The 288,358-nt window shown below is 42.1% G+C and overlaps 2 protein-coding genes across 4 annotated transcripts in view; one reads left to right on the forward strand and one right to left on the reverse strand.

The window, feature by feature from the left end:
• The first annotated feature begins 20,203 nt into the window (after nt 1-20,203).
• Nucleotides 20,204-212,483, forward strand: arhgap12b (Rho GTPase activating protein 12b). 3 transcript variants are annotated; one of them, XM_034172335.1, is made up of 19 exons: nt 20,204-20,361; nt 38,404-39,169; nt 149,702-149,974; nt 157,194-157,334; nt 157,421-157,501; nt 161,419-161,541; nt 163,476-163,550; nt 163,840-163,901; nt 168,425-168,506; nt 168,703-168,825; nt 176,341-176,445; nt 182,388-182,486; nt 184,649-184,751; nt 187,443-187,562; nt 197,795-197,893; nt 198,758-198,835; nt 209,749-209,883; nt 210,067-210,172; nt 211,028-211,202. In XM_034172335.1, the coding sequence occupies exons 2-19, from the start codon at nt 38,495-38,497 to the stop codon at nt 211,200-211,202; spliced, it is 2,655 nt and encodes an 884-aa protein (XP_034028226.1). In that variant the 5' UTR covers nt 20,204-20,361; nt 38,404-38,494. The 3 variants fall into 3 exon arrangements, with proteins under 3 accessions (XP_034028226.1, XP_034028242.1, XP_034028234.1); XM_034172351.1 differs by lacking the exon at nt 168,703-168,825; XM_034172343.1 differs by lacking the exon at nt 20,204-20,361 and having other exon boundaries at nt 38,495-39,169; nt 211,028-212,483.
• A 51,930-nt stretch (nt 212,484-264,413) lies between these two features.
• zeb1b (zinc finger E-box binding homeobox 1b) overlaps nt 264,414-288,358 on the reverse strand; it is a 217,183-nt gene continuing 193,238 nt past the window's right edge. Inside the window, 6 exon segments of the mRNA XM_034172362.1 lie at nt 264,414-266,951; nt 270,589-270,769; nt 280,087-281,718; nt 281,720-281,838; nt 282,259-282,364; nt 283,427-283,629. Of these exon segments, the coding sequence (XP_034028253.1) occupies nt 266,230-266,951; nt 270,589-270,769; nt 280,087-281,718; nt 281,720-281,838; nt 282,259-282,364; nt 283,427-283,629 (2,963 nt within the window). The 3' untranslated portion in view covers nt 264,414-266,229.

The raw sequence follows: 288,358 nt of genomic DNA on the forward strand, positions 1-288,358 counted from the left end.
CTAACATGAACCACAATACCAACATTTAAAGCTACAAACCCCAAACTCCCATGCTGCATTGCAGCATACTGTCCATTGTTCACGGTTGTTTGCTAACATCCCTGATTTCTCCAAAAATATTATTTCTATCCTCTTTCCATTTTCGGAGCATTCATCCTTGACCCAAAACACATAAGCATACCAAATGGAAAATGTCAGCTCTTCTCAGTTTCTCCATGATCAAAGCCATACACACATATTCATACATGCACACAGAAGCCACTTAGCTAATAACATATATATGTATATTATACAGGCATGTGACACTGTGCGTATTTGCGTATTTATGCATTTTTAAATTTCTGCCAAAATATTTTGTGTGAGATATCAAATCAAATCAAATCAATTTCATTTATATAGCGCCAAATCACAACAAACAGTTGCCCCAAGGCGCTATTGCAAGGCAAAGCCATACAATAATTACAGAAGATATAAATCAGTCTGTTTTGAAAGTGCACGTTAGATGTCATAAAAAACAATTTACGACATTCATATGCTCATACAGTGCTACCACAAATGGGTGCAGATTGCTGTAAAGCAGTCAAACTAAAAAAAAAAATGCTTTGTAATCCAGCCAAGACCAACAAACTGAGTCAAAATCTGTGGAAAGACAATAGAAAGTGACAAAACTGGTGATCTGAGTGTCAGGAACATTGACAGAAAAGCAGGCATCAGGTAGTCGTGGGACTGGATTAGGCATGTGAATCTCATCACTGACAACAATTCGATACGCATCTCGATACACTACCAGCGATACCATATATATAGCGATATATGATGATACAATGCCATACGATTCACCCCTGTTCACGATTTGATGCGATTTCATATGATGATATTTTTTCATATGACGATTTCATGATGTTAATAAATGCACAGTCACTCAGAAATAAAGTGGACGAGTTGCAAGCACGTCAGATTTCAACATGAATACAGAGATGCATGCCTTCTGGCTGTTACGGAGTCCTGGCTTACAGATCGTAATGTGGATGCGGATCTGGATATAGACGGTTTTGGAGTGCCTTTCCGCCTCGACCGGGATGCTGGGGTTACTGGCAAATTACTGGGAGGGGGTGTGTGCCTCTACGTGAATGAGCGCTGGTGCAAAAATGTTCTTGTCAGAGACAGTTGCTGTACAAAGGACGTTGAGCTGCTGGCTGTCTCCCTTAGCCCCCATTACCTGCCCCGGGAATTCCCACAAATATTTGTCATGGTGGTATATGTCCACCCCAGAGCAAATGTGGACAAAGCATCCGAGGCTATATTGAATGGGACTCAGAAGTTGCAGTCTAAATGTCCTGATGCGCCCATTTTTGTCCTTGGTGATTTTAATAAATGTTCTCTTAAACAAGTGCTGAGGAATTTTTACCAGTATGTGACATGTTCAACCAGACATAACAAAATTGTTGTGTGGGCCGCCAGAAGAGGAGGTACTGCTGGCCCACCACCAGAGGGCGCCCTGCCTGAAGTGCGGGCTTCAGGCACGAGAGGGCGCTGCCGCCTCAGGAACAAGCCGTGGTGACAGCTGTCACTGATCATCTCATCCACATCTGGAATAAAAGCAGGAAGACACCTCCACCACATTGCCGAGATATCATCTTCTACAAGAGGTAATATCCTCAGCCGTTCTGTAATTGCAATATTTGTATATTGTGAGTGTTTGCAGGAGTACCAGTTCCTCTGTTGGTGAAAGCTGTGAGAGTGCTGAAGGCACTCTTTTCCCCTGAGGAATCTACAGTACTCAGCAGTGTTTGAGTGAGAGGTGGAGGTGGAATTCCCACCAGGATTGTTACTGGGTGTTCACACACCCACCCTTGACTGTCTTTGCTTTCTGCCAGCAGTACCAGATCCGACACGCCGTGACAGTGGCCACCTGGGGACTTCGGGACTTGGCGGCTCCAGTATTCCTCGGTTTCGGTGGCAGTGGAAATCGTGTGGTTCTGGTTCGTTTACAGACGGGAGTCCCCTATCGTCGAGCCTGCCCACACGACACCTTTATTGATTGACTTGTGCACATTCTGAATCTGCTGTGTTTGGTTGTGTCATTCACAACAGTAAAGTGTTATAATTTGACTCCTTCCATTGTCCGTTCATTTACGCCCCCTGTTGTGGGTCCGTGTCACTACACTTTCCCAACAGGATATCTCGGCCACCGTGACGGACTCCGAGGGGCGTCACCAGGCTGTTGAATGACCAATGGGAGAGCAGGGAGCGCAGGCGTCTGCAGGAGGCGTGATTGGTGAGCTACAGCATATTCTCACCACCTTTACGGCTCGGATGGATCAAATAGCCGAGCAAAACATCCTCCTGAACCGCAGGGTGGAGGCTCTCTCCGCGCAAGTGGCGGCGAGCGCTCAGGGCGCTGCTGCAGCTCCTCCTCCTGCCGACCCTGTGCAGGATATAAATGTTCCAGTGGTGGTTCAACAACCCCTCCCACCATCCCCTGAAGCATACATAAGCCCTCCTGAGCCGTACGGAAGTTGTGTGGAGATGTGCGCGGACTTTCTCATGCAGTGTTCGCTCGTCTTCGCACAACGTCCCGTCATGTACGCGTCAGACGCAAGCAAAATAGCTTATGTGATCACTCTGCTTCGGGGAGAGGCACGCGCTTGGGCTACGGCGCTTTGGGAGCAAAATTCACGGCTCCTTCACACGTACACTGGGTTTGTGAGGGAGTTCAGAACTGTGTTTGATCACCCTAACAGGGGAGAGACTGCTTCTACTGTGCTGCTGTCAATGAGACAGGGACGCCGAAGCGCAGCCGCTTATGCAGTCGACTTCCGCATCGCGGCTGCGAGGTCCGGCTGGAATAACACTGCGCTCCGCGCCGCCTTCGTAAACGGACTGTCGTCAGTCCTGAAGGAGCACCTGGTGGCCAAGGATGAACCGTGGGAATTAGATGGGCTTATTGATCTCATTATACGGTTAGACAATCGGTTGGAGGAACGCCGTCGGGAACGAGACGAAGGGCGTGGCCGGGCGCGCGCCGTCCCTCTTCCTTCCGGGTCCGAGAAAGGTCCGCCCTTCCCACACTCCCTGGCCTCTACGTCCCGTGGGGCGACAGCTCCCCCTGCTGACGAAGCTATGGACACGAGCAGGGCCACATTTAGACCACCTAATAGACAGAGGAGGCTTCCCCGCGGGGCGTGTTTTGTTTGTGGCTCAACGGAGCATCAATTGAGCAACTGCCCCGAACGGTTAAACACCAACGCCCGCCCCTAGAAACTGGGCTTAGGGTGGGCCAAGAAATTCACGTGGGACACACACATATTGCCACACGGCTCCCAGTTACAATCCTTAGTGGGGATTTAACCCTTCAGGCCCCAGCACTGGTAGACACAGGGTCAGAAGGGAATCTGCTAGACAGCAGATGGGCCAGGGAGGTAGGGCTCCCTCTGGTGGCGCTACCTACACCATTGCAGGTGCGAGCACTAGATGGCACCCTACTCCCTTTAATCACACACAGGACACCACCAGTAACTCTGGTAGTGTCAGGGAATCATAGGGAGGAGATTGAGTTTTTTGTGACTCCTTCTACCTCCCGTGTGATTCTGGGGTTCCCCTGGATGTTGAAACACAATCCCTGGATTGATTGGTCGTCCGGGGTGGTGGTACAGTGGAGCGAGACCTGCCATCGGGTGTGTTTGGGATCCTCTGTTCCTCCCGGTTCCCAGGCTAAGGAGCAGGTCAAAATTCCCCCCAATCCGTCGGCGGTGCCGGTTGAGTACGGTTGAGTACCATGATCTTGCTGACGTTTTTAGCAAGGATCGGGCACTCACTCTTCCCCCGCACCGTCCGTACGATTGTGCCATCAATTTGTTGCCAGGCTTGGAGTTCCCATCCAGCAGGCTGTACAACCTCTCCCGTCCTGAGCGCGAATCAATGGAGACCTACATCCAGGACTCCTTAGCTGCCGGGCTGATCCGTAACTCCACCTCTCCGATGGGAGCAGGTTTCTTTTTTGTGGGCAAAAAAGATGGCGGTCTTCGTCCGTGCATTGATTACCGGGGGCTGAACGAGATCACGGTTCGCAACCGATACCCGTTGCCTTTGTTGGATTTGGTGTTCACCCCCCTGCATGGAGCCAAAATCTTCACAAAGTTGGATCTTAGGAACGCATACCACCTAGTTCGGATCCGGAAGGGAGACGAATGGAAGACGGCATTCAACACCCCGTTAGGTCATTTTGAGTACCTGGTCATGCCGTTCGGCCTCACTAACGCCCCTGCGACGTTCCAAGCTTTGGTTAATGACGTCTTGCGGGACTTCCTGCACCGATTCGTCTTCGTATACCTGGATGATATACTCATCTTTTCTCCGGACCCTGAGACCCATGTACGGCATGTACGTCAGGTCCTGCAGCGGTTGTTGGAGAACCGGCTGTTTGTGAAGGGCGAGAAGTGTGAGTTTCACCGCACTTCTTTGTCCTTCCGGGGGTTTATCATCTCCTCCAACTCCGTCGCCCCGGATCCGGCCAAGGTCGCAGCGGTGAGAGACTGGCCCCAACCTACTAGCCATAGGAAGCTGCAACAGTTCCTCGGCTTTGCAAATTTTTACAGGAGGTTCATTAAGGGGTATAGTCAGGTAGTTAGCCCCCTGACAGCCCTGACCTCACCAAAAGTTCCCTTCACCTGGTCGGATCGGTGCGATGCCGCGTTCAGGGAGTTGAAACAGCGCTTCTTGACTGCACCTGTCTTGGTGCAGCCCGATCCTAGTCGCCAGTTTGTGGTTGAAGTGAACGCCTCTGACTCAGGGATAGGAGCCGTGCTACGTGCTATCCCAGAGCGGAGAAACCGATAAGGTTCTTCACCCGTGTGCCTATTTTTCCCGCAGGTTGACCCCAGCAGAGCGGAACTATGACGTGGGCAATCGAGAGCTCCTTGCGGTGAAAGAGGCTCTTGAGGAGTGGAGACACCTGCTGGAGGGAGTGTCAGTGCCTTTCACGGTTTTTACTGACCACCGGAACCTGGAGTATATCTGGACCACCAAGCGACTGAACCCCAGGCAAGCCCGCTGGTCACTGTTTTTCGGCCATTTTGACTTCCGGATTACCTACCGCCCCAGGACCAAGAACCAAAGATCGGATGCCCTGTCCCGGGTGCACGAATGGGAAGTCAAGACCGAGCTGTCGGATCCACCGGAACCCATCCTACCGGAGTCCACTATCGTGGCTACCCTAACCTGGGATGTGGAGAAGACCGTCCAGGAGGCCCTGGCACGGAGCCCGGATCCCGGAACAGGACCGAAAAACAGATTGTACGTCCCACCAGAGGCCAGAGCTGCCGTTCTGGACTTCTGTCACGGGTCCAAGCTCTCCTGCCACCCAGGGGTGCGTAGGACCGTGGCAGTGGTCCGGCAACGCTTCTGGTGGGCGTCCCTGGGGACTGATGTCCGGGCTTACATCCAGGCCTGCACCACCTGCGCCAGGGGCAAGGCGGACCACCAGAAGGCACAGGGACTCCTACAGCCACTTCCTGTGCCTCACCGCCCCTGGTCCCACATCGGTCTGGATTTTGTCACGGGCCTCCCGCCGTCCTGGGGACACACCACCATTCTCACGATAGTGGACCAATTCTCCAAGGCGGCCCACTTCGTGGCCCTCCCGAAGCTCCCGTCGGCCCAGGAGACGGCGGATCTCCTGGTCCACCATGTCGTCCGGCTGCATGGGATACCTACAGACATCGTTTCGGATCGTGGTCCCCAGTTCTCCTCGCAGGTGTGGAGAAGCTTCTGCCGAGAACTGGGGGCCACCGTAAGCCTCTCGTCTGGGTATCACCCACAGACTAACGGACAGGCCGAACGGGCCAACCAAGAGTTGGAGCAGACCCTTAGGTGCATGACCTCCGCACACCCGACGGCTTGAAGTGAACATCTGGCCTGGATCGAGTATGCTCACAACAGCCAAGTGTCATCTGCCACCGGCCTCTCCCCGTTCGAGGTGTGTCTGGGGTACCAACCCCCTTTGTTTCCTTTGGTGGAGGGAGAGGTCGGTGTGCCCTCGGTCCAGGCCCACCTGCGGAGATGCCGTCGGGTGTGGCGCACCGCCCGTTCGGCCTTGTTGAGGGCCCGGACGAGGGCTAAAGCCCATGCAGACCGTCGACGGTCCCCGGCCCCCGCATACCAGCCCGGGCAGGAGGTATGGCTTTCCGCCAAGGACATTGCACTACAGGTCGAGTCTCCCAAACTGAAAGACCGCTTCATTGGACCCTTCCCCATCCTCAAGGTCCTCAGTCCTACCGCAGTGAGGCTCCAACTTCCGGCCTCACTGCGGATCCATCCGGTCTTCCATGTCTCCAGAATCAAACCGCATCACACCTCACCCCTCTGTGCACCCGGTCCGGCGCCACCTCCTGCCCATATTATCGACGGGGAGCCGGCTTGGACAGTACGCCGGCTCTTGGACGTCCGTCGAATGGGCCGGGGCTTTCAGTATTTGGTGGACTGGGAGGGGTATGGACCCGAAGAACGCTCCTGGGTGAAGAGGAGCTTCATCCTGGACCCAGCCCTCCTGGCCGATTTCTATCGTCGCCACCCGAACAAGCCTGGTACTGCTGGCCCACCACCAGAGGGCGCCCTGCCTGAAGTGCGGGCTTCAGGCACGAGAGGGCACTGCCGCCTCAGGAACAAGCCGTGGTGACAGCTGTCACCCATCATCCATGACAGCTGTCACTGATCATCTCATCCACATCTGGAATAAAAGCAGGAAGACACCTCCACCACATTGCCGAGATATCATCTTCTACAAGAGGTAATATCCTCAGCCGTTCTGTAATTGCAATATTTGTATATTGTGAGTGTTTGCAGGAGTACCAGTTCCTCCGTTGGTGAAAGCTGTGAGAGCGCTGAAGGCACTCTTTTCCCCTGAGGAATCTACAGTACTCAGCAGTGTTTGAGTGAGAGGTGGAGGTGGAATTCCCACCAGGATTGTTACTGGGTGTTCACACACCCACCCTTGACTGTCTTTGCTTTCTGCCAGCAGTACCAGATCCGACACGCCGTGACGGTGGGCACCTGGGGACTTCGGGACTTGGCGGCTCCAGTATTCCTCGGGTTCGGTGGCAGTGGAAAGCGTGTGGTTCCGGTTCGTTTCCAGACGGGCGTCTCCTATCGTCGAGCCTGCCCACACGACACCTTTATTGATTGACTTGTGCACATTCTGAATCTGCTGTGTTTGGTTGTGTCATTCACAACAGTAAAGTGTTATAATTTGACTCCTTCCATTGTCCGTTCATTTACGCCCCCTGTTGTGGGTCCGTGTCACTACACTTTCCCAACAAAAATACTGAACATGTGCTATGGCTCAGTGAAAGGAGCATATAGATTTCTCTCTCTTCCCCCGTTGGGCGGGGCTGATCATAACTGCGTGCAGCTCATCCCGTTGTATTGCACCATGTTGAGGAGAGGCAGTGTCCTGACCAGGCAGACAAAGCAATGGACAGAGGACTCTGTTGTGCGTCTGCAAGGCTGCTATGACTGCACGGACTGGGAAATATTCAAGGAGTTGTCTGCTGATATTGATGAACTGACTGATGATGTCAGCAGTTATATTACTTTTTGTGATTTTGTGACCCCCAAAAAGACAGTTAAAATCTACCCAAATGCTAAACCTTGGGTCTCAAGAACACTGAAAGTTCTATTCAACAAAAGAAAAAGGCATTCCATGAGGGAGATTTCCCAGAGCTAAACAGATTAAAAAGGGAGATCAAATGTGAAATTAGGAGAGCAAAATACAACTACACAGCCAGGATCGAGAAACAATTTAGCCAAAATAAGTTAGGCTCTGCTTGGGATGGCCTAAAAACCATTCTAGGGAAAAATAGCAAAAAATCTAAAGTTGATGATTTGCGCTGTCCTGGTTCTCCACCTTTTGATGAACGTTCCATGATCAGTTTCTTTAAACGCACTAAAGTTAAAAAAAGTCCAGGACCTGACAATATTTGTGGTCGTTTCTGTTTTCTTGTGCGGAGCAACTAGGCCCTATTTTCTTTTATATTTTTAAACTGTCGCTTGCTCAACAAAAGGTTCCAAAGAACTGGAAACAGAGCATAGTAATACCAGTGGCTAAAAACAAGCATCCCAAAATTTTAAATGACTTTAGACCGGTAGCCCTAACATCTCTTGTTATGAAGGCATTTGAAAGACTTATGAAACATGAATTGCTTTCACACGTAGAGTCATTACTAGATCCCTTCCAGTTTACCTATAGGGCTGGCTGTGGAGTGGAGGATGCTACTGCCACACTTTTAAATCTTGTTTTTAAACATCTTGAGGGCAACAAAGCACATGCCAAACTTTTATTTCTTGACTTTTCATCTGCTTTTAATACTATCCAACCTCACATCTTAATCGACAAACTTGTGAATAATTTTTCTATAGATTTTAATATTGTTGGTTGGATTTTAGATTTTTTAACAGACCGATCACAGAGAGTCAGATGGGTGCATGTCAGACACCCTTTTGTCCTCAACAGGATCTCCTCAGGGCTGTGTCCTTTCACCACTTTTGTACATATTGTACACTAATGATTGTCAAAGCCATCACGAAAATCATTTTATTTTGAAATTTGCAGACGATACTGTCATTGTTAGTCTCTTACAAAATCACGAGAATAACCATGGCCCGGTTGTGGAAGATTTTGTAAGGTGGTGTGATATGTCATATTTACAACTAAACGTGGCTAAAACAAAAGATATGTCTGTGGACTTCCGACGACAGCTCACACCAGCTCAGGCTACCTTCATTAAGGGCCAGCAGGTGGAGTCTGTGGAAACTTATAAGTATCTGGGGACTATAATTGACCACAAGCTAAATTTTAATGTTAATACTGACATGTTGTGTAAAAGGGTCAACAATATCTGTTCTGTCTTCGTAAATTGTCTTATTTTCAAGTGGACAAGACTATTATGATTCTTTTTTACAAATCTTGTATCGAGTCTGTTTTAATCTTTTCTATGTTGTGCTGGTATGGGAATCTCAGTCTTAAGGCTAAAAATTCACTGGTTAAATAGTGAAGGCCTGTGGAAAGGTACTGGGAGTACCACAGAGTATGTTGTCTGACCTATACTACAGACAAGTAAAGAGGAAAGCATTGAGTATACTGTCGAACTCTGCTCATCCTCTTTTTAGTGACTTTCAATATTTACCTTCTGGCTCACGGCTCAGGTTTCCCTCTGTGAAGGGTAACAGATTTAAGTTCTCTTTTGTTCCTACAGCCATTACTGTTCTGAACACAGACCAAGGAAGGAGTTAAAACTGTGGAAGCATTTTAATGGACTGTATTTTTTAATGTTTGGACTGTGTAATTGTTTGTGATGCTGCACCATGGTACTGATATGTGTTCTGTGTGTCATGTGTTTTTATTGTATTCTCAAGCTGCAAAACTAATTGGGGGGCACAAATAAAGTGAAGTGAAAGTGATTCAATTCCTCACAGTGCAATACAATGTGATTTGGTGCGATATGATTAATGATGGGTATTGATAAGATTTTATCAATATCAATGCCATTATCGATTCCGCTGATTGAGCCAATTCTTTATGGATTCCCTTATGGATGGATGGATGAGATTTATTGTCATTGTCATTACACGAGTGCAACAACAACGAGATTACATCCACACTCAAATTACCACAGACAAGATACAGCAATTAATCCACAATTATTACTTGTTTACCGTAGTAATGGCACACTTCAGAATTAAGACAACACATATAAATTTGACATTATTATGTGCACTAAACTTGAAACAGTCCGCTTTCCGAATTGAGGCGATGTGAGTGTGGGGGAGCCACAGCAACATGTAGTTGCGCCGCCGCCAGCTTGAGGGGGAACGGGGACCTACAGCACCTAAAACTGCGCAGCACCCCGGAGCAGGAAGGGAGTGGCGTTAGTGGGAGCCAGGATGGGGTGTGGGATGAGGACAGGAGGGGGTAGGGGGGAGGTGGGAGCATGCTTTCAGTCTCTGTCCATGTGTGAGTCAAATGTGTTAGTTTCTGTCTGTGTGTGCTGAAGTTGGAGAAGATAAGAAGAAGGCAGCTGAATGTTCACCAGGGCCGTAGAAATTCGTCTGGAGGAAAACAATGGGGCATTTTGTCCTTCAGAGGCTGATAAGCCTGCCATATTTATGGTTGAGCAGTGAAAAACACCTTTACAGCTCACATGAACAACATGCTCTTGGTTGTCCATTCGGCTGCTCCCGTTTTGTATTTGGGGTCGCCACAGCGGATACAACCAGATCCGCATTGATATTTCGCACAGGTTTTATACCAGATGCCCTTCCTGACGCAACGCCAGTGTTACCTGGAGAAACACACACAGCCACCGGTGTTCCAAAAAGGTCTCCCATCCAAGTACTAACCAGGTCCCGTACTGATTAGCTTCTGAGATCTGACGGGATCAGGCTTACACAGAGCAGATCGGCTGCATGAACATCTAATTATGAATATTCCCTGGTCTCCGACATCTTCCTTTGCAGGGTGTGCATTTGCTCTGAGTTGTTATCCAATTTGCGTCTAAGTTTAAGGGTTAACACAGTCTGAGAATGTATCGCCTTGCCCAACTCACTAATCATGATGGACAAGTGAGGGGTCATGGTTCTGGTGACAGTCGTCTTGCCAATTTTCCGGTAGATCAGGGCAGCACATAAACCAATAACTACCAGCCCTCCTACAATGAAACCAAATATAAATAAATCCTTGACGTCCTCCACAGAGAATGGTGCAAAGCATGTGACACACCATGTCTCCCAGGAGTCAAGAACATAGCCCACAGGGTAGGTTCCATCTGGGCACGCAGGGTCCCCAGCCCTAATTTCCTTGTTTAAAAAAATGGTGTCAATAGCATTCAGAGACCAGCATAAATAGAAATAAACAAAATCTGTAGTTTTTGTCAAAAGTATTTCCTTTCAGATATTATTTACACAAATGGAACCCCATAGACTCTGAGCTGAGCTCTTCAGCCGGCTGCGCTGCACGTCAAGATCAATGTTTCATAAAGAACGGAGGGGAAAAATGGGTTTGGTCGGTTGTAGTTTGTATTATAATGTTTGGAAAGAGGTGTCATTTGATTTAAAATGGCGATTCGCTCTGTAGTTATTAATTCCGACTGAAATCTGTGTGGCTCTTTGGAGCTGTGCACTTAATCCCACAAAACAGACGTTATTATAATTATCATTATTAGGATTTACTTTACCTGATGGACAACTTCGGGCTGAGCTCCTCGCACCGGCTTGTGCTCATGCCAGTGAACCATCGCGTCAAACTCCAGTGTGGAATGTTGGACGTTTCTTGCCCGCAACCGGACAGGAGTCCCAGTTCCTGACTTTAATCCACACAAAGCTGACCCACGACTGACATCTTTAAATGGTTTTGAGAGGGGATAATGAAGACATTGTCGACCTGCCACTTCTGAAAACCAGCGAAAAAGAGAACCAGCGAACAGCGGGTCGAAGTGCTGCTTCGTTGCTTCAAGCTTCAAACAGACCCACCGCAGTCTGAAATCAATGTAGAAAAATGATCATTTCCAGATAAAGACACTCAAAAACAACAGCTGATCCGGTGTCCCGAACTGAAGGACTGATAAGGAATTCGTTAAGCTTTCTGGCTTCTGTCCGCGGTGCATTCAATGTGCATCGTAAAAAAATTGATGCAAGCATGCAGGGAGCGATGCAACACAAGTCACCCTGTCAAATGAATCAAAGTACACTGAATGAATTGATGCACTGCATCATGCACATTTGTATCAAGATACCGATTTGTATTGATTAATCTCCACATGCCTAGACTGGACATTGTATGAGGCTCATGTGAGTTGCTGTGCAGTAATAATTACTGGTCGCTGATCCATTTTATTGCTAATTATTAGTGATGGAGAAACCGAAGTGTTTTGAATCAGTGAATCAATATGAAGCAATTGTGATGAAATGGTTCAGTTTTTTAAGCATTTCATGCAATTAAATGTGGCGGCATCTGCTGGCCAGTCTTTAACATAGCATTTGCATGGAACAATGAAACAGTTGGGAACTGTTCTGTATGTTAAATGTAGGGATAAAACGATTAATCGAGTAATTCGATTACAAAAATTGTTTGAGGCAAATTCTTTGCTTCAAAGCTTCCTTTAAAGCTGTAGTACATATGCCAGGCCTGTAGGTGGTGCTGTAATGCTCCCACAAAAAACTGGGAAGGAGACTGAAAAACATGCCCATAACTAATGTAAGCATTAATTAATGTAGCAGGCGATGCTAAAAACAAAGCCACACGCTGAGTAAAATAAAGCCTTTTAAGAGAAAGGGTCTGCGCTGATCGTCTGAAAGAAATTTTATTGTCATATGCACAGAAGAACATGTTCCCTGCACAATGAAATGTGTCTACTGCATTTAACCCATCCTAATTGCCAGAAGGAGCAGAAGTCGCCATTAGGCGCCCGGGGATGCCTTATTATGCATTTAAAGTGAAACAGTGTGTTTATATATTTTTTAACAGCATGGTTTGCTATACTGGCTGCTCTCAACCTCTGCAGATGAAGGGAAAGGACGCGCAGTTAAAATGAATCATGTTTAACTATTACCAAAAAAACAAACAAAATGCCTATATTCAAATTTGATAAGAGGCTGTAGAGTTAATGTATCAGTGCAGCTGTTGTGGAAACACTGCACTCCACAGCCATTTTTTCAAAGGCTTTGTTATTGGCCAAGTATCCACGGAAAACACAAATTTGACTTTGATTTGTACGGCATGTACAAATATACACTAAACACTGAATAAATCACAGTAATAAAAAGTGCAAATGAAATGTGCAAAAAGAGGGGAAAAAAGAATGTCCTGTCTGCAGACTGAAGATTTCAGACCACCTGGGCTTACGGTTTGGCAAAGCTCCAAAACTCTTAATAATGTGAAAAAATAAATAATTACCAGGGAAAACAGAGACAGAGGGAACATTCTAAACTTAAAAATTTGCATGATGGCACAGCGACATTGTGCCATTGCTTAGGGAGAGCCCTGCCACTACTGATATTGTTTAAAAACACAAAAGTACTTTTATATAAATTATTTTTATTAATGGTAGCCTTAGCTTTACCTAGCACTCAGTGCTTTTTTTAGTTCTTGTTTTTAAGAGATGCTTGTTTGTTTTATTGCATGCCCTTCTGTCTACTCCTACTGTTCTATGCTGCGATGTGACACTGAAATTTCCCCATTGAGGGATGAATAAAGGCTTTCTTATCTTATTTGATTACTCACTTAATCGATAAAATAATCAATATAATACTTAATTCCAAAAATATCCAATAGCTGCAGCCCTAGTTAAATAATAAAGGTTCTATGTGCATCTTGAAAGTTTTGACTAAATTTTCATTTAAAGACATTAATAATGTACTTATGTAATAATGTCATTGTGCCATTATAAAATACTGTATGTAACAGATATAAATTGAGAAATGCTTGTGCAACTAGGGACTGTTATGAACATAGTTTTACAAAATGAAGGGGATTTGGTTTAAAGGTTTTTATTTACAACCCCAATTCCAATGAAGTTGGGATGTTGTGTGAAATGTAAATAAAAACAGAATACAATGATTTGCAAATCCTCTTCAACCTATATTAAATTGAATACTGTCACGGTTTGAGTTTTGCTTGGTGTTCTGGGTTGTTTGTTCTCTTGTGCTGTTAGTTATTCTTTGTGTTTCATTGGGTATGGTTGGCTTCTTCTCTTGCTGGGTGTTTCTGTCTCTTTCTCTGGCCACGCCCTGTTCTGGTGCTTTCCAGGCACACCTGTCCCTGATTTGCTGATTACCACCTGCAGTTATTTTAGCTCACTGGGTGTATTTGTCTCTCGCCAGTTTGTCGTGCCTTGTGCCTTCAATCCAGCTCTGTTCTTGCATTCCATAGTTCTGCCTGCCTCTTTGTGTGTGCCTGACCTCCTGCCTGTTGTTTTGACCACGCCTGATTGCCTGATGTTTCTTGTACTGCTGCTTTTCCTGGACTGCCTTCTCGTGTACCGACCTCCGCTGTCTTCTACAGTAAAACCATCTAAAAACCAGAGCTGTTTGCTTGAGTTGTGCATTTGTGTCCTGCACAAACACATCCTTTGGAAAACAGAATATTTCACCATCAACATATTGATAATGCAGAAAGATCACACTTAAACACACATCAGTTGCAATGGACACATGTCAATAAAATGGAATGATTATATGCAAAGCATTTAATTTGATTAATCAATACAAGCAACATTAGAAGTTTTTACATATGAATAAAATAATACTGACCTAATTCTTTTTATTTTAAACAAAAGGTCTTTTCCTTTGCTTAGTCCTACAGATAAAAGCTGATTGTCAAGACAAAGTTTTATGGCCATGTGTTATGGAAGGGATATCATCTTGCAGTCTTGAGAGGGTCTGGCCTTGGCATGAGGTCATAAAATTTGGGTTCTCCTGGCCTGGAGAAGCTCATATTCTGACGTGAAGCCATTATAATGTCATGTAATTCATAATGACTGGAATTTAACCAATAAACCAGGCAAGGGCTCCTTTTGAGAACTTCGATTTACCATTCTGTTTCTGCTGTGAAGCCCAGTGTTGGCCCATGGGGGGATGTCTCCAAGCTCATCTTAAGATCACCAGATGACTTAAGAATTTCTCAACTGGGAGTGAAGACACCGTCTCTGTCTGTAGTTCAAAACTCAGGTTTTTGTTGAGACAGCATTAATGTAATTAGGGCGAATCAAGGCCATGCGCTACACTGCAGTCTGGGATCAAAGTTGACTGGGATGGTTGAGTGAGACATGTTTCAGTATCCAAAGGACTCAGTTTCCCTATCCTTTCAAAGACATCATTTGTCGTACATGTCTCTGAAGTTTTTTGAAATGACACATTTGTCAGATTGAAACTGCTTTTATGCCGTTTTATTCCCTGCTGTGGGGCTTTGATAGATGTGCTGTTGGTGGGGTCTTTTATATAGCCCTCAACCAGGTCTTTGACACTGTCAAAGTTTATTTTTTGACAGCTGTCATGCGTCAGAGTGATCCCCTTCACATGCATTACGGTTTTATAGATGTAACTTTTGGTTCCCGCCACAGCGAATTCAATGATGTTGTCACCATCTAACTCGTAGGTGAGCTGACCCAAATAATTAGGCAGCGGGGTTTTGCCTTCCCTAAAAACGTACGTCCGGCTGTTCATGCCATGATACAGAATCCTGTCTGGATTCTGGTGGGCGTATGAATTTGTAAAGACCGCGATAAAAATATTGTCAGCTTTACCCAGCCAGGCGACATACTGAGCTGAACAGTTCATCTGCATTTCTGATCAGTTTGGTCTGCATCAGATTGGTCCCCCGGGGGAATTTTACCCCAGAAGGAGTCTCATCTCCCACAGTTGACGGGTAGTTCTGACCAGTCGTTCTGTTCTGCGCACCATTCTGAGTTCACTACAATGAAAAAACAGCATTACATTATTTTTACCCCTGTCTATGAAAAAAAGATTTTTTTCTGTCTATGGAAAAGAAAAAAGATTTTACTCACAGCGCTGATCACACGCTGTTTGTGTTCAGTGGCCCTGCGCCATTCTGAGCCGAGGACCTCGGCTCTCATAGCTCTCTGAAAACCAGCTATAACAAATCAACATTGCGTTATTAACGTATATTTGTTTGTACATGTATACGAAATTTTTGGTGGTTTACTCACGTTGGCACGGTGCAGCTGATTCAACGTGATGCCTGACTTCATCTGCATCTGAAACACACGATTTAAGTTACAACTTGATGCATTTTCTGAAATGGGAGGACATTAAGATTTTTATAATAAAACCTGTTATGTTGTGGTTGGGGGGGGGGGGGGGGGGGGAATGATTCATGTGACAGAAAGTGTCAGTTAACTCTCTCTCTTGGAGGTGGCTGCTTTTAGGACTATGGCCAGTGCTTACCATCACCAAACATTGCACTCAGTCACATCGTTATTTCATGCCTCCCTGAGAGCAGTTTGACTCATCATAACTTTTCCTCAAATACACAGGCCTCATATAGTACTTTTCTCCCAGGGAATAAATGTTGTGTCTTGGTGCTATGAAGCACTTTGTCCTTGGATTTTCATTTAAAAAAAAACATTGTATGGGGGTGTTACATCTATGACAATAAACAGCTACCAACAAGGTGACAATGCATATGAGGCTTAAAAAAGCCCAACAAAAACCCTGCAGCACTCAGCAGTAACATTTAGATTCCATACAATAGGGACATGCCACTTCCGTGGAGTACATTTAATTCACGTGTTTGGAGCTACCGACTGCACTGACATGCAAATAGTTTATACCCTGAATACTTCAGATGTATTTCCAAGGTGAGAAAAACAAAACACTGTCCTACAACTCCAATTCCAATGAAGTTGGGACGTTGTGTGAAATGTAAATAAAAACAGAATACAATGATTTGCAAATCCTTTTCAACCTGTATTCAACTGAATACACCACAAAGACAAGATATTTAATGTTCAAACTGATAGACTATTTTGTTTTTGTGCAAATATTTGCTCATTTTGAAATGGATGCCTGCAACACGTTTCAAAAAAGCTGGGACAGTGGCAACAAAATACTGGGAAAGTTGATGAATGCTCAAAGAACACTTGTTTGGAACACTCCACAGGTGAACAGATTGATTGTAAACAGGTGTCATGATTGGGTATAAAAGGAGCATCCCCAAAAGGCTCAGCCATTCACAAGCAAAGATGGGGCGAGGATCACCACTTTGTGAACAACTGCATGAAAAATTAGTCCAACAGTTTAAGAACAATGATTCTCAATGTTCAATTGCAAGGAATTTAGGGATTCCACCATCTACAGTCCATAATATAATCAGAAGATTCAGAGAATCTGGAGAACTTTCTACACGTAAGCGGCAAGGCCGAAAACCAACATTGAATGCCCGTGATCTTCGATCCCTCAGGCGGCACTGCATTAAAAACCGACATCATTGTGTAAATGATCTTACCCCTTACCAAAAAGTAGTACATGCAAGTATGTTTCAAGTATACTTCCAGTTTACTTTTTATATACTTATCAGTACTATTTTTTGGTAAGGGACCGCATGGGCTCAGGAACACTTCAGAAAACCATTGTCAGTTAGCACAGTTCATCACTACACCTACAAGTGCAAGTTAAAACTCTACCATGCAAAGGGAAAGCCATACATCAATAACATCCAGAAATGCCACCACCTTCTCTGGGCCTGAGCTCATTTGAAATGTACAACGTGAAAAATTGAGCTGTGGTCTGATGAGTCCACATTTCAAATTTTTGTTTGAAATCATGGATGCCGTGTCCTCCGGACAAAAGAGGAAAAAGACCATCCAGATTGTTACCAGCGCAAAGTTCTTAAGCCAGCATCTGTGATGGTATGGGGGTGTGTTATTGCCCATGGCATGGGAAACATACACATCTGTGATGGCACCATCAATGCTGAAAGGTACACCCAGGTTTTGGAGCAACACATGCTGCCATCCAAGCAACTTCTTTTTCAGGGACGTCCCTGCTTATTTCAACAAGACAATGCCAAGTCACATTCTGCACGTGTTACAACAGCGTGGCTTCATAGTAAAAGAGTGCAGGTACTAGACTGGTCTGCCTGCAGTCCAGATCTGTCACCCATTAAAAATGTGTGGCGCATTATGAAGCACAAAATATGACAACGGAGACCCCAAACTGTTGAACAACTGAAGTCATACATCAAGCAAGAATGGGAAAGAATTCCACCTACAAAGCTTCAACAATTAATGTCCTCAGTTCCCAAATGCTTATTGAGTGTTGTTAGAAGGAAAGGTGATGTAACACAGTCATAAACATACCACTGTCCCAGCTTTTTTGAAACGTGTTGCAGGCATCCATTTCAAAATAACCAGATATTTGCACAAAAACAATACAATTGATCAGTTTGAACATTAAATATCTTGTCTTTGTGGTGTATTCAATTGAATATAGGTTGAAGAAGATTTGCAAATCATTGAATTCTGTTTTTATTTACATTTTACATAACGTCCCAACTTCACTGGAATTGGGGTTGTATATAGGGGTAGAAGCTGAGCTTATATTTGGGGGGGTAATCTGTCCCTGAATCATTATTTTGAACAAAACTTCTGATGCAAGTGAAGTAGTCATTCCATTCTAAGTGACCTAATATATATGAATTGTTCATTAACATGAAATTTTTGGAGTTGTGAAAAAAATAAACAAGACTGAATTTTCAGTCATTTTGTTTTTGGAGTTAAGCACCTCTGCTTTGCTGCTAATGTTATTCATGAGATAGTGACCTCCAATGTGCACTGGGCAGGTCTGTAGTTGAGTGTGAAGCAACTGAAATGAGGACCAGTACTTCCACATCTGAGGCATGGTCCTCTGTTGGAAAAGGGTGGATTGTTCTCTCTGGGTCAGTGATTATTCAGAGTGGCATTCAGTTAGCTCGGAGTCTTGATCGCGAGTGGAATGGAGCTTGAGATTTACAGCCTGACAGGGAGCTGCATCTCTTGTCATGCGGACTCTGTACTGAACCTTCATGGTGAAGACACAGCTAAGCCAGCAGGTGAGACTCCTTATCCTCACCTATGATCATGAAGTTTGTAAGTAAGTAAGTAAGTAAGTAAATTTTATTTATATAGCACCTTTCACAGACAAGAGCCACAAGGTGCTTCACAACATAAAAGCAGAGTACACCACACAAAACATCAGACAATGGCCGAGACATAAAAACATAAAACATAACATAGGATCACAGAGCAGCCTAAAAGCTAAGCAAATGCTTGAGTAAAAAAGAAAGTCTTAAGTTGGCTTTTAAAAGTATCGACAGAGTCCAGTGAGCGCAGAGAGAGCGGGAGACCATTCCAAAGCCTGGGAGCAACAGCCTGGAAGGATCGCTCTCCTCTGGTTGCAAAATGGGTGCGAGGAACCATCAACAGATTTTGGTCCACAGACCTCAAAGCCCTGGCAGGGGCATAAGGCTGGATGAGGTCACAGATATAGGGAGGCGCCTGGCCATGTAGAACTCTAAAAGTTAAAACCAAAATTTTAAAATTGATCCTGAAGGACACTGGTAGCCAATGAAGCGCCTTTAAAATTGGGGAAATATGAGTCCTTCTGTTAGCTTGTGTCAGAATTCTTGCTGCAGAGTTCTGTACCAACTGCAGTCGATGCAACTCCTTCTTGTTTAGACATGAAAACAAACTGTTACAATAGTCTAAACGTGTTGACACAAAAGCATGAATAATAAGCTCTAAATCATTTCGAGACACCATTTTCCTGAGCTTAGAGATATTTCTTATTTGAAAGAAGCAATTCCTCGTCAGCTGTTTACAATGCTGTACCAACGACATCTTTGTCAAAAATGACACCCAGGTTGTGCAATGATCAAAAGAATAAAGTTGCAGATACAAGTGGCAGAATGAGGTTCCTCCATCAGGTATCTGAGCTTACACTCAGGGACAGTGTGAGAATCTTGAATATCCAGGAGGGCTGCTTCTTCACATCAGAATGAGCTAGATGAGGTGGTTCAGACACTTTGTGAGGATGCCCCGAGTCCTGTCTCTCGGGAGGTATTCCAGGGTTGAAGACCCCGGAGAAGACCCAGCACATGCTAGAACAATTATATTTCCCATCTGGCTTGTCAACATCTCAAGATCCACCAATAAGAGTCAGAGGACTTGGCCAAGGATAGGGAGGAGTGGCATAAGCTGCAATCTGGACCCAGACAAGTGGCAGAAAAGGAATGAATGAATAAATGAATGCCCCATCAAGTGGATACCTTACACATCATAAACTAATTCTTCAACTTTATAGATGTCTGGGTTGCTTTTGACCAGTGGTGACCAAATTTTTTCCTTTGAGGGGCCATAAATTAATATGTTAAAATAAAAGTTAGTGTTCTGCACATGTATTTAATTCTATGCAATTACATTACAAGTAATTGATATATTGTGCAGAAAATTAACATTCTATCTGAAATAAAATTTCAAAATGATACATCTCTTTATTCTGCATAACAGTAATATAGCAACTGAATTACTTTGCTGAGAGTTTGGAATTCTGGCACGCGGGCCACACTGGAGAGCTTTGGTTTCTCGACCGAATTTTTCCTACCTTTATTTTGAAAGTTGTTCTCGGATACAGTTCCTGTCGTCACACGGAGCTTGACAGCGTGCAGAGAGGCGGGGGTTGCGAACAGACCGAGCGGAGGTCTGCGGGAGCGGACCGGACTGGTGCGGCAGACGCCGAATACAGGTGGAGGAAGTTCCTCTTCGGGACCTGTCAGTTCCACGCAGACCACGGAGGACACGGCTGCGGGTTTTAATGGTTAGTGCGTTTGGTTGTTTGTGTTGAGCTGTGAGCCTGACGGTGTCATTTCGGGCTGCTTCGTTCCTGCGGTGAACCTGCTGTGCTTGTTGTCCGAGCGACCGGAATCCGGTGGAAAATGTCACCAAATGTCTGCAGAGGGCAAAGTAACACGAGAGTTTCTGGTGGTGTGAGCATGTGTGACGGCTGGTTGATTGAACGTTTCCCTTCACCTGTCTCTGCAGCAGAGGCACCTCCACCTTATTTTCTGCCGGCTCCCGTTCAGGGGCTCATTCCAGAGGGAGCTCCCAGTCTGCAGCACATCCTGGGAATCCTCGCTCACTTCCATTCAAAACCCTTTGTCACGGCTGGATTAAGATCCTTTGTGTTGTTTCTGCAGTGTGTGGGGCTGTAGGGGGCCCTGCCCCCACCTCTGGCCCTTTTCAGGGCACCCCCCGGCCCTCAGTCCACGCGCAGTGCGCCGAGCCGGGCTGTGGCTCCATGCACGGCTCCATGCACGGCTCCATGCACGGCTCCATTCGTGCAGCAGGTTGAAATGCGGCAGCAGCAGATGTTTGTGTGCACGCTGCTCGGTCACATCTGCTCTGAATGAAGCGCAGGCACAGAGGCTGTGCTGCTGGTCCACAGAGGGAACCAGGTCCTGATCTGTCTAATGTTAACTGAGCTCAGTGGTCCACACTGACAGTTTGAAATCAATGTCTGCAGTGAGAAGTCAGCATGGAATTCAAACCGTTTCAGAATTCAACCAGTGATTTCTGATACTGCATCAATCAAGAAGGTAATGTTTCATGCTTTGGTTTGTTTATATGTTAGCTTGTTAGTGGGACTACTCAAAAACCTGTTTTCCGTGAGACAGTTTTTGTGGTAGAGGTAAGCAGACCTTTGGCATTCCAGCTTTTATTCCAACACCTCTGGTCCGGGATGCTCAGTGGGTCAAACACATACCCTATTTTGAGACCCAAACCCGATCCCTAACTCTTACCAATAAATAGGTTTGTACATTAGATTTTTTTTTAAAGGCAGGGGTGATGGCCAAGTGGTTAGTGCACTTGGTTTCAGTGCATGTGCATAAATTTGTGAATATGCAAAAAAAAAAAGTCACATTGTCATTATGGGGTATTGTGTGTTGAATTTTGGAATAAGGCTGCAACATTACATATAATGTGTAAAAAGTGAGGCTCTGTGAATACTTTCCAGTTACGCTGTATGTATTTGATCCTCTCACAGCAGGTAATGTCAGGGTTAGGACAACGATTACGGTACACTGATTGGAAATGAAAAGGGATGAAGCACCGTTTGGCTAACTGAATACTGCCTCTCATTTTCTGGTACAATGCGCATTGTGCACAGTGGCACCGCAGTGGGGCCATTGCGGCACATGGCGCCCCACAGCTGTCTCATTTATTGTATTCACATTAGTGTTAGTAAGGAGGATACAGAAGAGTCATAAGGTTGGCAATATTTAAAAGTAATCAGAGATAACAGAAATAAAGAATACTGCAGTTTTTTCCTCTACAGTGTTGTTCAAAGGAACATGACAGATGGCACAACTAATGCTAGCTGTCTGAACAAAGGTATACAACTTAATGAAAAAAAATGATTGATGCTGTGGCTTGTTTGAGGAGTTAACCTGAAAAGTGTGATTTCTGGAAGTACAATAAATTAGAGTTTTACATCTACAATCAAACAGCAGCAACTAGGACTCGCACTCCTGATACTTTGGTAGATAGTCAATTACTTGATCCATTCATGTCATGCAGCTAAGTAGATTTTAACCTGTATCATTAAACACTGCAGATATAAATGGAAAACGCTTGATACTGTTGCTGGATGGGATTCAACCCAGTCAGAATCTGAAGGCAAATGGTAAATTTGCTCATATAAAAGTTGGTGGCTGTTGTGTGGGTGGTTTTGAATATTAGTGGTGGACTGATGTGGCTTTTTCAATGACAGTGATTTTTTTTTTTTTTTTTTTTTTTTTGGAGCACAGGGTGGTCACTGGCCAGTGTGAGAGCATGTGATACAATAATAAGAAATTAATTATTATGCCCACCAAGGACATAATAAAATCATCAGCATTTATTTATTTGTCTGTCTGTCTGTCTGTTAGCAGGATTACTTCAAAACTACTTCATGGATTCCAAATTTGCACCACAGATAGATATTAGGAAATGGAAGAACCCATTGAATTTTGAAGGTGATCCGGATTCTGGATCAAGTTTCACTTTGTTTAGGCTTTGAAGGATTACTTTTAACAGGGTTTCGTCAAAACTACTGCACAGATTTTGATGAAACACCGATACATATTAAGCCATGGAAGAATCTGTTCAATTTTTTAATGTGATCTGAATCCGGATTCTGGATCAAGATTCCCTTTGTTTAGGCTTTGAAGGATTACTTTTAACAGGGTTTCGTCAAAACTACTGCACAGATTTTGATGAAACACCGATACATATTAAGCCATGGAAGAATCTGTTCAATTTTGGATGTGATCTGAATCCAGATTCTGGATCAAGATTCCCTTTTATATTGGCTTTGAAGGATTACGTCAAAACTACTTCACGGATTCTCACCAGATTTGCACCACAGATAGATATTAGGGCATGGAAGAAAATTAAATTTTGGAGGTGATCTGGATCCAGATTCTGGATCAAGATTTCTCTTTATACAGGCTTTGAAGGATTACTTCAAAGCTACTTCATGGATTCTCACCAAATTTGCACCACAGATGGATCCATCAATCAATTCAGTTAAATCCATTAAATCCACGCATTTTGGGATCGTCGTCGCTGCACTCGTTTCTGTTGGTCTCAGGTGACAGCATCATTGTCACCTGCACAGCAGCATGATTAGGGGGTGGAGTAACACATCAAATGTGAAGCGGTTTTAATATTTTGCCACCATCCACGCGATATTTTATGGTCTGAAATCTCACACGATTAACCAATCAGATTCGCGGAAAAAATGTAATTGGATTAGAATGAATGTTTTAAGTGTGACCTGACTCTGTTTTAAATGCATGCTGAGACTAACTGAGCCCCATTACAAATTCTTTATTTAAAACATAAAAGTAGGGATGAAACAGTTAGTCGAGTAACTCAAAATAAGTTGATTACAAAAAATGTTCGAGGCAAATTCTGTGCTCGAAGCTCTGTTTAACATTGCAGTACATATTCCAGGCCCGTGTGTGGCGCCGTAATGTCTCCAGAAAAAAACAGAAGAAGACTAGAGCAGGGGTGGCCAAGTTCGGTCCTCGAGAGCCACCTTCCTGACACTCTTGTCTCCCTGCTCCAACACACCTGAATCCAATGAAAGACTTGTTAGCAGACTTTTAATGAGCCTTTCATTGAATTCAGGTGTGTTGGAGCAGGGAGACAACTAAGAGTGTCAGGAAGGTGCCTCTCGAGGACCGAACTTGGCCACCCCTGGACAAGCGCATGCGCACAAGCTGTGTAACAGCTAATCAATTTAGCACCAAAAGATACATCTTTCAGAAAGCGACACACAGAGTAAAATCAAGCCTTTTAACAGAAAGATGGACCACGCTGATTATCTGAAATACAACCCCTGGTAAAAATTATGGAATCACGGGCCTCGGAGGATGTTCATTCAGTTGTTTAATTTTGTAGAAAAAAAGCAGATCACAGACATGACACAAAACTAAAGTCATTTCAAATGGCAACTTTCTGGCTTTAAGAAACACTATAAGAAATCAGGAAAAAAATTGTGGCAGTCAGTAACGGTTACTTTTTTAGACCAAGCAGAGGGAAAAAAATATGGAATCACTCAGTTCTGAGGAAAAAATTATGGAATCATGAAAAACAAAAGAACGCTCCAACACATCACTAGTATTTTGTTGCACCACCTCTGGCTTTTATAACAGCTTGCAGTCTCTGAGGCATGGACTTAATGAGTGACAAACAGTACTCTTCATCAATCTGGCTCCAACTTTCTCTGATTGCTGTTGCCAGATCAGCTTTGCAGGTTGGAGCCTTGTCATGGACCATTTTCTTCAACTTCCACCAAAGATTTTCAATTGGATTAAGATCTGGACTATTTGCAGGCCATGACATTGACCCTGAATGTTTTCACAGTTTTTGCTCTATGGCAAGATGCATTATCATCTTGAAAAATGATTTCATCATCCCCAAACATCCTTTCAATTGATGGGATAAGAAAAGTGTCCAAAATATCAACGTAAACTTGTGCATTTATTGATGATGTAATGACAGCCATCTCCCCAGTGCCTTTACCTGACATGCAGCCTCATATCATCAATGACTGTGGAAATTTACATGTTCTCTTCAGGCAGTCAGCTTTATAAATCTCATTGGAACGGCACCAAACAAAAGTTCCAGCATCATCACCTTGCCCAGTGCAGATTCGAGATTCATCACTGAATATGACTTTCATCCAGTCATCCACAGTCCACGATTGCTTTTCCTTAGCCCATTGTAACCTTGTTTTTTTCTGTTTAGGTGTTAATGATGGCTTTCGTTTATCTTTTCTGTATGTAAATCCCATTTCCTTTAGGCGGTTTCTTACAGTTCGGTCACATACGTTGACTCCAGTTTCCTCCCATTCGTTCCTCATTTGTTTTGTTGTGCATTTTCGATTTTTGAGACATATTGCTTTAAGTTTTCTGTCTTGACGCTTTGATGTCTTCCTTGGTCTACCAGTATGTTTGCCTTTAACAACCTTTCCATGTTGTTTGTATTTGGTCCAGAGTTTAGACACAGCTGACTGTGAACAACCAACATCTTTTGCAACATTGCGTGATGATTTACCCTCTTTTAAGAGTTTGATAATCCTCTCTTTTGTTTCAATTGACATCTCTCGTGTTGGAGCCATGATTCATGTCAGTCCACTTGGTGCAACAGCTCTCCAAGGTGTGATCACTCCTTTTTAGATGCAGACTAACGAGCAGATCTGATTTGATGCAGGTGTTCGTTTTGGGGATGAAAATTTACAGGGTGATTCCCTAATTTATTCCTCAGAATTGAGTGATTCCATATTTTTTTCCCTCTGATTGGTCTAAAAAAGTAACCGTTACTGACTGCCACAATTTTTTTCCTGATTTCATATAGTGTTTCTTAAAGTCAGAAAGTTGCCTTTTGAAATGACTTTAGTTTTGTGTCATGTCTGTGATCTGCTTTTTTTCTACAAAATTAAACAACTGAATGAACATCCTCCGAGGCCGGTGATTCCATAATTTTTGCCAGGGGTTGTAGACTGACTGCACATTTAAAGCGAAGCAGTGTGTTTGTGTATTTTTAAAAAAACACAGTTTGGTCTCCTGTAGGGCTGAAACAATTAGTTGAGTTGCTCGAATAATTCAATTACAAAAAATGTTCGAGGCAAATTCTGTTCCTCGAAGCTTCGTTTAACATTATAGTATATGTGCCAGGCCTATGTGTGGCGCTGTAACGTCCCCAGAAAAAAACAGAAGAATACTAGAGCATAACAGCTGATCAAATTAGCAATGATAGCTACAGCTGGCCAACGCGACAGAGTAAAATAAAGCCTTTTAAGAGAAAGAGGGTCCACGCTGGTCATCTGAAATAGACTGACTGCACATTTAAAGCGAAGCAGTGTGTTTGTCTATTTTTAAAGAACACACGGTCCGCTCGACGTGGGGAGGGAATATTGACCTGGCGGCCGGCTGCTGTCTCTCTCTGCTCGGTGCGAGTCACAACTCCGTGCCTGGCTACACTGACAAACGTCAGAAGTCCAGTCTTTCTTCTGTGTTTTGTTCAGACTCGCACTGAGTGTCTTGGGCAACACACAATGCTTCACAGACACAGTAATTTAAACAAACAAAACCCCCCCTCCACAAGAAAGAGTGACTGCAAGGCCTGCATTTTCAACCTTCAGCTGAAATGCATCTGCTGAATTGCAGAGAAAGAGGGATAAAAAAAAAAATAATTCATGCAGGGATCCAGGCCACCAACCTTTAAAAAAAAACCCCAAAACCTTAAAATGGTAAAATTTTACAAGTTGGGGGGAAAAAAAACAAAACAGAAATGCACATCCCATCACAAATGTCAAGACTTTGGCCCGACCATGGTCGGTTCAATAGACTGTTTGTCTGTTTGCCAGAGTATTTGTCAGCCTGACTGAGGATTACACCGACTGCCTGCGCTTACGGTCCGGTGTCAGGGGAGTGCTGAGCTCCTGACACTGGGAAAGATCCAGAACTTGTAAAGATGTCAAAAAATAAATAATTACCCAGGAAAACAGAAAGGGATACACTAAATTTGACAATCTGCGTGATGGCACAGCGACATTGTGCCATTGTTTAGGGAGAGCCCTGGACTGTTGATGTTGTTTAAAAACATAAAAGTAATTTTTATCCGATTACTTGATTAATCACCAGAATAATCAATAGAATACTCACTCATCTTCAACCGCTTATCCAAGATCGGGTCACAGGGATCAATAGAATACTCGATTACTAAAATAATCGATAGCTGCAGTCCTACATAAAAGGCAGTTTAATTGCATGGGGTGTAATCTGGTCTATATAGGACCGAAGTAGGAGCCATGTCCGCATTCTCTGCATTACATCAGTTCAGTGGGTGTTGGAATCCGCCAGCGCTGCCCGTTGTTGTCAATCTTGTTTGTGCTATTCATGTACATTATTTCAAGGGACTGGAGGGTATCCAGCTTGATGACCTCAGAGTTGCATCTCTCTTTTTTGCAGATGACATAGTTGTTGACTTCATCAGACGGTGACCTCTGATGTGCACTGAGCTGTTTTGAGGCAGAGTGTGAAGTGACTGGAATGAGAATCAGCACCTCCAAATCTGAGACCAGGATCCTTTGTCGGAAAATGGTGGATTGTCCCCTTTGTGTCAGCCAAGAGTTACTGCCGCAAGTGGAGGAGTTCAAGTATCTCGGGGTTCACAAGTTCACAAGTGGGGGCAAATTGGAGTGTGAGATCGATAGATGCATTGGGGTGGTGTCTGAAATCTTACGGATGCTGTAGTGGATCGACGTGGTAAAGAAGGACCTGAACAAGAAGGTGAGGCTCTCAATTTATGATTTATGCTTCTATCCTCACCTATGGTCATGAACTTTGGGTAATGACTGAAAGAATAAGATCGCAGATACAAGCAGCAGAAATGAGATGCCTCCATTGGGCATCTGGGCTCCTGGACAGAGTGAGAAGTTTGACTATCCGGGAGTGACTGAGTAGAGCCACTACTTCTTTGCATTGAAAGGAGCCATTTGAGGTGGTTTGGGCGCCTGGTGAGGATGCTCCCTGGTCATCTCCCTAAGGAGGTCTTCCAGGCACGTCCAGCCAGGAGGAGGCCCCGGGGAAGATCATATTTCCCAGCTGGCTTGGGAACACCTTGGGATCCCCGGGAAGAGTTACAAGACTTGGCCAGTGATAGGGAAGTGTGGGATGAGCTGCTTGCTTTGCTGCTTGCTTTGCTGCCACTGTGACCTGGACCCAGATAAACAGTTGAAAATGAATGAATGAAAGGCAGTTTAATGCTGTGTTTCTCATTTCCGTTGTATTGAATATGTATGGAGTCGTGATTTTTTTTTTTGATATACAAGTCACACCAGACCATAAAGCCTTGGTCCCGCCGACTAATGAATGATGAATAATGAGCTACGTAGCATGTTTTTTTTGGGGTATGAGTCGAGTTATTCAACAAACGTGGGAGAATAGTGGCTCTTAGAGGCAGAATATTCGGCTAACAAGACTCATCTCTAAGTGTGGCACTAATTTCGAGAAGTTCAAAATTTACCAAAAACAGCATGGGGCAGTTTGTGTACGGGGTACTACCAGGACAAACGAGGATGTTAGAGGCATGGTAGTGGTGAGGACGAGGCTCTTAGAAGAACATTATCTGAGTACCTGGCAGCTACGAGGACAGGACAGGATGTTTTGGCTCCGCCCTCTCAAGGAACTTGATTGTCATGCCAACTCACATTTCCATGTTAGTGGTACGAAATTTGTACTCAGGTCCCGGTTATTAAAAAAAAAAGCGTCTGACAGTGCCACCCGCTTTGTGCGCTGGACACTATGTATATGAAATAATTCTTTGGTAGTGGAGTAATCATTTTCACTCAGAGTTTGGCTGTTGAAAACACCTCTAATTGCTTCCAGAATCACTTAGGACAGTTTCAACTGGAGCTTTTTTCCCTCTCTCTTTCCTGGTCTTCATGAGGTGGAGAACATATTTGGAACAGTCTAAAAGGTAATTATTTGTAATGCTTATATTGTAATAACTTGGCAAAACAGTTGCATGTTCATTCCTTCTTATGAGCAGCTGCAAAAGTATGTTTATGACAGATTTAACATCTCATTATGATCGATCAGATGAGCTGTGCTGTGATGCGGTGCGTTGACGCAGTGACTCACGCAGTGTTTTTTAATTGTTTGCGCAGTCTGTAGTTACTGAACAGAAAAATATTGCAGTTACGCTGTCATGTTCGTTTTCCCCGGAGGCTGAGGCTGGGCGAATTTAGCACTTCTGTTTAGGAACAGTAGACTCAGATTTATATAAAGTAGAAAAGGAGCACTGGCACTTTTGTCTGTTCAAGTCCGGCTGGATACACAGATGGTAGTTGCTGAGTTGTCAACCTGTGTCACTCCCCTAACACTTCACTGACTCCGACACCATGCAGTGGCAGGGAAGTTGTAATGGCTGGTTTCTGTGGGCTGCTGTCTGCACCTTATTGGAATGAGAGACACTGGATTTATTCAGTGTTTGTGCATGTAAAAATTGTGTGCAAATACCATTGCACTTGCAGATACACTTACATGCTGAATCACTAACAGTGTGCACTGAGGATTGCTTCTTTCAAATGTGCAAAATAGCATGTATTGTCCATTTGTTATTACCTATTATAAATATGCAGTTTTGAATTTGTCCACGAGTGTGTAAAATTCTGGGTGGGAACATGCAAATAGGCGAGGTTTGCACACGCAACATAGGAAGGAGCTCTCTAAGTCAGCTAACTAAACCCGATAATACAAATAATGGAGTCATAAATGTATACAACCCCTCTGGATTTTTATTTTTAATTTAGTTGAAGCAGAATTTCTCTCTCTCTCTCTCTCTCTCTCTCTCTCTCTCTCTCTCTCTCTCTCTCTCTCTCTCTCTCTCTCTCTCTCTCTCTCTCTCTCTCTCTCTCTCTCTCTCTCTCTCAAACAGAGCTGCTCAATGTGGGGCCCACACAGGTTGCATTTGGTCTACTTCCTTTGTTTTGGCCCTCCATGGAAGTTGATAACTCACTGCAAATGAATAAATTAATGTTCAGCACATTAAACAGTAGTGCAGGGGTGGCCAAGTTTGGTCCTCGAGAGCCACATTCCTGACACTCTTAGTTGTCTCCCTGCTCCAACACACCTGAATCCAATGAAAGGCTCGTGTCAGGAATGTGGCTCTTGAGGACGGAACTTGGCCACCCCTGCAGTAGTGCATCAGAGATTCCTATGATGCCATCAACATCATCAAAATACTCATCGTTTTGCAAAATGACTTAATTTTTCATGTGACACTGTCATGTTGATGCAAAATCACATTAACTACCCAAATCTCATTAACTACCACCACCACCTGCCACTGGGTTCTGGATTTCCTTACAGGCGAACCACAGGTTGTACAGATGGGAGGAATGGTTTCTACTGAGCTCACAATAAGCACCGGAGCACCTTAGGGCTGCTGCCTGAACCCCAAACTCTTCACCTTAAACACCTGCGACTGTGTAGCCAACATGAACAACGCAGTCATCATCAAATACACTGATGACACGACCATCCTGGGCCTCATCAAGGCTGGGGACGAGACTGGGTACAGGGCGGTGGCTGACAGCACACTTGCTTATACAACCCCTGGCAAAAATTATGGAATCACCGGCCTCGGATGATGTTCATTCAGTTGTTTAATTTTGTAGAAAAAAAGCAGATCACAGACATGACACAAAACTAAAGTCATTTCAAATGGCAACTTTCTGGCTTTAAGAAACACTATAAGAAATCAAGAAAAAAAGATTGTGACAGTCAGTAATGGTTACTTTTTTAGACCAAGCAGAGGAAAAAAATATGGAATCACTCAATTCTGAGGAATAAATTATGGAATCACCCTGTAAATTTTCATCCCCCAAACTAACACCTGCATCAAATCAGATCTGCTCATTGACATTGACCCTATGCCATGACATTGACCCTATGTGTCTTTTTGCAAGGAATGTTTTCACAGTTTTTGCTCTATGGCAAGATGCATTATCATCTTGAAAAATGATTTAATCATCCCCAAACATCCTTTCAATTGTCCAAAATATCAACGTAAACTTGTGCATTTATTGATGATGTAATGACAGCCATCTCCCCAGTGCCTTTACCTGACATGCAGCCCCATATCATCAATGACTGTGGAAATTTACATGTTCTCTTCAGGCAGTCATCTTTATAAATCTCATTGGAACGGCACCAAACAAAAGTTCCAGCATCATCACCTTGCCCAATGCAGATTCGAGATTCATCACTGAATATGATTTTCATCCAGTCATCCACAGTCCACGATTGCTTTTCCTTAGCCCATTGTAACCTTGTTTTTTTTCTGTTTAGATGTTAATGATAGCTTTTGTTTAGCTTTTCTGTATGTAAATCCCATTTCCTTTAGGCGGTTTCTTACAGTTCGGTCACAGACGTTGACTCCAGTTTCCTCCCATTCGTTCCTCATTTGTTTTGTTGTGCATTTTTCGATTTTTGAGACATATTGCTTTAAGTTTTCTGTCTTGACACTTTGATGTCTTCCTTGGTCTACCAGTATGTTTGCCTTTAACAACCTTCCCATGTTGTTTGTATTTGGTCCAGAGTTTAGACACAGCTGACTGTGAACAACCAACATCTTTTGCAACATTGCATGATGATTTACCCTCTTTTAAGAGTTTGATAATCCTCTCCTTTGTTTCAATTGACATCTTTCATGTTGGAGCCATGATTCATGTCAGTCCACTTGGTGCAACAGCTCTCCAAGGTGTGTTCACTCCTTTTTAGATGCAGACTAACGAGCAGATCTGATATGATGCAGGTGTTAGTTTTGGGGATGAAAATTTACAGGGTGATTCCATAATTTTTTCCTCAGAATTGAGTGATTCCATATTTTTTTCCTCTGCTTGGTCTAAAAAAGTAACCGTTACTGACTGCCACAATCTTTTTTTCTTGATTTCTTATAGTGTTTCTTAAAGCCAGAAAGTTGCCATTTGAAAAGACTTTAGTTTTGTGTCATGTCTGTGATCTGCTTTTTTTTCTACAAAATTAAACAACTGAATGAACATCTTCCGAGGCCGGTGATTCCATAATTTTTGCCAGGGGTTGTAGAGAGGAAAACGATCTCATCCTCATTATAGGAAAGACAGCAGAAATTATCATTGAATTCAGGAGGAAAGCCCCTCAACTGCACCCCTCGCCATCAAGGGCACTAAAGTATTGAGAGTGGACAGCCACAAGTTCCTCTGCCTTCATGTGTCATCTTATCTGAGCTGGTCAGCAAACACTGCAACCACTGTGAAAAAAGCTTAGAAGCATCTGTGCGTCGTCAGACTGCTCAGGAAGGCTGGGCTAAGCTGCCACCCCATCACACAAGCCTACACAGGCCTGGTGGAGAGTATGCTCAGTGTGGTACAGCAACACCACTCAGGCAGAGGAAGGCTCTCCAGAGAGTCGTAAAAACAGCTGGAAAAATCTATCGGGACTCAATTTACAGTCAACGATGTAAAACAGGGCACAGCGCATTATCAGTGACCCACACCACCTTGCCCATGCAATATGATTCCACAGTTGTATATAATCCTCGTTTTACATTTTACCTGGTCCACATTTTATCTTATTTTATTTTATTTTACCTTATGTTTATATTAGTTGTACATATACTCTGAACAATTTACCGTTAAATTTCACTATCTTTTATTTGGCTAAAAATTACTCGCAGCACGGAAAGCACCTTTTTGGAGTTGCACTCAAATCTCACTGTAATACAAATTACAATGACAATAAAGGCAATTCTGATTCTAACAGTCATTGGTGCAATATCTGTTTGATCCACATGTGCAACTTACACTTTATTATCGGTGCACCATCTGCTATGTGGAATGCAAGTGTGCAATAACTGCTGTTCACTATCACCATGAACCTGACACTTTTTAAAATATGTTTTTTTTTATTTTTTTATATATATATAGGTACACTGGGTATCCTTGTTATATTTTAGACTTTTATCTACTCAAGCGCTCTGCACAAGAATTCCAATGTACCCAAGCCTTGCATGCGAGTACAAATGTCAATTAAAGTGTCTATGTATGTCTAACCGCCTAAAGTGTGGAGGGGCTTGATAGTTCTATAACAAGCAGAAAAGGTTTATAGACCTCTCGTAATGATATAAAAGTGTCTCTCCCTTTGTAGCTCCCAGTTCCCCTCCTCCTTCCTGATGTAGGAGTGCCTGCTGAGAAATACGCACACACACACACCCCTTCAGGCTGAAACTGGCAGTTTCTGAACACATTGTTAAAGTTTATGGATGGCAATAATTGAATTTTATTTTCAATGATGTTTTGGCATTCCACAGATAGATAACTCATGTAAAATTCTTATTCAGTTTTGTGATGATGCTCTTGTTTTGTTGTGTAATGGCTTTTATCCATTTCCTTTTGCCTCTCACTCTCAGCCAGTATGTGGCATGTGTTGTTCTTCACGTGCCAACATGACAGAACGGTCAAACTAATTAAGCTTAAAGCTGTACGGCCTTTGGGTTTTCTAAGATTTAAGTCAGAAAAAGAGTTTTCTTTGGCACCACTGTAATTTTATTCCTTAGCATTTAAATAAGGGATTCACATATAGCCAATATGATCAAAATTTGCACTGTCTGGAAACCATTTACAATTTCAACGCCTGATGGGCAGACCTTCAAGCAATCAGACGCCAACCATGTCCTACATTTGGGAGCAACATCATAGGTCAAGAGGGAGCTTCCCTCGATATGTGCGAGTGTGCTTGGAAGGACATGGTGACTGCCAGTTGGAGTAAAGAAAGGCAGCGCTTGAACAAAATAAACCAAGATGGCGGAAAATGTTCTGAAACAGCTCGTTTCTGTATAAATCTAATATGTTTCTCATATACGAGGTCTGTGAGAAAAGTAAAGGACCTTTTTATTTTTTTCAAAAACTATATGGATTTGATTCATATGTTTTTACGTCAGCCAAGCTTGAACCTTCGTGCGCATGCGTGAGTTTTTCCACGCCTGTCGGTTGCTTCATTCGCCTGTGAGCACGCCTTGTGGGAGGAGTGGTCCAGCCCCCTCATCGGATTTTCATTGTCAGGAAATGGCGGAATGATTTGGGCTTTTTTTTCCATCAGAATTTTTTCAGAAACTGTTACAGACAGGCAGCTGGAAACCATTCGAAAAATTTATCTGGCTTTCAGTGAAAATTTTACGGGCTTCACAGAGAATAAGGACTGTTACTACAGCTTTAAGGACGCCCCACAATGGCGCATGGCGCGCCGCGCTCCGAGCCGCCATCGAGAGGCAGAAAACACCACATAATTTCTGAACAGATGGCTGTGTGGAGCCGGGACCGTCATGAGCAATTTCTCTGGTTATCACAAGAGCTGGACATCAGCCGTTGTCCGGCAGATTTCACTTTTAACAAGAGATTTTGTCATGGAAAGCCGCGTGGGGGCTTCGCGCGTCAGGACCGATTCGCTGATCGAGTGAGACAAAGGAACACCTCCGTTTTGGAATGCCAGAGGACAAGTTGGCACATGCCCAGCTCTCCACAATTTCTCTTTTACTCACTGGGCTGGTAAGCACTGAAAGCCGAGATAGGCATGTCCCAACTTGTCCCCTTGGGCCCGCCACAGGAAAAACGCCTCCGTTGGAAGCCTTAAGGACAAGTTGGAACATGCCCTGCTGTTAAACAATTTCTCAGATACTCACTCAACCTAAAGCCACCAAAAGCCGCCTGGATTTTACAAATGGTTATCAACACGGAGGTGTTTTTCCTGTGACGGGCGTGCCGCGCCGGCTGCGAGCCAACGCGCCAATCCGTCCGCACGTCTTTCATTAAAAAAATCTCCTTTAACAGTGGAATGTCCGGATAAACTGCTGATTCCGACCTCTTCTGAAAGTTCTCTGTTCTCTCATGATGTCCTGGGTCAACAGAGGCTTAAATTTGGAGGTTTTCAGCTTGAAACAGGAATTTGATGCTTCATACAAAAGCCAACTTCAAGACTCCTCCTGTATGGAGAAATTAGTCTCATGCATTGCTCATGCATGATTTTGGCCCATTATTCCACCCAACAGTTTTCAAATCTTGAATGTTCTGTGGACCTTTTTTTATGAACTCTGATCTTTTGTTCTTTCTATAGCTTTTCTATTAGATGCAAGTCCGGTGATTGGCGGGACTGTTCTAGCAGCTTTATTTTCATTCTCTGAAACCAGTTGAGACTTTTCTTGGTTGTGTGTTTTGGATCATTGTTTTGCTGTAATGTCCACTCTTGTTTCATCTTCATCATCATGGTAGATGACAACAGATTTTTATCAAGAATATATCTGTATATTTTTCCATTCATCCTTCCTTCATTGATATGACACGGTGTATATTCTGACATCTAAAGAGTTCAATATTGGTCTCAGCTAACCAGACTATATTCTTCCAGTATTTCATAGGCTTGTCTAAATGTTGCGCAGCAAACTTTAAATCCCTTAAGCCCTAGAGCCTATTTCACCAAAATCACATACCCATACATTATGATTTGTTTCTCAGCATGTACAAGGTCAAAAATGCAAAAGTTTGGATCAGCTAAAAGACAGGTCCTAGGGGATGTTGTGGATGCAAAAAAAATTGAAAGTAAATAATACTTAGTAGGAGTAAATGAGTTTTTTTTTTTTCCTAAAAAAAAAAAAAGAATTTCGATTTATGTCTTTATTTGCTTGGCGTTTCAGCTGTGGTTAGTTGATATGTGATTGAGTGGATACTTTTGTAGAGGAAACTTCGCTTGACATTTTGATGTATAATAAGTGTATGTTGGTGTCAACATTGGTTAGTCATGAGTGTTCAAATGTTCCAAAACAGGTCAACTCCCCAAATTTGGGGACTCCAGGGGTTTAAGAGGTTAAATGAGCTTCAACATGCTTATTCTTCAGCAATGGAGTCTTGCTTGGAATCTTGTGAGGAACACCTGGTCATGGCCGGTTTATGATGAAATGATGTCCTTTCCACTTTTGGATTATGGCCCCAACAGTACTCACTGGAACATTCAGAAGTTTAGAAACCCTTCTATAACCAATGCCATTAGTATATTTTGTAACAATAAAGTTGCAAAGATTTTGAGAGAGCTCTTTGCTTTTACCCATCATGAGATGTTGCTTGTGTCACACCTTGGTAATGAGACACCTTTTTATACTTGCTAATATTAATTTGCACTGACAAGGTGCAGGATTGCTTTCTAAATTCTGATAGATTTCACCTGGTGTCTTGGCTTTCCATGCTTTTTGCACCTCCCTTTCTTCAGATGTTCAATACGTTTCCCTGTGCTATTTCACATTATTACACATAAGTTAATTTATGGACATCTATAGTTTGATTTCTTTGTACGTGTGGATTACTTGGGTTGTTGTCGACATCGGGAGAACATTTCATATCCATAGCAGTTTTGTAAAAATATTTACTGAGAAAAATGATGACGTGTTCAATACTTATTTCTCTCTCTCTCTCTCATATATATATATATATATATATATATATATATATATATATATATATATATATATATATATATATATATATATATATAAATAATAAAATTTTCCCAAATACACTGATTGAAGCACAATACGTAGCAATCATTTTGCCTTTTTTGGGGAGCTGAGGGGTGCAATTAGAAGAAACTCTTTTCAAAACATTTTCTTATTTCCATTGACCGACTGACCCTATTTAACTTGATTGTCCCCAGCTATTTTGCCACCAAAGGGGGAAATAAAAGAAAGCCGTTCTGGTAATGCAACGGACCCTTTCCTGTTTTCACACATCACATTAAAGAGTAAAGCTTTATTTCAGTTTGTGTGAAATTTTTTGCAGCCTCCACATTAAAGTGACTTTCAAGTCCATCAGTAAGAGCTAGAATGTACTTTCTGCTCAGTTCAGAAATGTACAAAGGCCCTTTCCATCTGGAGGCCAGTGAAGGACAGATACATCTTTGCCAAAAATACAAATAAAAAAAATAAAGGAACTGAAGTAATCTTACCATTTTCTTGTTGATCTGAACCATTTTTCACGGCTCTCCTTAAGCAGTGGAAATGTGGCACAGCACCAGGTTGTTTCATTCTCAGCTCTATAATGCCAATTTTCAAGTTTAAGTTTTTATAGACTTTTATAGACTTATTTTTATGCACTTAAAAAGAAAAGACAGTGCTCGCTCCCTCTCCATCCCACTCTCTCTGTCTCTCCTCAATTTTCAATTTCAGTGGAGCTTTATTGACATGGGAAACATCTTTACATTGTCAAAGCCAGTGTTGGAGTTAAAAAAACTAAAAATTAAGTCCTTTCCCTCTCTTGTATCTCTGTCTCTCTCACGATGCTGCTCTCACCCACCACAGTCAAGAAGGAGGATGCCGAGAAAGACAAAAGCTCACCGTGAATAAAGACATTTTCATCGAGAAAACACCTCAATTAATTTTAGTGTATAAAGCATCACACAAATGCAAATCATACAAATGCAAATCATACAAATGCAAATCATACAATCATACAAATGCAACAATAAAAAGCATGATCAATATTTGCATGGAAGTTTAAGTTATTATTTTAATTTTTTTTTCCAATTAGTGGCCAACCAATAAGAATCTCTTTTTTTCAGATGATGTTTTCCTAGTCTCTTCTGCCTATTAAGTTGTAGGAAATGGCTTCCATTGGTATTTAAAAAAAAGACAAATAAAAATAAAAATCCTCTGGTGACCCCCCCACACACACACCCAAATGCCATTATGCTCTAAATTTCTAGGGGGAGCCCTGTGTTTTAAAATCAATCTTATTCACACATTTGTTTATGAGATTTTTTTTTCCAAATTCTTTTGCGCTACGGAGGACTTTCCCATTTTCCACCCTATGCAGAACTGTGAAAACATAAAAGTGCCTGTCACCTAGTGACTGATGGGATAGGCTCCAGTGGTCACTAGGCGAGTAATTGGAATTAACTGATATAAATCATGAATAAATGCTCAGAATATGTGGAAAAAATATAGTTGCAGGTTTGTTCCCATATTTCTTACTGTACACTCACTCGATATAAAACTTAAACTTAAGGCTGCCCCTACTTTTTTCAGTCGCTATAAACAGATCCAGTACAGACCTGCATTGGTATCTGGCACATTTTATGATGGATGCCCTTCCTAATGCAACTCCAGTTTTACCTGGAGAAACAGGCACAGCCTCTGTTCTTCCAACGTGGTCTAACCAGGACCCACTTTGTTTGGCTTCTGAGATCTGACAGGATCAGTGTCACACAGAGCAGACTGGCTGCTGCCCTGTGTTGCAGTATCAAAAAAAAAAAGTTTTTCTTCCCCCTCAAATTCCACAATTTTTTCTTTATGGAACCTGTGGTTAAAATATGTAGTGAATTCTTGGCAGAGGTATGTGCTCTCAGAGCATTTCTGGTATTTGATCATAGCTTCTTGGGGAAATGAAGTCCAGCAGACACAGAGTGTGCTGCCTTTGTTGCAGGCATTAAATGGCCTGCAGAGTCAGCGTCTGAGGTCAACGTTTTTGGCTCGGCATGGGGTGGATCGGGTTATGCTCAGTGGTTGTATTGGTTACTAGGGCACTCTGTGTTGATCTGCAGTGTAGTTTACATGATCAGACAGAAGATATCTGTTGCTGTGTTCTTTCATCTCACCTGTATGTTTCTGTGGTTGTATGTGTGTGGTGACTTGTCTGTGTTTGCTAAAGGTCTTCTGCCTTCAAGAATATAACTTGTGACATTTTTATTTATTTATTTTAAATGTCCTGTTTTCTCATTTCCTGCAGAATACCCATTTCTTGTTCAGAAATGAGGATTTCCCCAGGCTTGGGTTGCTGAGCAGAAGACATCAGAGATCAAAAACTTGTTCCAGAAGTTATGGCTGACAGAGACAGGGTTCCCATCATCCCCGGCCAGGTCTACATTGAGGTGGAGTATGACTACGAGTACAAGGCCAAAGACAAGATGGTGACCATAAGGCAAGGAGAGTACTACATGCTAGTGAAGAAGACCAATGAGGACTGGTGGCAGGTGAGGAAGGAGGAAGGCACAAAGGCTTTTTATGTGCCGGCCCAGTATGTTAGGGAGGTGCGCCGGGCACTCTTGCCCTCCCAGAAACCTGCCCTGAGGGCTAAACCCACTGTTCTGGATATCTGCCGTGCTTCAAATGAGAACCTCAACAGGCCCCAGCAGGAAATGTCCAGCTTTGCTCGCCCATCACCCTCCTCCACCCCATCACCTTCATCTGACCGTGTTACACCACCAGGCCTGTGCAAAGATGCTAACCAGAACATGAGCCCCCATCATTCCAAGGTGGTAGCTGAACTGGTTCTTCTTCATAACAATAACAACCATCACCACACACACAATTCCTCACTGGCACAGACACAGATGGATTTGTCTCCACCTAAAATGGGGTGCAACCATGACAAAAGTCGTGTCGATAATGATACCCCACCACCAAGTGAGCTTCCAGGAGATGGACTGAAGAAGCTCCACAATGACTCTGAGTCAGGGGACGAGCTTAGCAGCAGCTCAACGGAGCACGTGCAGGTTTGGTTTGTTTTTATTTGCATCTTAAGGAACTTGTGTTACTTCATTGTTCTGTGTTAATTTAGCAGTAACTCAGCTTTAAAGCAGCTGTGAACACATCATCACATTCCTTGTTCAAGAATATTTTATTTCTGTGTTTTATGTGTGTGTTTATATATATATATATATATATATATATATATAATATAAGCATTGTTGTTATTCTGGTATTTTATTTTTGTTACTTCCACCAGTGAGGAAATGCTTACCTGTTACACATTAACTAGGTAGGCAAAAATATGCCCATTGATGGTGAACAGGGTTGCCAGCTCACAGGTCAGTGGGAGATGATGCAGGCATTTCAGAATGAAAGAGAAAACTGCAGAAACTTAATCTTTGGTAATGATATTTTGAGCAGCCTAGCAAGATCTGTCTTATTATAGTATCTAAGAACAACAGTTATATATGTTCCTTTATACATCAATCAGAGATGTGAGAGTCAGCAAAGTACAAATGCTATGTGGTTGTAAATTGCTATGCCTGAGAACCAATAGAAAACAGTTAGCAGCTTCCAACACTGTATTAGAATGTATGGGGAAAGTGATTTAAGGCCTAGTTCAGAAATAATGAAGCCAAAGTGTGACATAACCATCAAAATTTAAAAGTGGTCTTTTTTGTGAAATGTGATCATTTTAGGTATGGTTATATATATCAGAGATTCCATATTTCTATTGGTCTCGGTTCAGTTATTGCTAGAAATTATCAGTGCATATATATACTATAATGTGCTACAGTGTAACGCTTGCGACAAAAGCTGGAGGTACCTTCTTTAGTCTGCAGAAGCCTGAAACCAAGAAATTCTGTCCATTAGTTCCTGGTATTATTGAACAAGTAATATAATTATTCTACTGAAGCAGAGTAGGAGATATAGCTAAGGTTATGACACAAATAAATCAAGGACATATTCTCAGCGTTACGCTTGCGACGGTTTTACCTTGCTTTAGAAACATGATTTTTTTGTAGGAAATGACATTTCTACCTTTACAGAAATGTATTACTGTGTGTTAGTATGAAGCAAAAACAAACAAACTGACAAAATACAAGGTTATTTCTTTAACATTCAACTTTAAATGATAATAATACAATAACATGCTGTTGTCGTGCGGTATGAATTTTCAGAGGCCCGATGTTCATGCCCTGTTGCCTAAAATGACAGATATTCGCTCTCGTTGGGCGAATATCTGTCATTTTAGGCGACAGGGCATGAACATCGGGCCTCTGAAAATACATACCGCACGACAACAGCATGTTATTGTATTATTATCATTTATTGAGATACACAACTCGTGGAATCGTATTAACAATATTTAATGTCATGTCAAAACGCACGACAGCCAGCAAATGCGTACATAAAAAGTTGGCTCACTTTAACTTTTGTCGTGTTGGCTGGCACGCGCTGCTCTCCAAATTCGCCAGTGTGTCCTTTATCAAGCTGGCTGCTTTGGATCCTGTTCATTGTCAGACTATCCATGATAAAATCATCCAGAATATCCATATTGGGACCAACACACACTTCTCGCCTTTTCATCTTTTCCTCTGCGGACAGTTCTTGGGCTGCGCATGCGCTATGACATCATTTGTTTGCGCACAGCAGGTGGGTATGCTGATACTTGTTCGCTACTGCGGGCGGGTATAGCCAGGTAGCGTCGATGTAAATCTACGCTACCGGCCTAGCAACGCCTCAGTAAAGTGATAATAATGCTAAATATCAATGTCACACAAAATTTATGAAAAAAAGTGCTATTTTTAGGTTAAAGTTCACGCATATCTCTGGAACTGTGCAGAATAGAAAACTATAGGCAACTCACAGATAAATCTGGATAGTGCTAAATAAAATAATGGCTTGTTCATGACAAATGCAATGCAAATCAGCAGTTAGACTTCATTATTTTTGAACTAGGCCTTAAGTGAAATGAGGATCAGCAATTGTCTATTGTCCAGTGTTGGCATGATGTGGAACTGCATCCCTATAAGCTTGGCTTGAGACTTGCACATGAATATTACAGAATACCAATGATCGAGTTGATAATTGATGGCCATGGGCCCTGTCGGTAGATACTAAACTGAATGTCACTGATCAGGACTGGTGGCAAAAAAAAATAAATAAAATAAATAAATAAATAAATAAATACCATAATGTGCTGAGTGTTGAGCATTTAAGCCATACAGTAGAATTAATTTAATTTCCATTTATTGTCATTCACACGTTAAAAACAGGAGGGAACAAAATTCGTGACCAGGTCCAGCAGTGTACAAAATTAATAATCCTTAAAAAATAGACCCTTTAATAAATACAGTGCATCTGGAAAGTATTTACAGCACTTCACTTTTTCCACATTTTGTTGAGTTAGGGCTCTGTCACACCTTGATGATTTAGTCCGCGTATGCTGACAGTCCCGTTTCCACCGAGTGGTTCGGGTCGGTACTGCACAGTGTAGTGCAGGTCAGAACAGTTAAGTCTGGCTTGGTTTGCATTTCTACTGCTGGCAGAACCCTTTTGTTTGGCAGGTGGAACACTTAAATATTGATGAGCACATCATCGAGCGTGCACGCTGTCGCGCGGTGTCTCCGCTCCACACAGAGGCAAAACAGAGTACCTTAACATTATTTTATTTTATTTTTATCTTGGTGGATCATGAAATTTATTTTCATCACTTGCAGAATGCTGATGAGTCAGCTGATGGCTGTGGTAAACGCTGACATGAATGAATGAATCGCTGTGACTCTGTCGGTTTGGTTCGCTGCACCCAGGGATATGTGTGAAACTTAACACCATATTACAGTGCAGGCAGCAAGCAGCATTTTGTTAGTAATCACCAGCCTTCAATAAAGGCCTGCCTCGTTTAGGTGCCAGGTCTGAGCACGGTTTGAAAAAAAAAACAATGCCCGGACTTTTAATCAAGGAAGTACGGTACCCACTTTCCTTGAATCGGTGAGTGTCAGTGCTGAACTTCATTTAATAGCTGTGTTGTGACTGAGCACGTCCAGACTGCTTTGTCCGGTACATGCGAGGAGGTTTTTAATGGAAATGTATTGCGATTGGACAGGACGTTTTGAACATCATTCCTTTGTACAAAATCTGGCATATATGGTGTTTATTACAAGGAAAACCATACAGCAGCATTGGAAGTGTTGCTCTTGTCCGGTGAGGGTGTGTATCCTGTTTATGCAATGTCTGTTTAGGCATGTTTTACTTAGACTTAGTCTCATTGTTATTGTCATTTAGTAAAAACCATCACAGATACTGTCACAGAATGAAATATTGATGCACTGTCCCTTATTCCCAACTTTTCCAAGCGTCTGCTCTGCAGCTCCACTGATCTGAGTGAATGCTGAGCCATCACTTTTGACTGAATGGTCGGTAGTTTCTTGATCTGATGTTGGCAATATTTGTCTCACTCTGTTGGCTTGTTGTTGTGCTGCTTTTGTCTTTGCTCAGACTGACGTCTATGGAGCTAAATCAAGGCCAAAAGTTTTGTAATCTGAAAATAAAAAAAGATTGAAAAAATACATTTTGAAACTGAAAATTAAAGTTTTGTAATCTGAAAATAAAAAAAGATTGAAAAAATACATTTTGAAACTGAAAATTAAAGTTTTGTAATCTGAAAATAAAAAAAGATTGAAAAAATACATTTTGAAACTGAAAATTCAATGTTTGTTCTTGAATTTTAGAATCATTTAAAAAGTATTATCAAAATAAAAATAAGTGTAAGATATATATTTTTTAGTTTAAATAAATTTTTGATTCAGCTCTGTAATTTTTTTGATCAAATAATTTATTTTCATTCAAATTTCTTTTTTTCACCTTCAGATCTTTTTTTCCACTTTCAGATCTTATTTTTCAGTTTCAAACTTTGGTCCCGTTCTGGTGTGGGAGGGCATGGCTTCGATTGAGAGGGGCGTGGAATTGTGAGTGACAGGAGAGCAAACAGTCCTCACATGATGTTGCTTTCAGGAAACGTGGGTACTTTGATAGATAATAACTCTGCTCCTGTCTCCATCGTTTATTTACTACGCGGCTGGCGCGTGGAAGAAAATAGACAGAATGAAAGCTTATTACGAGGCTTTAAACCCTCGAGATAAAGCTGTTTATTGTGATCGATGTGTAACAGTTGGTTCAGTGGATCCGTATGTTGTACCGGATAGTGAATTTAATGACGATGTAACAAAGCTGACCGCCCGTAAATCCAAAGCCACCAGGAAGAGCGCTCCGGCTACCGGCGGTGTGAAGAAGCCCTACCGTTACAGGCCCGGCACTGAGGCGCTGAGAGAGATCCGCTGCTACCAGAAATCCACCGAGCTGCTGATCCTCAAGCTGCCAACCAGGTCAGCCTCGCTAGCCTCCTGCAGAGCATCACAGCGGAGCTCTGAAAGCGGAGGTCGGTCTTGAAGTCCTGTGGATCAGCAGCTCGGTGGATTTCTGGTAACGGCGAGGCTACTTCACACCCCCGGTAGCCGGAGCGCTCTTCCGGGCAGCTTTGGATTTGGATTTCCAGGCTGGCTGTTTGGTTGTGGCCATATTAAAGCTTTCTTCAGACCTGCCGAGCCAGGTCTCTCTGTGTGTCACTTAAAAAGCTCGTAACACTCCACTGCTTGATGCACAATAACTGCTGGCAGCCTCATTTTCATGTGGTGATGCCACGCTGCGTTCATGGTCTTGTGTGGATTTGGGACACATCGGGTTTTTTAGGTATAGGCGTTAAAATTTACAGTCTTGCATATTTTCCAGTTTTTAAACATCAAAAATGACCAAGAGTGGTCTAGAATTACTTGTAATAGACAGCTTTAGCATCACTTTATTTACAGGTATCAAGACAATACAGTGGAGAGAAAATGTTAAGTCATTATCTATCAAAGTACCCACGTTTCCTGAAAGCAACATCATGTGAGGACTGATTGCTCTCCTGTCACTCACAATTCCACGCCCCTCTCAATTGAAGCCACGCCCTCCCATGCCAGAACGGGGCCAAAAGTATGAAACTGAAAAAATAAGATCTGAAAGTGGAAAAAAAAGATCTGAAGGTGAAAAAAAGAAATATGAATGAAAATAAATTATTTGATCAAAATAATTAGAGCTGAATCAAAAAATTTTTTAAACTGAAAAATATATATCTTACACTTTTATTTTGATAATACTTTTTAAATGATTATAAAATTCAAGAACAAACATTGAATTTTCAGTTTCAAAATTTATTTTTTCAATCTTTTTTTTATTTTCAGATTACAAAACTTTAATTTTCAGTTTCAAAATGTATTTTTTCAATTTTTTTTTTATTTTCAGATTACAAAACTTTTGGCCTTGCTTTAGCTCCATAGACATCACTCACCGATAAATGCTGAATTTGATGTTTTCCAGAAATGCACCCAAGCGAGAAGTAGCTGAAGTAGCTGCAAAGTCCTTCAGCGACCATTGATTTTGACCGCGTGTGCGTGTATAGTCTTACAATCACAAATACTTTGATGATGAGTTGTTGTAAGACACGCTAAACAACATGAGATACAGTATGTCCTTTAAAACGTTCGTGATTGCATCACTACTTTGAGCTTTTTCTCATGTCTTTGATGATCGTTGGGCTCCAGAGATACAGTAAAATACAATTTGCAGTCATGTTCATTTCAAGCAAATATGAATAAAAGTCTTTACCAAGCAGTGAGACGTCATGCCAAATGACAACAACAGCTGACAAAATGGATGTCTGCTCTTGTGCGCTGTTGTCAGAGATGTTTTTCTGCAGTGCACAGCAGAAAATCAGAAGGTAAACAATAACAGATAAATGCCACGGTGAGCTGGCTTTGCACTGGACTCACCTTTTTGTTGTACCACTGTCATTCACTTCAGAAGATGTTCCACATGCAAAAAAAAAATCTTCACTCGAACTGGAGTTTCCCCAACAGCAGATTCTACACTTTATTCATGGGTTCAAATCGTCAGATCCAAGTAGGGCTGGGCGATATGACCTAAAATTCATATCGCGGTATAAATTGAATCCCGTCACAGTAACAGTATATATCACAATATAAACTTAAGTGTAAAAGCTATAATGGAAGTGTTACTGAATGGGTTATATAGTCCCTTAGCAAAGCTAAATTGATTAAAAAAAAGATATATAATGTAATTTTGACAGCATTTATTATGAAGATCTCAAAACTACTGGTACAATTTGCCAGAAGGTACATCTAAGATGTAAGGCTAGATTTGATGTTTTGGTGAAAGAATTAAATACATTTATTTATTTTTGGGTCAGTGGCTGAAGTTTCATCTCTTGAACACTAGATGGCACACCCGCTCTGAATACATGAAGCATTTTCGGGAGAGAGGCTTTTCCTCATTTCCAAAACGCAACAAGACCCCCCCCCCCCCCCCCCCCCCCCCGAAAATAAATGTGCTTAATTTACTCATATTTAAAGTCAGTCTGGGTAAATCATCATTCCCTATCTGATTTTGTCTTTCTGCACCCGGTTAAAAAAATCCTTGCATTATTTAATGTGGCGCTTTCACAAATGTTTGATTCAGGTCGCGCCGGAGCGTCGCCTCCTTCTGCCAAAATAAATAAACAACGGCTTTGTGGTGTTCGGCGGACATATCCTCAACAGGACTCGATGCTTGCCTGATTAGCAGGCTGCTAAGTGCGGAAGACACTGCTCGAAACACTCCTCATCTCAGTGAGAGACACGCACACCTCTGCTCAGAACCACCCATACTCTGTCTGCAGCAAAGGAGAACACACATTTCACAGAAAACTCACGCTATTGCGATTGGTCAGTGGAGTCCAAATTTCTACTGCAGGCCAAATTTATATCATTTACATTGTGTACCGCTTATCCTGCACAGTATAAGCGGTACACAATCAGGAACTGGAATGTTTTGAAACAGCCGACTCCACGCTGTATACAGAGACAAACAAAATCCTCTTGTTCTACCAATCACAAAACGGAGTTGTCCCAAATCAAGAGTCGTGATTGCACAGTGAAAACGTAGTGTTATACCATACAACGAAAATCCTATTTTGCTGGTCCTCCATGACACACTGCTATTCGTTGTTGCCTTTCAGCTGCGCCTGTATTTTTTCAGGGTTGCCTCAGCAAATCGAGCACAGATCCGCATTGGAATTTGGCACACATTTTACACCAGATGTCCTTCCTGACATAACTCCAGTTTTACCCGGAGAAACACACACAGTCTCTGGGCTTCCGAAGAGGTCTCCCATACACGTGCTGACCAGGACTCACTCTGCTTAGCTTCTGGGATCCGACAGGTTCAGACTCACATAGAGCAGACTGGCTGCCATGACGCACTACTGTTAAAAATCTGAAAAAAATATAAGCAAAAACTTAATGTAAAATTGTACACACTTATGTCAAGTCGAGTGTTGGAGCCTGCGCTGGTGCTGTGCTGTATCACATCCTTGACACCAGAGGGTTTGGGTCCTGGATGGCAGCCAGCATCTCAGAAATAAACATCTATCTGCCGCAACCATGTGAAACGTGGGCGTTTCCTTGACCTTCTCCAGGTACTGGGGTCCTCAACACTCAGGCACCTGCTTGCTGGATCATGCACAGAGAAACAGTCAACATGGCCACTCAGCAGCACATACATATATCAAATCAAATCAAATCAATTTTATTTATATAGCGCCAAATCACAACAAACAGTTGCCCCAAGGCAAATATATGAAGACCTGAATGAGGGCTGTATCTGTTGTGTAGTGTCATAAAGCGCACTGTGCATATGCACCTTAGACTGTTAAAAGAAATGTTGCAGTTCAGAATGTATGGGTATGAGTTAACAGTGTTCAGCAGTTTAAACATGAAAGTGCAGTGTGCAGTCAGAAGCCTGATGTTCTGTGGAAAGAAGCCGTTTCTCAGTCTCATTGTCTTTGAACTTTTACTTTTGTATTATCTGCCTGATGGTAAGAGTGTAAAGAGACTGTGTTGGGGGTTTGTGCTGTGCCTTATGATGCTGCATGCCCTCAGAATGACCCTGGTCTAATAAATGTCCTGGAGTGAGGGGAAGCGCACTCCTGAGATGCATTGTGCTGTTTTTATCACACCATGCAGGGCCATCCTTTCTTGAACAGAACAGCTGCTGCACCACGCTGTGATGGAACTACTGAAGACACTTTCTGTTCTAGAAGTTGTTGTGGATTGTTGACCACATACCAGAGGTCTTTAGCCTTCTTAGGAGATCGCTGTTCGGGACTCCTTGATAATTTGGTGTGTGTGTTGAGACCAGGTGAAATCCTCACTGATATCAAATCAATTTTATTTATATAGCGCCAAATCACAACAAACAGTTGCCCCAAGGCGCTTCATATTGTCAGTGAGCAAGCACTTGGCGACAGTAGGAAGGAAAAACTCCCTTTTAACAGGAAGAAACCTCCAGCAGAACCAGGCTCAGGGAGGGGCAGTCTTCTGCTGGGACTGGTTGGGGCTGAGGGAGAGAACCAGGAGAAAGACATGCTGTGGAGAGGAGCAGAGATCAATCACTAATGATTAAATGCAGAGTGGTGCATACAGAGCAAAAAGAGAAGGAAACACTCAGTGCATCATGGGAACCCCCCAGCAGTCTAAGTCTATAGCAGCATAACTAAGGGATGGTTCAGGGTCACCTGATCCATCCCTAACTATAAGCTTTAGCAAAAAGGAAAGTTTTAAGCCTAATCTTAAAAGTAGAGAGGGTGTCTGTCTCCCTGATCCGAATTGGGAGCTGGTTCCACAGGAGAGGAGCCTGAAAGCTGAAGGCTCTGCCTCCCATTCTACTCTTACAAACCCTAGGAACTACAAGTAAGCCTGCAGTCTGAGAGCGAAGCGCTCTATTGGGGTGATATGGTACTATGAGGTCCCTAAGATAAGATGGGACCTGATTATTCAAAACCTTATAAGTAAGAAGAAGAATTTTAAATTCTATTCTAGAATTAACAGGAAGCCAATGAAGAGAGGCCAATATGGGTGAGATATGCTCTCTCCTTCTAGTCCCTGTCAGTACTCTAGCTGCAGCATTTTGAATTAACTGAAGGCTTTTCAGGGAACTTTTAGGACAACCTGATAATAATGAATTACAATAGTCCAGCCTAGAGGAAATAAATGCATGAATTAGTTTTTCAGCATCACTCTGAGACAAGACCTTTCTAATTTTAGTGATATTGCGCAAATGCAAAAAAGCAGTCCTACATATTTGTTTAATATGCGCATTGAATGACATATCCTGATCAAAAATGACTCCAAGATTTCTCACAGTATTATTAGAGGTCAGGGTAATGCCATCCAGAGTAAGGATCTGGTTAGACACCATGTTTCTAAGATTTGTGGGGCCAAGTACAATAACTTCAGTTTTATCTGAGTTTAAAAGCAGGAAATTAGAGGTCATCCATGTCTTTATGTCTGTAAGACAATCCTGCAGTTTAGCTGATTGGTCTGTGTCCTCTGGCTTCATGGATAGATAAAGCTGGGTATCATCTGCGTAACAATGAAAATTTAAGCAATGCCATCTAATAATACTGCCTAAGGGAAACATGTATAAAGTGAATAAAATTGGTCCCAGCACAGAACCTTGTGGAACTCCATAATTAACCTTAGTCTGTGAAGAAGATTCCCCATTTACATGAACAAATTGTAATCTATTAGATAAATATGATTCAAACCACCGCAGCGCAGTGCCTTTAATACCTATGGCATAAGCTAATCTATGTAATAAAATTTTATGGTCAGCAGTATCAAAAGCAGCACTGAGGTCTAACAGAACAAGCACAGAAATGAGTCCACTGTCTGAGGCCATTAGAAGATCATTTGTAACCTTCAATAATGCTGTTTCTGTACTATGATGAATTCTAAAACCTGACTGAAACTCTTCAAATAGACCATTCCTCTGCAGATGATCAGTTAGCTGTTTTACAACTACCCTTTCAAGACTTTTTGAGAGAAAAGGAAGGTTGGAGATTGGCCTATAATTAGCTAAGATAGCTGGGTCAAGTGATGGCTTTTTAAGTAATGGTTTAATTACTGCCACCTTAAAAGCTTGTGGTACATAGCCAACTAATAAAGATAGATTGATCATATTTAAGATCGAAGCATTAATTAATGGTAGGGCTTCCTTGAGCAGCCTGGTAGGAATGGGGTCTAATAGACATGTTGATGGTTTGGAGGAAGTAACTAATGAAAATAACTCAGACAGAACAATCGGAGAGAAAGAGTCTAGCCAAATACCGGCATCACTGAAAGCAGCCAAAGATAACGATACGTCTTTGGGATGGTTATGAGTAATTTTTTCTCTAATAGTTAAAATTTTATTAGCAAAGAAAGTCATGAAGTCATTACTAGTTAAAGTTAAAGGAATACTCGGCTCAATAGAGCTCTGACTCTGTCAGCCTGGCTACAGTGCTGAAAAGAAACCTGGGGTTGTTCTTATTTTCTTCAATTAGTGATGAGTAGTAAGATGTCCTAGCTTTACGGAGGGCATTTTTATAGAGCAACAGACTCTTTTTCCAGGCTAAGTGAAGATCTTCTAAATTAGTGAGACGCCATTTCCTCTCCAACTTACGGGTTATCTGCTTTAAGCTGCGAGTTTGTGAGTTATAGCACAGAGTCAGGCACTTCTGATTTAAGGCTCTCTTTTTCAGAGGAGCTACAGCATCCAAAGTTGTCTTCAATGAGGATGTAAAACTATTGACGAGATACTCTATCTCACTTACAGAGTGTAGGTAGCTACTCTGCCCTGTGTTGGTATATGGCATTAGAGAACCTTAAACCTAGTTACAGCGCTTTCTGAAAGACTTCTAGTGTAATGAAACTTATTCCCCACTGCTGGGTAGTCCATCAGAGTAAATGTAAATGTTATTAAGAAATGATCAGACAGAAGGGAGTTTTCAGGGAATACTGTTAAGTCTTCAATTTCCATACCATAAGTCAGAACAAGATCTAAGATATGATTAAAGTGGTGGGTGGACTCATTTACATTTTGAGCAAAGCCAATTGAGTCTAATAATAGATTAAATGCAGTGTTGAGGCTGTCATTCTCAGCATCTGTGTGGATGTTAAAATCGCCCACTATAATTATCTTATCTGAGCCAAGCACTAAGTCAGACAAAAAGTCTGAAAATTCACAGAGAAACTCACAGTAACGACCAGGTGGACGATAGATAATAACAAATAAAACTGGGTTTTGGGACTTCCAATTTGGTTGGACAAGACTAAGAGTCAAGCTTTCAAATGAATTAAAGCTCTGTCTGGGTTTTTGATTAATTAATAAGCTGGAATGGAAGATTGCTGCTAATCCTCCGCCTCGGCCCGTGCGATGAGCGTTCTGGCAGTTAGTATGAGTCGGGGGTGTTGACTCATTTAAACTAACATATTCATCCTGCTGTAACCAGGTTTCTGTAAGGCAGAATAAATCAATATGTTGATCAATTATTATATCATTTACTAACAGGGACTTAGAAGAGAGAGATCTAATGTTTAATAGACCACATTTAACTGTTTTAGTCTGTGGTGCAGTTGAAGGTACTATATTATTTTTTCTTTTTGAATTTTTATGCTTAAATAGATTTTTACTGGTTATTGGTGGTCTGGGAGCAGGCACCGTCTCTACGGGGATGGGGTAATGAGGGGATGGCAGGGGGAGAGAAGCTGCAGAGAGGTGTGTAAGGCTACAACTCTGCTTCCTGGTCCCAACCCTGGATAGTCACGGTTTGGAGGATTTAAGAAAATTGGCCAGATTTCTAGAAATGAGAGCTGCTCCATCCAAAGTGGGATGGATGCCGTCTCTCCTAACAAGACCAGGTTTTTCCCAGAAGCTTTGCCAATTATCCATGAAGCCCACCTCATTTTTTGGACACCACTCAGCCAGCAATTCAAGGAGAACATGCGGCTAAACATGTCACTCGCGGTCCGATTGGGGAGGGGCCCAGAGAAAACTACAGAGTCCGACATTGTTTTTGCAAAGTTACACACCGATTCAATGTTAATTTTACTGACCTCCGATTGGCGTAACCGGGTGTCATTACTGCCGACGTGAATTACAATCTTACCAAATTTACGCTTAGCCTTAGCCAGCAGTTTCAAATTTCCTTCAGTGTCGCCTGCTCTGGCCCCCGGAAGACAATTGACTATGGTTGCTGGTGTCGCTAACTTCACATTTCTCAAAACAGATTCGCCAATAACCAGAGTTTGATCCTCGGTGGGTGTGTCACCGAGTAGGGAAAAACGGTTAGAAATGTGAACGGGTTGGCGGTGTACACGGGGCTTCTGTTTAGGGCTACGCTTCCTCCTCACAGTCACCCAGTTGGCCTGCTTTCCCGGCTGCTCGGGATCTGCCGGAGGGGAACTAACGGCGGCTAAGCTACCTTGGTCCGCACAGACTACAGGGGCCTGGCTAGCTGTAGGATTTTCCAAGGTGCGGAGCTGAGTCTCCAATTCACCCAGCCTGGCCTCCAAAACTACGAATAAGCTACACTTATTACAAGTACCATTACTGCTAAAGGAGGCCGAGGAATAACTAAACATTTCACACCCAGAGCAGAAAAGTGCGGGAGAGACAGGAGAAGCTGCCATGCTAAACCGGCTAAGAGCTAGTAGCTGCGCTAAGCTAGCGGATTCCTAAAAACACACGAAGTGAATAATGTGTAAATAATTTAGAGGTGATTCAGCAGAGGGAGTGCTTTAGTTAAGGCATGTGAAGATTACACTGTGAAACAAATCTTCATCTAGTTATCTAGATCAATCTAACTGTGCAGATTAAACAGCTAACAGATACAGCAAAACACCGCTGTGCTCCGGAACAGGAAGTGATACAATACCGCAGTGAGAGCCAACCACCAGTATAGGCAAGCCACTACTCGTGGTGGAGCCTGATATAAGAATAAATAGAAGAAAAACAGTATTATTTTTTGTTCACAATTAATGTTTTTTATGATTATTTCATTATTTTAACTAGAAGACTACACTCTTGAACAAAAAAAGGGAATATGCAATCAGTCATATTCTATACCAGCTTACTCCAGTCAAGGGTCACAGGGGCTGCAGCCTATCCCAGTGGACAGTGGGCAAGAGGCGGGGTGCACCCTGGACAGGACGCCAGTCTGTCACAGAGCCGTGTTTGCATAGATACATGAATAATGCACATTTCAAATGTTTAATTGCATTGCACATTCACCTCACATATGTTCAGTAACTTAAAGAAGCAGTTTATCCACGTTTAGTGTCTGGTATAGTAACATTAATTAGCTTGTTAGCTGTGGTCCTTAACACCATGTGTACCTAATAAAAAGTTAAATTAATTTGGCTTTTTATTGCATGAAGTGGTAGTAGTGCAGCAAATAACTGAAACTATCTTACAAATTGTCATACAGGCAATAAAATTCTACACAAATAAGGGCCTGTTACATTCAGCGCACAAATGCCGCGAGCATCGCTGTAAAACCCATTACTTTCAATGAGAAGCATCATGTAAACGCTGCATCATGACGCCCAAAAAACGATCTTGGGTAGTGCTCCACTGTGAGTGTGTAACGGCACTTGACGTCAAACTCTCTGCGGTCAAAGTTCAACTCAGTGCAACTTTCACCGCTGTGCGCTGTGACATAGCTTCGCACGTCCAATAGAAATGAGGCATCCAGGCCAAAACACAGAAGACAACAAACAGACTGCAGAAGTGTGTGTCAGAGGAATATCAGAACTGCTAATTTATACACAGCAGTTTTCTAAAGAAAATTCTTACAAATGTTTTATTTTAATCTCAAGATTAAAACATTTCTTACATTAGAAAACTTGTAATTAATATAGTTTGAAGTAAAAATCAGAAGAAGCAGGTCAATGTTCCCACTAAACACCCTTGAAAACAATGCACCGGCCCAATTGCTGTGTAATTGTTTTCAGGCAGCAGCGTAATGAGCCATCGCTCTAACACCAGCGAGCGCTATGGAGATGGTGATGTTCTTTTCCAGCTGGACTAGGCACCTGCCCACAGTGCTAAAGCTACTAGTAAATGGTTTGCTGGCCATGGTCTTACTGTACTGGATTGTCCCCTTAAACAATCCAGTACAGACAGAGACAGTTACACTTTGGTGTCTTGTGAGGAAGAAGATCAGAGGCACCAGATCAAATAATTCAGACAACCTGAAGGCTGCTATCAAAGCAACCTGGACTTCCAGAACACCTCAGCAGTGCCACAGGCTGTTCGCCTTCACTCCACACCACACTGATGCAGGAATTCATCCAAAAGGACCGCAACCAAGTCCTGAGTGAATAAATGAACATAGTTTTCAAAACTTAAACATTCCTGTATTATAAATCTCAATTATTTTTTTCTGTATTATAAATCTTGATTTTTTTTTTTTTTTACTGATCCACTGAAATATTCTAGATATTTTGAGTAGAGCTGCTACAAATGAATATTTTGATGGTCAACTAGTCAACGATTATTTTTGTGATCAGTTGACTAGTCAGATCATATGTAATGCTTATTAATCCGATTCCTTATCGATACCTCCTGTGAATTTTCTGTGTACTAAAAGTAGGCTTTACAGGTTTTCTGTGTCAACATTTTATTGGGTCTTAAAGTAAATAAATATGAAATTGGTCACTGGATCTGTGGACATAAATAAACTCTACATGATCTCTGGACATAGATTAAAAAAAAAAATTGTAGTTTTTGTCAAAAGCATTTCCTTTCAGACATTAGCAACATGGATGTCTCTCCATACATCTGAGCTGAGCTCAGTTGGCATACAGTCTTGGGCTGCTGCACGTCAGCCAGGATGTCTCATTTTGGGAGGAAAAGAAAAAAGGCAGAGGCTATACGCCCAACCGTTGGGCAGATAAATCTGATGTCTTATCTTATTCGCCCAACCATGATCGTATATTTGACACGTTTTGTGCATCTAAACTGTGTTTTTTTACACCACTTTTTAAGGCTCTATTGCGGCATATGTTTGACACATTTAATGTTGCCATCTTTAATTGCTGCGAAAACACCGTAATGGATGAAAACAGACAAACTTCATAAGCATTTTGAACGGAAGCCTGTTAACGACGAAACAGTGTTTGAACAAAATGCTGCTTATTGGCTGTAAGATGGTGTTAGTTTGACACTGTTCCCTGGGTGTGATGAGCCAAACACAACCACTTTAGATCACAGCTCCTCCGCAGGCTGCGAACCATCACGTAGCCAGCGAGAAAATATCCGCCTTTTTTCCCTCCTGTGTTGAAACTGGAAGTGAGCTTACAAGTGCGCTCATTGGTCAGTTGTGGTTGGGCGTATATGCTCGCGAATTTACTTTATTGACCCAACGGTTGGGCGTATAGCCACTCTGAAGAAAAACATTTTGATCAATTGCAGTTTATTGTTTGTATTACAACGTTTGAAAAGAGGCGTCATTTGATTTAAACGGTGATCCGCTTTGAAGTTATAAATTCCGAGCCTGGCTGTTCTCGCTTTGAGGCTTTGGCTTTGGGGTGGGGGTGGGTGGGGGGGTGAACAGTTCCTGTGTTGGGATGTCTTAACTTTTCAGACGGCACTGCTCTGGAATCACACTCCAACTTCCTGATGCATCTCTTCAAGTTAATGCCGTCTCCCCCTGTCCACACAATCTGAACCGTTTTCTGCTTCCATGATTTCTGTCTTATCATCTTGGAAAAAACAGGAGATGCGTAAAAGTCTGCAAGAAGTGGAGCTTATCCTCCCTCATCTGCAGGGGAAGAAAATTAAAGTAGAAAAGGAGTCTTGGCTCAGACTGCAGGAGTCCAAGGCGTGCTCTCTCTTGAACTGTTTTTGGGGTGTTTGTGTCCAGACGGGGTCAACACATTGGGAAACTCCAAATGTTGCTTGTGCCTTTTGTTCTACAGAGAGCGACACTCTTCTCCAACATGGCGTGAACAAAGAGACGGGGCTGGATAGAAAATAGGTCATCCGCTGAGGATCAGTCTGTAGCCCCCAGTAATAGGAAGCACTCTGTGTGTGTGTGTGTGTGTGTGTGTGTGTGTGTGTGTGTGTGTGTGTGTGTGTGTGTGTGTGTGTGTGTGTGTGTGTGTGTGTGTGTGTGTGCACATTCAAACAACTCAGTTCTTTTTGGATTGGAACCAGTATATCTCAAAAGTGCTTATCATGGAAAGGAAAAGGATATTTTTTGAGTTTTTGTCTGCTGTCTCCCACCTTCTTGAAGGATTTCTCCATTTGTCAAAGCACACAGGCCAAAACTCTTAAGATTTTGACATTTGCATGGACAACTTTATGGAGGCTTTTTGCAGATTAGTGAAGCTGCTGTGTGGAGGAAAAGAAACAGACAGCAGACAGGATTCAGTCAAACTCCCCATGAACGTCCACGCTGTCTGCCGTGGCAGAGACCACACCTCCATCTGTCTCTCTGTGAAGTTGTGTGAGTGCATCCTGCTGCCAGACAAGTGAAGGACCCGTCAAAGAACTGGACTTTCAGTACTTCCTGTCACTAACCAGGTGCAGCCAAATTGATAGAGATAAAGCACATGAGACTTTTATTAAAGTAATATGTTTTGTGTAAAATGGTTTACAGAATTATTAGCGGTTTGCATTCTCCATTTTATTCAACTACACAAAACAGTGTATTAAAGGTCTAATTTAATGCCTCAGCCACTTTAACAGATGATTTTAGCACTCTGGTCGACTTCACGAAATCAGCAGCTATTAGGATATAAACAATTTTTAGTTATTTATTTGCGTTCATCACAACATAGGGCCGAAACTGCTTGCCTGTGTGGATGATGTGATGTCAGTCATTTTTGGCTCCTGTCATTGGTCAACGCAGCTCCAGTTTAAAAAATAAATAAACATACATGTCAACCCCTGTGAGGGTCCACCTGTATAACCAAATGAGAAAGTCCATAAAATCAGCACAAAATCCTTCTAACCTCCAAATCGCACCAAAATCAGTTTTATTACAGCACACACAACCGCATAGCGGTATCATGTAACTGGGTTTTTGTCCACATATTATGAGTTGCCACAATGACATTAAAGTCAGGATCATTAGTATTTCCTCCACAGTTGAATTTCAAACAATAGAGATCTAGTATTCATGCGTCAAGCTGAATTTTATAGAACTTAATGTGTCCAATTTAGTTATTTTTTACAGAAACAAGAACTGTGTGTCACTAATGGAAATACATTAATAAAATCATGAAAAATAAATCGAATATAATGAACAAAATAAAACATACCTCAGAACTTCATCAAGTGTATCGAAAATCGCTTCGCCAGTGCCGATGTTGCAGACTGGCATGTCGATAATCCTCGACTTCGCCCCATGTGTTTATTAGGGATGGGTATCGATAAGAGTTTTATCGATACCCATCCCATTGCTTCAATGGCTCACGCATCAAAGTGGAGTCGCGCTGCAGAAACGGTTGATTACAGACCCGCTGCAGACCAAACCCTGAATATCCGTAAGACTTTTATTTGTACGTCCGTATGACTCTGAAACTCGGAAAAATCCGTATAATTTAGGGACAATCCATATAGGTTGACATGTATGAATAAATAAATCATTGCGGTAGCAGCAGAGTTGGATGTTAAGGGCCCCTTCACACATAGTGCGAATTTGGTCAGTTTGTGCATAAAGTGCACATGAAGCAGGAATCGTGTGCAAAACGTGTAATTTCGTAGCTGCGTCCAACACCTCGCACACTTGTTGCTACAACTGTTTGCGCACACCAGCGGCTGAAAGACAGAGTGTGAGCTGTGCGAGCCCATCGAACCGTGGCAGTTGTCGGCCAAATTCCAGCTGACGTGAACAAACATCTAACACTGCTCGCATGGCACTTAGTGTGAATGGTCACACATTTTGTTTTAACACAGCAACAGTCTGCAGACGATCACTGTCGAGGTGGATGTGAAATTCGTTTAAGTGCCCCATGACTGTGAAGTTGCCGAGTGCACATGTGGCGTGCCAGAGTGTCGACTCCCCCACAACACGTGTGCGTGTGTTTCACGTGCTTTCCCCACCGCAGGCGAGGCATCTCTGATCACAGAGTGACATCTTAGTCTGTGTGCTGACAGGTCAGGGGGCGTGGCTGGCTGCACAAAGCTGTTGGGACATCTGCAGTTCTGGAAATCACAGCTGCAGCACACATCCCGTATTTTGATGGACGATCAGAATGTCACGCCTGACAAGACACGCGTGTCGGGCTGTGGGGGCTGTGAGTGGCGCACCGAACGACCAGGACAGGCTGTATGACAGGACGTGCGTATGACAAATACACCACTTTGTCACGTATCAGCAGAAATATGGCGTACCAAACAATATTTGGTCAGTTATCACATCGTGTGTTTTTAGAAAATACCTTAATCTGCTTGTTGATTTTAGCCATTTCACACTCCTGTTACAAGCTAGTGATTGTAGCACAGTGGTGAGGTTTCTGACTGGCAATCAGAGCTTTTGGAAGGCACGGGTTCGAGTCCTGTGGGTGGCATGTGGCATTTTTTTATTTCAATAGCTGCGTGATGTGGTTACATATTGCGTAGTTGCTGTGAAAAGCTGCTGTGTTCCCGTGTGCACAAAACCATTGCAGCATATATTTATTTATTTATTTTTTCTTCACAGTAGCTGCACAATGTGTAACCTCATTGTGCAGCTGCTGGCAGTGTGTTCCTGTGTGCACGAACTGTTGCACCGGCATTGTGCATGCCTGCCCGTCGGTACGATGTTTCGTGGTTCAATCATTTGAGCTGAGAGTCGCCCTGAGTTGTACTTTATTTGCACTATGTGTGAAGGGGCCCTTAACAAGGTTTGGAAAAGTTCCCAAAGACTAAAGGCATGAAAAGTATGGAATTAAAAGTAGTCACACCCACGGAGGGAACATGCAGGTGCAATTTTGGAAGACAGGCTGCCAGAAAAAAGCAAAACCACTGTAAATACCATATTCACGCTTCATATCCAGCATTAGACACCTGGCGGCCTGCCAGACCAGAAATGTTTTTTTTTAAATAATTCCAATGAAATAATGAAAAATAATGCTGAATATTAATTAATAAATAGTCACTTTGTCTTATCCGCAGCACTTTGAGGCTGTTCACACAAAGCTCTTTTTTTTCCTCCCCTATGGCGCACCACACGTGAGCCAAAACACCTTTCACAATACTAACTAATCACATTAAGTATTTTTCTGATGAAGACATAACAGAAATATGGTTACATAGAAATATTGTTAAACTAGTTTTCTCTTCTGAACCAGCAACTTCTGCGCTCCGCAATAGTTTGGCTTAATAATTGTAAAACAATAATTTAAACAGTCGCGTGCGTAAGTTTTGAAACGCAAAGTTTTTCATTCAGTTTTTAACTTTCAAAAATGAAAATAGTTTTGCTTGCAATGAGATAATTATTAAAGGGGTCATGTAGTGCAAAGCAAGTTTTTATGTAAGTGTTTGAGGTTCAGTTTTAAATATCTGAGTGTTTTCACAGACATTTCTCCTATTGAAAAAAATAATAATTTACAGCTGACGCAATTTGTTTGAGACCTTTGTGACATATGTAACAGAAATACCTCAAAATTCTCTAATTATACCTGAGATTATGAAGAGGGACTCTCCTCAGTTCTGATCAGCGTGTTTTTAAGCTTCTCAAACAAGTTCTCAACCATTTTTCTGTCGTTTTCAAATACAAACCACTGAATGGGTTTCAGATTCACTTGGTCAGTACTGATAAAATGAACATGTTAATTTTATGAGCTGGATGATGTCTATTATCAGCAAGAATGTGATATTTTTTAATATCATTTAGATTAATAAAGAACTGGAAAGTCACTAGTCCAAATTTTGACTAACAAAAGTCCACAGTGAATGTATATCATCATCATCATTTGAAAACTTTTTCTATGTCATTAAACTTGTTTTATTTGTTGATATTGTCATGATATTTGATATGATAATAAGGAATCTAATTTTTTAAAAAGTTAAACTTTGTTACTGAGCCCCTTTCACACCGGGCCTGTGTAGAGTTGCTTTGTGCTGTGTATCTATTGCACCGGAATGGCTGCATATGTTGTGCACACGGGGAAGCCTTGGCCTGCCTCTTCTTCTTCTGTGGTTTTGGCCCACCTCTTCTTCTTCTTTGGTTTTGAAGCTTCAATGTCAGAAATGTTAGCAGAGTCCAGTGGGATGAATAAAATCGAGCAATGCAGGTATGTTCGCCGGACTGGTAGAGGGTAGTGTACAATTGTGGCAGTTTGGTGTACAGTAGTGCAATACGTAGACTTGCATACAGTCACGTCGTGTTGCGTAGAGCACTGGATACATTGCTTTACGCTGAATGTCCACAAAAAAATTAAACATGTTTTATTTTTTGCCTCCATTTTGTGTCCCTCAGCGTATTGCCACGTAGGGCTGCATAAGCTCGGCATAGTCGGTACGCTGCATGAGGCAACTCTATGCTGGGCCGGTGTGAAAGGGACTGAAAGCTATATAATCACAAATTATTCTCGAAAATGGTTAGCGCCTGTCTGCGCTCCATCATTAAGATATAGCATCACTGACGGTTGGCAGTTATTAAGATATTACTTGGAGTTATTAAGATAATATCAGCATGGAGGATTTTTGGTTTGGCAGAGCGAGGCACACTAATCTTTTTTTTTTTTCAAAAGAATCATTTTATTTATATTATTACAAGTGGAGACATTGGAGACTTGTATTTGCCCCACAAGTGTTTTAATAGTTTAAAGCTTCTCTTCTTTGTAAAGCACAGTGACTTCATGTGTTTCTGAAGGCTGCTCTGTGCGACGCTGTGAGAGGCCAGATTGTTGTTGTGTCTCTTGGTCATGTGTCACAGAGAAAATGTGGCCCTGGATGTGTGTGTCTGTGTACCATGGAGCCAGTGAGCTGCTCCACACTCACATACTGTCTGATTAAAACAAAGTCTGACCTTGTGACATGCCGCACCGTGCTTTGAACAGCACAAATTACGGCTGCAATGCCTGACTATTTTTTTTAATGAGAAGTACAGTAAAACTAGCATATATTGGATTCAGGTGGACCAGTGTATTTGTCCATTGTAATAAAAACCCTTTACATGTATAAAACCTGAAAAAAATCCATCATATGTATAAAACAGACAAAATCCGTTATATGTATAAAACATAAAAAAAATCCATCATATGTATAAAACAGACAAAATCCATCATATGTATAAAACAGACAAAATCCATTATATGTATAAAACATAAAAAAAATCCATCATATGTATAAAACGGACAAAATCCGTCATATGTATAAAACAGACAAAATCCGTCATATGTATAAAACATAAAAAAAATCCATCATATGTATAAAACAGACAAAATCCGTCATATGTATAAAACGGACAAAATCCGTCATATGTATAAAACATAAAAAAAAATCCATATGTATAAAACAGACAAAATCCGTCATATGTATAAAACATAAAAAAAATCCATCATATGTATAAAACAGACAAAATCCGTCATATGTATAAAACATTAAAAAAAATCCGTCATATGTATAAAACAGACAAAATCCGTCATATGTATAAAACATAAAAAAAAATCCGTCATATGTATAAAACATAAAAAAAAATCCGTCATATGTATAAAACATAAAAAAAAATCCGTCATATGTATAAAACAGACAAAATCCGTCATATGTATAAAACATAAAAAGAAATCCGTCATATGTATAAAACATAAAAAGAAATCCGTCATATGTATAAAACATAAAAAGAAATCCGTCATATGTATAAAACATAAAACAAAAAATCCGTCATATGTATAAAACAGACAAAATCCGTCATATGTATAAAACAGACAAAATCCGTCATATGTATAAAACATAAAAAAAAAATACGTCATATGTATAAAACATAAAAAAAAATACGTCATATGTATAAAACATAAAAAAAAAAATCCGTCATATGTATAAAACATAAAAAAAAATCCGTCATATGTATAAAACATAAAAAAAGAAATCCCTCATATGTATAAAACATAAAAAAAGAAATCCGTCATATGTATAAAACATAAAAAAAAAAATCCGCCATATGTCTAAAACATAAAAAAAAAAATCCGCCATATGTCTAAAACAGACAAAATCCGTCATATGTATATGTATTGAGTGAGATGTGGTCCCGCCCTCTCGGCTGAATTCCTTTGTTTCACACGCTGCTCGAGACAGCGCGCGTTGCTTTATCAAAAATTTTTCTGGACCTGTGAGGAATATCCGAGTGGACACTATTCGAGAAATTAAGATGGTTTTCTGTGAAAAGTTTAACGGCTGATGAGAGATTATGGGATGTTTCTGTCGGTGTAAGGACTTCCCACGGAGCGGGACGTCCTGCAGCGCTTCCAGGCGCTGTCGTCGGCCTGTTTCGAGCTTAAAACATCCTAATTTAAGGCTTAATTCACCCAGGACATCGTGAGAGAACAGAGAAGATTCAGAAGAGGCCGGCATGAGGAATTTATGCGGACATTCCACTGTTTAAGGACATTTTTTTAATGAAAGACGTACGCGCAAATTCGCCGAGTCGTTTCCGTGACGACTCGGCAAATCTGTGTGCGCCGCGACAGGAAAAACACCTCCGTGTTGAAAACCATTTGTAGAATTCAGGTGGCTTTTAATGGCTTTCAACAAGTGAGTAACTGAGAAATTGTTTAACAGCTTGGGCATGTTCCAACTTGCCCGTTAAGATTTCCAACGGAGGTGTTTTTCCTGCCGCGACCCCCTGCGGTCGGGTCCAGCCCGACATGCGACTCTGCCCGCACGTTCTTTCATTACAAAATGACCGTTAACAATGGAATGTCCGAATAAACTCCTCATGCCGACTTCTTCTGAAAGTTCTCTGTTCTCTGACGACTTACTGCGTCAACAGAGCCTGAAATGTGGAAGTTTTCAACTTGAAACGGCGAGACGCTGCCGCCTCGAAGCGCAGATCGCCGTCAGGCGCCGTGGACCGTCAAAGCGACACTACCAGACCAAAATCTCTCATCAGCCGTTAAAATTTTTACCGAAAACCAGCTGAATTTATTGAATGGTGTCCACTCAGTTGTGCCTTACAGTTTTGAAAAAATTTTTATCAAACAAAGCAACAGTCTCTGAGCCATTCCTAAACAATGAAAAAAATCGACGATCGGGTGGACGTCTCCTCACTCAAAGACTGCCCACAGGCGAATGACGTAACCGACAGGCGTGAAAAAACTCTCGCATGCCCACGAGGGTTCAAGCATGTCTGATGTAATCACACGTGATTCAAATCCATATGGTTTTTGAAAAAATAATAAGGTCGGATACTTTTCTAATAGACCTCGTATGTATAAAACAGACAAAATCCGTTATATGTATAAAACATTAAAAAAAAATCCGTCATATGTATAAAACAGACAAAATCCGTCATATGTATAAAACATAAAAAAAAAAATCCGTCATATGTATAAAACAGACAAAATCCGTCATATGTATAAAACATAAAAAAAAAAATCCGTCATATGTATAAAACAGACAAAATCCGTCATATGTATAAAACATAAAAAAAAAAATCCGTCATATGTATAAAACAGACAAAATCCGTCATATGTATAAAACATAAAAAAAAAAATCCGTCATATGTATAAAACAGACAAAATCCGTCATATGTATAAAACATAAAAAAAAAATCCGTCATATGTATAAAACAGACAAAATCCGTCATATGTATAAAACATAAAAAAAAAAATCTGTCATATGTATAAAACGTATTAGTTGCCGTCAGGAGGCGCCAAACGATCCCAAACACCGATTACGTGTTTCCTTGATTAATTGTCTGACTTTGAATCAGAGCCTGCCTCATTTAATGGCCGGGTCAAAACTTCGTCTGAAAAATAAACGCCTGCCTTAAATAAGTGTCGGGCATTATGTGCATTAAAAAAGATTAAGTAAGCTGCATGGTGGTACCTTAAAAGTTCATCTGACAACTAAAACATTCTAAAACATTCTAGACTCACACGCCATTTCAACTCATTATAGAAACTTTGCAGAATTTATTACCACCCGTGAAAAATGTCAGCTACCTATTTTATAAACACTACCCAATCTGGAGCCCGCGGATCCCCACAGGCAACATGCTCGTAATAACAGTAATAATGGTCAGTCAATATTAGTCAGTGTGTAGGATTGTCGCATTAAAACTAGGACAAAGTGGAACTAACAAGACACATCTGTTAATTTTTAAAAAAAGAATTAAATAAAACATCCAGGGGTAATGCATGGCGGAGCTGTTAAATTGTCAAGCATGAACTGGATTGTGCTTATATTGTGCTCTGCACAAGTGAAGTCTGTGAAAATACCCGTATCAGATCTGGACTCTGTATCGACGGCTTCTCAGTGATGAATGACTAGGTTTTTTTTTTGGGGGGGGGGGGGGGGGGGGGGTGATGCCAGTGAAAAAAAGCACGTGATGCTAGGATTGTGATTAGTTTTTCTTTTTAAGTAAATCTTTATTCTTAACAATAATATGTGGATTAATGAAAGCAAATTTAAGCACCAGTGTGGTCCTGAGCAGGGCTGAAAGAAATATACGCCGAAGAAATATACAGCCCTCTACACCTCGGAAAGAGCATCTATCACCCCTGCACACAACGCAAGCCCTTTCAATTTTCAAGTGAATTTCTCCAAAATAAATGTAAATTTTATGTATACATGGTAATTGTTAGCAGAAGTTGCCGCCCGTGACGTGTTGAAGAAGTAGATTTCAGTGCACTGGACATATATTATCGCTTGTGTTTTCAGATAAAAAGCATCAGCAGGACCCTAGAAGCAACCAGAAAGCTTGAACTTACTCTGTGCCACCAGCAGGTGGCAGTGCATTTTCCCTTTCTCTGTTATTTTTAGATAAAAAAGAACAGATTGTTGCATTGTTTAATGATGTTGAAGTTGTTCTGTTGTTGTTGTTCTGTCATTTCCCAAAAATGTTTGCACTTTACCTGAAAATAAATGCTTTGCCATAAATTCCATCATGCACTCAAGCACAGAATTGAAGAATCACAAAATCAGAAAAGAGCAGTCTTTAAGATCAAAGTAATTTAATATCAAAGTCATCAAAGTCAAAATTTTGAGTAGCACAGTTCCTGCAAGAATCTAATCTTAATCTTACTTTCACCCCCGTGAAAGTAAAAAGTTTGCATGCACAGAGTATAGTAGTGCACTCACAGTGGAGTCGGTGGTGATTTCTTTTTATCGTACCCTTTGACGATTAAATCATGTAGCCGGGTGCATTTAATAAATACAATCACAACGTTACTTCTGGTTACAGCCATAATTATTGAACTGCTGATAATGCTGCTTGATAATAACTGCTGATAATGCTGCTACCCTCAGAAATCACCAGGAACACAGTCATTTTATTTCTGTTAAAGTATTTATTTTGAGGGGGTGCCATTGCAAAGACTTTGCTGTGTAAAATTTTGCAGATGTCATAAAATTGCATGTTCAAAGTTCATGTTGCGTAAATCAGCAAATTGTAAATCAGTCCTTAATTCTTTGCATACTAAACAGCTGTTGGTTGCTATATTGTGTAAAAACTGAGGTAGAGCACCTCCAGAAGTAATCCTTCAGGTACTGATTTCAGTTTTTATTCATGTCACAATTCCAGTGGGTCAGAAATTTACATACCATGGGTTCCCTTTCCACTGTATAGACCTAGAAGCCACCATGTGTGAAGTACACTAGAAATGATGAAAATTAAGTGTATGTTGTCTGTCTCCTTAACAGTGCATGTGTCAGTATGGACTTTTCCATGCTTTATTCTCAGTGGGACAAAACGGGCTTAATTGTAGCTTTTGGCTGCAGTGACACACCACAGTGTGGTGCAGTCGTGTTGTAAAGCTGAACTAGATCGTAAAATTGTTTCAACTGTACGCTGTGATCTTAAAATGTCCAGAAAAGCTTTTGACATCTCTTGCAAGAACACATTTCCTGATGATAATGTGTGTGTATACTATTTCTGTGGCTAAAGGACAGTTTAAAAAAAAAAGCATTTTTTTAAATTGCTTAAATTTCTTGATGCCTTGTTTCATACCTAATGGGAACGAATGCCTGGTGTTTCCTAACATTTCCTGTTTCATTCACATTTTACTGTTTTGTGTATCATTTGCTGATTTGCTGTCACTAAAAATAGGAGTGTGTTCTTTGAGGTATAAAGTGAATCACCCTCTTCCCTGCGTGTTGTGTTTAGCAGTAATCTGTTGGGGAAAGTGTAGTGACACGGACCCACAACAGGGGGTGCAAATGAACGGTTAATAGATGAGCCAAAAGGTAACAATTTAATGTTGTGAATGTGCACAACGATTATACAGACAATCACAGAATCTGATAGCAGTCAATACACAAAGGTGACGTGTGGGCAGGCTCGAGGATAGAAGATGTCTGTCCTGAGAAGAGCCGGAACCACACGATTTCCGCCGCCACCGAACCTGGTGAATACTGGAGCCGCCAAGTCCCGAATTCCCAAGTGATCACCTTCCCCGACTGTCGGATCTGGTACTGCTGGTGAGGAGCACAAACAGTGACATGTGGGTGTGTGTACACCCAGTAACAAAAACAGTCAGAAGGTGGAAAGTCACCTCCATCTCTAATCACACACTCGTGCAGCTCCTGTTAACCACTTATGTGGTTGGAGTGTGAAGCGAAGCCGTCGCTGATCACACCAAACGCCAATCCCACAGATAAGGAAACACTTACAGGAACACAGCTGCAAAGAAGTTCAGATTATTAGTCAGTGTTTTCAGTTTAGCAGAGAATTGCCTTCACAGGTAGATGATATCTCGGCAATGAGGTGGAGATGACGTCTGGGTTTTATGGAGTAGTGTGATGAAGTGTAGATGGGTGACAGCTGTCATGAGATAATGAGTGACAGCTGTCACCCCCGGCTGTGTCCGTGGTGGCAGCGCCCTCTCGTGCCTGAAGCCCGCACTTCAGGCAGGACGCCCTCTGGTGGTGGGCCAGCAGTACCTCCTCTTCTGGCGGCCCACACAACAGGACCCCCCCCTCAACGGGCGCCTCCTGGCGCCCGACCATGTTTGTCCGGGTGTCGGCGGTAGAAATCGGCCAGGAGGGCCGGGTCCAGGATGAAGCTCCTCTTCACCCAGGAGCGTTCTTCGGGTCCATACCCCTCCCAGTCCACCAAATACTGGAACCCCCGGCCCATTCGACGGACGTCCAGGAGCCGGCGCACTGTCCAAGCCGGCTCCCCGTCAATGATCCGGGCAGGAGGCGGCGCCGGACTGGGAGCACAGAGGGGTGAGGTGGGGTGTGGTTTAATCCGGGAGACATGAAAAACAGGGTGGATCCGCAGTGAAGCCGGGAGCTGGAGCTTCACCGCAGCAGGACTGAGGATTTTGACGATCTTGAATGGTCCAATGAACCTGTCCATCAGTTTGGGGGAGTCCACCTGCAGGGGAATGTCCTTGGTTGATAACCACACCTCCTGCCCGGGCTGGTATGCAGGGGCCGCGGACCGCCAGCGGTCTGCATGGGCCTTAGCCCTCGTCCGGGTCTTTAACAAGGCAGAACGGGCGGTGCGCCACACCCGACGGCACCTCCGCAGGTGGGCCTGGACCGAGGGCACACCGACCTCCCCCTCCACCACGGGAAACAATGGGGGCTGGTACCCCAGACACACCTCAAATGGGGAGAGGCCGGTGGCAGAAGACACCTGGCTGTTATGTGCATACTCGATCCAGGCCAGATGGTTACTCCAGGCCGTCAGGTGCGCGGATGTCACACAGCGGAGGGTCTGTTCCAACTCTTGGTTGGCCCGTTCTGCCTGTCCGTTCATCTGTGGGTGGTACCCGGACGAGAGGCTCACGGTGGCCCCCAGTTCTCTGCAGAAACTCCTCCAGACTTGAGAGGAAAACTGGGGACCACGATCCGAGACTATGTCAGTTGGTATCCCATGCAGACGGACGACGTGGTGGACCAGGAGGTCTGCTGTCTCCTGGGCCGTTGGGAGCTTCGGGAGGGCCACGAAGTGGGCCGCCTTGGAGAATCGGCCCACTATCGTGAGGATGGTGGTGTTGCCCTGGGACGGCGGGAGGCCCGTGACGAAATCCAGGCCGATATGGGACCAGGGGCGATGAGGCACAGGAAGCGGCTGGAGAAGTCCTTGGGACCTTTTGTGGTCTGCCTTGCCCCTGGCACAGGTGGTGCAGGCCTGGATATACTCCCGGACGTCGGCCTCCATGGACGCCCACCAGAAGCGCTGCCGGACAACTGCCACGGTCCTTCGCACCCCTGGATGACAGGAGAGCTTGGAACCGTGACAGAAATCCAAGACTGCAGCTCTGGCTTCTGGTGGGACGTACATACGATTCTTCGGACCAGTTCCGGGGTTTGGGCTCCGTGCCAGGGCCTCCCGGACGGTCTTCTCCACGTCCCAGGTGAGGATGGCCACGATAGTGGACTCTGGAATGATGGGCTCCGGTGGATCCGACAGCACAGTTTTGACTTCGTCTTTGTGTACCCGGGACAAGGCATCCGATCTCTGGTTCTTGGTCCCGGGGCGATAGGTGATCCGGAAGTCAAAACATCCGAAGAACAGTGACCAACGGGCTTGCCTGGGGTTCAGCCGCTTGGCGGTCCTGATGTACTCCAGGTTCCGATGGTCAGTGAAAACCGTGAACGGCACAGACGCTCCCTCCAACAGGTGTCTCCACTCCTCAAGAGCCTCTTTCACCACAAGGAGTTCTCGATTGCCGACGTCATAGTTCCGTTCAGCGGGGGTCAACCTGCGAGAAAAGTAGGCACACGGGTGAAGAACCTTATCGGTCTCCCCGCTCTGGGATAGCATGGCTCCTATCCCTGAGTCAGAGGCGTCCACTTCAACCACAAACTGGCGGCTAGGGTCGGGCTGCACCAGAACTGGTGCAGACGAGAACCAGCGTTTCAACTCCTTGAACGCGGCTTTGCACCGATCCGACCAGGTGAAGGGGACTTTTGGAGAGGTCAGGGCTGTCAGGGGGCTAACTACCTGACTGTAGCCCTTAATGAACCTCCTGTAGAAATTTGCAAAGCCGAGGAACTGTTGCAGCTTCCTACGGCTTGTTGGTTGGGGCCAATCTCTCACCGCCGCAACCTTGGCCGGATCAGGGGCGACGGAGTTGGAGTAGATGATGAACCCCAGGAAGGACAAAGAGGTGCGGTGAAACTCACACTTCTCGCCCTTCACAAACAGCCGGTTCTCCAACAACCGCTGCAGGACCTGACGTACATGCTGGACATGAGTCTCAGGGTCCGGGGAAAAGATGAGTATGTCATCCAGATATACGAAGACGAATCGGTGCAGGAAGTCCCGCAAGACGTCATTTACCAAAGCTTGGAACGTCGCGGGGGCGTTGGTGAGGCCGAACGGCATGACCAGGTACTCAAAATGACCTAATGGGGTGTTAAATGCCGTCTTCCATTCGTCTCCCTTCCGAATCCGAACCAGGTGATACGCATTCCTAAGGTCCAGTTTGGTGAATATTTGGGCTCCATGCAGGGGCGTGAACACTGAATCCAACAGGGGTAAAGGGTATCGATTGCGAACCGTTATGTCGTTCAGCCCCCTGTAATCAATGCATGGACGGAGTCCACCATCTTTCTTGCCCACAAAAAGAAACCTGCACCCATCGGGGAGGTGGAATTCCGGATCAGCCTGGCAGCTAATGAGTCCCGGATGTAGGTCTCCATTGATTCGCGCTCAGGACGTGAGAGGTTGTACAGCCTGCTGGACGGGTACTCAGCGCCCGGGACCAAATCAATGGCACAATCGTACGGACGGTGCGGGGGAAGGGTGAGTGCCAGATCCTTGCTGAAGACGTCAGCAAGGTCGTGGTACTCAACCTGCACCGCCGTCATATTGGGAGGGACTTTAACCTCCTCATTAGCATTTACACCGGGAGGAACCGAGGATCCTGAACAATTCTGGTGGCAGGTTTCACTCCACTGAGTCACAACCCCAGACGGCCAATCAATCCGGGGATTGTGTTTAATCATCCATGGGAAGCCCAAAATCACGCGGGAGGTAGGAGTTACAAAAAACTCAATCTCCTCCTGGTGATTCCCAGACACTACCAGGGTTACAGGTAGTGTCTTGTGTGTGATAAAAGGGAGAAGAGTGCCATCTAGTTCTCGCACCTTCACTGGCGAAGAAAGCGCCACCAGAGGGAGACCTACCTCCCTTGCCCATCTGCTATCCAGCAGATTCCCTTCTGACCCCGTGTCCACCAGTGCTGGGGCTTGAAGGGTTAAATCGCCGCTCAGGATTTTAACTGGGAGTCGTGTGGACAGATGTGTATGACCCACGTGAATGTTTTGACCCCCCCTCAGCCCAGTCTCTAAGGGCCTGCGTTTGTGTTTTGACCGTTTGAGGCAGTCTCTCTGCTGATGCTCACTCGAGCCGCAGACAAAACACTCCCCACGGACCAGCCTCCTCTGTCTGAATGTGGCCCTCCTCGTGTCCCTAGCACCGTCAGCAGGGCGAGCTGTAGCCACACGGAGCGCTGTGGCTGTGGAGCGTGGGGAAGATGGCTCCCTTTCGGACCCGGGAGGAAGAGGGACGGCTTGTGCCTGACCACGCCCTTCGCCTCGCTCCCGTCAGCGTTCTTCTAACCGATTGTCCAACCGTATAACCAAATCGATAAGCTCAGCCAAATCCCGCGGTTCCTCCTTAGCCACCAGGTGCTCCTTCAGGACCGACGACAGTCCGTTTATGAAGGCGGCGCGGAGCGCAGTCATATTCCAGCCAGACCTCGCAGCCGTGATGCAGAAGTCGACTGCATATTCGGCTGCGCTCTGACGCCCCTGTCTCATTGACAGCAGCACGGTAGACGCAGTTTCGCCTCTGTTAGGGTGATCAAAAATGGTCCTGAGCTCCCTCACAAACCCAGTATAAGTGGTAAGGAGCCGTGAACCTTGCTCCCAAAGCGCTGTAGCCCAAGCGCGTGCCTCACCCCGAAGCAAATTAATCACGTAAGCCACCTTGCTGGAGTCAGATGCGTACATCACGGGACGTTGTGCAAAGACGAGCGAACACTGCATAAGAAAGTCCGCGCACGTCTCCACACAACCTCTGTACGGCTCTGGGGGGCTTATGTATGCTTCAGGGGATGGTGGGGGGGTCGTTGAATGACCAGTGGAACGTCTGTATTCGGCACCAGGTCGGCAGGAGGAGGAGCTGCAGCAGCGCCCTGAGCGCGCGCTTCCACCTGCGCGGTGAGAGCCTCCATCCTGCGATTAAGGATGACGTTTTGCTCGGTCATCAGGTCCATCCGAGCGGTAAAGGCGGTGAAGATATGCTGCAACTCACCAATCACACCTCCAGCCGACGCCTGTGCACCCTGCTCTTCCATTGGCTGTCCAACAGATGGTTGACGCCCCTCGGGATCCATGACATTGGCCGAGATATCCTGTTGGGGAAAGTGTAGTGACACGGACCCACAACAGGGGGCGCAAATGAACGGTCAATAGATGAGCCAAAAGGTAACAATTTAATGTTGTGAATGTGCACAACGATTATACAGACAATCACAGAATCTGACAGCAGTCAATACACAAAGGTGACGTGTGGGCAGGCTCGAGGATAGAAGACGTCTGTCCTGAGAAGAGCCGGAACTACACGATTTCCGCCGCCACCGAACCTGGTGAATACTGGAGGCGCCAAGTCCCGAATTCCCAGGTGATCACCGTCCCCGACTGTCGGATAAGGTACTGCTGGTGAGGAGCACAAACAGTGAGATGTGGGTGTGTGTACACCCAGTAACAAAAACAGTCAGAAGGTGGAAAGTCACCTCCACCTCTAATCACACACTCGTGCAGCTCCTGTTAACCACTTATCTGGTTGGAGTGTGAAGCGAAGCCGTCGCTGATCACACCAAATGCCAATCCCACAGATAAGGAAACACTTACAGGAACACAGCTGCAAAGAAGTTCAGACTATTAGTCAGTGTTTTCAGTTTAGCAGAGAATTACCTTCACAGGTAGATGATATCTCGGCAATGAGGTGGAGATGACGTCCGGGTTTTATGGAGTAGTGTGATGAAGTGTAGATGGGTGACAGCTGTCATGAGATAAGTGACAGCTGTCACCCCCGGCTGTGTCCGTGGCGGCAGCGCCCTCTCGTGCCTGAAGCCCGCACTTCAGCAGGGCGCCCTCTGGTGGTGGGCCAGCAGTACCTCCTCTTCTGGCGGCCCACACAACATAATCCCCTGGAAGGCATGATTTAAACATTGAAGCCATAGTGACAAAACAGACTTCAAGCGTATTGGACTGATTCTGCAGGAATTTCAAAACAAAAGACTGAATCAAGACCAAACTGTCCTTGGCATATGTTGGGATTTTTCTTAGTATGTAGAGGAGCAGAATGGGTTGGTGTTAAAAGATAGGAACAAAGTATGGGAAAAGGGTTTTGATCAAGCCAGTAGAGCTCTGCGAGGTAATGGAGTCCTGGGGACTAGAGGCCACTGATACGTTTTGATGATTGACTGAATGGGAAGATTTCGTTGTAGCTAGGCATGGGCCAGTATGACATTTTGCCGGTGTGATAGCCTATTGCAGAAATACTGCAGCAGTGTTATAAGGTATTGTACATGTCTATATTGATGCACACATTCTCTCTTCCTGTTGTCCCTTCCTGAAGTATATCCACAGTTTGTGATATTCATAAAAGCCACTGTTTTTATTAAATTTTTTGCATTGCTGACATCACAGACTAGTGGAGGTGATGGTCTTTTGGTTATGTGTTGGTCTTGAGACCAGAGGATCCTTGGTTCAAATCCCAGCCTGACCGGAAAATCACTACGGGCCCTTGGGCAAGGTCCTTAATCCCGTAGTTGCTCCCATTGTATAGTGGGCACCTTGCATGGCAGCAGCCTGACATCATGGTGAATGTGAGGCATTACTGTTGTAAAGCGCTTTGAGTGTCTGATGCAGATGGAAAGCGCTGTATAAATGCAGTCCTCACTTGACCAGACTAGTGGTGGTAACCACTGAAGTTTGTTGGAATTAATTAAAAGCAAAACACCTTCTAAAAAACACTGTACATTGCATTGGACTCTTTGTATGCTTGGGTAGTTTGCATCTAGGACCTAAGGCGGTTCGATGGTGTCGTGGATACAGTAACCCGTGCTACCAGTGTATGCTTCCTGACTTGACTTGCACATTGTGTGAAAATAATAAGCTGCAAACCCGTTACAGGAGAGCTTCAGAATTCAGGGCATAATACATTTTGATAAACAGCTTGCTGACTCTTTTGTTTTGCTTTGAATTCAGGCCACAGCGAGTGAATGAGAAAAACCCCACTGATGTTAGCCTTCTAAGTAGTTGTGATATTTGCCTTGTTAGGTCCACTCTGGAAGCATGCAGTGGTTCCTGTTGCCACGTGCACTGCACCACAGAACTGCCTTGGGTCCTGGATGACAGCATACCAAGCTTGACAACCAGTCTTTCTCCAGCTTACTGAAATTAGCCATCTATCTTCTACAATCATATGAAGTTTGGGTGTTCCATTGAACATCTCCATCTGCTTGGGAGACTCTGATAAGGACTATTTGAATTGAGAGGGTACTACGAGGTCTGTCCAAAAAGTATCAGACCTTTTTATTTTTTTCAAAAACCTTATGGATTTGAATCACGTGTGCTTGCATGACCCAACCTTGAACCTTCGTGTGCATGCGTGAGTTTTTTCACACCTGTCGGTTGCGTCATTCGCCTGTGAGTAGGCTTTGAGTGAGGGGGTGGTCTGATTAGACGTGTGTCTCTCACTGAGACGAAGAATGAGTGCTGTATGTGACACATCTCCATTCGGGAAGTCCTTTCCACGGTTAGCAGCCAGTTAACAGGCAAGCACTGAGAAGGTCTGTCGCTGACATGTCCCCTAAGCACCGCAAACCCAAGTGAGCAGCATGAAATATTTGCAAAATCGTTGAGCCGAGACGTGGCTGGTCCATCACGACCCAAATCAAACATTTTAGAAAGTTCCACATTATATAATGCAAGGATTTTTTTAACTGAAGCAGAACGACCAAATCAGCCAGGATGAGATGATTTACCCAGACAGACTTCAAATATCAGTAAATACGTATGAGTATGTTTATTAATTTTTTTGGTGGTTTCGTGTTGAGTTTTGTACAACCCCAATACCAGTGAAGTTGGGATGTTGTGTGAAATGTAAATAAAAACAGAATACTATGATTTGCAAATCCTCTTCAACCTGTATTCAATTGAATACACCACAAAGACAGGATTAATGTTGAAACTGATGGACTTTTTTGTTTTTGTGCAAATATTTGCTCATTTTGAAATGGATGCCTGCAGATCAGATCTAGGCTTGCATCTCAGATGTACCTTTTTGCAAATTGTAGCTGAACTTTCAGGTCTTCTTTTTAAGAAAATCCTTTTCTATGCCACTTAATCATGAAGTTGTATAACTGGGGATACAAAATATCCTCATATAAAATCAACAATAATGATAATACAACCCCTGGCAAAAATTATGGAATAACCGGCCTCAGAGGATGTTCATTCAGTTGTTTAATTTTGTAGAAAAAAAGCAGATCACAGACATGACACAAAACTAAAGTCATTTCAAATGGCAACTTTCTGGCTTTAAGAAACACTATAAGAAATCAACAAAAAAGATTGTGGCAGTCAGTAACTGTTACTTTTTTAGACCAAGCAGAGGAAAAAAATATGGAATCACTCAATTCTGAGGAAAAAATTATGGAATCACCCTGTAAATTTTCATCCCCCAAACTAACACCTGCATCAAATCACATCTGCTCGTTGATATTGACCCTATGCCATGACATTGACCCTATGTGTCTTTTTGCAAGGAATGTTTTCACAGTTTTTGCTCTATGGCAAGATGCATTATCATCTTGAAAAATGATTTCATCATCCCCAATCATCCTTTCAATTGTCCAAAATATCAACGTAAACTTGTGCATTTATTGATGATGTAATGACAGCCATCTCCCCAGTGCCTTTACCTGACATGCAGCCCCATATTATCAATGACTGTGGAAATTTACATGTTCTCTTCAGGCAGTCATCTTTATAAATCTCATTGGAACGGCACCAAACAAAAGTTCCAGCATCATCACCTTGCCCAATGCAGATTCGAGATTCATCACTGAATATGACTTTCATCCAGTCATCCACAGTCCACGATTGTTTTTCCTTAGCCCATTGTAACCTTGTTTTTTTCTGTTTAGATGTTAATGATGGCTTTTGCTTAGCTTTTCTGTATGTAAATCCCATTTCCTTTAGGCGGTTTCTTACAGTTCGGTGACAGACGTTGACTCCAGTTTCCTCCCATTCGTTCCTCATTTGTTTTGTTGTGCATTTTTCAATTTTTGAGAATATTGCTTTAAGTTTTCTGTCTTGACGCTTTGATGTCTTCCTTGGTCTACCAGTATGTTTGCCTTTAACAACCTTCCCATGTTGTTTGTTTTTGGTCCAGAGTTTAGACACAGCTGACTGAACAACCAACATCTTTTGCAACATTGCGTGATGATTTACCCTCTTTTAAGAGTTTGATAATCCTCTCCTTTGTTTCAATTGACATCTCTCATGTTGGAGCCATGATTCATGTCAGTCCACTTGGTGCAACAGCTCTCCAAGGTGTGATCACTCCTTTTCAGATGCAGACTAACGAGCAGATCTGATTTGATGCAGGTGTTAGTTTTGGGGATGAAAATTTACAGGGTGATTCCATAATTTATTCCTCAGAATTGAGTGATTCCATATTTTTTTCCTCTGGTAGGTCTAAAAAAGTAACCGTTACTGACTGACGCAATCTTTTTTCTTGATTTCTTATAGTGTTTCTTAAAGCCAGAAAGTTGCTATTTGAAATGACTTTAGTTTTGTGTCATGTCTGTGGTCTGCTTTTTTTTCTACAAAATTAAACAACTGAATGAACATCCTCTGAGGCCGGTGATTCCATAATTTTTGCCAGGGGTTGTAATAATATTAAAGCAAACACAGCTCTGTTATTGGAATAGTCTCCGTGCGTACATCTAAAACTGTACTCCCTATATAACTTTTCATATATTTGAGATAACCTAACCAAATTTGCAGCAGGGATGCATCCCTTGAAGGTCTTTGTCAAGTATGATGATGAGTGACCTTGACCAAACACTGAAGGTCACAGAGCCAAAAGTAGTGTCTGTGTGTGATGAAGACTGCTCTCAATAACTTTCAAGGATCTCATTTTCAGCAAGAATGCATCCCTTGAAAATCTATATCAAGTTCCTACTCCAGCACTGTAGCCTTCATGCCTTTTTCACACAAACTTCTAAATCTTCCTACACCTTTTCCAAACCAATAAAATCATGACTTGCACACAAATTGTTCCAGGTTACCTTTTTTTTCTGAATGTAGTCGCCCCAATAAAAACTTTGAAATCAGTCTCCACAGTGATCATTACAATGCAGTTTGAAGTTGCCTTATTATTATGCCGTGGTTGCATGAAAATAATTACTCAGTCACAAATAGGTATGAGACTACACACATTTTTGCAATGGGAAATACAAGGCCTTCAGGCCAATATTGCATTTTATATACACTTCTATGATCAGGGTTCAGATTCACAAGCTCAATTTAGAGTCTTGTGACTGGATCCAGCACCTTACACACAATGTTAAGTAGTTGCATCACAGTTTTATCTGCCTTCACTAGAAATGTGGCTACTTTTGTGCAGATTTGAGCCATGAAGGAACTTTGACAGAAATGTTACATGTCCTGTGTAGAAAAACAGCCAGCGCAACTTTGTAAAAGTTAAGTGAAAGTTATTATTTTTTAAAACAACCCCTTGTCTGGATAACACACAGAAAAGACAGGAGTTGCATCAGTGCTGCCCGTCCCCAATCCTCAGGCACAACTCCATTCACAGAGGGGGCCCAAAGCCACCGTAAGCACCACATGGCACAGAGCACCCTGCCCCTGTGGGAGAGGACATAAACAAAGGCTCGGGCAGAGATGACCTCCACCTGGTCCCGTTGTGGGTTGAGGATGCATCCAACCAGACCACAAGCAGGAGTAAAGCTGCACCACACTAATGAGATATAGGGCACAGGTCTGTCAGGCTGAACACCAGACAGGATCCAAACCCTACAAAGACTACTTCAAGGAAGACCAGCCCGTTAACACCCACCAGCCAACCATCCCCTAAGCCCTTCATGAATAATTCTGATAAGGATATGTGGAGATGGTAAAGACAGGTAATGGGGGAGGCCCACCCAGGAGTGCAAGTTCAGCCCCGTGTCTCACTAATGGAAACCCCAGCGCTTTATAAGCCAGTAGAGCAGTCATCATTCGTGACTGCTTGAGTTGCTTGGGTTCAATTCAGTCAGTGAATAAAGTACGCAGTTTTTAAGCAAGTCTACACAACACTCCGCTACTGTATGGAAATCTACACAATAGGGCTGAAATGATTACTCGAGTAATTTAATTACAAAAAAATATTTGAGGCAAATTCTTTGCCTTGAGGCTTTGTTTAAAGCTGTAGTACATACGTCAGAAAACAGAGAAGACGACTGAAAAACATGCCCATAACTAATGTAAGGGCTAATCAATCTAGCAGGCAATGCTGCAAGTTTACAAAGCCACATGATGAGTAAAATAAAGCCTTTTAAGAGAAAGGGTCTGCGCTGATCATCTGAAATGGACTTATTATGCATTTAAAGTGAAGCAGTGTGTTTTTTTTATTTTTTAAGAAAAACACGGTTTGCTCCACTGGCTGCTCTCCACCTCCACAGATGAAGCGAATGGACGCGTGCTTTAAATGAATTGTGGGCTCATGATCAGAGGATCCTATTCCAAAAAAAAAAAAAAAAAAAATTTAATTGCCTATATTCAGATTTGATGAGAGTTTTCATCAACAGGCTGTAGAGTTAATTTATCAGTGCAGCTGTTGTGGAAACGCTGAACTCCACAGCTGTATAAATCATAGTAATAAAAAGTGCAAATGAAATGTGCAATAAGAGGGGAAAAAAGAATGTCCTGTCCGCTGACTGAAGATTTCACAGAGCGCCTGGGCTTATGGTTTGGCAAAGCTCCAGAACTCTTAATAATGTGAAAAAATAAATAATTACCTGGGAAAACAGAGAGAGAGGGAACATCCTAAACTTAAAAATCTACATGATGGCACAGCGACATTGTTTTATTGCTTAGGGAGAGCGCTGCCACTATGGATATTGTTTAAAAATACAAAAGTACTTCTTATCTGATTACTCAATTAATCGATAGAATGCTCTATTCCAGAAATATTCGATAGCTGCAGCCCTACTACATAACACTGCACGACTGTACACCAAGCCTTTGCAATTCTACACAACCCTACGCCAGGGTGAAAAATCCTTTTATCAGTACATACCTGGATTGATAGATTTTATTCATCCTGGCAGTGAAGCTTCAAAAACCACGGAAGAAGAGACGAGCCAAGCAATAATGATAATTGCACATTCAGAGGACATGTCCACATCCACACCTCATGGACAGATCACCAGCAAGAGGATAAGTCCACGTCCACTGTTCACTTCTCACAGATGGATCGAGCGTGCGACCACTAGATGCAGCTCTGCTTTGCTTTCACCTCCTTCACTTTTCTCAAGATTGTGACAGTCTCTTAAGATTGTGGCAAGTTAAATAAAGTCCATTAACTCCTGCTCACGGACAGATCGCCAGCGAGAGGACATGTCCATGTCCAGATTAACTCCTCACGCATGGATGACCAGCAAGAGGACACGTCCATTGTCCACTCCTCATGCACGGAAAGCGCACACGATTGCCGGCTGAAGATCCTCGGCACTTTCACCTTTTTTAGTTCTCTCATGATTGTGGCACGTTAATAAAGTCCATTAAGTCCTGCAAATAATGTCTTCTGACTTTTTCCAGCGTATCAAATCCATCTGCGTGTCAAGGCAGTCTGTAGCACCATGGAGCCAAACTTCTCCCCTCTAATCCAGCAGTTAAGGGATAGAATCGTGCACTTTTTTACGAAAGCGCCAAACTTTGTCCAGGGACTCTTTAGGTTATATTAAGTCATGTCAAAGCAGGAGACATTTGATTTTAGCCCTGTATCCTGCTTTTTTAAAAGGGTGTTTGCATGGTTATAATACAGTGTATATTTTGCTATTTATATGCCAATATGATCATGTGGTTATTTATGTAGGGGGCCAGTGATCAAGATTGGACATTGTTAAGCTGTAGAGAATGGCTACTGCAACTAGTGCAAAGCTATACTGAGCTTATGTGATCATGTATCGTCCATCGTGCGGCGTCATACGTTGTCCTTATACATTAGCAGTGTGGTATGTTTCAAAATGGAAAGAGGTACAGGACTCATTTCAGGCCTGTAGGGATCTTTAACAGGCCTCTACCTCTGAGACATAAAATTAGGTCACTGTGATCTTCCTAGCATGAAAGCTGTAGAGAGTAGTTCATTAAAAATATTCATGAAACATTTGTGCATATCTAGGAAGTTTGCCAACCAGGTATTTACAATGTTTTCAGTTAAAAAAAATATGGTGATAATCGTCTTAATATCAATAACATAAAATAATAATAATAATAACAACAACAATAACAACAACAACAACAATAATAATAATGGTTATGGCCATAAAAACAAAATGGATTTCTTGTAATTAATAAAAAAAGCATTTCTTTCCTTTGCCCTATGCTCACAAACAGCTATATTGCATAGGTATATTGATATTCACAGTGAGTTAGACAATATTTAGTCACTTTCCCTAGATTAATGCTTTTTCTAAGAGTGTAAGCACACTGAAGTACATTCGAAGCATCCCTACTTAGCCTTAATACATTTTTCATAACCTTCAAGTTTATATTTTGAACTTAAAAAGACATTTGGATAAGAGTTTGTCATGAATTATATGCTGTAGAAGGCTGAAAATGGTTATTCTCTTAAACCCAAGTTTTTAGAGTGTAGACGTTTATGGATTCAATGTCTCCTGATCTTATATACTTCAGGACACTATAAAGTACCTCTGATAAAGTTTTGGCGCTTTTGTATAAAAGTGCATGATTCCCCTAAAATTTGTCCCTTAGCCGCCAGACTACTCTGCGCGCAAGGTGTCTCCCCCCCCCGCAACAACGCAGCCGTGAAGAGGTAGCAGCTTGTAAGCTACTGTACGTCTGAAAATGTGATTGCCGTTCATGTACCGTTTTGAGACTGGAGCGCATTTACACAATGCCAAAAAAAAAAAAAAAAGTAGGCAGGAGTGGACTGTGAGAGGCAGAAAAATAATGGCGAGGTCTACATATATGGCACTAACGAAAAGAAAATCCACTGATAATTTACTATTACGATTTACGACAGAGAGAGTGCGAGAGGGAGTAAGAGAGAGTGAGAGAGGGGAGAGAGGACTTTTACATCAGTGCCTGTTCACCACCTGTGGCATTCTGTGCTCACACTACATCACAGCAGTGCCGCAAGCGATCCAGGTTTTTTTTTCTGATTGGTTAAAATTGTGTCAATGGCGGCATTTATGAAATCATTGAATTCTGCATAAATGCAGGCTTTTGAGGCGGATATTTCAATTGGAAGAGCCCCTTATTTTCATTGATAACACATCAATTGTTAGTTTATAGCACAGTCTGTTTTCCCAGCTGATTTTCTCAGTGGGTTTTCTTTTCCTTTAAGTAACTGCAAGCAAGGCTAGGAACACAACCACATGCAATCAAACAACAGCCTACACAGGGACTATGCCAAAGCTGTGCAGTTTTCAAGCATACTCCATATGCATCACAACGCAACTGTATGCAAGCCTGGTTTGAAAGGGGCTTAAGTAATAAATAATGCAATAAGCAAGTGGTTAAACACACATGTTCTTTATGTGGCTGATATATTTTATGCAGATGCTATGATGATGACGATCATTTGTTGTTGTTATGATGATTATTAGTAGTCGTATTGCTCGACATTTAACATATTTTTATTTTGTTTAACTTATAATTGATTTGCACATTTTACATTTTTGTTCCATTTATTATTTGTGTTTAAGTTGTGTGGCCTTGGTTTTGGTGTGTGGAATTTTAAAAGAAACATCTGTAACCTAACAATGCGTACAGTGGGGAAAATACGTATTTGACCCACTGTCAGTTTTGCAGGTTTTCCCACCTACAAAGAATGAAGAGGTCTGTAATTTTTATCGTAGGTACACTTCAACTGTGAGAGACGGAATCTAAAAAAAAAATCCAGTAAATCACATTGTATGATTAATTTGCATTTTATTGCATAGAAAAACAGAGCTTAACAATTGGTACAGAAACATTTGTCTGCCATTACAGAGGTCAGATGTTTCCTGTAGTTCTTGACCAAGTTTTCACACACTGCAACAGGGATTTTGGTCCACTCCTCCATACAGATCTTGTTTGGAGATCAGTTTGGAGTTTCAGCTCCCTCCAAAGATTTTCTATTGAGTTCAGGTCTGGAGACTGGCCAGGCCACTCCAGGACCTTGAAATGCTCCTGACAGAGCCCTTCCTTAGTTGCCCTGGCTGTGTGTTTGGGGTCATTGTCATGCTGGAAGACCCAGCCATGACCCATCTTCAATGCTCTTACTGAGGGAAGGAGGAGGTTTGCCAAAATTTCGCAATACATGACCCCATCCATCCTCCCTTCAATACGGTGCAGTCGTCCTGTCCCCTTTGCAGAAGAGCACCCCCAGAGTATGATGTTTCCACCCCATGCTTCACGGTTGGGATGGTTTTCTTGGGGTTGTTCTCATCCTCTAAACATGGTAAGTGGAGTTGATTCCAAAAAGCTCTATTCTGGTCTCATCTGACCACATGACCTTCTCCCATGCTTCCTCTGGATCATCCAGATGGTCACTGGTGAACTTCAAACAGGCCTGGACATGTGCTGGTTTGAGCAGGGGGACCTTGCTGCCCTGCAGGATTTTAAACCATGACAGCATCATGTGTTACTAATGTAATCTTTGTGACTGTGGTCCCAGCTCTCTTCAGGTCATTGACTAGGTCATCCTGTGTAGTTCTGACCTTTCTCAGAGTCATCCTTACCCCACAAAGTGAGATCTTGCATGGAATCCCAGACTGAGGGAGATTGACAGTCATCTTGTGTTTCTTCCACTTTCTAATAAATAATCATAATAGTTGTTGTCTTCTACCAAGCTGCTTGCCTGTTGTCCTATAGTCCACCCCAGCCTTGTGCAGGTCTACAGTTTTGTCCCTGGTGTCCTTAGACAGCTCTTTGGTCTTGGCTATGGTGGAGAGACTGGAGTGTGATTGATTGAGTGTGTGAACAGTTGTCTTTTATACAGGTAACAAGTTCAAACAGGTACAATTAATACAGGTAAAGAGTGCAGAATAAGAGGGCTTCTTAAAGAAAAATTAACAGGTCTGTGTGAGCCAGAATTCTTGCTGGTTGGTAGGGGGTCAAATACTTAATTTATGCAATAAAATGCAAATTAATTATTTAAAATCATACAATGTGATTTTCTGAATGTTTTTTTTTTTTTTTTTAGATTCTGTCTCTCACAGTTGAAGTGTACCTACAATAAAAATTACAGACCTCTCCACTCTTTGTAGGTGGGAAAACCTGCAAAACTAACCGGGGGTCAAATACTTATTTTTTCCACTGTATGTAGATCCTTACCACGGCTGAATCCAGAGCCATGGTTTAGTTTTTTTTTTTTTTGGTGGTGGTGGGGAGTGGAGGAGGCCAACAACACTGACTCAAGTGAACCGGATGACTTTAGTGAGTGATTCAGAGCAGAGGTGGGACAAAGTCACTGTCAAGTCATTCTCAAGTCATGAATCAGCAAGTCCCAAGTCAAGTCTCAAGTCAGCTTGCAAACACTTGGTGGCCATTATGACTTGAGACTTGACTTGGGACTTGCTGATTCATGACTTGAGAGTGACTTGACGGTGACTTCCTCCTACCTCTGTTTCAGAGTAACTCGAGACCATACAATGAGCAGAATGTACCACCACTAACTCAAACTCTTGGATGCCTTGGATTTCTTTTTGCTCTCTCTGCAGTTGATTAGCTGCCTTGGGTGTCTTCATGTATGAGTACAGCAGGGACAAATGGAACCATTCACAGCTGTGTTTGATAAAACCTGGTTCATAATCCACCGTTTAACTCTAATCATGTAAACAAACCTGACAGTAAATTACACCTTATAGTATAACATATCTGAATGGGGCTTTACACAGTTTGCTGCTTCATTAAAGTGCTGTTGTGGTTTCATGAATTAGCTTATTATCCGCTGACATGCACGTCTCTCCCACGTGCAGCAGAATGTCTGTATTGTCCATGGAGAGGACAGTGAGAGCTGGTGGTCGGTGAGAAAGTTTTCTCTCACTATTGTGTGTCCTGGGATCTCCTCAGTGTACTGTATAAAAACAACATGACACCGATCACTTGCTAAATGTATGAATGTATTTATTGTTTTTATAGAGTTTAAACTTTGAACAAGCAGCAGTGATGTTAAGAGCCAGTTTTCAAATACACAAAGGCAAAATCTGGATGGCAAGCCCAACAAAAGGCTCAGGCTCTTCTACAGTGATGCTGAGGTGTCAAATGCAAGTGCAAGCAAACATCTTCTGACTGTTGGACCTCATAATTTGGAGCTGTGTTGAGTCTGTGTCCGGACCAACTGCAAAGGAGGCCCCGGCTTGTTTTCTAGTGCATATTTGACATTCTTGCGCGCACACACACACACACACACACACACACACACACACACACACACACACACACACACACACACACACACACACACACACACACACACACACACACACACACACACACAGTGCGAGGCAACCAACAGTGCATCCGGGAAAAATTCACAGCGTTTCACTTTTTCTACATTTTGTTATGTTACAGCATTTTCCGTAATGGATGAAATTAAATTTTTTTTTCACTCAAAATTATACACACAATACCTCATAATGACAATGTGAAAAAAAGTTTTTTGAGATTCTTGCAAATTTATAAAAACAAACAAAAAAACAAAGTAAGAAATCACATGTACATAAGTATTCTTAGCCTTTGCCATCAAGCTCAAAATTAAGCTCAGTTACATCCTGTTTCCACTGACAATCCTTGAGATGTTTCTACAGCTTAATTGGAGTCCACCTGGGGTAAAGTAATTTGATTTTACATGAAATGGAAAGGCACACACCTGTCTACATATAAAGTCCCACAGTTGACAGTGCATGTCAGAGCACAAGCCAAGCGTGAAGTCAAAGGAATTGTCTGTAGACCTTTGAGACAGGATTGTCTGGAGGCTCAAATCTGGGGAAGAGCACAGAAACATTTCTGCTGCTATGAAGGTCCCATTGAGCACAGTGGCCTCCATCATCTGTCTTTTCAGTCTTCATGAATTTCATGTCATTTAATTGTTTTGAGTTAATGCATAATTTGTTTTACAATTAAAAGAAATCATTCCAGGTCCTACTTCCATGTCATATTCTATTATTTCAACATTATCATTGACAGTTCAAATGAAAGGTTGAATCTAGGATCATTTAAATATGCACTTCTTTTGAGATTTTGTTTTTTTTTCTTCCAGGAGATGTTGAAAATGTATCATTAGATACAAAATGAATTTGGTTTCTGGGGCCCCATAGGGCCTAGAGCCCGGCTCCGGGTGAGCTGCGCCCCCCAGACCCCCTACAGATTTTCCGCAGATTTTACAATTTTCATTTCACAGCCCCGCTACAGTGAAGTATGGTGGTGGCAGCATCATGCTGTGGGAATGTTTTTCAGCAGCAGGAACTGGGGGACTAGTCAGGATTGAGGGAAAGATGAATGTACTGTAGTAATGTACAGAGACATCCTGGATGAAAACCTGCTCCAGAGCACTCTTGACCTCAGTCTGGGCAACCGTTCATCTTTCAGCAGGACAATGACCCCAAGCACACAGCCAAGACATCAAGAAGTGGCTTCAGGACAACTCTGTAAATGTCCTTGAGTGGCCCAGCTAGAGCCCAGACCTGAATCCCATTAAACATCTTTGGAGAGATCTGAAAATGGTTGTGCACGGACGCTCCCCATCCAACCTGATGGCGCTTGAGAGGTGCTGCAAAGAGGAACAGGCAAAACTGCCCAAAGACAGGTGCACCAAGCTTGTGGCATCATATTCAAGAAGACCCATAGGCTGTAATTGCTGCCAAAGGTGCATCAACAAAGTATTGACAAAAGGCTTGAATACAATTTCTTAGTTTTATGTTTTTAATAAATTTGCAAAAACATAAAAAGAAAAAAGTTTTTATGCTGTCATTATGGGGTGTTGCGGGTAGAATTTTGAGGTAAACATGAATTTACTTCATTTTGGAATAAGGCTGTCACATAACAAAATGTGGAAAAAGTGAAGCGCTGTGAATATTTTCTAGATGAACAAAAACACATTCAGTCTCTGTTAAAGCATTGCATTGATGTGAGACTTCTGTGTATTAATCTGTTGCCTATGTTCTTTTGACTTGGTCTGTTTTCCCTCTCTGACCTTCAGATGAACAACTTTCTTTCTCACTGTTGGTTCTTCTTATTTTGTGTCTGCCCACTCATCCCTCTCTTTAACCATTCTGCTCAATCAGCCATTCTCAGACTTATGAATGCTGGGGTCCACTTTGAATCTGAAAGTCTTCTGGGGCCAACCCATATAAATGTATATAACAGTGGTGGACACAGTTCTGCTAATCCGCTAATTATTGAAACTGTTTTCATTATCGGATTAGTTTTTCAGATACATTTGAAAACCTTCAGCGGACTAATTATCTGCCGATAAATTTTTAGACCACTAACCTATTTTTGCAGGCGTGGTGAACAAAGCTTAACAGTTAGAAACATTTATGAAGTCAGAAATCAAAGATTTGTGTACCAACCTGTTCGATATTTTGTAGTAGCTGTACAGCTCTATCTTCTGCAAACAGAGGAGAGCTAGTTCCAGGAGAAACTGCTCTATCCTCTGCAATCAATGGAGAAGTGGTCACATAAAAGAAAAGATCATTTCTTTTGACCCCATACTGATGTGTTGGCAATATCACTAAGGATATCCCGATCAGGTTTTATTGGCCCGATCCGATTCCGAGTCATCTGATTTTGAGTATCTGCCGATACCGAGTCCCGAGCCGATACTTTAAAAAACTGAATGAACAATGAACAAATGCTAAATATATAATCATTTCATTTTAATCACCTTATTTTATTATTTATCACTTAAAAAGTGCACTTCTCCTTGAGGTAGCTTGAACAATCAAGTAATAATCTACCAGACTTAAAAAAATGTACAAATTTCCATGTTATTTTATTTGTCTAAAAATAAATGTCAGAGGTTCCGTATGTTAAACAAGAAATTATCTAATCTGAAATAACAGGTGGTTTTAATTTATAGATGAAAGGTTTCTAAAGAACCATTTATTGATTTAACCATTTTAATTATGTGTTCTAAACTTTTTTAAACAGTAATCAGAAATTTTGAGGTAACAAACAACAACAAAAAACATTTCCAAGGATTTTTCTTCAGACACGTGGTTCAAATCCCCACCTGACTGGAAAATCACTAAGGGCTCTTGGGCAAGGTCTTTAATCCCCTATTGCTCCCGGTGTGTAGTGAGCGCCTTGTATGGCAGCACCCTGACATCGGGGTGAATGTGAGGCATAATTGTAAAGTGCTTTGAGCATCTGATGCAGATGGAAAAGTGCTTTATAAATGCAGTCCATTTACCATTTGTACAGATCAGTGGTTTCTGCCACTAGTCTTCCGTGTTTTGGCCCGACGCATCATTCCTATTGGACAGCGCAAAGCTATGTCACAGCTCAGAGCTTTGAAAGTTCAAAAGTCAACTTGAAAAGTAAAAGGGGAAAAAAAAAACCAACAACTTACATTTGCGTCCTGACAGTCCTCAGTGTCCCTCTGATGCTTTATCAGTGTTCAACAAGTTCAGAGCAGCACAGTGAACGTGAATGAAGACGGAAGCTCTTTAAGATGCGCTCCTAAATATGATGAGTGCGCACGTCGCTCATGCGCACACCATCTCTCGCTCCGTTTTGCAGACAAACGATCACAGGACAATTAGTTTTTTTTTCTTTTTGTTAATCAGATGACAGATCGTTGTCCCGAGGACTTGGTCAGCACCGGGTCCTGCTGCGCACGGAGGGATGACTGAGCAAGAGTTTCGGTGGGAAAGTGTCCATCATCCTCTTGTCATTCCATCGAGGCGTCAGGCTGAGCGCGTAAACACACAAACAGCAGTTCTGCGAAAGAAACTTTGCGTGCGTAACTCCCCACACCTCTGTCCAGTTGAACTTATGTTTTTTCTTTTGTTCAGTTAAAAAAAAAAAGATTGGGTTGAACTTTGACCGCGTCAGCCTGCTGACAAGCGGCAATGCGCGCTCCCGTCAGCAGTTCTGCGAAATAAACTTTGCGTGCGTAACTCCCCCCACCTCTGTCTGGTTGAACTTATGTTTTTTTCTTTTGTTCAGTTAAAAAAAAAAAAAGATTGGGTTGAACTTTGACCGCGTCAGCCTGCTGACAAGCGGCAATGCGCGCTCCCGTCAGAAGCGTCACGTCAAAAGCTGAGCTAAAGCGATGCTTCTGATGCCTCTAAAAATCAACGCGTCTCACGCCTCTGAAGTTTCCGACGCGTGAAAGGCCCATTAATCTGCAATAATGAGCCTGAAATAGCGCTGATCAAAATAATGAGGATAAAATCTATATCGGATTCCTGATCGAGATGCAACGTCCGATTTCGATCAAGTCTGAAACCACGTGATCGGGCCCGATTTCCAATCATGTGATCGGATCGGAACATCCCTAAATATCAAGTCATCCAGAGGCATACAGTTTTAACTTATGGTTAAAATTTTAATAAACTAATTTCGGACAAGTTATGTCATTTAACTTCACGTCTGAACTTTTATAAAGTGAAAATATCATATATATGTTTTATTTTTAAAGTAATGCACTAATTCTGAAGGTTTTAGTGTGAACATGTTGTCCAGGTGCATTATGGGTAATCTCAGTACATTCACGACAGAAGAAATGCATTTGAGACGCTTTGATCAAGCTCCACACGGACAACAGCATTAAACCCTTTGTATATTGTGCCTAAAACTCTCGTGAATATATTCTCTGGGTTTATAGATGTTGTTATTGTGTTTGTTTTATGTAAAAATGCCAGAAGAAGCCCAGGTTGCTTCTCCATTATTTTCAATTGGAATCATTGTGAGCTGTCATGCTTATGTCAAACACTGTCTGTCGTTTGTTCCAGAGTAATATATATAAGATCTCTGAAATTCAGTTCGCATTTATTAAATCCCACGCAGCTTAAATGTATCAGACACGGATTATCTGGAAATTTGTTTTGGCAAGTTTTCACGGCCTCTACTGCCATCTACTGGCTATTAGTGTTCATGGCTGTATGAGCACCTGGACGCCAGTAGATGGCAGTGTTCTATTTATTTTGACCCCGGTTATATCACACAGTTGTCTATTCACAACTTGGCTTTTGCAAATGGCTTTTTTTACCAATAAAAAAGGCATATTTTACAAAAACGTATTTATATCTAAACGCCAACACACACACACCTCACATTAACATGTTGGGTTTTTTTTTTAACATAGAATGAATGAGTCAACCAGTCAGTGTTAGCAGAGGCTCATTTACCCATAATCCCTTTGGCATCTGTGTTTGTTACAAAACTTCCGAATTAGTGTATTATTTAAAATTAAAAGATGTGTTATATTTTAACTTTGTACAAATGATAGAATTGACATTAATGGAGGTATTCTATCCGGATTAATTTGATGATTTTAAATCAAAACCATAAGTCCAAACTGCTTTATTTTCCAAGACCTCTGCCTCACGGTGGTACTGCTGTATTCGGTTAAGGAATAATGGCTTGTTTTGTGTGTGTACCGTTGAGCTTAGCTTCTCTCAAGTGCTTCACTGCTGCAAAACATGTAGTAAACAAGAGCTTCCAGCAGTGGGCAGGGCGCACAAAGACAGAAGTGCTGCCTCATTGTTTGGGTCTGTGGTCACCTTTGATGCTACCAGAAGTGATTGTGGTGTTAAAACTCAAAATCAGCTTGTTGCAAGGGTAGCGGAAGAAATACTGAAAGTTATCGGTGAGCTGTAGCTTCCGATAAATTTTTGGGTGGTTTATCGGTTTAGCTTTATAAAAGATAACTTTTCAGTCAGCTGATTAGCTGTTATCAAAACTAACTTTTTGGTTAGCTGTGTCCACCACTGGTATATACTACTTTATGAACTCACGTAGCAGCGTGTGGATAGCAAATAGAAACAAAATTCCTTCAGCAGAAATGGCTGATCAAGGCATTTTTTTTATTGATATTTATCAGATTAATTAAACCTGAGTCACAAAATAAGTGCACACACATTAGAGGTGGGTGGGGAATTGATTTTTATGTTGCAATGCAGACAATTCTGAACTCATTCACAAATGTAAAGAACCCATTTTATAAGTGTTAATTGTATGGGGTAAGAATGTGGCTGCTGCATTTTCATGTTCCTTATGTATACCTGTAATTCTGCTTTTACTTGACATTTTTTTGAGCCAGTACTGTGCTTTTTTAGGACATTTGGCAGACAGTTTCTGTGGCTCCCTCTCAAGCACAATCACACAGAAGTGGTTTTCTTTCCTGGTTTTAGTGCAGTCTTCTCTCCCTCCAAATCGAACCATGAAAACTAATAATACTAGTATAGTAATAGTATTAAACACATACCATGTTAGCAAACACAGCAGTAAAATAATAAAAATTAAAATAAAGTACAAACAAAGGCCTCATTGTTTGCATGCTATGAAAGGAAATCATCTTGGAGTCTCCTTATCTTCATTTACACCAGTACACAATTCTCTTCTTTATTTTTAAAGTGTTTATAACTTTTTAGTTTGTTTGACCGTCACATGCGTATTACCAAGCTTTCTGCTTCTTCGTCACATTCTGAAGGCAGCTCAGTGGAGGCTTCAAACTAAACATTCTTTCCAGTTTACCAAAATTCAAAATACGAGTATTATGAAATGATCTATTATTCTCCAATAAAAAACTTAGTGAAAATATGTAACCAATATAGGAGTTAGGGTGAGGGTTACAGTTACAGCTTCTTTACAACTATTCTGCTCCAAAATCTGGAGAAGATAGAGCGCACTGGCGCAGCTGCTGGAAGCTGCACTGTGAGATGAAATGGCAAAATACCTGTTTTTGGACCATGATAAATCTAAAACAGGAAGCACCTATTGACAAGTTATGGCTGTATCTCAACAGTTCTAACTTCAGAAACTAAAAAATAAAATGTCATTAATGAAAATTCACTCTCTGAAAGAGCTTTATGACTGTCTCAAAAACAGCTAAGAAAGAATCCAAATAGATTATTTGGTGAATGTCATGGTTGATCACCTATCATCATTTCCACCACTATTTTCATTTGAATATGTTTTGTCATGCACTGTGTTGGAGCGCATTGTGGGCACAATTCATCACTCTGGTCACAAAGTACAATGAAAAGGAAAATATGCATGTGCAAGTTGAGAACACATGCCATTTGAATGCCAAATGAATGGGAAGGTGTGCCCAAACTGTTCTTAAATACCTTGAATAATATCTCTATTACAACCACAATCTTGATTGCATATCTCAGTTGTGATATATATACCATATACCATATATACACCATGTAATTGTTCAAATATTTCTGTGTTTATTTACAAAGGGAGGGTTCACTCACAATTGTAAATTGCAGTCACAATATTTTTACAATAATTATAACATGAATCTTGAGGTGCATTGTGCAAAAAAGAAAAAAAGAAAAAAGTGAGGCACTCAAAAGCACACAGGTGAAAGCTGTGATGTGCTCATTATTTGGGAAGTGCTATGATTATTGATTTAAAAAAATTGCTTGTACTTTTCTGTGAAATGATCAGTTTTACCAATGAGTGGGTACATGCATATTAAAAAAATACACAAAGTTTAGGATTCCTCAGTTTCAGCATCACTAACTTCTCGCTACCAAACTATATAAGTGCTAACTATATTTGGGTGTAAGCAAAATTTAATGTGCACATTTATTGTCAGAATCTCCTGAGCCCTCACTGGTAGATATCAGGGTGCATGTGCACCCACTGTTTTTGTGACAGATTGATTTCAGGCCACCCTGTGAGGCATTTCAAAACAAATAGAGGCTTGCAGTCAAAGCTTGCAAGCCACAAATTAGCAGCCCTGAGTCAGGTGCTGTACAGCAGTCAAATAAACAAGCAGCTGTGTGGCAAATCATCACACTAATCATCAAAGTTTATACATGATATTTAAACGACACTTTACAATCAACAACGCATGTGTCTAGTGTGAAGAGTTTTAATGGCATCAACACATCACGTAAGTTGTGAGAGCATTTCATTAAAAATGAATAACACAAATATATTCCAGGTGGTGGAGGGTGAAATTGGACTTTTGTCTTGTCAATAGGAGTCAAAATCTTTCAAAGGCAGGAAACAGATAATTTGTCACATGCAGCTCCCCCTGGAGAGCACACCTCTGCACAGAGCGCAGACTGCCAAAAACCAAAATGTGAAGCTGACAGAAAGTAACTTTGGATGATAATGACTGCACTGAATGGAGAACATAGAATTGCATAAATGGAAAAAGAATAAAGCACAGAAGCCTGGTAATTCTCTTTCCTTTCTTTTTACCTCTGCCAACAAAGTTTGAGGAGGTTATGTTATCACCCCTGATTGTTTTGTCTGTCTCTTTGTGAGCAGCCTGAAGCCCACAATTTTTCATATATTGTTATGATTTTTTTTTTAACTGAAGATTCATATCTTAATAGGCAAGAAGTGATTCAGTTTTCAAGGTCATAGATCAAAGGGCAAAAATCTGGAAAAATCTTTAAAAAATTTTTTTCATGTAGATGTAAATTAATATTCAAAGTTTTCTGCTAGCTGGCAGTAGGGCTGCACAAGATGGCCAAATTATCGTATCTCAATATTGTCATATAAATTGTCATGTAAATGTCACTTATATACATGTTGTCCATATTCTTGAGCTGCTTAGGTGAGTAGGGAGAGTTCCCATGGGATAAAAAAAAAAATTTCAAACTACCATCCCTGGTTCTCAAGACCAGGCACCTAAGTAGCTCTACTCTCTCTCTCTCTTTTTTTTTTTTTAAGATATTTAGGTGTACCTTAGAAAACACTAGTAGAGTTCCACCTTAGATTTGGAATGTATAATAGAAGATATACCTTACTGAATTTTCATATCAGTATGATGTACGATATGACTATGATTTGACACAAAGTGCAGCAACAGTGAAAATTAAACATCCATCCATCCATCCATTTTCTTCCACTTTATCCGGAGTCGGGTCACGGGGGCAGCAGCTCAAGCAAAGGCGCCCAGACCTCCCGATCCACACACACCTCCCCCAGCTCCTCCAGGGGAACCCCAAGGCGTCCCAAGCCAGCCGAGAGATGTAATCCTTCCAGCATGTCCTGGGTCTTCCCCGGGGCCTCCTCCCAATGGGACGTGCCCGGAACACCTCTCCAGCGAGGCGTCCAGGGGGCATCCGGAAAAGATGCCCGAGCCACCTCAACTGACTCCTTTCGACGTGGAGGAGCAGCGGCTACGGGAGCGCCCAGCCACCCTGCGGAGGAAACTCATCTCGGCCGCTTGTACCCGCGATCTCGTTCTTTCGGTCATGAGCCAAATCTCATGACCATAGGTGAGGATCGGAACGTAGATCGATCGGTAAATCGAGAGCTTTGCCCCCCTACTCAGCTCTCTCTTCACCATGACGGTCCGATACAGCGACCGCATCACTGCAGACGCTGCACCGATCCGTCTATCGATCTCACGCTCCATCCATCCCTCACTCGTGAACAAGACCCCGAGATACTTAAACTCCTCCACTTGAGGCAAGGACACTCCACCAACCTGAAGAGGGCAAAGCACCTTTTTCCGGTCGAGAACCATGACCTCTGATTTGGAGGTGCTGATTTTCATCCCGGACGCCTCACACTCGGCTGCAAATCGCCCCAGTGCACGCTGAAGGTCCTGATTTGACAAAGCCAACAGAACCACATCGTCCGCAAACAGCAGAGACGAGATTCTGTGGTTCCCAAACCAGACCCCCTCTACACCCTGGCTGCGCCTAGAAATTCTGTCCATAAAAATAATGAACAGAACCGATGACAAAGGGCAGCCCTGGCGGAGGCCAACATGCACTGGAAATAGGTTTGACTTACTACCAGCAATGCGAACCAAGCTCCTGCTGCGGTCGTACAGGGACCGGATAGCCCTTAGCAAAGGACCCCGGACCCCGTACTCCCGGAGCACTCCCCACAGGGTGCCCCGAGGGACACGGTCGAACACCTTCTCCAGATCCACAAAACACATGTGGACTGGTTGGGCAAACTCCCATGAACCCTCGAGCACCCGATGGAGCGTGTAGAGCTGGTCCAGTGTGCCGCGACCAGGACGAAAACCACACTGCTCCTCCTGAATCCAAGGTTCGACCATCGGTCGAATTCTCCTCTCCAGTACTCTGGAATAGACCTTACCGGGGAGGCTGAGGAGTGTGATCCCCCTATAGTTGGAACACACCCTCCGGTCCCCCTTCTTAAACAGAGGGACCACCACCCCGGCCTGCCAATCCAGAGGCACTGTCCCTGATCGCCACGCGATGTTGCAGAGGCGTGTCAGCCAAGACAGTCCCACGACATCCAGAGACTTAAGGTACTCAGGACGGATTTCATCCACCCCAGGAGCCTTGCCACCGAGGAGCTTTCTAACCACCTCTGTGACTTCTGCCTGGGTAATGGATGAGTCCGCCTCTGGGTCCCCCGTCTCTGCTTCCTCTTCGGAAGACGTGACGATGGGATTGAGGAGATCCCCGAAGTACTCCTTCCACCGCCCAACAACATCCCCAGTCAGGGTCAACAGCCCCCAACCCGCACCGTAAACAGTGCCGGTGGAGAGCTGCTTCCGCCTCCTGAGGCGTCGGACGGTTTGCCAGAATCTCTTCGAGGCCGACCAATAGTCCTCCCCCATAGCCTCCCCAAACTCCTCCCAAACCCGAGTTTTTGCCTCTGCGACCGCATGGGCTGCGGCACGCTTGGCCTGCCGGTACCTGTCAGCTGCCTCTGGGGTCCCACCTACCAACACAGATAAGTAGGACTCCTTCTTCAGCTTGATGGCATCCCTTACTTCTGGTGTCCACCACCGGGTTCGGGGATTGCCGCCGCGACAGGTACCAGAGACCTTGCGACCACAGCTACGAGCAGCCGCATCAACAATGGAGGTGGTGAACATGGTCCACTCGGACTCCATGTCTCCAACCTCCCCTGGGATCTGGGAGAAGCTCTCCTGGAAGTGGGAGTTGAAGACCTCCCTGACAGAGGGTTCCGCCAGTCGTTCCCAGCAGACCCTCACGATACGTTTGGGCCTGCCAGGTCTGACCGGCATCCTCCCTCCCAGCGAATCCAACTCACCACGAGGTGGTGATCGGTCAACAGCTCTGCCCCTCTCTTTACTCTAGTGTCCGAGACACGTGGCCGAAGGTCAGATGATATGACTACAAAGTCGATCATCGACCTCCGGCTCAGGGTGTCCTGGTGCCACGTGCACTTATGGACACCCTTGTGCTCGAACATGGTGTTCATGATGGACAAACTGTGACTAGCACAGAAGTCCAACAACTGAACACCACTCGGGTTCAGATCGGGGAGGCCGTGCTTCCCAATCACCCCCCCTCCAGGTCTCACTGTCGCCGCCCACGTGGGCGTTGAAATCCCCCAGGAGAACAATGGAGTCCCCAGTTGGAGTGCTATCTAGTACCCCTCCCAGGGACTCCAGGAAGGTCGGGTACTCTGCACTGCTGCTCGGCCCGTAGGCCGAGACAACGGTGAGAGACCTGTCCCCGACCCGAAGGCGTAGGGACGCGACCCTCTCGTTCACCGGAGTGAACTCCAACACATGGCGACTGAGCTGGGGAGCAATAAGCAATGCAACCCCAGCTCTCCGCCTCTCCCCGTGGGCAATGCCAGAAAAATGAAGCATCCAGCCCCTCTCCAGGAGTTGGGTACCAGAGCCTATGCTGTGCGTGGAGGTGAGCCCGACTATATCTAGTCGGTATCTCTCAACCTCCCGCACAAGCTCAGGCTCCTTGCCCCCCAGCGAGGTGACATTCCACGTGCCAACAGCCGGGGGCTGTGAGCATGGACCGGGCCGCCGGGCCACCCGCCCTCGACCGCCACCCAATCCTCTCTGCACCCGACCCCCATGGCCCCCTCTGCAGGTGGTGAACACACAGGAGTGCAGGCCCACATTGCTCCTTCGGGCTGAGCCCGGCCGGGCCCCATGGGCTAAGGCCCGTCTACCAGGCGCTCGCCCCGGCTCCGCCATACCGGGCGACATCTCGGTCCTTGATCTTTCACTGGTCATGGAGGTTCTGATTAAACATTCTTAAACAAAAAAGTAATAATACACACTCATTTTGCACTCATAAGATTAGGATACTGTGCCCACCAAAATTATTGGAACACTTGGAATTTCACACATTTTAATTTGTTTATGCCATTTTAAATATAAGAAATACAAAAAATAATAAAAATTTCTAAAATTATCGGACTCAAACTGAAAGCAAATCTCTAAAACTTGTAAATAATAATCAGTTTTTTTGCCAGTTTTCTTTAGACAAGTCATGGGATGGAAACATGAACATTTCCAAGTCACTGAATATGTCTTGGACTTTACATCAGTTATGAAGAAATACAAAAGTTTCTTTCACCAAAGCATCAAATCTAGGCTTTCATCTCAAATGTACTTTCTGTCAAATTGTAGCTGAACTTTCAGGTCTTCTTTTTAAGAAAATCCTCCTCTACTCCACTTCATCAGGAAGCTGGATTTTATATTTTTAATTAATTTATATCAAATTGTAGAGATTTGCTTTTAGTTTGAGTTAAGGAAAATAATTTTAGAAAAGAAAAATGTATTTGAAATGGAATAAACAAAATGTGTGAAATACCAAGTGTTCCAATAATTTTGAGGGCAATTGAGAAATACTGAGGAGCAACATCTTATATCTTATATACAGTGAGGAAAATAAGTATTTGAACACCCTGTGGTTTTGCAAGTTCTCCCACTTAGAAATCATGGAGGGTTCTGAAGTTTTCATCTTAGGTGCATGTCCACTGTGAGAGACATAATCTAAAAAAGAAAAAAAAAATCCGGAAATCACAATGTATGATTTTTAATAATTAATTTGCATTTTATTGCATAAAATAAGTATTTGACCCCCTACCAACCAGCAAGAATTCTGGCTCTCACAGACCTGTTAATTTTTCTTTAAGAAGCCCTCTTATTCTGCACTCTTTACCTGTATTAATTGCACCTGTTTGAACTTGTTACCTGTATAAAAGACACCTGTTCACACACTCAATTAATCACACTCCAACCTGTCCACCATAGCCAAGACCAAAGCGCTGTCTAAGGACACCAGGGGCAAAACTGTAGACCTGCACAAGGCTGGGATGGACTACAGGACAACAGGCAAGCAGCTTGGTAGAAGACAACAACTGTTATGATTATTTATTAGAAAGTGGAAGAAACACAAGATGACTGTCAATCTCCCTCGGTCTGGGATTCCATGCAAGATCTCACTTTGTGGGGTAAGGATGATTCTGAGAAAGCTCAGAACTAAACAGGAGGACCTGGTCAATGACCTGAAGAGAGCTGGGACCACAGTCACAAAGATTACATTAGTAACACATGATGCTGTCATGGCTTAAAATCCTGCAGGGCAGCAAGGTCCCCCTGCTCAAGCCAGCACATGTCCAGGCCCGTTTGAAGTTCACCAGTGACCATCTGAATGATCCAGAGGAGGTATGGGAGAAGGTCATGTGGTCAGATGAGACCAGAATAGAGCTTTTTGGAATCAACTCCACTTACCATGTTTAGAGGATGAGAACAACCCCAAGAAAACCATCCCATCCGTGAAGCATGGGGGTGGAAACATCATACTCTGCGGGTGCTCTTCTGCGAAGTGGAAAGGACGACTGCACCGTAGTGAAGGGAGGATGGATGGGGTCATGTATTGCGAGATTTTGGCAAATAACCTCCTTTCCTCTGTAAGAGCATTGAAGATGGGTCATGGCTGGGTCTTCCAGTATGACAGTGACCCAAAACACACAGCCAGGGCAACTAAAGAGGGGCTCCGTAAGAAGCATTTCAAGGTCCTGGAGTGGCCTGGCCAGTCTCCAGACCTGAACTCAATAGAAAATGTTTGGAGGGAGCTGAAACTCCAAACCTGACAGATCTAGAGAAGATCTGTATGGAGGAGTGGACCAAAATCCCTGCTGCAGTGTGTGCAAACCTGATGAAAAACTACAGCAAACGTTTGCATTCTGTAATTGCAAACAAAGGCTACTGTACCAAATATTAATATTGATTTTCACAGGTGTTCAAATACTTATTTGCAGCAGTAACATACAAATAAATTATTAAAAAAAATCATACATTGTGATTTCCAGATTTTTTTTTTTTAGATTATGTCTCTCACGGTGGACATGCACCTAAGATGAAAATTTCAGACCCCTGCATGATTTCTAAGTGGGAGAACTTGTAAAATCGCAGGGTGTTCAAATACTTATTTTCCTCACTGTATAGTGCTGCAGATAAGAGAATACTTAGAGTGGAATCCTGCAAATGGTGATACAAGCATCAGATTTGGCACAAGTAATCCATAGACATGAACTCTTTAAAAAAAAAAAACTGATTGGCCACTTGAATTTTCAATAGGCAGCCAGGTAGGGATCAGTTGAAGAATTACACAGGGGTCAAAATTTAAAGATGCTCCAATCATATAGAAAACTACACCACATTATTTGCCTGGTCATAAAGATTCCAAAAAAGGTATAGTTTGGACAATCTGTGACTGAATGTTATGGAGTTATGAGGTAAAACCAGCAAGAATGGTGACAAACGTCAGTTTCAGTTTGTACAGGGGTCAAGAGTTAAAGTTGCTCCATTCATTTTGCTCCAGCTGTATTTGTGCACAGCCGCCAGTCAGACTTTTCAGTTCACACACAGATGGGTCCAGGATTGGAATACTTTCCAGGTCGTTGGCATCGGAAGCCAACCCCGATATTGGATCAGTCCCATCACTAATTGAAAACCCATTTTATGTATAGTTCACATCATATCTTAATCAAACATGCCCCAATCACTCTCATATTTGAAAGTGGGGTGCAGACTGGTACTCACTATCACCTGACAAAGTTTGATCCAGATCTGATCCAGATTGTGGATTTTGTGGACATTTGAATTTAACATTGAAAAGCCCATTTGATGTACATTTTGAATTATATCTCAATCAAAAGTGCCTCAATTACTCTCATTTGTGACAATGAGGTCCAAACTGGCACCCTAATGAATAGACTAAAGGTACCTTGACACTTGTGCAAATGCATCCCGCTTTGTCTCGCTGGACGCCATGCTATATAAAATAATAATTTTGTCGCCAATGACACATTTGGTCTCAGAACTTGGCTGATGAAACCATCTCTCAACGCTCCCAGAATCACAGAGAAATGATCTGCAGCTGCAGCTTGTCTCGTGCATGTCATGCAGTGGAGAACATATTTGGAATCTTCTCAAAGATAATTATTTATAATATTTATATTGTAGTGGATTGGTTAAACAGCAGCATTTTCATTCCTTCTTATGAGTTAAATAATGTATCTGTAAAATTATGTTTATTATAGTTGTAATATCTCGTAGCAGGGGTGGTGGCCAAGTGGTTAAAGTGCTTGGTTTCATTGCAGAAGGTTCTGGGTTCAGATCCCACCCCTGCCACATTTTCTCCATGTAATGTGGAGTTGCGTCAGGAAGGGCATCTGGTGTAAAACCTGTGCCAGTTCAACATGCAGATCCACCTTGGATTTGCTGTGGCGACCCCGAGTGCAAACAAAGGAGCAGCTGAAGAGACTTACTATAGATGTAATATCTCTTCAAAATCATTCAGATGTGCTGCAGCAATGAGACACAGTGACACACAGTGTTTTTGAATAGGTTATGCAATGTTCATGACTAGATCACAAAATTAATGCGTGCCAGAAGTTCTAAAATTTTCTTTGTGCACTGGCATGCAGCCATGCATAGTTTACAAAAAGTTCACTCACTGGCACGCCAGATTGAGTGCCAGTGCAGGGATGAAATTCGTGCAAGTACCAAGGCATCATAAGTTTGATCCGCATCTGACCCGTATTGTGGATTTAGCGGATATTTGATTCTTTTTAGCATTTGAAAAGCCCTTTTGATCTATGTTTTGTATGAAAAGCCACTTCTAACAGGACTTTGACCTTGAAAATTTTTTCCAAGGTAAAAATTTGTGAAATTGGAAACTAGTGTTGGCGGAGCTTTGTGCTGTACGAGCGTGGTGCTCTAGTTTTTCTTTTTTTTTCCTATGGGAGATGGTGGTGTGTCAGGTCTATTTATTGATTAGACACTCCCCTCGCTGTCATTTATACTGAGCATTTTATCCAGTGTGAATTCCAGAATCATTAGATGTTTTATGGTAGAATTATATTGCCCTGGCTGGCTGCAGCCCAGTGGTGTAACACTGTGGACTCGGACAGCATGTACCCAGAGAAGGTAAGGCTGGACTCTTTGTGTTTCAACAGTTTGTCTTCCTTCAATTTTCATTCTACTTTCTGCATCATCTCTTGTCAATCAAGTATAGATATATATTTTATATCCTTGTTAGACAACTGTCAGTAATGTTTTTGCATGGTGTGTAGATTGGCAGTGGCATGGTAAACGGTGCACAACAGTCTGGGATTTCTTTTTTTTTTTTTTTCTTTTCATTGTGGATTATCTCAGGCTGACTGTTGTGTGATGTCGTGTTGAGTCCATGACAGATTTCTACAGTGAGTTAAAATGAACCAGTCCCACTGTGTTAATCACAGAGGTGTGTTTGCACACACGTACGGATGGTTAGAACACCAGCCTGTCAGTACCTCTTTACCAAACTGATCCTGGCTGTTCACAACCTGTTAAACAGCTGGCATTCATTTTCCATAAGTGGCCATCTGCCCTTCTGCTTTGGATTAACTGAGGAGCAAAGTGAGCAGAATTTGAGAAATATTCCTTTTCTTGGCTCCTGCACACTGTGTGTGTGTGTGTGTGTGTGTGTGTGTGTGTGTGTGTGTGTGTGTGTGTGTGTGTGTGTGTGTGTGTGTGTGTGTGTGTGTGTGTGTGTGTGTGTGTGTGTGTGTGTGTGTGTGTGTGTGTGTGTGTGTGTGTGTGTGAGTGAGTGAGCAACTGTTGGTTTGAGGATGGTGCAGTGACTGAGATGTTGCATTCTGGCTCTGGGAGTGTTTTTCCTCTCACTATGTTTCTGATTCCACCAGGAGTCAGCGTGAACAGTCCGAGGGGCTGCGCGCCACAGTGCTTAGCTTTTTTTTTTCTATGTTTTTTTATTCAGCTGATTGCCAGGTCCATAAACTTTTGGACAGAGACGGTTTTTGTAATGTTGCCTCTGTGTACCACCACACTGGATTTGAAATGAAACAGTGAGTTTGTGATTGTAGGGCTGGCTTTTAGCTTGAATTCAAGTGCTTTAACAAAAATATCACAATAACCATTTAGGATTTAAGGCCATTTTTAATAAAACCCTTCTATTTTTAGAGGCTATGCATAATTGGACAAAATAAGAGATGAGGATTATTCTGAATACTAATCATCACTTTTCCAGCCAGTTCTCTTTTTAACTGACCAAATACCTATTGAAAAATGATGCTTTAACAACAGTCCTCATATTTAGTTTATCCAATTATTTAGAACTTCCAAAATAGCGTATGCGTAAAATGGCTGTAATTTCTAAATGGTTAATGCAATTTTTTGTTGAACCCTTTGAATTAAAGCTGAAAGTCTGTACTTCATTTCAATCGCATGTTGCTTACTGAGACTATTGTTGCTTATGTAAAAGTGCAATCATTTATATTTTCATTGAGGTTAATTTATTACTAAAAGATAATCAACTATGAAAATTGCAGTTTGTTGCAAGTCACTGATTATCAACACTGGAAGCAGGCTAAGGTAAGCTGCTGCCTGTATAATAGGTCATTTTAAAATGTTTCTTTACATTTAGTGAGGTGCACATGCACACATGTACCTCTGTGAAGAGTCTACATGCTTCTAGACACTTCTGAAATTTTCACTTCTTCAGTGGAAACCAGTAGCAGATTACTGTGAGAATTTTACCTTTCCACATAGACTTAAAGAGGTTTTGCCCATGATGGTTGTAGCATCATGGACAATGAGACCAGCTATCTGTACGAGACCAGTTATCTGCATTTTTTGTCTCGGGTGAAGTGTTGAACCCACAAACATAAAAACAGAGTCCAAGTTGAAAAATCCCAGAGTTCCTCATTAGAGTGATATAATATAGCTGGTGTCATGTGGTGCAGTGATAGAAATGTGTGTCAGGGTCAGTTTATTTATTCCTTCTTATTTATTGATTTTTGTTGGTATTTTGCCATTGATAATAATGCCAGAGGCAATATTTGTGTTTTACTAGATGGTAAAACTCAGTCATAATCAGGTCAGCATCCAGTTGTATCTGAGGATTTGCTGTCCTGCAACAGCCACATGAGTTTTACTGCTGACTGGTCTTTCCAGACATGGTGTTTTTGCTTGTCCTCAGAAATTTCCACAGTTGCTGTCACATAGAGAGCTGCATGTGTCAAACACAAAGGCCACACACAGAGACTACACACTGCACCACTGTGGACCAGTCCAGATCCTTCTACATCTGTACGGTTCTGTTCCCAAACAGCAAAACACAGCACTCCAATTTTAACATGTGACTGCTGATTGGGTGGGGGCTACCAACAAAGTGCTATAGTACAAACATAGCAGACCAGAAGTAGCTTGCTGGTAAAACAGCCAGGAAAAGATATTCAAGGCCAGGAGTCTTTCAGTGTCTGTGTTTGATTGGCGGAGCTGTACTTCCTGTGTCCATTAATGAAATTGATATGTCAGTGGTAACGGATGTCTGTGTTCCTGTCATGCTCCGGTGGCTCTGCAACTTCATTGACTGGTTTGATCACCTCCTCGTCTGGCTGATTATTCTGTCGTCAGAGGATTACAGTTTCACTCATAATGTCTCTGGTGTACAGGCTAAAGGAGGCAGTATGAAGAATTGTGTCCACATTTGATGCTGTTCAGGGAATTATTTTAGCCTGGGAAGACTTGCAGTATTTTGACATGTTTTTAGTGTGTGTGTACTGTATTTTCTTATTACCTTTCATGTTTTGGTGGGTGTGAATCTTTAAATGGCAGTCACTCCTTCAGGATCCTGCTTTGTATTTCCACACTGCTTTGCTTATCATCTTCTGGAGTTTCTCATCATTCTTGATGAATTTGTTTTCATGGAGCAGATAATTGGATAATTGGAGCAGATAATTCGAGGAAATCTTTTAAATGGTGGTACAATAAGCAAATTTTCCAAAAGTACATTACTCCGCTCAAATTTTTACAATGGTTGCCATCATCAATTCATACATTTTTAACTATGTAGAACCAAAATGTGTAACTCCACAAACTATTCTTCAACTCCAGCAGCATTACTACTTCTTATTAAACATGCTGTGTACTGATATGTAGAGCTTGATTTGTTTCCTGGTCAGATTAGAGATTAGATTAGATAGAACTTTATTGATCCCTTGGGAAGACTCCCTCAGGGAAATTGAGGTTCCAGCAGCAGTTTATAGCAGTACACAGGGTAAGAAGCACACAGTGTATTAAAAGTGAAAGTAAAAAAGAAAAAGTTTGCAAGTATACGAGTAAATATAGGCTACCTGTCTGCATCATCATCATCATCATAGTCTACCCAGCTGCAAATGAGTACCAGCCTTAGCTGGGGAAGTAACTAACCTCTGATAGACTGACATCCCATACAAAGAGAGTTGTTAATGCCCTTCTGCTTCGTGTCATGATATACGGAGATAAACACCGGCCTGATAGTCAAAATCCTGCAGTTCGATATGTAAGAATAGTTTCTTTCTTTCTTTCATATGATTTAAAATATTTCTGTTATCTGCTGTGTTATTAGGCCACCTTTCTTTTCAGAGGAGTAGGTCTAATTCAAAACATGAATTCCATCTTTTTGGATCTTGTTGATTTCAGAATAACTAATATTCCAGTTTAAGAGTTTGATGAAATTGTTAACAAAAAAAAAAGGAGGTGAATGTTGTTTCAATTAATTAGTACTGTGACGAAAATTTAATCGAGTTAGCCTGCGTCTCTGTTCATGCAGGGTTTTGTCCCCCTTTTTTCCCCTTTCCATCTGTCGGTGGGGCAGACATCTTTATCACCTGTAGACCTTTTATTGACAAAACCCATTAATGTATCCACAGTGACGAGTTAATAGTAAACTGTGCTGGTTTGACTACTTTCTTGCTAACAGTCACACACCACAGTGATCTTTGTTTTGGTGTTCAGCTTTTAATGTCATTGCTCTTACAATACTGTAGATGCTGAGACATCAAACTGTCCTCACAGAAGGCGCTGGTCTGCAGTTAGAATTTATCAGAAGCTTTGTGCAGTTTTGTGCACCTATTGGAATTGATTAGTGATTGTTGTACTGTACATGCTGCCTCTCAACTCATTTTTTATTTCAGCTGGTATCTGTAAGGTTCTGCTTTGGTCACTCTATAAAGAAAGTCCATCCATGTTCTGTACCCGCGTATTCCAGTTAAGGGTTGCGGGGGGGCCTGGAGCCTATCCCAGCAGTCATGGGGCATGAGGTGGGGTACACCCTGAACAGGACGCTAGTCTATTGCAGGTCTATAGGGAAAATCTTTTGACAAAAATAAAAAGTACTAGTCTTCATCTATCATTTTATTCTGTGACAGAAGGATGGCTGTGTTCTGGAAGCAGGGGCGGACTGGGTGTGTCTCTGTGGGCATCCATGCCAAAAGGAGTTTTATAGTGTGACTGATGTGCAGGCATCTTGACAGGGTTGTGTCATTTTGCCTCTGTGTCACTTCTACATACATCTGTCTACTGATTTGTCAGTATATATAAATTTCAGTTTGTAGATGTATATAAACATAAAAGGACTTTAAACTACAGTTTAAAGTCCAGGATCCAGACTGTGTTCACTGTTCACCAAAATGTTATGAAGAATTGTTCTTTGTAACATATTGTAAGCTCCCAGATTTAGCCTTCAGTTATAATAATATGGCACTATTTGTAACAATGGTCAGGTATATGACATTCACTATCATAGAACAAACACTGTGGTTGGTTCTTCTGTTTTTTGAGTTGTTTTGGTGCATAAGTGAATAATCCTGTGCATTTTATGTATTCTAGACTTGCTTGTCAATGTGATTCCTGGTGAAGGGACGCTAATCCAACACTGTTTTCTGTGGATTTAACGTCTGAGATGGTCCAGGCTGGAGTGCTATAATCTGCCAGAATGTGTAACAAGATTGAGTGGGTAAGATCAGTGCACAATCAGCTACAGGGAAGTGGGGCTTACTGGTCAAACCAAGCATTGACACAATACTTGTCTCTCTGAAAACACACACAGAAGAATGCAATCTTCTTACATATCTGGATTAAACAGTTGTGTGCCATAGATTTTTGGTTCAGATGCAGCTCAGTTTAAATCCAGTCAAACTCACGTTTGTCCTTTAACATTTCTCTTCTCGTGTTGATGTACTCAGTTTTGTTTGCATTAATTTTGATGATGGTTATGGAAATACAAAGCCAGTTGTTGTCAGCTCAGAGTGTGACGTTGTTTGCTCTGAGATTTGCTTTGTTCTTAATTCACTAATTCCGTACTGTGTTGCGGCCCCTGGTATTAATTGAAAGGTGTGTTTTTCTTCAGCTTGTGGGAATATGGCTGTCGTTTTGCCTGGGCCAGGACCTCTGCTGGGTGGCCAATTGAGAGGCTTGTTGTTGATCTGCGAGCCAATCCTGAGCTCCTTGAGTACCTATTGAGCTGAAATGAGTGGGTGTTTGTAACCATGGTGACATATTTAGATCAGTCACTAGCCATTTAACTGTTTAAAGGACATATCTCACTTTAACAGCTGAGTGGATTCTTGTCATTTGATTGGTGCTTTGTATGTCACGTGACATGGATTATTTGCCCCATTTGTGTTAAATTACATTTAGAGTGCAGTTTGGTTCCATTTAGCATGCAAATTTGGTTCCATACATTTGACACTGCACGCACGCTTAACAAGCGGGACAGCGCTTAGCTTTACAACAAGCATGGTGGAGTTTGTGTTCCTAATGGATGACGATTTCTTCTAACACAGACACACACAAAAATCCACTCCGCCTCTTGTGTAAACGTTGCTTTGTCTCAGTGCAGAAAAGGTGTACTTTCAGTGGGAGTAGTTTTAAAGATACACCCAGATAAATTAGTGACAACAGGGAAAATTGGGTAAAGAATCTGTCCGACAGGGTTCTTACACAGACAGAAAAGGATGTGCTCACCAAAGGACTAAATTTCTCAGTGACCCCTAAACATATACCGACAGTAGATTACATCACTGCAGTAGAGTCAGCCATTAAACACAACAGTTTGTCAGAGTCAGACGCTGGGGTCCTCCAACTAAGAGTCACAACACAAGAGGCTATACCAGCACCGCAGAGAGGTCGCCAGTGGACCTCAGTTGGCAGTTCATCTCCACCTGAAAGACACTAACCACACGTTTGAGGACAAGGAAGTTAAAATCTTAGCCAGAGAGAAGAAATGGTTTGAGAGAGGTGTCAAGGAAGTATTCTTTGTAAAACAGTTGAAACCCAGCCTTAACCGCGGAGCGGGTCTCAGACACGCTTTGTCCCCTCTTTACAATGTGTGTACTCAGGTCAAAGCAGTTTCAGTCTTTTGTTCATGGTAATGAGTCATTCACGTCATCAGGAGAGAGTCGTCAAGGGAGCCATCAGGAGAGGCTTCCGTCCTGTCATTAGGAGGGTGCTAACTAGAGCACAATAGGTGCTAACTAGAGCTATTGTTTAGTCACTAGCCTATAGCAGTCAGCCTCTCGGTAGGAGGGGTCTGGTTAGGTTAAAAAACTCCAGCTTTTGTTGGCTTCTGGTTTATTCTTCTCTACAAGAGTCAAGACAGAAGTCAGACTACCAGAGCAAGAATTTTAGCTGAGGAAGCTTCTGTGATTTGAAGCGAAACATCCTCACATCAAGCAACCCAGTCCAGTCGAAGATTCAAGCTTCTCTACTATGGAAACCACCTGGACAACTGAGAGCCTACACAGAAACCATTGGTTTGTGGCTTTTTACAGCAATGTTGTCCGGTTTGTTGCTTTTCCCCACTGGGCAGATTTTTTTTGTGCCATTTCTTGATTGTTTTGTGCCATTTCCAGTTTGTGTCTTTGGCACCAAGCTCGCTCTTATGGTAGACACCTGACTTTAACTGTTGTGTTACCAGTTATACAGCTTCATGGTGGACTGGCAAAAGAAGGGTTTTCTTAAAAATAAGATGTGAAATTTCAGCTACAATTTGCCAGAAGGCAGATGGGAAACATATGACTAGATTTGATCTTTTTTGTTGCATGACAATTTTTCTGCTCCACTTCACCATAACACTAAATAACTGGCATTGCAACAAACAAAACTTAGAATATGCACAATTTCTTCAGTGACTCTGACAGAAGCCTGTAACTCCTACCGATCATTTATAGATCAGAAAAAAGACAAATACTACTTTGCTTTCCATTAGGAGTTGACCGATTATGTTTGCGATTATGATTTGTGTTTGCTCGAAGGAGAAGAAAACAGCAAAGATGGTGTTTGAAGCTGAGCAAGGAGAGGGGTCCAGGAGAGGAGGATGGGTAGTTCACTCATTTTCACATGAAAACAAAAATTAATAGTTTTCATGAAACTGTTTTCAAATGGAACTAGCTCTTTACTGTTTATACATCATCATGTGATCATTTGTAAACAGCAGACTTTAACACTAAATGCTTGTTAAAGCAGTGGAGCAACTTAACACCCCTGTCACACCTTGACGATTTAGACAGCGTATGCCGACTGCATTAAAAACACTGGCATACGCAAGCATACATCCAATAACTTACAGTTGCACTCTTAAGTGTACATACCCTGGCAGAATTTTAGATTTTTTTTGGCAATTTCTCAGAGAATATGAACGATGATACAAAAACTGTTTTTTTTTCTTCACTGATGGTTAGTGGTTGTGTGAAGCCATTTATTGTCAAGCAACTGTGTTTACTCTTTTTAAATCATATTTACAACAGAAACTAACCAAATGATCCTGATCAAAAGTTTACATACCCTGGTGATTTTGGCCTGATAACATGCACATAAGTTGACACAAATGGGTTTGAATGGCTACTAAAGGTAACCATCCTCACCTGTGATCTGTTTTCTTGTAATCAGTGTGTGTGTATAAAAGGTCAGTGAGTTTCTGGGCTCCTGATAGACCCTTGCATCTTTCATCCAGTGCTACGCTGATGTTTCTGAGTCATAGGAAAAGCAATAGAATTAAGCTGAAATACAGGACTCTGGATAAAAAGATTTGGGTGGCTGGTTCAAGATACACAATAAGGAGTCATTTGAAGAAAACTGGGCTGCATGGTTGAGTCACCAGAAGAAAGCCATTACTACGCAAATGCCATAAAGTATCCCGCTTATAATACACCAAACAGCACAAACAACAAAGTCATTTGGAGTGATGAGCCCAAAATGTAACTTTTTGGCCACAACCATAAACATTACATAAGGAGAGGAGGCAACAAGGCTTATGATGAAAGGTACACCATGTCTACTGTGAAAAACGGAGGTGGATTGCTAAATGCAGCATGTTATAAAAAATACTGGAGGAAAAGTTGCGCTCATCAGCCCGGAAGCTGTGCATGGGACATGCTTGAACATTCCAACATGGCAACGATTCAAAACACAAGGCCAAGTTGACCTGTCATTGGCTATAGCAGAATAAAATGAAGGTTCTGGAGTGGCCATCTCAGTCTCCTGACCTCAATATCATTGAACCACTCTGGGCAGATCTCAAACATTCAGTTCATGCAAGACAGCACAGGAATTTACAGGAACTGGAGGCTTTTTACCAAGAATAATTGGCAGCTTTAACATGAGAAAAAATAGCCTCGTCCACAACTACCACAAAAGACTTCAAGCTGTCATTGATGTTAAAGGTGCAATACAAATATTAAGAACTGGGGTATGTAAACTTTTGATCAGGGACATTTTGGTAGTTTCTGTTGTCATTATGATTTCAAAAGAGTAAATACAGTTATGTGATAATAAATGGCTTCACCCAACCACTAACCATGAGTGAAAAAAGTTTTGTGTTATCATTCATATTCTCTGAAAAATGGCCAAATAAATAAATAAATAAATAATTTCACCAGGGTAAACTTATGAGCACAACTGTATGGGTAAGTCTTGTATAAGTTAAGAGCACATTGATGCACGCTGATATAAGTCGTAGTATGGCTAGTACGTCAGAAAATTTGGTGATGGTCTAGTGGTTAAGGCGTTCAGCTTGAGACCAGAAGGTCCGCAGTTCGAATCCCAGCCTGACCGGAAAATCACTAAGAGCCCTTGGGCAAGGTCTTTAATCTCCTTTTGCTCCCTGTGTGTAGTGAGCACCTTGTATGGCAGCACCCTCACATTGAGGCATTATGAGGTATTATTTGTAAAGCCCTTTGAGTGTCTGATGCAGATTATAAAGCGCTATATAAATGCAGTCCTGTTCCGAGCGGCACCATCCTGACCCAGACTGCTCGGTGGAAGAGGGGCTGTCAGTATACACTGGCCAAATCATCTTGGTGTGACAGCTGCATAACCTATTTGATGTATCCAACGTATTAGCTGTACTTTTCATATGCGTTCTCAGGGGGCAGGACTATTTTGTGTCCCTAGGGTGAATAAAAAGTCTGTGGTCACAGAGCTTTCTCTTATCGTGCCCCTGTTCTATGGAATGATCTCCCTTCGTCAATAAAACAGTCACATTCTGTAGAGACTTTGAAGTCTAGACTTAAGACGCACTTATTTTCCCTTTCATATGGCTAACATACTGGCATAGTATTCTATTATGTTTTTTTACTCTGTTAATTCATTTTATTAGGAATTGTTTTTGTATATTGTGCCGGTAGCATGGCCCAGGCAGAGGGTCACCCCTTTGGGCCTGGTCTGCTTGAGGTTGGGGGTTGGTGGGGTTGGACGTTGCTTGTGTGAGGCACCTTGAGGCAACTTTGTTGTGATTTGGTGCTATATAAAATGAAATAAATTGAAAAAATGTCGGCATACGCTGGCTAAATTGTCAAGATGTGAGAGGGCACTAAAATCTTAAACGATCATCTTCAGCACACTGCCTCACTTTGTCAGACAAGAAAGGGGAGGTGATGGTCAAGTGGTTAAGCGCTGGGCTTCAGACTAGAGGATTCTCGGTTCAAACCCCAGCCTGACCGGAAAATCACTAAGGGCCCTTGGACAAGGTCGAGTTTCTCCCGGTGTGTAGTGAGAACCTTGAATGGCAGCACCCTAACATTGGCGTGTGGGTGTGTCTGTGTGAATGGGTGAATGTGAGGCATAACTGTAAAGCACTTTGAGTGTCTGATTCCGATGGAAAATCGCTATATAAATACGGTCCATTTAAGAAAGTGTGAAAATTATGAAATTTTTCACCCAGGTTTTATCCTTTAAAGAACAGGTTTATAATGAAATTACAGAAGTCCACATTCAGACATTTATTAAAGAGGTTACAGTATATCGTTCAATAAATAAATAAATAAATTAGGTAACGCAAAGAAAAAACTGTCAGGATGACAGAAAAACTGCCTGACACAATTCTGACACAACTGCCTCACTGGATTAATATTGTGTGTAATTTTACATTTGCACTGTGTCACAGTGTTAAATTGTCTGACACATCTCTTTGCTTCTATCAAATATTAATGTTTTTAATCTTTTAAATGTTATTTATGACCTATGCATGACATAAAATTACTTGAAATATAACAGAAATATGCATCATATTTAAGTTAAATTGCCTGAAGTTGTGGCTCTTACAGTAGATTACAAAACATCACAAATCTTGAATTACTTCAATTTTTTCTGCTTCACATAGGACCATTGATGTGTGAGAAGGGCCATCATATGGAGCTAATAGCCCCTTACTTCAAGCACTGACTGGCCATTAGACCATACCACGTTTAAAATATGAATCACTGCTTCCTGGTTTGGAGCAAAGTCCCGCCCACAAGACGACTTGATTAATTGGATGTCACAAGTTCAGCCTGTTAGTGCTGAAGACTGCTGTCTCACAGACTGCCATAGAAGAAGAGAGCAGTGTGCAGTCTCGAGCTGTGTCGGCTGTATTTATTTATTTGTTCAACTTCATAATAATGTTATGTATAGCTCCTTGCACTTTTTGTGTGAAGGTAATGTTGAAATGTTCTATAAATTAAACACAAGCTTCAAAAAATTTTCAAGAAAGTTTTGTGTTAAGAGTGTGTTATAGTACAACCCCTGGCAAAAATTATGGAATCACCGGCCTCAGAGGATGTTCATTCAGTTGTTTAATTTTGTAGAAAAAAGCAGATCACAGACATGACACAAAACTAAAGTCATTTCAAATGGCAACTTTCTGGCTTTAAGAAACACTATAAGAAATCAAGAAAAAAAGATTGTGGCAGTCAGTAACGGTTACTTTTTAGACCAAGCAGAGGAAAAAAATATGGAATCACTCAATTCTGAGGAATAAATTATGGAATCACCCTGTAAATTTTCATCCCCCAAATTAACACCTGCATCAAATCAGATCTGCTCATTGACATTGACCCTATGTGTCTTTTTGCAAGGAATGTTTTTGCAGTTTTTGCTCTATGGCAAGATGCATTATCATCTTGAAAAATGATTTCATCATCCCCAAACATCCTTTCAATTGTCCAAAATATCAACATAAACTTGTGCATTTATTGATGATGTAATGACAGCCATCTCCCCAGTGCCTTTACCTGACATGCAGCCCCATATCATCAATGACTGTGGAAATTTACATGTTCTCTTCAGGCAGTCATCTTTATAAATCTCATTGGAAAGGCACCAAACAAAAGTTCCAGCATCATCACCTTGCCCAATGCAGATTCAAGATTCATCACTGAATATGACTTTCATCCAGTCATCCACAGTCCACAATTGCTTTTCCTTAGCCCATTGTAACCTTGTTTTTTCTGTTTAGGTGATAATGATGCCTTTCGTTTAGCTTTTCTGTATGTAAATCCCATTTCCTTTAGGCGGTTTCTTACGGTTCAGTCACAGACGTTGACTCCAGTTTCCTCCCATTCGTTCCTCATTTGTTTTGTTGTACATTTTTCAATTTTTGAGACATATTGCTTTATGTTTTCTGTCTTGACGCTTTGATGTCTTCCTTGGTCTACCAGTATGTTTGCCTTTAACAACCTTCCCATGTTGTTTGTATTTGGTCCAGAGTTTAGACACAGCTGACTGTGAACAACCAACATCTTTTGCAAAATTGCGTGATGATTTACTCTCTAAGAGTTTGATAATCCTCTCCTTTGTTTCAATTGACATCTCTCGTGTTGGAGCCATGATTCATGTCAGTCCACTTGGTGCAACAGCTCTCCAAGGTGTGTTCACTCCTTTTTAGATGCAGACTAACGAGCAGATCTGATATGATACAGGTGTTAGTTTTGGGGATGAAAATTTACCTGGGTGATTCCATAATTTTTTCCTCAGAATTGAGTGATTCCATATTTTTTTCCTCTGCTTGGTCTAAAAAAGTAACCGTTACTGACTGCCACAATCTTTTTTCTTGATTTCTTATAGTGTTTCTTAAAGCCAGAAAGTTGCCATTTGAAATGACTTTAGTTTTGTGTCATGTCTGTGATCTGCTTTTTTTCTACAAAATTAAACAACTGAATGAACATCCTCCGAGGCCGGTGATTCCATAATTTTTGCCAGGGGTTGTAAATGTTGACACCTTTTTGACACTTTTAACTCCAGGCAAAGTATCGGGCCTTAAAAATCCAGATCAGTGATTTCCATTTTTAAAAAGAACGATTAAAACAAGGAACTTTTGCTTGTGGTCCTGAATGAAAAATGACAACAAGGTGTCCAATGTTTAATATAATAATTTTAAATAAAATACTTAATTGCTGTATTAAATTATGAACTGTATCAGTGAATAAAAAATAGCCTTTGTCAAAATCATGAACAGTTAAAAAAGAAGAAGAAAGAAATGAAGGAAAGCCAGTCTAAGTTTATTACTTCAGTTTTTCCCCCTCAAGTGATAAGGATGTCTACAATGTCTGGTGAGAGGTGAGCAACAATAATTTTATTTATAACCTTTTCAGGATAACTTTATTAATCTCACCCTCTGATCAGAATGAATTCAGGTTAGTGGTCCAGAAGAGCAGACACTTATTTGGAAAAAGTTGAGAATACTGGTTGGTTTCTGGAGCTGTGGACTAGTTTGGCTGTGCACGTGCTTCAGGTATATCTCTCGCTCCTTGCGCAGGCATTCAGTGTAACATGCCAAACACTCTCTACAGAAAAAAAACAGCAATTTTAAACTATGGTAAACATTTATTGACATTTTATTTATTGTTAAGAAATTATTTAAAAAGAATAAAAGAGAATGTATTAAATTAGAGAAATAAACCGTTATTTTCTGTTATCTGTAAATAGCATGACAGACATTGGCATAATAGTCAGTCAGTGAGTCATTGAGTGCTTCCACAACATTTACATCACTCACTAAAAATCTAAAAATCTGTAGACATGAGTTTAAATAGGAGTTTTGATACAGGGGGACATGTTTGGGTGTTCAGACAGGAACATGTACTGTGCATCCAGAAAGTACTCACAGCAGTTATGTTACAGCCTTAGCCCAGAGTGGAGTATACTATTTTTTTTTCTCAACATTCTACTCACAATACCCCATAATGACAACATTTAAAAAGTTTTGTAATTTTTTCAAAATTGTGAAAAAAAAAAAAAAAAACTAAGAAATCACATGTAGGCTATATAAGTATTCACCCCCTTTGCTCTATACTTTGATGCACCTTTGGCAGCAATTACAGCCTCAGGTCTTCTTGAATATGATGTCACAAGCTTGGTACACCTATATTTGGCCAGCTTTGCCCATTCCGCTTTGCAGCACCTGTTAAGCTCCATCAGGTTGGATGGGGAGCGTCTGTGCACTGTCATTTTCAGATCTCTCCAGAGATGTTCAATCAGATTCAGGTCTGGGCTCTGGCTGGGCCACTCAAGGACATTCACAGAGTTGTCCTGAAATGACTCCTTTGATATCTTGGCTGTGTGCTTAGGGTCATTGTCCTGCTGAAAGATGAACTGTTGCTTCAGTCTGAGGTCAAGAGCGCTCTGGAGCAGGTTTTCATCCAAGATATCTCTGTACATTGATGCATTCATCTTTTACATCTTTTCCACATGTGTGTGCTTTTGAAGTTACATGTAGCTTGAAATGATCTTGTCACTTTTTTTCATTTTAAGGCCACCACTGCTTGTTTTGTTGTGCTCGTCATGATGTTATTTGTTAGGTTTATATTGTCCACTTTTCCAGATCTTGACCTTAAAACATGGCGACTTCTCGTTCTGTCTGCACTGATTCGTCACTGTGCTGATTTGAGCCTCTGTGTACTTGTTACTCAAAAGAACCCAATCACCCTGTTTGCTCCTCCCACCCTCCCACGATATCTCCATCATCATTGCTCAGCCGGAGAGGATGAAAGCTGCACAGTGCCCCATTCACTGAGTGCAGCCTCTGTCGCACAACTTCTCAAAAGACGTGGGTATGTGTGCCCACACTTTGGCAGGCCCAGTTTTCAGAACAATAGCTATGTCCTTGGTGATATGACATGCACAGCGGAAATGGAGAAGCCTTTTTGAGTCTCGTTTAAGCAGCCTTGACTCCTTATGGGTATTTGGAGGAGGATAATAACTGAGCTGGTTCCTGAAACTATAATGAAGGCTTTTTCACCTGGACTTTGAGTGTGTTGAGATTTTAAAGGATCCAGTGTTTTGCAGTATATTTTTCTCATGCTACTTGGTCTTATTTGTTTCTACACTCAGATCAAAGCTGTGGGACTGCAAGTAGTAGGTTTCAGATTCTTTGGATCCTGCTGAAGTGTAAGTCAGTCAGTGACAGAGGTCAGCATGTGGTCATGGTTTGTTTATGAAATGCATTGGCCAACAGATGATGCAGGCCACAGATGTGACTGGGCAGTACAGACGACAAGGCAGCCTTCTTTCTGGATAAGGCTCTTCACAATAATCTTGTCGGGCAGAAAGACAGTTGAATAACTTTGTCTAGGTGGTGGACTCACTGGGCTGATCCAAAATACACATGAATATGACCCTTATTTTCTGTTATTTATTTATGTATTGACTGAACGTGTATATTTCCTCCTGTGTAATGCCAAGATTGGTAATTTTGCACAACTTTCACATATACATATTACCATATCAGGACTTGCTGTTACAGGGATGTTCTCTTCATGCTATATGTAAACATGGTCTAAAACTGTGGTTGTCAAGCTGTTCTTTAAGACCACCTAACTTACACATTTTCCTGGTATCTGTTAGTAGTTGATTATTTGCACACCTAAAAGAACTTATCAGTTTGTGACAGCACAGGGAGAGATGGAAAATGTGTAGGTAAGATGGCCCTTGAGGACCAGGTTGAGTACTACTGCTCTCAAATGTACGATGATGGCCATGAAAACGTCATACGACACTCTCATATTATTGCTTTTCACTCTGTCACTCACTGGAGGACTTTTCTGTCATGAAGAGTGTTGCCACAGTAACTTTGAAAAGTTACTTTATACAGTTACATTTTGCAGTTACTTCATTAGCAGCTATGGACAACTAGTTGGCAGCTGTTGAGTGTAACTAATAAAGCAGCTAGTAATCTAACTTGGTTATTTTTAAGCTTGAGTAGTCAGCAAAGTAACTTAGTTACTTTGCTGATTACTCAATCTTCAGAGGAACCAAGTGAGATTACTAGTTACCTTATTAGTTACATTACTTATTAGTCACATGTTGCCGGCAGCTCCTAATAAAGTAACTGCATAAAGTAACTAATAAAGTAACTTTTCAAAGTAACTGTGGCAACACTGGTCATGGCTCAACAGTAAGGTTTGGCAGCTCAACACTGGTGAGTGAATGGTACTATCAGACAAGTGCCCATGTCTTCTACTGGCTTGATGTGGCAAGTTAATTTTCAGGACCATTTAGAACGAAATCTGGTCAAAAATCAACATATTTCAGTGATGATGATCTTGGTGCTGTAGAGGCATTGATTTATCTATTTAGGCTAATGAAACCCAATTCACCAAATCTGTGTGTGTTTCCTCTGGCTTTCGTGTCATTAGAGTGAACAGGCATGCAGTGCTGTGTTCATTAACGAGCAGAGTGCATGTTTAAAAAGTGCTTTAAAACACTGCTTTGCATTAAATATGTAACAAGTCCATTAAATTCACAGAGAAAATCAAAGGTACATGTCAGTATCACTGTTTCATAGTGTGGTGATGCTGCAGCATTAGTAACAGGTAGGTGAACTCTTTGAAAAATATATTTCAATCTATTTTCCTTCAAATATGCAACAGGTGTGTTCCTGACATATAGCATATGTGATGTAAGCTTCTTACTAGGGCTTGACCAATCGGTCCGGTTGACTGTGCCAATATTCAGCATCTTTGCTGATATCGGTATCAGTCATTTATAGCAGTCAATATGCCGATATGACAGTATATTACCGTTTTGAAAAAACAGACTAGCCACTTAAATTTTCAATAGGTGGCCAGGTAGGGGTCAATTGAAGAATTACACAGGGGTCAAAATTTAAAAATGTTCCAGTTGTGTTGAAAATTACAGTGCACAAGGTCAGCAGTTGAGGCTGTATTTGGTGCAAGCAAAGGGTGTGAATTCTTACATACATGTGATTTCTTTTTCTTTTTTTTTTAATAAATAATTAATGACACCCCCCCAGCTTTTTCATGTTGTCATTATGGTGTGTTGTTAGTAGAATTTTGAGGAGAAAAATTAATTTACTCCATTTTGGAATAAGTCTGTAACCTAAAATGTGCAAAAATGAAGCCCTGTGAATACTTTCCGGATGCATTGTATGTGGCTCTGTGATAGACTGATGTCCTGTCCAGGGTGTACCCCACCTCATGTCCTATGACTACTTGGATAGGCTCCCGTGACCCTTGATTGGAGTAAGTGGGTGTAGCAAATGAATGAATGTGTAATAGTTTTAACACTGCAACTACAACTTTTTCGAACAATAATACTGATCATGTGAATGAATATATTTTTAAAGCGTTGAGTCAATATTATTCTGTGTCCTAGTTTTACTCCTACAGTTCGGCACTGAGTGAAATTGAGAAGTCTTATACAAAAAAATCTGTTTACTTAACTTCAAAATATAAATAAATAAATAAACAAACATAAAGGAGTGGCTTATTGGATTGAAGAGGTTTGTTCAATATACCTGGTAAATTGTCAAGCATGCACAATGGATTGATTTTAATGTGCTTGCAGTGTGCTCTGCACAAATTCAATATGTAGGAAAATACAAATATCAGTCAAGTCTGTATCAGCAGATTTTATGTATATACTTTAAATATTTGGTTAAATTACTTTACTTGCCATGCGGTAAGTAGATTTAACCCACAACTTTACTGGCATGGCAGGGTACGTCTTGGGGCCAAGTGTAGAGCTGTGTCACCACCAGTTTTGTAAAGGAAACATTGTGGCGGACATTAGGCAAAAACGGGCATACCATATGCTATTGAAAAGAGCACAGTCCACCAATGGTAACAGTATAAAGTTTTCCTATGTGTGGGTCATGTATCAAAAGTTAGTAGGTGCTCCCCCACCCCCCAAAAATGTTTTTATTATTTATAGTGCCACCTAGCATTTTTCACTGGCTTTGTTTTGTACAAGTAGTTTGTACTGTGCTCTGCCCACCATAAACAGTATCATGGCTGAAGCTGGCAAATTTGACAGTATTTTGTGCATCCAATAATGGGAGAATTTTTAGTTGTTTTAGCTTTTCAAAAATGAATTAAAAATATGAAATGATTTTTTTTAAGGTAATTTACCACCATCTTTTGTCTAAGAGTAAAACAGTGCCTCATCAGACCCTCATGCAAAATCAACATGAAATCTCGAGCATTTTAGAGCTTTGAAATTCAATGAAAATATGCTTTACAGCGTCATCTAGTGGCACAGTCACACCAAATTTGATACTTTTAATGGAACAGCGGGCATTCATATACCTACCAAATTTCTTGCCGTGTGGTGATACGTTTGGCGAGAAGATCTATTATAGATTATATAGTATCACACATGGTCAAACGCAAAGCCAAAGTAAAACATTGCAAGGTTTCTGGTCCAAATATTTAGAGTCATGAAGCAGAGAATGTTTTCACACCAATCTGGTGTAACGAATTTAAATATTATTCCACTTACTAGTATTAATATCGAATGGCCTCACTATGGGGCAATAAAATTATGTAAAAAATGTAAATGTGATCAATATTAATTAGCATTAACCATTAATATGCCTTGCATGGAAGCACCAGAATAATGTAATGAATAGTTAATATTATTAATACTGAAAGCACCTCACTAGGGAGCAGCCATACATTATGTAAGAAATTGGAATGTAACAATTGCGTTGCCCTCGACAGATGCACAATAAAAATATATAATAAAGTATGAGTTAAGACAATGTTTACTTAAATATGAAATTTAATTAAACCTCAAAAAAGGACACCACTTGCTTTAGACACTGTTTGCAACTGGTTTGAGGGACTCCTGTTGCTTGGAAAGGAAGATTTCCCTTTTGTTCCTTTTTCTCAGCAATCTGATACAACACAAATTCAGTCACCATCCTGGAGAATGTGATACCATCCAATAGTCTTAATAATTTAACATGTGGTCACATGTTGCATGCGCGCACACACACAAACACATGCGCGTTTGTAAATGTGTCTTGTGTTGTGCTGTGAAAAAAAGAACTAAAGGTTTTGGTTGAAGTGTGTAGGTATGCAAATAATGAATGTTTGTTAGTTCAGTGGTAAGAATATTTCATTCCGTGAAAGTTGAAATGTTCCATTCAAGGTGCCGAAACACTCCTGCATGAATTACAAATAGAAGTCCAATCGATCCAAAATTGTTCTCGGTCAACTTGCAAAAACAGTGAGATAGTTCAAAAACAATGCTGACCTAACAGTGTGCAATGGTAGAGATCATATGGAACCAAATTTACACGCTAAATGGAACCAAAACTTGCACGCTATGGAGCACAATGGCAAATGGGACGAATGATCAATATCATGTGACATACAAACAACCAATCAAATGACAAGGATTGTTTCAGTTGTTATATAATAGATAATGGAGGTAGAATGTGTCAAATTTTGCATTTGACCTTCAACAGCTTATGGTGACTTTTATTTGTTAACTGAGTTACTTTTAGGAGGTTACGTCAGCTCGGAAAGGATTTGCATCAGCTAAGCCACCATGCTATGGACCCGCACAGACTACAAGTCCACCCCATCTCCTGAAATTAACCATCTATCTGCCATAGCCAAGTGAAATGCTGGCATCCCTTTGGATGTCTGCAGCCACTGGAATCCTCAACACTGAGGCACCTACATTCTGGATCAAGAACCTACTGTACATTCTGGATCATGCACAGAGAAACTGACCACATAGGTAAAATGTCATAGCTGAGTTCCCTCTCAATTCAGGTGATTCTCATCTTTTTAGTCTCCCTAAGTACCCATTCATTTGACACAAAGTCATTATGCAGGACTCAAGCATCCTACGAAGAGAAAGTTTACCAAAGATACAGTTGTATGAAAATTCAGTAAGGTATATCTTCTATTATACATTCCAAATCTAAGGTGGAACTCTACTAGTGTATACTAAGATACTACTAAATATTACAAAGAAAAAAAGAGAAAAAAGGGGAAGAAAGAAGAATATGTATGTAAAAGTTTGGGCACCCGTGATGATTTCCATTATTTTCCTTTATAAATCATTGGTTGTTTGGATCAGCAATTTCGTAAGGATTAAACAATGAGAAGCCGTGCATTATACGGTTTGAATGCAGGACGCAGAGTCTGAAACACACACAGAAGTGCATTCAAACCATATAATGCACGGCTTTGAGTTGTTTAATCCGCTTATACCATGGTCCCACACAGTGAGCTAACACACAAATATTTATTTAAGTTAACAGAATTTGATAAAAATGTGTGAGTATTTGGGACTATTTTATGTTTTGTCTCTGGGCTCGTGCCGCAGCGGGCCGCTCACCCCCCCCGCTGTGTGGAGTTGTGACAAACTCTGGCAAACAGGTCCAGAAACTACGCTCGCTGTTTTGATGCGGAGCGCTCGGCCGCCTGCAAGGATAGAGCCGTTCTCTTCTTCTTTCCCGTCTTCAGTCTTATCCAGTTCGTCCGATGTTAAATCTTTACGCCGTTGCTTTTGCTGTTCTTCTCGTCTGCTGTCCTCCTCTTTCCATTCCTCAAACGTTTTATTTTGGCCAAAAATATTAAAATTCACTTGGAAATCCATGTTTTATCGCGTTTCTGTCATTCACTTGTCAAAACACAGCAGATCTGTGCCAACTGATTTATGCATTGCTATGGTGACGACCAGAGTGGAGTGATTATAACAGTGACTTAACTCACCGAACTACGTGTGCGTATACATAAAAATAATGCATGCCAGTTAGACATGGAATTCTCAGTGACCGTGGTATAAAGTTAAATATGTCATATAGCAGACAAACAGTGAGATTTGAGAAGTGAAATTAAGTATAAAGGATTTACAGAAAGTGTGCAATAATTCTTTAAACAAAATTGGGCAGGTGCATAAATTTGGGCACCTCAACAGAAAAAAATACAATATTTAGTAGATTCTCCTTTTGCAGAAATAACAGCCTCTAAACGTTTCCTATAGCATCCAATGAGAGTCTGGATTCTGGTTGAAGGTATTTTGGACCATTCTTCTTTACAAAACATCTCAGGTTTGTTCACACCACAGTTTTTCACTAATATTCAGGTCTGGGGACTGACGTGACCATTCAGAACGTTTGTACTTGTTCCTCTGCATGAATGCCTTAGTAGATTGTGAGCAGTGTTTAGGGTCGTTGTCTTGTTGAAAGATCCAGCCCCGGCGCAACTTCAACTTTGTCAGTGATTCATGAACATTGTTCTCAAGAATCTGCCGATATTGACTGGAATCCATGTGGCCCTCAAGATTCCCAGTACCTGCACTGGCCACACAGCCACACAGAATGATGGAACCACCTCCAAATTTTACTGTAGGTATAACTCAATTTTAGTTTCATCAGTCCACAGCACCTTATTCCAAAATGAAGCTGGCTTGTCCAAATGTGCTTTAGCATACCTCAAGTGATTCTGTTTGTGGCATGTACACAGAAAAGGCTTCCTTTGCATTGCAACATCATACAGCATCTCTCTATGCATAGAGCGCTGTATAGTTGAACAATGCACAGACACACTATCTGCAGCAAGGTCAGGTGTAGGTCCTTGAAGCAGGTTCGTGGGTTGACTATGACTGTTCTCACCATCCTTCGCTTCAGCTTATCAGATTTTTCTTGGCCTGCCACTTTGGGCCTTAACTAGTACTGTGCCTGTGGTCTTCCATTTCCTCACTATGTTCCTCACAGTGGAAACTGACAGCTGAACTCTCTGAGATAGCTTTTTGTATCCTTCCCCTAAACCATGATGTTGAACAATCTTTGTTTTCAGGTCATTTGAGAGTTGATTAGAGGCTCCATTTTGCCACTCATTAGAAAAGATGCAAAGATGGGAAACATTTCCAAATGGCCACCTTAAATACCCTTTCTCATGATTGGATTCACCTGTGTAAGGAGGTCAAGGGTCAATGAGCTTACCAAACCAATTTTGTGTTTCAGTAATTAGTAGGGATGAGATTTTTCCGCAGATTTGACAGTCCCGGGGGTCAATTTTGTGAAACGTCCAAATCCGTTGAGAAAATTTTAGGGAGGGGGTAAGAATGCAAAAAAAATTTAAGTACCTTTGTTTAATAAAATTGTCCTCTATTCAGAACACTGAGTGGTCTTTGTTTGTTATCGCAGACGCAGCAAGTTCGATCAGTCCGTCAGTCAGCTGAACGCGGAAGTAACGCTGTGCTGATCAGTGACCAGTATGAAGTAGGTGCACAATGAGCATGTAGTGTAAGGGAGGTAACTGTGTAGTCTTTCAGCTTCCAATATTGGGTAGTTTTCCATCCAACAAATCATAAAAACCGAGATGGTATCGAAGCGCAGTCGAAGCTATTACTTACGCACATTTTCATTGGTTATTACAAAGCTTATGACCAATCACCGCAAAGATTATATATGCGTTTCTCCCGCCCTTTCCTTTCTCCCGCCCTTACATGTATGTTTGTTGACAAGTGTGCCATGCTGAAAGTGGAGAATGCTGAAAATCAAGTAAGTCTAGTTATGAAAAAATATTTTGGTCACAAAAATACACATGTACAGTAGATGGTCTTAGTAAGGGTTTACAGTTTGAATTATAGATAAGAACACCTGGCATTTATAGTAGTTTTTAATATCATTTTAGTGCAATTTACATGTTTTAAAACAGCAAAAATGCTTTGGCTTCAGGGGGACTTTGTCCCCCAACCCCCTGGCCAGGGCTCTGCCCTGGGCCCGCCAGGGCCTGCGGCCCCTGGACCCTGGCTTATTTTCCTCTGAAAATCAAATTTGCCAATATCATCCCTGAATTAGTGGTAAATGTATTCAAATCAATAAAATGACAAGGGTGCCCAAATGTATGCACCTGCCTAATTTTGTTGAAATAATTATCATTGTTGTGTTCAGTCGGCTGTATGACTTCAGACGTGTCGGAGTGGTCCACGTCATATGGTGAGGTTCTGTACTTTTGTCTTGGCCCAACACATCAGCCACAGTAGTGATCGGATATTTAGCTGTAATCTGGGTCTCTGTGCGTGAATGGTTGTGTGTTTATGGCCGTCACCACAATTCAGTTTTGGGTGCTCTCAAGGGGATTAAGACTCTGGTGTCCTAGATTAGGGTATGGATGCTCACTAATTAGACAACAGACTTGCTGTCACTACTTGCTTATGTGTGAATGTCTTGGTAAGTTGTATGGTATTGTATCACTTCTCAGTTATTGCCTTCACTACTTGTCTTTCATTCTTTTCTGTCTTTCTGTTGTTTTGGTGGTCAGCTCTTCCTGATGGAAGTTGTCGCTTGGCTTTGTGTAGATGGTGTAGGCTGATTGGGAAGGGCGGATGGGGGTCACACGGGGCACACCACGTTCACTCACACACTACGTACCTTCTGTCTTGCAAGAATAAATTACATATATGTGTATTAATGTACATAAATGGTTCTGCCACTGTGGCACTTACCATTACTATATATGCAGACAGGGGGAAGAAAAGAAAAAAATTATTATTGCAGACTTTCTGTAAATACTAGAAATTTCATTTCACTTCTTAAATATCAGTGTGTTTGTCTGCTATATGATATCTTTAACTGAAATTTCTGATCCAGACAACCAGTGATTTATAAAGGAAAATCATGAAAATTATCAGGGGTGCCCAAACCTTTGCATACAACTGTATATAGTCATCACATTATTTCACTAGTAAGCACTCAAGTTTCACAACCATACAGTAAGACTGGAAGCACCAGAACACTAAAGACTTGGACTTTCATTCTCCTGCAAAGATAACAGCATCACCAAACACCTCTGTCCATCGACCTCATAAGTCCATAAGCTTTTTCCATACATCTCTGTCTTGAAGGCAGAGTACCCAGAGATATGAATTTCACTGCCAAGATAAGTGAATGTCTCTACAAGTTCAACGCTTTCACCATATGTACTGATGGCTGAGTCCAGGAAGTTATTAAAAGTATGGATCTTAATCTTGATCTGGGGCAATCTCAGACATAGACACTTCAAATGTTTACTCAGCTTGTCAAGTGCTGTAATCAGGATAACCAGTGATTCTGCAAAGATCACAACATCATTCATGTAGTTGGTCAACCTTTCATCTCTGAGAAAGGCACACAAACATCTGGTTTCCACAGCTTTACCAAACACCCAGTCCATGTAAGCACTAAACAGTGGAGGGGCCAGAAGACATCCCTGATGAGTGTTCGCTCTCCTCCTCTGAGCACACACAGATCCTATTTGCTAGCTGGATTTTGAAATGAATTCACAGAATGTCCCCAGGGAGCACCCGGTCTACTTAATCAAACGCTTTACGGTAAACAACATAGGGTGCGAAGAAGCACTTTTGTGGTCAACAAATACTTGTCGAGTTCAGGTCCCATTCAGCCTGGATTTTGCAATCCAGCTCAAGCCAGATTCAGTCCGGATTGCTTTCTAGCCGGATATCATTCAGACCTGTCTTTCAAATGTGGCTTGTCCTGCACATGTATCCAAACTCATTCCGTGCATATTCAAGCCATGCATGCGCTCGTGTGTGTATGGGGTGTTGCTGTTTACTGTAGTGGCAAGGACAACCTGGTTTTGTTTATCTTTAAGGAGGAATAATGGACAGTTTGATATGTTATTTAGTGCAGAGTCTTCTGGATTAGTGGTTAGCACTGTTGCCTCACAGCAGAAGGTCATGGGGATCGATGTCCACCTGTGGCCTTTCTGAGTGGAGTTTGCATGTGTTTCCCCGTGTTTGTGCGGGTTCTCTCCAGGAGCTCCAGCTTCCTCCCACATTCAAAGACATGCAGATGAGGTGAGTTGGAAACTTTAAATTGTCTGCCGGTGTTCGTGCGGGTGTGATTGTGTTTGTTTGTCTATATGTGGCCTTGCGACAGACTGGCGTCCTGTCCAGGGTGTACCCCACCTCATGCCCTATGATGATGAATAGGCTCCAGTTTCTCCACGACCCTCAATTGGAGTAAGCGGTGAAGATGAGTGAGTGAGTGAGTCTTTTGACTTGAAACAGGTAAACATGAATTTGTGTGATATTTCAGAAAGGAACTAACTTATAACTTCACAAAAAGTTAACTTTTTAAGCTCACGTCATCAACCTGCAGTCTGCAGATGGTATAAATTCTGATGTCATGACTGCTGTAATGGTTCTCTGATGCTAACATTTGAAAGAGCATTGGTCTGTGTGTGTGTGTGTGTGTGTGGTGTGTTTGTGTGTGTGTGTGTGTGTGTGTGTGTGTGTGTGTGTGTGTGTGTGTGTGTGTGTGTGTGTGTTGTGTGTGTTGTGTGTGTTGTGTGTGTGTGTGTGTGTGTGTGTGTGTGTGTGTGTATGTCTGGTGATAAGGTGCCACAGAGAAAGGAGGTTGTTTGCTTTACTGAGCACTTTACTGAAGAAGACACTGTGGGTGGACAGCTGTAGTTTGATGTCATCATGCACAAGATAACCGAATTTGATCCCTTTTTGCTTTCAGACAGCGGTAAATCCCACTCAAATCCTGTTCAATCCTATAAAACAACCCGGAGTGCCAACCCCAGTCTGACCGGTCTCAGTCTGTCGCTGGTTCTGTTCTTGGATCTGGTGGCAGATAATTCAGAGAGGAGTTATTAAATTAAAGGGGTGGTACTCACAAACTTTCTAAGAACAGTCTGAGAGCTCCTGACTCCTAACTAAAGTAGCTCTCAGACCAGACTAGGTTTCAAGTTATTTGATTCTGCCGGCACATCTTGGCTGAATTCTTAAGCAGCTCGCACCTGGCATTGTTTTGTGCTAAGTCATCCTGAGCAGGCACATCACTTGGAAAAAGTTGGGAAAAGTTACTTTTCTCCCCAGAGGTTGAGGGAACTCTGTCAACTTGGCAGTCTTGGCACAACTTGATGCAACTCCGAGTGAACTTTTAAAATCTCAAGGTTATTGAAAATTGAAAGCCAAGATGCACCAAGCTTGGGCTGAGCTGCCTACAGTTTAGAAGAGTTTAAAACCTTTGAAACACGCATGTTTCGAACATTGTGTGCATGCTGTGCTCCCACCTTGTAACACTGTCAACTTTTTCTGTGATATCAAATTATGAATTTGATATTGAAACGTGACAGCGCAGAGTCTGCAGCTGCAATAGATCTATTGTTTTTCTTCTAAAACTTCATTCTTGTTCTTCTAAAACAAGCAGCAGGAGACTGATGTGTGCTGTGGAGTTTGTGTCACTACAGCTTATTACAATGTTGCAATTGAAAATTTAAATAATGAAAAAAGCCCTTAAATTTTTCTAAAAGGCATTTTTCCAAACTGAGTGCTGTAGTATAACCAGCAGGAGACCATTGATGTGTTAAGTGAATTTGGTGACACCACACCTTATACCAATGAAATTATTAAATATTTTTCTGGTGTCTCTTTTCGTTTTTGCACCTTGTGGACGGTCCCTACGCTTCCGTTTCTCTGCTACCTGCTCATTCACATCAGTATTATTTTTCCAGCTCGGAGAACGGCTCATATGGATAAAAATAAGCTTGTAGCTCGTTGTCTACCTTCCTGAGGTTAGAAACTAATGTTGCTTGTTTTTCTACAATGTTCTGTTAAAAGTTATTGAGGTGTGAACTTTGAACTTGTGAATACCTTTCTAACTTTACCGGAGTCTCCACAGGAGGTTTCTGTCCTCCGAGTTTAACATCTGCGTTGCCGTTTGACAGGTGTACCACCCCAGTCAAACTCCTCACCTGCCGCTGTCCCCACTGGTAATTTCGCATTTTGGCGACAAAAAGCACCCCCTATACTTGTGTGGCCAAAGTCAACCACCAAAATTTTCTATCTATCATTATATGCATGAAAGGCCTTGGCTGACTAAGGGCGCAGGCCACACCGCCCCTGTGAAAATGTGCACAATTACGAATAATAGCAATTTGCAGCACCACTTGTGGGCTACTCCTTCAGTCAGCCATCAAAATTTTAACATTTTTGTAGAGTCCATGCACGATAGAATAACACTAATTAAAATAAATTTGGCTCACTCAGGGTGCATGGAAATGTGAGCATTCGAAAAACTAAATTTTGTGATTTTTGCCATTTTGGCTCATTTTGACCCCAAATTTCCAGGACCCCCTAAAACAAAAGTGGACCCTATCAAGATTTCTGTTCCTTTCTAATGTATATCTACCCATAAAAATGTTTGGGGACCAGTGATGCCGGTAACGCGTTACTAAGTTACTCTAATCTGACCACTTTTTTTAGTAACGAGTAATCTAACGCGTTAATCTTTCCAAATCAGTAATCAGATTAAAGTTACTTCTCCATGTCACTGTGCGTTACTATTATTTTTCATTGTGGGTCGATAGCAGCATTAAACTTGGTCTGTGGGCAGGAGGTCGGGGTTCGACTGAACTGCCCACTTTCAGTGAGCTGTGAGCTTATCATCCACGGTTTTTTGCAGCTGCTCAACTCGTCGTCTCCTCTTAAGGCACGGTGATCAGCACACCTGCACTGAGCTTTACAAAGACATTTTTATACTTTTTTTCCTCCTTTATTTAGAGCTGAGCTGAGCCGCTCCATATCTGCACGTTAAAACAGCTGATCCTCTGCGACGCGTCAACAACTAACACTATTTTCCACTCAAATGCACCTAAACTCTCTTTCTGAGGACCACATGATGTGAAAACACAATAAAACTTTCTTACCTGTAAATCTGGTCACGTTTTCTGCATAAATAAATGTTATCCATTCTTTGTGCTCAAACGCCAAAGTAGGGGCAAATCCAGATGGAATGGGGGCATGGGGGAGGGATGTGCCCCCCTCACAACACCCCTAGATTAAAGGTCCAGTTTTGAAGCCTTTTTTTACTACAACTACTAATACTACTTAAAATAATATTAATTTCGACAATTAAAATATTTAGAGAGAATTTAAATGTTAGAAAAATGCTAGAATGAATTTAATAGTTATATTTATAAACAATGTAGGTTCGAAATTGCAGGTTTTACTGTTACAGTGCTGTCAACAGTTAAATATGAGGTCAAGAAAGAGGTCTTTATTTTACTTTTTATAAAACAAGTATTTATTTTCATTGAAGTCAAGAAAGGGTGACTATAAAGTAAGTTTTGGCAAAACAGGTATCATTGTCATGTTGTCATGTTGGCAGAGGGTTGTTGTCGGCAGCTGGGAAAAGTAACTAAAAAAGTAACTAGTAATCTAACTTAGTTACTTTTACAATTGAGTAATCAGTAAAGTAACTAAGTTACTTTTTCAAGGTGTAATCAGTAATCAGTAATTGGATTACTTTTTCAAAGTAACTGTGGCAACACTGTTGGGGACAAATCTGAAGGGGTCATGAATCCCCCTCTAATAGAAACCTGCCTGACTCTTATTAAAACTGGCTCTTAAAGTGCACCCTAGCCAGCTGCGACCACGTACTAAATAAAGTGTGATGCTTTCTACCTGACCTGAGTACCACGTAAACTGTGAAAATAAGGGCTTCAGTGAGCAGGTCGCACATTCGTTTTCAACGTAAGAACCCCAGTGACCTCCTCGTTGGTGCTCCCAGTCACCAAGTTTGGTCTATTGCTTAATTACTGTGGCTGTGCATAGCGAACTGATGGTGTGTGTGTGTGTGTGTGTGTGTGTGTGTGTGTGTGTGTGTGTGTGTGTGTGTGTGTGTGTGTGTGTGTGTGTGTGTGTGTATTGAAGCATAGCTTTAGCTTCTGTCTAGCACATTAGTACTCTCTCTGCTTCTCTGACTTATTGCGAGCGAAACTAATTGCCTAGGTGCTGTTAATTCTGTCCAGTTGATTCTGCACTTTTTTCTCTGTTTGAGGTATATTTGCTGAGATTGGGGAACCTGAGTGCCTCATGGCTGGGAAAGTGGTTGAGGTGTGACCACTGCCACATGATGGATGGCTGATCCAGTCCACTGCATTCCACAAGGACAGCCAGAAGTGCCACTGCCAGTGGCAGGGATATGGCACTAATCTGTCATCTTGGCTTTAGGATTCACGTTGCGCAATGGTGCACTTTTTTACACTCTTTTTGGTAACTGCATGTAACTTTGTAACTGTTAAAATGGCCTATGCAGTGTGTCACCCCCTCACTCTGGTCTGCTTGAGGTTTCTTCCTCAAGAATGCCAGAGGAAGTTTTCCTTACCACTGTTGCCTATGTGCTTGCTCAGCGGAGGTTGGTAAGGTTAGGCCTTACCTGTGTGAAGCACCTTGGAGCAGCTTTGTTGTGATTTGGCGCTACATAAATATAATGAATTGAATTCATGTAGTTTTGGTTGAATCTCCTAAAAAAATTGGCAAATCCCATGAACTGTTGCTACTTTTTCTGAGTCGGTGCACTAGACTAGTTTGCCACCATTTGATGGTCCAGGGAGGACACTTTGGATTTGAGGAACGCCCACCTTTTAATTTTCATTGTATCCTGTCCACTTTTTACCAGATGGTAGTAATATACAGCCAGTGGTGGGCACAGTTCCGATAATCCGATAACAGATAATTATCGAAGATAACGTTTTCATTATCAGATTATCTTTTAAGATAACTTTAAAGACCATCATCGGACGAATTATTTTCCAATGAATTTTTGTCCGATAACTTTTAAACCGATAAACAAAATAAACAAAGCTGAACAGCAACAAGTATTTTTAAAATTAGTTCAGCACCCACCTGTTAAATGCTTTGTAACAGATGCATAGTTATAACCTTTGCAAACAGAAGAGAACTGCTTGTATAAAAAGCATCTCAATCCTCTGCAGACAAAGAAAAAACAACCCCAAAAAGAAAAAAAAAAAATTTCCTTTAACACCATACTGATATGCTGGCAATATGACCCAAGTCATCCAGAGGCATACATCTTTAACTTATGGTTCAAATTTTAACCAAACTAATTTTGGACAAGTTATTTAAAATTACTGTCATGCCTGAAGTTGTATAAAGTAAAAATATCAGATATATGTTTTAGTTTTAAAGTAATGTGTTAATTTTTAAGGTTTTGTGAGCACATGCTCTGCCCCGCAGTGCATTATGGGTAGGATGATGTAATCTCAGTACGTCACGACAGGACAAATGCATTTCAGACACTCTGTTCAGGCTCCAAGGACAACAGCATTAAACTCTAGTGCCTAAAAATCTCTTGTATATATTCTCTGCGTTTATAGACGTGGATTTTTTAATTGCGTTTGTTAAATTCCACACATTTTAAATGTGAACAGACAGGGATTATCTAGAATTTGTTTTGAAAGCCTCTACTGCCATCTAGCATCTACTGGCCAGTAGTGTTCATGGCAGTGTCTGGGGACCAGTAGATGGCAGTGTTCTATTTATTTTGACCCCGGTTATGTCAGATATAAGACTTGTTCTTCTCTCTGCTCCTTTTCATTCTGGTGATTGTGATGCTTTATTTCAGTTTTTTCTGTTTGTGTGTATGACCTGCACATACCACCTATAATAATGTTCCCCCCCCCACAAAACATCATGATCATAATAGTGACTTATTATTATGTACAGTGAATGTGAATAGTGGCTGTCAAACCGAAAGCACCATGCGCTACTGTGTGCACACCGCTGCAAATCTAAACAAGCTGTTATATCCACAATAGACCTTACAGTACAGATATTTGTCCATTCTTTCCCATGGGTGACATAAATAATGTGAATATTGTCTCCGTCATATCTGTATATAACACGGGCAGCTGCACCTCTCTGTGGTGCGCAGTAAAGCGCCATTGCACGCGTCAGGCTCGGAGCTGAGCGGACCTCACCGCTGTAATAAATAATTACCTTCTAACTCTGTAGGAGATATGACATGGAACTTGTGCCAGGCCGTGACAGCATTAAGAAACATCAATCTCACCCCCAACAGCGGTCCAGGAGTGTTTCACAGCGCAGACGTGGACCTGGACCTGACACCACAGCCTGTGGTTAAAATCCTCTCACCCAAAATAAAAAAAATTAATCCCATGTGATAATCCGACCATCGTGGTGTCCAGAGTTATGTTGTGCTCCTGAAGTGAGCAAAAAAGAAAGTTCCCTGAAAAGACTCCGTTTGAGGGACTGTGTGGCCCAACTGCCAGCAAAGTTTCAGTGAAGCTGTCCAGTGGCACATGTGCGCATATGCAGCCTGCGCGTGCTTAGTGGCCCATGCAGCGTTTTACACACACACACGGCTGAGTGATGATTGCAGCCCCATGCGTGTTTGCCATCCAGACGTTTGGACATCATGCAGTCTTCAGCGCCTTTTATGGCCATCTGACAGCAGTCTGTGTCATCTACCTGTTGTCTACATGCACTTTGGATGCCATCGTGCAAGGGTGGACGAGGTGATTCGGATGTGTTCTGACACGACTGACCACTGCTTTTTTTCTCCTGACTGCGTTGGATTATGGCAATATTTGGAGTGTCGGGCTGGTTCCTCCACATTCTTGCTATGTGGGATAGGGCTTTAATCTTTCCTTCATCTGGTGCAGCAACATTTTGATGATGCAGTGATTCCACGCTGTGTTCACCTGTATCATCAAGTATGGAATAGCTGTAATCTGTGATGATCACATACTGCTGAAGAAAGGTTCACCCCAATTCTAAAATCTGTTCCCAATCATGTTTTCCAACACTCGCATACAAAAAAAAAAAAAAACATTTATAATGGTTTGATTGCTGCTTGGTGAATGTGTAAAATTGGTTGTTTAAAAAGCTTTGTCTTACTTCAGTGTTGTTCAAACAGTACTGACATGGAGTCCCTGAAGGTCTTTTTTGGTTTGTTTCTTTTTTCTCAGCCACAATATTTAGAGTCTGGTGCTATAAGAGACGCATGTGAAGCATAGACTTTGTGACCCCAGGATCCTAAGGTCGGACCTTCAGTAATCTGTAGGGTGAACACTGGGCAGGACTACCAGTGTGATAGTAAACACTTCTCTTACTCTCTTGAGGGCATTTGTGCTCCTTCATCTGGCTCAATATTTTGTCACTCCTCCTCTCCCTCTGTGGCTCAGCTTATTCAGCGAATGAGCGCTGTACTTTAAAGCGACCATCAGGGCCCTAAATAGATCTGTTAAGATCCTTTAATCAGCTGCCGAGGCCTCTTTTGTTGCATTACCGCAGTCTGGATGCACCGAGGCTGAACGGATCTGGACAGTCGCCACCACGTGCCACATACTTGGTTGTGTTTCTTGGCTAACCCCCTAAAACAGTTTCTTTTTTTGGGACCATGTTTTCATACATGAGGACTCCACACTACGCCGTGAGTTACTGTCATTGTGGACTATTCAGAAGCAGGACTGTTCAGAAGCAGGCTTAGGGACCATGTTGAGGCTCAGACTTCTTGGCTGAAGTAAAAGTAGAGCAGGTGTTAGAGTTGTCTTTGTGCATGTTATTTTTAGCTCTGCTGTATAACTGTAGAGCTGCATAGTCCTTCCTCAACCATGTGAAATCATTTTATTCATTTTATTCTTCTGTTGCTTTTGTAATAATCAGTTATTGTTAGTATTACTGACCTGTGTCAGCATACAAATAATGAATGTTTCTGAGTTCAGTGGTATGAATATTTCATGCGGTGAAAGATGGCACATTCCAACTTTCACTGCATGAAATATTCATACCATTGAAAGAATGAAAGAACATTGTGTGCATGGGCGGTGGTCAGAGCGTGCAATGGTACAAATCGTATGGAACCAAATTTGCACACTAAATGCAATGCAACACAAATGTAACACGAATAATCCATGTCACGTTACATACAAAGCACCTACCAAATGATAAGGATCCACTCAGCCATTATATAAATGCAAACATTACACTATAAATCTTTAAAGCAACTAAAAAGTGCTGTGCATGAGTACTAGTTGGAATTGGACAATGTAGACTTAAAATTAGATCATAATAGTTAATGTATTTACAGTATAAATCAGGACAAACAGGGGTGCACACTCCTGTGGACACAATACAAATTTCCATGTGATACAGATAGGGAAGCACCAATCCACATTTTATCCACTTCCGATTGTTTTATAACCGACACACGTTACAGTCACTTGTGTGTTGGTTTTTACAAATAAATAAACTAACCGAGTGGAAACTCATTTTTCACATAATGCCTTTTGGCAAGTGTGTGCGTGTTAAAGCTCAAACCTTCATATCTGTTACAAGATCACGAATGGGATTCCAATTCCTATGTTTCTGAATCTAAATTTGTTTGAGACTTTACACCGTATGCAATGTTATGTTAACCAAGATGATTGTATTTTATTTATCACCAACGTTCTCATGTTGATGTTAACCTATCCATGATGACGTGTGCTGCTGCCTTTCTTGGCCAGGTCATCCTTGTAAAAGAGGTTCAGTTCTCAGTGGAAATCTACTTAGTTAAATTATAAAGGATTATTCACTGAGCGTGAGGTCTGTACGGGAAAATATCAGACCGAGGTGTAAGTAGGGAAAAATACACACTTCTAAAACTGACAAAAGCTGTTTTTGTAACCTAATAACACCTCTGGAGTCATTTACAAGGCATTTTGCACAGGTTAGTATGCATGCTAAGTTCTGCTAACTCAAAGATAACTTCCTATGGAGTTAAATTAATACCTGAATAAATGTTCATGCTAAATCCAGAATACATGCTCATTGTAGCTGATGCCCCACCAGTTGTCATTGTGACTAATATGTGTGAGAATAATGTTCCTGTTTTGCACACACCTTTTGATCTCCCTATAAATATCTGTTCATCTTATTCAGCCCCACCCACTTTTACAACAAAGGCATTTCCGTTTTGGCTTAGGACTTCGGATGAGCAGTGTTTTCAGTATTGAAAAATGGAAGATATTACATGGGTAGAAACAAAATCCTTTTTAAAAAGCTCAAAGGGAATGATTGGCTCACCCATGGGTCATAACACAGTAGGAAGAGGACATGAAAAAAGTGACCCTCAATTATATATTCCAATATTGTTAACGACAACCCCAATTCCAATGAAGTTGGGACGTTGTGTGAAATGTAAATAAAACCAGAATACAATGATTTGCAAATCCTTTTGTATGTTAACCACTGTGTTACATCACCTTTCCTTCTAACAACACTCAATAACCATTTGGGAACTTGTGAGTGTCATGATTGGGTATAAAAGGAGCATCCCCAAAAGGCTCAGCCATTCACAAGCAAAGATGGGGCGAGGATCACCACTTTGTGAACAACTGCGTGAAAAAATAGTCCAACATTTTAAGAACAATGTTTCTCAACATTCAATTGCAAGGAATTTAGGGATTCCATCATCTACAGTCCATAATATAATCAGAAGATTCAGAGAATCTGGAGAACTTTCTACACATAAGCGGCAAGACCAAAAACCAACATTCCATGCCTGTGACCTTCCTCCCTCAGGCAGCACTGTATTAAAAACCGGCGTCATTGTGTAAAGAATCTTACCGCATGGGCTCAGGAACACTTCAGAAAACCATTGTCAGTTAACACAGTTCGTTGCTACATGTACAAGTGCAAGTTAAAGCTCTACCATGCAAAGCGAAAGCCATACATCAACAATATCCAGAAACACCGCCGCCTTCTCTGGGCCCAAGCTCATTTGAAATGGACAGACACAAAGTGGAAAAGTGTGCTGTGGTCTGATGAGTCTACATTTCAAATTGTTTTTGGAAATCACAGATGACCATCCAGGTTATTCCCAGCGCAAAGTTCGAAAGCCAGCATCTGTGATGGTATGGGGGGATGTTAGTGATCATGACATGGGCAACCTACACATCTGTGATGGCACCATCAATGCTGAAAGGTACAACCAGGTTTTGGAGCAACACATGCTGCCATCCAAGCAACGTCTTCTTCAGGTACGTCCCTGCTTATTTCAACAAGACAATGCCAAGACACATTCTGCACGTGTTACAACAGCGTGGCTTCGTAGTAAAAGAGTGCGCGTACTAGACTGGCCTGCCTGCAATGCAGACCTGTCACCAATTGAAAATGTGTGGCGCATTATGAAGTGAAAAAATATGACAATGGAGACCCCGAACAGTCGAACAACTGAAGTCGTACTTCAAGCAAGAATGGGAAAGAATTCCACCTACAAAGCTTCAACAATTAGTGTCCTCAGTTCCCAAACACTTATTGAGTGTTGTTAGAAGGAAAGGTGATGTAACACAGTGGTAAACATACCACTGTCCCAGCTTTTTTGAAACGTGTTGCAGGCATGCATTTCAAAATGAGCAAATATTTGCATAAAAACAAAGTTTTTCAGTTTGAACATTAAATATCTTGTCTTTGTGGTGTATTCAATTGAATATAGGTTGAAGAGGATTTGCAAATTGAATATAGGTTGAAGAGGATTTGCAAATCATTGTATTCTGTTTTATTTACATTTTACACAATGTCCCAACTTCATTGGAATTGGGGTTGTACTTTGTGTGGACGGTTTGGCTATGAGGAACTATAAAAGCACTGATGCCTATCAATATCTCCTTGAATCAAGTTAAAATACTACCCGACAAGTAGTACCACCATCATGTCAAGATTACGTAAGGTTAATATTCATATGGTGTTATTTCATGCAGTGCTTGGTTGTATCAAATGCCAGAAAATGAGTAAATTAGATAGCAGCTAACGCTACAAACACAGCTTACCCTTTTGTCTCACTAGCATCTGCCGTGGCTTCTTCAACAGAGCATTGTAGCCCAATCATTTCTCTGGGTAAGGATGCAGTGGTGTGGTTTTTTTCTCCACAAAAATAAAAAGAACAGACATAGGGACGTTTGGGTGGATTTTTCAAATTCAGCGCCTTTAGCCAACACCGGAGATCCTCGTCTTTCGATGGAGGAGGAAACAAATTAAATGCTCATCCACAGCACTCAGATCTCTCCTTTCCATGTTCAAAACATCGTTCTGAAAGCGATAGTTTAGTCTTCTTCCAGTCATTGTGGCACCCACGAACTGAACAATTAATGCTGCTCATGTTTGGACACTTCTAGCGTACTGTGTTCCCACATTGCTAATCATCGACGCAGTGGCAAACCGGAAGTTGTTTGAAAAAATGAAGCCGACCACCCTGACTTCTTGATTAAGGTGGATAATTAACCTCTGCTCCATTCCTTCAAAGGTAAAATGGAGATAAAATTGTCTTTTGTTGGGAAATCCCCAAACACTGTGTTCACAAATCAGCTAACCAATGTCTGTCATGTCAGCTGATTTGTTAGTTTGAAGCAAAAAGCACTTGCTGAGAGATATCCTCTGTCAGTATCGCCGTCCTTCACTGGCCCAGGTTGCACACTTACAATAGCAAGTTGGATCTCGTGCTTATGTTTGTGATCTATAAAGTGTCAGCAGTTACTGACATGACAACCTTAAATACTTGTCCAATAAATTAAATTGAATTGTCCATCATTAAATTTTCTGTTGCAGGGGTTTTCAATTCATTCCAGAGAGGACCGAGATTGTGCATGTTTTCTTTGCAACCACCCACTCCACCAGGTGATTTCACTGATTAACTGATTCCATCTGCTCAAAGGGATATTAATCAGTGAAATCACCTGGTGGAGTGGGTGGTTGCAAACAAAACATGCACTGTCTTGGCTCTTTCTGGAACAAGTTGAATACCCCTGGGGCCTCATCCTCATGTACAAAGACTTGTGTGGATTTCCTACTGAAACATGGCATATGCCAAAACCCAGAAACTGGTGCAAGCAAAAAAATATCTAGGTGTATCAAAGTGTGCGTAGGCATGGATCCACACACATTCTGTTTGCACTAGGCATGTGGTGATTAATTGAATCGAAATGGTATCTACATACAAACGTTTGCGATGTGAGTGCATCAATTCATTCACTGTGCATCAATTCAGTTGAGGGGTTGAATTGTGTTGCATTACTCGCTGCCTGCTTGCATCGATTTTTTTTTTTTTTTTTTTTTTATGCATCATGGATGGTTCAGGACACCAGAGCAGCCGTTGTTCTTGAGGGTGTTTATCGAGAAAATGATCATTTCTCTACGTTGAGTGCAGGCTGCAAGTAGGTCTGCTTGAGGCAACAAAGCAGTGCTTCAACCCGCTGTTTGCTGGTTCTCTGCTGCTCTGGTTTTCAGAAGCGACAAGTCCACTGGTGTGAGCATCCGCCAGTGCGTAAGCTGCTGTCTGTGAGGTAAAGGAAATTACAGGAGTGAAGCGCCATGCAGCGGCGCAAAGCTCACTCGTGGTACAGGGATTCCCAAACAAGAAGTGCCAAATTTTGAGTCCACAGTGAAACAGGAAATGTCAAATACTTCCTGGATTGACACTTCCTGAATTGACAGACAAGATCCCGTGGAATCCCACGAAAACTCAATGGCAAGTTTACACTGAAATAGGAAGTGCCAAATTTTGAGTCCACAGTGAAACAGGAAATGTCAAACATTGAACACTTCCTGGCATGGGTGGAGCTAGAGCGGAGGCCAAGGTTGCACTGGACTCCCCTGAAATCTGATTGGACACAGATGATTGACATGCCACGGCACCACACGACTGGTTGAAAAGAGCTGCATTTTGAAATCAGTGAGTCACATCGATTGCTGGGTTCCTCCTGTCCGGTAGTTGGAGCTGTGTTTCACAAAAAGTTCAAATACACCTTAGTAGACGAAGAAAAATGTTTGCCTCTGATTTGAACTGAACACGTCATTTGAACAGTGGACTAATAATGACACCAAAGTTATATTGGTGAGTAAACAACTGTATTTTATGCTAGAAATGAGGTCCAGGTTATTAAAAATGGCATTTCTCCTTTAATTCAGGTTGTCTTATATATTCGTGTGTCTCCAGTGATTTTTAAATGAGCAGGCAGCTGTTGATTGAATAACCTCTTAATTTTGCTGTCTGGAGGACTTATATAACCTTTTAATTTTGTTCTAAGTGACATCAGGGTGATGCATTTCACTTAAAAATACACATGCCACGAAATGTTTCTGAACTGTACTCAAAGGTATTGGAACACTTGGCATTTCACACATTTTAGTTTGTTTATGCCATTTCAAATACAAATAAATACATAAATCTAAAGTTATCTTCCTTAAACTCAAACTGAAAGCAAATGTCTACAACTTGACGTAAATTTATTAAAAATATAAAATACAGATTCCCGATGAAGTGCTGCAGAGTAGGATTTTCTTAAAAAGAAGACCTGGATGTTCAGCTACAATTTGACAGAGCCTAGATTTGATGTTTTGGTGAAAGAAACTTTTGTATGTCTTCATAATTGATGTAAATAAAGTCCAAGACATATTCAGTGACTTGGAAATGTTCATGTTTCCATCCCCCTGACTTGTCTGAACAAAACTGGCAATAAAACTGATTATTATTTCTAGGTATTATCAAGTTTTAGAGATTTGAGTTCAGTTTGAGTTTGAGGAAGACAATTTTAGACATTTTTATTCGTTATATTATTTTGTATTTCTTGTATTTGAAATGACAAACAAATTAAAATGTGAGAAATACCAAGGGTTCCAATACTTTTGGAGGGCACAGTATCCTAACCTCATGATGAGTGCAAAATGAGTGTGGTATTATTACTGTATTGTTTAAGAATATTAAATTTTCACTGTTGCTGCACATTGTGTGAAATCAGTCATATTGTATATCATGTTGATATGACAATATTGAGATGCAATAATTTGACCATATTGTACAGCCCTACTGTCAACTAGCTGAAAACTTTGAATATTAATTTACATCTACATTAAAAAAAAAAAGTGGCAGGGAGTTAAGAGGGCTAAAACTCTCGCACTGTGCATGTGCAAACACCAGAGAGAGCATAAACAGTGATCATCTCTTTGGGATAGCAGCTTTTTATTTTTTCCCCATTATTCTTCAACTCATGTAAAGTCTTATATTGTTTTTTTTTGTTTGTTTGTTTTAATTTTTAAACCTTGATGTCTCCCATCGAGTTTTTTGTAAAAATAAGAAATGTAAATAAAGTTTGAAAAAATAAAACGAAAAAGAAAAAAAGCTTCTGTTTACATTTTGCTTCTGGAAACATGAGTCCAACGTGGTTTTTGAATGTACAATGTGAGTAGTCAGATCGCATTAGAGCATCGGGCCGTACAGTGTACAGTGTACATAAATCGTGCGCTCCAAACTTTTATACCCTGCAGTTTTGTCGTACAGTTTGAGCTGGAGCCGAGTACAACGATTGAAAATATTGTACAGTGTCTGCCCAGCTTAATCAACCTCTTCTGCAAGGGCTCCGCTTTGAAGCTTGAACCAGCGAAGCAGTGCTCTGACTCACTGTTTCATTGGTTCTTTGCTTCGATTCTTTTCAGAAGCAGCAAGTCCACTTCTTAGCCCCTCTCAAAGCCATTTAAAGATGTCAATCATGAGTCACTTTTGTGCTGATTAAAGTCACTAACTACTTGTAATAATGCAGTAGGAAAGTGTGTGCTTTAACATGTAAACCAAACACTACAGAATGACTTGCTGTTATCACATTTATTTTTGCTGCATAATAGGCTTAGATTTGTCTATATAAAGTAAAAATATGCAAAAGTTCTCATTGTTAATGTTGCAAACCTTAATGTACTCCCTTATTGTGATCATTTTATAATCCAGCCCTGTCTGTGGCCATTTTGTGTGACCTCTCTGCATTGAAGCGAGCCTGTATCTGTATGAGAGATGTGGCCTTCAGTTAACTGCAGTGCAAATCTAATTCAGCTTGAATAGTCTGCTGTCAGGGCGAGAGAAAAGTTAATTTTGTGTGTTGTGAAGGTGCAGTGAGTTTACTTACAGGCACACAGACAGTTGCACTCATTTATATGATAAATACATTCTGTCGTCTCTCTTCAGCCATGCCATTGAGAATCTAGAGAGAGAGGGATTCCCTGGATTCTCTCATAATAATGAGTCATTATTCCCAACTGCTTCTTGCTGTGGCCTCTTTTTTCTTCGTCAGAACCACTTGTGTGTATTTTTCTCCTCATCTTGTTTCTGAATCCCTGCAGCAATGAGGGGTCAAATAATCTGTGATATTTCACACCCTCTTCACGGCCCTCTTATTTATTTCTCCTCCTCCACGTCTCCTCATGTTACTGTCAGCTGCTCAGCTGCTGATACTGAAAGGCTGACAGCTACTGCTGACCTCTGCACCAAGACTTTTTGTGTCATGTCCTGTCATTATGCTTCATGTGCCATCACATCTGTGGTGTATAACTGTCTTCAATTTATTCCGTCATGCTCATCAGGTCTTGCCGAGAAATGGAATTTGTACATTTCTGGAGAAATGTCTAAAAATATATCCTTGATTCCTTCCAACAGAAGCTCAAATGATTATTTCTTCCGACTGGTGCGATGCTGAGGGGTCATCCACTGCATGGTGGTGCCCCGGTCTGAACCCGATCACTTGTGTTTTAAGAAGGTATTCATCTATTTTGACGACAGAAACCTTTTTTATTCTAAGTGTGAGACATTTAGCAGATGTGTATTTGTGCTGCTGTAGGCTGTGTGCATAATAACTGAGCCATGTTCTAATCTGGTCATGTCCCCAATGCACTGGTGTAAATGGGGGTGTCGTTTGTGGGGCATCTGAAGACCCATATGGAAAAGGAGAAAGCTGCCAGAGATCACTGTGTAAAGATAGAAACATGTCGTATGTCCTCCTGCTTTTGTTTGCTTTAGTGGCATAGTTATTTGAAACAGCGGCACGGCTCTACGCGGGCTGTCCGTAAAGTATCGGTACTTTTTATTTTTTTTAAAAACTATATGGATTTCATTCATATGTTTTTACGTCAGGCAAGTTTGAACCCTCGTGCGCATGCGTGAGTTTTTCCACGCCTGTCGGTGATGTCATTCGCCTATGAGCATGCCTTGGGAAGGAGTGGTCCCGCCCCCTCGTCGGCATTTCATTGTCTGGAAATGGCGGAATGAAAAGGACTTTTTTTCTATCAGATTTTTTTCAGAAGCTGTTAGAAACTGGCACCTGGAAATCATTCGAAAAATTTATCTGGCTTTCGGTGAAAATTTTGCAGCTTCACAGAGAATAAGGTCTGTTAACTGTCGCTTTAAGGACGCTTGGCGCACCAAGCTGCGACAACGCGGCACAAAACACCGTATCATTTCTAAACGGATGGCTCTGTGGATATGAGATGTCGTGTGCTCTTTCTCCGGTAATCACAAGAGCTGGACATCAGCCATTTTCTGGCAGATTTCACTTTAAACCAGAGATTTTGTCGTGGAACGCCGCGCGGAGGCTTCGCACGTCACGACCGATTCGCTTGATGAGCAAGACAAAGAACGCCTCCGTTTCGGCATGTCAGAGGACAAGTTTGGACATGCCTATCTCGGCTTTCAATGCTTACCAGTCCAGTAAGTGTCAGAGAAATTGTGGAGTGCTAGACATGTCCAAACTTGTCCACTGACACGCCGAAACGGAGGTGTTCTTTGTCTCGCTCATGAAGCGAATCAGTCGTGATGCGCGAAGCCTCCGCGCGGCGTTCCACGACAAAATCTCTGGTTAAAAGTGAAATCTGCCGGAAAATGGCTGATGTCCACCTCTTGTGATTACCGGAGAAAGAGCACACGACGTCTCGTATCCACAGAGCCATCCGTTTAGAAATGATACGGTGTTTTGTGTCGTGTTGTCGCAGCTCGGAGCGCGGTGCGCCAAGCGTCCTTAAAGGGGTCCTTAAAGCGACAGTTAACAGACCTTATTCTCTGTGAAGCTGCAAAATTTTCACCGAAAGCCAGATACATTTTTTGAATGGTTTCCAGGTGCCAGTTTCTAACAGCTTCTGAAAAAAATCTGATGGAAAAAAGTCCTTTTCATTCCACCATTTCCAGACAATGAAATTCCGACGAGGGGCCGGGACCACTCCTTCCCAAGGCGTGCTCACAGGCGAATGACGTCACCGACAGGCGTGGAAAAACTCACGCATGCGCACGAGGGTTCAAACTTGCCTGACGTAAAAACATATGAATGAAATCCATATAGTTTTTAAAAAAAATAAAAAGGACCGATACTTTACGGACAGCCCACGTACTTTTAGAAATGGTTGGAAAATGTGTTAATAGGTTTTTATAAACTTTCTAAGCACTACTGCACGGCCCTCGCTTACTTGCTGTACTCTTATTCACATGGTCAGATTAATTGCAATGATTTAAAAAAAACCTTCCTTGTGTCTGAAGTGAGCTTTAATTAAGGATTGTTTTGAGGTTATTGAGAATTATTTAAGGTTATTATTTGAGGTTCTTTCTCCACCATACTTACTTGAATTGTATGTTCCAGGTTTCCCCAAATTAAATATTCGTTCCAATGAAAGAATGTATAAAAACATTAATTATGTGTTTTATATAACGGCTAAAATAGATCCTTCTCATTTTGTATTATATTAATTTACAAACAACAGAAAAGGGACTTACATTTTGGTACCTCCTCAGTGCTGCAAAAATAACGTCAGAAATTAATCCAACTTTAGTGCGTCACTGCTGCTTTGACATCAACAATCCAACATGAACTTTAAATAGGAGTCCAAAAATAATGCTGTGCATCAAATTGTCTTCTGTCAGCAAAACAAAGTCCACCGTGTTTGTTTTAAAACTAAGCACCGCCCGGGTCGTGTGAGCGTGTGCGCATTGCGCGCTCACAAATGGGAAGGCGCTTGTGTAGGCGTGTGCTACAAAAAAAGACTGTATTTCCTCAGTGCAGCGAAAAAAAATCACGTCAGACGTCTTTTTGCGCAGTGGATTTGTTTTGTGTGTGTGCGCACAAGTTGTGTGCGCGTGTATGAGCGTGTGTGTGTGTGTGTGTGAGTGCGTGCGTGCGCACAGAGTGCAATGGTACCAAACATATGGAACCAAATTTGCACTCTAAATGTAATGCAACACAAATGGGACGAATAATCCATGTCACTTTTAACAGGCTCTGTTCATGTGAATGCTCAAATGCTTTTTTTTTTCCCACTCACACTATGATTTCACAACAACTGTCACCATGGGAGTAAATCTGCATTTCACACTGTTTTGTAAACTTTTAAATAATCTGTGGTTCACAGGTGTGCTGAGCCATGAGGGCCGATCCACACACATCACAGATTAACTATAGCCTGTTCCATCAATATTACAGTTTTCTTTATCACAAGATGTACAGTCAGGTCTATAAGTATTTGGACATTAGCAACATTTTTGTAATTTTGTGTTTGAACCACACAGCCATCGAGTTGAAATAAAACAATCAAGATGTGCTTTTGTTGTAAAATCTCTCATTCTGCTTGTCCTATAGAACAAGTAGAATGAGAGACCTACTTGTCCCGTTGCTATCCTGACTTGTCCCATGTTGGCATGTTTAGTGATGGCGGCTTAAGAAAAGACATTGTTCTTCCTTGTGTAACTTTCATTCATATGAAATCTTTGCAGCAAACTCCAGCTTCTGAGAGATGCTTCTGAATGCATACGCCTTCAGCAATTCTATATGTACAGCAAGTAAAATAAGTATTGAACAAGTAGGGCTGGGTATCAATCAAATATTTTCAATACCGGTACCAATTTTGATACATATGCAAAGATTAAAAAATCTTTTTTTATGTCATTATGGCATGTTGTGGGTAGAATTTCAAGAGAAAAAATGAATTTGCTCCATTGTGGAATAAGTCTGTAACCTAACAAAATATGGAAAAATGAAGCACTGTGAATGCTTTCTGGATGCACTGTATGATTCAGTAACAAAGGAATCTGAGGTAATGTAAACCCTTAGGATGAGGAAGCTCAAGGGTTCATGATGCAACAGTTTAACAAATTATTTTACAGAGCTTGACTTGGCAGTTTTAACAATTAAAGCAAGTCATATTTCTACAGTAATGTTCAGCATTTGAATAGAGAAATTCACATACCTGGTATACATCTTAGAATTACAGGCTATGAAATAATATCAGCATTTTTGTTATTCTGACATATTGTGCCAACAATAAAAATGGCCATTAACAGTAACTAAACGAGTATTGAAATAAGGAACTTTTGTCTGTGGTCCTGAAAGAGAACAAATAAGTGTCCATTGTGTTCCAGAATATTTAAAAATACTGAACTGTTGGATTAAATTGCAACATTAACAGTAACAGTGAATAAAAAAAATTGCCCTTGTCAAAACCATGAAAAGTATGAATGAGAGAAAAGGTGCAAAACTGATCTGAGTTTATAACTTTTTTTTAAATGAGATGAGGATGTCATTGTCTGGTGAGAATGTGAAAATAATAATTTTATTTCAAAAGCCTTTCTGGATAAATACATTCATCCTACCCACTGATCAGAATTCATTCATGTCAGTGGCGTTGATGAACATGAGCCTGGAAACAGTCTGAATATCTTGTTTTCTGGAGCTGTGGACTTGGTGACCAGCTTGGCTACTCGACTCACAGGGAAGACGCAACAGACACTTGTCCTTAGTGTTAATAGATTTTAATAGATTGTTTTGTGTGGTGGGATTTGAAGTGCTGAGCCTGTGTGATGTGGCTGTAACAGACTTTGTGTGTGTGCAACAGCAGTAGTTCATCTCTCCGTGAGGCTTTTTTTTTTTTTTTTTTTTTTTAGAGGCTTTGTGTGGGGATCTGTAGCATTTCTTGCAATCGAGCTGTGATTTTTTTTTTTTTTTTTTCCCCACAATCGCATCAAAATTAACACAGTTGTCACTTTAAAATCAAGTCACCATGACACAAATCCCCACTTATGTAAAGTAGCAATTTTTCTGTGATTAACACTGGAAAAATTGGTCTGTTATCTTCTGTTATCTGATCACATTTTCTACTTGACAATCGGACAGCCATTAATGTCGAGGGCCAAGATGGTTGAAGTTGTACACAAAAATTGTTATTACTCCTATGGTAACAGATGTGCATTTCTAGAACTATGGTGAAAGGTCAGGACAAAAGATGTGTCTCTGTTTCTTGTGGAATAATTGAACGTGACTACAGTGTTTTGCTGAACGCTAAGCTCTGTTCACACAATACCACTGTGTCTTTACCTTGTTATCCTGTGCTAGGTGCCAGTGTCACATTCTGATCGGTCCACCCTGCCTTCACTTTGGTTAAATAACATTGTACTTTTTTTTTTTTTTTTTGTCAACAGTTACCTCATGTTTAGAGAATAAGGAGTTAACTTTCACAGTCATGTTTAGTGCTACTAGCTGGGTCAACTCCTTCTCTCTCTTTTTGCCTCATTTTCTTCACCACCAGGACATTGTTTATGACCTCTGAAAATGGAGGTATATGTACATATACATGTTTAGGTACATATAAAAATGGCCATGTTTTCTAATTGATACATGAGGTATTTCTGCTAAACCCCTTGAATGTTACAGGACAGGCACACTTTCATTTTTCCTTCCTGCTCCATTGCGGTGGTGGTGCACAGACAAAAATGACAAAAACTATTACTGTTACTGTATGTGTCAGAATCCAACATTTTACAGCTGAATATGTATTAGTTACCCGTTCTGGCTGATTCAGCTGGATTCCTGTTCATCCTTGCTAAGTGTTATGGGGCCTTAAGATTTTCTGTACATTCATGTACATGCATGAATGGAAGCATGAAATCAGTATTTGAAATCCATTAACTTTTAGTTTTTGGTGACGTACATTATTTGAATATTACCATCTTCGATGAGATGCGTTCCAACATTTTTTTTTTATTTAAATTGTAAGATGATGGTGTGTTGTACTCCAGTGAGCTGGTAAAGACATAGAAATGTCACAAATGTGATGATAGAAGTGGGGAAAATGGGGTCTGACTGGCTGCCAGTGAAGGGGAAAGGTAGGTTAAACTAATCATATGGAGATGACAGTCAGCATCAGAACTGTGTGTGTGTCTGTCTCTGTCTATACTTCTGTGTGAGACAGGCTGGGTGCAGCTGTGATTATTAGAAAATGCATGCAGCGGTGAAAAGAGGCAGAAACCATTTACTCTGCATGCATGCAACTCCTTGGAAAGTAGGAACAGCACAAACAATGGAGAAGTGAGACAGGACAAGGTGGGAAGAGCACGGCAATGAAAGGTAGCTGATATATAAGCAGAAAGGAAGCGAGGGAGAAAATTGGACCTCCACATCCCTCGGTCTTTGTCACTCTTCTGTGTGACCATGTGACTGACAGCACGTCCCCATGGTCACTGATGCAGCTCTGTCACACCTCCTTTCACCACCCTGGCCCTTTCACAGGCACTCTGCATCACACTTTACCTTTGCATTATTAATATCAATTCAAAATCACTGCTGTAGGCTGAAATATGTTTTCTTAAAAAAAAAAAGAAAAAAATTCTGGGATCACCTCCAAAATTAAATCACTTATTTCCTCAAACATTATGTCTTCTCACCAAATTTCATTGAAATCTGTTGATTACTCTGAGTTATCTGACTAAAAGATAAACTGATAAACCCCAGTAACCCTCACTGCCTCCTTAGGGGATGTAATAAAGAAACTCAGTAACAACAGTTACTTGATTTTCAGAAATATAAGAATAGATGGTAAACCTTGTATGGCAGCACCCTCACTTCGGGGTGAATGTGAGGCATTAGTGTAAAGCGCTTTGAGCATCTGATGCAGATGGAAAAGCATTACATAAATGCAGTACGTTTACCATTTACTATGAGAGATCCAGAGCTAATATTTGTATGTATGCATGTTTTGTTTGTTTTCTTTGGACTCTGAGAGTGTTACCTGAATGAATGACTTTCGGACAGTCATTCCCAAACTTACAAATACACTATTACTGTATTTTTATGTAAAGACAAAACTTATGTAACCCACGTAAGTTTTGTCTTTACATAAAAATACAGTAATGTGTCTTTTCAACTTAAAAAAAAGTAAAGACTCGCATGTACACACGCTGTCTTTAAAGCAGAATATTGTCATTAGATGACGGGGAGCTCATCGCGACGGGGAAATGCACATGTGCAGTTGAGCAGTAAAGAGAGGTCGATAAACCAGATGGTGGGAAGTGTTAAAGTCCGGGGTAGAGAGAACTGCGCGTGCATGCATGCACAGGTGTGCGGTGGAGATCCTCTCGACGGGTAGATCATCTCAGTGGGACACCGGGAGTCACTGGGTGAGAGGCGTGGTACATCCTGGACAGGCCAGTCTCGTTGTGGCGATCCTTCTGTGCCAAGTAAGACGTCTCTTGATTGGCTTCCAGATAAGATGGTGGACGCTGAGATGAATGAACAGGCCCAGTCTTGACACACCGTTTCTTACAGATGCTGCACATGGTGGTTGTGGGAGGCTTCTGCCAGTCAGGATCTTTTCTCTCTCCTTCCTCCTTCTCTCCTTCTCCTCTGTGGTGTTTTGCATTTTTTCGAAGACTTCCACTCCTGTGCAGATCATTGCTCGCCAGCTGGCTCGCTGCCTTGTGTGTTCTTCCCAGAGTCTGCGCATATAGATAAACACAGTCAAAAAGTCAATTTAGAATCGCCAAGTCTCCCAACCTGCATGTCTTTGGAAGCTGGAGTACCTGGAGGGAACCCACACAAACACAAAGGAGCACAGCAAACTCTACACAGAAAGGACCAGGTGGAAAGCCAACCCAGGACCTTCCCACAGTGATGCAACAGTGCTAACAACTGAGCCACTGCAGTGCCCTATTCCCTTTTCCCAACGTCCCAATTCCAGTGAAGTTGGGACGTTGTGTAAAATGTAAATAAAAACAGAATACAATGATTTGCAAATCCTCTTCAACCTATATTCAATTGAATACACCACAAAGACAAGATATTTAATATTCAAACTGATATATTTTTTTGGTTTGTGCAAATATTTACTCATTTTGAAATGGATGCCTGCAACATGTTTCAAAAAAGTTGGGACAGGGCAACAAAAAAAAGTTGATGAATGCTCAAAGAACACCTAATTGGAAACAGGTGAGTGTCATGATTGGATATAAAAGGAGCATCCCCAAAAGGCTCAGCCATTCACAAGCAAAGATGGGGTGAGGATCATCACTTTGTGAACAATTGCATGAAAAAATAGTCTAACTGCCTGCAGTCTAGACCTGTCGCCCATTGAAAATGTTATGAAGCGCAAAATACGACAACAGAGAACCCGGACTGTTGAACAACTGAAGTCGTACATCAAGCAAGAATGGGAAAGAATTCCACCTACAAAGCTTCAACAATTAGTGTCCTCAGTTCCCAAACACTTATTGAGTGTTGTTAGAAGGAAAGGTGATGTAACACAGTGGTAAACATACCACTGTCCCAACGTTTTTGAAACGTGTTGCAGGCATCCTTTTCAAAATGAGCAAATATTTGCACAAAAACAAAGTTTATCAGTTTGAACATTAAATATCTTGTCTTTGTGGTGTATTCAATTGAATATAGGTTGAAGAGGATTTGCAAATCATTGTATTCTGTTTTATTTACACACAACGTCCCAATTTCATTGGAATTGGGGTTGTAAAACAACCAACAAAAAGGTGTAAAAAAAAAAAAAAAAAAAAAGATGCATATGACCTACTGATCTGCAGTTCTGTTCCTGTGTCATCACAGCTCCATAAAGTAAATATGTTTATAATTCTGTGTGTAGTTTTGGGATGGATGTGCTACAGCTTTGGATGCAGTTCTGCAGCACCTGCTCCCCTAATCGTCATCCTCTTTCTCTGCCTGAGGGAGACACCTAGAGGATGCAGCATGCATCTGCAACATGCACAACAATTTTGTCCCCACTTTGACCTGCTTTTCTTTATGTGCAGGATAATTTATAGTTTAATTTACAGCACGCTGCAAGACACAGTCATATGCAGTGATTGTTTGAGGGCAGTGGATCCAGAGGATAGAAAGAGGAAGGAGGAAGAGGAAAAGGGTGCAAACAATGGGCAGCACGAAGCAAACAATTCAGCTGCTGCAGGAACCTGTGGTCCACACTGTAGCACATCTGATTAGACTTTAGTAGTACGTTGGTTCTCATTGGTCCCTTTGGTTTTGCTATATCCCTATGAGTCGAGTTCTTAACTCATTTCCATGTTGAGCGTGTTTTTGAATTTTCATTTTGTGTAGATGCTGTACTGTGCTGGTTTGCAGTCTTGTACACATTTAAGCTCATGGTCCTTTAAAGACCGTTTGGCATTCAGTGGCACATATTCAGCCTTTTCCTTATTTTTTGCATGTTCATACTGTATGGGAAATTTATAGTGACTATAACATATCATTGATACCATTCACCTGTGAAGTGTAGTAACTCCAGTTAGTGGCAGTAATGACCCAACAGGTTGCCATGCACAACAAGAAGGACAGAAAGCAGTTGAAGATGATTAGATAAAGATTTACTCAGAAACTCAATAGATTGAATCAGCATTCATCAAGACTGAACCTTCAAGCTGAAATGTCAAGACTGGGTCAAGAAACATCTGAAAACAGATTTTTCTAGGGTTTTATGGAGAGATAAATGGAGAGGGACACTTGATGGACCAGATGGATCGGCCCATGGCGGAATCACAAATGGGCACACAGCCCCACTTCACCAGCAGTGTGGAGGAGGGTTACTGGTACAGCCTGCATTCAGGGTGGGAATCTGTAGGCACCTCACAACTCATTATTATTCAGGGGCTGCAATTTGATTAGAAAACAATTACTGATGGAACTTTTTTCTCACTGTGTGACTACTTGGTACTTTTCAAAACAAAGGATTTGTAAATATCCACAACAAATTTACTTCCAATACATTCTTTAACAGCTCAGCCATATTTGCACCTGTGTGCCTCTCATTCACCAATTCTCTCACTCACTTTCTCTCTGTCTGTATGTCTCTCTCTCAACACAACGCACATGCTAAAAAAAAGTAAATGATTTACCTGTGACTTTCCACCTGTGAGACATTTTATTTGTCTTTTCCTGTCAATCCTCAGACATTTACTGTGGTTTTGGCTTTAAAACATGTCTTCAGGTTAGGTTTATTCACATTATGGGTCCTTCCATGAAGCAATAGTCAGAAAAATACATGCGCCAAATATAAATTAATTTTGTATCTCTCCCACATTTGGTGTAATGCTCACATTCTGCCTGATGTTTCTCTCATTTGAGCACTCAACCACAACGCACCATATTTCTGCTCCAAATGACACCTTTTCTTGTCAATCTCATAGGTCCAGTATCTATGTTTTCAAGCATGAATGACGTCACGTGCTCCTCACTGCTCCAACATCAAGTCGGAAATTTAAAATCTTCTAAAATCATTAAATTGTCCATTTGTAGCATTTTTACTGTATGATTTGGTACATTATGTACAATCTTATGTAAAGTATAACAAACCATGCCAATTGCAATTTACTGTTAGTGATATGCTTAGATGTTAATGGTCCTGCATTCGCTACTAGAAGAAAATTGACTTATTCTCTTCATGCAGAAGAGTTCTCTCAGTCTCTCTCTCTGCCTGCATGCACCATTAGGATGAGAATTACTGTTAAAATTTTAACTACACCGATCCCCAGTGTACCAAATGTGATTTTGCATTGTCTTGTTTGAAAAATGTGTAGGCATTCCTAAAAAAGATGTTGCCTTGAAGGCAGCATATGTTGAAGAAGTACTGCGTTTCTCTAGCACTTTTTCAGCTAGCTTACTCTATGGTGCACTAAAGTGATAGGTTTTTCTGGCAAGGAAACAAATTTGTGTGCACTCCATGCAAGCAGAAGCAGCAGGCAGAAGAGCCATGAACAGCACAAAGTTCCTTCAGATAGCCTAAACACCCTGGAGGCCATGCCAAGTGTAGTGAGGCTTTGAGATTTGGATTATCACTAATTCCATCTGCTGCTTGTGAATGTGTGAAGATTCAGTCACGGTATGTGGAATGTCTTCACTGACATTACACATGCTTACATATGCATGTCAGGGAGGGACACATTCAGATGCCCAAATGAATGGAAGGATAATGTCCCCAGAAGATGCCACACAGTGACAGCTGCAGCTCCTATAACTTTAAGATAAAAACTGTTCGATCTGTTTCAACCCAAAGTGATTGTGGTGAGGTACACACACTGTGCTTTGTGCTGTGACCCAGACATGGAGTGAGTGAGTCCATGTTTTTGTAAAGGGTAGAGTGTGATTGTCATGGTAATTTGCTTTTGTATCAAAGTTTGAGTTGACACACTATTGTTGTATTTATTATCAGCATGGTGCTTTTTCATTTCAAAGCATATTTAACATCCTAACAAGTTTTTGTTGGTCTATGGCTCAATTACTTCCTGCTTCCACATGACTGCGGGCCACCTGCACTGTGCCTTCCCACACCCCATTTTTACACCAACACGCCGATGGCTGCTCAGATTATTGTAGTTATACATCTGTATTCAGTCGACTTGAGTATGAAAATAACAATTGTCTTGTGTGAAAGCTGCCAAATGCACTCTTTGTGCGGCTTTGCACTGAGTGAAAGATGGGAGCCTTGTTCAGAATGAAAATCTTTGACGTGATCTCTTTAAGTTTAAATTTGTGTTCATGAAAATGTGAAGTATTTTATCATCTCACCTTCTTTTTTATTTTTTTATTTTTTATTTTTTTAGCCAACATCACCTACGGGTCTGGGTCGGTCTGAATCCCCGGTCTACACCAACCTCCAGGAGCTGAAGGTTGTTCAGTCCAGTCTACCGCCTGTCCCTTCCACATCCCCTCTCCACATTCACGGAGACTGGGAGACCCACAAAGACGTGAGCGGCAGGCATTTCTATTTCAACCGGGGTACCGGAGAACGAACCTGGAAGCCACCCCGTACCCGAGACACTACCAGCAGCACCAGCAGTTTTCGAGGAGACAGTCAGGGCACAGTTGACAGTGAGGTAAGAGGTGTTCAGTGTCCAGAGTGGTTTAAGAAAGTGGGAACGAACCACAAACTGGCCTGATGAGTTAACTGCTCACATTATGTATGAAATGTGTGAACTGCGATCGAACTGAACTAAGTTGAGCTAAGCAGAACAACATGGGTACATGATGACAGTTTTGAAGTCACACAATCATAAAAATTAAATCTCAATCTAAATGTGAGCATGCAACTAATATTATACAAATAGTGACTGGTTTGGAGGGCAGCGTAATGGAATGTCACCCTGAGGGATCATTGTTGCCCAAAAGGCCGAAGGATAATAAATGATGACTGATAAAACATTTGTTTTATTATACATCTGTGTAGTTAATAAATTTATCTTTACAATTGTGTGAAAAATTTGCTAAGTCATTTTTTATTCTTTATATTTTTGGTTATTTTTTACTAGAAACAAATACGCAAACCTTCTGCTCTCTGCCATGATTTCGTCTGTGACGCATCACCCCTGCACATGCGCGAAACATTGCCCTGTCATGACAAAATTGATCTGCAATCACTCATAATGTTGCCCAAAATGGTGCAGAATCAGTCAATAATGTGGCTATTGTTAACTTTGGATGATTTATTATGAAAAGTATTGCAATTATTACACACGAATCAGCCAATCAGAACAAAGGATTTCAGTCAGATGTATAATATATATATATATATATATATATACACACACGCACATATGTAGCACAAGCTCCAGTCAGTTTGACTATGACACATACAGTGAAACAGTGTCAACTTTTCCACTCAGGTTTCAAGTAGAGGAAAGCGCTGCAGGAGTGATCACATGCTGGATTAAAGGATTCAGAGACTTAGTTGGTGTGTTTGTTCTGAGCTGAAGTGTCAGCTGAGTTTCAGATGACATAAGAGTCTCCAAGTGACTCCAAGCTATTTGACTTTGGCAGTATATCTGAAATCAACAAGCTGTGGCCGAGGTTATGATTATACTTCAGTTGTGTGAATATTTAAAGTGGCTTTTACATAAATGGGAAATAGTTGTTTTTCTGTATGGATGCAAATCTCTATCACAGTTTAACACCCCCCTCGTGTGGTGCTATAGTTGATTGCATTTCTTGAGGAAGAGTATTGAACAATTATTACTCAGGGTCTATACCACGTCACAGTGTTAACTGAAGCACTGGTATAAGATGTTTGGTATGCCCACCAGCAGTCCCTACCCCATGTCTTCAATATATCAGTGCTGGATGTGGTGAGCAGTTTGTCCACTTGTGCAGCAGCTCTGATCACTCGTCACACTTTGTCTCACAGTGCACTGGCAATAAACGAGCACCTCACCCACAGAGAGTTTGGAAACGTATTTACACATTGTTTTCTTTCAAAGTCTGTGCGCGATATCTGGCTGTGTCAGCACAGAGCCAACCGCAGCTAAAAACAGAGAACAGCAGCACAACTTCAGTGAATTTAAATAGTAATAATAATAAAAAGAACTAAACAGCTTTGCTTTATTTTCCTTTTTCTTATTCAAATGCACACAAAGTGTGTTTCTGAGGATGGCACAAGATAAAAACATGGATAAAACCTTCTTACCTGTCCATCAGGTAGCGCTTTCCACAGAAGTACACATTCTTCCTGCTCAGACTGTGCAGGCCAGTGGCTCAACCAAAAGGAAATGGGACTGAATGCCCCCCACCACACCCTCAAACACCCCTAGTGAAAGAGTCCACTTTTGAAGATTTGTTTTTTTTTTTTTTTTTTTTTTGCAGAGACCACTCCTACTACTGCTAATAATAATAATAACACCATCAATATTTGTAAAAACTAAAATGTCACTTAACACAGTTTGTCACTACATCTACAGATTGTTACCAGCACAAAGTTCAAAAGCCAGCATCTGTGATGTACAGTGAGGAAAATAAGTATTTGAACACCCTGCGATTTTGCAAGTTCTCCCACTTAGAAATCATGGAGGGGTCTGAAATGTTCATCTTAGGTGCATGTCCACTGTGAAAGACATATTCTAAAAAAAAGAAAATCCGGAAATCACAATGTATGATTTTTTTTATAATGAAAATAATAATAATAATAATAATGATGATGATAATAACAACACTCACTTATTGAGTGTTGTTAGAAGGAAAGGTGATGTAGCACAGTGGTAAACATACCACTGTCCCAGCTTTTTTGAAATGTGTTGCAGGCATCCATTTCAAAATGAGCAAATATTTGCACAAAAACAATCAAGTTTATCAGTTTGAACATTAAATATCTTGTCTTTGTGGTGTATTTAATTCAGTATAGGTTGAAGAGGATTTGCAAATCATTGTATTCTGTTTTTATTTACATTTTATGCAATGTCTCAACTTCACTGGAATTGGGGTTGTATGTATGTATGTATGGAAAAGGTCATCTTAAAGGACAGCACAGAGGCTCTGATCATGGCAGCACCAGATCCATAAAGGCAGGAGCCCACCACAGCCGAAAGGCTTCAAGTTGCAGGCTGTGCAAAAAAAAGACAGTCCAGCACATAATAGCAGGATGCAAGATCCATGCTGGGACAGTGTACCCTGAGAACAACATCTGTGCCGCACTCCAGATTAGAAGTCCCCAAGTCCCCAATGGGAGACACCACTGAATGTGGTTGACAATAACAGGGCTAAAGTCCTGTGGGACTTCAAATTCCAGACAGAGAAGCAGCTTCTAGCCAACCAACCAGACATAGTGGTGGTTGACAAGAGAAAGAAAACTGCAGTTGTGATTGATGTGGTAGTCCCCAGCTGACAACAACATCAGGAAAGGAGGAGCATGAGAAAATCAAGAACTGCCAAGGCTGAAGGAGCAACTGGAGGAGGTGCAGAGTTTAACAGTCCAAAGTGGTCCCAGTGGTAATCGGACAATTAGGATGCTGTAACCCCCATACTGGTAAGAGTGGCTCCAGCAGATTCTAGGCACAATGTGCAATGTTTCTGTCCAGAACAGTGCAGTCCTAGGAACACCTAAGATTCTGTGCAGAACCATCAAACTCCGAGGCCTCTGGTAGAAGACCTCAGCTTGAAGAACACATACCAGCCTCCTCAGGAGGAGTGAGAGGGAGATTTTTATATACGAGGTCTGTTAGAAAGTATCCAACCTTTTATTTTTTTCCAAAAACCTGATGGATTTGAATCACGTGTGCTTGCATGAGCCAACCTTGAACCTTCGTGCGCATGCGTGAATTTTTTCACGCCTGTCGATTGCGTCATTTGCTTGTAAGCAGCCTTTGTGTGAGGATGGGTGTAGTCTCTCGTCGTTTTTTTTCTTTGCAAGGAAAATGGCGGAATGACTGGAGCAGCGCGACTGCATCAGATTTTGCCAGAAACTGGGCGACAGCCAGGTGGAAACCATTCGGATTATTCAGATGGCTTTTGGTGACGATCCTCTGGGCATCACACAGATTAAGGAGCAGTACAACCGGTTTAAAGACGGCCGCACAACGGTGGAGAGCGCGCCACGCTCCGGGCGGCCATCAACATGCTGAAATGACCAGATCATTCCAAAGTGAACGCTGTGGTGATGTGGGACCGTCGTGTGGACTCTCCGAGAAATTGCGGAAGAGGTGGACATCAGCACTTTTCAGCACATTCCACTGTGACAGAGATTTGCCATGAAAAGAGTTGCAGCGAAATTCATGCCGATGGCTTCGGCACGAAGCTGCTGATGGAGCAAAAGCGCCTCCGTGTTGAAGTCTCACAGGACATGCTGTGACTCCAAAAATGATGCCCACTCTTCCACCATTCGGATGATTCAGACGGCTTTCGGTGGCTTTTCAGTCATGTGACTGAGAAATTGTGGAAGAGCTGGGCATGTTACAGCATGTCCTGTGAGACTTCAACATGGAGGCGCTTTTGCTGCGCCATCAGCTTTGTGCCGATGAATTTCGCTGCAACTCTTTTCATGGTCAAATCTTCTGTCACAGTGGAATGTGCCAAAAAAGTGCTGATGTCCACCTCTTCCACAATTTCTCGGATAGTCACACGACGGTCCCACATCACCACAGCGTTCACTTTGGAAATGGTCTGGTCATTCAGCATGCTGATGGCCGCCTGGAGCACGGCGCGCTCTCCACCATTGTGTGGTCATCTTTAAACCAGTTGTACCGCTCCTTAATCTGTGTGATGCCCAGAGGATCGTCACCGAAAGCCGTCTGAATAATCTGAATTGTTTCCACCTGGCTGTCGCCCAGTTTTCTGGCAAATTTGATGCAGTAGCGCTGCTCCAGTCATTCCGTCATTTTCCTTGCAATGAAAAACTGCAGAGAGCACTACACACGACCTCACACAAATGCTGCTTACAAGCAAATGACGCAACTGACAGGTGTGAAAAAATTCACGCATGCGCATGAAGGTTCAAGGTTGGCTCATGCAAGCACACGTGATTCAAATCCATCAGGTTTTTGCAAAAAATTAAAAGGTCGGATACTTTTCTAACAGACCTCATATGTACTTGTGCATTGCCCATGGGGATCCACGGGCTCTAGATTGGGTAGTGTTTATAAAATAAGTAGCTGACATTTTTCAAACACGGTAATAAATTAAGAAAAGCTTATATAATGACTTGTTATGGTGTGTGAGTCCAGATTGTTTTTAGAACGTTAGACCTCAACAATTTTTAGAAGAGGAACTCGGCCCTTTTATTTCCTGTTACTTATGTATTTTTAATGTTAATTTACTGTCTTAATATATTTACAAATTGTTTAGGTTGTTGTTGTTATCATATACACATTCTTCTTCTTCTTCTTCTTATTATTATTATTATTATTATTATCATCAGTATTATTTTATTTTATTATTACTTCTATTTTGTATTTTGATTTTTAAATGGCCCACAATGGAAATGAGTGTTTTCAGTTTCTTATGACATCCATGTACTTTTAACATATTTACAGTGTTCATCCTTGACCCAAAATACATAGGCATACCAAATGGCAAATGTCAGCTGTCCACAGTTTGTCTGTGATCAAAGATGCACACATGCACAGCTGCTGTAAGCAAGTGCTTTCAATGTGACAAGGAGAAATGGTGTTGGAAAACATTAACCAACTGGAGTCGAATGGTGCACCCTCACGTCAAAAGTCACGTGACCTAATTAAGTGGATGTAGCACAAAATCTGCTCCACTCTGAGAGTTTGTTTGAATGCATGTTGAAAGTGGAGACTTCACCCTCCACACCACTTTTAAAATTTTGTTAATAGGCCAAGTATAACTTGAATCATGATTAATAATTTACGCGGGTTTTTTTGGGGGGATGATATTCTTATATTTGCTGCGCGTTTTACAGATAGCGGCAGCAGAAACGACTCATTTCCAGCAGTCAGCTGCAGCAGCAAGAGGATTGGAATGAAACAGGACTCCCTCAACTGCAGCAGGAGAAAGGAGTGTTACCATTAGTGGAAAACTCACAAACTAACCAATCACATTCACCAAATCCACGTGGGATTAATGGGGGTGTGTGTGTGTGTGTGTGTGTGCGCGCGCGCGTTTTGTAAACAGGACTTTTCTTCCGTGTCTCTCTGTCTGTGACAGCAAACAAGTAAAAAAAAAAAAAAAAAAGCACAGATTTTTCTTTATTGCTTTTGTAAAATATATTACCAAATAAATAATAATCCCCAGTCCACGTAATTTGATTGCTGAGCGAAGGGAAGTTGTGGCGTGTGTGGTTAATGTGTGGTCTAGTTTTTTAAAATTTATTCAGTGCATAAATATAATTAGGCATCTGGAACAGTGCGTCAAGTCTCTCTATTTTTTGAACTGCATGAAGACGATCGGAGCGCGTCATCAGAGTCTGAACCAGAGCATGATCAGTCTGATGATGAAGTGGACTTTATTGTTGTGGTCTGGACGAACCAGAGCAGGTGGATTCACCAATCTGTGCACACAGATTTGCACAGTGAATCAGAGCACACACTTCTCGTTCCACCTCCCCCAGGACTCGTGCTTGTGCTCCAGCGCCGAGCCCTGGAACACAGAACAAGGTGGAGACACACACTGACCCAGCAGTCAGCAGGCTCAGGCTTCAGGTAGAGACCCCCCCTCCTCCAAATCCAAAACACCTTTTTCTGTTTTCTTTTTTTTTTTTGGCCAGTAACACAGCCAGGACAGTCTGTACCAATATCAAGAAAAGATGCTACAAAAACAAGAATGTGAAAAAATACACATGGATATTGAGATGGAATACCTGTACAAATTTTTGGAGCTTCTGATGTGCACTACTCAGGAATTGTTTTTCTGAGTGGCACAAATAGAATTTGTATAGCATCTTATTGCATGTAAATAGCCACAAAAAAAGACCTGAACAATTTTCTGCATTTTAATGTGAATGTGTATATAACTTTTTTTCTGCTACATTGTTACAATTTATATTTACATTCTAAGTTATGAAAATGGTTTCATTAAAATATTTCTGGTTTTCACAGTCAAAAAACTAACTTTTTTTCTGATTTGAATTTTATGTTTTGGGGTGAATATTGGGTCACTGTTTTAATACAGTATGTCAGAATGAAAGAAAAACTGTAAAGTCACACAGGTGAGGTTGTGCTGAAAAAATGACACCAAACAAGATCAGGTAAACCGTTTTTAAGGTAAATTATGAAGGTAAAACCAAAAGTAGTCAAAACGCCCCCAAAAAAGTAGAGACTCCAGAGGGTTAAAACCACTACAGTTTTCTCTCATGGTACCAACATGAGACTTATCTCACTCATGGTAAGAGCAACATAATAGTTAACTAAACCGAATAAACTAATTAAAAACAAAAACACAATAAATCAATAACACTAACAACACTGTTAAACTAACATGAATCGCAATAACATTTAAAACCTCATAACCCAAACTCCCATGGTGCATTGCAGCATAACATCCATTGTTTACTTATTAAAGAAAATTGCTATTTTTCCAAATATATTTGTCCTATTCACTTTCTGTTTTCGCAGCATTCATCCTTGACCCAAAATACATACGTATTCCATACCGCAAATGTTAGCTCTCCCCAGTTTTTGTTTGATTGAAGCCATACACGTGCACTCACGAACGTACACGCTATTATAATATAGATATATATGTGTGTTGTGTGTGTATTTTTGATAATGACAATCAATAAATGCAGTTCTAATATTTAGTGAGCATAATTGTTGTTTGAGGTCCTGTGCTGATACCCTTTGTGTCTTTTGTCCTTGTGTCTGCCCTCTGCAGCCTCTGTCACCAGAGGAAAATTGGCACAACACTCTTTTGAGCCAGTCTGAGAGCCATTATGGGTCACCTCCTAGAGGATGGTCTGAGGAGCTGGATGAGCATGGACAAACCTTGTACATATCTGAATACACGCAAGAGAAGGTGCACTGTGTTATTAATGTTGAATGTACTCTCTCATCACTTGAGAGATGTTTGCACTTCACGATGACCACTGTTTGTGTTTGCAGTGGATAAAGCATGTGGATGAGCAGGGTCGACCCTACTACTACAACGCTGATGGATCTAGGTCAGAATGGGAACTACCCAAGGTAAAATCACTTTCCAAATAGGAAAGTTGTCCGTGAAGGGCTTTGGCCTTGTTTAAAGTGTGTATCTCTGGTAAATGAAATGTCAGATGAGCTGGCTATTCTAAATAAATGAAGAATTCTGAAAATATTGATATATTGTGTTTTATTTTTGGTACCATATGCCCTGAGAAATCAAGTCATAAACATGAGGAACTTAGCTTGATTTTGTATGCTGCTGATATACACTCACTAATTGTTTGCCTGTGACAGATGTGCACTTCCGTGATATCTTGTGATGGACCACCCTCTCAGGCCGATTCCCTGAAATGAAAGACAAAGCTGGAATTTTTCACAGCTCGAAATGTGTGTTTTTTGTGGACTTTGACACTGAATAAGTTGAAATGGTGAACAGGTGTGTTTTAGGAGGGTCCATCACAACCAATCATGGTGTTTTACTCGTTGTACAAGTTTCCCATTAATAACATTTTTGAGTGAGAAACAGAAATGTTTTGTACACATCTCCCGTAATGAAAAATGAATTTTCTCCTGGCTACATGAAAGGAAAGGATAAAATCCATGATTACAAGTAGATCCATCATGTTTTGAAGTCCGTTCTCACACTGTGCTGGGCTTCATTTGTGCTGTTTGTATGAGATGCACTATAAAACAAAAACACTTCACTTTCCTCCTCAAAATATTATCCTTCGAAAATCTGTCCACCTAATTAGCAACACTAATCAAACTACATCCTTGCAAAATACACATTTTAAACATTTTTGCCATGTTAACCGTCAAAGTCCACAAAAAACAAACAAACAAACAAAACACCAATTTCACACTGTAAAAAATTATGTTTTCCCCCCATTCATTTAAAGGGCATAACCTGAGATGATGTCATCACAATTCATATTCCTCACAGCTTAAAGTTTCTGAGAGTTTATTAGAGGCAGGTTAAATCTTGCTAATTTTCCTGTTTATCACTTAACAAGGACAAGTCACATGTTTTTTAATGTCCCAGTTAGCAAGACAACATAAAAGTACTCATGCTGGTAAGTCTCTCCGCACACGTGCTCATAATTAGTGATCGCTGATGTATTTTACTCCTCTCACTCTGAGTGTTAGCAGGTGCATTTCCGGAAAACATCTCACTCAACAATCCTCTGCATTTTTCGGCGTGTGATGTACATTTTAGAATGAGCAGAAACGTCCTCATGACTGACAGACAGAAGGAAACGAACCTGCTCCGTCCAAAATGAAGCTTCTGAGCTTTCGTTTATAAGTGATGGCTCAGATTTACAGAGGATTACAGACTTGGAGATGACACACTTCACCCTGAAACTCTTAACTTTTTCAGGGTGTCGGATTTTTGTGGTGACAAGCTGTTTGTGTGGATGCTGGTTTACTGAAGCTGTGGACATAGTTTTCACCAGACTGCCTGACACGGAGATGGATTTGTTACATTGGAAAAAGTCAGAATACATTATTTCCAGGAGTTGGTGAAGTTTATGTGCCACAATCATGACAGAACTAAAGGCAGTGCAGCAGTCGACGATCACGCGCGTGTGTGTGAAAATGTGGAGTTTACATTTGGAAATAAATCTACCTCTGAGTGAGTCTTGCATGTTCAGGATTTTACCCCTTTTGTGTTTTGTGGCAAGCTTTTATTTTCTTTCTTTCTTTTTTTACTTGTGTGTGTGTGTGTGTGTGTGTGTGTGTGTGTGTGTGTGTGTGTGTGTGTGTGTGTGTGTGTGTGTGTGTGTGTGTGTGTGTGTGTGCGCGCTCGCTGCGCTGTGCAGTTGATGAGATGGGCAGCAGCTCCTGCCACTGTGAACATGAATGTCTCCACAATGTTTTTTCCCAGCAGCAGATTTTTTTTTTTTAAATATAGATTTTATTTATAACAACACATAATTAATGGTGCTCAAAGCTGAACCTGGAGCAGAGATTTTTATTGACAGGCTGCATTTATGACTCGTGGCTGCAGGTGCACTGCATCTTCTCAGAGCTGCAGCTTTTACCATGACTGCATCAAAATGAACAGTTTTCACTTAAAAACAAGTCATCATAACACGTCATCACACTTATCTAAACTTTGGAATTAATCTGTGCCTCAGTTGTTAACATTAACAGCTACATTCCATTGAAGCGCATGCTGTGACGCTTCTAATAACTACATCACTTGTCGGAAACACCCGAGTACTCACAAGTACTTTGTTTTCAGACGTCTTCGTAGCTGTTTGTTGTGAATGCCGTATACTTTGAAACCGATCACGGAAGTGCACAAAGTAATCCCGGTGGATCATCGGATGGTCACTAACAGCCTAAATCTAAATTGTTATGATTTCGGTGCAACATATCCTTTAATTCCTCAGGACATATGGCACCAAAAATAAAATGAAATACATCAATATTTTCATAATTCTTTATTTATTTAGAATAGTCAGCTCATTTGATATTTTATTTACTAGTGATACGCACTTTAAATACTTGGAAGGTCAGTGATGGTCTGGGGAGACATATCCCTGGAAGGATGCACAGACCTCTACAGGCTAGACAATGGCACCCTGACTGCTATTAGGTATTTGGATGAAATCTTTGGACACATTGTCAGACCCTGCACTGGTGCAGTGGTTCCTGGGTTCCCCCTGGTGCAGGACAATGCCCGACCTCATGTGGCGAAGTATGCAAGCAGTTTATGGAGGATGATACATTGACTGGCCCCCACAGTTGCCTGACCTAAATCCAATAGAACAACTCTGGGACATGATGTTTCGGTCCATCCGACGCCATTAGGTTGCACCTCAGACTGTCCACAAGCCAAGTAATGCCCTGGTTGAGATCTGAGAGGAGATCCCCCAGGACACCATCTGTTGTTTCATTAAGAGCATGCTCTGATGTTGGCATGCTTACAAGCACATGGGAGCCATACAAACTACTGAGGACCATTTGAGTTGCTGGAATAAAATTTTGGCAAAATGGACAAGCCTGCCGCAGCATTTTTTTCGCTTTGATTTTCGTGGTGTCTTCGAATTCAGCCCTCTGTAGCTTGACAGTTTTCCATCAAACGATGGATAGCATCTTTTTGTTCCTAACACATTATCCAGTCCATATCAAGAAAGATATCAGGCATGATTTTTTTTCCCATTGAGATCTGATATGTTTTCAAAGTGTTCCTTTACTTTTTTGAGTAGTATGTCGTCAGTTGATTTTTAATAACCAGGCAAAACATTTTATCTCATATTTAACCTGTTTAAACCCAATGTATTATTAGTTTATCAACTAGGTAATGAGTAAACCACTTGTGAAGTGGAAGAAATCAGTTTAAGCCATTCTGTCCTTGAAATGGAACTGTTTCAAATGAGTAAAAACAACAAAAACACACATACACACCTGAACGAACATGGTGCCCCACTCTTGTTGCTTCTCACGATGTCTTAAGACTTGCCCTGTTGTTCTAAGTAGATGAATGTCCCAGTGGCTCATCATGCAGCCATGTGTTCCACTTTTGGGTGATGGTGTGATTAGTGGCTGTTTACCCCCTAATCTCTTGGCTTTAGAGCCGATCAGAATAGATGAAGCCATTCTCAGAACAAATGGAGTGCAGCATTCAGTGGATCTTACTGACTACCATGGCTGGGCTGTAAGAGATTTCACTGTCCAGTGGTGCTGTGGCCAGCAAAAGGAGAGGTACGAGAATGACAAAATAGCTAATTGGATGGTTAGTTAAAAATCTTGGCTTTTTGCAGTGTCTAACCAAAGATTATAGGTTTATAAATAGCTAAAAGTACAGTGGTAGGGTTGTTTATAAAAAAAAGTTTTGATTGATTGAAATAAGATATGAGTTTGTTGGGGGGGTTTTTTGGGGGGGGGGGTCTTTTTTGTTGTAACTGAGTTCCATCAGCTTTTATTCAGCTGCTGTCTGTTGTGTTTCTCTGTAGTACAATATCTCCTGTCAGTCCAGTGAGCTTCCCAAGAGTCACAGTCTGGAGAGGAAGCAGCAGGATCCCATTGTCCTAACCAAGTGGCGACACAGCACCTTTGTTTTAGATCTCAACGACAAGGTAGGACAATATGAAGACACAGGGAAACGGTTGCTGTTTTAGGTTGATTCTTCACATGCAATGTGTCTGTTAACTGCTGTTCACACCTCCACTACATTCCTAGACACATATTTTAAGATTGGGAGGCACTTAAATTTCATTCCTTGTATGATTTTTGGTGAGAATGATCTTCAACTGGGCAGGACATTTAATCAGATGTCAACAAAATGCAGCCTACTTTATCTGTTGTATTCTCCATCACAGGAACACACCCCAGGGCAGTCTAGAGATGCCTTCCTGCATTTATGCAGTGGGGAAAATAAGTATTGAACACATCACCATTTTTCTCAGTAAATATACAACCCCAATTCCAATGAATTTGGGACAGTGGTATGTTTACCACTGTGTTACATCACCTTTCCTTCTAATAACACTCAATAAGCGTTTGGGAACTGAGGACACTAATTATTGAAGCTTTGTAGGTGGAATTCTTTCCCATTCTTGCTTGATGTATGATTTCAGTTGTTCAACAGTCTGGGGTCTCTGTTGTCGTATTTTGTGCTTCATAATGTGCCACACATTTTCAGTGGGCGACAGGTCTGGACTGCAGGTGGGCCAGTCAAGTATCTGCACTCTTTTACTACGAAGCCACGCTGTTGTAACACGTGCAGAATGTGGCTTGACATTATCTTGCTGAAATAAGCAGGGACGAACCTGAAAAAGACGTTGCTTGGATGGCAGCATGTGTTGCTCCAAAACCTGGTTGTACCTTTCAGCATTGATGGTGCCATTACAGATGTGTAAGTTGCCCATGACATGGGCACTAACACACCCCCATACCATCACAGATGCTGGCTTTTGAACTTTGCATTGGTAACAATCTGGATGGTCTTTTTCCTCTTTTGTCCAGATGACATGACGTCCATGATTTCCAAAAACAATTTGAAATCTGGACTCATCAGTCCACAGCACACTTTTCCACTTTGCGTCTGTCCAGTTCAAATGAGCTCAGGCCCAGAGAAGGCAGCAGCGTTTCTGGATGTTGTTGATGTATGGCTTTCGCTTTGCATGGTAGAGTTTTAACTTGCATTTGTAGCGACGAACTATGTTAACTGACAATGGTTTTCTGAAGTGTTCCTGAGCCCACGCGGTAAGAACCTTTACACATGATGTCGGTTTTACATGCAGTGCACCTGAGGGATCGTAGTTCACGGGCATTCATTGTTGGTTTTCGGCCTTGCCGCTTACGTGTAGAAAGTGATGATCCCTCGCCCCATCTTTGCTTGTGAACGGCTGAGACTTTTGGGATGCTCCTTTTATACCCAGTCATGAGTGTCCACTGTTCCCAAACACTTAAGTGTTGTTCAAAGGAAAGGTGATGTAACACAGTGGTAAACATACCAATGTCCCAATGTCTTTTTTGAAACGTGTTGCAGGCATCCATTTCAAAATGAGCAAATATTTGCACAAAAACAATGAAGTTTATCAGTTTGAACATTAAATATGTTGTCTTTGTGGTGTATTCAATTCAGTATAGGTTGAATAGGATTTGCAAATCATTGTATTCTGTTTTTATTTACATTTTACACAACTCTCTTTCCAGTCAATGTATTGTTAAATTGTAGTGTAATGGTGGCAATCTGTCAGGTCATGTGATTCACTCAGATTTCTGCCTGTTGTCATGACTTATATCTGTGGTACACTGACAAACATGAGCACTTTAAATGGCACTCACTAAAATAACACTTGTCCTAAGTTTCTGCTGTGCACATTTATAAAACAAGCCCATATTATATTTTCTTTCTATATTTTTTTTTTTTTTTTTTGTCATTTTAACCACTTTCGTGAATTGAGCATTCTGCACACTGTTGAGTCCCTTCACTTTCTTGATCCTTTTCATCCGTGTCATGAACCAGGCTGTCTCATCGTGTTGACCTTGTGCTTCTTGTTGGTAGGAGTGTGCTCCGGCTCCCAAGCAGAGCTCACCAGACTCTGACTCCTGCCCCTCATCTCCTAAGCACTCCTCAACCGTTAGTATCCAAGCATCATCACTCTGCTTTCACTTGCATTTTTCTCTAAACATGAAAACTTCTTTCACACTTTATTCAAAACACTTCATCTGGGAATGCATTTTTTTTCTTTCATATTTTTTCTGCACTTAAATACTAAATTTAAGCATGTTACAAATTTGTTTCTGCTGGTATAATTGCAGCCAGTTTGAGAACTGACAGCCTCCATCGTAATACCTGTGCCTTTCAAGTTAGTTGGTGTGTATTTGTTTTCTCACAGGTTTTTAACCACTGTTGTCTTCTTTCTCAGCCTTCAGAGAAATGTGGAGTTCTCAATGTCACTAAAATCACAGAGAATGGCAAGAAAGTCAGGTACATTATGTGCTTCAAATTGTTCTCTGAAAGCCAGTCACTCAGTGTAAGAGAGCAGATTAGAGCCACCACTGTACTATAATATTACTATACTTTTGAACATAGAGCTGCGAAATTAACTGAAAATGTATCTAAACAGTTATAATGATAATACTCCAGGGCTTTCAATAGAAGGTATCAAACATCATTTACTTTTTCCTGGCAAATAGTGTATTCACACATTGAAGCGCCCTGGGCATTCTGCGTGAAATTCTGCCTGAAGAAGGGGTGGGTGCATGCACAGTCACGGCAAAATATTACATTTGCTAGACAGTCCATTTCAATAAAATGTCAGATTTCTTCACAAGTAAAAAAATAAATAAATAAATTACAAATAACTTCACCTGTTTGTGTCTGTTTTTGGCCTGTACAAATCTTTTTCTCAGAAAGATTTGCACTTGCTGAAAACTTTGGGTGGACATCTGACAGAGGACTTTCCACATGGTTGTCTGTTTGTTTTGTCCTGTCCTTGTTCTTAGCTTGCTAGTGGGTGTCCAGCTGATGTTAAGCTGCTTTCTTAGTTCGGCAGCAGAAAAACCTTCACAGCAGAATTCCATCTGCAGCAGCAGACCACAGGAGGTGACGACATGAGGCGCAGTTATTTTTCAATAACCATACGGTCAATATAATAAATTACTTCACTGAAATGTTTTGCATAGTGTTATATTAAAGCAAGAAACTCTGGCTCTGATAGCAAATTAAAAAGTCTCTTCTTGTTTAAAAGCAGGTGAATCTCTGCATTTAATCAGTTTCTTGCTGCCCATGTTTCTCCTCATTAAAGGTAAATCATCCATTTACCACAGATGATGTAATTTTCCTGTGAGCTTCTCACTGAAAACAGGAAACATCCAGATTGTCCTGCTACTGACTGCCGACATGGCTTTTGTAATTACTTTATTATAACTTCATTTGTACAAAAAAATGGTGAACTATTTGCTGATCAATATGAGCTATAAATCATCTCTAACTACATTGGTTGCAGAGATATTTTGAGAAAGGTATTTTGTTTTACTGCCGGACTTAATATTATGACTTCTTTATCACGTCATCATGAGTGACTTACAGCAGTCGATTACAAATATTTGATCAATATCAACTTTGATCAAATCTCTAGCCACGTTGCTAGCAGAGATATGTAAATGGGCTGTTGTGGCTTGACCTTATCTTGACCTAGGACCAATCTGGTCCAAAAGTAAATCATCTGGCAACACTAACCCAAGTAATATGCCCACTTCATTTGGTGAAAATCTGTCCTGCCATTTTTAGTTCACCTGGACTGAAGGTACGATGGGCTTATACTGTGGGTCGCTTGTCCGTCGGCATTGTTGTGTGTAAACATCTTCTTCTTCGAAACTGCTGGACCAATGAAGCTGAAAATTGGTGTGCATGTTTCTACCCATGAGGACAGCAAAGTTTGTTTAATGCATTCCTCACTCACTCACTCATCTTCAACCGCTTTTCTGGGTTCGGGTGCGGGGCCAACAGCTCCAGTAGGGGACCCCAGACTTCCCTTTCGCATGCCACATTGACCACCTCTGACTGGGGGATCCCAAAGCATTCCCGGGCCAGTGTGGAGATCTAAACTCTCCACCTCCTCCTAGATGGACGTGCCTGGAACAGCTGCCTAGGGAGGCGCCCAGGAGGCATCCTTAGCAGATGCCCGAACCACCTCAGCTGGCTCCTTTCAATGCGAAGGAGCAGCGACTTTACTCCAAGCTCCCCACGGATGACCGAACTTCTCACCCTATCTCTAAGGGAGACACCAGCCACCCTCCTGAGGAAGCCCATTTCGGCCACTTGTACCAGTGATCTAGTTCTTTTGGTCATGACCTGACCCTCGTGACCATAGGTGAGAGTAGGAACGAAGGTTGACCAGTAGATCGAGAGCTTCGCCTTTTGGCTCAGCTCCCTTTTCGTCACAACAGCACGGTAGAGCAAATGCAACACTGCCCCTACTGCACCAATTCTCCGGCCAATCTCACGTTCCATTGTCCCCTCACTTGTGAACAAGACCCCGAGGTATTTGAACTCCTACACTTGGGGCAAGGCCGTATTCCCTACCCGGAGTAGGCAATCCATCGATTTCCTGCTGAGAACCATGGCCTCAGATTTAGAAGTGCTGATCCTCATCCCAGCTGCTTCACACTTGGCTGCGAACCAGTCCAGTGAGTGTTGGAGGTCATCAGCCGATGAAGCCCACAGGACCACATCATCTGCAAAAAGCAGTGATGAGACCCTGAGCCCACTAAACCGGAAACCCTCCTCCCCCCAACTATGCCTCGATATCCTGTCCATAAATATCACAAACAGGATTGGTGACAAGGCGCAGCCCTGGTGGAGCCCAACCTCCACCAGAAACAAGTCTGACTTACTGCCGAGCACTCGAACACCGCTCTCACTTTGTGAGTACAGAGATTGCATGGCCCTGAGAAGGGACCCTTCTACACCTTCTCCGAGTCCACAAAACACATGGAGACTGGATGAGCATGCTACCAGGCACCCTCCAGGATCCTTATGAGAATAAAGAGCTGGTTGGTTCTTCTACGACCAGGACGGAACCCGCATTGTTCCTCTTCAATCAAAGGTTCGACTATTGGCCTCAACGCAATGTTGAAGAAATGTCTCATCCAAGACAATCTCTCCACTCCAAGAGACTTCAGCATTTCTGGATTTCTGGGCCTTGCCACTGCAGAGTTGTTTGACTACCTCAGTGACTTTCACCAGGGAAATTGATGAAAATCCTCCATCAGCTTCCAGCTCTGCCCCTACTATAGAGTGCGCTCTGGTCTGATGCAGGAGTGTCTCAAAGTGATCCTTCCAGCACCGGATTACAACTTGGATGGTTCCCCGTTTTCCCCTCCTGAGGTGCTTCACGGTCTGCCAGAAGCACCTTGGTGCCGACCAAAAGTCCTTCTCCATGGTTGCTCCGAACTCCTCACATACCCGCTGCTTTGCCGCTCCCACAGCAGAGGCTGCTGCCTTTCGGCCCTGTCGGTACCTTGCAACTGCCTCTGGAGTCCTCCGACATAACATATCCCGGAAGGACTCCTTCTTCAGTCGGATGGCTTCCCTGACCACCAGTGTCTACCACGGTGTTCGAGGGTTGCCACCCCTTGAGGCACCTAAGATCTTCAGGCCACAACTCCCCCCTGCAGCTTCAGCAATAGAAGCTTTGAACATTGCCCATTCTGGTTCAATGCCCCCAACCTCCACAGGGATGCTAGAGAAGCTCTGCTGGAGGAGTGAGTTGAAGATCTGTCAGACAGTGGGCTCCTCCAAACATTCCCAGTTCACCCGCACTATCCGTTTGGGCTTACCAGGTATGTCCAACGTCCTCCCCCACCCTCTGATCCAACTCACCACCAGATGGTGATCAGTTGACAGGTCTGCTCCTCTCTTCACTCGAGTGTCCAGAACATGCGGCCTCAAATCAGATGATACGATCACAAAATCAATCATCGATCTTCAGCCTTGGGTGCTCTGGTACCACGTACACTTATGAGCATCCTTATGTTGGAACATGGTGTTTGTTGTGGACAGTCCATGACTAGCACAGAAGTCCAATAACAAACGACCATTCGGGTTTAGATCAGGGAGGCCGTTCCTCCCAATCACACCTCTCCAGACGTCTCTGTCATTGCCCACATGTGCGTTGAAGTCCCCCAGCAGAACAATGGAGTCCCCCACTGGAGCCCATACAGGACTCCATTCAGGAACTCCAAGAAGGCTGAATACTCCAAAATGCTGTTCAGATGGCTTTTGCGAATTTTTAGCTCACCTCAACCACAGGTCCGGTGAGCTTATGTCATGGGTTGCCTGCCTGTTGGCATCGGTGGCATGTGTAAACATCATCTTCTCTGAAACTGCTGAGCCAGTGAAGCTTAAACTTGCCATAAATGTTCCATCCTATAAGGACACTAAAGTTTGTTTGCGGCATTCCAATCCAGTGTGAAACATGGCTGCCACGGCAGGCATATTGAAAATGCCACCTGAAGCCATTGGTCAGCAGTTTTTAAACATATTGAGCTGAAATTTGGTAGAAGGGTCGCATATACATATTTGACAGGTTTTTAAGATTTTTTTAATTTTGAGTTTGATATGACCTTTGGCCATGCCCAGTTTTCTAGCTGAAACTGTGATGTCTTATATCATCCTGGTGAGCTACAGTGCCTGTGGCAGTATTTGTAGTTATTTTACACACACACACACACACACACACACACACACACACACACACACACACACACACACACACACACACACACACACACACATACACACGACTGATTGCAGTATAATATGGTGACTGCCAATTTGTCCTTTGCAGCACTTTGTATCCATGAATTCATGAAGTGCCATCTGCACCTGATAAAAGTCTTGTGGGTGATCTTTAGTGACCAAATTTGGATGCTGAAGCGACTTTTCTGGAGCACCTGAAGACAGTGCACAGTCCAGTAATGATTCACTGTTATTGTGACTTCCAGGAAGAACTGGACGTCCTCATGGACGGTGTTGCAGGGTTTCTCTCTGCTCTTCGCAAAGGGTCAGGGGGGCAGCTCAAGCTGGGTAAGTGTCACATCAGTCTTATCAGGCCAATCGTGTCATGTTGTTGTTTGGGTCATATCCCATTCACGTCAGTTTCTTCTTTATTTTTGCAGTCATAGTTTCTTCATATTGTTTTTCACTGACTGTCCTGTGAAGTTTGTCAGCTTTGTTTGCTCTTTCTTCCCTCATCCTCCTCTTCCTTTCTTCCTTGCTGAAGTCGTACTACTGTAGAGGTGCCATCCCTGAGCTGCTCTTCACACTTCTTAGCAGCTGGAAGCACTCAGTCAAACCCTGTCCTGCTGTGTCCTATGTGAAGTGTAGGCCTGTGCAGGTGTCCACTGTATGTCCCGTCTCTGCATGTCTCACTGTGCCTGCTCGTCCTCACCATTCACTCAGCCTGTCTGTGTGGAGCTGGGTTTAGCTGTGGCTGGGCTGTAACACCAGAGAAAAGATGAAATGTGTTTCCTTGAATGGATATAGATGCTTCTCAACAGTTTGCAATGAAAGAATTTCACCAGGATGCGGTTTATTGATTTGGTGTTTGGGTTTTGCTTGACCAGCAGCACCCTGTTCATGAATCAGAATTTACTGCTGCATTCTGCCACACTTTGTGTTGTTCAACAGTGTGCTGCTTGGTACTTGCAGACTGTGAAGCACAAAGAAATCCTAAAGGAACATTAACGTTGCTTTCATCATTCCAGCAAAACAAAGTTACACAATTTAAAAAAAAAAAAATCTGCAAATTTTTGGCTTCTTGGGCTTAGCCAAAGTACCGCATGGCAGATGTCATTGCTTGTTTCAACCTGTCGCAGTTTTTTTTTTTTTTTTTTATCAGCCAGCTCCCAGCATGTACACCTACTGTCACGTGGGCATGGCCAGGCACAAAACTGGTCATGTCGTCTGCCACCAGAAAGCACTTACACCTTAAGCTGGTCTCCCAATTAACAATTTTTGAAATCTGATTGTTTTTGGTACAGAAGATCAATCACTCTGTCAATCAATCTGTCTGTCTGTCTCTGTCTGTCTCTCTCTCTCTCACACACACACACATCATTTCATTAGGTATACATTGCATGTACTGGGTTAGACCCCATTTTCCCTTCAGAACTGCATTAATTGTTCATGGCGTAGATTCAACAAGATGTAGGAAACAGTCCTCAGAGATCTTGGTCCATATTGACATGATGGCACACACTCACCCATTCAGCCAGTCTGCCCACTCTTCTCTGACCTCTGACATCAACAATGCATTTTAATCTACACACTTGCCACTCGCTGTATATCTTCTCTTTTTCAGACCATTCTCTCTAAACCCTAGAGCTGGTTGTGCATGAAAATCCCAGTAGATCAGCAGTTTCTGAAATACTCAGACCAGCCCACCTGATATCAACAACCATGCAACGTTCAAAGTCACTTAAATCCCCTTTCTTCCCCATTCTGATGCTCAGTTTGAACTTCAGCAAGTCATCTTCACCACGTCTAGATGTCTAAATGTGTTGCATTGCTGCCATGTGATTGGGTGATTAGCTATTTAACAAGCAATTGATCACACACACATACACATGCTGCATAAACCCTATGAGACGTCACCTTTTTTTTCCCTCTGGAGACCCAGAAGAACTGTTTTGAAGCCTAAAACTTGCTGCTCTGGGTGTTGCCATGTTGTCAGAGCTTACTTGTCACTCTGGCATGACAAACCGATACATGGATAAGGAGGTGGAGCATGGGCCTACGTGATCTAGGCATGATGAATGAAGCCCCAACACACCTTTATCTTAGATTTACTGAACAAGCCAAGTTAACATGTTAACCTCTGTTCCGGTGTTTTTAAATCATATGTTTGGGGAATTGGAGGGTGTTCTCATAATGGTCTGCTTGAGTGTAGGTAATAAAAATTATGACTCACTTATTCCCTCGGTAATTGTAGATTAACTGGACCTGATGTCATCAAAGTGTTGATAGCTGTTAAAAGTGCTTATGCTGTTAGCATGCCAAATTAAATGAGATGAAAATTTCACTCAAAAAAACAAAAACTTGAACACAGATGTTTTAGATGATCCATTAAGACAATTAGACACACAGGAATCATATTATTACAGAAATTTGTAATAAAATGGTTTAAAAAGAGAAACATTGTCCTCCACAACAACAAAAAGCAACCACACCCCGAAGTATGCACAACTTAAGTTAAGGAGTTATAAAAAATAAATCATCTTGTACAGTTCTCATGGAGGGGGAACTAGCCATAGACACCAAAACCATTTTTGTACCAGGCCGTAAACATGTTTATTTCTGCTCTAAGGTTGGGAATTTTAATGTCAGGAAAGATTTGAACATTTTCAAAAAAAAATTGTGATGTTGGGACACATCATCTCATGGTGTATGTGCCAGTAAGGATTAGTGTGCATCATTTTACAGATTGCTTTGGTTTTTATTTCATTGGTGCATCTTGAAAGAATGTGCATTTGGCTACTCAGTTGTTTTGATGCCAGGGAACAATTAAAGTCTAAAAGTATAAAATTAATATACAGTGCAGATTGTTTTCTGATTTGGAGCACAGTGAGTTCATTGACCATAGTGGGTAGCGATGTGGTGGTGGAGTAGAGGGGGTAGAATAGTACAGCTCCATGAGGTGCACAGACACTGCATGTTCAGGCATACAGTAATCTGGGAGCCCAGAAACATTTGTTTCAAATCTTGAGTATGAAAGGTTTAACACCTGGGATTGGTAGGATTGTACTCGGGAACCCCCAAAAGGCCTTTCTTAAGTTTTGTAAATGTGGACTACCACTAGAGGGCACCACATGAAGTACCCCCAAAATCAGATTTAATTCACACCTCGAGTGCATCCACCAAACCTGTGCCAAAATGTTCAGTTTGGGAGTCTGATAAAGGATTGGGGATTCTTAGGTTCCACAATTGTGGACTAAGGGATATAAGAAGGGCTTATGTAACCCCCCAACTTCACATTTAATTCACATCTCGAGTACGTCGACAAATATTTGCTTAAATATAGCCCATGACCCACTGAGTAAGGATCTATGATTCTTCAGTTCATAAGTTGTGGACTAAGGTACTTAAGAAAGGGTCAAAGTGCATGACCTACCTAATTAGCATATTTTGAGCTCATCAATTGTGGACTTAGGTACTCCCAGAGAACATGCAGTGTCTGTGCACCTCATGGAGCTGTACTAATCTACCCCCACTACCCCACCACCATATCGCTACCACTATGGTCAATGAACTCACTCTGCTCCAAGGTTTTGTTATTATTTCAGATGGCTTTATTATTTCATCCTCTGAAAACAAATCATTTCTGCTTGAATGTGGATTGGGCTGCTCATTTATTTTGATGTCAGGCTTCAGTGTAAATTCAATTTAAAGAACCATGCAGATTGTGTTATTTGTGAAGCAAGTGCTTTGTGATTTGTTTGCAGTGGGGTAAAAATCTCCAGACTAGGCAGCAGAGCACCGTGGTCACTGTACATGTGCAGGGCAATGCCTTCAAAGACTTACTTGTCACACTCTTAAGCAGAAGACAGTTTCCAAATGTTAACAGATTTAGTGCATAGACTGCACACAGTACCAAAGCTCTCATATCGTGGGGGCTATGACACACAACTTTATACTGTTATTACAATAACTCTCACCTGATTTCCTCATTTTTGGAATGGGAAAGGCAATCAGGGTCAGAAATCAGCAGTGAGAGACCTGCTTCAGACCATAAAAAAACAAGTCTAGTCCAGTGCTGTGTATTTCTTTTTGAAAAATGTGCAACATTTTGGCATGTCTTACATAAATAGAATCATAACACAGATACAGTCTTCATGTTTGCTGTTACTTGCTGGGCACGTGAGTCCTTGCAATTCTTATTTTTGTATTATTATTATTATCCCCCCCCCCCCCTCCCGTTTTTTTTTTCTTTTTTCAGGTTATAACTATGTTTGTTGTATCTTTTTGTCTGTTGAGTTTTTTTTTTTTTTTTTTTTTTTTTTTTTTTTTGTGGACTATTATATTTTGTGGGAGTTTTTATTTTTTGGTTTTGTGGACTACCCCCTCCATCAGCCTATAAATAGGATTGTCTGCAGGTGCAGCTCTCGCTCTCTCTCTCTCACCTTCTCCAGCTCACTCTGTGCCGGGGTCTGGGCGTCAGCACGTTCAGCTGTCAGGATGCAGGCCGCAAAAAAACCATAGTGACAAAAGAGAGAAAATAGAGAAAGGAAAAAAACTTTCTTTGGGCTGCTACAGTGTTGCTCAGGGGTGCTACAGCACATCTGGCATTGAGCTATGTGTTGAACTGGCACAAGTGTTACAGTGGAAGCATGCAAACCACTTGTGGTTGAAGAAAAAGCTCACATATCGGGGTTCTCCCCAGAAATTTTTAGTATAGCGCTGCTGTTATTATTTATAACCTAATATTATTATCACCTAAAGCGGCGCACAACGCATGTTGACTGTTTAAAGTACAAATAGAGGCCATTTCCTGCAATTGAATGTTATTTATTGCACAATACATGACAATCTACACTCTAAATACAGTGGTCCCTCGTTTATCGCGGGAGTTACGTTCTAAAAATAACCCACAATAGGCGAAATCCACGAAGTAGTCAGCGTTATTTTTTACAATTATTATAGATGTTGGCTGTAAAACTCCTCACTACACACTTTATACACTTTTCTCAAACAGGCATTAACATTTTCTCACTTTTCTCTCCTGTGTAAACACTCTCAAAGTTCAAACCTTAATAGAAAAATAAGTCCAGTATTATAGAATGAAACCAAAGATCAAAACCTGTTTTCAGGCCCAAACATTTTTTTGAGAAATAAAAATAGAACGTTTTCCTGTAAATAACTATGATGGCTTTTAGAACTAACGAATTTAATTTTAACGATCAACCTACAAGGTTGGACACATAAGAAATTATTAATAGTGACTGACCAGTATTTCACAGTTCCTCTGACCGCGCCTCTGCATCCTGGCGCCGCTCCGCTTTCGCGTCTTTTTCCAATGAGTGATACCTCGGTGCAGGTGTCTTTTTCTGAGTGAAGAACACGGTTATGAGTAGTTGTTGGTTGAACTTAGTAAATAAAATCAGGAGGAGAGATGCGCAGTCTGTAACAGACTGTAACAGCAGCAGCATTTGGATGAACGATGTGAGGATATTATTAATTTTTTCCTTTACATGAGGGAGCATATCTTCAGTTTGCGAACTGGCGAACAGTGAGGTATTAATGGTCCAATCCACGCCTGACAGCTGATGAGAGCCCCATGATAAAGGCAAGTTAATGAGGAACGAATAAAAACCGTCCAGTCTGAACCTGCGGACGATTCTAGTTTCTTGCTGTAGTAATAAACAAGAGTCCTCGTTAGTGACTTTAATCAGGAGAAAGGTGAGTCGTGATTAATATCTTTAAATGGCTTTGACGAAGGTTGATGAATAAATTGTGAAATAAAAAAAAATAACATTGTAAGATGATGCCACAGTATAATGACGCTGTGATGGCAGTATAGCGTCGCAGCGCTGTTATTCCATTGTCTGGGGAGAACCTTGTATATTTTACATTCAAATGATGTTTTCTCTCTCTCACAATTATGGAGCCATGTTCAAAACAGTTGCACATCACTGTTCTGCATTTCCCATCGGTGTCTGTGATGTGAGTTGCAAAGTGAAGTGATGGGAACCCCCCCAACATCATTGGTGACATTATATGCGATATTATACACAACAAAAGTGAACTGTAAACAACACAAACAAAAAAGTAATCAGATGGAAAATTATAAAACTTCTCCTCAGGGAGCTTTGGTGTCCACTGTCCATTAGTGCACTCTGACAGGTTGGCACTAATCTGTCAACATGCCAGAAATTCTTTCACTTGCATCTGTATTTCTCTGTACCACAGTGCTCTACAGCGAGAGCACTGTGGTTTAAAGGGAATGAGAGCAACCACTCTGATTGGTCATTAGTATGTTCAGATGACAACAAGCCCATGTCTAATGTGCCACCTATTAATAGCAAATATAACTTGGAAACCATTTGTACTCTTTCTGTGCCAGCTTGTTCTGCTATTAATATAGAGCTATTCTGTATTCTATGTAATACAGTTGCTTCAATTGTATTATGAGTATTACTATTATTAGTAGTATTTTTTGAATGTGAATTCTTCATCACAGAGCTTTGAATCTTATTAACAAGGCTGAAAATACTCCGTAAGTAACAAGAACTTACTGCAATTTTGCTGTTCTTGTCATACTTGAAATAAGGATTTGTTTTAGCCAGGTACTGTTTGTGTTTTTAAACAAACCAAAACCACAATTATAATGTGTAAGAACAATAATATATTGAAGTTTTAAAGATGCATTTTGCCTTAACTGTACTGTATCTTAAATTTCCATAGATTTCCTGAGTATTTCTGTAGTTACCATTTTATAGTTTTGTTTTGTTTTTTTTTTGTTTTTTTTACACTGAGGAACATCAGGCAAGGAATCATATTATGAATTGTTGTGTAGCATTTTGAAATGCCCTATTTCTTGTTTTCAACACAAGCACAACCTGCGATTTACTAACCGTAACAAACTAGCTAGGGTTGGGACAAATAACAAAAATCATTAGTTGACTAGTTGGGTACTATTAGTCGTCAACTATAGTTGACACTGGTCATTGACTAGTTCTGATAATAAGTACAACCCCAATTCCAATGAAGCTGGGACGTTGGGTGAAATGTAAATAAAAACAGAATACAATGATTCGCAAATCCTCTTCAACCTATTTTCAATTGAATACAACACAAAGACAAGATATTTAATGTTCAAACTGATGAAATTTATTGTTTTTGTTTAAATATTTTGAAATGTACAGTGGGGAAAGAAACTACTTGATACACCTGCGATTTTGCAAGTTCACCCACTTACAAGTTATGGAGGAGGCTGACATTTTCAGCGTTTGTGCAGATCTACTGTGAGAGACAGAATCTAAAAAAAAAAATCCAGGAAATCATACTGTATGAGTTTTACACAATTTATTTGCATTTCATTGCATGAAAAAGGTATTTGATACATTAGAAATACAGAACTTAATACTTGGTACAAAAACCTTTGTTTGAAATTACAGAGACTAAACATTTCCTGTAGGTTAACAAGGTTTGCACACACTGCAGCAGGGATTTTGGCCCATTCCTCCATACAGATCTTCTCCAGATCTTTCAGGTTTCTAGCCTGTCTCTGGGCAACACGGAGTTTCAACTCTCTCCAGAGATTTTCTATTGGATTCAGGTCTGGAGACTGGCTAGGCCACTTCAGGACCTTGATGTGCTTCTTACAGAGCCACTCCTTTGTTATCTTGGCTGTGTGCTTTGAGTCATTGTCATGTTGGTGTGCCTTAGACTGCCCACAATAAAAGGCCTTTTATTGTGGGCAGTCTAAGGCACACCTGTGCACTAATGATATGGCACACCTGTGAGGTGGGATGGATTATCTCAGCAAAGGAGAAGTGCTCACTATCACAGATTTAGAATGGTTTGTGAACAATATTTGAGGGAAATGGTGATATTGTGTATGTGGAAAAAGTTTTAGATCTTTGAGTTCATCTCATACAAAATGGGAGCAAAACCATAAGTGTTGTGTTTATATTTTTGTTGAGTGTAAATCCCACAATGGAAATGTATACATTGTCTCTACAAAACAATTATGCTAATTAAACTACCCAACTCGTCAACTTGTAGAAAAAAGTTGATTACTCAGGTACTAGCTAGTCGTCGTCAACAACTATTACGACTAGTTGTCCCAACCCTAAAACTAACCATTCTCTGCTGTATCCTCTTTGTACTAAGTATGCCATGTCTTCACTCTTGATTTCAGAAGTTTGGCAGCAATCAGTCAAAACCTGAGTTCACCGTTGACCTGCGAGGAGGTTCTGTGGACTGGGCCTCCAAGGAGAAGAGCAGCAAGAAACATGTCATAGAGGTATCAGATACTCTGGAACTACTACAGATCAGTCTTTGTATTTGACACTTGTAGGCTTTTTAAGGTTGCTCTTTACGTCTGCACTGCTGCAGCTCTGTGTGGCTTCTGGACGATTAACAGAATTATGGGTAATCAAATGACACAGAGATTGTTTGACACCCTGACATTAGTGCCAGCTCTCAACAGTACATCATCTCTGCTGCAAATAGGTTTTATTTCTGGTTGTTTTATATCTCACTATGTTTTGGTGGCAGTCCTGAACCACAAACAAAATAACAGAACAGACAGAGGAGCTCAATGTTCGCTTTAAATATCAAGAAACAGACAAAGGCACTCAGGAAGTTCAGGTCATTCTTTCATGGCCTATTCCGGGGGTTGGTCTAGTGGTTAAAGCAGTGGGCTCAAGACCAGAGGATCCTCTGTTTGATTTCCCATCCGACTGGAAAATCAATAAGGTCCCTGGTGCAATGACCTTAATTGCCAGTGGTTGCCATTGGTGACATTGATGTGTGTGTGAATGGGTGATTTTGAGGCATCACTGTGAACCACGTTGGATAAAAGCACTATACGAGGTCTGTGAGAAAAGTATCATACCTTTTTATTTTTTTCAAAAACTATATGGATTTGATTCATATGTTTTTTCGTCAGCCAAGCTTGAACTTTCGTGTGCATGCGTGAGTTTTTCCACGCCTGTTGGTTGCGTCATTCGCCTGTGGGCAGGCTTTGAGTGAGCACTGCTCCACCCCTCTCATCGTTGTTTCATTGCAAGGAAATGGTGGAATGATTTGGGCTTTTTTTCCATCAGAATTTTTTCAGAAAATGTTAGAGACAAGCAGCTGGAAACCATTCGAAAAATTTATCTGGCTTTCGGTGAAAATTTTACAGGCTTCACAGAGAATAAGGACTGTTACTACAGCTTTAAGGACGCCCCACAATGGCGCACGGCGCGCCGTGCTCTGAGCCACCATCGAGAGGCAGAAGACACCACATCATTTCTAAACGGATGGCTGTGTGGAGCTGGGACCGTCGTGAGCTGGTTGAGCGAGACAAAGGAACACCTCCGTTTCGGAGTGCCAGGGGACAAGTTGGGACATGCCTATCTCGGCTTTCAATGCTTACCAGCCCAGTGAGTATAAGAGAAATTGTGGAGAGCTGGGCATGTCCCAACTTGTCCCCTGGCACTCCGAAACAGAGGTGTTCCTTTGTTTCGCTCGATCAGCAAATCGGTCCTGACGCGTGAAACCTCCGCGCGGCTTTCCATGACAAAATCTCTTGTTAAAAGTGAAATCTGCCAGAAAATGGCTGATGTCCAGCTCTTGTGATAACTAGAGAAATTGCACACGATGGTCCCGGCTCCACACAGCCATCTGCTTAGAAATGATGTGGTGTTTTCTGCCTCTCGATGGCGGCTCGGAGTGCGGCGTGCCGTGCGCCATTGTGGGGCATCCTTAAAGCTATAGTAACACTCCTTATTCTCTGTGAAGCCCGTAAAATTTTCACCGAAAGCTAGATATATTTTTCGAATGGTTTTCAGCTGCTTGTCTCTAACAGTTTCTGAAAAAATTCTGATGGAAAAAAGCCCAAATCATTCCGCCATTTCCTCGCAATGAAACAACGAGAGGGGTGGACCAGTGCTCACTCAAAGCCTGCCCACAGGCGAATGACGCAACCGACAGGCGTGGAAAAACTCACGTATGCGCACGAAGGTTCAAGCTTGGCTGACGTAAAAACATATGAATCAAATCCATATAGTTTTTGAAAAAATAAAAAGGTACGATACTTTTCTCACAGACCTCGTATAAATGCAGAAGCAGTTATTATTATTAATTATAAGAGATAACATGCTGTGTAATGTTAGAGTATCCAGGTGAAAATTATTTCACTGTGGCTTCTTCCTGTTACCCACATGTAGCACTGCTTCCAGTGGCAACATAGAACTCACAGCCACTCATCTGTTTCCACTTACAGTAGTGTTCAGAATAATAGTAGTGCTATGTGACTAAAAAGATTAATCCAGGTTTTGAGTATATTTCTTATTGTTACATGGGAAACAAGGTACCAGTAGATTCAGTAGATTCTCACAAATCCAACAAGACCAAGCATTCATGATATGCACACTCTTAAGGCTATGAAATTGGGCTATTAGTAAAAAAAAGTAGAAAAGGGGGTGTTCACAATAATAGTAGCATCTGCTGTTGATGCTACAAACTCAAAACTATTATGTTCAAACTGCTTTTTTAGCAATACTGTGAATCACTAAACTAGTATTTAGTTGTATAACCACAGTTTTTCATGATTTCTCACATCTGCGAGGCATTAATTATGTTGGTTTGGAACCAAGATTTTGCTCGTTTACTAGTGTGATGGGGTCATTGTCTTGTTGAAACACCCATTTCAAGGGCATGTCCTCTTCAGCGTAAGGCAACATGACCTCTTCAAGTATTTTGACATATCCAAACTGATCCATGATACCTGGTATGCGATATATAGGCCCAACACCATAGTAGGAGAAACATGCCCATATCATGATGCTTGCACCACCATGCTTCACTGTCTTCACTGTCAACTGTGGCTTGAATTCAGAGTTTGGGGGTCGTCTCACAAACTGTCTGCGGCCCTTGGACGCAAAAAGAACAATTTTACTCTCATCAGTCCACAAAATATTCCTCCATTTCTCTTTAGGCCAGTTGATGTGTTCTTTGGCAAATTGTAACCTCTTCTGCACATGTCTTTTATTTAGGGGATTCTTGCATATAAATTAGCTTCACACAGGTGTCTTCTAACTGTCACAGCACTTACAGGCAACTCCAGACTGTCTTTGATCATCCTGGAGCTGATCAATGGGTGAGCCTTTGCCATTCTGGTTATTCTTCTATCCATTTTGATGGTTGTTTTCTGTTTTCTTCCACGCATCTCTGTTTATTTTTGTCCATTTTAAAGCATTGGAGATCATTGTAGATGAACAGCCTATAATTTTTTGCACCTGCGTACTGAATCTACTGGTACCTTGTTTCCCATGTAACAATAAGAAATATACTCAAAACCTGGATTAATCTTTTAGTCACATAGCACTACTATTATTCTGAACACTACTGTGTCTGTTAAGACAATGACATACAGCAGTTCAGAAGTTAAAATAAAAAAGGAATTTAACCTGCACTGGGACAATTCTGGAGAGGAGTTAAAATCTTAAATTAAAAAAAAAAGAAAGTATTCTCTTCATGACCATCACTGAGGTGTCATAGAAACCTTTGCCTCTTTGCGGCTGCAGTGTAGCTGTTTAGCAGAACAACAGAATGGACTCCAGCGTTTGTTATTGTGTGGAAACATGAGTGACGTGACAATACCAGAAAGTTAGTAATTGGTACCAGAACTAGTGAAACTACAGGATTCTTGGTGCACAATTTGATACTACAATTAAAAAATATATACGAGGTCTATTACAAAAGTATACGACCTTATTATTTTTTTCAAAAACCATATGGATTTGAATCACGTGTGATTACATCAGACATGCTTGAACCCTCGTGGGCATGCAAGAGTTTTTTCACGCCTGTCGGTTACGTCATTCGCCTGTGGGCAGTCTTTGAGTGAGGAGTCGTCCACCCGCTCGTCGATTTTTTTCATTGTTTAGGAATGGCTCAGAGACTGTTGCTTTGTTTGATAAAATTTTTTCAAAACTGTAAGGCACAACTGAGTGGACACCATTCAATAAATTCAGCTGGTTTTCGGTAAAAATTTTAACGGCTGATGAGAGATTTTGGTCTGGTAGTGTCGCTTTAAGGACGGTCCACGGCGCCTGACGGTGATCTGCGCTTTGAGGCGGCAGCGTCTTGCCGTTTCAAGTTGAAAACTTCCACATTTCAGGCTCTGTTGACGCAGTAAGTCGTCAGAGAACAGAGAACTTTCAGAAGAAGTCGGCATGAGGAGTTTATTCGGACATTCCATTGTTAACGGTCATTTTGTAATGAAAGAACGTGCGGGCAGAGTCGCATGTCGGGCTGGACCCGACCGCGGGGGGTCGCGGCAGGAAAAACACCTCCGTTGGAAATCTTAACGGGCAAGTTGGAACATGCCCAAGCTGTTAAACAATTTCTCAGTTACTCACTTGTTGAAAGCCATTAAAAGCCGCCTGAATTCTACAAATGGTTTTCAACACGGAGGTGTTTTCCTGTCGCGGCGCACACAGATTTGCCGAGTCGTCACGGAAACGACTCGGCGAATTTGCGCGTACGTCTTTCATTAAAAAAATGTCCTTAAACAGTGGAATGTCCGCATAAATTCCTCATGCCGGCCTCTTCTGAATCTTCTCTGTTCTCTCACGATGTCCTGGGTGAATTAAGCCTTAAATTAGGATGTTTTCAGCTCGAAACAGGCCGACGACAGCGCCTGGAAGCGCTGCAGGACGTCCCGCTCCGTGGGAAGTCCTTACAGCGACAGAAACACCCCATAATCTCTCATCAGCCGTTAAACTTCTCACAGAAAACCAGCTTAATTTCTCGAATAGTGTTCACTCGGATATTCCTCACAGGTCCAGAAAAAATGTTGATAAAGCAACGCGCGCCGTCTCGAGCAGCGTGTGAAACAAAGGAATTCAGCCGAGAGGGCGGGACCACATCTCACTCAAGGCCTGCCCACAGGGAAATGACGTCACCGACGCGTGAAAAAACTCACGCATGCGCACGAGGGTTCAAGCATGATTGGTGTAATCGCATGTCATTCAAATCCATATAGTTAAAAAAAATAAATAAAAGGGTCGGTTTATTATCTAAGAGACCTCGTATATATATTATTTAATTTAAAAAGGTCAAATGTTTAGATAACAGAAATATCTTAATTCATTTAAAAGCTTCATCTGAAAATTCACAAATAATATTTACTAAATACAATAAAGTTGTATGATCCATAGAAATACATTAAAATTGCTTAATAGATAAAGATTCATCTAAAACAGTTCATTAAACGAAGTGCCAGTTGATTTGGAATTGACCCATCTATCTGTCTAAACCATAATGAGTAGATAAATTAGATAGCAATAATTTTACTTGCAGGAGAAGCCAAAAGTTTAAATGTCATAGTATTTGTGCAACATGTTTTTTATAAGTAGATCTCGGTGTGACCGGTAATGAAACTTTTCATGAAGCAGTTATCTGGGAGTTGAGGCTTCAGTACTGTACAACATTTAAATGAGGTACAGTTTCATCTCATCATATCTAATATCACCCTGTGATTTTTTTTTTTCCCCCCTCCCCTTTGGACAGAATTCATCTTTATCAACAGTAATGTTGTGTCAAAGATTAGCTGTCCTTGACTCACTGCATGTGGTAGTCAGGTGCTGGTTTATGACTCGAGCTCGGCCAATACAAAAGTAAAACACTCGACAGTGTTTCAGATCGATCCCAGGCTGTCACATTTAATGTGCAACCTCATGTGCAGACTGGAAATAATTAAAATGTAAACATTCTGTTTTGATGACAGGACACAGAACATTGACTTTTTTGAACACATCTTTCTTTAGGGCTTACCTAAATTTCAGGTGTCCTGTGGTTGGATTTCATAGTGGCCTCATTTGCATAATGTTTTTTACAAATCAATTATTACTTCTTGGCGATGCATTAAAACCCAACTATTACCATTTTCTTGTCAATATGTCAGGTGGACTTTTTGCTGCTGTAGTTGTCATTGTTGCCATTTTTGCTCAGCCGTTTTTCAGTCATTGGTGTATAATGGTAGTTCTGAAAGAATTGTATTCTTGGTGCCAACAGTACTAATGGTACTGCAAAAAAAAAAAGAGTACTTCATATTTTCAGAATGTTGACATTGACTTGGTACTGAAGTATCACTTCTCATTACATCCCCAATGGATGCACATGAAAATGACATGTTCTCAGCCTGTTTCTAGGATTTAAATCATTCTGATGTTTGACGATTTCCTTCGTCAGCTGAAGACCCGTCACGGGACAGAGCTGTTGATTCAGTCGGAGATTGACAGCGTCATCAATGACTGGTACCGGGCCCTCACAGAGACCATAAACACACATGTGAGTAGAATGCTTCACACTCAGACTGTTCATGTACCCTCATATTGTTATTGTTAGTCTTGTTTATGCTTAGCAACACCAGAGATTTGATGTTCCACAGAATTGGTTTCCACAGAACTGTGCTTGCATGTATTTAAGAACCCCTTCACACATAGGTGCGCTCTATAGTCTGGAAATTACAGTAAATTATGTGAAATATTGTGCCCATCATATGTGTGACACCACACGCAGGTGTGAGCCAATGCTGTCTCTTGTGCATTAATGTGTCATTGCATCAGAGGCTCGGAGCTGAATGGATCTCACCACTGTAATATACATATTACTTGATCACCATCTAAACTCTGTAGGAGGTATGACGTGGAACTGTTTTGCCAGCCCATGACAACATTAATAAACATGAATCTCTTAAATCGGCTGTAACACTCCTTAATCTGTGTGATCCCCATAAAATCATCCCTGAAAGCCATCTGAATTTTCTGAATGGTTTCCACCTAACTGTCTCTCTGTTTCTGGAAAAATTTGATGCAGCAGAGCTCCAAATCGTTCAGACATTTTACTCGCAATAAAAATCCGACGAGGGGGGTGGACCACTGCTCACACAAAGCCTGCTCACAGGCGAATGACACAACCAACAGGCATGAAAAAACTCACTCATGCGCACAAAGGTTCAAGCTTGGCTGATGCAATCACACGTGATTCAAATCCATCAGGTTTTTGAAAAAAATAAAAAGGTCCGTTACTTTTTGGACAGATCATCATTTTAGCACCTGTTCTACGCACGCACACGGACATGAGGTCAGTGAGGAAGGAGCGACGTGATTGCATGGGAGTGAGTGACCACACCGACGTCAGCTTTGACACATATGGCATGAGTCCAGTCCATATGTTGGTTGTACGCCAATGTCCAGTACTGGCAGGGACTGTGCAAAGTGGGGACACAGAGCTCCCTCCCACTCCATCCCATCCCGTTGTGTGTTTGCCATCCAGACGTTTGGACATTGGGCAGTCTTCAGAGCTTTTGGCCATCTGACAGCAGTCATGTGTCATCTAAACTGCTGTCTACATGTGCTTTGGATGTGATCATGCAGGTGTGGACGAGGTAATCTGGACGAGATCTGCACACAATCTACACACCTCTTCCCTCCGACTGCGTCTGGATTATGGCCATTTTTGCCATGTCGGCCTGGTTCCTGCACATTCTTGCTGTGTGTGATGGGGCATTAGCAAGACATCTTCAGAGTACCTAATCCAATTATTATCAAAATAAAAATGTTGGAGCTATGGATGGGAAGATGTGATTTGATTTTGTTTGGATTTGTCAGGTCTGTAGGTATTTGGACAATGATAAAATTTTTGTCATTTTGCCTCTTCATAAATAAGTTGTTTGGCTTTCACGTTTTTTGCCCTGTGTTGCCACAGCAGATTAGACATGCCACAGGTTTTACACTCGGGGCCCTTCCTGATGTAGCTCACCACCACACCACCCTTGTAATTTCACCTCTGTACATCATCACCAAAATAGATTTAAAATGAAGCAGTCAAGATCTGATAGAAGTGTGAAGATTCAGCTTTAATTCAAGGGATTTAACAAAAATATTCCATAAACCATTAAACAGTTGCAGCCAAATTCATGCAGAGCTCCTCAATTTTCAGAGGCCATAACTAATTGGACAAACTAATGTAATTAAAAAATGCCAAGTGTATTGTTAAAATCATGTACAGTCTATGACTGTTGGATGTCTGGGACCCACGGACGTCACAAACGCTGAGTTTGCTGATCTGAGATCCTTTGTCAGGTCTGTGTTGCAACCTCCTCAGCTGCTGCTTGTTTGTGGGTCTTTATGTCTTCAGTTTTGGCTTCAGTAAGAGAAGGACCTGCTCGATTGCAGATGTTCCAAAAACATTTTCCTGCCTCCCCCAAACACACACACTTTAAGAGTGTGTGTGTGTGTGTGTGTGTGTGTGTGTGTGTGTGTGTGTGTGTGTGTGTGTGTGTGTGTGTGTAAGTAACCTCTGACGGTCTAATGTTCCATCCAGGGGAGTTATAGACTCTCATCTGCTTCACATTTGTTCTCAGTTTGTGAACGTTGTTTTAAAGAATTCATGTTGAACAGAGTTTGACCTCAGTGACTGATGGTTTCTGTACATCTCATCCTGACCAGGCCTGGGAGTCAGACGAGGCCATTGAGGAGGACATGCCTGAGTCTCCAGGAGCTGAGAAAGGGGACAAGGAGAAAGAACACTGGGACTCCAAGAAGAACAGATGTGAGACATACACTGCATGATTATTCATCAGTTGTCAATAAGCATGTGAGTGTGTGTTTGTGTGCAGTGCAGGGTACATAGTACTGTATAAAAATCTGAAGCAACCTGTCTGAATGTGGTTTATGATGTTTCTTTTTTATTTTTTATCTATAAATTGTAATTACGTCTGCCAAAATCAGCTGCATTTATTTGTCTGTCTGTTAGCAGGATTACGTCAAAACTATTGCACGGATTTTGACAAAATTTTCCACAACAGATAGATATGAGGCCAAGGAAGAACCCATTAAATTTGTGAGTTGATCCAGAACTGGTGTGACAGTATATCTTCCCCCCCAGGTATCTTCCCCCTCACCCTGGAAATCTTCAACCCCCGCCCCCACCCCTGACAGGCAACAGTCCTACAGGGCAGCACTGATTAACCCAAACCTTGATAAGGCCCAATCAGGATAGAGCAACCTTTAAACTCTATATTTCATGGATGTTTTATGGTCCCAGATGAAGCAGTTTGATTGGTGGTAAATGATATTGATATTCTTTCTGCATGTATCGTTAGGTCTCTACAATAGTAATATTTCCTATTCTCTAAATCCCCATTCCAAATATACTCTACAAATATATGGACCTGATTGACAACCTGAAATATGTGATGTGATGGAAAATACTCCAATTTAGTTTTGCATAACATATCCACAGTGTATATATAGAACACACAGTACCGTACCATCTTTATTTATAAAGCACTTTACTACAACCTAAGCTGACACAAAGTGCTGTACACTAAAACATACTTTTCAGCCTACCATCGCTGGTTCTCAAGACCAGGCACCTAAGTGGCTCTACTCTTCTTTTTTTAGATATTTAGATATACTTTACTGTACACTAGTAGAGATCTACCTTAGAAATGGAATGTATAATAGAAGATATACCTTACTGAATTTTCATACAGTTAAAACATTAAGACATATATCTAAACAAATTAATGTATAAATATAGTGCACACAAACACATACACACAGACACAATAGTATGCAAAGATAATACATACATAATGAAAATGAGGGGCCTATAATGTCTGCCACCTTTCTCTAATCTCCTTTGTATAAACTAGGTCATAAATATAATGAGTGGCAGATAGGAATCAACAGAATAATATAAATGTAGCATGAAATTGGCAAATATGATTATTTGAAACGGTGTGATTCTCACTGGACGAAAGAATTCATAAAGATATCATAAAGATATCAATAAATCGGTTTTATCCACTAGGGCTATAATCTGAAGTTTGACTGAATTTAGGTGACATTTGACCTCAAGTGAAACACTGAAGGTCAAGGTCAATCACCTATCCCAAGAAATGGCTTATAATCAAGGCATATCACTATGTGCATGCCAAATTTGGAGGCAAAATTTCAAAAATTGCAACCAGGAAAGTTGTTTAGTTGAATTTAGTGTTTGGCCTTCCTGTGACCTTGACCTTTGACCTTGAGCTTGATTCTTTTGTGTACTGAAAGGTACCTTGCTCGGGCTACTATCTGTGAAGTTGCAAGAGTTTGTGATTTAAACTGTAAACTGCACAGTGAGTTAAAGGTGAAAAACACAATGATTACAGACAAACATATTACAAACACATTGTAGCCAGTGGGATTCCCCCTGGGAGAAGATATCATAGGATATCTCAACCCCTAGTGGGGAAGTTGTCCAGGGGGGAAGATAAACTGTTACACCGGATCTGGATTCTGGATGAAGTTTCACTTTACATATGCTTTGAAGGATTACTGTTAGCAGGATTACATCAAAACTACTTCAGGGATTTTGACAAAATTTTTAACACAAATATATATTAGGCCATGAAAGACTCCCTTAAATTTTGCAGTTGATCTGGATCCGGATTGGCGGACGTCATAAATCTCTGATTGCTCTTGTTTTATTTTAAAACCAGGGGATTTGCCTAAAATCTTGAATGTTCTTCCACAATGTAGATTGTGTCATTAAGATTATGAACAGTGCCTTCATTATTTGTAGTTTTCACTTCCTGGAGTTGTAACTTTTTCACTAGTAAATGATAGGGGTCCGTTGGACCACAAAACCCATCATTCTGCTGCACAAACCAGAGCGGCAGCAGTTTTGGGTGTGTGAATACAAAGCTGAGATCACATTGTGCACACCCTATCTGACTCCATATGGCTTCATGAGTTCATACTACATGCTCAGTGCCTGCTGCATTCTGCTCTGATTAGTATTCTATAGCACTGCAACTAAATTCTGTTAGTTCTTTATAGTAGATTCTTTGTGAAAACATTTCTTAGCCATGTATGCATTTTAACATTTCATTCAGAACACGCTAATTTACAAACCTCAGGATACATATTGTGTGTAACTGCCAAAATGTCAGTATGAATAGTGTCATCACAGGTTTGATCAATGTCCAACACTTAATCCAACACATGTTCAACTCTCGTTCATTACACCTGTGTCAAACTAACCTGCATCTGCTCTATGTAAGAAATATTACTTCTTTATGATGTGGCCCCAAGTCAGATGTAGGTGTCCAGTCCTGATGGACATCATTGTGTGCAGCGTGCATACTTGGAAAGACAAAGTATGTTGCACAGTTGTTGTTTGGATTTCTTTAAAAAGTGTCCTTTCATTTGTTTCAGTAACATCCTGGGGTTTTGTTTGTTTTTTCCACAGTGATGAAGACCTCTGTGAGTATGGACTCATCTGACCAGAAGAAAACCAGGATGAAGCTCAAGAAATTTCTGACACGTCGACCCACCTATCAAGCAGTCAGAGACAAAGGCTACATCAAAGGTATCAAAATTCACAACAGAGTGTCTCTCTAAAGACAGGCCCGTTTCCTTAAACAGCTCACAGACAAGCTGGCAATGAAAAAATACAAAATCAATGCAGAAGAAGTGCAACACAACAAATGTGAAATTGAGAGTCAACAGAGAACTGTGAAAAAAGGAAATGTTACATTTTGGGTTCTCATTTCTCAAATCACAAACTAAAGAAAACCCACTGAATGGAGAAAAGTACTGGTGGTGATCGTGTGCAGTACATGGCTTCAGATTATGTAGTTACAGTGCAGCAGATAACACAATATTTACAGAGGAATCCTGCAAATGGTAATACAAGCACAAAATTTGGCACAATTACTCTTTAGACCATGCTCTTTTGAAAAACCTGACTTGCCACTTGAATTTTCAATAGGTGGCCATATCGAGATCATTTGAAGAAGTACCAATGGTGGGCACAGTTAACCAAAAAGTTAGCTTCAATAACTGGTAAGCAGCTAACTGAAAACTTATCTTTTATAATGTTAAACCGATAAACTGGCTAAAAACTTCTCAGACGCTAAAGCTAATCGATAACTGATAACTTTCAATTTTGTCTCCTGTATGCACTCAGCTACTAACAAGCCGATTTTGAGTTTAAACACCACCAAAAATTTTAATAGAATCAAAGGCAATCACAAACCCAAACACAGCCAATGAGCCAGTGCTTCTATCTTTGTGTGCTCTGCCCACTGCTGCAGGGACGTATTATTTACCTTGACAGGATAAAGTGGTCCAGCCATGAGGCGGAGGTCTTGAAATGGAAAGCAGATTTGACTTATGGTTTTGATTTATAAATCAAATTAATCCAGATAGAATAACTACATTAATGCAACTCTTAAAATGTACAAAGTGATATATAACACATATGTTAATTTTAAAATAATGCACTAATTCTGAAGATTTAAACATTAACACACAGATGCCCAATGGGTAAACTAAGCCTCAGCTCATACTGATTGGTTGATTCATTCATTCTATGTAAAAACCAACACAAGTGAATCAATGTAACGTGTTGGTGTTTACAAATAAATGTGCTTTTGTAAAATGTCATTTTTTTTAATTTTTCTGAAAAAAAAAAAGAAAAGAAATTTTCAAGATCCCACTAGACAGCGCCTAAGCACACGCGTGATGACATCACAACTCCATCCGGTTAGAGAGACAGTGTTTCTTTCAATAACAAGAACTGTCAAAAAAACTTTTGCGTGTGTGGTTGGAGTTGTGTGGTGATAGGAATCGCCTTTTGAATGCTTGAATAACTGTCAGTCGCACAAAGAAATCAAATAATAGTGAAAACATGTTCATTGTTGGTGTTTTGGTTGTGGAACTTTGCAGTGCGGTGTCATAATAAAGCATCAATCAGTCGCTCCGTGCGGCATCATAACAACGGATCAATCAGTTGCTCCGTGAGGTGTAATAACATCTGAATGGTTAACGGCTCCATGAGGATTCATAACATCCGATCGGTTAGCGGCTCCGTGCAGTGTCAGCATGGATCAATTAGTCGCTTCATGAGGCGTAATAACATCCGATCGGTTAAAGGAGACCTGCATTGAAAAAAATGCAGTCAGATTTTTTGAACAAAAAATGACTTACATTTACACATGAGATCCTTCTGAATGTAGTAAAGTAAATCTGCAAGCCCAGATCTGTCATTCAATGGAGAAATCTTCATTTGAAAATGACAAATTTACAGCTAACATTTAGCCCTCCGCAAATTGTCCCTCTCATCATGGATGCTGCCGAGACGTCACGGACAAGACCCTCTCCCAGCATGCATTGCGCCAATTGTAATTTGTGGATTTACGTCAGTTTGCATCTGCACCTTTTTTTTGTCTTATACGGAAGGATCTACTTTTTTAAAACTTCATATTGTCTTGCGGCACGTTTGGTGAGTACACATTTCTTTTATTTGTGCTTGAAAATTATTTTGGGGGACTTTTTCATACGCTCGTTTGATTGAGTGGTGTCGCAATGAAAATCTACTGTCTTTCGCCTCCGGTACCATCGCGGGATATGGAGGCGAGACCCGCAAAGAATCCCAGTCATTAAAAATATATAAACCTCTCTCAGCGTCCATGGAGCTCTGGGGCTCCGATTGCCGAGACGTGCGGTGCTGTGGATTTTGCCGCAAGAAGTCTGTCCTTGCAGCAACAGGTGTACCGGCCGCTTCGCATTAAAACAGAGAGCGTAATCTCAGGACTTGTGCCAAGTGTGCTGCAGCTCCATTCAGTAGACAGAGAGGTGATGCCGGTGTTGTGCGCTGAATTTGACACACCGGCTGCAAAGCAGACACGGGTGGTGTGAGTGGCCCGCGTCGGCGGTTAACGAGCTCGTTAACGAGCCCGCAGACTTAATAAGTGCATCGGAGGCAGAGAGCAGGAGGGGAAGAACGGCGCCCGCTGTCGATGTCGTTGCTGATCTGAGCACACAGATCTGTATCTCACATTCATTGCAGCTTACGTTTGGATGTTGAAACCAGGACGTGTATAAGTAACATTACTAACAGATAAAATCAATTTCAGTGCGGGATTGGACTGAAGGCGGGAGCGCGTCGTCTTGTCCCTGAAGTCATGGAAATGATACGGCTGTACAAACTGTTTTCACAGAGGGCTAAATTTTAGCTGCAAATTTGTCATTTTTAAACGAAGATTTCTCCGCTGAATTACAAATTTGGGCTTACAGATTTACTTTACTGCATTCACAAGGGTCTTATAAATACATATCAGCTATTTCTTTCTGAAATCTGACCACATTTATTTCAATGCAGGTCTACTTTAACAGCTCCGTGAGGAGTCATAACATCCGATCGGTTAGCGGCTCCGTGCAGTGTTACAACGGATCAATCAGCCACTCTGTGAGGCGTCATAATGAATCTGTTAAGCCTGGTTCACATGGCAAGATAATTAAGCCAATATCGGACCCGATCTTCCCCTTCCGACAATCTTAAGGATGGCCCGACAATCATGATGACGCTAAATATAATCTTATCAGATATTCCTGCCATGTGTGGTGTGCTAAGAGCACTTTGATCTGCTCAGAAGGACGTGAGGAGCTAAATGTGACATGTAGCCAATCAGAAAGCGAGGTGTCTGACCTGGGAATGTTCGTGTGTGAAATCTGTTCGTGTGTGTTGTTTTTACCATGTGGCTGACACCACACACTGTACAACTAAACCTGTCAGATCTATGATTTTTTTTATCTCCACATGTGTAGTCTCTCAGGTTTTGGAAACCTACAGATAATTTTAAAATCCTGCGGTCGACAACACTGTGATATAACCGGTTGCCAGTAGATGGCAGTGTTCTGAGCATTTTGACGATGGTTATATCACAGGGCCTGAATCACAATTTAACAGACTTTTCAGCTTTGCAAATGCTTTTTTTTTTTTTTTTTTTTACACAAATGAAAAAAATGCCATATTTTACAAACGCACATTTATTTGTAAACACCAGCACATGTTACATTGATTCACTTATGTTGGTTTTTACATAGAATGAATTAGTCAGCCAATCAGTATGAGCTGAGGGTAAGTTTACCCATAATCCATTTGGGAATCCGTGTGTTAATGTGCACATCATCAGAATGAGTGCATTATTTTAAAATGAACAGATATGTGTTAGATACCACTTTGTACATTTTAAGAATTTATATTAATGTTGTTATTCTATCAGGAATAATTAGATTTATAAATCAAAACCATAAGTCAAACCTGCTTCCTATTTCAAGACCTCTGCCTCATCGCTGGACCACTGTATGGGGTTAAGGAATAATGATTTTTTTTTTTTTTTTGTGGCAGTTTGGCAGCCAGGCCCTTTCCGCTGGGGGCAGAGTTGAGCTCAGCTCCTCTTAGCTACCTCACTGCTGTAAAATACATAGCAGACAGGAACAAAAGGGATTATAAATGTTTTTCAACGTTACTAGTTATGTTAAAAAAAAACATGTTAGCAGTCTAAAAGTTATCTGAACTAAATTTATTGGAAGATAATTGGTCCAGTGATGGTTTTGAAACTTATCTGAAAAGCTAATCTGCTAATAAAAACATTACCTTCCATAATTATCAGTTATCAGATTAGATGAACAATGCCCACCACTGAGAAGTACACAGCGGTGAAAATAAAATTAAAAAAAAAGCCCCAATCATATTGAAAACTACACCACATTATTAGACTTAATAATTAATAGTGACAAAGGTTAAGTTCAGGTTTTACAGGGGTCAAAAGTTAAAGTTGCTCCAATTTTGAATAAAATTCAAGTAGCAAGTTGTTTTGTTTTTTTTTTTCAAAAGAGTAATGTCTAAGGAGTATTTGTGCTGAATTTGGTGCTTGCATCACTCTGACGAAGGGCAGGTCGCCCGAAATGTTACGTTTTGCTAAATAATGCTTCTTCTGTATCGGAGCGCTGTGGCTGTGCGGATCATTTGGTCTCTATCTTCGGTGCAATTTTTTATGGTCCTGCACGCCTTTTTATGTGTTTTGGATGTGCATGTCTTTATTGCATTACTATGCATCACTTTTTACCAAAATTGGAACAACTTTATCTTTTGACCCCTGTACAAACTGAAATTGACCTTTGTCATCGTTTTTGCTGGTTTCACCCTGTAACTCTACAATGTTTAGTCAAGGATAGTCTAAACTATACCTTTTTGGAATCATTATGATCAGACAAATAATGTGGTTTACCTTTTAATATGATTGAAACATTTTAAAATTTTGACCCCTGTGTAATTCTTCATTGACCCCTGTAGGTCATGTGAGGTCAGCTCCAGTATACCTCCATATCTGAAAATAAGTATTAGTTAATTTAGAATATATGTGCCAAATTTGATGCTTTAGTCACAAAATACACCACTACTGCATATGCTGGTGTGAGTGCTGCTTAATTTTCTTCAAAGCAGTGTTGTTCAGTATTTGCTGACTGATAAGTTGATCAGCAGAAAAGTTAATTTTATTTACTTGAATCTTTTTGAATTTCACTTTTTAATTTATTTTGAGTTTGTGAATAAAATAACTCAAGACATTGAATTTTTTTTTCATATAGCAGTGTTGGTTGTCATAGATTCAATGAGTGAGTATTCTCAGCTAAGGTTACATAATTTGAGTTTTTGAAACTAATTCTGAGTAGTTGTACTTTTCTATTTCATATTTGTGCATGAAAGCACTGTTGAGTCTGTTTAAAAAAAAAAAAAAAAGGCTGAAGTTACTGAATTATTATGTATGTTGTATAACCTTATGTCCCTAAGATGCACTTTTTGTTTGTTAATTAAAATGCAGCTAACTGTAAAAGGGAATATTTCCCTCTCTAGCATCTGTAGCATTTGGCTTAACATTAAACTTTTTTTGTGTGCTGCATACTGTGATATCCTCCTGACTACCAGGACACACACACCCACACACACGCATATATACGAGGTCTGTTAGAAAACTAACTGACCTTTTTATTTTTTTCAAAAACCTGATGGATTTGAATCACGTGTGCTTGCATGAGCCAACCTTGAACCTTCGTGCGCATGCGTGATTTTTTTCACGCCTGTTGGTTGCGTCATTTCCTTGTAAGCAGCCTTTGTGTGAGGATGGGTGGAGTCTCTCGTCGTTTTTTCTTTGCAAGGAAATGGCAGAACGACTGGAGCAGCGCGACTGCATCAAATTTTGTTAGAAACTGGGCGACAGCCAGGTGGAAACCATTCGGATTATTCAGACGGGTTTCGGTGACGATCCTCTCGGCATCACACAGATTAAGGAGCGGTACAACCGGTTTAAAGACGTCTGCACAACGGTGGAGAGCGCACCGCGCTCCGATCGGCATCAACACGCTGAAACGACCGGATCATTTCCAAAGTGAACGCTGTGGTGATGTGGGACCGTCGTGTGATCATCCGAGAAATTGCGAAAGAGGTGGACATCAGCACTTTTTCAGCACATTCCACTGTGAAAGAAGATTTTGCCATGAAAAGAGTGGCGGCGAAATTCATCGGCACGAAGCTGATGGTGCAGCAATCATTCCCAGCATTCCTAGATCTTGCACCATTCGGAAGATTCAGACAGCTTTCCGTGGCTTTTCAGTTGTGTGACTATCTGAGAAATTGTGGACGAGGTGGACATGCCACAACATGTCCTGTGAGGCTTCAACACGGAGGCACTGTTGCTGCGCCATCAGCTTCGTGCCGATGAATTTCGCTGCCGCTCTTTTCATAGTCACACGACGGTCCCACATCACCACAGCATTCACTTTGGAAACGATCTGGTCATTTTCCGGCGCGCTCTCCACTGTTGTGCGGCCGTCTTTAAACCGGTTGTACCGCTCCTTAATCTGTGTGATGCTGAGAGGATCGTCACCGAAAGCCGTCTGAATAATCCTAATGGTTTCCACCTGGCTGTCGCCCAGTTTCTGGCAAAATCTGATGCAGTCGCGCTGTTCCAGTCGTTCTGCCATTTCCTTGCAAAGAAAAAACGACGAGCGACTCCACCCATCCTCACACAAAGGCTGCTTACAAGCAAATGATGCAACCAACAGGCGTGAAAAAAATTCCGCATGCACACGTAGGTTCAAGGTTGGCTCATGCAAGCACACGTGATTCAAATCCATCAGGTTTTTGAAAAAAATAAAAAGGTCCGATACTTTTCTAACAGACATCGTATATGTTAGGGCTGGTCAAGTTAACGCGTTGTTATCGCATTAACGCATTAATTAGTTAACGGTGACAATTTTTTATCGCACATTAACACATTTTTTTTTTTATCATCAAAGTACTTGGTCTTAAATATCACCTAAATGCAGCACATGCACAGCTGATACCAGCAAATCATTCAGCAAAACACGCAGTGTGTTTTGTTGAATGATTTGCTGTGGGAGGCTTCAGCAAACTACATTAGATGCAGCATGTTGGAGAACTATTGATAAACAAAGGCAAGAGAAGCTCGCAAATGTGAGCGAAATTGATTGATACAGACTGCAGGCCGATTAGTGTTGTGGAAGACGTTGGCTTGAGAGACATTCTGAGAATCGCAACAAATGACGGCACATATGAGATTCCCTCATGATGCACCATAAAGGAGAGGACTACAAAAGACACAACCTTACAACGTGCACCCGCTGTTGCTCTCACTGGGGACGACTGGACTTCACTGGGTAATTTTACAGTGTAATTTAGCATATTTTGTTTGCTTTTTTCTTCTTGGTGGTGGGACAAAGCAGGTTGAGAAACTCACCCAGAGCAGACAGACACTGAGGGACGTCTTAAAAGCCCCTTAAAAAAAAACATAACAAGTAACTTCCGTCATAAGGAAGTGCAGGGGTGGAGGAGGAACGGGTGAGCAGGGCAGTAGGACTCAGCAAAGAGTATGGACGAAGTGGAAGAGTACACTGCAGCGCAGGATCACCTGGGCAAACATCATGTAGGCCGACTTCTTCCGCGTCAGATTCCTGGTGCAAGCAGTCTACGATGTCCTGCCAAGCCCAGCGAACCTTCATGCCTGGGGGAAGAACGAAAGACCTTCCTGCCCACTCAGCTCTGGAAGAGGCTCATTAGAGCACATTCTCAGCTGCTGCCCCAAATCCCTGGCAGATGGTCGTTCCTGGTGGCGCCATGACCGGGTGCTCAAATCAATTGCTGAGAGCCTAGCCTCAGCTATTAACAGTTGTGGGCAGCACCGTAAGAGGAAGGAAGTCACCTTCATGAGAGCAGGAGAAAAACCCCAAGCACAGGCAAAAACAACAACAGGCCTCCTCCACATAGCTTTTAATTGGCAGCTGCAAGCTGATCTTGGAAAGCAGTTGATGTTCCCACAGCACATTGCTATAACATCACTACGACCAAACTTGATCATCACCTCTGAAGCTTCAAAACATCTTATCATGCTGGAACTCACAGTGCCTTGGGAGGACTGCATAGAGGAAGCAAACGAAAGGAAACGGGCCAAGTATCAAGAGCTGGTGGACCAGTGCAGGAACCAAGGCTGGAGGACCTACTACAAACCCGTAAACGTTGGCTGTAGAGGGTTTGCAGGATGCTCATTCTGCAAAGTTCTCAGTTGGCTGGGTATCACAGGAGCGGCCAAGAAGAAGGCCATTTGTGCCACAAGTGAGGCTGCTGAGAAAGCCACCAGGTGGTTATGGTTGAAGAGGGCTGATCTGTGGCTTGCTGCTGGGACACTAGCTAGGGCCTGATCAACCCTGGCTGGGTCGCCTGGGCAAGGGTGTCTGATGTTGTGAGACCCAAAACACTCAATGACCCCAGGATACATCACTGATGAAGTGTCCCAGTGCATCCAGGAGATGTTTCTTGCTCAGTTAAAAGTCTGGCTGACCCAGTGACACCTAGGAATAGACTAGGTGACTTCCAGGAATAGGCTGGTGACCACTGGAAAGCCAGTTGACAGCATGGAAAGATGGCATCCGGGACAGTATGGGTTAGCACCTCAGCCTGTGTCTTTCGTGAGAAAGAACCCCTACAAGCTATGGAAAGCCCTAAAGAGATATACCCCCAGGAGATCGCGGGGGGGTGAGATCTCCAACCGGATGGCCCAAAGGTTAAAGACCTATGCAAATGAACTGACAAAGAGTATAACATGCATTTGCGGAAACCTGTGCAAGAACCAACGTGGCCTAAGAATCCACCAGACCAGAATGAAATGTCTGAAGTGGGAGAGTATGGTGCAACGCACTGGTCCTGGACCTGATGAGATGCAGGAGGAGCCCGGCCAGGAGGCAACCCACAGTGCCCAGTCCCTCCATGTACCAGAGCCTCCTAACCCCAGGAGAGTAGTTCCACAGTAGCAGATAAAGCGGCCCCCAGCCAGCAAGCGCAATGAGTGGCTCCAATTTGACCAGGATGTCTCCAAAATCCTTCAAGTAACAGCCAAAGGCGATGCTGACACTCGACTCCATACAGTGACCACCATCATCAACAGCTGTGCCCCAGAGATTTGGCTTGTTAGAGAAAGGTAACACCAAGCCCACTTCATACACTAGGAACCGCAGGGCTACTAAAATACACACACTGTGTCAAGAGCTTCGGACCATTAAGAAGCAGTACAAGAAAGCTGCTGATGAAGAGAAGCACGCATTAGCAGAATTTCAAAACATCCTGCGGAGGAAGCTGATGACTCTTCGCAAAGCAGAGTGGTACAGGAAGAGGGGAAGAGCGAGAGCCAGGAAGCGAGCAGTCTTTATCACCAATCTCTTTGGCTTTGTGAAACAACTCCTGGGGGATAGGCGCAGTGGGCATCTTCAGTGCTCAAAAGAAGAAGTGAATTGCTTCCTCCAGGACAGCTTGAGCAATCCAATGAGGGAACAAGACCTGGATACCAACAAGGCACTCATCAAACCTGCCCTTCCAACAGTAGACTTCAACTTGAAGGAGCCAAGCCTGAAGGAGGTTGAGGAGGTTATCAAGGCTGCCCGATCAGCATCTGTTCCAGGCCCCAGTGGTGTACCCTATCTCGTGTATAAGTGATGCCCAGAGCTTCTCCAGCACCTATGGAAGATCTTGAAGGTGATTTAGAGGAAAGTGGTCGACCAGTGGAGGTGCGCTGAGGGAGTTTGGATTCCCAAAGAGGAAAACTCGAGGCACATCAACCAGTTCCGGATAATCTCTTTGCTGAGTGTAGAAGGGAAGGTGTTTTTCAGCCTCGTCTCTTGGAGACTGACAGAGCTCCTCCTCAGGAACGGCTACATTGACCCCTCAATGGCTACATTGACCCGAAACACTCGATGACCCCAGGATACATCACTGATGAAGTGTCCGATTGCATCCAGGAGATGTTTCTTGCTCATATATATATATATATATATATATATATATATATATATATATATATATATATATATATCCTGGTAGTCAGGAGGATATTCTGTATCTCATATTCAAACTGCACCATCTTTTCATTTAATAAATTTCAGAAGTTGAAAACTTTTCTCAATTTGGAATGCAGCTTGTCATTAAGGGGTGATGGTGGGTCCTGAAGTCAGACCAGTTGAGAACCACTGGTTTCATGCACAGGTTGACACAGTCCTCTGGTTAATCTGCTTTGCTTTCACATTACAAATTAATCACAGCATAGTTCACTGGTAACTGAGCATCTCAGCAGAGTTTGTGTGACACTGAACAGACTGTGTTTTGACTCTGCAGGACGCATGTGCATGTGAATTTGAAGCAGAGCGCACACCTCATACTGCAGCTTTGTGTGTTTGATGCTTTCCTTTCAGATCAGGTGTTTGGCTGCAGTCTGGCCAGCCTGTGCCAGCGGGAGAACACTTCAATGCCCAACTTTGTCAGAATGTGCATCGAGCACGTAGAGAGCACAGGTGCGAGCTTCGCCCATCTGATCATGTACCGCATCTTATACAGTGACTCCTATTAGAACTAGTCTAAATGCTAAAGTGGGACTGACAGTTGGAAAGGGGGGCTGTAACCTCTCCGATGACTGAATAATGATTAGTTCCACACAGTGTACATCGTGTGTCAACTGTGGTGTTTACTGTGTTCAGATGAAATTTCTCCACTGTGAGATCAATAAAGTATATCTAATCTAATCTAATCTAAACCTTTTAATAGATGATATGGCACCTTTTTGTCTAATTTAGTGAGTTAAGTGCCTGTCTCTTGAGGCTCCGGATTAGGCATCTCGCTGTACTGATGTAGGAGACTTTGAGTGCTTTCATGCTGTGCTTACACTACATTATGGAAATTTACAGCCTGTGATCTCAGATACTGCTGTCTGAAGTGCTTTATTTATTTATTTTTTCATTCTTTAAGCTTTAAATTGTTGCGTGATTAAGATACAGAATACAAAGATTTGTAATATTGACTTGAGAGCTGCTCTGATTGCGGGGCTCCGCCTCCTCTTCAATCCACAGTTTTATTGCATTTTCCATCTTTATAAAACACACTGCTGTTTCTTCTCCACATTTGTTTTACTGATGCGGACGCTTCTGTCTGTGATTGTCTTACACCCAATACTTCCCTCATCACTGGAGAGTTGGGACAGAAATGTCTATAGGCCAGCAGTACTGTAGGCAGTACCATATTACTGTAAGATGTACCAGATGACTGCATGCTATACCCAGTTACTGCAATTTGTCCCAGATTACTGCATGCTGTTTAACTCTGGGTGGAGCATGTTGAACTCCGTGCGTTAGACAGTCCTTCCTCTCTTTCTTCTCTTGCAGGTCTCGCTGTTGATGGCTTATACAGAGTGAGCGGGAATCTGGCCGTGATACAGAAGCTCCGCTTTGCTGTGAATCATGGTAAGTCATTTTTAATTCAGTGTAAGGAACACTCTGTTTAGTCTGTGAACTAAATGTGAACTTCCCCTCTCCTCCCGGGGTACTGATGAGGCGTTTAGCAGGCTGACATCATTAAATAGGTGGCTGGTGCAATTGTGTAGACAACAAGGCTTTAGCTTTATTGATAACTGGCCTTTGTTCTGAGGCTGCTGTGGCTTACTGATGCCAGATGGCCTCCACCCTACTGGGGAAGGCGCCGCCATCTTGTCTGCGAACATAGATATAGCTCTACAGGGAGGGTAACATTAGGAATTTACAGTAGTCTCTGATCACTCACTTATTAAGTTTACAGTTTCACTGCCATGTTTAGTGGAACAACAACCTTATATATCACTACGGTAATGCATCAACTTCTCAACTAAGACTGAACTCGAAGCTAGACTGCCTAATGTCTTAGCTTCACATTTGGCAAATACCCAATCAGTAGACAGACTTGTGGATAGTTTAAACTCAGTGCTCAAAACTACACTCGACATGATTGCGACACCTGTGTTAAAACCGCGCTCCCCCAAATCACAGTCACCTTGGTTCAATGATTACCTGCGTGACCTGAAGCATAAAGCAAGAGGTCTAGAACGGAAATGGTGTAGTTCAAAAATAGAAGTATTCCACCTTGCGTGGTGTGATGCTATCTTAGATTATAAGCATGCATTAAGGGATACAAAGTGGACCTATTACTCTGATTTGATCAACAAAAACAAGCGTAACTCAAAGTTCTTGTTCGACACGGTGGCAACACTATTCATGGACAACCACCTGTAGTTTGCTCTCCTTTTACAACACAAGGTTTCCTGGATTACTTTGAGAAAAAAATAGAAGACATTAGGTTAAACATATCCCAGCATGCCTCAACCCAGCCACTACACCCTGCTATTGAGGTGGGCGCCACTACTGAGGTATTACCTAGATTTACACAATTTGAGAGTATCTCTCTAGGCATGCTGACGAAACTCGTAAAGTCAACAAAAAGCACAACCTCTTTATTTGATCCTATACCAACAAAACTGTTAAAGGACCTGTGGCCCACTCTTGGGCTGACTGTGCTGGAAATTATTCATCTTTCTTTAACTTCTGGATCTTTTCCTAAATGTTTCAAATCTGCAGTGATTAAACTATTACTTAAGAAACCTAATCTTGAACCTAGTGTATTGAAAAACTATCGGCCGATATCAAATCTATCATTTTGCTCTTAAAATTCTGGAAAAAGTGGTGTCACGGCAGCTCGTGGACCACCTTACTGAGAATAGTTTTTTGAGCCATTGCAGTCTGCTTTTAGAAAATATCATGCCACAGAGACGGCATTCACTAAAGTGGTGAATGATCTTCTGCTTGCATTGGATTCAGACACCACTACGGTTCTGGTGCCGTTAGATCTCAGTGCTGCATTTGATACCGTGGATCATCATATTCTACTTTGGGATTACTGGGAGTTCCCTTGCATGGTTGACGTCACACTTGAGCAGTCGTTCTTACTGTGTTTTGTACAGTAACACTACCTCTAACCTTAGTGACATGAAATTTGGGGATCCACAGGGGTCCGTCTTAGGTCCCCTGCTTTTCTCCCTTTATATAGTACTCCTTACCTTTCACTGCTATGCTGATGATACTCAGTTATACATGCCAATAACTGCTGGTAATCTTGTTCACATAAAATCCTTAGAAGATTGCCTTGCATCAGTGAGAAGTTGGATGTCTAGAAACTTCCTACTTTTAAACTCTGATAAGACTGAAATGATGGTTCTTGGTCCAGTGAGACATCGGCATCAAATTGACCAGTTAACTCTTAGCCTAGGCTCGTGTGTCATACATCACACGGACAAATTGAGGAATCTTGGGGTAATTTTTAATCTTACATTGTCCTCTGACCTCCACATTAGAAATATTACGAGGACTGCTTTCTTCCACCTGCAAAATATAACGAAGATTCGTCCCATCCTGTCTATGGCTGATGCTGACTTTACCTAAATTCTGGGTCTTTTAGTGAAGCTTAGGGCTAGTGGCCGGTGATCACCTTGGTATTCCCTATTTTTCTTGTTGTTTAATGCTGGCCAATTATACTGTATTTCTTGTCTTTCTGATGCCTGATTGTTTTTTTTTTCTCTCTGTTTAAGGTGCAGCTCCATCCAGAGATGGGTGTGGTATTTGTGCTGGAGATCCTCCTGTCTTGTGCACCAACAGCATTTCCTGTATATTCATTTTGTGAATTGTTCTGTAATTTGTGTCGGTAGCATGGACCAAGCAGAGGGTCACCCCTTTGAGTCTTGTCTGCTTGAGGTTTCTTCCTCAGAGGGAGGTTTTCCTTACCACTGCTGCTTTGGGGGTTAGTGAGGTTATACCTTACTTGTGTGAAGCGCCTTGAGGCAACTCTGTTGTGATTTGGCGCTGTATAAGAGGTCTGTCCAAAAAGTATCAGACCTTTTTATTTTTTTCAAAAACCTTATGGATTTGAATCATGTGTGCTTGCATGAGCCAACCTTGAACCTTCGTGTGCATGTGAGTTTTTTCACGCCTGTCGGTTGCGTCATTCGCCTGTGAGCAGGCTATGAGTGAGCACTGGTCCTCCCTCCTCGTTGGATTTTCATTTTGAGGAAAATGTCTGAACGATTGGAGCAGCGCTGAATCAAATTTTTCCAGAAACTGTGAGAGACAGCCAGGTGGAAACCATTCGGAAGATTCAAACGGCTTTCGGTGGCTTTTCAGTCGAGTAAATATCCGAGGAATTGTGTAAGAGCTGGACATGTCACAACATGTCCTGTGAGACTTCCAACTTCCGCACGTCTTTCATTACAAAATCTCCTGTAACAATGGAATGTGCCAAAAAAGTGCTGATGTCCACCTCTTCTGCAATTTCTCTGGTAGTCAGACGACATCCCGGATCAACACAGCGTTCACTTTGGAAATGATCTGGTCGTTTCAGCATGTCGATGGCCGATCGGAGCGCGGCGCACCCTCCGCCATTGTGCGCCGTCTTTAAACCGGTTGTAATGCTCCTTAATCTGTGTGATGCCCATAGGATTGTCACCGAAAGCCGCCTGAATCTTCCGAATGGTTTCCACCTGGCTGTCTCACAGTTTCTAGAAAAATTTGATGCAGCAAAGCTCCAAATCGTTCCACCTCGCAATGAAAATCCAACGAGAGGGGAGGACCAGTGCTCACACAAAGCCTGCTCACAGGCGAATGATGCAACCGATGGGCGTGAAAAAAATCACGCATGCGCATGTAGGTTCAAGGTTGGCTCATGCAAGCACACGATTCAAATCCATATGGTTTTTGAAAAAAATAAAAAGGTCTGATACTTTTTGGACAGACCTCGTAAATGAAAATAAATTGAAAAAATAAATTGAAAATGTGCAACTTCACATGACAAGTGGAACAACATCTTCGTCACGTTTCCTTCTACATGTGACGACAGTTTAGGCTCTCTGTTAGATGGAGTGAGTTTGTCTGTTTCAATCTGTCTGTTTCAAGAGAGCGCACAATTCACCTTTCACCTGTTGCTGACTACCGTCTCTCTCCCTCCCTCTCTCACTGAGAAACCTGTTTTACAATGCAGATCAAAGGGCTGACTTTGGTTATGGTTTGAATAAATTTAATGTTACAGTCTGTGTAGTTCCTCCTAAAGCTGCACAATATCAGAAAAAAAAGGCAATTGCAAATTTCTGCTGTTAGATATTGCAATATTTACAAAAAAGAAAGAAATAAAATTAATTTTCACAAGAGAATTTAAGTAGCTCTATTTGGAAAGATTTAGCCATTCAAGACCAATTCTGGGACTTTTGTTGAGGGATGCATCTAAAAAATACAAATAACTTTATAGGGCTGAAAAATTTTACATGACTCCACATAATTTATATGTTTGCAACCACATCATCCATTGTGGTGTACTTCTCTTTCTTGCTCATTTTCAGTGGAGCTCTGATGTAATTACCTGCGAGGCTATGCAATAAAATGGTCACAGTATAATACAGTTGTGGTTGTACATGTACATGCACTCATCATGGGCATGAATGTCATAGTAATTTTGGGTTTTTAATGATGTCTTTGAACTGTTCTATTGCCAGGGTGGAATAATTGTACAGCATATATTGGTAATGAATTTTTAAAAAACAAGAATTGGGTGCACAAGTTTGTTTATTTGGGATATTCTTAATCCGTATTACACTGTGCCTATGTTTTACTATAGTTAGTAGTTGCACTAAGTGGAATTGATGAGCCATACAAAAGCAGGATTACTTAAGTCAAATTTTCTGCATAACTAAAGTTGGTTGTGAAGCATTTTTTTTCCACACAGTATCAAAAGCTGGAACGTACAGTACATCCGGAAAGTATTCAGAGCTTCACTTTTTCCAGTTTGTCGTTTGGCCTTATTCCACAGTGGAGCAAATTATTTTTTTCTGTCAAAATTCTACTCACATGCCATAATGATAACATAAAAAAAGTTTTTTAGAAATTTTTGCAAATTTATTAAAAATGGAAAAACAAACTAAGAAATCATACATTCATAAGTATTCATACCCTTTGGTCAATACTTTGATATACCTTTGGCAGTAATTACAGCTTCAAGCCACAAGCTTGCCACACCTGTCTTTGGGCACTTTTGCCCATTCCTCTTTGCAGCACCTCTCAAGCTCCATCAGGTTGGATGGGGAGCATCACTGCGCCCCAGTCTGAGGTCAAGAGCGCCCTGTAGCAGGTTATCATCCAGGATGTTTCTGTACATTGCTAGATTCATCTTTCCCTCATTCCTGACTAGTCCCCCAGTTCCTACCGCTGAAAAACATCCTCACATCATGATGCTGCCACCACCATGCTTCACTGTAGGGATGGTGCCTGGATTCCTCCAAACATGACGCCTGGCATTCACGCCAAAGAGTTAAATCTTTGTATCCTCAGAATGGAGAATTTTGTTTCTCATGGTCTGAGAGTCCTTCAGGTGCCTTTTGGCAAACTCCAGGTGGGCTGCCATGTGCGTTTTACTAAGGAGTGACTTCCATCTGACCACTTTACCATACAGGCCTGATTGTTTGATTGCTGCAGAGATGGTTGTCCTTCGGGAAGGTTCTCCTCTCTCCACAGAGGAATGCTGGAGCTCTGACATGGTGACATCGGGCTTTTGGTCACCTCCCTGACTAAGGCCCTTCTACCCGATTGCTCAGTTTAGATGGGCAGCCAGCTCTAGGAATAGTCCTGGTGGATTCAAACTTCTTCCATTTATGGATGATGGAGGCCGCTTTGATCATTGAGACCTTCAAAACAGCAGAAATGTTTCTGTACCCTTCCCCAGATTTATGCCCCAAGACAATCCTATCTCAGAGGTCTACAAACAATTCCTTTGACTTCATGCTTGGTTTGTGCGCTGACATGCACTGTCAGCTGTGGAACCTTATATGTAGACAGGTGTGTGCCTTTCCAAATCATGTTGAATCAACTGAATTTACCCCAGGTGGACTCCAGTTAAGCTGTACAAACATCTCAAGGATGATCAGTGGAAAAAGGATACACCTAAGCTCAGTTTTGATTTATTTTATTTATATTTTCAAAAATCTAAAAAAACAAAACAAAAAAAAAAAAACTGTTTTCACAGTCATTATGGGGTATTATGTGTAGAATATTGAGGGGAAAATGAATTTCATCCATTTTGGAATAAGGCTGTAACATAACAAAAATTGGAAAAAGTGAAGCGAATTCTTCCCAGATGCACTGTAACTGGATCTTGTTTTGGATTCTATCTTTATAATCAGGTCAGTTGGGGTTAGGGAAGCCATATATGAAAATGGTTAGGGCTCTTGGGTTTGATAATCTTATCAAGCAAACATGCACATTGTGATGTCAGTTTGGGATCGGGTAAAGGCAAAGAAAGGGTGAAAATGTGAAGGTGAAAATGAAAATGTGATAAACAAAATACTAATACAAAACACATTAAGCAGCTTAACTAAACTATTAATTAGATGAGTTACACACCAACACCATACACTAAAATTCATGCACACATTTCAATAAAATTTATATTGGCAGTATTAAGCACCTAAATATGCCAGTACCATGATATATACTGTATCTATATCAAGTATCGGATGTCCAATGATGCTTACCTTATCGAGCTTTGAGAAATGCTATAGAGCCGTACTTGGTGACATTGTATTAGGTAACTTAATAATGTTTGTTCACAAATATCAACCCAGTGAATCCAGATGCTAACAGACCTTTTTAACCCTGGTTAAAAGCATTTGGTATCATGAAAATACAGCAAATCCTCCACTGTTCATGTTGCTCCATGTGCAAGTCAGTTCACATGTTGTTGGCTACTTGCTACACCAGTAGATGGGGCACTTCAGTCAGTCATGAGTGTGACATAGAGTTGCTCGACCTTTCATTCACAAACAAGACCATATGTTTCTGGGTCTCCTTCAAATACTCACCATTTTGTTCTTCAGCCATGCCTTCAACACTGTGACACCATATTATCAACTAGGGACTAAATCTAGAACTGAATGTTTAGCCACACCCACGACCTACCAAAGAACTGAGAAGAAGCTGGTGAACAATGTTTTAGACGGGTGCCGAAATCTAGAATTGTGATACCTTCCTGCATTTTGGGGACAAAGTTGGAAACCAGTCTTATTTTGTCAATTTGAGTGTGCTGAATTCAAATCTGCCACATGACAAACTATCTGACCTCTGTTGACCTCTAGAAGTCATTGAACTTTGTGATCCTAAGCGCCCCAATGGAACCCAGCTTCATAAGCAATCAAATGCACTGAAGTGATGAATAAACTCAATTCTAGGGTGATGAATTCAAATTTTTCATTTTAAGAAGTCTATCTGACCTCTGGTGACCTCTAGAGATCATTGACCTTTACAACCAAAAATGGCAAACTTGAAAAGAGTTTATTTCCTTCTTAAAGCAATTAAATGCACTAATGTGATGGATGAAATTGAAAATTGGTCTTATTTTGCCAGTATGGAGATGCTAAATTGAAATCATCCACATGCCAAACTCCATCTGGTCTCTGGTATCCTTTAGACGTCATTGAACTTTGCATACGCGCAATACGGCAATAAAGCATGCGTTGTGTTCTTAAACTGAGATGTGCATGGCCTCTACATTACTACATTAGCTTAAAAATCTGAATTTCTCAAGTGCTTGTGCTCAGTCTAGACTATGAACACTGCATTTAAGATCGTATTTTGACATGAGTATATATCCATATTTAGTTTGCTTTGTTTCGGCAAACATTACCAGAAGTGTGATAATGACATACAGCAGCACACTGCAGCTTATGTTTTTTGCACTTGCAGTTTGACGCTGTGTGGTGCAGCCACACGTGACAAGATTGCTAACAGTCTGCGGCACCGAAGGAAGGGAAGTGAGGGAAATTAGGCAATGAAGAAAGGTGAAGGTGAAGATACAGATTACCACTAATAAAACAAGTCTGGTTTAATAACACCAGTAGCCTGATACATGATGAAGTGATACAAATATGTGTTTTGTGACAATCATATAGAAATACAAGTCCTTTTGCAGCACAGCTGTGTAAGGAAGGTGCACCTTTGGTGAGATGAGTTCAAAATGTCTACGATGCAGTCGGTGCTATATTTCCTGTATTACATCATAACACATATTGGTGTTATGCAGAGAGACTCTGGGAGGGCCGCACAGGTACACTTTGTGTGAGGAAGAGATGCACGTCAGTTGTTGAAACTTCAAATAAGAACAGCCGAAAAAATGTTTAAAAAATAAAAGTAAAGCAGCACATTTCAACATAATGCTACATCTTTGCACAGTGTGCACGGAGTGCACAGAGGACAGAATAAAAAAAAAAAGTATTGTGCCCAAAATGCATTCTAAATTCATTTCCACATTTGTGTGCATGACATAAATGCTTTGATTTCTCTCTGAGCAAACAAATCTATTCTGTGCTAAATACATGTAGCTTGGTGTTTGTTACAAAATCCACCAATAAATTTTCTCATGCATTGTTTTGTTTTGGGGCAGCACACTGGATTAGTGGTTAACACTGTTGCTTCACAGCAAGGAGGTCATGGGATTAATTCCCACCTGTGGCCTTTCTGTGTGGATTTTGTGTGTTCTCACTGAGTTTGTGTGGGTTCTCACCGGTGCTCCGGCTTCCTCCCACATCCAGAGACATGCGGTTTAGGTGGACTGGAAACTTTAGATTTTCCGTAGGTGTGCGTGCAGGTATGAATGTGTCTCTTTCTCTATATGTGGCCCTGTGACAGACTGGCATCCTGGCCAGGATGTCCTCACACCCCATGATTGCTGGGATAGGTTCCAGCCCCCCATGACCCATAACTGGAGTAAACGACTGAAGACGAGTGAGTGTGTTATTTTGTTTCTCAGTTTGGTTCAGCGCAGATATTTATCATGTGCGGTTGAACTCAACCTTCTTCTTCGACTTTCGGCTGTTCCCGTTTGATCAGTCGTTTCCATCTCACTCTGTCCTCTGTATCTTCCTCTGTCACACCAACCACCTGCATGTCCTCCCTCAGCACATCCATAAACCTCCTCTTTGGCCTCCCTCTTCTCCTCCTGCCTGGTGGCTCCATCCTCAGCATCCTTCTCTCTATATACCCTGGGTCCCTCCTCTGCACATGTCAACCATCTCAATCTCACCTCTCTGACTTTGTCTCCAAACTGTCCCACCTGAGCTGTCCCTCTGATATGTTCATTCCTAATCTTGTCCATTCTTGTCACTCCCAAAGAGAATCTCAACATCTTCAGCTCTGCCACCTCCAGCTCTGCCTCCTGTCTTTTTGTTAGTGCCACCATCTCTAAACCGTACAACATAGCTGGTCTCACTACTGTCTTGTAAACTTTCTCCTTCACTCTTGCAGATATTCTTCGGTCACAAATCACTCCTGCCACCTTTCTCCACCCACTCCACCCTGCCTGCACTCTCTTCTTCACCTCTCTACCACACTCTCCATTACTTTGAACAGTTGACCCCAAATATTTAAACTCATCTACTTTCACCACTTCTACTCCTTGTAACTGCACTATTCCACTGGGCTCCCTCTCATTCACACACATGTACTCAGTCTTGCTTCTACTGACTTTCATTCTCCTTCTCTCCAAAGCATATCTCCACCTCTCCAGACTAGACTCAACTTGCTCTCTACTCTCACTACAGATCACAATGTCATCTGCAAACATCATAGTCCATGGGGACTCCTGTCTGATCTCATCCGTCAACCTGTCCATCACCACTGCAAACAAGAAAGGACTCAGAGCTGATCCTTGGTGTAATCCCACCTCCATCTTGAATGAGTCTGTCATTCCGACTGCGCATCTCACCGGTGTCACACTGTTCTTGTACATGTCCTGCACTACCCTAACATACTTCTCTGCCACTCCAGACTTCCTCATACAATACCACAGCTCTTCTCTTGGCACCCTATCATAAGCTTTTTCTAAGTCCACAAACACACAATGTAACTCTTTCTGGCCTTCTCTGTACTTCTTCAACAGTATTTTCAGAGCAAACATTGCATCTGTAGTGCTCTTTCTCGGCATGAAACCATGTTGCTGCTTACAGATCTTCACCTGTTTTCTAAGCCTAGCTTCTACTACTCTTTCCCATAACTTCATGCTGTGGCTGATCAACTTTATGCCTCTGTAGTTACTGCAGCTCTGCACATCACCCTTGTTCTTGAAAATAGGAACCAGCACACTTCGTCTCCACTCCTCAGGCATCCTCTCACTTTCCAAGATTTTATTAAACAATCTGGTTAGAAACTCTACTGCCATCTCTCATAGACATTTCCATGCCTCCACTGGAATGTCATCTGGACCAACTGCCTTTCCACTCTTCATCCTCTTCATAGTAGCCCTCACTTCTTCCTTACTAATCTCTTCTACTTCCTGATTTACTCTCACCACACCATCCAGCCTTTTCTCTCGCTCATTTTCTTTATTCATCAGCTCTTCAAAATATTCCCTCCACCTTCTCAGCACACACTCCTCACTTGTCAGCACATTACCATGTGCATCTTTTACCACCCTAACCCATTGCACATCCTTTCCAGCTCTGTCCCTTTGTCTGGCCAATCAGTACAAGTCCTTTTCTCCTTCCTTACTATTCAACTACTATTCTTGTACAGTTCGCAATATGCCTTTTCCTTCGCTTTTGCCACTTCTCTTTTCGCCTTACGCTGCATCTCCTTGTACTCCTGTCTACTTTCTTCATCTCTCTGACTATCCCAAACTTACGTATTTCCCACATTGGTTGAACTCAACCAATGTGGGAAATATGCATAATGTGTATCAGTTACAGTGTAGCAGACTGACTTGTAGATTACCATATTTCCAAAGTACAACTCGCACCTGCTAAAAACGAAAGCCTTTTGAAAAGGAAAAAGTCATATATAAGTTGCTCCTTTTTTCTGTGTTATCGGTTCTTTAATTTTGGGGTTTGTGTGCTTTGTTGTGTCATTGTCATTATAACTGTTGTTATGAATAATAAATGTGTGATTTTTCGGTATGCAAGTTACAGGACCTTTCAAACTAGTTAAAAAAAGAACAAAAATGTGATTAATAATCCAGATAATATAGTCGCCACTGAACATGAGCACACTTATTTTGAAGTATGAAAACATTTGGTGATGTTATGTGATTTAATTTGCCTTACTTGACATTGCACCTCCTGTGATGTGACTGTTATCTGTGCACATATTGCAGTGACGATGCTCATTCAATATATCATGAAGCTCTTCTCTCTCCAGTTATTTTATGTCTCACACCATTAGGAAGCAAACACATCACAGCTAAACTCCTCCTTTAGTGTGATGGCATGTTTTAGTTGTAGTGCTGTGTCTTTTTCTCACGTTCTCATGTGTTTCTGTCTGTTGGTCAGATGAGAAGGTGGATCTAAACGATGCTAAGTGGGAGGACATTCATGTCACCACAGGAGCTCTGAAAATGTTCTTCAGGGAGCTTCCTGAGCCACTCTTCACTTACGGATCCTTCACTGACTTTGTTGACGCCATCAGTGAGTTATTTCATGATCTGTGTCCATTTACACCCCCCACCCCCACATGACAATGAAAATGTATCTGAACACACACAGTTATCACTCTTCTTGATGCATGTTGGTTGTTGTTTCCAAAGTGGCCACAAGATGGTGCTGTGCACATTTTCATTCAGTGAACGCTCTCCTGTTTCTTTGCTGCAGAATGTTCAGACTACAAGCAGAGAGTGAATTCAATCAAAGACTTAATCAAGAATTTGCCAAAACCCAACCACGACACGATGCAGGCCCTCTTCAAACACCTGCGGAGGTGAGCAGCTCAGCCGTGAGATCAAAGTGTACAAACCGCTGCTGTGATGTGTTCACATACTCCAAATGAAACGCAGGCACTTGTTGCATCATTTTGGACACCCACTGCCCCGTGCTTCCCTCAGGCCTGTGTCTGCAGCATGTGCACGTGTTCAGGTGAACTCCACAGGTTCACGTTGTTGGACGTTGCCCCCCTGAGCTGTAGATTAATTCGCTGTACTTTGAATTACTGTTTGTACACATTTGTTCCTTGTGCTTTAGTGGATACACAGTTTTTCTCTCTGAACTCCCACTCCTGATTCGTCAGTGTTAATCTTCTCTCTGATTGATCAGCCTGTGGGCAAACACAAACTGGCGCCAGCTTGAACGCGTACTCTCCGCCCACTGGAGCCAGCGGCAGCATCATACATTCACACTGACATTTGCTGAGCTTTCTTATTTGCATTTATATGGCGCTGAGGTTTGCTGTAATTCACTACATATAAAGTGGTGTTTCTTGGGGAAATTGATGGTGTGACATTCAGTGTATGGAGGCCGACTTATCTGAGCAGGTGGATTTAATGCTCTCTTTCTGCTCCATGAATGTGCCATTGTTTTGTTTTTTGCATCTACATGCAGGGATGAAGATTCTATTTAAACAGGCTATTATACCTTCGCCTGCAGCCCTCTGTTGTGTTTAAGTGTGCATGTTGCGAGGTTTGCTACGGTGCTTGTTCTCAGGCCCTCGGGATGTTGTGTTTCAAGTAGGCAGGAATTTTTAGTTTTCCTTTCTAGATGAAAGCCTGCAGGTTCACTGAAATCCAAAGAAACACATTTCATGTCTTCAAATCTGTTGTGTGCGCTCTCCCTCCCTCAGGGTGATTGACCACGGAGAAGCCAACCGCATGACAACCCAGTGCGTGGCCATCGTGTTTGGCCCCACACTGCTCCGGCCTGAGACGGAGACGGGCAACATTGCAGTCCACATGGTCTACCAGAACCAGATCGTGGAGCTCATACTGTTGGAGTATGAAAGCGTCTTCAGCAGATAGGCTGGTGAGGAGAGGACCACAGGCTGTTCAAACATGGATGTAATTTCTTTTGTTGCCATTTATTTTTTCTTATGGAAATAAACATTGCTGTGGACCAAATAAGTGGAGAGAATAAATAGAATAAACATTCATCAACTGTTGACAAGATGTTGCACTTAAAAAGGTTTTACGGATAAATTTGAAGTGTACCGACTTCATCTTTGCTTTTCTGTTGCCATTCCTGTGTCGAGCAGCAGGTCGGACGCTCGGCACTGCGGTGACCGTGCACGTCATCCATGAGTGTTGAGGCATTTTTGCATGCATTGGATCTCTGTGGCTGAAGTCAGAACCCAAACGTAAGTGGAGCAACAGCAGCTCTTGGTGGGATATGTACGTATGTCTAACACATCATGGCAGCCTTCTTCTTCTGTGGTGTTAAACTGTGCTAGCTGCTACTCCTGACAGCAGTGTTGTCACATCACTGGAGGAACTGGCTGAACTGTGCTTTTCAATCTGGTGGAGTGTTGTCAGCGATTCACAGCACCCGCCCTCCTCCGTCAAGTCTGCAGAATCATCGGCGTTATGCTGAAAGTGCTTGACTGAGCTGGAGTAGATGTGCATACTGCGTCCCCACCCCTCACACCCCATGCTTCCCTGGGAGTAGTGTTGACCTTTGACCTTATGACATGAGCATCCCATGACTCAGGTGTGGAGGATCTGTTTGTGTGTGTGAATGTGGCGTAAATGTAAGTGGAAGTGTTCATGTCTGGTCTCAAACTGTGCATTGTGCTGTCGAACGTGATTTAGTAAAGTTTGTGATGAGACGCAGGTGGCTGACTGTGTTCCTCTAGTGAACCTAAACCTCTTCACCTCTCAGATGTTGCTTCTTAAACCTCACTGATCTGCCGGAGTCACTGGAAGTGAAGTTGATGTAATTTCTCACTTTTCGATGGAAGCTGTTGGGAGTGAAGGGTAAAGTATTTTGTGAAGGAACATTACACTGGAAACACTCTGTTGGATGGCGGCAGACGAGTGTTAAAGGACAAAGAAGAGACTGTAAAATGCTTGAAAACCTCTCATTGTGTACAATGAGAGAACAAAGGTGTTGGTGTGTTTAGTGGCTGAGGTGTGTGTGTGTGGTGAACTGATTTTGTCTGAATGAAAACATGGCGATACTTGTAGTGTTTAAAAAAGTTACTTTGAAGGTGTATATGTTTGCACATGATCAGCTGCTCATTTTGAATGTAATTTTCAGGCTAACTGCTGTCTGTGAAACATGTCTAATAAAAAACTAATTGTGGAGATGAGTTTGTGTTCTGGATAAAGCAAGCAACGGTAGCTTTGGTGGACACCAGACTGAGCAACATTTGATATTAATCACTGTCATGGCCACAAAAACTGACACTGTGGCCACCAAATAATCCCCTGCAGACAGCTCCATGTGGCCACCACAATATAAGCATTCACAAATGCACCATTACTTCACAGTTACACAAACACCCCGAACCTCAGCAATTTTTACTTCAAAAGTGTGACTAAGAGTGAAGAGTAAAGAAATATTACTGTCGGCAAACATTCAGGGATATTCTTGCATGGGTTTACCAAGTGGACTCGGAATACTAACACAAACACAAAGTAGACAATCAAAAAAAATGATTAAAAAAAAAAGAAAAATTGGGGATAAATGGAAACAGCTGTACCAGTGGCTGGAAGGAGATATACAAGATGTTCTGTGGTTTGTGGCAACTGTTTGCTCAAATAGCTGAGTCCAGTTAATTTTTCATCAGAAACGGTACCTTCAGGAAACGCCACATCGCTGTTCATAATGGTGCTTCAAGTTACATCACATAACAACAGCTTCAGTTAACTTCAATGTAAATACTTCTGTATTTGCATCCTATTAAAGCTACAGTGTTTAGGAATTTAGGCCCCGTTAAATGGTAAATGAACTACATTTATATAGCACTTTTCCATCTGCATCAGACGCTCAAAGCGCTTTACACATCAAAACCTCACATTCACCCTGCTGCCAGATTTGGGCCAAATCTGAGGCAGATAGGTTGTTTTTTTCCCCCTGAATCTTAACTGTGCAAATTGGCTTTAAACTGGATTGTTTCATATCCAGGTCAACCCACTTCTCAGAGGTGGATTAAGCGGGCTCCGCCGAGGTCTGAACATACAGTAGTGTTCAGAATAATAGTGGTGCTATGTGAATAAAAAATTAATCCAGGTTTTGAGTATATTTCTTATTGTTACATGGGAAACAAGGTACCAGTAGATTCTCACAAATCCAACAAGACCAAGCATTCATGATATGCACACTCTTAAGGCTATGAAATTGGGCTATTAGTAAAAAAAAAAAAAAAAAAAGTAGAAAAGGGGGTGTTCACAATAATAGCAGTGTGGCATTCAGGCAGTGAGTTCATCAATTTTGTGGAACAAACAGGTGTGAATCAGGTGTCCCCTATTTAAGGATGAAGCCAGCACCTGTTGAACATGCTTTTCTCTTTGAAAGCCTGAGGAAAATGGGACGTTCAAGACGTTCAGAAGAACAGCGTAGTTTGATTAAAAAGTTGATTGGAGAGGGGAAAACGTATACGCAGGTGCAAAAAATTATAGGCTGTTCATCTACAATGATCTCCAATGCTTTAAAATGGACCAAAAAAAAAAAAAAAGAAGCGTGGAAGAAAACGGAAAACAACCATCAAAATGGATAGAAGCATAACCAGAATGGCAAAGGCTCACCCATTGATCAGCTCCAGGATGATCAAAGACAGTCTGGAGTTACCTGTAAGTGCTGTGACAGTTAGAAGACGCCTGTGTGAAGCTAATTTATTTGCAAGAATCCCCCACAAAGTCCCTCTGCAAAAGACGTGCAGAAGAGGTTACAATTTGCCAAAGAACACATCAGCTGGCCTAAAGAGAAATGGAGGAATATTTTGTGGACTGATGAGAGTAAAATTGTTCTTTTTGGGTCCAAGGGCTGCAGACAGTTTGTGAGATGACCCCCAAACTCTGAATTCAAGCCACAGTTCACAGTGAAGACAGTGAAGCATGGTGGTGCAAGCATCATGATATGGGCATGTTTCTCCTACTATGGTGTTGAGCCTATATATCGCATACCAGGTATCATGGATCAGTTTGGATATGTCAAAATACTTGAAGAGGTCACGTTGCCTTATGCTGAAGAGGACATGCCCTTGAAATGGGTGTTTCAACAAGACAATGACCCCAAGCACACTAGTAACCGAGCAAAATCTTGGTTCCAAACCAACAAAATTAATGCCTCGCAGATGTCAAGAAATCATGAAAAACTGTGGTTATACAACTAAATACTAATTTAGTGATTCACAGGATTGCTAAAAAAGCAGTTTGAACATAAGAGTTTTGAGTTTGTAGCATCAACAGCAGATGCTACTATTATTGTGAACACCCCCTTTTCTACTTTTTATTACTAATAGCCAAATTTCGTAGCCTTAAGAGTGTGCATATCATGAATGCTTGGTCTTGTTGGATTTGTGAGAATCTACTGAATCTTCTGGTACCTTTTTTCCCATGTAACAATAAGAAATATACTCAAAACCTGGATTAATCTTTTTAGTCACATAGCACTACTATTATTCTGGACACTACTGTACTAACTGTGGCTACAATACGACTAGCTCGGGGATGATGGCTGCCTCATTACATCCATGCACCCCAGCATAATCCCCTCTGTGGCAGTCCTCAGTGTGGCTGCAGTGGCGAGGACATTAAACAACCTTCTTTCTCTGCGGCACCTTGTTACTAAGAAAATCCACCGTATGTGCTCTGATGTCCATATCTACACGCATCCACACTTCAGCCATCAGAATCCATGCACAGATGTGCACACACCCACACACACACTGCTTGAATTCAGCTAGAGCCGGATTGAGTTTGGATGCATGTGTAGGATGAGCCAGATTTGAAAAACTGGTCTGAACACTGTAGTAAGTTTCTTCGGCTGCTCCCTTGTTTGCACTCGGGGTCACCACAGCAGATCCGTGGTGGACCTGCATATTGATTCTGGCACAATTTTTACACCGGATGCCCTTCCTGACGCAACTCCACATGACATGGAAAAATGCGGCAGGGGTGGAGTTTGAACCAGGAATCTTCTGCACTAACCACTTCATCACAAACTTGTCTGAAAGCTATCTGGCTAAAAAGCAGTCTGGATTGAATCCATCTTGAACTGGATTGCTAACCCCAGTCTGAACGGGGTCTTAGTGCTATCTAGTGGTGAGGTTAAAGATTGCAATATGTTTCCTTGCTGCCTTCTCTGATAAACATTATGTATGATCCTCTTCATAAAAATGAAGGTTCTCAAACTTAGTAGCCTGCACTTGCAATCAATACAGGGGAGCGAGCACTGTTTCTTTTGTCTTCAGTCTTTGAATAGCAAATTGCAAAATGCAGAAGGTGGCATAAGTATATCCCTTTTGGGCTACTGTATCAGTACGGTGGACTCCATGAGGGGGCCCGCTCCCATGTAGATATGATGGGTTCATTCTACGCTCACGAAAACACTGATTCATTGTTGTAACAAAGTATCCAGTAATACACATGCTATATTCCATTTCTTATCAACACCACTAAATCCTGCACTCTGCAGCTTTAAAGGGCAGACCTCACCCCAGTCAATGCCATCTTTTAAAAAGTTATATACCAGATTATAAATAACTTCCTCCAAGTCTGTAATTTGTGCAGGCCTTGAGTATAGCTGATAAAAATAAAGTAAAAGTGCATCAGAAAAGTCAGCCATTTTTATCCATAATTATTATGTAACCTTTGGAACAGATTTTTAGCTGCCTGGAGCTCTACCTGCATCCAGTTACAGCTTCATATCCCAGTACATCAATCTGGGCTGCTTTTTGTATCCAGAAAAAATAAATAAACAAAGTTTTAATAAATACATCTACCTGAGTTCTCCTGTGTTCACAAACAGCTGCCATGCAGAATATCGCCCCTGTTCGACACAACTCCTTATGGAATGAAGTCATTATCTAAGGGCAGTAAAAGTATTGAGTAAAAGTAAAATCCAAAATGAGTGGAGAGTGAAACGGCAACAGAAAAAGAAGCCAGTGTGGTGTCTGGAGAAACTAGGAGGGGGCCTCAGCCCCTATAAAAGACTGGATCCAGCTCTGGCGGAGCAGTGTTGGTGATGGGATGAGTGAGCAACAGGTGGATGTATATACAGTGAGGAAAATAAGTATTTGAACACCCTGCGGTTTTGCAAGTTGTCCCACTTAGAAATCATGGAGGGGTCTGAAATTTTCATCTTAGGTGCATGTCACTGTGAGAGACATAGTCTAAAAAAAAAAAAATTGGGAAATCACAATGTATGATTTTTTTAATCATTTATTTTTATGTTACTGCTGCAAATAAGTATTTGATCCCCTACCAACCAGCAAGAATTCTGGCTCTCACAGACCTATTCATTTTTCTTTAAGAAGCCCTCTTATTCTGCACTCTTTTCCTGTATTTATTGCACCTGTTTGAACTTGTTACCTGTATAAAAGACACCTGTTCACACACTCAATTAATCACACTCCAACCTGTCCACCATAGCCAAGACCAAAGAGCTGTCTAAACTGTTCCTGGTGTCTACTTTGACACCAGGGACAAAACTGTAGACCTACACAAGGCTGGGATGGACTACAGGACAACAGGCAAGCAGCTTGGTAGAAGACAACAACTGTTATGATTATTTATTAGAAAGTGGAAGAAACACAAGATGACTGTCAGTCTCCCTCGGTCTGGGATTCCATGCAAGATCTCACTTTGTGGGGTAAGGATGATTCTGAGAAAGCTAAGAACTACACAGGAGGACCTGGTCAATGAACTGAAGAGAGCTGGGACCAAATTCACAAAGATTACATTAGTAACACATGATGCTGTCATGGTTTAAAATCCTGCAGGGCAGCAAGGTCCCCCTGCTCAAGCCAGCACATGTCCAGGCCCATTTGAAGTTCACCAGAGACCATCTGGATGATCCGGAGGACCCATGGGAGAAGGTCATGTGGTCAGATGAGACCAGAATAGAGCTTTTTGGAATCAACTCCACTTACTATGTTTTGAGGATGAGAACAACCCCAAGAAAACCATCCCAACCATGAAGCATGGGGGTGGAAACATCTTACTCTGGGGTGCTCTTCTGCAAAGGGGACAGGACGACTGCTCCGTATTGAAGGGAGGATGGATGGGGTCATGTATTGCGAGATTTTGGCAAACAACCTCCTTCCCTCAGAGCATTGAAGATGGGTCATGGCTGGTTCTTCCAGCATGACAATGACCCCAAACACACAGCCAGGGCAACTAAGGAGGCTCTCTGTAGGAAGCATTTCAAGGTCCTGGAGTGGCCTGGCCAGCCTCCAGACCTGAACCCAATAGAAAATCTTTGGAGGGAGCTGAAACTCCAAACCTTAAATATCTAGAGAAGATCTGTATGGAGGAGTGGACCAAAATCCCTGCTGCAGTGTGTGAAAACCTGGTGAAAAACTACAGGAAACGTTTGACCTTTGCAAACAAAGGCTACTGTACCAAATATTAACATTGATTTTCACAGGTGTTGAAATACTTATTTGCAGCAGTAACCCCTATTTATGTCCCATATTTAAGGCTGAAGCCAGCACCTGTTGAACATGCTTTTCTCTTTGAAAGCCTGAGGAAAATGGGACGTTCAAGACATTGTTCAGAAGAACAGCGTAGTTTGATTAAAAAGTTGATTGGAGAGGGGAAAACTTATACGCAGGTGCAAAAAATTATAGGCTGTGCATCTACAATGATCTCCAATGCTTTAAAATGAACAACAACAACAAAAAAAAAAGACGCATGGAAGAAAATGGAAAACAACCATCAAAATGGATAGACGAATAACCAGAATGGCAAAGGCTCACCCATTGATCAGCTCCAGGATGATCAAAGACAGTTTGGAGTTACCTGTAAGTGCTGTGACAGTTAGAAGACACCTGTGTGAAGCTAATTTATATGCAAGAATCCCCCACAAAGTCCCTCTGTTAAATAAAAGATGTGCAGAAGAGGTTACAATTTGCCAAAGAACACATCAACTGGCCTAAAGAGAAAAGAGGAATATTTTGTGGACCAAGAGTAAAATTGTTCTTTTTGGGTCCAAGGGCCGCAGACAGTCTGTGAGACGACCCCCAAACTCTGAATTCAAGCCACAGTTCACAGTGAAGACATTGAAGCATGGTGGGCAAGCATCATGTTATGGGCATGTTTCTCCTACTATGGTGTTGGGCCTATATATCGCATACCAGGTATCATGGATCAGTTTGGATATGTCAAAATACTTGAAGAGGTCATGTTGCCTTATGCTGAAGAGGACATGCCCTTGAAATGGGTGTTTCAACAAGACAGTGACCCCAAGCACACTAGTAAACGAGCAAAATCTTGGTTCCAAACCAACAAAATTAATGCCTCGCAGATGTGAAGAAATCATTAAAAACTGTGGTTATACAACTAAATACTAGTTTAGTGATTCACAGGATTGCTAAAAAAGCAGTTTGAACATAATAGTTTCGAGTTTGTAGCGTCAACAGCAGTTGTTACTAATATTGTGAACACCCCCTTTTCTACTTTTTTATTAATAGCCCAATTTCATAGCCTTAAGAGTGTGCATATCATGAATGCTTGGTCTTGTTGGATTTGTGAGAATCTACTGGTACCTTGTTTCCCATGTAACAATAAGAAATATACTCAAAACCTGGATTAATCTTTTTAGTCACATAGCACTACTATTATTCTGAACACTACTGTACATTGTGATTTCCAGATTCTTTTTTTTTTTTTTTAGATTATGTCTCTCACAGTGGACATGCACCTAAGATGACAATTTCAGACTCCTCCATGATTTCTAAGTGGGAGAACTTGCAAAATCGCAGGGTGTTCAAATACTTATTTTCCTCACTGTAGCTGTAAAGAAAGCTACTGTTCTTTTTCTGAAGACCATGCAGTCTTTTTCCTGGAAGACCCACACAGGGGTGTAGCATCAATGTCATTCAGTAAACTCAGTCCATATGAATAACAAACACACTTTCAGAATATTACTTCCTTAACCTACAAGTTGTAGGTTACTGTATGTACTGTCTTATGAGTAATATAAAATAATGTCATAATAAAAATGACATATTTTATAACCCTGTATTTGAAAAAGAAGGTAATTCCTATTATTTCTTAACAATATTAGACTAAATAAATCAATGCAATATATTTTTGTTTGTTAAAAAATAAGGAAAAAGGTTAATTCATATTATATACTCTCTACATGGTTGTCCATTCGGCTGCTCCCGTTTTGTGTTCGGGGTTGCCACAGCGGATGCAACCAGATCCACATTGATAATTGGCACAGTTACGCCAGATGTCCTTCCTGACGCAACTCCAGTGTTACCTGGAGAAACACACACAGCCGCTGGTGTTCCAAAGAGGACTCCCATCCAAGTACTAACCGGGTCCCGCACTGCTTAGCTTCTGAGATCTGACGGGATCAGGCTTACACAGAGCAGATTGGCTGCTATATACTCTCTACATACATACCATAATAGCCCTATTTTTATTCTGTATACTTTGTAATTCTCTGTAATATTGTATAATTTGTATAGTCATCTTCTATCTGTCCCTCAGTTCCTGCGACTACAAAGACACACCATTTTTTAGGTAATCCTAATATTACCTCAACAAAAAAACAAATACACAAAACAGGAAAAAATACTGTAAAGGTTGCTAAAATTCAGTTACATTTTAGTTAAATTATTTGCTTTTAAAGTGGCTTCATAAGTTCACCTTCACTAACATCCTCGTTGCTTGGACAAGATTAAGGACCAGCACCTGGACCAGCACCTGCTGTTTGTCTGAAACGAAAGGCCATGGGGTTCATAATATTAATATTACATTCTGATAATACATTTTTTTTTATTGTAAAAGGTCTCACCTATTTGTGTGTGTACATGTGTTTTTGTAGGCAGGTGCATGTGCAACTGGACTGTGGTCATATTATATCCCACAGAAGATAGGCAGGCTAATGCATGTTTTTTCTGTCCTTGTAATAAAACAGACTTTCCAAATCTGTGCATATATAATGGAAGGGACAGCGCTAAATGCATGCAGTTGTTCTAGCATTTGCGGAATTAATTTGCCATGAATGCGCTAACAACCAGTGGCAAGTCAGGGGAGATTGGGTCAAGACATTTGATTTTCTTGCAGCAGAAGGAAGCTGCCCTGCTCCTGTCCTGTGTGTCGTCACAGCAGCCACGCATACTGCTCTGTGTCCCCCTCCCTCCCTTTCTCCCTCCCGTGTGGACTGTGTGTCCCGTGGGGAGAGAGACGAGATGAGCAGAACTGCGGCTGCTTGTTGACATTCATTCAGATTATGTTTTAGTTATTTTGCCACCAAAACCGGCGTGGGTTTTAAACTGTGAAGTTTATATGTCCTCAGTGCTGATATTAGCAAGTTTCCTGGTGCGTGTTAAGCTAGTTTTTGAGCTCACCTCTCTTCTCAAAGAATTTGGTTAGTAGCTGTTTTCCCTCATTTAGTTTTCTTTCTTTTCTGTTCTTTTTTTGAATTTGATTTTTTTTTTTTAGAAAAGACATGTCTTATTTCAGCCTAAACACCTCTCCTCATGCTGTCAGGTCCCCTTTAGGATGTGTGTGTGTGGCAGCACGCTGCCTGTGCGCCTGGGCTAAACCACTGTACAACTGTGCAGGGGTGGAAATGGCCCACAGAGATCTTTCAATATTATTGTTAGAGCAGAATTATGTTTCACAACATTTATACATGCTAATTATATTCTTTTACAACATGAATTACACTAGTACCCTTTATTAAAGTACCCTTTGTTAAAGTACCCTTTACCTCAGATACAGTTGTGCTCAAACGTTTACATACCCTGGGAGACTTTTTGCTTTTTTTGGCCATTTTTAATAGAATATGAATGACAACACAAAAACGTTTTTTTCACTCATGGTTAGTGGTTGGGTGAAGCCATTTATTGTCGAACAACTGTTTCTTCTTTTTAAATCAAAATGACAAGAGAACTACCCAAATTAATCTGATCCAAAGTTTACATACCCCTGTTCTTAATACTGTGTATTGCCCCTTTAACATCACTGACAGCTTGGAGTCTTTTGTGGTAGTTGTGGACGAGGCTCTCTGATGGTAAAGCTGCCACTTAATATGTCTTGGACTTTATTTACATTAATTACAAATAAATACAAACAATATGGCACTTTATGGTAAATCTGCATGGAGTAGACAGTTCTCAAAAACTGAGTGACTGTGCAAGAAGGAGAAGAGTGAGGAAAGCCACGAAGACACCCAGACAACCCAGGAGAAGTTATGGGCTTATGTGGCTGTGATTGGAGAAATTATGCACAGTGCAAGCTTTGCATTTTGCATCACTACTCTTAGCTTCATAATGAAGTAGAGCAGAGAAGGATTTTCTTTCACCAAAACAGATCAAATCCAGGCTTGCATCTCAGATGCACCTTCTGGCAATTTGTAGCTAAACTTTCAGGTCTTCTTTTTAAGAAAATCCTCCTCTATACCACTTAATCAAGAAGATGGATAACTGATGATACAAAATGCAAACCTTGCACTGTGCATAATTTCTTAATCACAGCCACGTAAGCTTAGAACTTCTTCTGGATTGTCTGGGTGTCTTGGTGGCTTTCCTGCAGCTAAACTGCAGGATTGTCTTACAGACATAAAGACATGGATGACCTCTAATTTCCTGCTTTTAAACTCAGATAAAACTGAAGTTATTGTACTTGGCCCCACAAATCTTAGAAACATGGTGTCTAACCAGATCCTTAGTCTGGATGGCATTACCCTGACCTCTAGTAATACTGTGAGAAATCTTGGAGTCACTTTTGATCAGGATATGTCATTCAATGCGCATATTAAACAAATATGTAGGATTGCTTTTTTGCATTTGCGCAATATCTCTAAAATCAGAAAGGTCTTGTCTCAGAGTGATGCTGAAAAACTAATTCATGCATTTATTTCCTCTAGGCTGGACTATTGTAATTCATTATTATCAGGTTGTCCTAAAAGTTCCCTGAAAAGCCTTCAGTTAATTCAAAATGCTGCAGCTAGAGTACTAACAGGGACTAGAAGGAGAGAGCATATCTCACCCATATTGGCCTCTCTTCATTGGCTTCCTGTTAATTCTAGAATAGAATTTAAAATTCTTCTTCTTACTTATAAGGTTTTGAATAATCAGGTCCCATCTTATCTTAGGGACCTCATAGTACCATATCACCCCAATAGACACCCTCTCTACTTTTAAGATTAGGCTTAAAACTTTCCTTTTTGCTAAAGCTTATAGTTAGGGCTGGATCAGGTGACCCTGAACCATCCCTTAGTTATGCTGCTATAGACGTAGACTGCTGGGGGGTTCCCATGATGCACTGAGTGTTTCTTTCTCTTTTTGCTCTGTATGCACCACTCTGCATTTAATCATTAGTGATTGATCTCTGCTCCTCTCCACAGCATGTCTTTCCCCTGGTTCTCTCCCTCAGCCCCAACCAGTCCCAGCAGAAGACTGCCCCTCCCTGAGCCTGGTTCTGCTGGAGGTTTCTTCCTGTTAAAAGGGAGTTTTTCCTTCCTACTGTCGCCAAGTGCTTGCTCACTGGCAATATGAAGCGCCTTGGGGCAACTGTTTGTTGTGATTTGGCGCTATATAAATGAAATTGATTTGATTTGATATCCTCACTTTTCTACTTCTTGCAAAGTCACTCAGTTTTTAAGAACTGTCTACTCCATGCAGATTTACCATAAAGTGCCATATTGTTTGTATTTCTTCATAACTGATGTAAATAAAGTCCGAAACATATTCAGTGGCAGCTTCACTATCAGAGAGCCTCGTCCACAACTAACACAAAAGACTCCAAGCTGTCACTGATGTTAAAGGGGGCAATACACAGTATTAAGAACAGGGGTATGTAAACATTTGATCAGGTTCATTTGGGTAGTTCCCTTGTCATTTTGATGACTGAATCAATATGAAACAATTGTGATGAAATGGTTCAGTGTTTTGAAGCATTTGATACAATTAATTATGGCAACATCTGCTGGCCAATCTTTAACATACCACTTGCATGGAACAATGAAACAGTCAGGTACTGTTATGTATGTTAAATTATAAAGGTTCTATGTGCATCTTGAAATTTTTGACTATATTTTCACTTATAGGCATTAATAATGTACTTGTGTTATAATATGATTGTGCCATCATAAAATTCTGTATGTAATAGAGATATAAATTGTGAAATGCTTGTGCAACTAGGGACTGTTGTGACAATAGTTGTACAAAATTAAGGGAATTTGGGGGCTTCAAAGGTTTTTTAAAAACAAGATTATTTCAGTAGTGTTAGACTTGAGTCTGTTTCTTCTCAGTTTTGGAGAAGGCTCACGGAACAGACATTGCTGCCATATGAAGACAGATTTTGTCCATCTTATAGAGTTTAATAAACAGCTTCTTCCAACCTCCCTATCTTTCCTTGCAAATTCACTGCAGAAAATGGTTATGGGGAGCATTAGCATGGCTAAAACCCTTCAGCGTCTGGGGGACTTCGCTGCTCAGACCCCCCAAATAGGACCCTCTTGACCCCTGGCCATTTCAAATATTTTTCTTTATTTGCCTCTCACATGCCTGAAACACGGATAAAATCCTTTCTCTGCGACTCTCCAACTCCCAGCAGACCATGGAAGAGACATTTTATCTCCAGTCTGGCGTCCACATCACAGCTCTCCTGTTAAGAGTACAGCAGCCATCACTTTCTCTCCAAGTTTGTGGTCACACTTATAAGCACACAGATAATTTTTTTCTCCTGGTGGAGCATGGGAGAGACATTTCATCTTCATGACATGGAAAAAAAGAGGTTCTATTCCACACTTTCTAGAGAGGTAACATGCTTTGTCTTTCATAATTATTTAGTTAGAACAGTCATCTTATTTGGCATTTCATTTACCACAGATATGGACTTTAAGGACATTTAATCTTACTGAAGTGTCATGGAAAGTTACATAAAATTGCCTTTTGTGAATCATCTTTACACCGGTTTATATTTGTGCCACCAAAATGTAATTAGGACTATGGTGGCTCATGGGGTGAGTGCCTAAAAGTATTGGCTGGCTGCCTCAACTTTTAAAATGAAAGAAATGGGCAAACAAGCTCATTTGAAGCATTGTGCATAATTTCAAAACCCCACACATTGACAGAAAGAGAGAAAAAGAAGACGTGTCTGCTTCAGCTACATTCATACAAAATTCTTCCCACAAGGGTTGCATGGATTTGTGACCATGTTATTTCAGTTTTACAATAATATTCAATATCTAATGGTTTTTTTGTCTGATTTAGGTGATTTCTGTGCAGAAATGCTCCCTCGTATTGGCACCACACGTGCTCCTAATCCAGCAGGTGCCAGACACATCTATGGGATATTACAACCCTGATTCCAATGAAGTTGGGACGTTGTGTAAAATGTAAATAAAAACAGAATAAAATGATTTGCAAACTCTCTTCCACTTATATTCAAATGATTACACCACAAAGGCAAGATATTTAATGTTAAAACTGATACACTTTATTATTTTTGTGCAAATACAGTGAGGAAAATAAGTATTTGAACACCCTGCAATTTTGCAAGTTCTCCCACTTAGAAATCATGGAGGGGTCTGAAATTTTCATCTTAGCTGCATGTCCACTGTGAGAGACATAATCTAGAAAAAAATAAAAAATAAAAATAAAAATCCGGAAATCACAATGTATGATTTTTTAAATAATTTATTTGTATGTTACTGCTGCAAATAACTATTTGAATACCTGTGAAAATCAATGTTAATATTTGGTACAGTAGACTTTGCTTGCAATTACAGAGGTCAAATGTTTCCTGTAGATTTTCACCAGGTTTTCACACACTACAGCAGGGATTTTGGTCCACTCCTCCATGCAGATCTTCTCCAAATCTTTCAGGTTTGGAGTTTCAGCTCCCTCCAAAGATTTTCTATTGAGTTCAGGCCTGGAGACTGGCCAGGCCACTCCAGGACCTTGAAATGCTTCTTACGGAGCCCCTCCTTAGTTGACCTGGCTGTGTGTTTGGGGTCATTGTCATGCTGGAAGACCCAGCCATGACCCATCTTCAATGCTCTTACTGAGGGAAGGAGGTTGTTTGCCAAAATCTCGCAATACATGACCCCATCCATCCTCCCTTCAATACGGAGCAGCCGTCCTGTCCCCTTTGCAGAAGAACACCCCCAGAGTATGATGTTTCCACCCCCATGCTTCACGGTTGGGATGGTTTTCTTGGGGTTGTTCTCATCCTCTAAACATGGTAAGTGGAGTTGATTCCAAAAAGCTCTATTCTGGTCTCATCTGACCACATGACCTTCTCCCATGCCTCCTCTGGATCATCCAGATGGTCACTGGTGAACTTCAAACGGGCCTGGACATGTGCTGGCTTGAGCAGGGGGACCTTGCTGCCCTGCAGGATTTTAAACCATGACAGCATCATGTGTTACTAATGTAATCTTTGTGAATGTGGTCCCAGCTCTCTTCAGGTCATTGACCAGGTCCTCCTGTGTAGTTCTGAGCTTTCTCAGAATCATCCTTACTTCACAAAGTGAGATCTTGCATGGAATCCCAGACCGAGGGAGACTGACTGTCATCTTGTGTTTCTTCCACTTTCTAATAAATAACAGTTGTTGTCTTCTACCAAGCTGCTTGCCTGTTGTCCTGTAGTCCATCCCAGCCTTGTGCAGGTCTACAGTTTTGTCCCTGGTGTCCTTAGACAGCTCTTTTGTCTTGGCTATGGTGGACAAGTTGGAGTGTGATTGATTGAGTGTGTGAACAGGTGTCTTTTATACAGGTAACAAGTTCAAACAGGTGCAATTAATACAGGTAAAGAGTGCAGAATAAGAGGGCTTCTTAAAGAAAAATTAACAGGTCTGTGAGAGACAGAATTCTTGCTGGTTGGTAGGTGTTCAAATACTTATTTGCAGCAGGAATATACAAATAAATTATTTAAAAAATCATACATTGTGATTTCCAGATTTTTTTTTTTTTTTTTTTTTTTAGATTATGTCTCTCACAGTGGACATGCACCTAAGATGAAAATTTCAGACCCCTCCGTGATTTCTAAGTAGGAGAACTTGCAAAATCGCAGGGTGTTCAAATACTTATTTTCCTCACTGTATTTGCTCATTTTGAAATGGATGCCTGCAACACATTTCAAAAAGGTTGGGACAGTGGTATGTTTACCACTGTGTTACATCACCTTTCCTTCAAACAACACTTAGTAAGCATTTGGGAACTGAGGACACTAATTGTTGAAGCTTTGTAGGTGGAATTCTTTCCCATTCTTGCTTGATGTACGACTTCAGTTGTTCAACAGTCCGGGGTCTCCATTGTCGTATTTTGCGCATCATAATGTGCCACACATTTTCAATGGGCAACAGGTATGGACTGCACGCAGGCCAGTCTAGTACCCGCTCTCTTTTAGTACGAAGCCACGCTGTTGTAACACGTGCAGAATGTGGCTTGGCATTGTCTTGCTGAAATAAGCAGGGACGTCCCTGAAAAAGAAGTTGCTTGGATGGCAGCATGTGTTGCTCCAAAACCTGGATGTACCTTTCGGCATTGATGGTGCCATCACAGATGTGTAAGTTGCCGATGCCATGGGCACTAAGACACCCCCATACCATCACAGATGCTGTCTTTTGAACTTTGCACTGGTAACAATCTGGATGGTCTTTTTCCTCTTTTGCCCGGAGGACAATTTGAAATGTGGACTCATCAGACCACAGCACACTTTTCCACTTTGCGTTTGTCCATTTCAGATGAGCTCGGGCCCAGAGAAGGCGGTGGCGTTTCTGGATGTTGTTAATGTATGGCTTTCACTTTGCATGGTAGAGTTTTAACTTGCACTTGTAGATGTAGCGACGAACTGTGTTAACTGACAATGGTTTTCTGAAGTGTTCCTGAGCCCACGAAGTAAGATCCTTTACACAATGATGTCAGTTTTTAATGCAGTGCCGTGGTTTTCGGCCTTGCCGCTTATGTGGAGAAAGTTCTCCAGATTCTCTAAATCTTCTGAATATATTATAGACTGTAGCTGATGGAACCTCTAAATTCCTTGCAATTGAATGTTGAGAAACATTGTTCTTAAACTGTTGGACTATTTTTTTCACGCAGTTGTTCACAAAGTGGTGATCCTCGCCCCATCTTTTCTTGTGAACGGCTGAGCCTTTTCGGGATGCTCCTTTTATACCCAATCATGACACTCACCTGTTTCTAATTAACCTGTTCACCAGTGGAATGTTCTTTGAGCATTCATCAACTTTCCCAGTCTTTTGTTGCCCCTGTCACAGCTTTTATAAAATGTGTTGCAGGCATCCATTTAAAAATGAGCAAATATTTGCACAAAAACAATAAAGTTTATCAGTTTGAATATTAAATATCTTGTCTTTGTGGTGTATTCAATTGAATATAGGTTGAAGAGGATTTGCAAATCATTGTATTCTGTTTTTATTTACATTTTACACAACGTCCCAACTTAATTGGAATTGGGGTTGTACATAAACAGAGTTGCTTTTCCTATTTTTATGGTGCATCAAAAGTCAGCAGATGTGAAAGAGTTAATTATTATATCCCTTTTAATTTGATGAGTTATAGAATGATAGCATTAACTGTTTGAGTCACCATGTTCCCATACTTAAGGTGGTGGAGTCATTCAATATATTCACTACCGGCATTTTATTGGCTCATGTCTAGGCCTTTCCCAAGCCTAGAAAAAAAATGTTAAAATGTTAATCACATATAGAACAGTAAAGACGGTGAGACTTTAACCTTCAACTGTAAAGCTTCATGTGACCCTCTAGTTTTAATCACATAATTGAATGAATCTACTTAACACTGATATCCCGCTTGTTGAATGGAGTGATTAAGTGTTTGTGTCTAATCAATTATATTACTGTTAATTATGAAATGAGCTGCAGTATATTTATCCAGATTTCTCAAACGCAGCACAACCTCTGTGGCTCTGCTTCCATCAATCTGACGTCCCTGTTCCTCTCAGGCATGTTCTCGCCGTCAGTTCTGAGGTCGACTGCTGCCGCCGGCCTGAATGCTGAGGATTAATTGATGTCTAATTAGGTAATAGCTGGAGTGCCAGTTGTGATTAAGAAGCAGAAGGGGGAATGAGTGCTGAGCAAAGCTGCTTTCTTTGGACCACTCTGTTTAGCGTCACTTGTATTATTTATTTATTTTTTGCAGCATGTGCGTTTACTTAAAGGTGGGAGTCGCCCTCTTCAGCATTCCCTCAAAATGTGGCGTCTCGAACCCTGTGGAGGTTTTCATCACATGACCCCTTCGTGTCCATCAGGACCATCCCTCAAAGGTCCAGTTCAGGCCTGCTCCCTGCCCTTGTCTATAGATTAATATATAATGGAACAGCTTTGACCTATGTGTCTGCCTAATCCCTGTTTAGACAGCATAGACCACCTCAGGTTCAACAAACGTGTCGGCGGTAGGCAGCACTGAATCATGCCCCAATGGAAACCGCAGGCCGTTAAAAACCGAAGCACAGAGGAGGCCCCCAGAATTTCCAAGTGAGAAAACAATTAGATCACTTCTATAATTCATGGGTGCGGCTGCAGCACGGGCCTGGGGAGGCTTTGAGTGTTTTGAAGTGCTCCATATGCTGGCGGTGGTTTTTCAGGCTGATCCGTCTGCTCCGCTGAGGCTGAGGTGTGGGCAGGTAATGTGAACAAGCCATTATGGAGCATCAAAGATTTATGGATCTTCAGTAGTTCACCCTGTACTTTTGCAGGTGGGCCGTCTGGAAAGTGGCAGCACGAGAACATGTTTGCCTGGTGTCATGAAGACCTCTCTCTACTTTGCTGTGTGCTTTTTCATCCTGCTTTAGAGAATAAAGCTGCATTTTTCTCACACATGTAGCATCTGCTTATAAATGGTACAGGAACTCCACTTTCAAATGCTGTTTTTGGAAAGAATAATGTGTGCTTTAATGAAGTGGTTTTGGTCTAGGAGGCTACAGTGTGAACAGAAGTAACTTTAATTTAGTCCCAACTATAATGTCAGAGTCTTTGGGTTTAAGACAGCCCTGGATCAAGACTAATTTCCAGGGTTTGAAAGACTTCCTGGACACAGACATCAGAAGTGTGCATGGTATCCAAAAAAAGTGCCACAAAATCATTTGACTCTAATTCTGCAACGGCTAATCTGATTTTTTTTTTTTCCCTAAGACATCAAGATATATGTGAGGAATTTCTTCTGATGTAGTTTGAGACTGATCCAATGAGGATGCTGCAAATCAATCGAACAAATAGGGAAACTGGTGGAATTCTACTTTGAGACCAAGTCCATCGTGCAGACCCAATGACAATATCAATGTCATTTTACAGTTAGAAAAGCTCCAGACAGTAGAGGTGGGCGATACCGGGAATTTTGGTATTGATCCAATACCAAGTAAATACAGGTCCAGTATCGCCGGTATCGATACCGATACTTTTTCATATTTAAGCTTCATAGATCCAAAGGATCCAAAATACCTAGGATAGAATTTCACCAAACATTGTACATGACAACAAAATACTTTAATATCAATTTCCAATTTTTTGTTTAAAAAAATATCACTCAACACAACTTAAAACAAAATCTCCTGAGGTAGAGGGCTGACAAACCACAATACAAGGGTGTACTGCTCCGTGTTGTGTGACACAGTGCAGCGCTGCTCTTACAGACAGAGTAGACTCGTCAGTGTGTGCGGGAGAGAAAAAAAACGATCTTTTTACACAAGGATCGTTCAATATCAATACCAGCGTTGGTATCGATATTAGGATCGATCCACCCACCTCTACCAGACAGAAAGACAATATGGAGGATTATAAAGACGTTTCAAACTGATAGAATTGTTCACAATGTTAACAAAGGGAGGTGTGGCCAAACCAGAGGAGCCAGAACACATTTTGATGACATCTTGTGAATGCCAAAACAAACTGAGGTGAAATTTTAAATGAACAGCAGACATAAAATTCCCTGAGATATGCTTTAACATGACATATGACAGATAGCAGTATCCAAAAGTGTACAGATTTTCTATGGCTTTATTTTTGTGGCACTTTTTTGGGGGGGGCACACCCTGGATTTGTCTGTAGTGAAAGTGGTGAACTTGTTGAGATTAGTGTCAAGTGATTAAACAATCTAATTAATTACTAACTTTGGGATTAATCAAAATTAATCACATGTAAGATAATTACATATATATATATTTAATATCACCCCTCAAATTGCTAAGCACACACAGCATACAAATAGTTTTCATTAATACAAAATCAGTGCATGAATTAAGAAATTACAGACTATTTAAATGAATGAAAATAAACTGTGCAGTCTATGAACTTTGCAAAAATGGTCCATACTGAGCATCATTTATTGCTGCACTACGAAAGGTATTTTTAAAAAATTTTATCACCCCAATTAATGTGATGTGTGTGTGTGTGTGTGTGTGTGTGTGTGTGTGTGTGTGTGTGTGTGTGTGTGTGTGTGTGTGTGTGTGTGTGTGTGTGTGTGTGTGTGTGTGTGTGTGTGTGTGTGTGTGTGTGTGTGTGTGATGTATCAATTTTTTACTTTGCATATCAGAGTTTTTGGTGATTTTGTAATACAGCAGTAATTCTGGGTCATTGAGAAAGTGTCTGTGTGTTGGGTGCATTATTTGTTGCATATGTCACAGAGGTGTGAAACAAGCTGTGTCAGTCATAATTTCTGCTTACATCAATAGAATATCTGTGAAAATACTCAGAATTATGAGACTTTGGAGATGTTGATTTAGCTCAATATCAATCAATCAATCAATCAATTTTTTATATAGCGCCAAATCACAACAAACAGTTGCCCCAAGGTGCTTTATATTGTAAGGCAAGGCCATACAATAATTATGTAAAACCCCAACGGTCAAAACGACCCCCTGTGAGCAAGCACTTGGCTACAGTGGGAAGGAAAAACTGCCTTTTAACAGGAAGAAACCTCCAGCAGAACCAGGCTCAGGGAGGGGCAGTCTTCTGCTGGGACTGGTTGGGGCTGAGGGAGAGAACCAGGAAAAAGACATGCTGTGGAGGGGAGCAGAGATCGATCACTAATGATTAAATGCAGAGTGGTGCATACAGAGCAAAAAGAGAAAGAAACAGTGCATCATGGGAACCCCCCAGCAGTCTACGTCTATAGCAGCATAACTAAGGGATGGTTCAGGGTCACCTGATCCAGCCCTAACTATAAGCTTTAGCAAAAAGGAAAGTTTTAAGCCTAATCTTAAAAGTAGAGAGGGTGTCTGTCTCCCTGATCTGAATTGGGAGCTGGTTCCACAGGAGAGGAGCCTGAAAGCTGAAGGCTCTGCCTCCCATTCTACTCTTACAAACCCTAGGAACTACAAGTAAGCCTGCAGTCTGAGAGCGAAGCGCTCTATTGGGGTGATATGGTACTACGAGGTCCCTAAGATAAGATGGGACCTGATTATTCAAAACCTTATAAGTAATAAGAAGAATTTTAAATTCTATTCTAGAATTAACAGGAAGCCAATGAAGAGAGGCCAATATGGGTGAGATATGCTCTCTCCTTCTAGTCCCCGTTAGTACTCTAGCTGCAGCATTTTGAATTAACTGAAGGCTTTTTAGGGAACTTTTAGGACAACCTGATAATAATGAATTACAATAGTCCAGCCTAGAGGAAATAAATGCATGAATTAGTTTTTCAGCATCACTTTGAGACAAGACCTTTATGATTTTAGAGATATTGCGTAAATGCAAAAAAGCAGTCCTACATATTTGTTTAATATGCGCTTTGAATGACATATCCTGATCAAAAATGACTCCAAGATTTCTCACAGTATTACTAGAGGTCAGGGTAATGCTATCCAGAGTAAGGATCTGGTTAGACACCATGTTTCTAAGATTTGTGGGGCCAAGTACAATAACTTCAGTTTTATCTGAGTTTAAAAGCAGGAAATTAGAGGTCATCCATGTCTTTATGTCTGTAAGACAATCCTGCAGTTTAGCTAATTGGTGTGTGTCCTCTGGCTTCATGGATAGATAAAGCTGGGTATCATCTGCGTAACAATGAAAATTTAAGCAATACCGTCTAATAATACTGCCTAAGGGAAGCATGTATAAAGTGAATAAAATTGGTCCTAGCACAAAACCTTGTGGAACTCCATAATTAACTTTAGTCTGTGAAGAAGATTCCCCATTTACATGAACAAATTGTAATCTATTAGAAAAAATGTTATGGTCAACAGTATCAAAAGCAGCACTGAGGTCTAACAGAACAAGCACAGAGATGAGTCCACTGTCCGAGGCCATAAGAAGATCATTTGTAACCTTCACTAATGCTGTTTCTGTACTATGATGAATTCTAAAACCTGACTGAAACTCTTCAAATAGACCATTCCTCTGCAGATGATCAGTTAGCTGTTTTACAACTACCCTTTCAAGAATTTTTGAGAGAAAAGGAAGGTTGGAGATTGGCCTATAATTAGCTAAGATAGCTGGGTCAAGTGATGGCTTTTTAAGTAATGGTTTAATTACTGCCACCTTAAAAGCCTGTGGTACATAGCCAACTAACAAAGATAGATTGATCATATTTAAGATCAAAGCATTAAATAATGGTAGGGCTTCCTTGAGCAGCCTGGTAGGAATAGGGTCTAATAAACATGTTGATGGTTTGGATAGAGTAACTAATGAAAATAACTCAGAACAATCGTAGAGAAAGAGTCTAACCAAATACCGGCATCACTGAAAGCAGCCAAAGATAACGATATGTCTTTGGGATGGTTATGAGTAATTTTTTCTCTAATAGTTAAAATTTTGTTAGCAAAGAAAGTCATGAAGTCATTACTAGTTAAAGTTAATGGAATACTCAGCTCAATAGAGCTCTGACTCTTTGTCAACCTGGCTACAGTGCTGAAAAGAAACCTGGAGTTGTTCTTATTTTCTTCAATTAGTGATGAGTAGAAAGATGTCCTAGCTTTACGGAGGGCTTTTTTATAGAGCAACAGACTCTTTTTCCAGGCTAAGTGAAGATCTTCTAAATTAGTGAGACGCCATTTCCTCTCCAACTTACGGGTTATCTGCTTTAAGCTACGAGTTTGTGAGTTATACCACGGAGTCAGGCACTTCTGATTTAAAGCTCTCTTTTTCAGAGGAGCTACAGCATCCAAAGTTGTCTTCAATGAGGATGTAAAACTATTGACGAGATACTCTATCTCACTTACAGAGTTTAGGTAGCTACTCTGCACTGTGTTGGTATATGGCATTAGAGAACATAAAGAAGGAATCATATCCTTAAACCTAGTTACAGCGCTTTCTGAAAGACTTCTAGTGTAATGAAACTTATTCCCCACTGCTGGGTAGTCCATCAGAGTAAATGTAAATGTTATTAAGAAATGATCAGACAGAAGGGAGTTTTCAGGGAATACTGTTAAGTCTTCTATTTCCATACCATAAGTCAGAACAAGATCTAAGATATGATTAAAGTGGTGGGTGGACTCATTTACTTTTTGAGCAAAGCCAATAGAGTCTAATAATAGATTAAATGCAGTGTTGAGGCTGTCATTCTCAGCATCTGTGTGGATGTTAAAATCGCCCACTATAATTATCTTATCTGAGCTAAGCACTAAGTCAGACAAAAGGTCTGAAAATTCACAGAGAAACTCACAGTAACGACCAGGTGGACGATAGACAATAACAAATAAAACTGGTTTTTGGGACTTCCAATTTGGATGGACAAGACTAAGAGTCAAGCTTTCAAATGAATTAAAGCTCTGTCTGGGTTTTTGATTAATTAATAAGCTGGAATGGAAGATTGCTGCTAATCCTCCGCCCCGGCCCGTGCTACGAGCATTCTGACAGTTAGTGTGACTCGGGGGTGTTGACTCATTTAAACTAACATATTCATCCTGCTGTAACCAGGTTTCTGTAAGGCAGAATAAATCAATATGTTGATCAATTATTATATCATTTACTAACAGGGACTTAGAAGAGAGAGACCTAATGTTTAATAGACCACATTTAACTGTTTTAGTCTGTGGTGCAGTTGAAGGTGCTATATTATTTTTTCTTTTTGAATTTTTATGCTTAAATAGATTTTTGCTGGTTATTGGTGGTCTGGGAGCAGACACCGTCTCTACGGGGATGGGGTAATGAGGGGATGGCAGGGGGAGAGAAGCTGCAGAGAGGTGTGTAAGACTACAACTCTGCTTCCTGGTCCCAACCCTGGATAGTCACGGTTTGGAGGATTTAAGACATGACACCTTTAATAATTATTTTATTGGGTCCAAGACCCTTTCATTTTTAAATCTGTCCATTGAACATTAAAATCTGGATGAAAAACATCATGAATCAAATACGAGTATTTTTAAACATGTAAAAGTGGCTGTTAATGATCACTAAAGCCGACCCGCAAAACCTCAGTTTACACACAAAAACACCACATTTTATATATATATATATATATATATATATATATATATATATATATATATATAATTGACAGCTATTAAAGTATTTCATACTTTGGTTTGAAAAGTATTTAACAGGGATCGTGTCACTGAGCAGCAGGAAACATTAAAACATTAAAGAGGCTAATTTATTCTTCACATCAGAGAACAGTATAAGATAATCCATGTGCTGTGCATGTGCTGATAGCATTATTGTCCCCTGGCATGAAATAAGGGGGACAATTGAAATGGAGTCCATCCTTGTGTCTGCCCATCTATCCATCCATCTGTCACATTTTGAGGGCTCTCAATTTCCCTCTTACCTCTTCTGTACATTATACACAGGCACAAATGTGATGTCCAGGCATATGACCTTGGCCCAGATTTTCAAGGTCACCCAAGGTAATGGCCGACAAAGACACACCTGACCCTAGATTGCCACTTTATCTCTCCAAATATCACTTCTGCAGCTTACATTTGCATTGAACACTGATAGGAAATCAGGCATCCTGACTCCCTTGACCTGACTGCATTTGATCTTGGACCTCAAGGTCAAGATCAAACATGACAATTTGAAAAAAATAGGCACCATCTGACCCCAGAAATGATTACTGTCACTTTTATACGCACATTTTGGTGTGAAGTAATAATTACACGTAACAGTACACGTGCACTTCAGTTTCAGCAGTGATTTGTACTCTTCACTGAAATGGACTCTAGCATGTCATTTTACAGAAACTCATGTTTTCAGTGCTCATAATTACCCGTTAACACCATGCATGTATACATCACATGCACATATCATGGACCCTCGGCTTTTGAGGAAAGGAGTGGCCTCAGAAAAGTCTATGGAGTGCTGAGTCCACTGGGCAGAGGTTATTACAACCACAAGAGTGGCATTTTTGCGACAGTCATTGATCATCATGTTAACCTGCCTGCCCGGGGCGGCATCGTGGGGGGTACGACCGTGCGAAAAAGAAAAAAAAAACGGTCAAAAAAACGGTGGTGGGGGGATGTCCTGACGGGGTAGTTCGTGGTTACGTTATGGCAGAGCGGCACCCCCATCTCCTCCCCGCCCCCCCGTCCTATGGTGCAAGGCGCGCATCTGGCGCCTGTCCTCAGATCACTGTCCTCAGATCACATCATCATCTGTCATCACGCTCTGCTCTATTATTGTATAATATTTAAAATAAAGGTTTCGAAATTCTCTACATTCCCATTAGGTTTGATTCTGTGTTGTGTATGATGAACCAAAGGAATTCCCAAGATTATGGTGGTCGTGGTGGTCAATTGGTCAAGTTGAAATGGTTCAGCGAGTCTCACCTCTCACGTTAGGTGAGCAACGCTGCACAGTGCAGAGTTTGTGCAGGGGGAGGGGGGAATCATTCAGTGTTTGGACGAGGAGGTGGTCGAAACGGAGTAAGACATAATCATGGATAGGAAACGATCAAAGCCATCAGGTGCCCAATTTCGAAAGAAAAAGAAAGAATAAGAGGAGAAACGAGCAAAGGAAAAAGGTATGTATCGATTTATGTATTCCTGCAGCTTCACAGTGCTTTAAACTCTGTGGGCGTCCACAGACTTCAATAGCGAAGCAAAGAGTGCAGCGAAATGAGACGAGTCATTGGATAAATGCTGGGCTTTGTCCCGCCCATCGGACACTCAGCGTGTCTGGGGGTCTATGGGGCAGTGGGCTGGCCCGGACGCTCAGCTTCTGCATGATGATTGGATGATCTGTCTGAGGCTGAATCCCTTTTTGATTGACAGCGAAATGACCGAATCAGCGATCTTTTGGTGTAAACAACCGTGGGAGCATTTTTTAATTTTCATTCTGTTCTGAGTTGAACCGGAGACTTTCCTAATCCTCTTAGCGGCATTTTCTTTGTTAAAAACGACTAGCGACTTCGAGCTTCTATTTCTGGTGTGTTTTTTTTTGTAGCTGCTTGTGTTTGGAGACTGACTTCTATCACTCTTTCTGAATTCTATCGCAGTTTCTGTCCCGACTGAGCAGCGGCTGCTGCTGAGCTCCTCCACCGTCACAAAGCACTCACAGGCGGACACACTTCACACGAGCCTCGTGCCAGTCCCAGCTAGTGAGCTAGCTAGGTAGCAAGCTGCACATAATGGCAGACAATTTGAATGTTGTGGACCGGATTTTGGTGAAGCCATTTGATAGTCTTCCTTACGAAGAAGCCATGGCTGCTGTCATGGCTTCAGCTCTCAATGGTTTGCAGGCCAAAGTTAAAGCACTAGCCCCCAGTGCAATGTTTGTGCATTGCTATGCACACAGACTGAATCTGGTTCTGTCTCAGGATAAATGCTTATCTGAGTGCAGAATATTTTTTGCATCACTCTCTAGGTTTGCCACATTTTTCTCAAAATCCACAAAGAGGATGTCTTTTCTTGAGTCTGCAGGCTGCTCAAGGTTGCCCAGAAATGCTCCTACTCGATGGAATTTCACATCACGGATAGTGAGCACTTTGTTGTGAAAGTGTCGTGACAGCTGTCACTCCTGGTCGCTCCGACGCCCTCTCGTGCTTGAAGCCCGCACTTCAAGCAGGGCGCCATCTTGTGGTGGTGGGCCAGCAGTACCTCCTCTTCAGGGGCCCACACAACAGGACCCCCCCTCAACGGGCGCCTCCTGGCGCCCGACCAGGCTTGTCCGGGTGACGGGTGTAGAAGTCGGCCAGGAGGGCCGGGTCCAGGATGAAGCTCCTCTTCACCCAGGAGCGCTCTTCTGGGCCATAACCCTCCCAGTCCACCAGATACTGGAACCCCCGGCCCTTTCGACGGACGTCCAGGAGCCGGCGTACCGTCCACGCGGGCTCCCCGTCAATGATCCGGGCAGGAGGCGGCGCTGGTCCCGGGGCACACAGTGGTGAGGTATGGCAGGGCTTGAGTCTTGACACATGAAACACGGGGTGTATCCGCATTGAAGCTGGCAGCTTCAGCTTCACTGCGGCCGGACTGAGGACTTTGAGGATGGGAAAAGGTCCGATGTACCTGTCCTTGAGTTTGTGGGATTCCACCTGCAGGGGGATGTCCTTAGTGGATAGCCAGACCTCCTGCCCGGGCTGGTATGCAGGGGCCGGGGAACGCCGGCGGTCTGCATGGGCCTTAGCCCTCGTCCGGGCTCTGAGCAGGGCAGAGCGGGCGGTACGCCACACCCGACAGCACTTCCTCAGATGGGCCTGGACCGAGGGCACCCTGACCTCTCCCTCCACCAGTGGAAACAATGGGGGCTGGTACCCCAAACACACCTCAAACGGGGAGAGGCCGGTGGCAGATGAAACTTGGCTATTATGAGCGTACTCGATCCAGGCCAGATGGTCACTCCAGGCCGTCGGGTGCGTGGAGGTCACGCAGCGGAGGGCCTGCTCCAGTTCCTGGTTCGTCCGCTCTGCCTGCCCGTTCGTCTGGGGGTGGTACCCAGACAAGAGACTGACGGTGGCCCCCAGTTCCCTGCAGAAACTCCGCCAGACCTGGGAGGAGAACTGAGGACCACGATCCGAGACAATGTCTGATGGAATCCCATGCAGACGCACGACGTGGTGGACCAGGAGGTCTGCAGTCTCCTGGGCCGTCAGGAGCTTCAGGAGGGCCACGAAGTGGGCCGCCTTGGAGAACCGGTCCACTATCGTTAAGATGGTGGTGTTGCCCTGGGACGACGGGAGGCCCGTGACAAAGTCCAGGCCAATATGAGACCAGGGGCGACGAGGCACGGGCAGAGGCTGGAGGAGGCCTTGGGCCTTGTGGTGGTTGGCTTTGCCCCTGGCACAGGTGGTGCAGGCCTGGACATACTCCCGGATGTCGGCTTCCATAGACGCCCACCAGAAGCGCTGCCGGACCACTGCCATGGTCCTTCGCACCCCTGGATGACAGGAGAGCTTGGAACCGTGACAGAAGTCAAGGACCGCAGCCCTGGCCTCTGGTGGGACGTACAACTTGTCCTCCGGACCTGTCCCCAGGTCCGGGCTCCGTGTCAGGCCCTCCCGGACGGTCTTCTCCACGTCCCAGGTAAGGGTGGCCACGACAGTGGACTCGGGGATGATGGTGTCAGGGGGGTCTGACGGCTCGGTCTTGACCTCCTCTTCATGCACCCGGGACAGGGCGTCAGATCGTTGGTTTTTTGTCCCGGGGCGGTAGGTGATCCGGAAGTCAAAACGCCCGAAGAACAGCGACCAACAGGCTTGCCTGGGGTTCAGACGCTTCGCGGTCCGGATGTCCGATGGTCCGTGAAAACCATAAATGGTACCGATGCTCCCTCCAACAGGTGTCTCCACTCCTCAAGAGCCTCCTTCACCGCAAGAAGTTCCCGATTGCCGACGTCATAGTTCCGTTCAGCTGGGGTCAACCTGCCGGAAAAGTAGGCACATGGATGGAGAACCTTGTCGGACTCCCCGCTCTGGGATAGCACGGCTCCAATCCCTGAGTCAGAGGCGTCCACTTCAACTACGAACTGGCGCTTGGGATCGGGCTGCACCAGAACCGGTGCAGTCGAGAACCGGCGTTTCAACTCCCTAAACGCGGCTTCGCACCGATCCGACCAGGTGAAGGGGACTTTTGTGGAGGTCAGGGCTGTCAGGGGGCTAACTATGTGACTGTAGCCCTTGATGAACCTCCGGTAGAAATTTGCAAAACCGAGGAACTGTTGTAGTTTCCTACGGTTCGTTGGTTGGGGCCAATCTCTCACCGCCGCAACCTTGGCCAGATCAGGGGCGACGGAGTTGGAGGAGATTATGAACCCCAGGAAAGACAAAGAAGTGCGGTGGAACTCACACTTCTCGCCCTTCACAAACAGCCGGTTCTCCAACAACCACTGTAGGACCTGACGTACATGCTTGACATGGGTCTCAGGATCCGGAGAAAAGATGAGTATATCGTCTAGATATACGAAGACAAACCGATGCAGGAAGTCCCGCAAGACGTCATTAACCAATGCTTGGAACGTCGCGGGCGCATTGGTGAGGCCGAACGGCATGACCAGGTACTCAAAGTGACCTAACGGGGTGTTAAATGCCGTCTTCCACTCGTCTCTCTCCCAGATCCGAACCAGGGGATAAGCATTCCTAAGATCCAATTTCGTGAAAATTTGGGCTCCATGCAAGGGCGTGAACACTGAATCCAACAGAGGTAACGGGTATCGGTTGCGAACCATGATCTCGTTCAGCCCTCTATAATCAATGCATGGACGGAGTCCGCCGTCCTTCTTACCCACAAAAAAGAAACCAGCACCCATCGGGGAGATGGAGTTCCGGATCAACCCGGCAGCTAACAAGTCCCGGATGTAGGTCTCCATTGATTCGCGTTCCGGACGTGAGAGGTTGTACAGCCTGCTGGACGGGTACTCAGCGCCCGGTATCAAATCAATGGCACAATCGTACGGACGGTGCGGGGGCAGCGTGAGTGCCAGATCCTTGCTGAAGACATCAGCAAGGTCGTGGTACTCGGCTGGCACCGCCGCCAGATTGGGGGGGACTAAAACCTCCTCCTTAGCTGTCACACCGGGTGGAACCGAGGATCCTAAACACTCCCGGTGGCAGGTTTCGCTCCACTGAACCACAACCCCAGACGACCAATCACTCCGGGGATTGTGTTTTAACACCCATGGAAAACCCAAAATCACACGGGAGGTAGAAGGTGTTACATAAAACACAATCTCCTCCCTGTGATTCCCAGACACCACCAATGTCACTGGCTGTGTCTGGTGTGTGATTAGTGGAAGAAGGGTGCCATCTAGTGCCCGCACCGACAATGGTGACGGTAAGGCCACTAGAGGGAGCCCAACCTCCTTTGCCCATCTGCTATCCAGCAGATTCCCCTCCGACCCCGTGTCCACCAGTGCTGGGGCGTGAAGGGTTAGATCCCCACTCAGGATCGTGACTGGGATACGTGCAGATCATTGGGGTCTCCCCATGTGGGTGTTGTGACCCACCCTTAGCCCAGTCTCTAAGGACGAGTGCTGCTGTTTTGACCGTTTGGGGCATTCTCTCTGTGTGTGCTCGGTAGAGCTGCAGAGAAAACACTCTCCACGGATCAGCCTCCTTTGTCTCTGATCTGATCGCTTTTTGGCCCTGCTCGTTTCCCTAGCAACGTCGGCAGGGGCAGCTGTCGTCACGTGGAGAGCCCTGGCAGCGGAGCGTGGGGAAGTCGGCTCCCTTTCGAACCCGGGAGGAAGAGGGACGGCTTGTGCCTGACCACGCGCTTCGTCTCACTCCCGTCGGTGTTCTGTTAATCGGTTGTCTAACCGTATAACCAGGTCGATAAGCCCATCTAAATCCCACAGCTCTTCCTTCGCCACCAGGAGCTCCTTAAGGACCAGAGACAGTCCGTTTACAAAGGCGGCGCGGAGCGCAACAGCATTCCAGCCGGCTCACGCTGCCGCAATGCGGAAGTCGACTGCATACTTCGCTGCGCTCCGACGCCCCTGCCGTATCGACAGCAGCACACTTGAAGCGGTCTCGTCTCTATGAGGGTGGTCGAACACCTGTCGGAACTCCCTCACAAACTCAGTATAAACCGTTAGGAGCCGTGAATTCTGCTCCCAGAGCGCCGTAGCCCAGGTGCATGCCTCTCCTCGAAGCAAATTTATAACGTAAGCCACCCGGCTAGCGTCTGACGCGTACATGACGGGACGCTGCGAAAAGACGAGCGAGCATTGCATCAAGAAGTCCGCGCACGTCTCCACACAGCCTCCGTACGCTCCGGAGGGCTTATGTATGCTTCAGGGGAAGGTGGGGGAGTTCGTTGAACGACCAGCGGAATGTCTGTTTCTGGCACACGGTCAGCAGGAGGAGGTGCTGCAGCAGCGCCCTGAGCATGCACTTCCACCTGGGTGGTGAGAGCCTCCATCCTACGATTGAGAACACTGCTCTGCTCGGTAACTAAGTCCAACCGAGCGGTAAAGGCAGTTAAGATGTGCTGGAGCTCACCCAACACGCCTCCTGCTGGCGCCTGTGCACCTCGCTCTTCCATTGGCTGTTCAAGCGATGGTTGACACCCCTCGGGATCCATGACGCTGGCCGAGAAATCCTGTTGTGAAAGTGTCGTGACACGGACCCACAACAGGGGGCGTTAATGAACGGACAATGGATAAGCCAAAAGTAACAATTTAATGTTGTGAATCACACAACGATGTACAGACAATAACAATATGGTGACTGTCAATCATACACCAGGTGATGTGTGGGCAGGCTCGACGATAGAAGACGCCTGGCGAGAGAAGAGCCGGATCCCACACAGCTTCCACCACCAACGGAGCTGAAGAACACCGGAGCCGCCAAGCCCTGCGCCCCAGGTGGCCGCTGTCTTCAGCAGTCAGACCCGGTACTGCTGGCAGAGAACAGAGACAGTCCTGATGAGTGTGAGTTCGCACACTCAGTAATCCCACAGTCTGTATACAATTGGGAGGGAGAACCTCCACCTCCAATCACACACTTGTGCAGCTCCTGTCTAACCACTTATCTGGTTGGGGTGTGAAGCGAAGCCGTCGCTGATCACACCAAACGCCAATCCCACAGATAAGGACACACCACAGGAAAACGGCTGCAAAGAAGTTCAGACTATTAGTCAGTGTTAAGTCAGCAGAGAAGTTACCTGAATGGTAGCTGATTTCTCGGCGGGGAGGTGGAGTTGCCGTCCGGCCTTTATGGTGGTGGTGATGAGTAGTGGATGAGTGACAGCTGGTACGGATGATGAGTGACAGCTGTCACTCCTGGTCGCTCCGACGCCCTCTCGTGCTTGAAGCCCGCACTTCAAGCAGGGCGCCATCTTGTGGTGGTGGGCCAGCAGTACCTCCTCTTCAGCGGCCCACACAACACACTTATTTATATGGTGCGACTTTAATGGAGGTTTAAGTCTTGTTCATTATGGTGAATGGTACTCTATGATAATGCAAAGTGCACTCTGTTGGTAAAACTGAATGACGTGCAATATTTTGACCATCGGGTGGTGCTGTAGTGCAGCTGTGCTTTCTTAAATACCTGTACTGTACAGAGTTGTAATGTGAAGTCACTGAGTATTTTGTTTATTTATGTTCACAAACTTTATTGAAGTAATTATTGTTTATCTTTGTGTTTGTTATTGCAGTAGACATTAAAACCGGAAATTTGTTCTTGAAAATAGCTGTTGTGAGATAATTTGTGGGATTGTGGGTGTTCTGGACGAAGTTAGTGTTTTCATGGGTGGTGGGGCGGAGGTGGTGGCCACGTTAGTGTGTGCGGGGGGGCGGGGGGGGGGCATGCAGGGGGTTTCACCCGGGGAGTAAATCACTCTAGGACCGCCACTGTCTGGATCACTGGGATATCACTCACTGCAGTGGAAGTGCACCCCAGACTCTTTTGGCAGGGAGAATATCTAACATGTAGGCAGACAGATTCAGTCACACTCACATACAAACTCCACACATGAAGGTCTATATGGGAAGTGATCCCACAACCTTCTTGCTGTGAGGCCACAGTGCTAACCACTAAGACACCGTGCTGCCCCTTCTTCAGTTTATGGCTGTGTGTATGTTTTTGTGGTAGCCATAGTTCCTTTCCCCACCACACTCCACACCCCTTCACAGGAGTCTAGTGAAGGACTTTGCTGCCTGGTACCACACAAACCATCTACAGGTCAACACCTCGAAGACAAAGGAGCAGGTCATTGACTTTGGGAAGTCAAGACCAAGACCGTGACCAGTTCTGATCTAGGGAGTTGAGGTGGAGGCTGTGGATTCCTACAAGTACCTCGGGCTGTGGCTGGACAGCAAACTGGACTGCCTGCAGTCCAGACCTGTCACCCACTGACAATGTGTGGCACATTATGAAGCGCAAAATACGACAACGGAGACCCCGGACTGTTGAACAACTGAAGTCGTACATCAAGCAAGAATGGGAAAGAATTCTACCTACAAGTATACAGGAAGGGACAGAGCAGGCTGTACTTTCTGAGGAGGCCATGGTCGTTTAACATCTGCAGGAAACTCCTGTGGATGTTCTACCAGTCCTCTTTTACACTGTGGTGTGCTGGGAAGCAGCACATCCAAGAAGGACACATCCAGGTTGGACAAACTGATCAGGCGGGCTGGCTCCATGGTTGTCACGAAGCTGGACTCTCTGGTGACTGTGGCATAGAACAGAACAGTGGACAAACTGCTGGACATTACGGACGATGCCAGTCACCCTCTGCATACTGTCATCAGCAATCAGAGGAGCTGCTTCAGCCACAGGCGGCTCCTTCCCAAGTACAGGACCAACAGACTGAAAAACTCCTTTGTCCCTCAGGCCATCAGACTGTACAACTCCTCACTCAGGGGGAGGACGCGTAACAGGAAGACGGAGGACAGGAATGAGATTGAGAGGAACAGTATTAGCCATTAAAAGTATTGATCAGAATGTCTGGTATTATGCTGTTGTGTATTGGTATTTATATTTATATCTGAAAATTTTTTTGTTTCACTTTTGATACTCTGTGCTTCTTACCCTGTGTGCTGCTATGCAATGCTGCTAGAACCTCAATTTCCCTGAGAGAGTCTTCCCAAGAGATCAATAAAGTTCTGTCTAATCTAATTTTATCTAATCTAATCTAAGAAGTTTAAAGTCATACTGAGGACAACAGTATATGATTGTAGAGTCTACCTGGTTTGGGCACAGTTTGGGATCATCCAGAACTCAATGGAGGATGTGGCTGAGAAGCTGGACTTCTGGCTACTTAACCTGTTGACCTTTTGTTCTGAGGACTTCCAAAAAAGTGTTCAGATGAGGTGTTTGTGTCTGGGGTGGGGTCTTTGTTACCATCCACCAGATAATGAGCAGATTGGAAGGTCCTGAATGTTTTAACTGTAATCTATTTTGGATTTTAATATTTTTGCTCAGGGTCACCACACTGGAACCAGTGTCGCCGACTGAACGGCCCCTCTAAAAATCGGCCCCCCTGATGACGCGGTTCATGGATTAACACCTCGTTTCTGCTTCAAACTGCACTCCAGGTATCATCTCTCTCAGTGACAGATATCTGAAGCTTTTGTACAACATTCCATCATTCTGTCATTTCCACCAAAATTCAGCATTATTTCATCATAAAAGGCGGCAGAAGCGTTCAGAGCGCCACGGCTAAACGAGCTGCTAACTGATGCGTTCATGCGTGTCGGACATTTCAAAGCGTCACAGAATTTTGCCTCGTTTCTGCTTAAAAATGACTTTAAAATGATATAAGAGGTTTTACCTTTATCTTATCTTTGTTTTACCTTTACCTTTGATGGTTAATAATCCCATTAATCCATTTGATTGGTTTAGGTGAACAAACTCTGCTGCTGTGGCCCGTAATGGCACATGCGCAGATGCAAACGGTGGACCGATTTTGAGGGGCGGACCATTCGGTTTGCAGCACCGGTATGGATCCATGTGTTGATTTTGGTACAAGATGTATGCCGGATATACCTTGAGAATGAGGCATAGTGGTCTAGAACTGGAACCCAAGCACACAAGTATAACACACGTGTAACAGCTTCACCATGTTGTAGCTGTAGACAGGCCTTTCAAACTGGCTGTTGATTGCTGTTGTAGGAAGCTCAAGGGAATTAATCTGTTCAGAGGTTGAGTGTGTAGCATCTTGTACAGAAGAAACATTTGTTGCAACTCATTTATTCGTGTGTTAAATAAAAAAATCCTCCTTTTCTGTAAATGAGCCATTATACAGCAGCTGCACGGTGTCAGTGAACAGCACTGTGTACTGGTTTGCACAGCCATGCTAAGTAAGCGTGTGTGGGTATTCCAAATGTCAGCTGGCTTGTCGCCTTTATTAATGAGCTTCAGGCAGCAGGAGTGGATCATTTTCCATGCAAATCCAATGCATTTTAAATAGCAGTGGATCAACATTCCAGGCCAGGATTTACATAAGGTAATTGCGGGATGCTGACAGCACCTAGCTGAGCTGGCGATGGTTTTTTCCCCTTCAGTAATACAATCAAGTCCATTAAGTAGGCAATAAATACAAGGCAAGACTGTATCAGCGCTCCGTGACAGATAATGGCTCCTCTCAGAATATCTATTTATTTACCCAGGGACAGTTACAGCTGCTGTGCTAGGAGAGAACATCAGCTCTCGCACATCACTGTCTCACATCTCTGAGGGCTTCAATCCTGCTCTCGCCTTAAAGTAGTCAAAGAAGGACAAACGGAGATGGGCCACCGAACGTCGAGCTCTCTGAGCTCCACCTGCAGCAGCTGCTATGGGGATCTGGGGAAATTAACTACAGAGACGGTGAGACAATCGAGCCGTACGTATGAGGATGGGGGTGGTGGTGGTGGTGGGGTCAATAAACTATTCTTTGTCTCTCTGATTGAGTCCGCTGGGGCAGAAGAGCATCTTTCTTCTGGCTCAGACTCACATTTTAACAGTGTATCAGATATCTTACACACACACACACACACACACAAGATCAGCTGTATGGTTTCCGCGAGGTGCCTCAGGGCTTGCCCTGTGCACGACTCTGTCAGTCTGCTCAGCGCCCCATTACAAGCTGCCTCACAGGCTACCCCCCAGAGACCCTGCAATTTGGCTTTTAGGGGATCTTAAGTGATTTTTACACTCAAAAAGTGCTCTCCCTGTTTTTTAATTAAGACCAGCAGTTGCAGCCAAAAGCTCCAGGAGACGTCGCTTTGGGGATAACTGCTACAGTGAGGTCTTACAGGTCCCAGAACATGGATGGAGATGCAAGGTTGAGGTTTGTTGATGATAATGTTGGTAACGATGAGAAGAAGGTGGAAGGGCGTGGCTGTATGTCTCATTAACACGGTTTCCTCCAGACGCTGTGAGGCTGTTAGCTACCACGTATTCCCCCGCGCAGCCTTTCTGAGCCTGCAATTAGGACATTTCGTCTGCAGCCTTTTCAACACGGGTGTCTGATTGGAAGAGAGGACCCGTGTAATCACTGAGGCCCTGACACGGGGGGGGGGGGGGGGGGGGAGAGTACCCTCAACAAATCACAAACAAGAATTTAATTAAAGGATCAAGAGCTTCAGCTGGATTGTGATCTCTTCATCTTGGATATTTCAAAATTTGAAGTCAAGGCGAAGTTTTCTTCCCCCGGTTGCAGGTGGATAATTCAGAGGGAGGATCCGAGCGCTCTGCCAGCGCTCTCCTAAGCTCATTGGATTTGCTCCTGTGCCAACGTCTTACTTAATTAGCCTGCACATCTTTATGGGCATAAATCGCTTTTACATAACTGCCAACAGAAACCCAAACTGGGTCGATCATATATTATGCTGATCCTGTTTGGCGCTGTTAAAGCCATACATTACATTCAAATTTGTTGAAGAAGCGAAGGTCCCGCCGGCATGATTCCTCTTTGTTGTGCTGTCAGCGCTAATCTCTCCCCGGGGGGGTTTGTCTCGCATTTTCTCTCTCATCACTGCCCCCAGACCAGATGAATAAAGGGACACAGGGATTGAGCAGAGCCAGTAGGGCACCCACACACAAGCTCCTGCCTCCTACAGTTCTCTCAAATCTTCATCATTCATCATCATGCTTGAGGCCACGTAGGTGACACATTTCTGAGAATTTGCCATCAAAATTCAGAACCTGGATGTCTCTCTGTGCTGCTTTTGTAACCGTTCAGATTATTGAATATTTCTGCCTTTGAAAGTAAAGCGTAGTTGCGACAGCGTGTGGTGGGTCGGGATGATGTGCCTCCACGATGCCCGGCTGCATTTGAACTTGGCAACACTGTGGCTATTGCAGACCTGCCAACTGTTACGCAGTTTGGGTATCCAGTTCGGCTGCGGCTGCCTTATGACGTGGTCAAGCCCCAAACTATGCACAAGCTTTCAAATCAAAAAATAGAAGCAAGGAAAACTGTTATGAACAAATCTCCTGCTTTCTGTTTCTTTGCTGAAACTGTTCTGTCTGAGCAGAAACACAACTGGACTTTTATATTTGGCTCTGCTTTCATTCTTTGAGTTTTGAGGGTTTGACGCTGAAATGGCTCCCAGCAGCTGTTTAAATCATCCTGACATCATGACCTGAGTTTACATGAACCACCCTGTAGTTCCCATTCTCTGCCTCTAGGGTGCAGTGAAGAACATGGGTTGGCAGTACCTGATCCAGGACATTGTTTATTTTGCTTGGATTAAAGTGCAAATCATCCACCCGCCTTCTCTGAAGAACTAACAAATAAAATAAGATCCACGTGGTTCTTCATGTCAACTCGGCTCAAACCAACACAGACAAAATGGAGGTTTTGTCACATTTTCTTCCGTGTCCCCTGCACATTAGCAAGGAAGTCATCAGCGTTGATGCTAAGTGATTTATGTGCTGCCAGGGTTTTTGTTTTCCTCACCCTCTTCACAGCTTTGAGGTATCAGGGGTGATTAAAGCAAGCTGTGATGGAGGCGTGGCTGACTGAGGACCCCTGGGTGGTCGGGGTGGAGGCAGGCCGGTTTGTAGCACCAGTTCCCCTGGTGATGAGGTGGAGCCTAATTGATTTATCAATGTGGAGCCATCTGGCACAGAGAGACAGAGCACCAACCTGCTCCTCTCTATCCAGAGGTGAGGATAGGGAGGCGGGATCTATGCCACTCAGGAGACCTGGGGTAGATTACCCATATTGTAATCACACAGTAACCCATACGCCTCAGGTTCTGTGATCACATTTTATTTGTGAGACTTGGTATTCTGGATGTGTGAGTTTCCGTGCACTGAAGCCACAGTGTGGCTGATGATGGGGCAGAAGGCTCAAGTCTGGAGGGGTGGACATGAGAGACTCTTACACCCCACAAAGAGCCGCTGTTTGGGTCAAAAGGTCAGGGGTGCTGACGTATGCCAGCACCAAAATGAGGCCTCCTGTGTCTTTAACTAAAAGAGCTTGAGGAAACATGAACAGGAGGAGAGAAAGGAAGCTGCCTGGTCTGATTAGTATCCTTCTTTGTCTTCTCCTCATTTTCATTCCTTTATTGTGAACTTCATTTCTTGTATTGCACGTCCTCTGGCTACGTGTCTCATTTGTATAATTTAAGTGGATTTTGAAATTCAAAAACTCTCCACATGTTGCTATTTGAGCTAACAACATTCTTTATTCCTCATCATATTTCATCCAATGTCATCTTCATTTGTCCACATACACGCAGTGGTGGGCACAGCTAACCAAAAAGTTAGCTTCGATAACCGGTAACCACTAACTGAAAAATGATATTTTATAACGCTAAACCGATAAAAAATTTAGCGGAAGCTACAGCTAACTGCTAAGTTTTAGTATTGACTCCAGTACACTGTCAGCTACTAATAAACCAGGTTTGAGTTCAAGCACCGCCAACGCTTCTGAGTAAAATCAAAGGCAATCCTAAACTCAGCACAATCAACGAGTCAGAGTTTCTGTCTTTGAGCACCCTGCCCACTGCTGTAAGGAAGTGTCAGTTACTTTCAACATAGAACCACACAGACATGTGGTAGGAGACATCAAAAGGAAGGCAATTTTGACTTATGGTTTGATTTATAAACCAAACTAATTCCAGACAGTTTATTGAATTAACGTCAACTCTGTCACTTTTACAAAGTGAAAAATATCACACATATATTTTAGTTTTAAAGTAATGCGCTAATTCTGAAGGTTTTAGCATTAACAGCACACAGGTGGCAAAAGGCATTATGAGAAAATGAACCTCAGCTCATCACTGGTTGATTGGTTTATCTTATTTGGTTATTGGTTTATTGGTTTATTAAACGTGTGTTGTTTTTTTGCAAATAAATGTGTATTTGTAAATATGTCATTTTTTTCATTTGTAAAAAAAATAGGCATGTGCAAAAACTGACAATTCCTTTTGTTAAGTGTGATTCGGCACAACAAATGGCGACCATGTGATAGTTGGATGCTATTCACACTCTCATCCATTAGATGGCAGTGTTCTATGGATTTTGACCCAAAATGCTGAAAATTTTTCCAGCAACACAACACTGTATGGACTGTTGTCAACAAAGCTCTGCGGAGTCTGGCGGACCTTGGCACTGGTCAACAATTAGCAAGAGTGTGAATGGACCACAACAAAATGGGGTCTGCTAACCACAACAAATGACCAGCTTGCAATCAGGCTGCATGTTTTTATTTTTATTAATTATGTACTTATTTCCAAATGACAATGATCATGCTAAGTTTTCATTATACCCCCGTCACGTTTATTTGGGATTAGCAGAAATCAAGCAGAATCATCCGGAATGAAAAAAATCTCAAAAAAGATCAGAATTCGTGCCACATTCGGGATGGGCTATCAAACAAACAGATATTCTTTGAATACTCAGAATGTGCTTTGGACCTGCCGAGAATAATTCTTGCACATTCCGTGTGTGTTATCTTAAGGACCCGTCACACTTAGCACGAATGAGCAGGAGCCAAGCCGAATCAGGTGGAATGTAAAAAAAAAACCACAATTTGTGCCACAGCTGACAAGGAATAAGAACTGCAGAGGAGAATGGCCGAATACCTGCGCTTCGACCCACCCCAACTGATTTGTGTGCACACCTGTAGATGGAACACATTAGGATTACCCAGACAGCTGTCAGAATGCAGTGAAAATATGAATAATGCACTTACATTGCCGTACGAGTGAGGTTTGATTGCAGGTCGAGGAACTATAATCCAGCAGCACTCATGGTGCATTCAAGCACAATCAGGACATTTGGACAGGATCCGAAATGGTGGATCATTTTGAACTGCCCCTCGAACGTGATTAGAGCGCTTAGAATGCCATATATTTCCATCTCAAACTCACCTGGACAGTTGAGTGCATGTGCCCTATATTCGTGCCCGACTGTTTAAACTACTCTCCGAATGCTGACAGAAAATTAGACCCTCGTCCATGTTTTGGATCATCTACAGTATAATGGCTTTACTCTGTAAGCAGACAGGCCCATTAGAAAGTTGTTACAGTAACCAAGGTGAGAGATATTGAGTTTGGTATAGCCATTTATTTATTTATTTATTTGTCTGTTATCAGGATTACATCAAAACTACTGAATGGATTTTGATGAAATTTTCACCACAGATAGATATGAGGCCATGAAAGACTCCACTGAATTTTGGAGGTGATCCAGATCCAGATGCTGGATCAAGTTTCACTATATAAACTTTGGAGGATTACGTCAAAACAACTTCACATATTCTCACCAAATTTTCAACACAAATAAATATTAGGCCATGGAAGACTCTACTGAATTTTGGAGGTGATCTGGATCCAGATTGGCGGACATCAAAAATCTCTGATTGTTCTTGTGTTAAATAGTGTGAAGCAGCACGACTGGGAGAGAGAAGCAACATGGTCTGAAAAGGATATTGGTCATTAATCACGCATCCCATGTTTCTTGCCACTTTGGTAGGAGTGAAAGATAGAGAGGCAATTTTTATTTGCTTTCTTGTAAGATAACATAGTGCATAGCACCTTTTCTATGAGAACACGTTACCTTCCAAAGAGTTTTATAGCCTTTGGCTGAAAGTGGACAAATAACCCAGACTGATATACTTTATATACTTCAGAGTTCTGCTTCTGTCAGCAATTACATCAATAAATACCAGAAAGCCACTTCCACTGTCTGCTGTACATTTCCACGTCATAACACCACCTCCACTATGTCTAACAGATGAGGTGCAGTACTAAATCATGAGCAGGTCCTTCTTTTTGCTTCCCATTATTTTACCAGTTACTCCATCTATTGTTTCCACAGGATGTTATTCCAGGACTTTACAGAATTTTAAAACCATTTTATAATGTGGTCTTTTGATGTTTGAGGATTACGAGTGGTTTCCGTTTGATGATGAAGGTTTTGTATTTTCCAACCTGAGGTCTCCTGATTGTGTTCTTGAGCTGACAGTTGTGACATTTTCTTCACTACAGAAACAATTCTTCTGTTATTCAACACATTTGTTTTTCTGGGTATTTTGAAGTACCTGGGTTCCCTTGCTTGCATTCTTTGTCATTCAGAACATACGAGGTCTGTTAGAAAAGTAACGGATATGGATTTGAATCATGTGTGATTGCATCAGCCATCAGCCAAGCTTGAACCTTCGTGCGCATGCGTGAGTTTTTTCCCGCCTGTCGGTTGCGTCATTCGCCTGTGAGCACGCCTTGTGGGGGGAGTGGTCCAGGGTGGAGAAATTCGCGCGTCGGGACGGAGGCGCAGGGCACAGAACAAAAAGCAACGCTGTGATGAAGCCTCACAGGACATGTTGTGGCATGTCCAACTTGTCCACAATTTCTCGGATAGCCACACGACTGAAAAGCCACCGAAAGCCATCTGAATCTTCCGAATGGTGCAAGAGCTGGGCATGTTAGGGCTTGTCCTGTGAGACCAACACGGAAGTGCTTTCGTCCCGCGCCACGAGCGGCTCCGTGGCGAACTTCTCCGCTCCTCTTTCCATTACAAAAACTCCTGTAACAGTGGAATGTGCCGAAAAAGTGCTATGTCCAGCTGTCTTGCCATTTCTCTGGTAGTCAGACGACGTCCCGGATCAACAAAGCGTTCACTTTGGAAATGATCTGGTCGTTTGAGCCTGTCAATCGCCGCTCGGTGCGCGGCGCGCCATCCGCTGCTGTAGGTCGTCTTTAATCCAGTTGTAATTGTCCTTAATTTGTGTGATCTCCATAAGATCTTCACTGAAAGCCATCTGAATTTTCCAAATGGTTTCCACTTGGCTGTCTCTCACACTTTCTGAAAAAATTTTGATGAAGCAAAGCGGCAGTCGATCAGCCAATTTCCTGACAATGAAAATCCGACAAGGGGGCTGGACCACTCCTCCCACAAGGTGTGCTCACAGGCGAATGACGCAACCGACAGACGTGAAAAAAGTCACGCATGCGCACGCAGGTTCAAGCTTGGCTGATGCAATCACACATGATTCAAATCCATATAGTTTTTGCAAAAAATAAAAAGGTCCGTTACTTTTCTAACAGACCTCGTATCCAACAGTTTCTCTGCCCACAGCCAGGGCTCCTGAAAGTGTTCAGATTGTGTGTATTTATACACACAATTTGAAAAGAAAATGACAAAAAGGCAAAGTATGTATCGTCAGAATGAAAGCAGACTCAAGTCAGGTTTCACATCAAAGCTGATCAAATACTGAAGGTCGCACAGTGCTGATATCAAACACTGAACAGAGTATGAAAGTTCAATTGCACCATCAGCCAGCGCTAGCAGCACCTTGCGAGCACATGTACCTGCACTGTGGAATGTGGTAATAAAAGAAAAACTGTCCAAAGAGGAACCTGTTACAGAGCAGCCATGTCAAAGCCTCAACAAATAAATGTCTCCCATCCATGTGATTCATCAAAAGCTTGATTACTTGAAGTTGCATTCAACAACTCATTGACAACTACTGACCTCTCGTGGTCAGATCATTTAAAAAAAACATTTACTATGACATTACAACCTGTAGGTCACAACTTTTTGGGGGAGCAGCACACAGCTTGAGCAAGAAGATGAGAAATTTCAGCTATCTTATGTCAGAAGGCACATGGGAGACTTGTCTCGATGTGATCTGTTTAAAATTCTCCTCTGTTCCACTCCATCATGAAGCTGTATCACTGGTGCAGGCAACCCAGTCTTATGGCAGTTCATGGGACTGGGCAGTAGTGGGCACAGCTAACCAAAATTTAGCTTTGATAACCGCTAATCCACTAACTGAAAAGTTAACTTTTGGGTCAAAATGCATAGAACACAGAGTCAAAATGCATAGAACACTACTGGATGGGAGTGTGAATAAAACCTATTTATTCTGTTCTAAAATCCTTGAAAAAGTGGTTTCACAGCAGCTCATGGACCACCTTAGTGAGAATAATCTGTTTGAGCCACTGCAGTCTGCATTTAGAAGGCATCATTCCATGGAGGCAACTCTCACTAAAGTGGTAAATGATCTTCTGTTTGCAGTGGATTCGAACACCACTATGGTCTTACTTGATAGGTTGGAAAATCATTTTGGGATTACCGGAAATGTTCTTGCATGGTTGACATCCTGCCTAACCAGTCGATCTCACTGTGTCCTGTAGAATAGCGTTACCTCTAACCTTCAAAAAAGCTGGGACAGTGGTATGTTTACCACTGTGTTACATCACCTTTCCTTCTAACAACACTCAATAAGCGTTTGGGAACTGAGGACACTAATTGTTGAAGCTTTGTAGGTGGAATTCTTCCCATTCTTGCTTGATGTACGACTTCAGGATGTTCAACAGTCCGGGATCTCCATTGTCATATTTTGCACTTCATAATGTGCCACCCATTTTCAATCAGCGACAGGTCTGGACTGCACGCATACCAGTCTAGTACCCGCACTCACTCTTTTACTATGACGCCACGCTGTTGTAACACGTGCACAATGTGGCTTGGCATTGACTTGCTGAAATAAGCAGGGATGTCACTGAAAAAGACGTTACTTGGATGGCAGCATCCAAAACCTGGATGTACCTTTCAGCATTGATGGTGCCATCACAGATGTGTATGTTGCCCATGCCATGGGCACTAACACACCCCCATACCATCACAGATGCTGGCTTTTGAACTTTGCCCTGGTAACAATCTGAATGGTCTTTTTCCTCTTTTGTCTGGAGGACATGATGTCCATGATTTCCAAAAACAATTTGAAATTTGGACTCATCAGACCACAGCACACTTTTCCACTTTGCATCTGTCCATTTCAAATGAGCTTAGACCCAGAGAAGGCAGCTGCGTTTCTGGATGTTGTTGATGTATGGCTTTCACTTTGCATGGTAGAGTTTTAACTTGCACTTGTAGATGTAGCGATGAACTGTGTTAACTGACAATGGTTTTCTGAAGTGTTCTTGAGCCCACGAGGTAAGATCCTTTACACAGTGATGTCGGTTTTTAATGCAGTGCCGCCTGAGGGATCGAAGGTCACGGGCATTCGATGTTGGTTTTCAGCCTTGCCGCTTATGTGTAGAAAGTTCTCCAGATTCTCGGAATCTTCTGATTATATTATGGACTGTAGATGATGGAATCCCTAAATTCCTTGCAGTTGAACATTGAGAAACATTGTTCTTAAACTGTTGGACTATTTTTTCACACAGTTGTTCACAAAGTGGTGATCCTCACCTCATCTTTGCTTGTGCAGGGCTGAGACTTTTGGGGATGCTCCTTTTACACCCAATCATGACACTCACCTCCAATGAGGTGTTCTTTGAGCATTCATTAACTTTCCCAGTCTTTTTTTGCCCTCTCCCAACTTTTTTGAAATGTATTCCAGGCTTCTATTTAAAAATGAGCAAATATTTGCACAAAAACAACCATGTCTATCAGTTTGAACATTAAATATCTTGTCTTTGTGGTGTATTCAATTGAATATAGGTTGAAGAGGATTTACAAATCATTGTATTCTGTTTTTATTTACATTCATTGGAATTGGGGTTTTATATATATATATATATATATATATATATATATATATATATATATATATATATATATATATATATATATATATATATATATATATATATATATAAAACAACAAAAAACAAGCCATGGCATACTAATTAAGGGTTAGTGTTGTAGTACAATATGAGCAAATTGTGCACAGACACAAGAGGGAAGGAAAAGTAATGATCAGGATCAAAGATTAACAATCAGGATTAAAGGTCAGACTTCAGGATCAAAATCTAGCAATCCACATCACAGATCAGTCATCAGGATCAATGTTTTCTCAACAATATCAAAGATTCAAAGTCAGGATCAAAGATCAATCATTAGGATAAATTTTCAGATATTAGAATCAATGTTCACTCCTTTGGATCAAGGAACACTCATTAATGTTCAACAACAAGGGTCAAAGATCAGTCAACAGGCTCAATGGTCACTTGTTGGGATCAAAGTTCAGCAATGAGCATCAAAGACCAATCATCAGGAACAATTTTCAAAGTTTAGCAACAAGGATCAAAGTTCAGCAATCAAGATGAAAGGTCAGTCATCTGGATAAAAAATCTTTGCTCAGAATAAAAGGTCATAGATCAAGATCAAAGTTCAGCAATCATATCAATTTCAGCTCTCAGCAAAGATGAGGAATCAGAGTAAAAGCAGGAAGTATGCACCATATTGAGTACCCTTCTAGTTTCTGAATGGTTTGATGAATACGACCAACTTTCAGCTTCAATCTGTGGAAATAAGTCAAAAGATGCTTTGTGTATGTTAAGCTAAAATAAATTTAACCACTGTTTTTGGTTGGTTACGTTTGTTTTTTTTCATAGTTTAATTTATTTACATTGTTGTGGCACAACCACAAAAAAAAACAAAAAAAAAAACTGAAGAGTGTAAAAAGATATTTAGACAGTTATTCAGTGACCTCCAGTCAGGGGATAGTTTTGGACACGGCACTTAAAGGTTCAGACCTCTCTGAGAAGGACAGAAGAATGTGATAACTGTGTATGCGCTTGCATGTGTGAGTGCATGAGTGTGTCTGTGTGTACACATCAGTGGTACTTTCCCAGCTGAAATTTGTGTGACTTTTGTTATTCTAGTCAAGAACTGCTCCATCTTGTCCAGTGTAGTGTGGGAGAGCCCATCATACCTCTGTGTGTGTCTGCATGGGTGGAGGGGGAGAGGCAGGGTGCTGTGGTTACACTCATGTTTTTCTAGTGCAACGTGATGCCAGATGTGGTAATAAGGACAGGAAGTGGTGAAAAGTCAACCCTGAATTCAGCCTTAGAAGAACATGAAACTGCCAAAACCGCATATATATATATATATATATATATATATATATATATATATATATATATATATATATATATATATATATATATATATATATATATATATAGTGAGGCAAATAAGTATTTGATCCACTGTTGTTTTTGCAGGATTTCTCACCTACAAAGAATGGAGAGTTCTGTAATTTTTTATTGTAGGTACACTTCAACTGTGAGAGACAGAATCTAAAAAAAAAAACCATTCAGAAAATCACATTGTATAATTTTTAAATAATTAATTTGCATTTTATTGAATGAAGTATTTGATCACCTACCAACCAGCAAGAATTCTGGCTCTCACAGACCTGTTAATTTTTCTTTAAGAAGCCCTCTTATTCTGCACTCTTTACCTGTATTAATTGCACCTGTTTGAATTTGTTACCTGTATAAAAGACACCTGTTCACACACTCAATCAATCACACTCCAACCTGTCCACTATAGCCAAGACCAAAGAGCTGTCTAAGGCATCAAGAACGGTAGACCTGCACAAGGCTGGGATGGACTACTAGACAACAGGCAAGCAGCTTGGTAGAAGACAACAACTGCGGGCATAATTATTAGAAAATGGAAGAAACACAAGATGACTGCAGCGAGTCTAAGTTAAAAAAGTGCACCAGGCTTTGTGACACTTTTACCATCTAATGTCTGAATAAAATGTAATAAAATGGCACGTCTACACTTTTAACTTGACATTTTTACCTTTACGTTCTATGCTTTATGTTTTTAACATTAAAGCTACAGTCTGTAAAACATTAGTGACATCTGCTGGTGATGTTGCAAACTCCATTATGCCATCAGTGGTCATTCTCTTTATATTTTTGCTTCTTTAATAATGGAGATTCACACTCCAGTGCCTTCTGTTGCAATAAACAGAATAGTGCTACCAAAAGGTTTGTGAATCCCTGAACTTTTATACGGTTAAATTTTGTAATGACATCAAATTTCAATAATAATAATAATAATAATCCTGTACTTTCAGGTCACAATGCCCAGTGCATTCTGCACAAGTTTCTACCTAACAGAAAGCACCATTTAATAAAATGTCTGATGTCATTGTAGTTAAAAAAATAAGTCACAAATAACTCACCCATTTGTGTCAGTTTTTGTCCTGTACAAATCCTTTTCTCATTCATTAAATGTGTTCATTGTCAGCTGACGTCTGACAAGTCTGTTGGAAAAGCGAGTCACCAGTGAAGGCGCAAAGCTTATTTCCTGCAGTGACAAACTGCAGGAGGTGATGCACGGTATGATCATTGTTCAATTCTCTGTTCACGTCCAGAAGCGCTGAACACCAGCAGTCTGTGTTTGTCCACTCATTCCATCAGAGCCCGAAATCTGCTGAAATTAAATTAAATATTAATTAAATCCACTCTAATCAGTTTGCTCAATCCATCACAGTGTGTGACTACTGCTGCACTCTCATATTGCAAACTTTCAAATTCATGTCATGGTCATATGACTACTACCAGCTGACAACTGATGACATTATTCACACTTAAGACATGGAAGAGATGAGAAAAACATTATGAAAACCCATTATTTTTTGCTTTTTGCGATGTGTCGGGGGTCACAAATGATTTTATTTCAGGGTGGACATTTAATAAATTTTAATTAAAAAAATTATTTACAAACTTTTTTTAAAAAAAAGGGGGGTGGGCTGATGTTTGGCCAGGAGTGATCCAGCAAGCAGATACAGTAGCAGTAATAATATTAATAATAATTCAGGAGCAGCAATAGTGGTTAGCACTGTTGATTCCCAGCAAGAAGGTTGTGGATCGATTCCCAGCTGTGGGCTTTCTGTGTGGAGTTTGCACGTTCTCCTTGTTTTTGCTCCAGCTTCCTCCCACATCCAAAGACATACAGGTTAGGTTAACTCGTTAACTGGAAACTTTAAATTGATCGCAGGTGTGTGTGTGCAGGTGTGAATCTGTTTGTCTGTCTGTATGTGTCCCTGCAACAGACTGACGTCCTGTCCAGGGTGCACCTCACCTCAGCGCCTCACACCCTGTGACTGCTAGGATAGGCTCCAGCCCGTCATGACCCTCATTTGGAGTAAGCGGGTCGTGGATGGCTGAATAATACTTCAGGCTTCTTTATATTAAAAATTATGAAATGATGCCCTTTGAACTCAGAGTGAAAACTAATATATATACAAAATGAGTCACAACATAAATTAAAAAATATAGAAGCCAAAACAAGGGCTTGCATGAGTACAAATACCTATAAGTGTAACACAGCTAAATCATTACTTTTACAGCCAGGTTTCTTTAGTCAGGAGAAAGACACATGAATATTTCCAGGTTATTGAGTATGTCTTAGACTTTACCTCAGACATTAAGAATTACAAACACTATGGTACTGTATAGTAAATCTGTCTGGAAAAGGCAGTTCTTAAAAACTGACTGACTGTGCAAGAGAACGACTCGTGAGGAAAGCCACAAGAAAACTCTGAAGATGTCTCTGGTTGTGACTGGAGGACCTGTGCACACTACAGCTTTTACCTGTTGCATCTCCACTTATATAGCTTCATGGTGGAGACACACATATAATGAGTTGAGAAATTGATTACTGCTAATGAGTCTGCTGATCAGTCTGATCAAACATAAAGGTTGGAATTAATAATATCTCACGTTTGTCAGCAAATTGTCAGTAAATTCTTTTACAAACATACAAACACATAATCTGTGTGCGTTCCTTGTCTTTAAGTAAATGAAAATTATGCCTAAGTGACTGTTGTTTCCTGACAGCTCCGGATTTTCGCTCCTCCTCCTTCTTCTCCTCTTGGCTTTTCTATAAATTTCCCCGGGGAGCTTCACCTGCTAGGTTTGGCTCGGTGTCAGCGTCCCAGCAGCCATGATACTTCATCAGGCTTTTGGAGCGTTATTGGCAAGAGCACTCCATATCCTCTTAGCAGTTATAGCTTTTCAATTTTCCTTTGAAATGCTGAGCCCAGCAGAACATATGGCTATATCTGGGCTCTAAGTCCTGGACTGGACTGAAACCCTTTAAAAACCAAAGCTGCACAGCCTGACCTTTTTGGACTATCAAAGTGTGGCCTCACTGATGTTGTTCAAGACTTTTATATGAGATTAAATTAGAAAATGCTGCTGTATACTGTGACACAGTCATATTGTGGTGTGAGGTGTCCCATAAACCATGATCCCACTTCTGACCCCCGCATCTGTTGACTTTCAGCACAGATCAGTAGCTCACACCTCTGAGTGATTATCACCCATCACTCTGAAACACAAAACACACAAAGGTGCAAAAGCAGAAGCCTTAAAACACACAAGCTGCTGTTCCATCCATGTAAGCCTGTGGATTCTCATCTCTGTCATGCTCTGCATTGTCTGTTCAGACAGCGTGCTGTTCTGTTGAGGTTCACTCAAAGCTATTGGGAAGCTGAAAATAATCTCAGATAGACACAGCCATGAAATATGTTCACTAGCTATTGTATCATTTTCAGCTCCACAACAGAGTATGGATTTTCAGTCCATTCCATTACTAATTCATGCTGGCGGGGCCAGGAGGGGGTTTGACCCTCTCAGAAACCTAATCTGGATCAATAGTGTTGACCTTGAAATGACTGCACTGAAAAGAGGGGGGTTAGTGATCACTGAGGAGTTTGTGCACGGCCTTTATCCACCTACAAAGAGCAAAACTTCCAAACACTAATGAGATCTTTATGACACTGTACTCTTATACCATGAGTATGGTCCTTCTGGATCAATAAAATCAGCCAGTTTCACGAACCAGCTTCCTGCAGACCGTGTTGGTGGGTTGCAGCATTCTCTACTTTGTGCAGCACTCAGATTAGCAGGAAGTGATGTCATCAGTGGGAGGTGGTGTTGCTGAAGGGCAGTTATACTGTTGGTCATGAATGAGAACCATTAAACTGTATATGATATAAAATCTAACAAAAGGCGAACTTTCTTAAAAATTCTTAATACACATTGAAAAGTTCCTAATCCAAATTCAGTATATTGTCAACCTTAATATTAAAGGATTATTAACCTCTCTTGCTCAGTCTGTATGGGAAAATATCAGACCAAGGCGTAATGTCATAGGTATTAAAGGCATTGCGCTGCGGTGGTTTGAATCATATTTGTCTAATAGATTACAGTTTGTTCATGTAAATGGGGAATCTTCTTCACAGACTAAAGTTAATTATGGAGTTCCACAAGGTTCTGTGCTAGGACCAATTTTATTCACTTTATACATGCTTCCCTTGGGCAGTATTATTAGACGGTATTGCTTAAATTTTCATTGTTACGCAGATGATACCCAGCTTTATCTATCCATGAAGCCAGAGGATACGCACCAATTAGCTAAACTGCAGGATTGTCTTACAGACATAAAGACATGGATGACCTCTAATTTCCTGCTTTTAAACTCAGATAAAACTGAAGTTATTGTACTTGGCCCCACAAATCTTAGAAGCATGGTGTCTAACCAGATCGTTACTCTGGATGGCATTTCCCTGATCTCTAGTAATACTGTGAGAAATCTTGGAGTTATTTTTGATCAGGATATGTCATTCAAAGCGCATATTAAACAAATATGTAGGACTGCCTTTTTGCATTTACGCAATATCTCTAAAATCAGAAAGGTCTTGTCTCAGAGTGATGCTGAAAAACTAATTCATGCATTTGTTTCCTCTAGGCTGGACTATTGTAATTCATTATTATCAGGTTGTCCTAAAAGTTCCCTAAAAAGCCTTCAGTTGGTTCAGAATGCTGCAGCTAGAGTACTGACGGGGACTAGCAGGAGAGAGCATATCTCACCCGTGTTGGCCTCCCTTCATTGGCTTCCTGTTAATGCTAGAATAGAATTTAAAATTCTTCTTCTACTTATAAGGTTTTGAATAATCAGGTCCCATCTTATCTTAGGGACCTCATAGTACCATATTACCCCATTAGAGCGCTTCGCTCTCAGACTGCGGGCTTACTTGTAGTTCCTAGGGTTTGTAAGAGTAGAATGGGAGGCAGAGCCTTCAGCTTTCAGGCTCCTCTCCTGTGGAACCAGCTCCCAATTCAGATCAGGGAGACAGATACCCTCTCTACTTTTAAGATTAGGCTTAAAACTTTCCTTTTCGCTAAGGCTTATAGTTAGGGCTGGATCGGGTGACCCTGGACCATCCCTTGGTTATGTTGCTTTAGACGTAGACTGTGTTTCATAATTATTGTATGGCCTTGCCTTGCAATGTGGAGCGCCTTGGGGCAACTGTTTGTTGTGATTTGGCGCTATACAAGAAAAAAGTTGATTGATTGATTGATTGAAGTTCAGACCTCGCTAATGTTCAGTCCGTGCAAAAAACACAGAAGGCTGATATTCCCGTACAGACTGAGCAAGCGAGGTTAATAATCCTTTTATTATATGGCTATTATTTATATAAACAGGCAAACGTGCGGTATCACCTGCTGACGGCTCACAGTCAGACCTGTTCACTTCACCTCCATGAAGAACTTGCTAACAGATGGCCCGGTCGTTAGCTAGTAAACTTTCAATCTGTGTGTTTTTTCTGATGCTGTTTGGAAATTGATAGAGCATGTTCATGTCCGACTTGTTTTTTTTTATCTTGATTTTAGTTTTTTGGTTTGTAATGAATGTGATACGCATTCCGGACTGACTGTCATGGTAACCAGTCTGATATGGGAAAATATAAAACCGATCAGACTCAGCCAATCAGAGCGCGTGTTGCAGCCATATAATAAACTGGCATATTTTTCTGGGTGGTTGGAAGAATTGCTCAGTATATTTACAGAATAGATTAATAAACATCTTATGTGTTACATGGAAACTGAGTTTACATTTCAATTTAAAATCTGCAGAGACTTTATGAACAAGTCAACTACAGGGCTGCTTAAGGACGTGGAGATCAGAGGCCAAGTCCAACAGGAAGCCATCAACCTCTCTCCAGTGCTGCCGAGCCGGCAGGTCACGGCTCTGGATCCAAAAGAGAGACAACATCTGAGCCCCAAATTAATGCCATTAAGGTAGAAGGGGTGAAAGCAAAGGCAGGCACACCGGGTACACCAGATGTCACAGAAGAGCCATCTGGAAGTGTTGCGAAGCTATTATCAAAACACCACCAGGGGCAGATCTAGATTCAGGTGAAGAGGGTTCCAGGGACATACCCTCCTCAGAAACTCTATAGCCTTTTCCTGTATTCTAAAGCAACTTAGGAAGCTAACTACTGACTCTCAGTCAGTACTGAGCAAAATCATCATTTTTATTAGACAACTTGTATTTTAAACTCTGGAAGTGCACAATTTTTATTTTAAACATTGGAAATCTATTAATTCTGCGTACAGCAGTGTTCATCAATCAGCCTGATTTATACAAGTCCTTGCCCAACAACCTCCTCACCCAGATCCAGCACTGACCAGAGAAGGTGCCCACCTGATGACCCCACTATAGGCCAAACCCCCTGCACACCTCACCACCATTTATTGGGTATCGTGTTCATTTTATGGCTGTATTGTGACAATCTATAGCACACAGTCTAAAGTGTATAGTTTATTGCACTTGGGATGTGTCTGGCTCCACTTTGCTATTTACAGAATGCATAATCTGAGCACAAAATAAGAGTTCAGGGCTCCCCACTATTCACTTAATTAACCATGGGTGTATTGTGGACAAAACATTAATTAATTAACATTAAATTAACCAATCAGAGTCACCAATCATTTGACTTTTGAAGTCATGTGGGCTTGAACCTTAGATGGAAGACTCAGGTTTTCTAGCAAGGGAACAAATCCACTTCAAATCGCACTGGAGATCATTTACAGGTGCTCAGCTGCTTGTCCTCAGAGAAACCATTTGAAACCTTGTTCCTGCATCACCTCCATACCCCATCAGGTGCAGACAGCCATCACCAGCCAACCCAAGGAGGAAGAATCCAGTTTAAAAAAGAAAATGACACAAACCAGAGAGAGATACGAAAGTTTTGTTTTCTACTGCCTCATGATTTCACTGTAGGGATACTACACCTGCATGCCTCATTCTAAAACCACCATGACCATATAGGTGCACAGATCCAAGTTAGCTTCAGTTTGTTTGTGTCTGGTCCGGTCATTTTCATCAGCAGCTTATTTCACTGATGCAGTCCTCCACTCTGTGGCTTTCATGAAACCCTGCAGAGGTCCTCTGTGACACATGGTTTGACCCTGCAGGGAGCTTCAACAACATGCAGTAATGAAGAAAAGTGCTTACAGTGAAGTCTATGGATGTTGATTTTGCACAGATATGATGCTGTTGATCATCACATCAGGGCCATAAGAAAGTAGAAGTAGTAAGTGCTATATATCGCAGGTCCTGAGGCCCACTGCTTATCCCTGGATTCTCTAACATGAAGTGGACAAGAGTCTGTGTCTTGGATGAGACGTCAGTTTGACTCAGGTTACTTCTCCAGCCAAGGCTGGTGCCCATTTACAGCTGGGTGGGCTGATGAAGATGATGCAGATGACGTGTCTTGTTCAAGGACACAGACAGGTCGCATGACTGAAAGTCGAACCCAGGTTTACAAGATGGTAGCCCAACTCCTTAACCTGCTGAAGTACCTGCTCTACACCATGAGAAAACAGAGAAAGGTGCAGACTTTAACATTTACAATTTCAATTTATTTCCTTTATATAGCGCCAAATCACAAGAGTTACCTCAAGGTGCTTCACACAGGTAAGGTCTAACCTTACCAACCCCCAGAGCAACAGTGGTAAGGAAAAACTCCCTCTGAGGAAGAAACCTCAAGCAGACCAGACTCAAAGGGGTGACCCTCTGCTTGGGCCATGCTACAAATATAAATTACAGAAACAATTCACAGAATGACTATACAAGAATTGCTGTTGGTGCACAGGACAGGAGGGTCGCCAATTTACAGTGTTTTATTTGTCGTTTGGGTGAGTGAACCCACTAAAAATGCATGATATTGAACCTGCTAATGACAATATGATCACAAATCCCACAGTTTGTAATTGATGCAATTTATTGTGAGATGGGGAGTCATAAAAAGGAACCAAAATAAAATAATAATAAAAAAACACTATAAAAAAAACTGATGGGGTGTTAAAAAGGGTAGGGTGGCATATAAAAGTGGGTGTGGTTTTGACACATAAAGTAACAAATTGGCACAAATAAAAACATAAGAACATACATCAGTATTATTTTGGCTTGGTAAAAGGACAGTTTGTGTGGTTAAGGATCATCCTTCAATACAACAGCACACTCATGCTATTAGACATACAATAAGTTTTCAAAAGTTCAGTAGCTTCATATTAGCAGGGAAAGAAAACTAAACTAACACAAAAATGTTTGCTGAGAGGTCACAGGTTTCAATTTTCAGGCTTGCAGGGTGTATTAAGTTTTTCCCTAAGAAAAAGAAAAGTGTTGTTTCATTTGTTTGACAAACACACTTCAGTATGCCGGAGTCTGGTTTGAACAGGCGTGTCATCATCTTCCTTTGAATCTTTTTGCCAATACTAAAATATATTATCGTATTAATACAAACTACAGTATTGTACACTACAGAGTGTAATAAATAACCATAAAGAAATACAAAAAAACAAAACAAAACACATAAATATAAAAGTTCTCTGTGACTAAACAGACATAGCCATTTGAGTGTGGGCGGGGCTAATACTGCCACTGCTGAAATCTTACAGTACACACGGAACATAAACCAACAATACTGACAGGTAAAAAGGTGGGAATTCCCCTCCTGGGATTTGATGACCATTTCTTAATAGAAACATCTCAGCGTTTAACGGCGACAAATGAGTGCACTGAAGAAGCGCTGCAAAAGTATGTTTTGTAAAGATGAAGAAAAAGTTAAAGATCAACTTTATTTATCCTGAAGACACACTTAATTTGAAAAGCCGTGCACTGGAATTCTGTGAGTCACCGACTGCTGAGATTAGAAATAAGCCAAAGTCAACAGTATTCCGGTGCGTTAGTAGATTTGGGATGCAGTAATACCTGATCACAGCTGCTATTCAACAGCAATATTCACAATGGCACTTTTGATATGCATGTTTCTCTTTTTTGTTTGTTTGTTTTGCATAAGGCTCGGAGTGGTGGGAGATACGTGTGTGTGTGTGGGGGGGGGTGTCGTACAGTTTTCTATATCCCCTTTGCTCTGAAGATTTAAAACATTAAACTACATGTCCAACCCTCAATGAAAAGACCCTCTCCACTGATTTTTCTTCTTAAGGCTCACAGTCCAATCAAACAAATGTGACGCTAACACCCGCTAGCATGATGGCGTCATATTTCTACTGCGGTAATACTGAAGGGTAGACAACATAACTGCTCATTCCGTAGGTAAACCAAGCCACTTGTAGTGCACATGATTCTTCTTATTTTCAACTTAATAAAATACTGACTTTTTGTTCATTGGCAATAAAAAGGTATAGAAATATCTCCCAACTGTACAGCTTTTAAAGGCTAAAATATGAGCGATAAAATTAGTAACACTGATAAAAAGAAACGACCCAAGGTGTTTTAGTAATAAACATTATCTAAAACATTTCGGCTCTAGCTTCCAAAGTCTGTGTAATGTATTTCCTTTGTGGTTAGATTCACGTTCATCTCAGTTTTCTTTCAAAGAGTTTTTTTTTTTCAAACTGTTCTCCTGCGGAAAAGTGTTTTCTTCAGGCACACCTGGAATTCTACACAGTAGCGACCTGCAGCATTCAGAGCAAGCAGATTTCTTGTCCGATGTGCCAGTTGCTGTAGGGACAAATTAGATGTGATTGCATGTTGAGGAGGACAGCCTGCTTCTCCTTTTAATTGGTGTCTCCGTTCTCCTGCGACATCTCGTTCGCCTCTTCACCAAACACCTTCCTGTTGGATTCGTTCTCCTCCATGACTGCCTCCTGCACCTCGCTCTCTTCCATTTGTGCAGATGTCACCTGTCTGTCTACTTCCATCTCTTCTTCCTCCTCCACCTCGTCACTCCTGATGGCTCGCTCTTGCCCCATGTCAGCCTCCTCCTCCTGTTTCACCTTTACCCAACTATTCTCCTCCCCACCTCTTGAAATGATTACTCTTTCCACTCCTTCCTCATTCATCTTCTGCTCCTCATCATCGCCTCCTTCATCTCCAATTTGCACCACGTGGATGTCATCCACATCCTCTGCTTCCTCCTCTTCTTCCTCCTCCTCTTCGCTCTCCTCATCCTCTCTGGTACTGCTCCCTCGTTCATCCAAGTCCAGCTGGGATGGAGGTGAGTGCTGCCTCTGCACCCGGCTCAGGGCCTCCACTTCAGCCTGGGCCTCACTGTCCTCCTCAGTGCTCTCTCTTCCACCTCCATGACTCTGCGCCTCCTTCTTGCAGTAGGAGTATCGGTGGTTCATGTGCTGGGAGTAGGAGCCTGAGTGGGAGAAGCGTTTGCCACACTTGTCACACTGGTAAGGTTTCTCCCCCGAATGGAGCCGCATGTGTTCAATCAAATGATGTTTGTGTTTGAAGGCTTTACTGCAGATGCCACACTCATGTGGTCTCTTCCCTATAGAGAGAGGAAGAAAAAAAAAAAACAAAGCTAAACAGGAGGCATTAAAATTGTGAATATCTGGCCAAATTATAATCATATTGTCTTTTCTTCTTTTGGCTGCTCCTGTTAAGGGTCGCCACAGCAGCATCTTTCTCTGTCACACCAACCACCTACATGTCCTCCCTCACCACATCCATAAACCTCGTCTTTGGCCTCCCTCTTCTCCTTCTGCGTGTTGGCTCCATCCTCAGCATCCTTCTCTCTATATACCCTCGGTCCCTCTTCCATACATGTCCAAACCTGTGCTGTTGCTCTGATACCAACCTCGTCACTCACAAAGAAAATCACAGCATCTTCAGCTCTGCCACCTCTGTTTTTGTTAGCACCACTGTCTCTATGCTATACAACATAGCTGATCTCACTATACTATCTTGTAGACTTTTCCCTTCACTCTTACTAACATCCTTCTATCACCTATCATTGCAGTTACATTTCTCCACCCACTCCAACCTCCCTGTACTCTCTTCTTCACCTCTCTACTACACTCTCCATGACTTTGGATAGTTGGTTCCAAGTATTTAAAGTACCTACCTACTATCAGTGGTGGGAACAGCTAACTAAAAAGTTAGCTTTGATAACTGTTAATCCACTAATTGAAAAGTTGACTTTTATAAAGCTAATCCGATAAACCCCTAAAAAAATTTAGTGGAAGTTACAGATAAAAGCTAAACTGATAACTTTCAGTATTGAGTTCAATACACTAGCAGCTACTGACACAACAATGAGCCAGTGCTTCTGTCTCAGATCAGCCTTCTGTCAGCAAAAGAGATCTGGTGACCATAAAGAAAGGAAAGAGAAGAGCAAAAGGAAGAAGAAGGGGAAAAAGCTAATTTCTCTTCACACCATACAGACTCGCTGGCATATCACACAAATCATGCATAGGCAGACAGTTTTAGTTTCCTGACATGGAGTGGTTGGTTGGTCGGTATAACACACATTACTGAAACATGTGGAGGCTTTTACAAATAAATCTGTATTTATAAATATGTAATTTTTTGCATTTGTAAAAAAAGGCAATTTGAAAACTGAAAATTCTGTTTAAGTTCATTCAGCACTTTTAGCGAAGGTGTGGCTGCAAATGCTGTTCATACTGGCCAGTTCATGCTGTTCATTCACAATTGCTGCCACAGATTCGCTAAAAGTGCTGAATCCTGGAGATCTGACAAAGTGATCTTGGTCACCTCCCTGACTAAGACCCTTCTCCCCGATTGCTCAGTTTAGATGGGCGGCCAGCTCGAGAAAGAATCCTGGTGGATCCAAACATCACTCATTTATGGATGATGGAGGCCACTCTGCTCATTGGGACCTTCAAAGTTTCAGAAATGTTTCTGTACCCTTACCGAGATTTGGGCCTCGAGACAATCCTGTCTCAGAGGTCTACAGACAATTCCTTTGACTTCATGCTTGGTTTGTGCTCTGACATGCACTGTCAACTGTGGGACCTTATATGTAGACAGGTGTGTGCCTTTCCCAGGTGGACTCCAATTAAGCTGTAGAAACATCTCAAGGATGATCAGTGGAAACAGCATGAACCTGAGCTCAATGTTGAACTTCATGGCAAAGGCTGTGAATACTTATGTACGAGTGATTTCTTAGTTTTTTTATTTTTAATAAATTTGCAAAAATCTCAAAACATTTTCAGATTGTTATTATGGGGTATTGTGTGTAGAATGTTGATCCATTTTGATCAATTTTCATCCATGGAATAAAGCTCTAACATAACAAAATGTGGAAAAAGTGAAGTGCTGTGAATACTTTCTGGATGCACTGAATCTCTCTCTCTCTCTCCCTCACTATATGTGTGTGTGTATATATGTATATATACACTCAACAAAAATATAAACGCAACACTTTTGGTTTTGCTCCCATTTTGTATGAGATGAACTCAAAGATCTAAAATGTTTTCCACATACACAATATCACCATTTCCCTCAAATATTGTTCACAAACCAGTCTAAATCTGTGATAGTGAGCACTTCTCCTTTGCTGAGATAATCCATCCCACCTCACAGGTGTGCCATATCAAGATGCTGATTAGACACCATGATTAGTGCACAGGTGTGCCTTAGACTGCCCACAATAAAAGGCCACTCTGAAAGGTGCAGTTTTATCACACAGCACAATGCCACAGATGTCGCAAGATTTGAGGGAGCGTGCAATTGGCATGCTGACAGCAGGAATGTCAACCAGAGCTGTTGCTCGTGTATTGAATGTTCATTTCTCTACCATAAGCCGTCTCCACAGGCCACAATTGACAACCTGATCAACTCTATGTGAAGGAGATGTGTTGCACTGCATGAGGCAAATGGTGGTCACACCAGATACTGACTGGTATCCCCCCCAATAAAACAAAACTGCACCTTTCAGAGTGGCCTTTTATTGTGGGCAGTCTAAGGCACACCTGTGCACTAATCATGGTGTCTAATCAGCATCTTGATATGGCACACCTGTGAGGTGGGATGGATTATCTCGGCAAAGGAGAAGTGCTCACTATCACAGATTTAGACTGGTTTGTGAACAATATTTGAGGGAAATGGTGATATTGTGTATGTGGAAAAAGTTTTAGATCTTTGAGTTCATCTCATACAAAATGGGAGCAAAACCAAAAGTGTTGCGTTTATATTTTTGTTGAGTGTATATATATATATATACACACACACTACTTATTCAGAAAAAAAGGTAAAAGACTGACTAATTTCCCAGCAGCTGCCTGGTGTTATTGTCAGGTGTCTACTATGTACTGTTAATGGATTATTGTGATCAAAATATTGTTTCCAAGTACACACACACACACACACACACACACACACACACACACACACACACACACACACACACACACACACACACACAAATGTATAACTACATAATGTCCTGCAGACTATTCACAAAGTAGTGGGAAACAAAGAATGAGTTTCGACATCTCTGCAAAGTAAAAAATTACAGGCACACAGAGGAAAACAAGAAACACTCGAGTGACTCCCACACACTGTACTGCCAAAGACTGAGAAGCCCATAATGATATCTATCATCAATGTATCCAAGGACAACATCTCCAAATAACACAACAAAATCACAACTGTGTTTGTAAGCCTTTAAGGAAACTTTATCCAGGCAGGGAAGAGCTAGTTTCACCTTGGATGAAGTCATTTGGAGCTGAAAGTTGTGGTTTCTCGCCAGGTATCAGTGTAATGAAGAAAAAAATCGTAATACATCTCTGAGAGCACTGACCTACACTTGGCCACGACATCATCTCAGAACAATCCAAATCACTAGCAGAGCTTGCCTGCTGCAACATTTGGTGCTTAACACGAGAAGGTAAAGGAGCTGGCAGTGCAGAGGTGGGGCGCTGGCGGAAAGAAACTCTCAGACCTCTTCTGTGCATGTTGAGTAATACTATTTGGAATGGAAGTGTCCTCCCTCTTTACACTGCTAAAAAATGCACAGTGCAATAGCTAGAAATCCCCTTTTGCTTGCACTCTGACTCATCTTTCCCAGGACTCACGATGCGTGAGAGATGTTCTGGTTCTGGCTGATTTATTTTGTTTGCTGTATTTGCTGGCAGCTTTTGATAAAAAGAGTTTATATTTACCTGTATGTTCATATTTGTGTCTCAGCAGGGAGCTGCTCTTCTGGAAGATCTTGTCGCACAGGTCACAGGCGTACATACCGCTGTCTGTCTTCTTCATCTTCTTCCTCAGAGGGCCTGAATCTGAATCATTCTGCTCATCCATGGTGAAGGTGGCCTCTGAGCATGAGTCCTTCTTGTCCTCCTAGAGAGGATGAGAAGTCCATGAAGTAACCAAAACAAATTTAAATTCAAATAAGTGTGTGTGTCACAGTGTGTTTATTCAAGGGAAGATAGTCATGTCACCACTATGTGTACAAAAAAGTCAATATTACTGACACTTGCTTTGATTCTTTCTTCTTACCAAATGATTCACATCAATTGAGCCACTCCCATTTAGGGCCCTGGCTTACCAGATTTCAATGACCTGGACAATATCAAGTGTGTAAAAGAAGAACAGTGAATGGCTCTTAAAAGCCTTCCTTTGTCAGAAAGATGTGCCTTACTCCCATCTGCACATCTGCTGACAGTAGTCTGGTTGTCGCTCTGCCTGCGTCACATGCTTTGTTGCGCTGACTGATTGTATGAAAATTCAGTATGGTATGTCTTCTATAATTGTGTATGTGTTCTATAATTGCCATAATTGTTTTCCATTGAGTATGTCTACCCAGTAACGTCCAAAGTCAGTTTTGTCTCATGGTACTGCCCCATGGAAATGAAATGTGAACAACGTAGAGATACCAGACAATTCCTCAAACTGAGAATTATACAGGCTGTCCTGGGTTGGGTTAGGTTGGCTATAGTCTCCTAATTGGTTATAGACGTGTTGTGGTCACAGCATGAAATAAACCAATGACTGTTATCTACCATTCTCTTGAAGACAAAGTGTGCAAGATGCACTGTGCTCTGGTATTGAGGAAGTGTATGCAAGTGAGAGGTTTTCTGGTGAGGTAACAGATCCATGCCAACCTGTCAGAACATAGCAGCAGGCAGCGGCCACCAAACCTCCCTGAGGTGATGCAGTGATGCACGAAGGCAAAGGAATATGTACTGTTATTTCAGTGAATGGTTGTTTTTATAACAGTCAGGTTGTTAAAAAAATAATCAAATGATTTAGAAGGTTTGTGATTAATTAATCTAAATTACTCTCATTTAATCGCATGTATAATTGTATTGAAAAAAAAATCACCCCTCATATCTCAAGGGACATAGATAAACCGAGATATATCTTTGACAACTATTAAAGCAAATTACTTTTCTATGAAAAGTATTTAACGGGTATTTCACCTACATGTGTTGCTGAGCAGCAGGAAACATTAATGAGGCTCTTTTATTACTCACATCACAGAGCAACATAAAGCTAATCCATGCCCTGTGGATGTGCTGATAGTGTGGGACTACTAAAAAACAAACAACAACAACAACAAAAAACCCTTGAGCTGGTGCTGTTGATAAACCATGCAAAAAACTGTCCAAAGACACGCACATCCAAACCAATTATTGTTGCCCAAAACACTCTATTTTCCGACCAAGTTAATGTCAAAACAAAAGACGGATCAAAATGATTTAAAAATGTGATGCATTATCGGTGCTGTAATTAATTAATCTAAATCAACATATTATTTTGACCGCCATAATTGATTTCTATTCAGTGTAAGCAGTACAGTGGATTAGTGGATAGCACTGTTGCCTCACACTGAAAAGGTCCCAGGTTCGCTTCACACCTGGTTCTTTCTGTGTGGAGTTTACATGTTCTTCCTGTGTTTGCATGTGTTCCCTTTGGGTGATCCAGCTTCCTCCCACTTCTAAAGACGTGGAGGTTTGATAAACTGAAAACTTTAAACTGACTGTAGATGTGAATGTGTTTGTGTGCATCTGACTTTGAGACTGGCAGCCTGTCCAGGGTGTCCTCCCCGGAACCATTAACTGGATTAAGTGGACTCAGACAATGAATGAATGAATGAATTCAGTGTCATTTCAACCCTGCTTGCGTAAGCCTCTCGGGTTTTTGCTGGGCTGTGGTGCAGCAGGTTCTGATATCCACACACCAGCACTGCACCCAACCACACCTTATTTTTTAACATTCTGGGTTCTCAGCCTCTGAGAAAGAGAGATACCTGGGAAAACATGAAAACATCCTGAAGTTACTGGGCAGAATGCATCTTCGTAGTAGAACAAAGGTTCAAGTCTTTTGGATCTTGGAGCTTCCTGTCTTACTCTATTGTTGGGACAGTTGAATGCTAACCAGTAAGACTGAATGTCTTTGGTGCTTGGTGCCTTTAAAGGATTCCAGGGTACCTCTGGAATGAGTTTTTGCCAAATGAGTGGTTACATGTGGTGGATTTCTCTGGGCATGATCCACTGCCTCACTGTTTAGGATCCCAGAGGCTGGAGAAGGCCAAGGGGACACCATTTTTTCAACTGGCTGTGGCAGATAGATGGTTAAGTTTGAGAGGTGGGGATGAACCAGTTGCCTGCCTGGATGGATGCCATCCAGGACCCAGGGTGGTGCGGTGGATATAATGACATGTAGCACAGTGCATGCTCCCAGACTTAATTTGCCCATGAGCTTGCAGATGTGCACAAGTGAACTCATAATTTAAAGAAAGTGGGCACTGGGTGTGAAAATCACAACAGCATCAAGTGGAAAGTACCAGCAATGCTTGTATTGCGCTGTGTTCTCCTTTTCACCAGGCCTGTGGGCTGGTAAAACTCATCCACAGATGGCAATGAAACAGCATGCAAGGCACTATTAAGGAACAGATAAATACACAGGGCTTGTTTTTACAAGGCAGGTCTACGCCAATTCACTTAACACGATAGTATAATACAACAACAGTAAATCAATGAGGCAGGCAGAGGTGCAGCATTTAAACAGATTCCAGTGGATCAATAAGGGCTCTGCAGTAAAGTGCAGCCTCATGTCCTCTGGGTGACAGCCCGAGAAGATCACTCACATACACACAGATCTACATCCTTCATTACGAGCCCATTAGGTGTCTGCACACTAAAGAACTGTTAAGACCAATCTTATTCACAAAGCTGAAATCTGACATTTCTATATATGGCTTATTGATTGCATTTTGGAAGGATTCAAACTATCTATCATCTCCTAGTGGTTTGGAACAATGAGAAGTAATGACCTGAACTGAAGGTTTTGACTGATTACTTAAAAAGAGAAATGCTGACCCCCTTCCTTCCTCTTCATGGCCACAGTGTTAAATGCTGAATCCTTTCCTGTACTGCATGTGCTGAAAACAGCTTACAAACTAGAAGGGGCACCCAGAGTGCAACACCCATGCCTTATATGTTTTACACTGATTCATGCAAACTGATCCTCTGTGATTCAGTACAGTGCATCTGGAAGGTATTCACAGCAATTCAATTTGTCCACATTATGTTATGTTACAGCCTTATTCCAAAATGGATGAAATTCATTTTCTCCTCACACAATACCCCATAATGACAAAAGGTTTTTTTTTTTTTAGATTTTTGTAAATTTATTAAAAAAAATTTAAACAAAAAAAAATAAGAAATCACATCAATCAATCAATTCAATCAATTTTATTTATATAGCGCCAAATCACAACAAACAGTTGCCCCAAGGTGCTTTATACTGTAAGGCAAGGCCATACAATAATTACGTAAAAACCCCAACGGTCAAAACGACCCCCTGTGAGCAAGCACTTGGCGACAGTGGGAAGGAAAAACTCCCTTTTAACAGGAAGAAACCTCCAGCAGAACCAGGCTCAGGGAGGGGCAGTCTTCTGCTGGGACTGGTTGGGGCTGAGGGAGAGAACCAGGAAAAAGACATGCTGTGGAGGGGAGCAGAGATCAATCACTAATGATTAAATGCAGAGTGGTGCATACAGAGCAAAAAGAGAAAGAAACACTCAGTGCATCATGGGAACCCCCCCAGCAGTCTAAGTCTATAGCAGCATAACTAAGGGATGGTTCAGGGTCACCTGATCCAGCCCTAACTATAAGCTTTAGCAAAAAGGAAAGTTTTAAGCCTAATCTTAAAAGTAGAGAGGGTGTCTGTCTCCCTGATCCGAATTGGGAGCTGGTTCCACAGGAGAGGAGCCTGAAAGCTGAAGGCTCTGCCTCCCATTCTACTCTTACAAACCCTAGGAACTACAAGTAAGCCTGCAGTCTGAGAGCGAAGCGCTCTATTGGGGTGATATGGTACTATGAGGTCCCTAAGATAAGATGGGACCTGATTATTCAAAACCTTATAGTAAGAAGAAGAATTTTAAATTCTATTCTAGAATTAACAGGAAGCCAATGAAGAGAGGCCAATATGGGTGAGATATTCTCTCTCCTTCTAGTCCCCGTTAGTACTCTAGCTGCAGCATTTTGAATTAACCGAAGGCTTTTCAGGGAACTTTTAGGACAACCTGATAATAATGAATTACAATAGTCCAGCCTAGAGGAAATAAATGCATGAATTAGTTTTTCAGCATCACTCTGAGACAAGACCTTTCTAATTTTAGAGATATTGCGTAAATGCAAAAAAGCAGTCCTACATATTTGTTTAATATACGCTTTGAATGACATATCCTGATCAAAAATGACTCCAAGATTTCTCACAGTATTACTAGAGGTCAGGGTAATGCCATCCAGAGTAAGGATCTGGTTAGACACCATGTTTCTAAGATTTGTGGGGCCAAGTACAATAACTTCAGTTTTATCTGAGTTTAAAAGCAGGAAATTAGAGGCCATCCATGTCTTTATGTCTGTAAGACAATCCTGCAGTTTAGCTAATTGGTGTGTGTCCTCTGGCTTCATGGATAGATAAAGCTGGGTATCATCTGCGTAACAATGAAAATTTAAGCAATGCCGTCTAATAATACTGCCTAAGGGAAGCATGTATAAAGTGAATAAAATTGGTCCTAGCACAGAACCTTGTGGAACTCCATAATTAACCTTAGTCTGTGAAGAAGATTCCCCATTTACATGAACAAATTGTAATCTATTAGATAAATATGCTTCAAACCACCGCAGCGCAGTGCCATTAATACCTATGGCATGCTCTAATCTCTGTAATAAAATTTTATGGTCAACAGTATCAAAAGCAGCACTGAGGTCTAACAGAACAAGCACAGAGATGAGTCCACTGAGTACCACGGAGTCAGGCACTTCTGATTTAAAGCTCTCTTTTTCAGAGGAGCTACAGCATCCAAAGTTGTCTTCAATGAGGATGTAAAACTATTGACGAGATACTCTATCTCACTTACAGAGTTTAGGTAGCTACTCTGCACTGTGTTGGTATATGGCATTAGAGAACATAAAGAAGGAATCATATCCTTAAACCTAGTTACAGCGCTTTCTGAAAGACTTCTAGTGTAATGAAACTTATTCCCCACTGCTGGGTAGTCCATCAGAGTAAATGTAAATGTTATTAAGAAATGATCAGACAAAAGGGAGTTTTCAGGGAATACTGTTAAGTCTTCAATTTCCATACCATAAGTCAGAACAAGATCTAAGATATGATTAAAGTGGTGGGTGGACTCATTTACATTTTGAGCAAAGCCAATTGAGTCTAATAATAGATTAAATGCAGTGTTGAGGCTGTCATTCTCAGCATCTGTGTGGATGTTAAAATCGCCCACTATAATTATCTTATCTGAGCTAAGCACTAAGTCAGACAAAAGGTCTGAAAATTCACAGAGAAACTCACAGTAACGACCAGGAGAACGATAGATAACAACAAATAAAACTGGTTTTTGGGACTTCCAATTTGGATGGACAAGACTAAGAGTGAAGCTTTCAAATGAATTAAAGCTCTGTCTGGGTTTTTGATTAATTAATAAGCTGGAATGGAAGATTGCTGCTAATCCTCTGCCTCGGCCCGTGCTACGAGCGTTCTGGCAGTTAATGTGACTCGGGGGTGTTGACTCATTTAAACTAACATATTCATCCTGCTTAACCAGGTTTCTGTAAGGCAGAATAAATCAATATGTTGATCAATTATTATATCATTTACTAACAGGGACTTAGAAGAGAGAGACCTAATGTTTAATAGACCACATTTAACTGTTTTAGTCTGTGGTGCAGTTGAAGGTGCTATATTATTTTTTCTTTTTGAATTTTTATGCTTAAATAGATTTTTGCTGGTTATTGGTGGTCTGGGAGCAGGCACCGTCTCTACGGGGATGGGGTAATGAGGGGATGGCAGGGGGAGAGAAGCTGCAGAGAGGTGTGTAAGACTACAACTCTGCTTCCTGGTCCCAACCCTGGATAGTCACGATTTGGAGGATTTAAGAAAATTGGCCAGATTTCTAGAAATGAGAGCTGCTCCATCCAAAGTGGGATGGATGCCGTCTCTCCTAACAAGACCAGGTTTTCCCCAGAAGCTTGCCAATTATCTATGAAGCCCACCTCTTTTTGGACACCACTCAGACAGCCAGCAATTCAAGGAGAACATGCGGCCTAAACATGTCACTCCCGGTCCGATTGGGGAGGGGCCCAGAGAAAACTACAGAGTCCAACATTGTTTTTGCAAAGTTACACACCGATTCAATGTTAATTTTAGTGACCTCCGATTGGCGTAACCGGGTGTCATTACTGCCGACGTGAATTACAATCTTACCAAATTTACGCTTAGCCTTAGCCAGCAGTTTCAAATTTCCGTCAATGTCGCCTGCTCTGGCCCCCGGAAGACAATTGACTATGGTTGCTGGTGTCGCTAACTTCACATTTCTCAAAACAGAGTCGCCAATAACCAGAGTTTGATCCTCGGCGGGTGTGTCGCCGAGTGGGGAAAAACGGTTAGAAATGTGAACGGGTTGGCGGTGTACACGGGGTTTCTGTTTAGGGCTACGCTTCCTCCTCACAGTCACCCAGTCGGCCTGCTTTCCCGGCTGCTCGGGATCTGCCAGAGGGAAACTAACATGTACATAAGTATTGACAACCTTTGCCATGAAGCACAGAATTGAGCTCAGGAGCATCTGATCATCCTTGAGATGTTTCTACAGCTTAACTGGAGTCCACCTGGGGTAAATTCTGTTGATTGGACATGATTTGAAAAGACACACACCTGTCTACATATAAGGTCCCACAGTTGGCAGTACATGTCAGAGCACAAACCAAGCATGAAGTCAAAGGAATTGTTTGTAGACCTCCGAGACAGGATTCTCTTAAGGCACAAATCTGGGTAAGGGTACAAAAACATTTCTGCAACTTTGAAGGCCCCAATGAGCAGAGTGGCCTCCATCATCCATAAATGGAAGACAAGATATCAAAGGAGGGGCTTCAGGACAACTCTGTGAATGTCCTTGAGTGGCCCAGCCAGAGCCCAGACCTGAATCTGATTGAACATCTCTAGAGAGATCTGGAAATGGTTGTGTACCAATGCTCCCCGTCCAACCTGACCTTGAGAGGTGGTGCAAAGGAGAATGGACAAAACTGCCCAAAGATGGGTGTGCCAAGCTTGTGGCATCATATTAAGGAAGACTTGAGGCCGTAATTGCTGCCAAAGGTGCATCAACAAAGTATTGATCAAAGGGTGTGAATACTTCCGTACACGTGATTTCTTAGTTTTTTTTTTACATAAATTTGCAAACATATTAATAATTTAAAAAAAGCTTATTCATGTTGTTATTATGGGGTGCTGTGAGTAGAATTTTGAGGGGAAAAATGAATTTACTCCATTTTGGCATAAGGCTGTAATATAACAAAGTGGAAAAAGTGAAGCGCTGTGAATACTGTCTGGATGCACTGTATAGACAGCTGGGTGGACTGAGATATTGAAGATGAACTGTCTAGTCCAAGGACACAGACTTTTAGTGGCTTTTCTTCTGTTGTGTGGGCCGCCTGAAGAGGAGGTACTGCTGGCCCACCACCAGAGGGCGCCCTGCCTGAAGTGCGGGCTTCAAGCATGAGAGGGCGCTGCCGCCTCACAGGAACAGCCGAGGTGACAGCTGTCACTCATCAACTATGACAGCTGTCACCGATCATCTGCACTTCACCCCGGATAAAAGCAGGATGACACCTCCACCACGTCGCCGAGATATCGTTCTCCTACGGAGGTAATACACTCAGCCTGAATATTCCAATATTGATTCCAGTAGATACATTGTTGCAGCTGTCTCCCCGGAGGACTGGCGTGGGCCGCGACTGCTTCGCTCTGCTTTCCGTCAGATAAGTGTTTGAGACAGGAGCTGCACGAGTGTGTTAGAGGTGGAGGTGGAATTCCCACCGTTGTTGTTACTGGGTGTACACACACCCACACTTGACTGTCTTTGCTCTTCGCCAGCAGTACCAGATCCGACACGCGGAGACGGTGGCCACCTGGGGGACTCGGGACCTGGCGGCTCCAATATCCTTCGGGTTCGGTGGCGGAGGAAATCGTGTGGTTCCGGTTCTTCTCTAGACGGGCGTCTCCTATCGTCGAGCCTGCCCACACGACACCTTTATCCATTGACTTTGTATTTATTCTATAATCTGCTGTGTGTGGTTGTGGCATTCACAACAGTAAAGTGTTCAAATTTAACTCCTTCTATTGTCCGTTCATTTACGCCCCCTGTTGTGGGTCCGTGTCACTACACTTTCCCAACATCTTCCTCCAGAATGAAAAAGTTACATTATAATATGGTACAAACCAAAATGTTCTTTTTGTTCCATTTGTTATGAATGCAGAATATTTGCTCTGTGTACATGTGAGGCTTTCTGACTATTAGATTTTTAAAATAAACTGTGTTGGACTTTAGACCTGGTTTTTGGTGGTCTACAGTGCAAACACTTTCTGGTGTCAGATGATACGAACATGGCAATTCTGTGTATGACTAGACCTAAATTTTACAAAAACACACCCACATGATCATAAATACGTTTGTGTTTCAGAGGAAGTTTGGGGTGGAAACTAGCAAAACCATTTGCTCTGTGCTGTGCTCTCTTTTGTTCCTGGTAAAAGATATAGCCCTTAATCTTACATCTTTTGAACAATACTAAAAAAAGTTGAGGAAGCTCAATAATCAAAGCAAAAATGAAAACATGATCCATTTTCTGCTGTTGACAGTCACATATAAAACAGAGAGATTTCAGTTTTCACCCTACACAAAAGCTCAAATGTTGCTGGAGATGGTTAAGTGTGTGTAGTCATGTACTGAACATTGGGCTCATCCTACAATGGACATACTAAGGTCAAGGTGTTGGCCTGTGGTGTGTGGATATACACCCAAAATATGTTTTTGATAATGTGCACACATCCTAAGACCTCCTTGGCTTCCCTTAGATCAATATTGTATGATCACACAGTTTGGCAGGCAGCCATACTGTGAGAGAGAGAGCAGAGTGTCATCCTCGACTGTTGTACATCTCCTGTTCATGTCTGGGCAGCTGACTTCATCATTTTTCAAAAGCTGTTTTCATTGTCTCCAAAATGCCTCGCTATAACGTTTAAATGATCACAATCAAAAGTGAGACTCTCATCTGACCATAAACTGACAGAAGAGCTTTTCACATCAGAGTTACACCTCTGACAGAGGTATAACTCTGTCAGAGGTGTAACTGATTGCTTACCTTAATTCCACTGAGGTGGATAGTTTCCTGTGTCTCTGTACCAGCGGGACTGCTTGCTGTAGTGGTGTAGGTGTAGGCCAGCTGGGGAATCAGGATAGCCTGGTTGCTGCTGCTTAGTGCCCTTAGACATGGCATGTGGCTCTGGTCAGCAATTGCCACCAGGGTGGGGATCTGAGTGGTTACAATTTTGATGGGGTTGGCACTTTGTGGGCTGGAGTACAGTGCACCAGGGCTAGAGTGGCCTCCACCCATGGCTGAGAGTGGCGATGCCTCTTTCTTTGTGCAAGTTAGATTCAGGGGTTGCTCCTCATTGGTAGAAGAAGGGGAGGGACAAATACAGGTCTTTGTCCCTGCTTTCTCCGCTTCATCTCTGGGAAGCTTTGGCAGTGACAGATCAAGTGGACCCTCGGTGGTCTGGGAGAGCTGGGATGGGACAGGACCACCAGCTGCCAGGTTTAGTGGTGAGAGTGTGGTCGGTGAACTGTCAGAACCATTGACCTCTGCTGGGGTGGCTTCTGTGGGGCTATCCTGGGTAACTGATGGGCTCATAGTGGCAGTGTTCTTCTCTGGGACCAGAGACACCACACTATTAGCTTCACAGGTATCCTCTTCCTCAGAGGGAGGTGTAGGAGCACCCAGCGATATCTGACCCTCCTGCATTTTGTCAAACCACTTCTTGACTACATGGACTGGCAAGCTGACTGAGTCAGAGATTTTGGCCATTTCATCCTTGGTAGGCTCTGCATTTAAGGCAAAATAGGCCTTTAGAAGGGACAAGAGATTCTTGGGTTGGGTGCAAAGTCCTCCTTCTGAAAGCAGGGCAGTGATACCAGACTCAGATTTATCCCGGCCTGCTCCATTTAGTCTGAGACTATCCTTCTTGCAGTGCTTTAGGGCATTTAGTGCTTCAAGACCCCCTGGACAATTATCACACAGGAGACATGTTTTAGTGGTCTTTCCCTCTTCTTCAAACTCTTTTATCTCACTTAGTTTGGTACTTCTAAAGGTAAGATCTTCTGGGAGTTTCTGAGACTTCAGGATCTCATTGGTGGTCTGATCTGGTGTGATTGGCTGGGGCTCCTTCTTCAGATTTTGAGCTGTGAACTGGGCCTGGTTAGGTTCCAAACTATAATTTATAATGATCTTTGCATTGCCGTCCTGGCCCACAATAGGCAGACTAATGGCTGAGATGACTTGCTGCTGGGGAGGATGAAGCAATCCAGTGGTTAACCCTGAGTTCACCTGTCCCTGACCTTTGGTATTGCTTTCCAGCACCTGGCGAATTACGTTCCCGTCCACAGCCACTTTGAGAGCATTTTGCAGGTCTTCCAGATTGATACTGATGGAGATTACCAGCCCCACGGTGGGCAGGACCACAGCTTGCACTGTCCCTTGCAAGGGAGCTGCAGCGCCCCCATTGAAAACCCCACCATTCATGGAAGTCACAGCTGAGGACATTACAACTGTAGGCTTGTACTCATAGTCCACAGGCTCACTCTTGATGTGTTTGAGCGGCGCCTGCTCTTGCAGGGGCTTGTTGTGCTCCAGCTTTTCCCTAATCTGGGTGCGGAGGACAGAGTGAGATGCAGGGAGGGCTGGTGATGCACCCTGAGTTTGGGTCTTGTGTTTCCTAGCGTGGTCTACCATTGACTGAGATGACACTGATGCACTTCTTACTGCTAATGTGTGAGCTGTATGAGCCAGAGTGGGAGAAGCGCTTCTTGCAGTTGGAGCACTCGTAAGGTTTCTCTCCTGTATGAAACCACAATGTGTACAACACAAAGAGGAAGACACGTGAGGAGGAGGAGGAGAGACACAGATTCCCATTAGTGAATGTAGCTAAATAAGTGGGCTGGACTATGCGCAGCATGGCAGGAAGAAGCTCTAATGCATGTCAATAATGCTTAAACGTTAAAGTAATGGCACCACTGGGAAAAGTCTCACTCTAATTGCTGTCCCATAATGTAAAAAAAAAAATCACAATTATGGCACATTAAAAAAGAGCACAACATAGACTGAATCACAATAAAAGATATGCAAAATGAAATCTAAACATGAGACTGAAACATGTAGAGAATCACTGACATGCTTTTTACAGAACATGTTCACATGCATCCATACACAGGGAACACATGCAGAATGCTGCCATGGTGATGGCGGTTGTGCACTCACCACTGTGGATGCGAAGGTGCTCCTTCAGATGGTGCTTGTATTTAAATGCCTTGCCACATTCGGTGCACTTGAATTTCCGATTGCCTCCCGACTGTGTGATGTGTCTCTGTGAGATGACGACACAGGGGTCACTCAGGGAGATACACAGTGAAAACACAACCTTTGAACTGCTGCTGAATTCATGCCCCAGTGTCAGCAATCGATTTAAAGGGAATGTTTACCTCCTATTCAGAAGTGAACTGCCAAACTGAGGCCTGGGGCCGTGAATACCAAAGCAATTAAAAAAAAAAAAATGCTATGGCCTACTCAAAAAGTATTATAGCCTTTCCAGAGTGGTAGCTATAGCCGAGTAGTATAGAGATCGATGGAGAATTACACAGGGTCAACATTTAAAATGCTCCAATTATATTGAAATGTATACCACATGATCTGTCTGATCATAAAGATTCAAAAAGGTATAGTTTGGACTATGTATGACTGAATGTTCTGGATTTATGGGGTAAAAACAGCAAAAATGATGAGCAATGTGCTCAATTTAAGTTTGCACAAAGGTCAAAAATTAAAGTTTCTCCAATTTGGGTAATAAGGTCTGCAAATTATTGGTTGAGCTAATAGGATTATTAAATGAATAGTCTGAACCATCTGTTAGTTATCATGTTACAGGTAACATATGTCTGATGTCACTGAATCCAATAGACTTTGGCCTTGTTTGACCTTTACATTGGAGACCAAACATTCAGCACAGTCAAAACGATTACGTTTGTTAATCCTATTATCTTAAGTCTTTATAATCAGACAAATAACATAGCATACTTTTCAGTATGATTGGAGCATTGTTAAATGTTGACCCCTGTATAAACCTTCATTGACCCCTTCCTGACTATAGATTCCACCCTGGGAGGGCCACTACATATTTTTGTGTAGGCTACAGTACACTGGGGCTTGAGTGTAAGTGTTGTTTAGTTCTGTTAATTGAGAACCTGCTTGACCGATAGACTGCTAAAACAAAAAAAAAAAAAAGAAAAAAAAAAGAAAATGAACAACAAACCGTGGTTTCAGTCGTCCTTCCAAAATGATCTCATTAAAGAAGATTCAACATTTTCCTTTGGAAACAGGTAACACGGTGTCTGAGCATACAGCCCTGATCAGATGATCAGATGGTACGTACCTGATCGCGGCCGGCCTTGTGGGCTGTCATGTGTCTCTCCAGTTGAGTTCGGTATGCAAAGGTGTAGCTGCACTGGGAACAGCTGAAGTTGTCTTCGTTCTTCTCGTGGCGGTACTTGATGTGCTCCTTCAGGGAGCTGTAGCGCTTGTAACCACGTGCGCAGTATGGGCAGGTGAGCAGCTGAGAAAATGCATCAGGAGTTCCTGGGCAAAAAAGACAGCAGAGGCGCTGTGATGAGAGACTGAAGCGGTTATGAGGCTCTCTCTCTCTCTCTCTCTCTCCTCTCTCTCCCTCTCTCTCTCTCTCTCTCTCTCTCTCTCTCTCTCTCTCTCTCTCTCTCTCACACACACACACACACACCCCTGCAATTTCACCAGTCACTTAGAGGTCCGCCCCCTTTAGGTAAACACCACCCAGGTAGTGTAATAGGCTCAGAGCACAAATGTAGTTCATTAACTTCCACAATCCATAATGTCAGAGTTTGCATCTCCAGATCAACTGTAAAAATGTCTCGTCTTTCATGATGTCTGCAAAATCTGGCAAAAACACATGCCAGCAACAACAACACAGCTGACACCTGCTCCCACAAACAAGCAGGTTTTATGTTCAGTAGTAACTGAGCTTCATATTAGCAAACATCAAATATTTGTCGCTAGAAAAATTACACATTCATTTTTACTACCACAACTTTTTATTCTCAGTATCAAACAATGACCAGCACACAGCGGTCCAGAGTTAAGGCCCAATCCGACTGGGGAGAGGATTAATTGTGCATGAATTGAGTATACAAATTTCAGGCATTCGTTGTCGTCCGCAACAAAATTGGCCAAGAATGACAAATTTCTCAGTATGAATTATGGATATATTAATAATGTATAGCGAATATATGACGAACAATCACAAATGTATAACGCATGTATTGAGGAAACGGATCGGACGCATTGCGATTATCATGGAAGTATTACGGATGTATTGAGAATGCACATGTTGCGGAAACAGCGGTTGTATTGCGCATGCGTGGCATCTGCATTGCGGCCATAAAAGAAGCGCACTTGGGCCTTTTGGCATCACTATTCACACTGACACCACAGCCTCTGGAGCAATTGCTGGACTTGAACAAGTTGATTGGTATGTTGTTGGATGGCAGCAACTATCACACTACATCTGTACGTCTCCACAGCTGGACTGGCAATGACTGGCAAGTATGTCGATTTCTGCCACATTTATATGAATTAATCATTTATTTATATTGTATCTAATCTGTATGCTAAAACCAGAGATACACAAAGGACTGATAAACCTTGGGTAACAAAGGGACTCCTGAATGCATGTAAAAAGAAAAATTTATTGTATAACAGTTTTTAAAATTTAGAACTAATGAAGCCGATAGGAAATATGAGACATATAAAAATAAATTAACAAACATTATGCAATTGTGTAAGAAAAAGTATAACTGCGATTTGTTGGAGAAAGATAAAACTAACATTAGGGGAACCTGGACGCTCTTGGGCGAAATCATTAAAAAGAAAAAAGTTGTTAAAGATTATGTTGTGTGTTGGGGGGTGTGGCTGGATGTTTTGGTGTTCTTTCTTTTCTTTGCTCCTCAGGTGGCATGGAAACTGATTTGTCTGTGGAGAAGGTGCTGGCTGAAGAATCCTCACCCTCATCAACATCATGTGAAGCACCTGTGACTGGTGCTCACATGCAACCTTAAAGACTTTCAGCTGAAGCAGATAATTGGATGGCGTTCTGCTTTTAAGGCATGTGTGATTCAAGCAGAAACTGCCGGGAACTCGACCTTGTGATGTTCGTTGTGAGACGCTGAGGACCGCGCCTGGGTTTGACACATCGAGCCCGTGAAGCAAGGAAGGGTGAGGACACATGCTGTCAGCACACATTAAGGTAATTAAGTATTTGACTAATTGTTGATAGTAACTTGGTGTTTTGTTACATAGTATACTTGAATTGTGATGAGAATTGTGCAGCTTGCTTCTCACTGCTGTGGCATGCAGGAGAAGTGATCCTCCACTTTTTGTGAGAAGCTGCTCATTTGCATAAAGATAAAAAGTACAGACCTGAATGTGTTGCTGATAGCGTGTGTCTTTTGAAAGATATTGTTGTAACTGCTGACTTACCTCACATCTTCTTTGCTTCACAGAGAGTCAGTTTGTCGTGTCCACCTGGGGGGGGTTTGTCTGGTGGTAGTGGGTCCAGGAGCGCCGGACTTCTCTCCTTGCGGGCGCTGGAGAGCGTGCCAGCAGTCACTCCTCCAGAAAGACGTTGGTTTTGGTTTTGTACATTTTACTTAGGCACAGGTGAAATATAAATTGTTTTTGTTGTTGGAACCGCTTTCTGGTTATTTTTAGCGCTGGGTTCTGTCTGACGCAGGTTCGCTCCTCAATCCGCGTCAACACATAACAGTAGTTCCCGGCCATTCCATAATGGACCCAGCGGCAGAAGCGGTTCCTTTTGTCGAAAAGTTCAAGAACACTTGGAGAACATACGGGAGCAATTACAGCATCTCGCGAACCAAATTAAACAAATAGACGCCCGTGTTACGGAGCTTGCAGCGCAAGCCGTTCTGCTTCCTGCTGCTCCAGCTGCGGCACTATCGATACCGGTGCCGATAACTCCGTCACCCACAGGTTGGAATGCCGCAGTTTTACGAGGCGTATTTGTAGATGGGTTGGGTGAGTCATTGAAAGACGAGCTGGTAGTCCGTGACAAGCCAAACGAATTAGATGAGCTAATATCGTTGGTGATTCGTCTAGATGATCGGATGAAGGAGCGTGGACGCAAGAGAGGACGCCCATCAGAGCGGGTTTTTTCGTCTCGGGGCTTTCCCCGACACAGATCTGGGCCGCCTCTTCTTTGCCCCACTGAGGCTCCTCCGACGGAACCTCTGGCTCCTCCTGTTGACGAGCCCATGCAGCTCGGACGAGCAGAGATTACTGTATTGCCCCGACATGTAAACGTCAAGAGAAATAATGGTGACGTGTCTCCAAGTGTTCCGGGACAGGCAACATAACACACATAAAAAAAAAAAAAAAAAAAATCTAGCACGGGTAAACGTTTTTTTTTTCTTAAATAGGGGTTATAATTGTATGGGGAGTCAGAGGCGTATCTGGTGGAGTGACTGTTAGGCGGTTGGAAGTCCACCTGGGCTCACGTCATTATTAATTTTTTATGTGTTTTTAGGTATTTTCTGTTTGGGTTGTTGGGTCGTTTTATTTTGTTGTTTTTTATTTCTCTACATCCCTAACCCCAACCTCACTTGCCCCAAGACCGTTTTGTCTTGTGGGTGGTGGGGGTGGTGCAGGTTGGTCACGCTGAGCATTCTCAGAAGACCTCTGCACCTAGGGGAGGGGGGGTGTTAGAGGCGTTTTTTTTGGTTTGGTTAGGGCCCGGTTCCACTCCAGCCTCGGGAGCCTTTGTACCATTCGTCATTGGTGTTGCCGGGTGTGGTGCAGCGGAGACTTACCTCAGTCGGAGGGGTGGGCCGATCTGTTGCCGTTCGCCATGTCGGTAGTTCCACCCCTCCCGAGAGGCTGGGGTATGGTCGAATTGGGGCACCGGACGTATTTCCGGTTCTCTGCTGCGCCTTGGGGTTGGAGCTGGGTTAGTTTTTTTCTGTTCCCTTCTCCGGCTTGATATTTTGAGCCGTTCGCCAAAATGAGCACCGAAGGCTCTGGGAGGGACCTGGGGTCTTTCGAGGTTGCCGGGGAGGGTAACAGGGTTTTCAGTCGTTTTTATATACCCCGGGGTTGTTTTGGTAGTCCTCAGGGGTTGATGTTTGATTTGTTCTGTTTCCTTCCGGGTTATACTCCAGGGTTGATTGGGATGGTCCTCTGGGGGGAATTGGCTTGGGGCCAACTGGCAAGTGTGACGGGTCTGGGGTTCCGGGGTTGTGGGGAGGGTACCTCCTGGGGTTGATGGTACAGTCCCCTGGGGGGCGCCGTTTTGCTCCATGTATACCTGGGGACCTGTGTGGGATCATGGTTCTGGCTGTTCCTCCTGGAACTGGCGATGAAGGCCTTCTGGGGGGGGGGGTTGGACTCTGTAGGTCATTCTGGAGGGGTTGTTTGTTATTTTTCTTTTATGCATTTCTGTTTGTATTGTGTTTGTGGGGCTGTGTGGGTTTTGGCGTTTGGGAGTTTTTCTTTTCTTCCCGGGGTTTGATGGGACGGTCCCCTGGGAGGTTTTGGGTGGGTTTTATGTTTTTTTCTGTGTTGGAGTGTATTGGGGTATGTTTTGGGGCTTTTGTTGATTGCCAGCCGGCCTTCCAGCTGCGTGGCCTGTCCTGCTGTTCTGTGGTGGACCTTGGGAGCGTGGTGTTGGTGCTGTCTACTTCCTGACGTGGACCCCGGAGGGAGGTGCTGTTCTCGGGCCTGGTCTGTTCGAGTCGCCGGGAGGCTTCCCGTTGATGGGGGGGTACTGTTGTGTGTTGGGGGGGTGTGGCTGGATGTTTTGGTGTTCTTTTCTTTTCTTTGCTCCTCAGGTGGCATGGAAACTGATTTGTCTGTGGAGAAGGTGCTGGCTGAAGAATCCTCACCCTCATCAACATCATGTGTAGCACCTGTGACTGGTACTCACATGCAACCTTAAAGACTTTCAGCTGAAGCAGATAATTGGATGGCGTTCTGCTTTTAAGGCATGTGTGATTCAAGCAGAACTGCCGGGAACTCGACCTTGTGATGTTCGTTTGTGAGACGCTGAGGACCGCGCCTGGGTTTGACACATCGAGCCCGTGAAGCAAGGAAGGGTGAGGACACATGCTGTCAGCACACATTGAAGGTAATTAAGTATTTGACTAATTGTTGATAGTAACTTGGTATTTTGTTACATAGTATACTTGAATTGTGATGAGAATTGTGCAGCTTGCTTCTCACTGCTGTGGCATGCAGATAAGTGATCCTCCACTTGTTGTGAGAA

The sequence above is a fragment of the Thalassophryne amazonica genome, chromosome 1, assembly GCF_902500255.1.
Source record: "Thalassophryne amazonica chromosome 1, fThaAma1.1, whole genome shotgun sequence".
Lineage (NCBI taxonomy): Eukaryota > Metazoa > Chordata > Actinopteri > Batrachoidiformes > Batrachoididae > Thalassophryne > Thalassophryne amazonica.

Excerpts from the sequence above, each read along its gene's own strand:
- arhgap12b (XM_034172335.1), top strand. The coding sequence starts at position 38,495 with ATGGCTGACAGAGACAGGGTTCCCATCATCCCCGGCCAGGTCTACATT. Across the intron at positions 157,335-157,420 it reads CTGAATACACGCAAGAGAAG|TGGATAAAGCATGTGGATGA; the intron begins GTGCACTGTGTT and ends TTGTGTTTGCAG. Across the intron at positions 168,826-176,340 it reads GGCCTGTGCAGGTGTCCACT|AAGTTTGGCAGCAATCAGTC; the intron begins GTATGTCCCGTC and ends TCTTGATTTCAG.